Here is a 288,358-nt window from a genome sequence, read left to right on the forward strand (position 1 = left end):
TTTGTGCAGGAAAGGACACCCTCCCTCCACCCATGGAACACCTTCAAAGTGCAGAGTAACATAAGGCAGCGACTTTCTCTAGATTTACTGTGCTATGCAGAGCTACACAAAGTGGCTCTGCATTGCATAGTAAATCTCACTTAAGGGCTTGGGTTACCCTTGCGTCACCTTGTGTGACACAAGGACAATATATGCTCTTGATAAATCTGGCCCTAGGGGCCTGATTAAGAGTTTAGATGCTATCTACTGCACCTGATAAATAACAATACCATAGGGTAAGTTATTAATGGGGTGCAATAAATAGCACCTATTATGAGTTTCTGGGGAATAACGTGGATTTTGGTGTTTAATGCGCAAATATCCACATGATTCTGTAAACATCATATGCATAACCTGCCAAACGAAAGTTGAGATACTTAACACATCCGATAATTATCCGATGCGTTAAATAACACTCAACTCATTAAACTGTCCCCTGGGCAAAGATGTATGCAGGACTTGGAAAATATTGACCTACTTGTAATCAGGCTCTAGATGGTAACTGAAGTGCAACATGCTCATTTTTTCCAATCCAATTTACCTAACATCGCTATGTATTAGTCTTCTGTATCAACCCACTTCTCAGGAATAAATGCTGGAGAATTTCTGATTACAGTGGCCAGTCCCCATGAGCTAGTTGTCTAGCCAACATGTGCCACTGAAGTCTACTTGCTCTGTCCTTTACATTTATATTCTAGCAACATTTGTGTTTCTTGAAATAGCATTACATGTGGCTCAGCATGGTTTATATCATTTGAATGCCTGAAACACAACCACCTCTTTATGTACTGTCCAGTCTGTCACCATGTCACGTGTGCACTTTAGAGTCATATTTTGAAGTATTCATTTCAAATTTGTTATTATATTTTATCCTTCTCTTAAAATCTTTATTTATTGAATTTAATTGAGCCATAAAAGTTGTCCCGTGTATTAATTGACTATACATTGTTAGCAACGATTCCCGGACCTCCCCACTCAACCAAACAGATCATAAACAATGCCTCTCATATCAATCATTAATTACTAAAAAATCTCATGAGGTGCAAATAGAGGCAAGTACTCTCTCAGAGCAGTCCAACATTGCTCAAATAGTAAAGTTATCATCTTAGTTGCACAAGCAAGGAATAAAAATAAACTACAGGCTTCCTGGGTCTTCAACATCCTAAGGGGCAGCGCACATACATCAGCACCAGCCTTGTTCACAGAATTATTCAGAGGGGCGTATGAGAGCAGATAACTTTACAGTGGTTCCCAAAGGTCCCATAATCTAGATGTGTAAGGCAGTAGTGCAGCATAAATGGACAATTGATCATTACAATAGATTAGATCCTTACACCAATCCTCACATTTGGGCACCCTCCCACCCCTCCAAGGACAGGCAATCCTCCTCCTAGCCAGCAGCAGCGCTAGTGCCACATTCTTCCTTTAATCGTATTTCATCTTTGTTATGGTACATAGATTTGTATGGTGCAGCGTATTATATTGCCCCTGAGGGTGTCCAGGTGCTGGAGCAGGAGTGTAGGTCTGGCGGTGCTCCTGGTTGAACAACCAAGTCTTCAGATTCTTGTGGAAGTTGAGGAGTGGAGTGCCGGTCCTAATGCATAGAGGGAGTTCCTTCCAGATTTTGGCAACAAATAAAGAGAATGCCCGTCCTCCTGTCTTGCTTCTGCGGATGCAGGGGATTTGTGCGAAGGAGAGAGAGATGGAGCATAACGGTCAAGAGGATTGCTAGAGTTGGTCACTGAGATAGGCTGGTCCTGCATTGTGGAAGTCTGTATAGGTGTGGATGAGAAGCTTGAATTTGCAGTGTTTCTGGATGGGCAGCCAGTGCAGTTCCACGAGGTAGGGAGAGATGTGTGCACTTCTGGGGACATCTAGGGTGAGACTGGCGGCAACGTTCTGAATGTCTTAGAGTCTTTGTGTGAGTAGGTTGGAGATGCGTTGCTGTAGGCAAGTATGCTGGTGATGAGGGTCTGGGTGACCGAGCTCCTGGTGTGCGTGGAGAGCCATTTAAAGGTTTTGTTAAGCATTCTGGTGATGTGGCTGCGGGATGTTATCACATCACTTGCCAATTTGTTCATCTAGAGCTTGTTGTCAAGGTTAATGCTGAGGTTTTTAGCATGGTCGGTGGGGGTAGGCATGGTACCCATGTATGGTGGCCGGCTGGAGGTGTCCCAGGGGGAGTTTCTATTTCTGAAGATCTGGATCTCAGTTTTGTCTGTGTGGAGTTTGAGGCAGTTCTCAGCTTAATATCCTGCATATATGTCAGCACTCAATGCCTCGCAACCCACCCAGGCATCATACTAGTTATCCAAACAGAAACTGAAAAACAAGCACTGGCAAAACCAATAGGCATTTATTTCAAATCCCCTCCCCCGGTCTGTGACATCCCCGGACTTCATCAGTCCTGTGTACTACTATCCATCCTTCACCCTTTTCCATGCCTCCTGTATTGAATGGAAATGCCACTATTTTTTTCCTTCTGATATGACTGAAGCGTGACAAAAAGTGCATCAAGGGGGCCAGATGTAGGTAAATACCATTTACCGAGTCTAAAATACTGAATTTTACCGATTCAGTATTTTAGAATGGGTAAATGGTATGTAGGTATTCATTCGGTGATTTTGACCGAATTGGTAAAATTCGGTAAATACAGCTTCGGTATTTACCGATTCGGTATGCTCCATTCATTCCTATGGGAATAGAAATTTCTTTCTTCAGGAGTTCTAGCTTTACTGCCTCATAAGTGTAACGTTGTGCATGCACAGGTGAAGTAAAGCTCTACAGCATCAGAATATGTATTCCCTCAAGTTCTAGTGGTTTAGCTCTTCTATTTGTCAGAAGAATGGCATCTCTGTTTCAAAACCGTAATATTCGTGCTTGGGACAGTACCGAGCCCTCTGCACCAGTTGTTGATTTTCTACAATTTTGATCAGTCTAATGAGCATATTAATTAATTTAAAGTTGATTTTATTTCCTGTACTGCAATTTGCGCAGTGTACTGTACAAAGATACACAATGTGGAAATTGCAGGGTGTACAAACACTCTATTTACCATACCCTGGTTTTGTAGTGTGTATATCAGAATGTTTGGAGATAAAACAGTGGTTATTGGTGTACAAACACTTTATTTACCATACCCTGGTTTTGTAGTGTGTATAGCAGAATGTTTGGAGATAAAACAGTGGTTATTGTTTTGCTTTTCAAATCGTCCAGTCCCCTATTTTGTGACTAGTCCTAATATGGGAAGGAAATAAGCAAGCTATCGTTGAGCTGCACCAATACCGCTGAGCTCCAAATCTAAAGAGAGGGGTTGTCGTGTTATGTTAGCCATGTATCGTTACGTTACAGAAAGCACGCACGTCAGTAAACGGATTACAGGTCGGTTTTATATAATGGATTATGGAATCGTTAAGCGTATTATGCTACCGCACGGCCAATTAGACTGCTTGCTGGATTATTATTTAAAGGGAGCACACTTTCTGGAGACTCAAAGAGAAGTCAGACGCAGCATTCTAAGGACTATTGTATATTTACAGACAGACAGGTAAGGCAATATATTGCGAACTAAACAGCTTATGAGTATCTAAAATGATTTACAGTTTCCTTTCAGCAATGTATTATAGTTATGTCAAACAAATTACTTAGTTGTAAACTGACCTTTTTCAAACCATGAAGCACCTAAGGAAGCTGTTTTATCCTGGTTAGCCTTATGTTGCATTTGTTGTAATGTACCTGTTTTTTTCTCAGTATTGGGATTGCAGATGTCTAGCCCTGTATAATGTACATTTCTTATACTGTCTAACATTACCCTAGAAGGAAACACTTTGGGTATTGTAAGATTTAAATAAGAAATAGAATTGCCAGACTTTGTACTCATATCATAATAAGTGATATGTTCATAGTTCTTGGAAAATATGGTAACTATATTCTTCATGGTATGTTATAGAGGAGCTTAGCAGTGAAAGATTTGTTTTAAAACTCTGAGAATATAATATCATAGAAATTAAAAATGTTACATGGTCATTGGCTGTCCAATTAGAAGGTTAATTTTGATCATCCTGATATCTGATTAATCAAAAAATGAAACCACTGTAATGACTATTTCCAGTTAAAAGAAACAGGGTGTTTAAAACTACGTGTTTAAAAGCTTAGGCTGCATAAGGATTTTAGCCTAAAGGATTAGGCATGTGCTTTATTTAGCTTTGTCTTCTCAGCAGGTTAGATTATGTAGCATGTCTGAAAGTATTCTAAAAGTGTGCCCCCTAAATGTTTACTCATTCTTACTGACAATCCGCTTATGCCAGTATGTCTATGTGGTGCTACTGCCATTCTATTGTTTCACCCCAGGAAAAGAAGAGTCCACGCATGGCAAGTGTATCAGCATAATTGCAGGTTGACACTAAGGCAATATATTGTATAATTGCAATGACATTAATTGTCATTGCCACGCACAGATGGAATTTAGAGTGTCAAAGTTTTGTTGTAATGTGTGACTACAAGCTGAGGACGTTTGAAAAGTGCACTTGAAAATGAAGAGAAAATATACTATTTTGATATGTAAGTAAGTAAGTATTTATTTGTTGATTAATTAAAATCATTACAAACAAGGAAAGATAAAAACAACCGAATAAAACAAGCATATACTATACACAGAGTTATTAGCATCTTAAAGTGATACTCCAATAATACGTTGATAGATGACCATTCCATCAAAGCGTTCATACATTACGCAATAATTAAAAATCCATAAAACCAACTATTTTGATATGTGCCACATTACAAATGTATCCTTATCATGAGTTATCAATATCATTGATTACATTGTTACCAATAACATCAGCGTTCTAAGAGTACACAACTGTCCTTTTTTTAAATCTCACAGTTACTTGTATTTTTATTTTAGCATGCTTTCATGCACCTGCTTAGTGCTGTCTCATTGTGTTTATGCTGATATATATTTGCACATCGTGTAATATAATGTGCTGGACAGGTTGAAGAGATAACATGACATATAAAAAGTGAAAAATAAATGCATTGTAATCTAATTAATTCGTAAATGTAAACAGGGCTTAAAAATGACCAACAAAATAGTTATGGAGAGATTGTTAAAATTAATACGTTACTATAACTCCGCTATCTGCTACGGAGAAAACTAGTAGCATGGAGGACTCAAACACTGACTGACACCAATGCACTCTTGCATTCCCTCATTTAGTATGTAGAGACTAACTCAATCATGACCCTTACTCATTCAAAGACTCATGCATTCATTCAGTATCGAGTCAAAACAACTACCCATTTCAAACTCACCTAGAGGGCCTCACACATTCAGATCAATGCAAATAGGCCCCAAAAAGCAAAACAATAGGCCTATCAATCACATAGCATAATGTGTGAAGGAGCTGAGCAGAGAGAGCAGCAGGAGGTTTGAAGAACAGGGCGAGGGGACAGGAGGCAGTGAGAACAAGCATGTGCAATGCAATAGGTCTCACATTTGCCAGAGTTAGAGCTATTGGCGTTGTAAGTGACACTGTCTTTTATGTATGTGTTTTTGTTTGGAGTGGAGTTGATGTATGCAGTGTGGTGTGGAATTAGGTGGTTTTGAATTGGAACTGTTAGTTGTGCAATTGTGTGTGTTGGAATTGTGTGCTGTGTAGTGTATTTGTGTAGAGGAATTGTGTGGCATGGTGAATAGATAGGGATATGCGCTGCACAGAAAAGATAGAAGGCAAGATAGAGAGGGATAGGTATTTGTGTCCGGAGCGGTCAAAGAACTCCAGACAGAGGAGCAGAAAGAGTATGTGAGAAGAAAGAAAGAAGGAGAGAGCAGGCCTTAGATGCATAAAGAGGAAGCTCTTGTGTAAACAGAAGACAACCTACGAAGAGAAGGAGCGTGTGGGTTTGCAGGATGGAAATCTTGAAAAGGCACGGAAAAGAAACTGTGATCGAGGGAAACATCCTTTACGACGCAACTTTTACCACACAGTGCCTTTACAACGCAGGTTTTTCAACGAAAGTCATTACAACGAAATGCGCTGGGGGCGCTCTAGGATAGGTAATAGTTTAATTTACTATCCAACACCTTCCCTACTATCCACGGGGACTGGAGTTGGAATAGTAAATTAAACTATTCACTATCCAGCACCCCCCAACGCAAGTCGTTGTAACGACTTGCGTTGAAAAACCTGCGTTGTAAAGGCATGCGTAGTAAAAGCATGCATTGTAACAACGTACATCCGTGATTGAAGACCTGAAGTGAACCACATTAGAGAGGTGGGAAGAGTGAGTGAGAGAGAGTACGAGAGAGAGACAGTGATGAGTGGGAGGTGGAAAAGTGCACAGAATGAGGAGGTATAGGAAGGTAGTATGTGGGAGCAGGCTGTATAGAGAGGAGACAGGGAGTGTGAGGGAGGGATGAGGGGTTGCAGTGGAAATGCAAGATAAGAGGGGTAGTGGTAGTGTGAGGGAAGGGGAAGTGGATGTGTGGGAGAGAGATGACAGGGTTGGTGGAAGTGCGAGGTAGAGATGGACTGTTTTTGAATTGTTTTTTGTGGAATATGGTGTTGTGGGATTGGATGGTTTAGTGTGAAGTTGTGTAGTGGAAATATGTGGCATGGTGTGCTGCGGAATTATGTTGGTAGTTTTTAAATGGCATTTACTGTCATAGAAATATGTAAAGTGAGATTGTTTGTGATGGACTTAATTATGTGGAATTGTATTGTGCATTGTGGAGTAGTGCGGGTAGAGAGGAATGGTGCAGGGTAGAGGGGAGTGATGCAGGGTAGAGTGCAGAGGTGTAGGATGCAATGGGGTGGTGTGCAGAGATGCAGAAAAAATTAGAGTGACATGGAGTGGACTGATGCAGAGTAGAGTGGCGTAGAGTGCAGTAGAGAAGGTTAGAGGTGAGTGCAGTGGCGAGAGTGCAGTGGTGCAGTGGCCACTGCATAGTAGAGTCGGGTAGAGTATACTGGCAGAGTAGAGTGGTGCACTATAGATTAGAGTGGCATACAGTAGAGTGGTAAGCAGGGCATAGTGGTGTTCAGAGTGTAGTGGTGCAGTGTGCAGTTAAGCATGTTGCATTCGCATAGAGTTCGAAGTGGCATGGAGTGGTCCAGAGTAGAGTGCAGTCGCGCAGAAGAGTGCACAGAGCAAAGTGGCACAGAGCAGAGTAGAGGCGAGTGGTGTAGAGTGCATTGTAGCAGATTGCCATGGTGTAGACTGGTGCTGAGAAAAGTGACGTTGAATGCAATGGTACAAAGTAGAGTGACTTAGAATGCAGTAGAGTCAAGAGTTGCAGAGTAGCATATAATGGGGTGCAGGGGTGCACAGTACATTAGCGTGCAGTGCAGTGATGAAGAGTGCAGTGGCATAAATCGTAGCAGTGCAGGGTGGAATAGAGTGACGTAGAGTAGATTGTTTAGAGGTGGAGGGAAGTGGAATAGAGTGCAGTGGTGCAGAGTAGAGTAGTGTGGAGTAGAGTGGAGTAGAGTGCACTAGTATAGAGTACAGTGGTTTAGAGCAGAGAGGCATTGAGTAAAGTGGCATAGTGTGGAGTGGTCCAGAGTAGAGTGCAGAGACACAGTGTTGAGTGGAATTGCATAGTGTGGAGTGGTGCAGAGTATATTGCAGTGACACCATGTGGAGTGGTGCACAGGAGAGTGGGGTTGGGTAAGGTGGAGTATGTGAGAAGTTAGCCTGGCATATGATGTCCACTATTCTAGTGGCCACCTTGCACCAGTCTAAACGACCCTTATTGATGATAGGTTGTAAAGTCAACCTTATAGAAAGCTATCCTAGTGGTAGCTGTGGAGAGCAGCCTTCAGGCTAAGACTTAGAGGCGAGTTAAGCTAGTTGTTTTACCATATATAATCCCTTGAATACCAAATGAAAGGACACCACACAAGGCATATATCAAATATATATGTATTTATTACTAACACGACCCCTCTGCACTCGTTATGAGGTCAGAGATCGAGATACGTTACAAGTTACTCATTAAGCATACTATAAGTCGCTGGGGCTACACTGGACAACCAAAGGATTGGAAGTTGGAGGCCCACGGGAGACGCGTGCAGTGTCTAAACATAGCCGCGAGTTACCATAGAGTTATAAGGGGAACATAAAAGTTACAAAGTAGTTGATTAAGGACACTTCCGGATGAACTACGGTAAAACCCTTTTAAACTAGGACACTTCGAGAGTTAACACCCACGGGAGCACCGGAGTACTCAAGTTACCTCACCCAGGGAAGCCGGGTGCATAGGTGTCTTTTCGTGTTGGCTTTCGTCGTTGTTTCCTATGGAGAGCTGCAAAGAAGTGCTGCAGGCGACCAGGAGAAAAGTGTCCGGGTGGATCCAAGGGTGGATCCAAGATGTGAAGAACCTGAAAGCAGAGGAGACAGAGTCTGGGTCACTAGCCAGTGACCAGGAAGGAACCAGTAAGGAACCAGGCGATGTCGAGTGTTTCAGGTGAAGAAGGTGAAGCTTGTCTCTGCAGCCACGAGGACCAGGAGGCATCAACGACAACCAGGAGCTGGATTTGAGCTGTCCCATAAAGGATCTAGTTGACTGCGGTGTCGGTATCCGGATTGGACCAAACAAGCCTTGGCAAACGCAATCCATGCAGGAAAGAAAGATTGGCTTCAGTTCAAACCAGCAATATCTGGGTAGCTTCTCCTTTGCAGGGAAGCTGGAGCAAGCCTGGAACAACCAGGAAAGCAGTGTAGTTTCAAAAGGAAGTCTTTGGAGGGCTAACAATCCAACAGGCTACAAACCGGGAAGACGCATCAAGCTGAAATGCAAGGGCAGGCCCCACGCGGCACTCGTGGAGTGTGGAGGGCTGAGTTTCGGAGCAAATGGCGCTCGGGTCTGGGGCTTCTCAAACCCCAATGCACAACTGCAAGGGTGCCTCAGTAGTTGCACTGTTAGCAAAGTACAGGTAGTCCAGGGTGTCGGGTCCCACGTCTCTCGTGTCCGCCACGGGTCTCAGCTTTTCTGTGGATGTGGATCAGAGTCGGAGAAGTCTGGAAGTCCAGTTCCTGAGTCGCTGAGTCTTCGGGTTCCGGCAGGAGCATCGGCAAAGCAAACCAGCAAGTTACTGGTGGTGCCTGTTTGCACAGGGTGGTCACTCCTTGACCACAAGGGAGATGTCTTCATTCTTCTATTCGTTATAGAACGTCAGAGGTCCAAGAGTTTCGTTTCAGAGTTTCAGTCCAGGATAATCTAATGTCTCTAGACACAGCTCCTATCTTTATACTGAATTTAGGGGCTGGATTCCCTGCTAGGTCCCTCCTATGGGTGGACCCTGAGAAGGGGGTGGTTTCACCCCTTTCTCTTTGTCCAGTTTTGCGCCAGAGAGGGGTTGGAGTGCCCTAGCAACTGGTTTGAACCGGGCTATGCATGGAGCACCTTGTGTGCCACAGGCAGTGTCTTGAAACGCATCTTTCCATTCAACCCATCCTGCCCCAATACACTACAGGCTGTCTGGGGAGGTGCACCTCCCTCGACAGGAAACCTATTGTCCAGGCCTCCCTTGCCGGAGTTTCGTCCAGCTGCAGGAGGTCAGACTCGTGTCTGTGGCAGCAGCATCCATTTTGTGATGCTGAGGCTCTGTTTAACTTTAACCGGGGCAAGCAGTAACTACATGTCTTCTCCCTCTATAAGGGTGGAATGCTACCCCCGCCGCCAGAACTGGCGGGAGGCGGTAGTATTCCAAAGTGTTTGACACCTTACACGACATGTTTTGATAAAGCCAAACAAGAGTTAGCCTTAACCGCGAGGATTATAATGCACTTAAGAGTATATGGTATGGCTATATCATAGAACAGCTATAAGGACATGGTTCCGAAACCTGCAGAAGGGCTCAGCTCATGCTAGAGCACCCTCTCACATAAAACCAAGCACTCTGCCTCCAGGATTGTTAAGGCCTGCCATAGGAGTGACTTATAGGTTACTATGTGTCTTTATATAAGGTAGATATAGATATACTATATCTAAGTAAGGGGTGATTACACCACCTTACCCACGCTGAGTGATCAGCCTGTGGTCAGTTTGGATGGCCAGCCAGGGGTGGCATAATACATGCTGCAGCCCCTGGTAGGCCTTTGGATGCATCTATGCCCTGGGAACCTATGGTACACTATACAGGGGCTCACAGAGGTGACCCAATTCCCAATTAGGTATGTACCAAAAGTACATGGAGTCCATTTTATAGGGAGAGCAGATAGCCTGGGGCCCTGAATAGCAGGATCCCGGGCCAACTAAGTAAAAAACCAGCTAAACACTAGGCAAAAAGTTGGGGTAACCATATATCCACCTTCCTACAGGGTATTCATGGTGTGGTAGCGCACTGCCATTACAGACGACACATCTTCAATTGGAACGAACATTGCGTCTGCACTGACATACCGTTTTAGTGATAAAAGTATACATTACACAAATGATAACATGTGGAAATGTCATCACCTAGTGTAATGATTTGTTCGCATTAAAATATTTGTTTCCACCGCATTCTAAATTATCAAAAAATATGCTTCATTTGTGCTTGTCATATTTTGAAATATCTACACAGTTCATTCACAGACATTTAAATTTTGTTTTGTGTTAGAAAAAAATTAACATGGTACAGCATACCCAGAGTAGCCAGCATGATTGTCACATAAATCCTCTCACTTTGAAGTCCGAGAGAGAAAAGTAAATATCAAAATCCCTGGAAGACAGACACTGACATTTGACCTCTGTCTTTGAATGCACAGCAAATGTGACAAGATTGAACAAGATTTAAAGGCCTGTTTACAGAAATTGTGTAATGGTGGAAGAATACACAAAAAAGGGTTTGGGCGAGAAAAGGGACAAACTCAAGGTAGACAGCCTAAAAAAAAAGCCAGCAAACAGAAACCAAGCAAAAGTGAGTTACAAACCACTAAATCAATGGTAAGCAATGGGCGGAATGCATTCCCAGGAATCTTTCCAAATGTCCGCAAGATGTTGTTAAGTTTTGACCTAAAAACAGCCTCCCTTGCATTTCACTGGAGGACACAGTGAAACAGACAAGAAACAAATGGTGAGATGATCAATGATATGCCTGAAAATGTCTCATGCCAATAGCTGAAGGTTACAGAGCTAAAGAAGCCAATGGCTTGTGGAGATGCATTCAAAGTCCATTTAAGTAAGTACAGGAGACTCTAAACCCAAGAAAAAGAGGATTGGCAACCCATTATCCACCTACCCTCTTGTCACCTCCATCCCAGATGTAGTACTGACAATGTGAAAGCAGCAATTCATTCTCCAAAAACTCCATTTTAATTGCATATTATCTCAATCTGTTAATAGGTGCAGAGAGATGATGTGCCCTCCACCTCACCAAGCTTACTCTGGTTGTTTTTGGAGCTTTCTTGGTGTCAAACCACTCTTTCTTTGCATCTATCTGTCACATTCTTTACATCTCCACTGCTCCTTAGTAGCAGATGCACCCTTTTCTCACCAGCCATCTTCATCCATCTAGCACTTACCAAGATGGAGAGCAGTAGGCCTTCGACTGAACTGAAATTTGGAACGACTTCCCATTGACAAAGTGTGTCAAAAAGCACTACATCAATAATAGGAACGTGCAGCTCTTGAGCTAAACAATTGATTCTCTGTATACAAGTCAGACGATGTGAGGTAGATGAGTGGCAGATTGGCACCCTGAATGTCTCTGCTGTGGACAAGAGTTCAAGCAAATAGAACAAGATCACCATGGCAAGGGCCTGCTGAGCAAAGAGGAGATCGAGAAAATGATACAGGATGCAGCGAGATACAAAGCCGATAATGAAGCCTAGCTGCTGTCAAGAACTCAGTTGAATTCTACGCGCAAGCACTGTGGAGGACGACAAACTTAAAGACAAGATCAGCGAAGAAGATTGTGGACAAATGTAACCAGACCATCTCCTGCCTGGAGAGCAACCAGCTCACAGAGAAGGAGTATGAGCAACAGCAGAAAGAGCTGGAGAAGGTCTGTAACCCCATAATCTTGCAACTCTACCAGAGCAGGATGCCTCGGGAATGCCCAGTGCCGACTTTGGCGATCAGGCCTTACAGTGTGGTTCCAAGCCACACCGTACTATTGAGGAGGTGGATTGATCTAACAGAGACCTTAGCACTTCCTTTTGCTTTCGAATGATAATGGATATGTTAACTCACACTTGGTGAGTTTTCTGCCTCAAATTATGTCTTTACAAATGAGATTTCAATAGGAAAATCACTTGTTTTTCCAGCTTATGTTGACAACAAAATATACATTAGTCCAACATGTACTGGTTTCCCTCACGCTAAGACTTAATTTGATGACTGTTTCAAATCTCAATTGTTGTGTTTACAACTTTCAAAACTCTCTATTTCATATTGGTATTGTAGCCTCTGTAATGTTGGTGAATAGGTTTAGAGAGATTATCTTTCAAATATATTTTTGCTGAGAAAAAGACTACAATTAAGCAGCAAGAAATTATAATGTTTTCACTTTTCTTATTTCATAGTGGTTTTCTCATGGCATTAAATTGCCAAGTAGGGGTTATCATTATCATCAAATATCTTTATATTTCGGTTAAAACAAAACCATAAAAGACGCACAAACATTTTTTTTTTTAAACAGAGACTACAATTCCAATTCCGCGCCCATTTTCCACAATTCATTGTTCCTAATTGAAAAAACATCAGAGGCAATTGCAGTATTAAAATAATATATACATTTTTAGATTTAAAAGAGAGCATAAGCCATTCGTTAAAATTAATACAGTAAAATAGCATTAAATTGCCAAGTAGGGTTTAATTCCAACTAACGTGCTGGCTGTTTGGGTGGGTTAGATGTGGGTGGGGATCTGTAGCTGGTGCGGTCTACAGCTGTTCATTCAAGACTGCCTGCTGTTATTAGCCCGTGTTATGTTGCAAATGATTATGCATACATTCAAGGAGATATTTATGTTGTGACTGTATCTCTTTGGTGCAACCCTTGTTTCATGGTAATTTGTAAGAGGCTACATTAAATGAAGTAACATAGAGCCCCATTTAAAATGCTTTGCTGTGTTAGTTCAAACAAAAATAACGCTGCAAAACATTGCGGTTTCAAGGATACTGGGCACATGCAGTTTTGCTATATGCTTAAAGGGCCACAAGGGTCATCCACTGATTGTAATGGTTCCCCTCTCCACTTGTCATGCCTGCTTCAGGTGTCCACACATCTCCAGTTATCAGGCCTGCTTCTGTTGTCTGTAATGAAAAAGAACAGGAGTATGACCCATCAACCACGTTGGGATTGGGGTAAGAATATGTATGTAAACAAACAGTATCCCAACAGGTATCATTCAAATAGACAGTTACAAAGATATGTACAAACATTATCATTGACAGACAAAAGAGACTCAATATATCCGTTTTTATGTGCCAATGGCATCAAAATGACACAAATAAATTTAGAGTGGACAGTACTATCAGCACTGAAAGTTAAAATTAGACAACCCAAGTTGTACTTGGTGCAAGCAAGGTGCAAGTGATGTGCACGACAGCGACGCAGTGACAAACGTGCTCAGCGTGAAACGGCGCAAGTAATACAGGTGTACAATATTTACAGTGGTACAGTGTGACTAGATACTAAATTGGAACAGATTATTTAAGATATTCAAGAGTGGTCACAATGTAAGTAGCGCCTTTTAATTGGGCTGGGGAGTCGACGACGTTTCGATCCAGTCAAGTATGGATCATCCTCAGGACAGGGTTGTAGAATGAAGCAGTGCTGTAGGAAGGGACAAGAGGGAATGGAGTTAGGGGGGGAAAGGAGGGCAAGTATGATCACAAGACAAATAAAATTGTGTTGACCGAAAGAGATAGTTAGAATTACTAATGTAAAGGTTATTATGGGTCCTAAAGGCGTGAGGTTCAGGGACTGCCAGAACTCTAATGGTTATTAGATAACAGGGAGATCCTGCTCAAAAGGGCATCTAGTATCTATGCTATGAGCAGTCAGCGTTCATGTACTTCAGAAAAGCACAAAGCAGGCAAGAAAACTCATTCGCGGTATGTAAGTTTAACTGGCTAGCTCTATGAGGCTGGGGGGCCACAGAGTTATATAGCAGTAGTATATTCGAGGGGGCCGTACATCATAGAAGTAACCGTCTATATGGTATAGGCAGCGCATGCCAAATATGTTGGCTCAGGGAACATGGCACACACGTGACATCGTTTTCAATTACCTGTCTACTGTGACGGAATGTTCCAGGACGTCAACTTGTTCGGGACCTGGAATAAGGCTGTGACCTACAGAAAAAATAGTGTAGGGATGAAGGGAGTCCGTGTGGAAAGCCACGGAGTTCGAGTTATGCAAAAGGCGTGGCGTCATACCTGTGAGGCGTCTGTAGTCCCGCAATTAGTTTAGATGGCAGGGACCAGGAATCGGCGGTCAAGGACAATGTCGAAGATTGCGGTGGCCGGGGAGTGAATCTGAAAATGCAGGCCAAACATTAATTAGGGCACTACGCGGACGCGCGGGTAGCCGCTGGAAAACTCGGACATGGCCGCATACCTCTGGCTGCATAAAGATCTTCTTCCGGGTTAATCAGGAAGGCTGGGGACGTAGTCACGGAAACAATGTTGAACCGGACCAGAAGTAAGGTCTGGGGGCGTGGCAGTCACCGAACGTGGGGTGAACGCGCCTTGTCAGTGGTGAAGAAACAAGGGGGCGTGTAGCACAAGAAAGGTGCTCGCTGGGCGTGTGAAGGGGCGTGTGTAAGAGCGAGGTTTGCCATGTACGTAGTCGCAGGACCAATGTAAAGTGCCATAGGGAAGGAGAAAAGGATCGGGGCAAGGGATCAAGTACATAGTTAATACAAAAGTACCAAAGTGGGTGAATTGTCACCTATAGATAATACATAGAAGGACCAAATTGTAAGAGGAAAATTTAAAAACATAAATTCATAGCATTTCATGCCTACGTATACATTTCATGCAAAGTAACAAAATCCGTAATATATAAGTACATTCCTTACATACATATACATCTGTTGTCTGTAAGACAGGGAGGGTCAACAGGAGCTGTGAAGGAGTTGAGCTAAAGAGCCCTTGGTTGTCAAGCAGTGGCTGCATGTAGTGTGTGAGAAAGGCGCCTCTGAGAATGACAGCTGAGATACCTGTCATCATGCTCACATGCCAGCATCTAGTGTGGGTATTTATCAAACTCAGAATGGAGTATCATCTCCAAATTAGGTACTTTCTGAGCTGAAGGATGGTCACTTCTGGGGCATATATTTAGATTTATATTCTGAATCAATAAAGGCCGATTTTGTGATTTGGCACTCGTCTTGCCAACTAAAAATGTAGGTCTTGTCAGCCCGTTTGCAGCGATCTGGTTCATGCTAAATGATTCATGGCAGCTATGTGCTGCTGATTCCAGGGCCTTACTCTTGCTTGAATGCTAGCAATGCATGCTCCTCTGCACCTTACTGACTGCTTGACCAGACTTTGTTTCCCGGCATCAATGTTGCCAGATTGGGCTATTTCCCGCACAATTGAGTGACATTTTACCCAGTTTTGCGGGAAAAACCCATGCCTGGGGGGGGCTATTTTTTGGGCTAGTTTTTAGTCTGTGTGCGCAATTTACTGGCTTGGGCGGGCAACGTCCTTGATGAGTCCGTGGCGTCAGCCTATCACAGTGGTTCAGAGGTCAGTTGGCAAATGAGCACGCAACGTGTACTAACATCAGTGCAATCAGGGTTTGCCTGTGCTGTGCGCACGACCCCACCCACCCTCTACCCTCCATCAAGCCTACTTAACTTTTCTCTGCGCTGCCAGCATCCTCGCAGTTTACGCAGAGCTCTGTGCAGAACGAAGAGACCGACCAGCTTGTAATGTTGCGACCGCACAGTTGCGGTCTAGTTGATCAGCGCACGTAGACGTGCGCATACGCGGTGGCGCACGGCGCCGCGTACGTTATAAAAATAAAGGTGGGCGTGTCCCCGAGTTAGTCGGGACCACGCGACGAACCAAACCAGGTGTCCGTGTGAGTCCCTCATTGCGCGCTATTAGCCTGCGCGCCCCCCAGGTTCTACAGACCTGACAATGGCGACGAGGGGTGTCTGACCCCACGCTGTGCCCCCTGCACGGCCCGTACTGCATTGGAGGGCCGGCCCAGGCCCCATGAGCTGCCCCGACTGGCCCGGCGAGGCCCTGGCCGAGACCCGGATAAGGGTATGAGACTGCGGCCGCCACATGTGCGCCCTGCCACGCACGCACGCGGCGCCTCCTGGTCATAGCGCCTGCAGAGGATGACGCGTGGTAGCGTTGCGCATTCACGCTAAACCGCGACACGTGCCCAGCAGCGACTGACCTGCCGGTGGCGCCCATCCCCACGTGGAGGAGCCTCGTATTACGACCCGGAGTGCCCCTAGTGGAGCCACCTGTGCCCGCGCCGCGATGACGGCCATCCCCCCGATCGAGCCCTTTGTGGTCGACGGCGCACCTGCCTCTTTGGCGCCGAGATGGAAAGACTGGACGGAGCGCCTCAACTTCTACTTTGAAGGTGCGGGGACGGCGAGGGACCGCCGCCGAGCACTCCTCCTGCACCTAGGGGGTAAGGACATTCACCGCATTTACAAGACTTTGACAGAGGCCACGCCGCACACTTATGTCACGCTACTACAAGCGCTTAACGCTTACTTCGAGCCCATGGCCAGCAAAGACTACGAGCGTTTTCTTTTTCGCCAAGCCCGGCAGGAGGCTGATGAGTCTCTTGATGCTTTCCATGGGAGGCTGAGGGAGCTCGCTAGCACTTGTGGATTCAGGGATGAGCAAGAAGAGATACGTGGTCAGATAATTCAGAACTGTTATTCATCCGATCTCAGGGTCAAGATTCTCCAAGAAGATGGGAAGCCCCTTACTGAGATCCTGAAACTAGGCCGCTCCAAGGAACTATCGAGAGCGAGAGCGTCACACATGGAGGCAGCATTGCACAGGCCAGTAAAAAGTGAACAAGTCAACGTCGCAGAACAAGTGAATGTCGTCCGCCCCAAACAACGGTCATTCGGAGGGAAGAAGCCACAGGAAAGGCGGAAGGAATGTGGATACTGTGGAGGCACACCTCACAGAGCAAAAGACTGCCCAGCAAACGGCAAGAAATGCAGCGCGTGTGGGCGTTTGAATCATTTCGCCTCGGTATGCAGGTCCTCGAAACAGAAGGCGGAGGCAGCGCACGCCATCAGAGACAGCCCAGAGAGCGAAGATATGGACGACGATGTCCATGACTACCCCATACACTATGTGTTTGCCATCGACCATCCGGCCAGAAAGAAAAAGCGCCTCCCGAAGTGTCGCATAAGAGTGAACCAGCAAGAGGTGAGAGCCACTATAGATACAGGGGCCTCTATCGAGTTAATGGCAGCGGACGTGTATAACCAACTGCGTGACAGGCCAACCCTAAGCAAAGCAAAGATCCGAGTGTTCGCCTATGGACAGAAAACCCCAATACCACTCATCGGGTGTTTCAAGACAAATATCTGTCATCAGGACAGGACAGTCCCCTCCACCATATATGTGACAAAAGAAGGGAGCGGCATGCTACTCAGCGGAAAAGCCGCCGAAGAACTCCAACTCATCTTCTATGCCATGGCAGTCCTAGAGGATGAACTCGATGCCATCATCGAAGAATTTGAGGACACGTTCAGGGGCATCGGGTGCCTCAAAGGGAAAGAGGTATCGCTGCACATTGATCCATCCATACAACCCGTGGCACTTCGACACCGGAGAATTGCTTTCCACCTCCGGAAGAAGGTCGAAGAAGAACTCGAGAGTCTCGAGAGACAAGGAATAATCGAGAAAGTGGATGGGCCCACGCCTTGGGTGTCACCGATCGTAGTAGCGAGGAAGCCTAAACAGCCAGGGCAGGTTCGCATATGCGTGGACATGCGCCTGCCCAACGCCGCAGTCAAGCGAGAGCGTCACCTGACGCCCACTGTTGACGACATATTGAGCGAACTCAATGGGGCCAAATGGTTTTCCAAGGTAGATCTTCGCTCGGGCTACCACCAGCTACCACTCCACCCAGACTCCAGGTACATCACTACCTTTTCCACCCATGTGGGCCTACGCCGATATCGCCGCCTCAACTTCGGCATATCGAGTGCTGCAGAAGTTTTCCAGAATACTATCCGTGAAGTGCTCAGCGGACTCCCAGGCGTACTCAACGTCAGTGACGACCTGCTGTTATATGCCCAGTCTGTGGAAGAACATCACCAGCGGCTGAGGGGAGTTCTACAAAGACTAAAGGATTCTGGCCTCACCCTGCACCGCGAAAAATGCCAATTCCTCCGCAACACCATCAGTTTCTTCGGATACACATTCTCAGACAAGGGCATTGCCCCCGATCCAGAGAAGGTCAAGGATGTACAGACAGCTCCCGCCCCGACAAACATCTCCGAGGTGCGGAGCTTTCTAGGAATGGTCAATTTCTGTGGTCGCTTTATCCCGGACCTCTCCAACATCACCCGACCCCTCCGCGAGCTCACGAAGACATCCACCCCCTGGCAGTGGGGCAAGGAACAGGATGACGCATTCCGAAACACGAAAGCAGCCCTATCGGCGGAGAAGACGCTCTCCTACTTTGACCCCTCCAAACAGACCAACATCGCCGTCGATGCCAGCCCTTTCGGTCTGGGTGCTGTCCTCACACAACGTCAAGGAGAAGATGACTGGGCACCGATTGCATACGCCAGCAGATCGCTGACAGAAACGGAACAGAGGTACTCTCAGATAGAACGTGAAGCCATAGCTATCCACTGGGCGTGCAGACATTTCCACATGTACGTGTATGGGCACCCGTTCACCGTCTCAACAGACCACAAACCCCTAATTCCACTATTCAGGGGGACGGTATCGAAACCACCGCCCAGGATTGAAAAATGGATTCTGCAGCTGCAGGAATATGACTACCTGCTAGAGTTCAAACCGGGAGCCACCAACCCAGCGGACTTCCTATCACGCCACCCGAGGGCAGCCACCCCGGGAGAAAGAGAGGATGCTGAAGACACTGAGTCATATGTGAATGCAGTGGTTGAAAGGTCCAGGCCACTCCCCATGAGTTTGGACATGATCATCGAAGCCACCCAAAATGACGAGATCTTCCAGATTGTCTCGAATGCCATACGCACGAACGAGTGGAAGACGCTCCAAGCGTCATTAGGCAAGAGAACACCGCAAGCGAAAACAGCCCTGGAAGCGTTCTTGAGGGTCAAAGAGGAGCTGTCAGTTGATAGCCAGGGTTGCGTGCTAAGAGGGCCCAGAATCGTGATGCCGGCTACTCTCACCCAGCAAGCCATTGCCCTTGCTCACCGAGGACACCAGGGAGTGGTGAAAACAAAAAGCAGACTTCGTGCCAAACTATGGTTTCCAGACATGGACTCACAAGTGGAACGGGCCGTCAAAGAGTGCCAGTGGTGCCAAGCAGCGGGGCTCCCAGAAAACCCGCCCCCGGTCATCACAGAAGTTGGCCCGGAAAAACCATGGGAACACGTCAGCGCCGATTTCGGTCACCTGCCAGACGGAAGACACATGCTTGTCATCATGGATGACTACACGAAATATCCGGAAGTGGAAATTGTTACATCCCTCACTGCAAAAGAGGTGATCGCCAAATTTGAGAAGACTATCGCAACCCATGGCATCTTTGTGAGAGTCAAGACCGACAACGGTCCCCCCTTTCAGAGCCAAGAGTTTGCTGAGTATCTCGCGGAGTGGGGGATCCTACACCGGAAAATAACACCCAGATGGCCGCAAGCAAACGGAGAAGTGGAAAGGTTTATGCGCACGCTGAACAAAACCATCCGAATTGCCCATGCTGAGGGAACATCGGTGGAAAAGGGAATCTACTCCTTCCTCCGAGAGTACAGGCTTACTCCACACCGCACCACTGAGGCAGCCCCAGGTCCGTCCACGATGGGACGCATAATCCGAGACACCCTCCCAAATCACCCCACCTGGAACCCCATCAGTGCAGAATCATGGAGGACTGTGTCCAACAGGAAAAAGTCTAATGACTATGCAAGTTTTCGGCGAAGGTCCAAAGAATCATCTATTGCCGAAAATGACCGGGTCTATGTCCGAGACAGGTATCCAGGGAGCAAGTTCCGGCTCCCGTTTGAACCACAACCATGGACTGTCACTGCCCGGAACGGGACCATGATCACCGCCCAGCGAGAGGGAGAAACAGTCACCAGGAATGTCTCATTCTTCAAAAAGGCTGCCAGCCCCCGGAATGACCCACCTAGCTCGGAGAGGAATGGGGGATCAACAGCATCGCCAGCCCGGCCAGGAAGCAACCAAAGCACTCCCGAAGCCGCCGTCCAGGATTGGGACGTGGACTCTGCAGATGAACCACGAGCCTCCAGCACCCCCAGTGCCGCTCTCCCCAGGAGCCCCCAGAGCCCTCTGGGCACGAGCACTCCCTGCAGTGAACCACCCCGGAGAGTGCTGTTCCGTGGCGAAGCAGCAGGCTATGGACTGAGAAGGAACCCAGCGCCCTCCTCCCAGATGGCCGACTACGCAGTGGGCTGAGAGACCGTAAAGAGACTAGAGACTGGTAACAGGCCGGATGGCCATGTTTTATTACTTGTTTGGACACTCAGAGCAATACCATTTTGTTGAGGGGGGGGGGTTTTGTTCATACCAAAGGTGATAAGGAATGTAATGTTGCGACCGCACAGTTGCGGTCTAGTTGATCAGCGCACGTAGACGTGCGCATACGCGGTGGCGCACGGCGCCGCGTACGTTATAAAAATAAAGGTGGGCGTGTCCCCGAGTTAGTCGGGACCACGCGACGAACCAAACCAGGTGTCCGTGTGAGTCCCTCATTGCGCGCTATTAGCCTGCGCGCCCCCCAGGTTCTACAGACCTGACACAGCTGTCCTGCTCTCTAGCCTCAGTGAGTACCTGTCAAGCTGGAGGTTAGGTGGGGTGAGGGACTTTCAGCGAATATTAGAGCAGCTTAGGTGTGGTCAGGGACAGCCAGGCTTTGTTACACCGCGGTTCGCGGGGAGGACACCCCCCCCTCCCATCTCTTCCCCAGACCGTGCTCCGCTCTCGGAGGGCGTCGGGTTTGAAGTGATCAGTAGCTTGTGGCGGCAACACTTAGTTTTTTAATATCAAACCGCTTGAAAGTTGATAGTTGGGTGTACAAGTAAGGCACATCACTTTCTACTCAAATTGGAGTGTAACGCATTTTACAAAAGTAAAACAAAAAATACACAGAAGGTGACATATTGTAATTTAGCAGCCTTTGCTGGGCAGTATGGAAATCAAGTTACGGTCATGGTCCCAGACAATTGATCGTGAGCCGGTACAGAATCAGGGACAGGGTTTCTTATCCCACCGCACGAAAAGGCTCCGGGGAGTAGGCTGATGAGAAGCATTGGGAGTGGGCAGGCAGCTTGTTTCCTATCACGGCGAGGCTGTTTTTAAAAGACACACATAGCGCACTGTGTAAACTTAAGTTCTACTGCTGCTAGCATTTGTCCTTTGTGTCCCAGTCATGGTCTGGCAATTTTACACTGTCAGTGCAATTTCTCGGTGGTTCTGAAAGCAGCAGTGGTGATCACAAGTGAAAAATAATGTAAGATTAGTTTGTGGATACACAATCGTTTGTCAGTAGGATCAGGTGATTTGCATCAGGTTCATTTTCTTTTCATAGCTTGTCCTTGCTTAAATGAGTGTCATTTCTTATATTTATCTGTTTACATGAACTTAATTTCTTGATTTTGCTCGCAAAAAAGTGTCACTCTTAGTGTCATACATTTAACAGTTGAATGTCATTCATGAGTACTCTGAAACCTTGAAAATGTCACACATAAGCACTCTTAAAACGTGGCAAGTATGCAGTCTGTTTTCATGTTGAATAGTGCCCTTCCATTTCTGGTGCTTTGCAATAGTTTTAAGATTTTCGTAGAGTTTCTCGTTGCTGAAATGGCTGTAATTTGTTATATATGTTTCCCTCATCTTCGTTGCTTGATTTTTGCTCATGAGAAAGTGTCACTCATAGTCGTTGAATGTCACTCATAATTTACACTGTAATTATGAAAATGTCACACATAAGCAATCTAAAACCTTGGCAGCTATGCACTGTGTCACTTTTCTCTCGGGTCTCAGACTGTCAGACCCGGCCTGGTGGTGCAGCCCTGTGCTGCTGTGGCCGTCGACTCGTGGGGCCTGGCCGCAGCATGTAGAAGCAAGCACAAAAAGAAGTTCATTTAAAGTAATAGTAGGAATGAGTGCTATATTATAAGTAAAGAACTCTGAATCTGATGTTCTGTATAGACTTGTTATCTTTCATTTGAACATTTGTTGTTGTAAGGTGTTCTGATAACTTTGGATATAGCTATTGCTATATAATAATCTCAAATAAATAAGTGACGGTTGCTGTGCTACTGTCTGTGTGTTACCTGTTCTGTGTGAGGGAAGTTCACACTGCTGCTCCCGACACATCCTCTCCCATAGGTGGTTCTAATAATCAATTTAGGCAGAAGACTGCACATTTCGGAAGCTAAAAAGTGTACTATTTTACGTAATTATTTCTTAAAGTACCCCCCCCTAACAAAATAGAAGTTAAAGGAGTATTTATTTTAACATGAGTTTGTCTCTGAATCTCCCTCTTATTTGTTTCCAAATGGTGACAAATATGCTGTGGATGAAATAGAAGTGGAGATTGTCAGAGGCAGCAGTAATTAGCACAAAATACTATTTCTGTTTTTCTCAATCTCTGTGTTTTCTACTATTGTAACGCTCGACCTCGGAACTGGGGATCTGGGTTCGAGGCTCGGTAACGACGCCAAAACCTCCTGTGATTCTGGGCAAATCACTAAATCTCCCTGTGCCTAAAATGAATGTGTGTCCTCATGTAACGTAACTGGTGCTATGTAAAGCGCTCTGATACCCGATTTGGTTCGGGTCTAGTTCGCGCTATATAAAACTCTGCAAAAAAAAGTGCTTGTTACAAGTTGCAATGTCACAGTGGTGACGGGTCATGAAAATGAGTAGCATTAACACAGGTGCCCAGTTAACCCCCTTTCACTATCTGTTTATTGAATAGAATTTAGATTCATCCTTTAAGTGGTTTCTGATGACTATTACTGCATAATTTGAGAGTTGCGAGTTTGGGCTGGTTTTTGGGCTGTAACTGGTCTGGTTGGGCTTATTTTGGGCTTATATTTGAGCGGCATTGGGCTTTGAACGGGTCTAAAAATCTGGCAACACTGCCCGGCATCTCCAACACTCCGGAGAACATAAACCAGACGGAAGTATCCCGTAGGCTGGGACCCTTACTACAGCACACTTTTTTTTTCGGCATTCTCGGCCTGGGCGGGGCGCTTCGCCAACACTCCGGAGCACATAAACCAGACGTTGGTATCCCACAGCGATTGAACCTTACTCCTGCACACTTTGTTTCCTGGCATTCTCGGCCTGGACGGAGCTGCATTGGCAATGCGCCGGAGCGTCTAAACCAGATGGAGGTAACCCGCAGCACCGGACTAGCCCGGGCGTGCTGGATTCGGCTGGGCCCTCTCTCTGAGGTTTTTGACATCGTGCCTTCAATTTGGACTAGGGCCATCCAGGAAGTTGAAGCTGCTTCTGAAACTGAATAACATCTCAGAGGTACTGTTTTATTACCTCTTGATTTTAACTAGTGGCTTCTCCTCCCATTCAGGAATTTTAATTGAATAGGCTTGCTGTTGTGTTGGTTTCTAGTAAATAGGATATCCACCCCTGACTATGGGCAGGAAAAAAGTGGGTGACAGCAGCCCGGTTTCATCTCCTCTGATAAAACCCACCTCAATTGCCTGTATACTAGACCGGGCTGTCAGCGCCATCAGCAACAAAATCACCTTAACAGAGTAGAGGCTCTCCTTAAACCCGGATGGTGACAGTGGGGCCTACCTTGTCTTTCCCCTCGTTTTCTCTTGGATATGCCCCCTGTTCTACCTCCAAATGGTGCTGTTTCCTCCACTATCCAAGGATCAATAAGAAACTGTGAGGTTTTTTCCCCTTTAGGTACTCCAACTTCCACTACTGTTGTAAGTAATAAGGTCGCACACACCTAACTGCCAAAGAGATCTAAACGCGGCAGGGGGCGTAAGCAGATGGTTAGACCTCTTCCACAAGTGCCTCCACAAGAGCCTGAGACTGAGGCTGAAACTGTACCAGTACTAAGCCCAGGATTTTCCACCTTTACCTCTACCTTCACAGCAAGACAAGAGCTGGATCACTAAAACCAGTAATGAACTTTCGGTTAGTCATTTGGAGACTCTTTCAGGCAAACTAGGTGCAATGATTACTGTTGTACTTTCTCCTCTGCTCTCAGGCTTCAACGTTATCGAGTCCAAATTGGCTGTACCTGGTAATGGCCATCTACCATCCCATTCAGTTATCATCAATAATGTAACCCTGGGCAAAGCACTCCGCTACGCTCGCGTAGTTTGCGCAACTTTGCAGTACGCGAGCTGCCCGTAGCACAGTGCAAACATGCGTAGGGTAGCATAGTGCAGCGGTAATTTTTTGCTTGCTCGCAGTCCTCAACATCAAGTTGGCGACCGCGAGCAAGCAAAATGACATCCTCGCAAGACTTTTTCCTTGTTCACGATCAGCAACATCAAGTTGCTGATCGCGAGCATGGAAAATAAACCTCCCGGCGAGATTCTCAACGCGGGAAGGTCAGGTTTCTCATTACGAGAGGTCGCGCATGCTCGCGACCGCTCGCGATGAGAAACTACCAGTCCGCATTGAGAAAGTTGCAGCTCGAGTAAAAATCTACTCAAGCGGCTGAAAAGTACAGCTCGCACTTTGCAAGATGCCGTTTTCAATGATTGCACAGTGCCGGATGCTTGTCTGCACTGTGCAATCATTAAAAACAACATCTTGCACAGTGCGAGCATGCTACTACGTAGTGCTATGCGTAGCTCGCGTAGTGCGAAGTGCACTTTGCGTAGCTACGCGTAGCGCTACTTCGCGAACTACGCCCACCCATAGAAGGGTACTGCAGCCAAAGCAAGAGTATCATCTCCAAATTATGTACTTTCTGAGCTGAAGGATGGTCACTTCTGGGGCACACATTTAGATTTATATTCTGAGTTAATAAAGCCTGATTTTGTGATTTGGCACACGTCTTGCCAACTACAAATGTAGGTCTTGTCAGCCCGTTTGCAGCGATCTGGTTCATGCTAAATTATTCACGTCATCTTTGTGCTGCTGCCTCCAGGGTCTCACTTTTGCTTTAATGCTAGCAATGCATGCTCCTCTGCAACTTACTGACTGCAATTTCTGACTATGTTGCTTACTCCTGCTTGACCGGACTTTGTTTCCTGGCATTCTCGGCCTGGGAGGGGCGCATCGCCAACACGCCAGAGCACACAAACCAGACTGAGGTGTCCCACAGTGGGAGACCCTCACTGCTGCTTGACCAGACTGCTTGACCCCATTCCCCCTCCCTAGCCCACTCCAGTACCTCAAAAAGCAATGAAGCATCTGTTGTGGAATGTGAACAGTGTCCACCCCGATTGAATGAAGGCTGAAACAGTCCAAAGGAACCCCAGAGATCCCATCCCTAACTAATGTCATAAGGAATCTGCAACAGTTTGTTCTCTGATATGTAGCCTTACTTCATGCCATGGAACGTCGATGTTCGTCAGACTCCATTGTTCATTTCACAATATAAAATCAGCTGTCAGTTGAAGGATGAGCATGTGTCATTTGCCCGGTGTCTTCGCTTGCTTGTCACCTCTGGATCATCAGGTGGATCACGACCTGTGTTGTCGCTTTTCCAAGTTACTTTGGACTTGGTGCATACCCAAAACCCCTGAGGAGGAATCTGAGTCACGGGGTGGTGGCGTGTGAGGTTTAACTGATCGACGTTCATCTGCCCACTGAAAGACCTCGACGCACCACCGCTGCCGACGCATCACCTTCACTATACAGTAAGGAAGTGATGCTTCACCTCTCTTGCAACAGTAAGGAATCAACAACTCACCTCCACTGCGTAGCAGTTAGGAACCGATACCCCACCTCTCCTGTTGCAGTAAGGAACCGACTCCTCGCCTCCGCTCGGCAGTTAGGAACTGACGTTGCCCGGCACAGCACCATACCACCCCCTTCCTTCATGGCGTGTGACGCTGTTGTTTGGACCATTACAAAAGGTATTGTTTCTCTACAGATTTGTGTGACTCCATGGTCGGCCAACACACCTCGCGGTTGGCGCCATACTTTAGATTTGTACCTGTCACGATGTCGAAATAGCTTCATTTGAAACTATTGTCTTTTGAAAGCTATATTTTTGCAAGAAACCTTTTACAAGTAATATTTTGAGTTGTGCATGTTGGGTTTTTATAATTTTGGTTTAGATAAAGATACTTTCTGTTTCAAAACGGGTCTGGTGTCCATTGGTTTTGTTTTTACTGTGTTACTGTAAGTTATATACAAATGCTTTACACATTGCCTCTGCAGTTTAGCCTAACTGCTCTGTGCCAAGCTACCAGAGCGTGAACACAGGTAAACATAGGTGTGTTCTTTACTCATCCTTATTAAGGAGGGGTCCTTACTTGGATAGGGTGTATGGCACTGCCAAATACAGACCCCCATTTTGAACTGTCCCTTATGGCAAGAATAAAGAATGTTGAAGCAAACACCCTTGGGAGGGGCACATACATTGTTACAAAAGACAAATCCACTCACAACACTTAATTTTGCACTCACTTGGGCAAAGGTGTGTATAGGGCCTCCTAGAGATTTAAGAGGGAGCCAACCTTACTGCACATCTTTCTTCACCAAGCTCAACTCATCATCCTTATCATCCTTAACCCATCACAGTTCCTCAACTACATAACCAGTTTGAAAGGCATACATATCACTCAAATTCATCACCACATTCTTTTCCTTATCCATTGCTCTGTTGGTCTATATTCTGAAATGGCATGTGAAATAGGTCCCCAGGTTGATTTTTCCTTCAGGGTACATAATGAGCTTCAAAACTGTACTCCTGTAGTTTACAGCTCAGTGTGGCAATCTGTGCAGTGGATGTTAAGCCTCTGCCTGCAAACAAAATGTGCCACTTGGTTTATAGTCAGCCTGCAACTTGAACTTCTTTGCCTAGATTAAATGGCAGAAATGATTGATGTCCCAAACTTATTGTAGGAGAGTAGGGTCTGCTTTCCTATGGTCACCCCATTTTTTGCTTTTTGCTTCACTGGTTTTCGACTTAATGTGGCTGTGGGCCTGCTAATCAGACCCAGAGCCCTGCTGTTCTCTCTCTAAATTCACAACATGTACTTTAGGTACATCACCAATTGGGATTGGGTCACCTTATGAGCCCCTGTACAGTGTACTATAGGTACCCAGGGCATAGGTGCATCCAAGGCCTACCAGGGGCTGCAGCATATCTTTTCCCACCCCTGGCTGGCCATCCAAACTGACACAACTGGCTGATCACTCAGCTGGGACAAGGTCGTGTAATCACCCCTTGCTTAGAATAGTATTCCTATGTCTAAACCTACATCTGGACACATATGCACCTATAAGTCACTCCTGTGGCAGGCCTTAACAATCCTGAAGGCGGAGTGCTTTGTTTTATGTGAGATGGTGCTCTAGCATGAGCTGGGCCTGTCTGCAGCTTTCGGAACCATGTCCTTATAGCTGTTCTAGGATAAGGCCATACCATATACTCTTAAGTGCATTATGAACCTCGCGGTTAAATGCTATCTTTGGTTTGGCTTTATCAAAACATGTCGTGTAAGGTGTCATACGCTTTGGAATACTACCCCCTCACCAATTCTGGCGACGGGGGTAGCATTCCACCCTTCTAGAGGGAGAAGACATGTTACTTCCATTAATCCCGGTAAAGTTAACCAGAGCCTCAGCATCACAAAATGGATGCTGCTGCCACAGACACAAGTCTGACCTCCTGCTGCTGGGAGTCTTTCCAGCGAGGGAGGCTTGGACAATAGGTTTCCTGTCATAGGGGGGTGCTAGCACCACCCCAGACAGGAGATAGTGGATTGGGGCAGGGAGGGCTGAATGAAACTAGACACTGCCTGGGGCACACAAGGTGTCCCATGCATAGGCCTGTTCAAACCGGTGCTGGGGCACTCCAGCCCCAGCTCTGGCGTGAAACTGGACAAAGTGAAATGGGTGTAACCACCCCCTTCCTGGGTCCCACCCATAGGAGGGACCTAGCAGGTAATCCAGCCCCTTGATTTGGAATAAAGATAGGAGCTGTGTCCTTAGACTTTAGATAATCCTGACTGAAACTCTGATATGAAACTCTGGACCCTTCGATATCCTACTCGACGTAGAAGACTGAAAAATCTCCCTTGTGGTCAAGGAGTGACCACCCTGTGCAAGCAGGCACGATCAAGCGCTCAACGGTTTGCTTTATCGTTGCTCCCGCCGGAGCTTGAACAACAGAGCCTGACAAGAACCAGACTTCCAGACATCCAACAGCCCGATCCACAGCAACAGCAAAGCTGAGACCCGTGGAGGCGACGAGAGACGTGGGACCGGCTATCTTGGAAAGCCAGCAAAGTGCTTCCTGTGCAGCTCCTGAGGCACCCTTGAAGCTGTGCATGGGGGATTGAGAAGCCCCAGTGCCGAGCATCCTTTGCACCGAAGATCACCTCTCCACACTCACCGAGTGCTGCGTGGGGCCCTTTTGCATTTTCCTGCTTGATGCGTCTGTCCGGTCATTTGCCCGTTGGCTAGTGGCCTCTGTGATGACGAACCTTTGAATTTTCAATGCTGGTCTGGTTGCTCCAGACTAGCCCTTGCTCCCCTGAAAAGGAGCAGCCCATCAGACCTTGCTGGTCTGTTCTAGAAGCCATCTTTGATTCCTGCGTGGGTTGCATTTGCCAAGGCCTGTTGACTCCGAATCGAGAACCGATACCGCCGACAGCGAGAGCCTTTCTGGGAAAGTCCGTGTCCAGCACATGGTTGTCGTCAACACCTCCTGGTCTATGTGGCAGTAGAGACAAGCTTCACAACATCACCTGATCGCAACCCGACATCGCCAGGTTCCTTCCTGGTTCCTTCCTGGTCACTGGCTAGTGACCCAGACTCTGTCCCCTCTGCTTTCAGGTACTCTACATCTTCGATCCACCCTTGGATCCAACCGGACTCTTCTCTCCTGGTCGCCTGCAGCATCTTTTCTCCAAGGCTCCATAGAACTCCACGACGAAACCCGTCACACTTTGACACCTATGCACCCGCTTCCTGTGGGTGAGGTAACGCGAGTACTGCGGTGCTCCTGTAGAGATTTACACTCCTAGTGTCCTAGTTTTAAGTGGCTACGTTCTAGTCCAGTCGGAAGACTTCCAAATCTGCAACTTTCTAACTTTATGCACCCATTGACTTCTATAGGTGCACGCGTGTGCATTTAGACCCTGCACCCGTATCCTGTGGGCCTCCTGCTCCCTAACTATTGTTAGTCCAGTGTAGCCCCAGCGATTTCCAAGGCCCTAGGCCTTACCATTGTTCGTGACGTGGTTCTTATACCACTATTTTAGTATATGGTTTTACGGGCCACCAGGGCCTATCCATATTGTGCAACTTATTGTATGTTATATTAAGTTCCTTGTTATAGGCTTGTGCTCCTGTGCTCATACAGAGTTAAGGGGATTCATTTAGAAATAAATACATATATATTTTGAATATATAACCTGTGTGGTGTCCTTTCATTTGGTATTAAAAGTTTGCATATGGTAAAACAGCTGGCTTCACATGCCCTCTTGAGTTTAGCCTAAGACTGCTTTTGTCCATGCTACCACTAGGATAGCTGGTCTATAAGGTTGACTTTACAACCATCACCATAAGGGTTGTTTGGACTGGTACAAGGTGCTCACTAGAATAGTGAACATCATATACCAGGTCAACTTCTCACATTGGTGTGCAGCAGTTGGGATTTGAGCTTGCTGTTGTTTTACCAATTGTAATCTTTGATATCATTTGAAAGATCACATTAGGTACCATAGGTACATATAACAAAGCTTAAAATACATAAGCTCTACTGAACTTAGTTGTTGTAGAGGAAAGGGCCTAGCACACCCTGACTACAACTCCTAGAGAGGTTCTAGTAGGTAAACACTCAGTGTAGGTAGGTGCACACACCACACCTCACTAGACATGTCTGGCACAGGTGAACCCTCTGGTTCTCTACCTGTGGAAAGTGACCTTCCCAAGGCACCCTCCAGATGTGAAATGCTCAACTTCCGAGAGATGAGGTCACTGTGTACCTCCAGGAAGTTGAAACAGGGTTCCAACCCTACCATCCAACACCTGATAGAAGTCCTAGAGGCAGGTGATCTTGAGAAGGCCTTTAAACCAGGCCCCCCAGATAACACAGGTAATGGAGTACCCTCCACAGAAGATGACTTCCTGACCCCAGAAGTAGATGAGGAAGATGTGGAGGAAGATTCAGATGGAGATGATAGCCAGGTCCAAGTCAGGAGGCTTAGCCAGGCTAACCTAAGCTTACATGGGAATGGAGAGGGGTTGCACCTTTCCAGACCTAACAGTAGACTTAATCCAGGCAATAGAAGGGAAAGATCTCCTTCCAGGGAGTCTCTCCTCTCTAATGCCTCAAGGGGTTCTCAAATGGGAATGACTTCCCTCCAGAGAAGAGAACTAGAGGCTAGGATGAGAGCTGTCCAACTTCAGATAGAGAAAGAGGAAACAGCCCTGGCCCAAGCTAAACTTGCTTTAGCAAGGGAGCACAAGTTAAGTGGATTAGATTCCACTGGTGGCAGCAATATCCCTAAGGATAAAGACAGGTCCTATGATTATAGAAACCTGAGTAAGATTGTGCCCCCCTACAAAGATGGGGATGACATCCACAAGTGGATAACTGCTTTGGAGAGGGCCTACATGGTACAGCAAGTTCCCCAAGGTCAGTGGGCAGCAATCCTGTGGCTCTCCTTTTCAGAAAAAGGAAGAGACAAACTCCTCACTGTTAGCCATGAGGATGCTAAAAACTACTCTGTCCTGAAGAGTGCTCTGATTGATGGGTTTGGCTTAACCACTGAACAGTACAGGTTAATGTTCAGAGATACCCAGAAGACACAGACTCAGGACTGGACTGACTTTGTTGATTGTGCCACTAAGGCTCTGGAAGGTTGGTTACTGGGAAGTAAAGTTAAGGACTATACAGGATTGTATAATTTGATCATGAGAGAACAAATCCTTAATAATTGTCTGAACCAGTTGTTGCACCAACTCCTGATTGACTCAGATCTGACCTCTCCCCAAGAATTGGGAAAGAAGGCAGACAAATGGGTCAGAACCAGGGATAAGCAGAGACCCCAGAACCAAGGTAGTGACCAGAAAAAGGCAGACCAAAAGGGTGGAGATCAAAAACAAAAAGACCAGAAGTCTTCTTCAGGCCCCCAAAATACTTCTAATGAGGGGGGGTCCCAAAATTCCAATAAAAAGAAGAAAGAAGGTCCAAAGAAACCTTGGTGCAATTATTGTTAAAACTGCCTCTCACTGGTTTAGTGAGTGCACCAAGAAAGTTACAGCCCCTACCACTGCAGCCCCTAAGGCACCTGCACCCCCTAGTACAGTCAGCAGTGGTAGTTCCCAACCCAAGGCTATAGTGGGGTTAACCATGGGTACTGAGGTGGATCCTGGCCTAGTCAGGATTCCTACTCAGGCTGTCTTGATCTGTGATGTGGACATGGCTATGTCCACTACTGTGAGTCCCAATACTTTGGGCAAGTACAGACAGACACCTTTGATAAATGACAAAGTGGTTCAGGTTTACAGGGACATCTGTGTCAGTGTCACTATGGTGACACCTAACTTTGTGGACCCTGGACAGATTGTACTGGGTGATAATTACCTAGTGACCAATGCTAGCAATGTCACTACTACACATAGTGTGGCAGTTGTTAATTTTTCCTGGGGAGGGGTAACTGGCCTCAAAAGAGTTGTGGTAAGTGCAGACCTCCCAGTTGAATGTCTTTTGGGCAATGATCTAGAAAACTCAGTATGGTCAGAAGTGGAGTATAGGAGTCATGCAGAGATTCTAGGTATTTCAGCACATGTCCTTGCTGTGACCAGGTCACAGGACAAAAAGTGCTTACCTGAACCTGTGCTGGATCTTGAAACTATAGACCAGACACAACCCAAGAGAAAGAGCAGTAGGGTTAAGGCAGTGCCTTCCCCCCTGCCTCAGGTTGAGGATCAGCTCTCCCAGGAGGATGATTCTGAGATCCAAGAGGGAACTGTCCCAGAAGAACTTGAGCCTGATCAGGTTGAGTTTCTTGGGTCAGAGGGACCCTCAGGGCAGATCTGAGGCAGGCTCAACTAGACTGCCCCTCTCTTGAACCCCTCAGACAGCAGGCTGCTGCTGAGGCTGCTGGGAATGCTCAAGGGACCCATAAAGTGTATTGGGATGATGGGCTCCTTTCTTCAGAGGCTAGAGACCCCAAGCCTGGTGCTTCCAGGAGGTTGGTCATACCTCTGCAATTTAGGGGCTTCCTTCTTACCTTGGTCCATGATATTCCCTTAGCAGGACACTTGGGCCAGAACAAGACTTGGGACAGGCTTGTCCCTCACTTTCACTGGCCCCATATGTCAGAAGATATCAAGGAGTTGTGTCGCTCCTGTTTTACCTGCCAAGCCAGTGGCAAATCAGGTGGTACAACAAAGGCCCCCCTCATACCACTACCTGTGGTGGGGGTACCCTTTGAGAGAGTGGGGATATACATTGTTGGACCAATGGACCCCCAAACAGCATCTGGGCACAGATTTATACTGGTGGTAGTGGATCATGCCACCAGGTATCCAGAAGCTATTCCCCTGAGGACCACAACAGCTCCTGTTGTGGCAAGGGCCCTACTTGGAGTTTTCTCCAGAGTGGGCTTTCCAAAGGAGGTTGTCTCTGACAGAGGTGCAAAGTTCATGTCAGGATATTTGACTGCTATGTGGAAGGAATGTGGTGTTAATTATAAATTCACTACACCCTACCATCCACAGTGCAATGGGCTTGTTGAAAGGTTCAACAAGACCCTCAAAGGGATGATAAAAGGGTTACCTGAAAAGCTTAGGCGAAGATGGGACATCCTTTTACCCTGCCTTCTGTTTGCTTATAGAGAGGTCCCACAAAAGGGGGTTGGCTACAGCCCTTTTGAGCTTTTGTTTGGGCACCCTGTAAGAGGACCCCTATGTCTGGTGAAGGAAGGATGGGAGTTACCTCTCAAAAAGCCTAAGCAAGACATAGTGGACTATGTACTTGGTCTCCACTCAAGGATGGCTGAGTATATGGAGAAGGCTTCCAAAATCCTTGAGGCTAGCCAAGAACTTCAAAAGGCTTGGCATTACCAAAAGGCTGTGCTGACTGAGTACCAGCCAGGACAGAAGATGTGGGTGTTAGAGCCAGTGGCCCCAGCAGCACTCCAGGACAAATGGTCTGGACCCCACACCATTGTTGAGAAAAAGGGAGAGGTCACCTACTTGGTGGACCTTGGCACCCCTAGGAGCCCCCACAAGGTGCTCCATATCAACAGACTCAAGGAATATGTTGACAGGGCTGACATGGGCTTGCTCATGGCTACAGATGGGGAACAGGAGGAAGGGAATGACCCTCTCCCAGACCTGTTGACTCAGAACCCTGATGATGGTTCAGTTGATAGAGTGGCCTTGGCAGGCAGCCTCACTGACCAGCAGCAATGGGACTGCCGACAAGTTCTACAAGCCCATACACATATGTTTTCATTAACACCAAGTCAGACTAACTGGTGCACCCATGCAGTGGACACTGGTGACAGTCTGTCTGTGAAGAGTAAGATCTACAGGCAACCTGACCATGTCAGGGACTGTATAAAGACTGAGGTGCAGAAAATGCTTGAACTTGGAGTAATTGAGCCATCAGAGAGCCCCTTGGCCAGCCCTGTAGTCCTTGTACCAAAACCTCACACCCAAGATGGTAAGAGAGAGATGAGGTTCTGTGTGGACTATAGAGGTCTCAATGCTGTCACTAGGACAGATGCTCACCCAATTCCAAGAGCAGATGAGCTCATTGATAGATTGGCTTCTGCCAAGTTTCTGAGCACATTTGATTTGACAGCTGGCTATTGGCAGATCAGGTTAGCTGAGGATGCCAATGCCAAAACTGCCTTCTCAACCCCAGGAGGTCATTATCAATTTGTGGTAATGACCTTTGGTTTGCAGAATGCACCTGCCACTTTCCAAAGGTTGGTGAACCAAGTCCTTACTGGGTTGGATGACTTTTGTGCAGCTTATCTTGATGATATTGCTGTCTCTAGCTCCACCTGGGAGGATAACCTGAGCCACCTGAAGAAGGTTTTGGAGGCCCTGCAAAAGGCAGGCCTAACTATCAAGGCCACAAAGTGCCAGATAGGGCAGAGTAAGGTTGTGTACCAGGGCCACCTTTTAGGTGGGGTACAGGTTAAACAAGTGAAGTTGGGGGAATATCTATCTCCATCCCTGCCTGTGCAATGTGGGGTCCCCCAGGGGTCGGCTCTTTGTCCGACCCTATTCAACATCTACGTGACCCCACTTGCCAGGCTTATTAGATCTTATGGGATGGAGATAGTATCCTATGTGGATGACACCCAGATCCTCGTCTCTCTCTCCCAGTCAGGTGCCCCGACTGCCTCCAACTTTAGATCTTGCATGGAGGCAGTCGGACAATGGATGATTCCCAATTCATTGAAACTGAATGGAGAGAAGACGGAGGTGATGGTGTTTGGTGGAAAAGATGACGTGTGGTCATCTTCTTGGTGGCCAGACTCATTAGGAGCCTGCCCCACCCTACCTCCTCCGCGAAAAATCTTGGGGTCATGATTGATCCTGCCCTCAACCTAGGTAAACAGGTTAGTAGAACCATCTCTACCTGCTGGGGCATTATCCATATCCTGAAGAGGATAAGGCATTATCTATCACTGCAGGCAAGAAAACAGCTTGCAGTTGCCCTCATTGGTTCTCATCTGGACTACTGCAATGCGCTGTATACTGGACTGAGTAAAAGTCTACTGCAGCGCTTGCAGGTAGTCCAGAACGCTGCCGCCAGGTTTGTGCTGGATCTCCCCAAACGTGCCTCAGCTTCAGCGGCCAGAAAGCTGTTACACTGGCTCCCTGTTGAGGATCGTATTCGTTTCAAGACCCTATGTATGACCTACAGGGCTCCTGCAAAAAATAGTTCCACTGGTATAGGATCTATCCTGTCCCGCTACATTCCCTCCAGAGACTTACGTTCCTCTAGTAAATTTCTTCTGTCCGTCCCTCGCTCTAGAAGAGCTAAATGGGGTGGCAGGGCTTTTTCCTCCTTGGCGCCCAAGTGGTGGAATGCCCTCCCACTGGAACTAAGATCCCTACCCACCCTCCAGGCATTTAGAAGTGCTCTGAAGACACATCTTTTTGTGCAGGCATACTTGTAATGGTGTCGGGTTTATAAATTCAAGATATGTATTGTTAGGCGCCTTGATGCCTTCGGGTTATTGTCTGCGCGTTATAAATTTTATTCATTCATTCATTCATTCAACCACTGGAGAGTAAGATCCAGACCATCAAGGACTGGGCTCCTCCAACTACCCAGCCACAGGTCAGAGCTTTCTTGGGCCTGTCTGGGTACTACAGAAAATTTGTCAAGAATTATGGGTCCATTGTGACACCACTCAATGATTTGACTTCAAATAAGATGCCAAAAAAGGTTCAGTGGACAGTTAGCTTTGAAAAGGCATTTGATGACCTGAAGAAGGCCATGTGCTCTGCACCTATCTTAAAGAGTCCTGACTACTCCAAAGAGTTTATTGTCCAAACAGATGCTTCTGAGTTGATGCAGATGGTCAAGACCAGCCCATTGCTTTTATTAGCAGAAGGCTGGCCCCTAGAGAGAAACGTTGGTCAGCTATTGAGAGGGAGGTCTTTTCTGTGGTTTGGACCCTGAAGAAGTAGAGACCATACTTGTTTGGCACTCACTTCAAGATTCAGACCGACCATAAGCCCCTCTCGTGGCTAAATCAGATGAAGGGTGAAAATCCCAAACTACTCCGGTGAATGAATGAATGAATGAAAATTAATTTGTATTGCGCGAACTTAGCCCAACGGGCATCAAGGCACAGGTGGTCCATTTCCCTACAAGGGATGAACTTTACAGTGGAGCACAGACCAGGGACTGACCATGGCAATGCAGATGGTCTCTCCAGGTATTTCCACTTAGAACATGAAGACTTATCCGGTCAAGGTTAAGTTTAATGTCCCTGCGTTTGGGGGGGGTTATGTAGGAGAGTAGGGTCTGCTATCCTATGGTCACCCCATTTTTTGCTTTTGCTTCACTGGTTTTCGACTTAATGTAGCTGTGGGCCTGCTAATCAGACCCACAGCCCTGCTGTTCTCTCTCTAAATTCAGTAGCCGGCATCAGGAGAAGGTCGATTCGGGAGTGAGTATGATGGGCTGCCGACGTGTGGGTGTACAGTTCCCCACGGGGGTTCCACATCCGCCAGACGTCACAGAGACCAAGGGCCGAGGACTAGCTGGAGAGGAGCTTTGCGGAGGTGATACTGGAGTCCCCGTTGTATCGCGTAAGGGCTGCAGAATGGCGTGAAAGTCTCCCCTACCGCCATAAGTGCCTGCGGGAGGGAGGAGATCACTTGTGTTAAGTGGCGAACTGTTGAAGCCAAGACCGTGGCGAAGATCTTGAGCTCCGTATTGATCAGTGAGATCGGGCGGTAGTCCGCACAGTTCAGGGAGGGTGGCTGCGTCTTCGGAATAACCACGATCGTGGCGACATCCGACTCGGGCGGGAATGACCCTGTCTCCGCCACATGGCGGAAAAGATCCACCAAATGGGGGGCCAAAATATCCCGCAAAGCCGCATAGTGCTCCTGAGGGTACCCATCAGACATGGCGTTTTACCGGGGTGTAAGAGCAAGACGGAGTCTTGAACTTCCTCCAGGGTGAAGGGGCAGTCCAATCCCTCCGCAGTCTCTGGAGAGAGACACGGAAGTCGGGTACCAGTCCCGTCCGACAAGTCAGCCAGCGAAGCTTCCGGGGAACGAGCGGTGTAGAGGGTCACGTAGTAAGCAGCAAAGGTGTGTGCGATGGCTGAGGACGTCACTTGGAGGGTCCCGGTGTTCGAGCGGTCCTCTGGAATAATATGGTTGACTTTGGGATAAGACACAGGGCTGTGAAGGAGCTTGCCATTCTTATCACCCCTCCCATAAATACGGGCAACCGAGGAACGTCAAAGCATCTTAGAAGATTCCAATGAGATCCAACGGATCTCCTCGCGTACCACCGCTAGTTGTCGGGAGGTATCCCTTGCGTCGTTAGTGATTTGAGCTGCTTCAAGCCCGGGATTCCAGCTGAACAAGCTGGGCCGTCTGCTCCGACCGTTTCGCGTGGACCAGTCCCCTGGCCACCCCCCCGGATAACGGCCCCAACGTATGGTCCCTTGTTTCCAAGAGGAGGAGTTAAGGTTGAAGTTCAGGGGCAGTAGGAAACTGTCTCACCAGAGTTGGGTTTTTTTTGTGGATGACTGTTGGGAGGCAATGTGGGAGTGGCTGGCGGCTAGCTCGGATGATGAGAGGGACGGAGTACTGGATATGTTTCTCAAAGAGCAGTTGCTCAGTGTTTGTTGTCCAGAGTTGCGCCAGCACCTGTTGAAGTCTGAATCCCTTAGTCCTTGGGCGCTTTCTGAGGAAGCAGAGCGCTGGGAAAGTGCTAGAGGTTCTCTAGAGTCATTGGTGACTGACTCCAAAAGTAGTGGTTCAGGTATCTTCCAGCCCAGCGTGGTGGAAGAGGCTCAGTGTAGCCCAGCTAGGTCCCAGGATAGCGAGGAAGGTGTAGGGGCTCACTGCCTGGCTCAGTGGAGCAGGACTGAGAGGGAGACCGAGGGTCCCCAGACGCCCGAAGCCCTGCCTCAGGACTTGGATGGTTTCTTGAGGGAACACCAGGTTGGGGACCTAGGCTGTCCTGTTAGTCCACTTGAGGAAGATCTCCTAGTGAGTAGAGGACCTGGAGCGTCTGTAACCAGAGCTCCTGTGGACCTAGAGTCTGGCAGTATCGCTCCGGTAGGGAGGGTACAGAAGTCCAGTGTGAGGAGTGATTGGGGGATGAGTTTCCCAGTGGATGCACCAGTGGACCAGGGACTAGCCAGTTGGGCTAGATCTTCTTGGGGGGACCCGGGTGGCGCCACTTCTGGTCTGGGGGATCTCCGCGCACTGTCAGGTGGACAGGGGACGGAAGATCTGCGCCAGACAGACAGTCAAACAACATATGTGTCATTTGTTAGCCTCAGGAGGATGGTGTGTGAATCCCCAGAAGTCCTGGAGTGCCAGGCAATTGTTCCACCAAAGGTTTTAGACCAGAGGTTGGGAGGCCAGGTTCAGGATCAGCCTGACCTGAAGGGTAGGACGACTGTAACCAGTGTCCTGACGGGTTCTTCTTCCAGAGGAACCTCTCCAGTTGGGAGAGGGCAGACCTCTGGAAGGGGGTGCAGAGGGTGGGAGAGCCCACCTCTGACCCCGGTGCAACCTGAGGGGTTAAACCCTGGGTTGGAATGGCGTTCTAGGTGTACCCCTCACCGGAGGAGGAGGAACCCTAGGAGAAGAGGTAGGGGGAGGAGAGCCTTCCCTGAGACTCCTGGTCCGCCTGAGGTTGTAGACCCTAGGCTGGAGAACCAGTGGCAGTCTAGTCCTGTCTTGCAGACAGGAAGAGTGGGGAATGGCTACTATGTGCCAGGGGTTACTACCCCCCGCTCTGAGAATAGGCAAGGACTAGTGGCACCTGGGTGGCCCAGGGCCTGGTCCTGGCCGCGGACAGCTCGGGAGTACCAGTGGGGTAGCCCAGTTGGACCAGACAGTGTGTTGAGAAGGAATCCCATGAGTTCACCGTGGCGTAGAACAGGAGGGTGTCCCTGCAGTTGCGGGCCCACGTCCGTGTTCTATCGCCCCAAGCAGGGAAGTCCATCACAGTGGTGATTGGTCTCCCCTGCGTTTTGGCTGGAAGGGGGTTGTGTTGGACTTGGCCCTTATGGCAGGTTCACCCCTAGACTTTTTGCTTTTAATGGTGACCTGGTGATGGTGATTTTTGGGTTCTGCGCACTTTCACTGTGTCCCAGTGGAAAGTGCGTGCGCACTTTGAGTGCATGTGGTGAGATAGGCCTGCCCTCCCATAGGAATGCATTGGCAATGTATGTGTCCCTGGTAGTTCCTGATGCGTGGGGTGTACAGGCTCGAGTCTGGTATGTGCGGACTCGTGTGATTGAATGCTGCGAAATGATGTATGCGGCATGAATGTGTCTAGTGTGGAAGTGCCACTTCTAGACATGGCTGTACGTGTGCTGTGAGGGTGCTGGAGTGTGATTGGCTGGAGCTGGCTGGGATGCCAGGCTCCAGGATGTCTGGATGGGTCTGCCCAGTGGTGAGTGCTGAGATTAGCATGCTGATGTGAGGGGAGGGCTGCACCTGGTTCCTGAATGGGGCTGGGCTTTCCCCACACAATGCTGGCTCCGCCCCCTGTGGTGCGTCTAACGACCCTAGCCCTGCCAGTGATTGAAAGGGGTGGTTGAGCACATCAAGGGTGCTCCAAAACCAGCTGCGACTGGTTTCTACCCCACCCTACACCTACAGACAAAGGAATTAGCAGTATAAAAAGGGGCTGTGTCCCCAGAAATGTTGTTGCTGGGGTGCGTGCGCAAATACTTAACTCACATCGCCTCCAAGTTTAGCCTTGCTGCTCGTGCCATGTTACCTAGAGGGTGAGCAGGGGTTATCTTGGTGTGTAACTCCCTTGCCCTGACTTAGGAGTGGTGGTCTCTGACTGACTTTGGCGCAAGCCCTTGCCAGCCAGGGATCACATTTCTAACAAATCCTTTAAAGAAAATAATAATCCCGGTTATAGGAGAAGTGCTCCTGCGCCTTGCTCCCGACTACGGGCCAAACGATACCTTCGTTTTCACGAAGCTGGCCGTGAAGTCTGGTGCGGCTGGCTCACCACATGGGAAACCAAAGCTGAGAAACGTGGACACTCAACAAGGCAGCCGGGGAGCAGACCAGCCTGAATCAGCTGACAGGAAATGTAACGATTGTCAAGCCCCGACCCCAGGAAGGGGAGGGGCTTTATAGTGTCTTGCATTTCCTGGGCTGTGTCTGTTCTTCCGACCCAAAGGATTGTGGGACCTGTAGACTCCCAAAGACTTCGGGTACCTGGTAGAAGCCAAGCCTTTCTCCTTCCAGTCATACAGTCGTACATACATGGGAAGGGAACTTTACGAAGAGTTGTGGCTACCATCTTGCCCCCAGTTCCCTATAGGAAATCATAACAGTACCCCCCCACAAGGACCAACGTCTCAGCGGGTGACGAGGCTTACCCATATGCAAGGTGTGAAAGCGCTCCAGCAGAAAGGGACAATGGAGATTGCAAACAGGTTCCCAGGTTTTATCCTCAATGCCGTACCCCTTCCAATCAACCAAATACTGCACCCTCCCCCGAACAGGCCGGGAGTCCAGGATCTCCCTTACCTCATACTCCTCGCAGCCATCCAATTCTATGGGAGGAGGCCTAGCCTGCAGCCTAGTGGTGTACGGGACAGGGACGGAGCAGATATACGTGGAACACTGGCTGTATATGCTAGGAACGGGGCAAGGACAATCTCATGGCCACGGGATTAACTACCCTCTCTATTCTATAAGGGCCAACATATTTCTGTTTCAGCTTGTCCACCCCCTTTAGATGTAGGTAATTTGAAGCTAACCATACCTTGCCACCTACATGATACACAGGTTCCTGAGCCCACTTTTTGTCTGCATAAAGCTTGTGTGTGTTTTGAGCTATAACTAAGTGGTTCTTTGCATTGGTCACTGCAGCTCTAAGATGGGCATGATGTTCCTGTATAGAAGGGTGGTTTGATGTAATAAGCCATGCAAAAGGGAGCATGTTTGGATGGTAACCATAGAGGTAAAATAAAGGAGAGCAACCCAGTGTGGAATGTTCAGCATGGTTGTAAGCAAACTCAGCCATCCAGATTAACACATGCCACTCCATGTTGCTTTGAAGGGAGAAGCAGCGCAGGTATAGTTCTAATGTCTGGTTTAGAAGTTCAGTCTTCCCATCCGTTTGAGGGTGGTAGATGGTGGAGAACCTGGCGTCCACCTTCATTATACTGCAGAGGGCTCTCCAAAAGCATGAAGTGAACTGAGTTCCACGGTCCGTAATGAGAACATATGGGATTCCATGAGCCCGTACACTTTCTCACACCCATCCTTCCACTGACAGCAAAAAAGCTTCTGAGTCCCTCTATGTTGTATACGAGACCTTCAGCGCGCCCTCACAAACTTTATTTGGGGTGGAAAAATACCCCGATTCTCACAGAAGCTTCTGATGACACCGAGAGATAGGGGAGGCTAGCATGCCCCGACCTAGTGGACTACTACTGGGCCTCGCATCTCCGATTTGTGGTGGAGTGGGGAGTGAAAAGGGATGGCTCCACATGGACCGGGTAGTGACGGGGCGAACCATCTGGGGCCTAGTCTGGCATCAGCGGGCGGCGCACTCCAAGAGCGCTTATATAGCGGTGCCCACAAAAACGGTGCTCGACATATGGGACAAGTTGGCTTTGCGCACAGGCTCACAACATTTCCTTCGCCACACACCCCAATAGAGGGGAATCCGCCCTTCCCACCGGCGCATCATTCACGAGCCTTCGTCAAGTGGACACATGGAGACTGCAGGGTGATCACTGATCTGTTTGAGGAGGGTAAGCTTAAATCCTTCATTCAATGTAGAGAGGAGTTCCGTGTACCATTGGTGGCGCAGCTACAATATGCCCAGCTGCAACATTGGGTGACTGAAGACAAAATGTATCAGGCGGCCACGCGCGCCTTCACCCCTTTTGAACGGCTGGTCCGAGACCCTGTTGAATCGAAGGGGCTAATATCCCGGATCTACCAGATCCCACAACATCCACAAGCGCTGCCCTCCCACCCTTACCAGGGCAGATGGCAGGCACTGTCAGACATGGACATTACACCTGCACGGTGGCGCAGGCTCTGGCAGGATATCCCCAAAGTATACCGTAGCATCCCGCGGCGGGAAAACGCCTATACGCTCATGACCCAGTGGTATTACACTCCCCAGCGTCTCCACAAGATGTTTCCTACATCCTCCCCCCTGTGTTGGAGGTGCCGATCTGCAACGGGGAATCTCATTCATATCTGGTGGGCATGCCCGTTGCTGACTTCATTCTGGAAAGAGGTCCTTAGCCACATCAAGGGAGTGCTGGGGTTCCCTTTGCCTGAGACCACGAGTACAATCCTGCTGGGTGTTAAGCCTGCTGGCCTGAGGGGCCTAACCAGGAGCGATTGGACCTTGGCGCTCCAAATGTTGGGAGCGGCCAAACAGCTTATAGCCCTGTATTGGAAAAACAACTAAGCTCTTCCAATCGCAGCCTGGTTTGTGTGCCTATGGCATGTTGTCGCAATTGAGCTTTTTACAGTACGGCTGCAGGCGCATGACACCCACTTCAAGGCTGTTTGGCAACCCATAGTCAAATACCTTTGTGCTGTTCAACGTGCGCTCCATGTGCCCCCCAAACTTAGGACGCTGCGCCTTTTTGAAGATGCTATTATCCCTTCTGATCAGAGCAGATTGCTCCCATAACTGCCTCCCTGCAATGCGCCCCAATGCCGCCGACACTGGGTCGGACCTCTTGCCCCTCTTCCCCCTCCCCTGCACACGCCGCTCTTATTCGCCCTTTTCTACCCCTCCTTCTTTCCTCTCGCTCACTTCTCTTTGTCTACTCCCCCATCTTCTACCTCTACCACTTTTCGGGCCCTGGGTCCCATTGGGTTGATTGTTGAATTTGGGCTCGTTGCCCGTTTGTCAAACAGGTGGGCCTTAAGGGTCTTACCACTCCACAGGACCAGCTGATACCACATTCTGCAATATGGAACGCGGCCGGCCCCTCAGGGGTTGTGGGCGCAACGCTGTGTATAGTCTAATTTCCTTTAGATCCTTAGCGACCTGACGCATTGTCCAATCATGTGGCCGGCCCTGGATAGGGTTGTAGGCTTACCGCTGTGTACTGAATACCCCTGTGGTGTGTTTTCTTTTTTTCTCTTTCTTTTTTGTTGATGGAAAATAAAAAAGATTTGAAACAAAAAAAGCTTCTGAGGATACGATGTGCTGAAGGAAGACAGTGGCCAGTTTGGAGAAGGTGAGCAGTTTATGGGAATGAAGTGACCCATCATGGTCAGGTGGGCCACCACAACCAGGATAGTGGTATACCCTTCACTGGGTGGCATTTCCACAATAAAGTCCATGGACACCGTATGCCATGGATGCGGGGGAACCGGCAACGGACGCAGCAATCCTGCAGGTCTCGTATGTCCGACCTTTCCTTGTGCACACATGGCACAGTTCTTCAGGTACTCCTTAACGTCTTTGCATTGCATGGGCCACCAGAAGGAACGTTCTATGCATGAAATGGTTTCATACTCTCCCCGATGCCCCCCCAGCACAGAGTTATGGGCCCAGGCCAAGACCTGTAGTTGCAAGGTTACTACAAGGTATGTACAGAGCGTGGTAATGGTACAACAGGTTTTTTCTGCTCAGTGTTCAGGGTCTTCTGATCTCCAGGCCTGTTCATCCTCTTCTGCTATCGACACCTTCAAGTCCTCAATGAAGTTTTGTGATGTGACCAAAGTGATATGCATGTCTGGGAATGCGGTCCTGGGAAGTATAGGAGGTGGTTCAGAAAAGCTCTTTGATCTGCCTGTCTTGATGTTCTTCAGTGTGGGAGAGGGCATCTGCCTTCCGGTTTTGAGGACCAGGATAATACTTTATGATGAAATCGTAGTCAGAGAAGAAAAGAGACCATCTCAAATGACGTGGTGTCAGGGCTCTGGTGGTTTTCAGGAACAGCAGGTTTCATTGATCCGTGTATATCTCCACCGTGTGATGTGCACCCAACAGACAGTGTCTCCACTCCTCACAAGCCCGTTTGATGGCTAGTAATGTAGCGCAGTTCCTATATTCCCAATAGGCTCTGCACATTGGAATAATATAAACAACAGTGTAGACGTAGGACTGAGGTCGACTAGGTCTCTACTGGCTATATTAGACTTAAGGTTTGCCAGCTAGCTCAGAGGTCACTAGAAACTTTCTCGAATAAACAGGGAGGAGTTTAACCTCCCTGGATAGACAAGAAGGGATTAGCTTCTGACAACCATAAAACATGACAACTTTGCTCCCCCAGAATAAGAGTGTATTTCTAGAGTCATGTGAAAACAATAGACAGCTATTTCACTCAGTCAAGTGTGCATACTTAGTTTCACCAGAGTGCAGAGAAAAGAGAGACTGGCGTTTTCAATAAAAGGTGTTATTTATTGAGCAGTCTTCTTTCTCATGCAAGAGAAATGAATTGCCACAATTGCAATACTCGTAGTAAAGTAAAGTGCGTACAGTAAAAGGAGGATTATAAAATAATACTGTAAAAGCATTGATATGGTTTTTGAGCCATATGATACTTTAAAATAGATAAAATATATACATACATATATACATTGACTAACGTACTCAACTGGTGCTTCTAAATACGCCTACCCCGGTGTACCTGACCTAAGCCTAATACGTGGGAAGGAGTAAGTAAGTAGCAGTTTAAGTTAAGTTGGGTTTGCCAAGAATCTGACTCAAGAATTCTCTTCAAGGGTTTAGTCAGCTCCGTGCCTGGGTAATAGAAAGCAGGAGGTCTTGTATCTCTTTCTCAGGACTCGATATACCAGTAACCCGCGAAGGTATCTGGAAACACCGGAGCTGGATTTCTCGGCAGGAGAAAAGACAGCGTTTCTCTCAGTGCGTCAAAGGGGAGGGGCAGCTTCCGTGGGCTCTCGCATCAGCTGGGCTCTCGGGCAAGTAGATAGCTGCTCTGCTCCAAAACCACCACCGTGTGTTTGCTTAAGGCAACGTTGGTATATTTATACCTGAAAGGTGCCGGGTTTGACGTAAGGTTGGATATAAGACGTCAATAAAGATGTCACTAAGAACTGGCCGTTCTTACAGTGCTTTACAAGAGTTCTAGGATGAAATCAAAACAAAAGCAAGGGGGATTTCCCAGGTTGCTGGAGGTTTGGTTTGTTTAGAGAACTCGTTGTGCTTTCTAGGAGTCCGGGGAAGTAGCCTTGCTTAATGTGACTGCATGGGCTACGACTAAATATGGATATGATTCGGTATGCCTTTATAGGGATATTATTGATTATAGCCGAACAAGGGCATAAAATAGAAATATCGATTTAGGTTCCTATATAAAACACTACACCTGCCCCACGTTGGGCGCCATGTAGTGTAGTTCCTATATTCCCAATAGGCTCTGCGCATTGGAATAATATAATTAGCAGTGTAGACGTAGGACTGAGGTCGACTAGGTCTCTACTGACTATATTAGACTTAAGGTTTGCCAGCTGGCTCAGAGGTCACTAGAAACTTTCTCGAATAAATGGGGAGGAGTTTAACCTCCCTGGATAGACAAGAAGGGATTAGCTTCTGAAAACCATAAAACATGACAACTTTGCTCCCCCAGAATAAGAGTGTATTTCTAGAGTCATGTGAAAACAATAGACAGCTATTTCACTTAGTCAAGTGTGCATACTTAGTTTCACCAGAGTGCAGAGAAAAGAGAGACTGGCGTTTTCAATAAAAGGTGTTATTTATTGAGCAGTCTTCTTTCTCATGCAAGAGAAATGAATTGCCACAATTGCAATACTCGTAGTAAAGTAAAGTGTGTACAGTAAAAGGAGGATTATAAAATAATACTGTAAAAGCATTGATATGGTTTCTGAGCCATATGATACTTTAAAATAGATAAAATATATACATACATATATACATTGACTAACGTACTCAATTGGTGCTTCTAAATACGCCTACCCCGGTGTACCTGACCTAAGCCTAATACGTGGGAAGGAGTAAGTAAGTAGCAGTTTAAGTTAAGTTGGGTTTGCCAAGAATCTGACTCAAGAATTCTCTTCAAGGGTTTAGTCAGCTCCGTGCCTGGGTAATAGAAAGCAGGAGGTCTTGTATCTCTTTCTCAGGACTCGATATCCCAGTAACCCGAGAAGGTATCTGGAAACACCGGAGCTGGATTTCTCGGCAGGAGAAAAGACAGCGTCTCTCTCAGTGCGTCAACGGGGAGGGGCAGCTTCCGTGGGCTCTCGCATCAGCTGGGCTCTCGGGCAAGTAGATAGCTGCTCTGCTCCAAAACCACCACCGTGTGTTTGCTTAAGGCAACGTTGGTATGTTTATACCTGAAAGGTGCCGGGTTTGACGTAAGGTTGGACATAAGACGTCAATAAAGATGTCACTAAGAACTGGACGTTCTTACAGTGCTTTACAGGAGTTCTAGGATGAAATCAAAACAAAAGCAAGGGGGATTTCCCAGGTTGCTGGAGGTTTGGCTTGTTTAGAGAACTCGTTGTGCTTTCTAGGAGTCCGGGGAAGTAGCCTTGCCTAATGTGACTGCATGGGCTACGACTAAATATGGATATGATTCGTTATGCCTTTATAGGGATATTATTGATTATAGCCAAACAAGGGCATAAAATAGAAATATCGATTTAGGTTCCTAGCTAAAACACTACAGTAATTCTTTGTCGGTGATGGTGTAATTCACCTCACAGGGAGTGAGCTTCTTTGAGAAGTAGGCTACAGGATGTAACTGCTTAATAGAAGGGGGTTCCCATCGGGGTTAGTGAATGGAGGGGCAGGCTACAGGGAAAGAAGTAACCAAAAAGACAGAGAAACCCTGCCCCAACACTATATGTAGGTCCCACAAGGGGATCCTATTTAATGAAAGCGACTACCTGGTAGGAATAGGAGCCACACACACACATAGCCAGTATGTATTCTCAAGATTTCATTTTATTTTATTGAATATTTAGCCATTTTTATATATGATATGCTATAGTTTCATGGAAGTAAAAAATATTACAAAAATAGATAACAACAATTAATTGAATAACACTAAGGGTCCCTCACACATTCTTCCTGTCTCCAAACATTTCTCATTCATCCCATACAACAAACAAACATACATTTCATTCTATAGTACATCAGTGCCTATTAGAATAACAGAGATGGATCAAGTTATAATAACACAGAGGGGGGATAGTCAGGAAGGGGTCAGAATCACATAGATCCAATAAACATGATCAGATGGACAATCATCCCTTCCACAAGTCACGCCGACGCGCGTTTCGGTGTCAGGTCCGCGGGGACCACACCTTTTTCAGGGCAGAGAGGTACTCAATGTGAGGGGGACACACAACTGTAAATAAAAACAAACATATATACATATTTATATATACATTCAGGCTCAGTCTATAGATGTATACAGTATAGCTTATATATTACACATATTCACGGAGATCTGTTTTAATGTTGTCTCCCACTGAATAGTTTTTTATAAAAGAATTTTTTTAGAAAGTGTGGTGCCTGGCTCCAGCTCCACTCTTTAGTTCTAGGGGTCATATGATATCTTCTAAGTAGTCCACATAGGATCTACATAAGCCATACTATATTCCAGCTAGGTTAGGTATCCCTATGTCATGACATACATTAAACTCCTTTGGTTTTTCTTAAGAAAGCACAAAGTGCGAGGAAGCGAACAGAGTGGAGAAACTTTTTTCATTCATACATATAATCATACATTCGAAACAATTTTTTTATGACAAAATTTTTTTTTTTTAAAGATAGGGAGAAGGATTAAGAAGGATCCGCCTCAGGTGAACCCAAATTTGGTCCACACAAGTCCTTATAGTCTCTCTTTCTTGGGTCTATCCCCATGTAGATAGCCCTGGGTTTACCTTGTGTCAGGCTACAAACGCCTCCTCTTGGGGGTCACGGACATCCAGATGTCAGAAAGGCAGAGGATGGTTTTAGTGCATGATTCATGACCTATAAGGTGAACAGATAACATAGTGATGTACATTCACTGGGGCACTTGTTAGGGATGGATAATTCACTCTAGGGTTGCAGTACCCCTCGTGGTACGTTAAGGTTTTTTTTTTAAGGAGTGCCTAATATCTAATGTCTCAAGATGGTTCATGGTTAGGGCTGTATGGTGCATCTCACTTAATAGGCTTCCGCGCAGGGTTCTTGACCTCCTATTTAGAGCCTAAAGGGATCACAGCACAGGTCAGCTTGGTACTCTATTTACCTTAGAAAATACCTGATTTAGGTCAGAGCGTCCCAGAGAGATTTGTCACATTCCAGGATTAGTAGAGGTCTTCTCGTTCTGTTCTAGCCTCAAGTGGAACTAAATCAAAAGGGATAAAAGGGGTAAGAACTTCATTCACCTAGAGATATAGTTCTTCTCGACAGGCAAGTGAACATGTGCTGCACGAACAGATGGTCTTTTGCTTCCTGTTCAGGAATTATACGAGACTGAATAAACAAGGTAAATGGGATAAAGTCTCCGTGTAACCGGAGGGACGACATTTTTTATCTGGGGCAAGTTTTATTTTAAACAAAAATATATAATAAAACACGAGTGTGTCAGCATGCCGAGTTTATTATATAAACACACGCCGTGTTTTCGTTCCTTTGCCGCCTCAATGGGCTGACAAACGACCGCATCCACCCGATCGAGCAGAGATAGATAGAATAATTTGTCTAGCACTAGCGCTAGCACAAAAAGGGAAACAGTGTGTCTCAACTTACTGATAGAATAGACTCAGTCGGTCACAAACGTAATTAGCGATCGGGCGTACTTCAGACACGGATTACACGGGCAGTTCTTTAAAAGGATAGCGGAGGTCTGGTCAGAAAGCGGAGATAGCAAAGGAGAAAGACATCGGTATTAGGCGTATTAAATGGACTCATGACTCCAGAATCCTGTATTAAACACATTTTCAGGGGCTGGTTAAAACTTACCGATTCCTCTCGCGTGGTTCGTCTCTCAATTCGATGGGAAGAGATTAATACTCCGTTCGCCCAGCATCCAAGGTAAAACCGGAAGCAGGCGCAGATTTAAATAAGGGGGGGGAGGCGGTTCCGCGTCTTCTCCCGTCGATCCTCTCACAGGTAACTGGTCATGGAAGACGGACTGAGTCCTGGTTCCATGAAAGCGGCCATTATGGGAGTGGTAGTTTATTTAGAGGTGGTCAGAGAAAGAGAATTTTAGAGACAAGCTTTATCAGTATCTCGGGAAAGAGGGCCATCTGGTAAGGGAAAACTCGTCCGAGTCTTTCCCCTCTGAGTAGTGGGTCAGGCAATCACATGACATGTCCTGATATTTGCAAGGGGCAGAGGTAAATCAGATTTGTAAAAGAAATTCGACCTGACTGAATATGTGACAGAAGATCTTAGAAGATAGTGCTCTAGAGAATGGCATTATGCCAGGGGCACTCCTCATTCAGTCCGCAGTTGACCGAGTTAAGGAAATAAATCCAGAATACTTCTCTCTTTTTGCGGAGGGAAGTAGGGTCTATTCCAGGTCTGGCCTCAATTTTTTCCAAGATAAACCATCTCAGGTCTTTCTCATTGTGCTTTTTCTCCATCCAATGAGTCACAATGGGGGCAGTCAGCTTCTTTAATCTGATGTTAGATTTATGTTCCCCGATTCGCAGGCAGCACTCGCGTCCGGTCTCTCCCACATATGGGAGGTCGCACGGGCACAAGATAACGTAAATTATGTTACTCGTGCGGCAGTTGGTTAGTCTCTTATTGCGCGAAACCGATACGGAGCGATGAACGGTGGTTATCTCATCTCCTACAATGGCGTGCGGGCATGCTTGGCATGTACCGCATCGGTGGTTCCCAAAAATGGGGTTCATGCTGGAAATGGCAGTTTGTTGGGTCTTGGCCAATTCAGGTAACTTGCCCCTGACAACATTTTTTTTCAGGTTTCTGTTTCTTCTGAAGGCAAAAATAGGCCTCGGAAGAGGTGTTTTGTCCTTCTCCAGATTAAGCAGGTGCCAGCTGGAGTTGATTACTTGACGTAGTTTGTGTTCTAAGTTGGAATGGAGGGTTATACAGACCAATTGGTCTTGATTCTCTTTCTCTTTGGGTTGGAACATGTATTCCCGGTTGGTATATCTAGCCCGTTTAAACGAGTCCTTCACCAGTTTAGCCGGATATCCTCGATGGAGTAGCTTTTCTCTGAGGATGTCAGACTGATGTAAGAAATCTCCTATATCTGAACAGTTTCTCCTAATGCGGAGAAACTGGCTGTAGGGTATGCTGTCACGTTGGCAGCGAGGGTGGAAGCTTTCATATTGCAACAACGTGTTTCTTGCTGTAGGTTTCGTATATAGTGAAACCTGGAGTTTCTCAGCTTTGTGTTCCACCCAGATGTCCAAAAACTCAATGCGTGTGTTGTTCATTTTCATGGTGAACTGCAGGTTGGGATCCGCCGCGTTCAACCAAAGGAGAAATTCCTTCAGATGGTCCTGGCCCCCTTCCAGATAAAAAAAATATCATCAATAAAACGTGACCAGTAGGTCACGTTCTCTTGGAAGGGGGCCATGTCATTATAGATGTTGGTCTGTTCAAACTCGCCTACATAAAGGCAGGCAATGCTGGGGGCACAACTGGCCCCCATGCTGACTCCTTTAGTCTGCTTAAATATCTCGTTGTTAAACTCGAAGTAGTTTTCGTTCAAAACCACTTTCAAGCATTGAAGGATTAATGTGGTCTGCATAATGTCAGGTTTAGATGTTGAGATCTTTTCAATGGTGTCATATGCCCCTTTCTTGGGGATATTTGAGTATAAGGATTCCACATCCAATGTAACTAGTATTTCTCGGTCCTGCTGATACGGAATACCCTCAATTTTTTCAATAAAGTGTCCTGTGTCTTTCACGAAGGATTCAAGCTCACTTACCAATGGTTTGAGGAATCTGTCCAGATATTTGGATAGTGGCTCAGTGGCCGCCCCAATGGTGGAGACAATGGGTCTTAAAGGTGGGTTTTCCGCATTTTTATGAGTTTTGGGGACCCCGTATAAATTCGGTAAGCGAGTATGACTGGGGGTTAAATATTCTGCTTCTTGTTCGCAGGATGTAACTGCCCCGTGTCTCGATGCCGCTTGGATAGGACTCCCCCTAGGGCGTGGTTAGGTGTGTCTGTTTCAACCATAAAAGGCAACAGAGCATCACGGTGTCGTAAGATGGGAGCCTTGGTGAATCGTGCCTTCAGGGCTTGTAAGGAGCGGTCGGCCTCCTCACTCAATACTAAACGAGCATTCTTCCTCAATGGATTATGGTTATGGAATGTATGATTTTGAGAAATCTTTGATAAAGCGCCGGTAAAAGTTTGCAGAGCCCAGGAAGCTCTGTACTGATTTAACGTTGTGAGGAGACTTCCACTATGTGATTGCTTTGACCTTTCCGCTATCCAGCTGGAGTCCATGGGTGTTGATAACGTAACCCAGCAAGCTGACCTCTTTGACATGGAACAGACATTTCTCCAGCTGAGCATACAAAGAATGTTGTTGGAGCCTGTCCAACACTGCCTTCAGGTGTACCACATGCTCTTGGGGTGTAGATGAATAGATAAGTATGTCATCTATATAGACTATGCAAACCTTCTCCAGGTATCCGCGAAGCACCTCGCCCATAAAGTAATGGAAGGTGGTGGGTGCGTTGCACAGCCCGAAGGGCACCACTTGGTACTCATACAAACCGAACTTTGTCCGGAATGTTGTCTTGCATTCATCACCCTTCTTTACTCTCACTAAATGGTAGGCTCCTCGTAGATCCAATTTAGTGAAGAGTATAGCCCCTTTGAGTTGGTCCAATAAGACAGGAATGAGTGGCAACAAGTATCGTTTTTTTATGGTAACCCTGTTGACGGCTCTGTAGTCCATGAATGTCCTCAGTTTGTCACAATTCTACTTGGGGATTAAAAAAAGAGGAGAAGAGTCCAGTGATGAGGAGTGCCTGATGAAGCCGGACGCAAGATTGTGCTCCAAGTAGTCTTTCAGATCAGTTGTGTCTCCGGCTCGGTGAGGGTGTAGACTCTGCTACACAGGATGGCTGCTCCAGGTGTAAGATTGATGCGACAATTATATGATCAGTGCGGTGGTAACTGGGTGGCCTTATTTTTGTCGAACATGGTCTGGTAGTCCTTGTACATCACGGGCAACGTGGTGGAACAGCACATGTCCGCTAGGAGACATGCCTGCGTACCCGGGGTTTCTCTGCTTCACACGTCTTTCTAGGTGCAATGTTCTTTGCAAAAGACTGACCCAAGGATAACGGTGCGGGCTGCCCAACGGACAACCGGGTTGTGAAGGGTCAACCACTGCATGCTCAGAATAAGACAAAACTGTTGAGCGTCAATCAGATTGATCTGTATGGTCTCATAGTGATTGATGCCAATATGCATAGGTAAGGGGATGGTATGATACCTCACCAGTCTGGATGTCAGTGCTATCCCGTCCACGGCCCTTACAGGTTCAGGGTTGTCCTTTTTCTCACACGGAATCCCAATGCTTGGGCATACGTCTGATCCATAAAGTTTCTGGCTGCCCCGGAATCCAGTACGGCAGATATTTCTAGAGGTGTTTCCTTTGTAAGCCATAGATTGATACACACATTCAGATGTGCTATGGAAGACTGTAAGGTGTTGGCTGTTATGGAAAAGATCACTTCTTGTTGGACACCCGAGCTAGGGACGTCCTTCTGACTCGGGCTCCTTAAATTTCCGTTGTTTCCCATCTCTCCCACTGCTGCTGCACCACTGCTTGCATCTTGTGAGTGTTCTGTTTGTCTGGGGTTCTTGGCTCGGCATTCCTTGATGAAGTGCCCACTCTTCCCGCAATAGAGACACAGCTTCTGTTTCCATCTCTTGTCTCTTTCTTCCACGGTTAGGGCCCCTGAATACCGTTGATTTGCATGGGTTTGGATCCTTCAGACACTTAAGTAGATTCCTCGGGGACAGGTCTGGGCCTGGGGAGGTAATAACAGTTTTCCCCTCTGGTCTTGGCCCCTTTCTTTTCCTGTAGCCGGTGATCCAATTGCACTGTAAGATCAGTCAGCGCATCGCAGGACTGTGGTAACTGTACCACCTGAGACAAGACGTACTTCAGTTCTCCTCGCAAACCCTGATAGAACTTTGTGGTGCGTTTTTCGGAAGGCCAATCGGTTTCCACCAGGAGACGATTAAACGTTGTTATGTACGTTAGTAGGTCCTGGGAACTCTGACTGAGGGTTATTAATTCCCGGTCCAATGTCATGACGTGTGATTTGCGATCGAACAATTTCCTCATCTCTAGACAAAAATTCGGGAAATTTTACAGAATGGGGTCATCTAGCTCGATCAGTGGAATAGTCCAGATAGCTGTGTTAACCCCCATATTAGACATCACAAATGCCGTTTTGGCCTGTTCATTGGCCTTCGGGTAGTTAGGCACTATATAAATATTTTTTCATTCCATCTGTCAGGTTCAGTCAGGAGCACCAAACGATATAATGCCACTAACCTGTTTAAGTAATTCAGCGGGGACAATGGACTGCAGCAAGCCCCCCTACTCCCCCGAGTGCTGACTCCCACAGAATACTGTGACACTGCTCTGAGAGGGATCACTCCGGGGAAAAGGGAAGTGGATAAAACAATAAACACGGCTGCGTGGGTGGAAGTCTTCTTATACCTATGTCTGGTCCAGACTCATGGTATGTCATCAGAGGCCAACCCTCATGTGAGTACTGTACATAGAAGAGGAGAGAGAGAGATGTGTGAATAGCATTATAAGGGGTAAACATACATAAAGGTTACTAGGGTACCTTACTAACACACATACTCACAACACTGCACAGCTGTACATATAGGAACTTAAGCATGTCTCCAGTCAGAGAACAACACTTGGAGAATCAGGTATGCGGGTGAGTCTCAGAGTTCTTGATGAGTCATGAATGAGGGGAAGAAAAAGTCACACTCAGGCTCTCTGTTGAACCTCCAGAACGAATGATCTCCCAAAGACAGCCAAATGTCTGTTAGAGGATACCAGTTCCTCAGGAGGCAAAGGCGGGGGCAGGGTTCTGGTGCAGCTAGCTGCCCAAAACGACAAAATATCAGAAAACACACACTGTTTGATTCACAGCGACCTACTGTACTCTTCCGCTGTATTTCATGAACCCACAGCGTAGCGAGTACCGCCCACCATCCACACGAACCCGTTGTAACCCACAACAGTCCAGGATGTCTAGGAATAGTCAAGGGTCAGGAGGAGCGCTCCTGCGCCGCACTCCAGAATGCGGGCCAAACAATACTTTAAAGCAAATAATAATCCCAGTTACGGGAGGAGCGCTCCTGCGCGTTGCTCCAGACTACGGGCCAAACAATACCATTATTTTTATGAAGCTGGCGTGAAGTCCGGTGCGGCTGGCTCACCCACACGGGACACGGGAAACCAAAGCAGAGAAACGTGGACAGTCAACAAGGCAGCCGGGGAGCAGACCAGACGCGGGCTAATTCAGCTGACAGGAAATGTAACAATTGTCAAGCCCCGACCCCAGGAATGGTAGGGGCTTTATAGTGTATCGCGTTTCCTGGGCTGTGTCTGTTCTTCCGACCCAAAGGATTGTGGGACCTGTAGACTCCCAAAGACTTCAGGCACCTGGTAGATGCCGAGCCTTTCTCCTTCCAGTCATACAGTCATACATACATGGGAAGGGAACTTCACGAAGAGTTGTGGCTACCCTCTTGCCCCCCAGTTCTGTATAGGCAATAATTACACTTCCCCACCAAAGTCCTCATCTTGTAAAACATTGTCAGCATCCAGAGCTTTTTGCAACCTAGAAAGACAGTCAACCTGCAAATTTCTTGCTCCCGGCACATGCATGAGTACAAACTCAGATTCCTGAAGCACAACCATCCACCTTCTAATGCAACTTGAAATGTATTAAATCAGTTTTTTTACAAAGACTTCTTCGAGAGACTTATGATATGTCTTTATCTCAAACTTCCGTACCCAAATAAATTTCCTTAGGTTTCTCACAGCCCAAAATACACCTAGAGCCTCCTTCTCTATAACTGAGCAGTTGAGTTCAGCACCCCTCAATCCAGAAAAAATGAATAAAATAGTTCCGTACGCGCCTTCAGAATTCGGTAATAAAACAACTCCCAATAACTTGAAGCTGGCATCCGTCATTACTATGACGTCATCCCTGGTATCAAAACTCCATAAGCCTGAAGCCTTCTCCAATCCAAGTTTCACATCCTCAAACTCCATTTCACAATTGTCACTCAACAAAAATTCTTCTCCCTTCTTTAACAGAGACCTGAGGAGAACTGTTCTGTCAGCGAATTTTGGCATAAACTTGTTATAGAACTCCGCCATTCCCAAGAAGTTCTTCTCTGCACTTATGCGAGGACAAACCTTTAATGGTGTCCAACAATCCTTTCTTTGGCCTAATTCCTGATCCAGTGATTAAGTGTCCTAAATACTCTATCTCAGGTACATTAAACTTACATTTTCTTGCCTCAATGTGAGCCCTGCGTTCTGTAATTTTCCAAGTACCTCACGAGACCCATCATTGTGCTCACCTGTGTTGTACCCTTTTACCAAAATATTGTTTTATTATACCTTGACACATGTCACACCCTTCAATACCCTTTCCATCACCCTCTGAAACACAGAAGCCGCAGATATAAGCCCAAAGGGCATCCGCAAAAACTTGCATGTTCCATAGAGAGTGGTAAAAGAAGTCAAATCTTGTGAAGAGTCAGGCAGCATAATTTGATGATACGCCGAACTGAGGTCCAAAGAAGAAAAATGCTTAGCCCCATTCAGCAATCACAGTATTTCACTGATGTTTGTGAGAGGCAAATGATCAACAGTCACAGCCTTGTTAAGTTCTCTCAAATCAACGCAAAACCTTGCATCCCCATTGGCCTTGCAAACTATCACCAGTGGAGCTAGTCACACCTTAATTATTCTCCCAGCAATCAACCTGTCCAACTCCTCTTTCATACTATTCTTGATTGCCAATGTCACACTTCTAACTTAAGCAACTTTTGGATGTGTGTTGGCTTCAAGCTTAATCTCATGTACATAGTTCTTCAGACAACCCAGCTCTTCTCTGAAAACATCGGACAACTAATTAAACAAGTCAACACAGCCATCCAAAACACAACAAAAAGATAATTTCTTTTACACAAACCAAAGGATTTGCATTAGGGTCTAGGTACACATAGAGATCACATTGAAGAATCCAGCTTATTAAGCAATCACCCTTTACTGGCACATAAATCTTCCCAGGTATCATGCGATCTTTGAATTCTATTGTTACCCATAAATCATCCAGCCAGCTTTATCGGTTCTCCACCATACCCTTGAGTTTTTATGTCTGGCTTCAAGAGTATCACTTTGTCTTTTAGACTATTCTCATAAAACATGAACGGTATCAACTTTATTTCAGCTCCTGAGACAAATACAATTTTAAACACTTCCCCGTTGACATGTACCACTTGAAAAGGCCTTTCCAAACCTTTAACCTGGTTTTGCAGGACAATCACCTCTTATCCAAGATCAATTTCACAATCCACATCCCGCACTTTTTTTACATTGGATTTACAGCATTTAGTCACATGATATTTCCTTCCGCAATTATTTTTTTTTTTTTTTAAGTTTTAAAGAGACTTTATTGAAAAGAAAGATTGCCTCAAATAAAGATACAAAATTAGCAATATGGAATACAAGCTATCAATACAAAAAATACAATAAAAAAATACAATACAAGCAATCAATACAATAAAAAAATCAATACAAGCAATCAATACAAAAAATACAATAAAAAAATACAAGCAATCAATGCAAAAAAAATACGCAATTCTTACAAGTAGCCTTCTCTCCCAGGCACACCTTACTATTGGCTATGTGAACTATTTCCCCGCCGTGATATCATTTGCCAGAGAATGTACAACTTGTCTTGCCTCCTGTGTCACTTTCTTTTACTTTGAACAGATTTATTCTCATTCTCTTTCTCTGCCACCATCGTCAATCCTGCTTGCTTCCGCTATGTCCTTGAGAATTACTTCAACACATGCCTTTGAATGTTCTTGTGTTTTGGCTACAGTCAAAACCTCATGCAGCAAAGGGTTGTCTTTCTCCCACATTACTTCCTTAGCTTTTTCCAAAGAGCAACCCAGCATGAATTGATCCCTCTAACGTTCGTCAATGGAATTTCCAAAGGCACAAATTGAAGCTAACCTGCGCAGCTATGTTATATATTGTTCTACGCTTTCGCTTTGCCATTGTATCCTCTTTCCAAAATGATAGCGTTCAATACTGTTTCATCTGGGAAGATAATGCCGGTCAAGCTTCTTTATACAAATTTCATACTCATTCATATAAGCAACCCCATCCTCAGATAGTTCGGGCAGATGTTCAAACACCTCTTGCCCATCAGACCATAGGCAATGCATTAACAGAAAGGTCTTCCTCTCAGCACTAAGAGAAGCACCACACACTTTAGCGTAATGTGCGAAAACTTTGATCCACTGAATGGTTCGATCACCAGGAGAGGTGAGAAAAATGGGGGAGCAGTAACATTCAGCATGGTGTGAAATACAGTGTCTTGTTTCTTCACACAATTTGTTTACAAAGACACAAAAGAGTAAGAGATCAATAATGATAACAAAAAAAACGTCTTCAAACACAGCAAAGTACAACATGTTTGTCTTCGAGGCATACAAATGTACCTATGGTCGAACCCAAAATGAGATAAAGGAAGTAGAAGCAGGGTGAGCGCATCACAGGGATGCCGCCGGGTAAGGGCGGTGCACACTTCATTGTTCACAAGTCGAGGTGTTGCGTATCACTGGTGTGATTCCAGTTTGCCGCTTGCAAAGAAAGCAGGCTGAACCGCTGTGACTCTCAAGGTCCTTCCCACAGCAAGACAACACACTGGAACCAGCACATGATTTTGTGCTCGACAGGCCCCAATCCAATATTACCACTGCACGTCTGCACACCTGTACGCACAGCGTGCACCATGACATTTGACGTTCTCCTGATGTCCTGACCGGGAAGCACGGTCCCGCATGAGCAGCACTGAACAATTATTCCAAATCGGGTTCCAAACAACACTCGAGCCTTCAACCACTGTGGCCTTTCAATTTTCAAAAAGTTTCACTCGTAAAGTACAAACATTTAACATACACTTGAGTATGGTCACGCACCACTCCAAAGTCAGGTTAATCACACTGTAGCTGCCTTTGCATTGAGGTCTCCTGAAATTCAAAGGGCGGTTCCTCTTCCGTGAATATTCAACGTTGCTGGTCTTCTCCCTCTAAATTAAGGTTCATGGTCCATCAGCATGTGGGTCGCTCGTCGCCAAATGTTAAATTAGTAAAGCCAATCCAAGTTGCTTTCAAGTCCTTTATTGTAGTATCAGGTTATACAGAAACCCCATCCGCAGAGCGAGCTGTTAGCGGCATCCAACTGCTTCCTCAGCCTCTCACCAACAATCCACTCCACCCGTGCTTTACTCCTTGGTTACAGAACCCTGCATCCCAGAGGTTTTATAGCCTACGATACCACAGGTATATATTTGAGAACAACAGAGATGATAGTCTTGACCACATGATGTTATGTTTTTAAATTCTCAGCGTGAGATCAATATTTTCATGTTTTCGTCTATAGAAAAAGAAAACAAATTGTGCCGGGTCTTTATAATGCACGTATTGCTTTATGTTAGTGTGGTGTTCTTCTTCACTTTCCTGAGATCCAAGTTCTATAGAACATAGAACTTGGAATGCATGTCATGCCTCATGAGTCAGTGGCTCCCGGGTGGCTGATGGATGAGGTGTTATGAATAAACCTCCATGTTAATCCACAACCTGAGTTCCTGATTTATTATGAATGTTTCACTGGCGACGCGGGTGGGATCGCAGAACAGAGGAACAGAGACAACACCTCAACATCAAGCTGTGATCTTATTACGATGAGTTCCTGTCTCTGTCGCATGGTGGTTCAGGAAAATAACTGCCCATCGAAGTTCTTTGAAATTTGTTTAAATTAGACAAAGGAATACGGGTGGTTCAGAACCGTGAGGTACTTTGAAATCCCTTTTCTCTTGGCATGTGTGGCATTTTGGATAGAGACGGCAGTTGGTTAGGCAGCATTACCTCGCTGTGTGAAATCATCATCTGTCTAATTCACGTATTTAATGACTGCCTGTGCGACGCAAGGATTGAAAGCACGTGAGCACTGTGAGGAAACTCGGCGGGTGTGCAGCGATAAAAGAAGCTTACTAATTACATCTATGCTTCCACCTCCTCCAGCGGCTGAATGTTTCTGACGAGAAGGTAGTTTTTCACTTCTCCAGAGGCTGTTTGCATTTTTGCATACCTTCATAAATAATCTGGTGAGGAGGTCAGTGGGAGGGACTGGTGGCTGCCTGTTCCTTTTAGCATATTATTGGTGGGAAATTCATCCTCGTGTAGCTGTTTGCTAAAGGAAAGCATTTCTCTGTCAACGATTGGTGAGAGTGTTCGTTGGAGTCCAGAGCTCTTCTCCCTTGAGCTCTGCAGTGACTGATGACGCATTAGAATCCTGCGAGGGGATTTGGTGATTAGTTCGCGTCATCAATCTTCTAAACTCCTCCCGCGTGTTTGATTTATGACCCAGTTATTCTGTAATTCCATTGGAGGCTCTTCAGCACTGTGTGTGCGTAGGCGTCTGTAAAGCTTATGTGCACGGAAGCTTTAGCAATTACAATAACCATTACAGTACATTTTACTTTGAGGACATAAGTCATCAATGTCAATTTACTTTTAATCATATATCCTTTTGAGTGGCAACTTTCAATCAGAGTGTTCAGGTGTGTAGTGTTGCCCAAATCGGGCCCGACCATGTAATGGCGGTCTCAGGGTATGTTCTATAGCCCCACCCCCTAGGCGTGTGTAAAGTGGACCAGCCCAACGTCCACACGGAGGGCACGCACGGAATTAAATAAATAGCCCAGAGCACTGGGCGTGACCAAGCATTAAGCTGGCCACCAAGTGGAACCAACGTGTGGGCTGTGCCTCTTTTCTAGGCCTAAGTCTAAACACCAGATTGGCGACGAGGTGGTCTCGCCACCCCATCGCGTGCACTGCTTCATCACGCTCTTGCCCAAGGAGCGGATTGCCGTAGCCCCTGCGTCCTCCCTCCCTTCTGGCGGCCGTTCCACCTTCTACCAAGCCACATCGCCGAGTAAGGCCCCCAGCTGCCCCTGCGCCAAGTGCGCTCTACCCGGACTCACCGCCTGCCTCCTTCGGTGTTCCAGACGCGCTCTCTCCGCCACAGCCTCTCCTGCCCGGCGGTGGTGCCACGCGGCCTCTGATTTGAGCGTGCACATGTCCAGGCGCTCCGGCTGCTTTCCCCGCCTCTCCTGTCCGGTGGTGGTGCCACGCGGCCTCTGAGGTGAGCGCGCACATGTCCAGGCGCTCCGGCTACTTTCCCCGTCTGACCACGCTCCCAGCAGCCCCTCCACGCCCAGCGACTGCCTCCCACCTGCCCGGCAGCCTTCTGTCTCTGCGAAGGCTGCACAGGCGGAGCAACGCAGCCGACCTGCCATCTCTCACGCTTCTCGCGTATAACGCGCCGGACCGGATCTGCCATTTCTCACCCATCCCGTGTGAGACGCCGATTTGTCCGTTTTAAGGCCCCTGATCGCTCCTCCTGCTCGCCCAAGAGTTCCTGGTCATCTGTACAGCCCAGAGAGCCCACTAACAACGCAGAGTAGGCTGGTGCATCTCCCCCTGAGGTTTGCAGTTGAGGCCCCTGCCACCTACGCCCGTCCTCAGCAGCCATGACCCCCTGGAGCCGTTCACAGTCACCGGCACACCACCGTCGCAAGCTGCACGGTGAAAGAAATGGGTGGAACACCTAGAGAACTACTTCGTGGCGGCAGAAATCGCGGTTGAGCGGCGGCGTGCCATGCTGTTGCACCTCGGAGGAGAGGCGATCCACGACATATCGAAAGACGTGGTGGAGGGTGGCCCACACAAAAACGTACGCCATGATGTGAAACACAATCACGGCGTATTTTGAACCCTTTGCCAGCGCTGACTATGAAAGATTCTTGCTCCGCCAGGCCCGCCAGCTCCCAGAAGAGTCTGTAGACGTCTCTTACACAGGATTGAAGAAGCTAGCCAGCACGTGCACTCTCCCCGATGTTGACAACGAGATCCGCGCCCAATTCATCCAGGGCTGCGCGTCTTCGAAGCTGTGTGAGAGGGTATTGGAAGCGGACAACATGCCCATGGGTGACATCCTCGCACTAGGGCGATCCAAGGAGTTATCCAAGGCCAGAGCCGCGCACATGGAGCCAAAGCCGGCGGTCGTAATCAAGACGGAGCCTGTGTGCGCCCTCAAGACCGATGCCACAGAGAACCGCACAAAGCAACCCCGGCGAGGAAGACCAAGACCGACCAAGTCCTTCCACGACTGTGCCTGCGCGTGGTGCGGCGGTGCGATGCCCCACAACGGAGCATGCCCGGCTCACGGCAAGATCTGCAGCTAACCACTTCGCAAGCGTGTGTCTGTCGGCACCGAAGAAGAAGCAAGGTGGCCCACCCAGAAGGGAAAGACAGCTGGAGCCGCTGCCAAACACCTCTACCAGCAGTGACATGGACGACGACGAAGCGGAGGGGCCTCCGTCCACGTCGTGCGGATGCTCAACACTCTGGCAGCTACTCTATCCGCAGAACCCATGTGCCCTGTCAACGTGCAGGACCAAGCAGTAGCGGCTCTTATCGACACAGGCGTGACAATCAACCTAATGGCAGCCAGCATGTACCGGACATTAGAGAATGCACCGGCACTCCATCCCACGAGAGTGCAAGTGTACGCCTACGGCACCAGTCGCCCACTACGCCTGTGCGGGATGTTCCGGACGGACCTGTCCCGCGACTCTACTCGCCTGCAAACCAAAATCTATGTGTCGCAAGAAGGATCGGGATTCCTGCTTGGTTGCAGAACAGCCCAAGACCTCGGGCTGATACATTTTGCACTCACAGTCCAAGCCCACAGCCTCGACCATCTAGTACTAGAACACATTTCGCTATTTGAAGGGATCGGCTGTTTGAAGGGACCCGCCATCCATCTCCACAAAGACAAATCGGTCGCCCAGTGGCCCTCCGGCACCGATGCATCGCGTTCCACCTACGACCCAGGGTAGAAGCGGAACTGCGTGTACTCGATGGCGCTGTGATCATCGAAAGGGTAAGCGGGCCCACTCCATGGGTGTCGCCCATCGTGGTAGCAAAGAAACCAAAGCATCCAGATGCCTTGCGGATCTGCGTTGACATGCGCATACCCAACTTTGCTATCAAGCGTGAGCGCCACCTGACGCCAACCATAGATGACATCATTGGAGAGTTGTCAGGCTCGAAGTGGTTCTCGAAGATGGACCTGAGGTCTGGGTACCACCAAATTCACCTACACCCAGATTCACGCCCGATTACCACCTTCTCCACTCACGCCGGCCTCTGGGGATACACCCGGATCAACTTTGGGATATCGAGTGCAGCGGAGGTGCTTCAAAACATTATCCAGAACATCCTGCAAGGGCTAGACGGCGTCTTGAATGTCAGTGACGACATTTTGGTCCACGCACCAACTTTGGGCGAACACATCCGACGCCTCCAGGCAGTGTTTACCCGGCTTCAAGAGCGAGGCTTAACCCTCCACAGGGAAAAGTGTGACTTCCTACGTAAGGACATCAGTTTCTTTGGCTACAGGTTCTCCGACCAGGGAATAGGCCCGGACCCGGAAAAGGTCAAAGACATCCACGAAGCTCCCGCCCCAACATCGGTGACAGCAGTCCGCAGTTTTCTCGGGATGGTCACCTACTGCGGGCGATTCATCAAGGACCTGTCTGACCTCACCGGCCCTCTCCACGACCTCACGAAATCCACTGCCACCTGGGAGTGGGGTCTAGAACAGCAAGAGTCATTCCAGAAGACCAAGGCGGCGCTCTCAGCTGACACGACCCTAGCCTACTTCGACCCCCGAAACGAATCACAACTTGTGGTGGACGCCAGCCCGACAGGCCTAGGGGCCGGGCTAACCCAGCAACAAGCATGCGGGGAATGGGCCCCCGTCGCATATGGGAGCGGAACCCTCACGCCAACAGAACAGCGGAACTCGCAGATTGAAAGGGAAGCCATCGCCATCCTGTGGGGGTGCCGGCACTTCCACATCTACTTGTATGGACACCCTTTTGTGGTAATCACGGACCACAAACCCCTTGTTCCGCTATTCCAGGGTTCCTCCTCACGGCCTCCTCCTTGGATTGAGAAATGGGTCTCCAGCTCCAGGAATTCCAGTTCACTGTGGAGTATCCACCAGACACCCGAAATCCAGCCGACTTGTTATCGAGACACGCCCGCCCGGTCACTGACTCGGAAGCGGCAGAAGCCGCTGCCACGGAGGAGTATGTCAGGATGATCGTATAAAGGTCAAGGCCTCTGCCAATCTCCCTGGAGGAAGTGGCGCGGGCCACCAAAGACGACGACTGCCTGCAGATCGCCATCCAGGCCATCACGTCAGGAAACTGGAAGCCACTCCAAAGCCCGGCATCTTTCCGCACGCCCGGTGCCCAAGCAACGCTGAAGGCGCTCCACCAAGTCCGGAACGAACTGTCTGTGTCTCCTGAGGGATGTCTCCTTAGAGGCCCCCGCCTGGTACTACCCAACTGTCTCACCCAACAGGCAGCCCTCCTGGCGCATGGCGCGCACCAAGGTATCGTAAAGTCAAAAAAACGCCTTCGGAGCAAACTCTGGTTCCCAGGCCTTGACAAAGTGGTTGAAGCAATCGTCCAGCGATGTCCCGTGTGTTTGGCTACCAGCCTGCCCAACCCTCCGGCACCAGTGATCACCGAGGAAGGACCGACTTCTCCATGGGTGCGAGCCAGTGCGGACTTCGGCAGCCTCCCCGGGGGGAAATACATGTTCTTTGTAATGGACGACTTCTCACGATACCCCGAAGTGGAGATCCTGTCCTCGACTGCCGCATCCGAGGTAATTCCCAAGCTGGAAAAGATAATCGCCACCCAAGGCCTCATTGGGGAGCTGCGCACAGACAATTGTCCACCTTTCAATGGCGCCGAGCTGGCTGAGTACCTGCTGTCCCACCGCGTCAAACACCGACGCATAACCCCGAGATGGCCTCAAGCTAACGGGGAAGTTGAGAGGCTAATGAGGACTCTGAACAAGACTATTCAGATCGCAATAGCGGACGGCCAGGGCCTGGAGCTAGCCCTCTACCAATTCCTATGCGAATACAGGCTAATGCCCCACTGCACCACAGGAGTCCCTCCAAGCCGCCTTTGTTTTGGCTGGGCAGTCACGGACACTATCCAACACCATCCCACGTGGGCGTCATCACTAAACCCGCCTAACCGATCCATGGAACAGAGAACGAAGACCAATCGCGAAGCGTCCCGGAAGAGGAGAGCCGCCGACAGCCCAATCCAAATTGGTGACAGAGTGCTAGTGAAGGACCGCCATCCAGGTGGAAAGTTCCGCCTACCGTTCGAGCTAGACCCTTGGACTGTTATCAACATCAAAGGAACCCTGATCACGGCGGCCAGGGGCAGAGATGAGATCACAAGGAATGTGTCATTTTTTAAGAGTGTCCCAAGTGGAGTCGAGGAAGAACTTCCCGAACCAGGAGAACACCGCCCCGTGTCATCCCAAGGTCCACGAGAAGCTACAGAAGAAGGGACCCCAAGCAAAACAAAAAGCACCGGAGACAACTCGGCCACGCAAACCCAAGGAGATCTGTTGTCGCAAGGAACACAGAGCCGTCCAGGCGTAGCTGAGACAGACTGCTCTGAGGACATGTTTAAAACCCTTCCAGATGGGCGCAGCCAAAGCAGATACCATCTACGCCCCTGTCCGAAGCCATCCTAGAGGTACCAAGACTTTGTGGCCCGCTGTCGACTGCTGAAGTGAGAATGGGCTGTACCTCCGCCAAGACCAAGTAAGACTGTTCCTATTTGTTCGTGCAACTCACAGAGACTGTGTTTGAAACTTTAAGATGTTGCTACTATGTTTGATGGTTGTCATTTTGTATTTCTGGGTAAAGGAGGAATGTAGTGTTGCCCAAATCGGGCCCGACCATGTCACGGGGGTCTCAGGGGATGTTCTATAGCCCCACCCCCTAGGCTTGTGTAAAGTGGACCAGCCCAACGTCCACACGGAGGGCACGCACGGAATTAAATAAATAGAAATTTGTTTAAATTAGACAAAGGAATGCGGGTGGTTCGGAACCGTGAGGTACTTTGAAATCCCTTTTCTCTTGGCATGTGTGGCATTTTGGATAGAGACGGCAGTTGGTTAGGCAGCATTACCTCTCTGTGTGAAATCATCATCTGTCTAATTCACGTATTTAATGACTGCGTGTGCGACGCAAGGATTGAAAGCGCGTGAGCACTGTGAGGAAACTCGGCGGGTGTGCAGCGATAAAAGACGCTTACTAATTACATCTATGCTCCCACCTCCTCCAGCGGCTGAATGTTTCTGACGAGAAGGTAGTTTTTCACTTCTCCAGAGGCTGTTTGCATTTTTGCATACCTTCATAATTAATCTGGTGAGGAGGTCAGCGGGAGGGACTGGTGGCTGCCTGTTCCTTTTAGCATAATATTGGTGGGAAATTCATCCTCGTGTGGCTGTTTGCTAAAGGAAAGCATTTCTCTGTCAACGATTGGTGAGAGTGTTCGTTGGAGTCCAGAGCTCTTCTCCCTTGAGGGGATTCGGTGATTAGTTTGCGTCATCAATCTTCTAAACTCCTCCCGCGTGTTTGATTTATGACCCAGTTATTCTGTAATTCCATTGGAGGCTCTTCAGCACTGTGTGTGCGTAGGCGTCTGTAAAGCTTATGTGCACGGAAGCTTTAGCAATTACAATAACCATTACAGTACATTTTACTTTGAGGACATAAGTCATCAATGTCAATTTACTTTTAATCATATATCCTTTTGAGTGGCAACTTTCAATCAGAGTATTCAGGTGTGTAGTGTTGCCCAAATCGGGCCCGACCATGTCACGGTGTTCTCAGGGGATGTTCTATAGCCCCACCCCCTAGGCATGTGTAAAGTGGACCAGCCCAACGTCCACACGGAGGGCACGCACGGAATTAAATAAATAGCCCGGAGCACTGGGCGTGACCAAGCATTGAGCTGGCCACCAAGTGGAACCAACGTGTGGTCTGTGCCTCTTTTCTAGGCCTAAGTCTAAACACCACAAGGTGTTCGGCAAAATGTGAACATTAAAAAGAATAGTAGCACAGCTGAAAACAACAAGTCATTGAAAATAGCAAGCTGCATTTTAATTGTATTAGTCCGGCATGCCTTATGAACCATAAATAACTGAATGTAAAAAGATAGTCTTCATTTCATCGAAACTGAAGCAACATTGCTTCATAATGAAAAGGTCTCGCAACGTCTCTGTTCATGATGTCTTCTATTTTAAAAAGTGATTATAACTTTATTTCCAAAATGCCATGTACACACAAAATTAAAAGAGTACTTTGAAAGTTATGTTATGTTATGTTATGTTATGTTACTTTATTTCTTTTATAGCGCATGGCGACTCCAAAGGAGCATCCCGGCGCTTTGGCAAAGAACGACAGCATAGAAAGCAACCACATAACAGAAAAGAGCAGAAATAAAAAGACTATTTCCTAAAAAGCCATGTCTTCAAATCCTTTCTAAAAGTAAGAAGACAGGGGGCCGATCTCAGGGACAGTGGTAATTCGTTCCATGCCTTGGGTGTCAGGTAGCGAAAAGATCGACCTCCCAATCGTGCACGACGAATTGCAGGAACAGTAAGCAGAGACAGACCAGATGACCTGAGAGTCCTGCTTGGCACATACCGGGAAAGACGTTTCCCAATATATTTGGGGCCAATACCATGTAAGGCCTTAAAGGCCACAGTCAGGCATTTAAAAAGGATTCGCTTGGAGATAGGTAGCCAATGAAGGGTGTTCAATAAGGCAGTGGCACCAGCTCTCCTCGGGAGTCCAAAGATGGAACGGGCTGCCGAATTCTGGACAACTTGCAAACGGGTCGTAAGATATTTCGGTAGACCCAAAAAAAGAGCGTTTGCGTAATCCAGTCGCGACCCGATTAATGCCTGAACAACTGTTTTCCTGTGGTTGAGTGATAGTAGAGGAAGAAATTTCCTCAACATCCCTAAAATGCCGAAGCATTTCCCAACAATGGACAGGATGTGAGGTCCAAAAGATAAATCACAATCTACTATCACTCCCAAATTTTTGGCCTTAACAGCAACCTTGTCAGGGGGAAACATATCCTGTGGCCACCAAGATTTCCAGTCGTGTTCCGGTGCGCAACCGAAAAAGAGCAACTCTGACTTATCAGAGTTGCATTTTAAGCCATGACCTCTGAACCACTCAAACACCGCACCAAGGCAATCCCTGATCTTTGTGCCATCAAATGACCCACCCCTGTCACATGTGAACAGGAGTTGGGTGTCATCGGCATAAGACACGATCTGGGCGCCAAAAGATTCCGCGACTTCCGCCAGAGGGGCCATAAAGATGTTAAACAGCATAGGGCTGAGAATGGAGCCCTGCGGGACTCCCACCTCTAGCGGAGCCATATCAGCGGAAAAAGGAGGCGCCCAGATCGTTTGTCGGCGGTCGGCCAGAAATGATTTTAGCCAGTTCCACACCGTTCCCCGAAGACCACACTCCCAGAGTCTTACAAGGAGGACGTCGTTAGGAACGGTGTCGAAAGCCGCCGACAAGTCAAGCATGACTAACACAGCCTTTCCCCCCAAATCGAGTACTTCCCTGATGGCATCAGTGACCTCCAGCAGAGCCGACTCCGTGCTAAAATTAGCACGGAAGCCGGACTGCGAGGTGTGCAACAGGTCGTTTCCTTCGATGAAACTGGAAATTGTCCTGTGCACATAACGCTCGGCCACTTTTGCCAGAGCAGGGAGAAGGGAGATTGGCCTGTAATTGGCATGTATGAGGGGGTCCAAGGTGGGTTTTTTGAGCAGTGGTAGAATCATGGCCCGCTTCCAGGCCTGAGGCACCTCCCCTGTCGACAAGGATGTATTCAACAGGGGGTTCACCAAGATGTTAATGGCGGATGCCACTTTCCCCAAGCATTTAGCCGGACATGGATCTAGAGGAGAGCCGGATTTCAAGCCGGATAAAAGCTCCAAAGATGTACTAAGATCCATGGGAGGGAATACAGAGAGGAAAGGGCCGTGGTCTTCCACAGAACAGAAAGTTACATTTTTAAACTACTACTACTAGGAGCCTATTAAACTGGATATTAAAAGTGGAATCTGTATGCTACAGCTTAAAAACAAATAAAATGAGAAGTGAGAAATGCATGCACGGATTATGGCCGCATGTCACCATGCATCTCTACTCAGTTACGTTATTTAAAATTTACCATCCACGGTTGATGGGAGAGTCTTGGTAATGAAAATACACCTATCAAGTAATATAATAAGAAAATAATAATTCAAATACTTGACAATAGCAATATTTTCCATACAGATCTTAAACATCTTAAAATAAAGTGGCACAGTGAGCAAGGAACCCACGTCTGGGCATACCCATCCCACTTAGGGCGAAAAGTGTTACAGCAAACAAAGGATGGACGGAATGCTGACAATGCGAATATTCTCCCCCAGTCAAAAGATCTGGGTTAAATCCATCGCTCTTTTGCCCACTACGCCACCCCAGTTTGGACCCAGCCATATGCAAATCAGTTTTGACCCTGTGCCCCATGGGAACAGTCCGGACCGAACTACCAGGACAGGTCTTCCCTGGACCGGAAACAACCCGACGTGGGTCCCTTGCTCACTGTGCCACAGGATTCAAGCTAGCCTGGCTGAAGAAGGGTGATATACCCTGAAACCGGTCCCAGGATGCTTGTTTCCAGTCCAGGGACGACCTGGCCTGGCAGTTCTTTCTGGACTGTTCCCATGGGGCACAGGGTCAAGACTGATTTGCATATGGCTGGGTCCAAACTGGGGTGGCGTAGTGGGCAAAAGAACAATGGATTTAACCCAGATCTTTTGACTGGGGGAAAATGTTTGCATTGTCAGCATTCCGTCCATCATTTGTTGCTGTAACCTTCTTATGTACATGGCAGGAAAACGATTACGTACCCAAAAAGAAAGAATAAGAATCCTCCCATTTTCATTAACCTCTTCCATGCTCATGACGGCTCCCGGCCGTCATGAGTCACGTGGGCATGTGCTGATGACGGCCGGGAGCCGTCATGACCACGCCCGCGATCGGAATGTTCAGCACTGCGGTGGAATTCGCGCCGCAGTTATGAGGTTAAGACAACAGCAGTTGTAGGCTTTTCAGTCTGTCTGAAAAAATGGGAGTAGTGGATCACTTCCTCTCTGTAGAAATTACAGAGGAAGAAGAGGGGCTAGCCGACATATATTATCTGCCAGAGGCAGTCCTAGGCACACACTTACTAACACTATGTGCTGAGTTTGCATCACAAAACTTAAATAAACTGATGCAAAATGTTTGAAATTTACTTTCTAGCACAAACCTTTATTTGCACAGAGAATTTCACAGAAAGTAATGCAACCATGATGTATTACTTTACATCAAGGCGCATTCAATGGGTAGCACATGGATGTTTTATGCAGCCACCCTTGGATTTTCACACAAATCCCGATCTACTATAACAATAATATTCTTTGTGTGTGTTGCTGCTCTGCACATGTAGGAGACAACTCTTCTGCTTCAGTCTTCTTAAAACATTGCTCTGCACCTCTAGCACAGTGCGATAAGGTTGCTGTTTTATTATAAAAACAGCGTCCATGCTGAAGTCACTGAGAGGAAAGTCAGTGAGAGGTTCACTTCCCGCCAGACTCATCATTGAGCGCTGCTGTGAGCTGTGACTGAGATGAAGTTCTGCTGTCCTGACATTCATACTGAGAAGGAAGATAGCAGTGAAATAATAAGTGTGCAAGCTTGCACACTCAAGCCGGAGTGCATTTGTTAATGCACTAAGGAACCTACTTGACATACAGTACCACGGTACGGGGTTAGGTTATTCCAATAGGTCTGGTAGATGCAAACTCCGGACATCCTCTCTTTAGTATAGAGGAATTAGTAAAAGATAGGAGTAATATTATCATCACTATAAACAATTAAAAGGGTTTAATTGTATGTGTTTTTCACCATTTTAATAATGTTTAGAACAATTATGTGTTTCATCTTTCTGATACTTAGGTTACTGACATTATCTATAAATATGTAAGTTTAGGAGATAAGATGCGATACTGTGAACTAGCCGAACAGACCAACATTTACTGAATATATATGAAGACTAGGGGGCATATTTACTGGATTTGTGGCAAGGGGCAGCTCAGCAAGTTACCTTGCTGCGCTGCCCTGCATCACAGGCAAAGGGCAGGAATGCATTGTATTTATCCAATATGGCACAATCCTGTCCTTTTCCCCCTGTGCTGGTGCCGTATCAGCAGCCTAGTGCAAACGCATTTACAACAAGGGGTGGTGATGGACAGAGTCTCTGAATTAAGCAGAATACTCTCACCCAGTCAAGAGATCAGGGCTAGATCCAACACCGTTTTTTAGCTCATTGCACCATCCCAGTTTCAGAACCTGGCTGTATGCAAATTAGTCTGTCCCTGGCCCAGTGCATCATGGGAACAGGGCAGACCAGACTACAAAAGCCAATTCTTACACTGGGAAGGAAACAAGCTTCCGGGGACCGGTTTCTGGCATTTCAGCCGTCTTCGGCCCGGCTTGCTTGAATCCTGATGGTGCAATGAGCAAGGGACTCACATCTGAGTATACCCTTCCACGCTTAGGGTGGACAAAAATATTTACTACAAGGGGTGGTGATGGACAGAGTCTCTGAATTAAGCAGAATACTCTCACCCAGTCAAGAGATCAGGGCTAGATCCAACACCGTTTTTTAGCTCATTGCACCATCCCAGTTTCAGAACCTGGCTGTATGCAAATTAGTCTGTCCCTGGCCCAGTGCATCATGGGAACAGGGCAGACCAGACTACAAAAGCCAATTCTTACACTGGGAAGGAAACAAGCTTCCGGGGACCGGTTTCCGGCATTTCAGCCGTCTTCGGCCCGGCTTGCTTGAATCCTGATGGTGCAATGAGCAAGGGACTCACATCTGAGTATACCCTTCCACGCTTAGGGTGGACAAAAATATTTACAACAAGGGGTGGTGATGGACAGAGTCTCTGAATTAAGCAGAATACTCTCACCCAGTCAAGAGATCAGGGCTAGATCCAACACCGTTTTTTAGCTCATTGCACCATCCCAGTTTCAGAACCTGGCTGTATGCAAATTAGTCTGTCCCTGGCCCAGTGCATCATGGGAACAGGGCAGACCAGACTACAAAAGCCAATTCTTACACTGGGAAGGAAACAAGCTTCCGGGGACCGGTTTCTGGCATTTCAGCCGTCTTCGGCCCGGCTTGCTTGAATCCTGAAGGTGCAATGAGCAAGGGACTCACATCTGAGTATACCCTTCCACGCTTAGGGTGGACAAAAATATTTACAACAAGGGGTGGTGATGGACAGAGTCTCTGAATTAAGCAGAATACTCTCACCCAGTCAAGAGATCAGGGCTAGATCCAACACCGTTTTTTAGCTCATTGCACCATCCCAGTTTCAGAACCTGGCTGTATGCAAATTAGTCTGTCCCTGGCCCAGTGCATCATGGGAACAGGGCAGACCAGACTACAAAAGCCAATTCTTACACTGGGAAGGAAACAAGCTTCCGGGGACCGGTTTCTGGCATTTCAGCCGTCTTCGGCCCGGCTTGCTTGAATCCTGATGGTGCAATGAGCAAGGGACTCACATCTGAGTATACCCTTCCACGCTTAGGGTGGACAAAAATATTTACAACAAGGGGTGGTGATGGACAGAGTCTCTGAATTAAGCAGAATACTCTCACCCAGTCAAGAGATCAGGGCTAGATCCAACACCGTTTTTTAGCTCATTGCACCATCCCAGTTTCAGAACCTGGCTGTATGCAAATTAGTCTGTCCCTGGCCCAGTGCATCATGGGAACAGGGCAGACCAGACTACAAAAGCCAATTCTTACACTGGGAAGGAAACAAGCTTCCGGGGACCGGTTTCTGGCATTTCAGCCGTCTTCGGCCCGGCTTGCTTGAATCCTGATGGTGCAATGAGCAAGGGACTCACATCTGAGTATACCCTTCCACGCTTAGGGTGGACAAAAATATTTACAACAAGGGGTGGTGATGGACAGAGTCTCTGAATTAAGCAGAATACTCTCACCCAGTCAAGAGATCAGGGCTAGATCCAACACCGTTTTTTAGCTCATTGCACCATCCCAGTTTCAGAACCTGCCTGTATGCAAATTAGTCTGTCCCTGGCCCAGTGCATCATGGGAACAGGGCAGACCAGACTACAAAAGCCAATTCTTACACTGGGAAGGAAACAAGCTTCCGGGGACCGGTTTCTGGCATTTCAGCCGTCTTCGGCCCGGCTTGCTTGAATCCTGATGGTGCAATGAGCAAGGGACTCACATCTGAGTATACCCTTCCACGCTTAGGGTGGACAAAAATATTTACAACAAGGGGTGGTGATGGACAGAGTCTCTGAATTAAGCAGAATACTCTCACCCAGTCAAGAGATCAGGGCTAGATCCAACACCGTTTTTTAGCTCATTGCACCATCCCAGTTTCAGAACCTGGCTGTATGCAAATTAGTCTGTCCCTGGCCCAGTGCATCATGGGAACAGGGCAGACCAGACTACAAAAGCCAATTCTTACACTGGGAAGGAAACAAGCTTCCGGGGACCGGTTTCTGGCATTTCAGCCGTCTTCGGCCCGGCTTGCTTGAATCCTGATGGTGCAATGAGCAAGGGACTCACATCTGAGTATACCCTTCCACGCTTAGGGTGGACAAAAATATTTACAACAAGGGGTGGTGATGGACAGAGTCTCTGAATTAAGCAGAATACTCTCACCCAGTCAAGAGATCAGGGCTAGATCCAACACCGTTTTTTAGCTCATTGCACCATCCCAGTTTCAGAACCTGGCTGTATGCAAATTAGTCTGTCCCTGGCCCAGTGCATCATGGGAACAAGGCAGACCAGACTACAAAAGCCAATTCTTACTCTGGGAAGGAAACAAGCTTCCGGGGACCGGTTTCTGGCATTTCAGCCGTCTTCGGCCCGGCTTGCTTGAATCCTGATGGTGCAATGAGCAAGGGACTCACATCTGAGTATACCCTTCCACGCTTAGGGTGGACAAAAATATTTACAACAAGGGGTGGTGATGGACAGAGTCTCTGAATTAAGCAGAATACTCCCACCCAGTCAAGAGATCAGGGCTAGATCCAACACCGTTTTTTAGCTCATTGCACCATCCCAGTTTCAGAACCTGGCTGTATGCAAATTAGTCTGTCCCTGGCCCAGTGCATCATGGGAACAGGGCAGACCAGACTACAAAAGCCAATTCTTACACTGGGAAGGAAACAAGCTTCCGGGGACCGGTTTCTGGCATTTCAGCCGTCTTCGGCCCGGCTTGCTTGAATTCTGATGGTGCAATGAGCAAGGGACTCACATCTGAGTATACCCTTCCACGCTTAGGGTGGACAAAAATATTTACAACAAGGGGTGGTGATGGACAGAGTCTCTGAATTAAGCAGAATACTCTCACCCAGTCAAGAGATCAGGGCTAGATCCAACACCGTTTTTTAGCTCATTGCACCATCCCAGTTTCAGAACTTGGCTGTATGCAAATTAGTCTGTCCCTGGCCCAGTGCATCATGGGAACAGGGCAGACCAGACTACAAAAGCCAATTCTTACACTGGGAAGGAAACAAGCTTCCGGGGACCGGTTTCTGGCATTTCAGCCGTCTTCGGCCCGGCTTGCTTGAATCCTGATGGTGCAATGAGCAAGGGACTCACATCTGAGTATACCCTTCCACGCTTAGGGTGGACAAAAATATTTACAACAAGGGGTGGTGAAGGGTATGCTCAGACATGAGTCCCTTGCTCATTGCACCATCAGGATTCAAGCAAGCCGGGCCGAAGACGGCTGTAATGCCAGAAACCGGTCCCCGGAAGCTTGTTTCCTTTCCAGTGAAGAATTGGCTTGGTAGTTTGGTCTGCCCTGTTCCCATGATGCACTGGGCCAGGGACAGACTAATTTGCATATAGCCAGGTTCTGAACTGGGATGGTGCAGTGAGCTAAAAAACGGTGATGGATCAAGCCCTGATCTGTTGACTGGGTAGGAGTGTTCTGATTAACTCAGATACTCTGTCCATCACCACCCCCTTTTTGAAATTATTTTGGCCACCACGAGTGTGGAAGGGTATGCTCAGACATGAGTCCCTTGCTCATTGCACCATCAGGATTCAAGCAAGCCGGGCCGAAGACGGCTGTAATGCCAGAAACCGGTCCCCGGAAGCTTGTTTCCTTTCCAGTGAAGAATTGGCTTGGTAGTTTGGTCTGCCCTGTTCCCATGATGCACTGGGCCAGGGACAGACTAATTTGCATATAGCCAGGTTCTGAACTGGGATGGTGCAGTGAGCTAAAAAACGGTGATGGATCAAGCCCTGATCTGTTGACTGGGTAGGAGTGTTCTGATTAACTCAGATACTCTGTCCATCACCACCCCCTTTTTGAAATTGTTTTGGCCACCACGAGTGTGGAAGGGTATGCTCAGACATGAGTCCCTTGCTCATTGCACCATCAGGATTCAAGCAAGCCGGGCCGAAGACGGCTGTAATGCCAGAAACCGGTCCCCGGAAGCTTGTTTCCTTTCCAGTGAAGAATTGGCTTGGTAGTTTGGTCTGCCCTGTTCCCATGATGCACTGGGCCAGGGACAGACTAATTTGCATATAGCCAGGTTCTGAACTGGGATGGTGCAGTGAGCTAAAAAACGGTGATGGATCAAGCCCTGATCTGTTGACTGGGTAGGAGTGTTCTGATTAACTCAGATACTCTGTCCATCACCACCCCCTTTTTGAAATTATTTTGGCCACCACGAGTGTGGAAGGGTATGCTCAGACATGAGTCCCTTGCTCATTGCACCATCAGGATTCAAGCAAGCCGGGCCGAAGACGGCTGTAATGCCAGAAACCGGTCCCCGGAAGCTTGTTTCCTTTCCAGTGAAGAATTGGCTTGGTAGTTTGGTCTGCCCTGTTCCCATGATGCACTGGGCCAGGGACAGACTAATTTGCATATAGCCAGGTTCTGAACTGGGATGGTGCAGTGAGCTAAAAAACGGTGATGGATCAAGCCCTGATCTGTTGACTGGGTAGGAGTGTTCTGATTAACTCAGATACTCTGTCCATCACCACCCCCTTTTTGAAATTATTTTGGCCACCACGAGTGTGGAAGGGTATGCTCAGACATGAGTCCCTTGCTCATTGCACCATCAGGATTCAAGCAAGCCGGGCCGAAGACGGCTGTAATGCCAGAAACCGGTCCCCGGAAGCTTGTTTCCTTTCCAGTGAAGAATTGGCTTGGTAGTTTGGTCTGCCCTGTTCCCATGATGCACTGGGCCAGGGACAGACTAATTTGCATATAGCCAGGTTCTGAACTGGGATGGTGCAGTGAGCTAAAAACGGTGATGGATCAAGCCCTGATCTGTTGACTGGGTAGGAGTGTTCTGATTAACTCAGATACTCTGTCCATCACCACCCCCTTTTTGAAATTATTTTGGCCACCACGAGTGTGGAAGGGTATGCTCAGACATGAGTCCCTTGCTCATTGCACCATCAGGATTCAAGCAAGCCGGGCCGAAGACGGCTGTAATGCCAGAAACCGGTCCCCGGAAGCTTGTTTCCTTTCCAGTGAAGAATTGGCTTGGTAGTTTGATCTGCCCTGTTCCCATGATGCACTGGGCCAGGGACAGACTAATTTGCATATAGCCAGGTTCTGAACTGGGATGGTGCAGTGAGCTAAAAAACGGTGATGGATCAAGCCCTGATCTGTTGACTGGGTAGGAGTGTTCTGATTAACTCAGATACTCTGTCCATCACCACCCCCTTTTTGAAATTATTTTGGCCACCACGAGTGTGGAAGGGTATGCTCAGACATGAGTCCCTTGCTCATTGCACCATCAGGATTCAAGCAAGCCGGGCCGAAGACGGCTGTAATGCCAGAAACCGGTCCCCGGAAGCTTGTTTCCTTTCCAGTGAAGAATTGGCTTGGTAGTTTGGTCTGCCCTGTTCCCATGATGCACTGGGCCAGGGACAGACTAATTTGCATATAGCCAGGTTCTGAACTGGGATGGTGCAGTGAGCTAAAAAACGGTGATGGATCAAGCCCTGATCTGTTGACTGGGTAGGAGTGTTCTGATTAACTCAGATACTCTGTCCATCACCACCCCCTTTTTGAAATTATTTTGGCCACCACGAGTGTGGAAGGGTATGCTCAGACATGAGTCCCTTGCTCATTGCACCATCAGGATTCAAGCAAGCCGGGCCGAAGACGGCTGTAATGCCAGAAACCGGTCCCCGGAAGCTTGTTTCCTTTCCAGTGAAGAATTGGCTTGGTAGTTTGGTCTGCCCTGTTCCCATGATGCACTGGGCCAGGGACAGACTAATTTGCATATAGCCAGGTTCTGAACTGGGATGGTGCAGTGAGCTAAAAAACGGTGATGGATCAAGCCCTGATCTGTTGACTGGGTAGGAGTGTTCTGATTAACTCAGATACTCTGTCCATCACCACCCCCTTTTTGAAATTATTTTGGCCACCACGAGTGTGGAAGGGTATGCTCAGACATGAGTCCCTTGCTCATTGCACCATCAGGATTCAAGCAAGCCGGGCCGAAGACGGCTGTAATGCCAGAAACCGGTCCCCGGAAGCTTGTTTCCTTTCCAGTGAAGAATTGGCTTGGTAGTTTGGTCTGCCCTGTTCCCATGATGCACTGGGCCAGGGACAGACTAATTTGCATATAGCCAGGTTCTGAACTGGGATGGTGCAGTGAGCTAAAAAACGGTGATGGATCAAGCCCTGATCTGTTGACTGGGTAGGAGTGTTCTGATTAACTCAGATACTCTGTCCATCACCACCCCCTTTTTGAAATTATTTTGGCCACCACGAGTGTGGAAGGGTATGCTCAGACATGAGTCCCTTGCTCATTGCACCATCAGGATTCAAGCAAGCCGGGCCGAAGACGGCTGTAATGCCAGAAACCGGTCCCCGGAAGCTTGTTTCCTTTCCAGTGAAGAATTGGCTTGGTAGTTTGGTCTGCCCTGTTCCCATGATGCACTGGGCCAGGGACAGACTAATTTGCATATAGCCAGGTTCTGAACTGGGATGGTGCAGTGAGCTAAAAAACGGTGATGGATCAAGCCCTGATCTGTTGACTGGGTAGGAGTGTTCTGATTAACTCAGATACTCTGTCCATCACCACCCCCTTTTTGAAATTATTTTGGCCACCACGAGTGTGGAAGGGTATGCTCAGACATGAGTCCCTTGCTCATTGCACCATCAGGATTCAAGCAAGCCGGGCCGAAGACGGCTGTAATGCCAGAAACCGGTCCCCGGAAGCTTGTTTCCTTTCCAGTGAAGAATTGGCTTGGTAGTTTGGTCTGCCCTGTTCCCATGATGCACTGGGCCAGGGACAGACTAATTTGCATATAGCCAGGTTCTGAACTGGGATGGTGCAGTGAGCTAAAAACGGTGATGGATCAAGCCCTGATCTGTTGACTGGGTAGGAGTGTTCTGATTAACTCAGATACTCTGTCCATCACCACCCCCTTTTTGAAATTATTTTGGCCACCACGAGTGTGGAAGGGTATGCTCAGACATGAGTCCCTTGCTCATTGCACCATCAGGATTCAAGCAAGCCGGGCCGAAGACGGCTGTAATGCCAGAAACCGGTCCCCGGAAGCTTGTTTCCTTTCCAGTGAAGAATTGGCTTGGTAGTTTGGTCTGCCCTGTTCCCATGATGCACTGGGCCAGGGACAGACTAATTTGCATATAGCCAGGTTCTGAACTGGGATGGTGCAGTGAGCTAAAAAACGGTGATGGATCAAGCCCTGATCTGTTGACTGGGTAGGAGTGTTCTGATTAACTCAGATACTCTGTCCATCACCACCCCCTTTTTGAAATTATTTTGGCCACCACGAGTGTGGAAGGGTATGCTCAGACATGAGTCCCTTGCTCATTGCACCATCAGGATTAAAGCAAGTCGGGCCGAAGACGGCTGTAATGCCAGAAACCGGTCCCCGGAAGCTTGTTTCCTTTCCAGTGAAGAATTGGCTTGGTAGTTTGGTCTGCCCTGTTCCCATGATGCACTGGGCCAGGGACAGACTTATTTGCATATAGCCAGGTTCTGAACTGGGATGGTGCAGTGAGCTAAAAAACGGTGATGGATCAAGCCCTGATCTGTTAACTGGGTAGGAGTGTTCTGATTAACTCAGATACTCTGTCCATCACCACCCCCTTTTTGAAATTATTTTGGCCACCACGAGTGTGGAAGGGTATGCTCAGACATGAGTCCCTTGCTCATTGCACCATCAGGATTCAAGCAAGCCGGGCCGAAGACGGCTGTAATGCCAGAAACCGGTCCCCGGAAGCTTGTTTCCTTTCCAGTGAAGAATTGGCTTGGTAGTTTGGTCTGCCCTGTTCCCATGATGCACTGGGCCAGGGACAGACTAATTTGCATATAGCCAGGTTCTGAACTGGGATGGTGCAGTGAGCTAAAAAACGGTGATGGATCAAGCCCTGATCTGTTGACTGGGTAGGAGTGTTCTGATTAACTCAGATACTCTGTCCATCACCACCCCCTTTTTGAAATTATTTTGGCCACCACGAGTGTGGAAGGGTATGCTCAGACATGAGTCCCTTGCTCATTGCACCATCAGGATTCAAGCAAGCCGGGCTGAAGACGGCTGTAATGCCAGAAACCGGTCCCCGGAAGCTTGTTTCCTTTCCAGTGAAGAATTGGCTTGGTAGTTTGGTCTGCCCTGTTCCTATGATGCACTGGGCCAGGGACAGACTTATTTGCATATAGCCAGGTTCTGAACTGGGATGGTGCAGTGAGCTAAAAAACGGTGATGGATCAAGCCCTGATCTGTTGACTGGGTAGGAGTGTTCTGATTAACTCAGATACTCTGTCCATCACCACTCCCTTTTTGAAATTATTTTGGCCACCACGAGTGTGGAAGGGTATGCTCAGACATGAGTCCCTTGCTCATTGCACCATCAGGATTCAAGCAAGCCGGGCCGAAGACGGCTGTAATGCCAGAAACCGGTCCCCGGAAGCTTGTTTCCTTTCCAGTGAAGAATTGGCTTGGTAGTTTGGTCTGCCCTGTTCCCATGATGCACTGGGCCAGGGACAGACTAATTTGCATATAGCCAGGTTCTGAACTGGGATGGTGCAGTGAGCTAAAAAACGGTGATGGATCAAGCCCTGATCTGTTGACTGGGTAGGAGTGTTCTGATTAACTCAGATACTCTGTCCATCACCACCCCCTTTTTGAAATTATTTTGGCCACCACGAGTGTGGAAGGGTATGCTCAGACATGAGTCCCTTGCTCATTGCACCATCAGGATTCAAGCAAGCCGGGCCGAAGACAGCTGTAATGCCAGAAACCGGTCCCCGTAAGCTTGTTTCCTTTCCAGTGAAGAATTGGCTTGGTAGTTTGGTCTGCCCTGTTCCCATGATGCACTGGGCCAGGGACAGACTAATTTGCATATAGCCAGGTTCTGAACTGGGATGGTGCAGTGAGCTAAAAAACGGTGATGGATCAAGCCCTGATCTGTTGACTGGGTAGGAGTGTTCTGATTAACTCAGATACTCTGTCCATCACCACCCCCTTTTTTAAATTATTTTGGCCACCACGAGTGTGGAAGGGTATGCTCAGACATGAGTCCCTTGCTCATTGCACCATCAGGATTCAAGCAAGCCGGGCCGAAGACGGCTGTAATGCCAGAAACCGGTCCCCGGAAGCTTGTTTCCTTTCCAGTGAAGAATTGGCTTGGTAGTTTGGTCTGCCCTGTTCCCATGATGTACTGGGCCAGGGACAGACTAATTTGCATATAGCCAGGTTTTGAACTGGGGTGGTGCAGTGAGCTAAAAAACGGTGATGGATCAAGCCCTGATCTGTTGACTGGGTAGGAGTGTTCTGATTAACTCAGATACTTTGTCCATCACCACCCCCTTTTTGAAATTATTTTGGCCACCACGAGTGTGGAAGGGTATGCTCAGACATGAGTCCCTTGCTCATTGCACCATCAGGATTCAAGCAAGCCGGGCCGAAGACGGCTGTAATGCCAGAAACCGGTCCCCGGAAGCTTGTTTCCTTTCCAGTGAAGAATTGGCTTGGTAGTTTGGTCTGCCCTGTTCCCATGATGCACTGGGCCAGGGACAGACTAATTTGCATATAGCCAGGTTCTGAACTGGGATGGTGCAGTGAGCTAAAAAACGGTGATGGATCAAGCCCTGATCTGTTGACTGGGTAGGAGTGTTCTGATTAACTCAGATACTCTGTCCATCACCACCCCCTTTTTGAAATTATTTTGGCCACCACGAGCGTGGAAGGGTATGCTCAGACATGAGTCCCTTGCTCATTGCACCATCAGGATTCAAGCAAGCCGGGCCGAAGACGGCTGTAATGCCAGAAACCGGTCCCCGGAAGCTTGTTTCCTTTCCAGTGAAGAATTGGCTTGGTAGTTTGGTCTGCCCTGTTCCCATGATGCACTGGGCCAGGGACAGACTAATTTGCATATAGCCAGGTTCTGAACTGGGATGGTGCAGTGAGCTAAAAAACGGTGATGGATCAAGCCCTGATCTGTTGACTGGGTAGGAGTGTTCTGATTAACTCAGATACTCTGTCCATCACCACCCCCTTTTTGAAATTATTAGTGCAAACGCAGGCACCTTTGCCCCACAGTGAAAGGGTGTCTGTGTTGTAATCAGGATTGTTTTTTGCACCTACCTGCACAAAGAATTCCTGAGGCGTTTTACTCTTTCTATGTGTGCTGCAGAAACATATTTCTCCTTGTTATGCCTCACCTGGGGAGGCGCATCTTTTTGGCACATTTCCAGGTTTAAATAATCAACAGAGACCACCTGAAAAAAATTTATTCAGTATATATTCCGATGTTGTTGGAATATACTCAGTGTGTTAAAATACCCCTCACACACCAAAAGGGCCCTTGGTGTCATGCTTCATCATTGGGGTCTTCCCGCCCCCGCTGCGGGACGGGGCAGTGCTGCGACAAGCGGCTACGCCGGAGCACCTTTTTATTGTGAGTGCTATGTGAGTGATAATGTGTTCTTATCCTTTCAGGCTTATATCATCAGTAGTACTGAGCTAGCTTTTACACGTGTATAAAATTTATCTATACACATTGATCATACATATCACTCTCTATCTGTGGGAGCGCATTAGTGAGTGACAGGGGGATCTATATACCCGGTCCTGACGAAGGGGCATGTCGCCCCGAAACATGTTGACCCACACAGGAGAGCAAGACTAGTAACTCGTTCTTGCCCTCCGCCTCACCCCTTTTAATGATACCAGCCAGTGCCTATTAAATAATTTTTTTTAAACACCAGGCCAGGTATCTTTTAATTTCACTGTCTATCACTCCTGACCCCACTGACACTCACTCCATTATCACTCACATAGCACTCACAATAAAAAGGTGCTCCGGCGTAGCCGCTTGTCGCAGCACTGCCCCGTCCCGCAGCGGGGGCGGGAAGACCCCAATGATGAAGCATGACACCAAGGGCCCTTTTGGTGTGTGAGGGGTATTTTAACACACTGAGTATATTCCAACAACATCGGAATATATACTGAATAAATTTTTTTCAGGTGGTCTCTGTTGATTATTTATGCTTTCATAAGAGGAGGACTAGCCCACCGAGGTGCCGAGTTGCACCACCTCTTCACTCCCCGTTTTGATATTCCTTACATTTCCAGGTTTACCAGGTTTGGTAAACCTGGGAAAGCATTAAAAACCATGGCATTTGCATGGGTACAACCACCACAACGCTCATGGAATGCCTCCCTTGCGCAGAATAATGCAATTTAACACCATGCGCACTACGCGTTTTCCCGCTGTGCGCTGACTTTTGAGAAAACCCGCGGTTCATGACGAGCTCAGCTCGTCATGAGCGTACGAGAGGCGTAACTCATGACGAGCTGAGCTCGTCATGAGCGTCGAAGGGGTTAAGCTGCATGGCATTACTCCATGTTTTTAGGCCATTCAAAACAACGCAAAGTGGCTTTGTGTGGCATTATAAATATGACTTCGAGGTTTGCGTCATGCTTGTACCATGTTGCGTGGTGAAAACATGACGAAAAGCCCTCATAAATATGCCCCTCTCTCTGTATTATGAAGTTTTACTGTTCTAAATACACAGTCCTACTAGATTCGTAGTAACCACATAACAAAGGCACGTACTTCTAGATTATAAAAGGAGGAGGGTATAGGCAATAGCAACAAGGTTAGGTTAGGTGATACAGTAGTGGTGCAGTTAGTCTAAGTTTTGGGGAGGAGCAATTATCTTAGGGTGAGGTTGGCTAAGGGGACAACTGGGAAAATGGGTTTGTAGAAGGGCTTTTAGTTATGTTTTGAAAAACAGCAATGATGTGGTGGTGCGTAGTTTCTGGGGTAAAGGGTTCCATATTCTAGTTGCACTACCCAAGAAAGAATGAGACATGAGTCCTTTATAATGGGTCGTAGGCTCTAACAGCATGACTGCAGGATTTGAGGTTGATCTGTAGACTCCTGAAAGCTTCAGTTTGTTTGCTATGTAGCGAGGAGTGCATGTGTGCAAGGCCTTGTGTGTGATACAGGCAGTTTTATTAATTAATGTGGCTTCTATGGGGTACCAGCAAAGAGTGACAACCATTGGTGAGATTTGGTCTTTTCTTGTCACTCCATAGACGATGCCACTGAAGGTAGAACTGATTTCAGAGGAGTGAGATGGGTCTTGGGCAGACCTGTCAAAAGAAAGTTACAATTGTCAATTCTGGAAAGAACTAGTGATTGAGCAAGAGATTTCGGATCTTTCGCAGGAATGTGGTGGCGGATTCTCCAAAGAAGTACTTTATATGTGCATTCCTGGGCATGTTGCTGATAATGGTTTGAAGGCTAAGGCTTTTATCTAGACTGACTCCTAGAGATTTGACAGGGTAAATGATAATGGGTTTGCTGTTGAAGAGGTCGGTTGAGCTTATCCAGGAATGTACAGACAATGGTGAATAGGACGGGGAAATGAGGAGGAATTTGGATTTGTAAGAGTCAGTTTTAGGTTGTTAGAATTCATCCAAATCAATCTAATCTCCTTGGTGAATGGCAACTCCTCGCCCAGAAGAGCACACCTATTAAATTAACAGTTTATCCACTTAGATTTTTTCTCTCAGAAAGATGGAGATGCCAAAAGACGTATTCATGTTTCATGAGAGTGAAAGTTTCCTTCTGTCTTGGAAAGATGAGAATGCTAGACATTTATGTTTTTATAGGAACACTCTCTGACTTCATGATCGGATTGTTCTGCACGATCTCATTAAGTTTGTTAATGGTTTTAGTCCCAGTGAGATTTAAGAAGCACAAGACATGAGGCGTCCTATGTGAATGTGAGATTGAACGTAATGCCTAGATGCATCAAACAGAATTGCATTCGCAAACGGTGCGAATCGCAATTTTCGTCCGTTTGCGAATGCAATTCACTAATTTGGAATGCATCATGCATTTCGCAATTTCAGGAATCACAACCATGTTGCGATTTCTAAAATTGCGATTGCATTTAAGAAATCGCAATTTGAGATTTCTTAAATGCAATGCATGATTATTTTTAAATTGCGAATTCGCAATTTGGAAGGGGTAAAATAGCATGAAGTTGAACTTCATGCTAATTTACCTTAAACTTTCAAATATGCACAAATTGCATTTTTGAAACTTTTAATTTACACACACACATGCCCTTGCGGCATGTGTGTGTGTAAATTGCATTTAAAGTTACATTTCTGGGGTGCAGGGAGGGGTTCTTTGGAACCCCCCCGCACCCTTGAAATTGCATTCACATTTTGCGAATCGCAATTTGAAATTCGCAAAATGTGAATGCCTTCCCATTCATTCCTATGGGCCTTTCGGCCCATAGGAATCAATGGGAAGGCTTTTACTTAATTGCGATTCGCGAATTGTGAATCGCAATTAAGGAAAAATACCGAATCGCAAAAAAAATTGCGATTTTTTTTAATGCATTGCCGTTTGCGATTTCTAAATTGCGATTCCTTAATTTTCGTAATTTAGAAATCGCAAAAGGGAACAATGATGCATCTATCCGATAGTGTCCACGGAATTTTCTGTATTGCTTGCTTTCGCGGTAGCTATGTTGATAGGTTTACAGAACAGGGCTCTAGTAATGTTGCTCATCTTTTAAATATAACAGTTCGGGAATCTGTGATGTAATATTTTTACATGCTTATTTTTCAGAATGATGCATTCGAAATACATATTCCTGGCTGTCCTTGCAACTTTACTTGAAAATTGTATGGCAGCTCATACTTGTGTTGTGGACTCATTCACTGTGAAGGAAAACTTTGATCTAAAGAGGGTACGTTTTTTAAAATTCTAAAATGTAAAATACTAAAAGGGTTAAGCATTACCACGAATAAATATTTTTTTTCTTCATCTTTCTATAATTAACGGCATTTAATGTTAATTTTAAATAACAAGGATATACATTTTGAAGCTGAAATGTTTTGTAACTTGATTCTAATAATTGAAAACTGAGATTAACTTCTTACTTTATTTCAACATTTTATTTCTGGGATTCGCTAGCACCTGAGTGCATAGCCTCGAACTGCCCAAATTAGCATTGTATAAGCTACAAAGTGGCTGAGAGACGACATACTAGCAATGTATACCGTCTATTAAAATATAAGTGAAGTGTTGGGGGCAAGAAATTAGGAATGCTAGGTGCATTTTGTATGAAGTAATATGAAAATATCACAACTTTAAATATCAAATGTCATTCAAGAGAGCCTTAGATAATTACTGTCTATTTACAGATCTGGTCAAAGACAGAAGCCATATTTGCATTCTTGTTGCCAGGGTTCAAATTTAAGTTTTTGACCATTTTTAATCAAACCACACAAACAGAATGCACAACCCAAAAAAATACTTCCTCAATTAGTAATGGTCGACTTGTTTTACTGTCAGGGAATGGGTGCAGTTTCTTTAGTACCAGAGGACATAGCAAGAGTACGGCACCTCAAAGCACTTCATTCTTGGATCCTATACTCACTAAGATGATAATTTACCAGTGACTGCTTGCTTCAGTTCTAGATGCTCTGGAGTTATTTGATTATGAACTCAGGCCCAGATGTATCATAGGATTGCACTGTCCTTGCAACAAGCAGGGTGACAATAGGGTACAAGGGCAACAAAATCCCTGAGTCAGATTTGCTTGCCTGTGCAAGGCCACCTTGCATTGCCCTGCAGTGCTTGGTAAATCAGCAGTAAAGGAAGGCAGCACAAGTCATGTAACGCCAGTAAGGCGTTATATGTGTCGAGAGTGGGTGTTCCCACGCAGCTACTGATGTATTTTGGTGCTTTCCCAGATTTATCAAGATATGCAAACCTGGGAATGCAACAAAATGCAACGCCTCCCCGATAGAGGCGCAATAATGAGAACAATGAGAAATATCTTCATTTCTCTGCATTTTTCCCTCTTTCTAAATGTGTGCATATCTGCCCTCTTCATTTGACGCAGCTGAGAAAGTGCTGTGATGCGCTACATCAAAGGATGATAAATCTGTCCCTCAATGTTCATGGATAACTCCCTGTGTAACCATAGTGGTTCCTGCCGCACCGATCTTTACTCCTGGAGAGATCAGACCCAATACAAATACACACTGTGGACTGGATCACAAAATGCTGACACTAGGAGACATATAACCCTGTCTCTAGTGTGTCTTATCTAGGGAGGCTGCCACAAATTGTCAGGTAAATTGTTCATGAAATTTGTGGTCATAATCAAATCCCACCAGAATATCTACAACCAGAACACTCATTGATATGATATTACTATAGTGAATACAGAAACCAAGAATGAGAGGGCATATTTACAAGGGCATTGCACCACTGGGACGTCACATTTCTCGACGTTTAGCTGGCGCACTGCCCTGCTCCATATTTACAACGCGGTGCTAAGCCTCTTCGAGTGGCTTAACGCTGCCCTGTAAATAGGCCCCTTTTTACGCATGACTTTGCGTGAAAGGGGCATGCAATGGGAGTTTTTGTGGGGATTTCCATGTAATACCCATTGAATTTACAAGATTATGTAAATCTGCGGCAGCGCCAAAAACTAAAACCAGCGAAAAAGCAGGCGTTAGAATGGCATAATAAGGAGAAACACTTACTTCTCCTCATTTGTTCTTTCTTTGTGTTCTGCATTCTACAGCACACATAGGAAGGGCAAAATGCCACTAATGATTGTTTTTGTGCAGGAAGGTGTTCCTTCCTGCACAAAACAAATCATTAATAATGGCGATTTGCTACTTCTATGTGTGCTGCATACGTAGCAAATCCCCTTTGTTGATTGTTAATATGCAGGAAGGTCTGCCTTTCTGCACATAAACAATCAACCCTGCAATGCAGGCACGCTTGCAAAATGGCACAAAGGTGTCTGCGCTGGCGCTAGGCAGCTATTTTTAGCGATGGCGCAAGACAAAACACACAGGTACACTAAATTCTTGTTAATATGGTGCAGCCCTGCATTTTATAAATGATGCGGCATGCCGCTGCAAAATAGCTCACACCGATACTCTGCGCCATTTCCTTGTAAACATACCCAGAGGTTCTTTGAGATACCAGGACACAGCAGCGGGACCAGGAGACTACCAGTCCCGGCTTCTTTTGCAGCTGAGAGCCCCCGCTGATGCTCTTTCCACACCCGGAGGCACAAGAAAAGACAGCAGGCACTCCTGCAGCGTGGAATACCAGGACACAGCAGCGTGACCAGGGTACTCTCAGTTCGGCTTCCTTTGCGGCCAATAGCCGTCGCTGATGCTCTTTCCGCACCTGGAGGTGCAAGAAAAGGCAGCAGGCACTCAAGCAGCATATGTAGCGTGTTGGCATGCCAGGGCAAGCCTGGGCCCAGGCCGGGCCTGTCTGTGTCCGTCTGCGGCTGACCGTGGCCGGGCCCCTCCGGGCTCCACGCTAGTGGGACAGTCACCGTCATCTACGGCTGAAGTGGTGCAACACTGTTGAACATCGGCAAGGAGCTAGAAGGGCTTGGTAGCGGTTTGGTGCTGCCGACCGCTGACCGCATGACAGTGATCATTTAATCAGCTTGTGTGAGTACTTATTCCCTCCCATCCCTTTCCCTTGAGACTCCCTAACCATTTCTGCTTCATGCTGGGGAAGTGGGTTCACTAGGTTGACTGATCAAGGAAACCATGGGGAAGAGGAAAGGTGCTCCCAAGTGTTCCCCACAGGACTCAAGTAAGGGAACTCTTTTTTGGTAAAAGCGGTGAGGGCAATCACCAAAGAGATAGACACGCAGGGAGGTGACTCACTCTCCCTGGAAAGGACAGGGGCAGCCGCATCGCTCCTGGAGGCGTCCGTGGCCCAGGTGACTGAAAAGTCAGCAGAGGGTGCCCTGGGACAAGGCCAAGAAGAGGTAGCGGAAGACGCAGGGGGTTCAAACCCTGGTACCAGCCTAAATAACATTGCGGTTGGCCAGATCACATGGAATCGGGCTATGGCGACCAACACTCAGGGTGCTGATCTAAGTGGCCCACCCGCTCCAAAGAAACAACGGAAAGTAACCATGAAAATAATGCCTGCAAAGAAAGGGGAAGGCACCGCAGGCTTAGAAAGTAAGGTTGCCAAGTACTTTGAAGATTTGTGAGAGCCATTGAAACAACACATTGTGGAAACAGTGTCTGGACTATTGAATAACTTTTAAAATGAATTTTTGAAAGTTCTGGTGGAAACAAGGGCAACGCTCAATACAATTGATAAAACATTGTCTCCCTCAAGCCAGGCCTCGCTGAGTGCAGCTCCAAACAACAAGGATCCCCCTGTAATTCCTCCTGTAGAGACACACATCGAGACCCAGATCCCTCAAGTAATTCCCAGTGTAATGGGGTCTGTGACACAGGTTATGAACTTGGGTCAAATATACCTGGTCCTCTGACTTCCTATACCAGTGAGCTGACTCAAAGGGGTCACCAAGGGGGTCACCAACTGCAACAGCACTTAGATAGTAGCGTTACCTTATCTGCCCCTAATACACACGGCTTACCAGTCATAGACCTTCCACCGGCAAGCTGTCCTTAAACAGTGGTCCTGGTAGGTATTCCAGGGACTTAACAGTGGAAAGGATGAGTCCGCCATCCAGCTGATCAATTGAGTGACTCACTGGCTATGTAAAATGCTAGGTTTAATATTGCTGAGCACAGGCACATCCTGGTGGCCAGGAGGGTAGCATAGATTGTCAGGACCAAGAAAACAATCTCAGGAGACAGTTTGATTGTTACTTACGCTCAGGCATCCTAAATTGGTCAACAAGATCCTATTCCCCTCCTTGCAATCATTCCCAGCAGATTCAGAGATTAAACCTCTACCGCTGGGTTTCTTTTATAGGCCACTATCTAGTCCAACAATGTCCCAACGTATTGTCGTGCATGAAGAGGGTCCTACCCTGGATGGGGGACCCTTGACTTTAAGAAATGCATTTGCACAGTTGAGGGACCTGAATGATATTGACTGACTACAAGAAGGGGAGGGCACGGGTAGAGCTACTGACATCCAGGTTGAATCCCCAGGTGAATTAAGTATGATGGAGGTGACCAATCCTAGGATAACAACAGAAACCTCCCAGGAGCGCAGGATTTAAAGTCAGGTGGGACTAGACAATATAAAGAGGGCTACTATCGCCCTGTCCTGCTCACAGGAGGGACGTATTGTCAGCGATTTAAAAATAGTCTCGTAGAACATGGCAGGTTTAGCCAGCAGGTTTTGGATGAGCAGTAGCTCCATTACATCAGAGATTTCCATATAATATGCATCAAGGAAATGTGGGGGCCAGATAATAACTTCTTCATTGAAGGTTATAAAACCTTTTTCAGCCCAGCATTAAGGTTGAGTTCAGGGAGAGCAAGGGGGAGCCTAATCATGTTTATTGACTTTAGAATTCACCGTAGGTGGATGACCCTGTCGTGGGACTCGGCTGTCGCCCAAGGACCCACATTCTCAAGTAACACTTACAGTCTAGTTTTAATGAACTTTTATAAAGCAAAATCACACTCACTGGGATCGGCTAGCCTTGACGAATTAAGTAGACAGTTGGAGCAAATACAGGGTGAAGGTCTGTCACAGTCTCAACTAATTTTAGCCAGAGATTTTAATTGTCATCTGTGCTCTAACTCGAGGTTGACTCGTCGTGACTGGTCGACCTGCACACTAAGAGAGGGACTATATATGAAACACACTCAGGAACGGAGAGATTTGAGTGTCCTCCTAAACACCTATGGTTTAACCCATACTCTGGACCTGATTGCTAACCCTCCATGTCTCCATGGTCTCAGAAAAGTTATTAAAGTTCCCAGTTCAGCAATGAACACTTCAAAATTCTCTTTTCTCCTGCTTCAGTTGCTTGTGAATCAGTTCGAACAACACTTGAAAAGGCTGGAAGTCTCCTCTCTTTATTTCTCCTTATTTACACGATACAAAAGGCTTCCTTAACCCGTCTCCAAAATCTACAGAAAGCCTCTGAATTTCTTCTTCTTCCAATCAGACCTAGGTTAACTCTTTTTGACTTATTTAAAACAAATTCACCCTAGTCCAAAATAAGATTTGCTCTGATTATCTCTAGAACATGCTGCAAAAGTTCAAGACGAAGAACAATCATTTAATGAGATGGAGCTTCAAAGCCAAATGTAGGAAATACCAGTCTATTCAAAATTAGATTTTGAATTCTGCTCAGCACCGGGGGATTCAGAATCGTGAGGGTCAGTATTTCTTCGATTTCAAGTCCTGGCATCAACAACACCACGTCCACCTTCATATTAGGGCTGTTACTGATCACTGTGACTGCCCTCAGCCTTCCGGAACTCAGCACACCTGCCATCAGTCACAACGTATGACCACTCTGGAGTTGCATATCTATGACAAGGCACTCTCGTTCTTTTTGATCTCCTTAGACCTCCACGAGCTTGCCCTTCTTCACCTTCTTCTGATTCAGAGTCTTCCGACACAGGGGCAAGATCCCTCTCAGAAACCAGGCGCAGATTCAGTCGCCTCTGTCTTTCAGGCCACCCTTCTTCTGTGCTTTTGGTGCTTCTACTCTTCTCTCGCTCACCCTGCTCACAACTTACTTCTCCTGAGTCTTATTCTGGACCACTTTCACAGCAACTTCCTCTTTCTGAGGCAGTCTCAGTTTTGCTATTGTTGTGACCCTCCTCAGCTTGGTCTGGTGAGCAACCAACTCTGTCAGTCACCCTCACAACTTGACTTGTCCCCTCCTGTGGCATCACTGCCACAGCTGGATTTTCATTCGGGAGAGGAGCTGTTTCTTCCAAGGGTGCTGAAACTCGGCGGGTGTGAGAAGCATGCACCCAATTTGGCAATCCTCTGAACATTACTGCACTGTTCGTCACCAAAATGATTTGGTAAGGGCCTCTCCAGCGAATATCCAAGCAGCTCTTCGTCACGTGCTGTCGTACCAGCACCCAATCCCCTGGGCTCAGGTCGTGACACAGATCACTTGAAGCTGGAACAACAGCAGCCTGCACCTGATGAGACACAGAACTGACCACATCAGCGAGTCCCATGCAATAATCAAGGATTAGACTTTTTTTTTGTTTTTTATTTTAAAAGTTTTATATAGCGCTAGCTAGACCCGTAGGTATCAGAGCACTTCACATACACACTATGAAAAACAGAAGGGCCTTACATTACATAGGAGGCTGACAGTAAGTAAGCAAATCACGGATAACGAATACAGCAAGAACAATAAATAACTGCAACGGAGGGGGAGAGAATAAAAAGAAAACAAGGTGCTTAGCATAGACCATTCATCAACAATCCTTGAATGGGAGTCAACTCGGAATATTGAGGTCTAGGTTAGTTGACCTTGTTCAGGAAAGTATTTGTTAAGGAGATGGAGTTTGAGGTCCCTTTTGAAACAGGAGAAGGAGGGGTTGCATCTGAGGACTCCAGGGAGAGCGCTCCATATCCTGGGAGCGTTGCTAGAAAACAATCGTTCTTGGGTGGTTTTCTTTTTAATTTTTGGTGGAATGAGAAGGAGTGAGTTGGAGCTTCTCAGTGTTCTGGCTTGACCTGCTTTTACCACTTTGTTGTTCAGGTAGTTGGGGGCCGGAGAGTGGATGTGTGATGCAGGCCAGCTTGTAAATACATCTCCCTTCCATGGGAAGCCATTTGAGGGAGTTGAGAGCTGGAGTGATGTGTTCAAATCTTTTTACTCCAGATACAAGTCGAGCGGCCATGTTCAGCACTGCCCTTAGAGGGACTAGGTGAGCTTTTGGAGTCCCTGTAAGGATGGCGTTCCCATAGGCGATTTTTGAGAGAACCAGGGATTTGAGGTCATCATGGGGAAGAAAAGGTTTCAATTTCTTGAGGTGTTTTAGAGAGAAAAGAGCACTTTTGCAGAGTTTTTTATGTGGGCCTCCATTGATAGGTTCTTGTCAAGGGTGATGCCTAGAGACTTAACTGAGTCGGATAGAACGAGGGGGCAGTTTAGGGCAACCAGATTCTTGAATAGGACGATGGTTGCTTTTTGGAGAGAATAGGATCAGTTCCGTTTTATCTGGGTTGAGCTTTAAGCGGTAACGTTGAACCAAGTTTGGATCTCCGTTAGAGTGGTATTGAGGTGTTGGATGTCATCAGGAGATTTGATTTTGAAATAGATTTGGGTGTCATCCGGGTAAAGGTGGTAACTCACTCCAGCTTTTTTCAAGATGATTGTGAGGGGCTCCATGAAGAGATTGAAGAGGGACGGGGAGAGGATCGAGCCTTGTGATACCCCAAGTGTGACTTTTGTTGGCTTCGAAAGACAGGAGTTGATTTTAATTTGTTGCGAGCGATGTTGGAGGAAAGAGGTGAACCATTTTAGTACAGTACCATTTATGCCGGAGCGCTTCGACAAGGTCTCTAGAAAAGCTGGATGATTTACTGTGTCGAATGCCACAGATAGGTCAATAAGGATGAGTAGGCAGGCATCACCATCATCTAAGGCCTTGCGAATGTCATCCGAGACGTTGAATATGGCAGTTTCCGTGCTTCAGCCTTTCCTAAATCCCGATTGAAAGGCGTCGAGGAGGTTGACCTCATCAATGTGTTGATTGAGTTGGTGGAGAACACATCACTCCAATGTTTTTGCAAGGAATGGGAGGTTGGAGATAGGTCTGAGGTTGTTAAGATCATTCGGGTCGGCCCCTGATTTCTTGAGAATGGGCGTGATGTGTCCTAGTTGAAGGGAGTCTGGGACACAGCCTGAGGTGACAGAGGTGTTGATGATTTTTGGCCAGAAAGGGGAAATCGTGTGGTTGAGTTCTTTTATGATTGTGGAAGGAAGGATGTCCATGGCGTGGGAGGAAGGTTTTAGATTAGAAATTATCTTGAAGACCTCGTTTTCTGCCATTAGCTCAAAGTCGGACCAGTGCGCATTATTTTTTAGCTGGAGGCCGGTCTGATTGTCCTTATTCAGAACTCTTTCTGCGTGGTCAAGGGAAGTAGAAGGGGGACAGGTTATGAGGGAAGGAGTGTTTGCGGTTTGTATGAAGGATTGATCAATTTTAGAGACTTTATTAGTGAAGAAGGTGGCAATTTCTTCACATCGCTCATTTGTGGCTTCGATATCTTGAGAGGGAGTGCCGTTAGTTTGGCTTTTGACAATGCTGAAGAGTTCTCTTGTCTGTCTTTCGCCAGATCAAGTTGGCTGCGGAAAAAGGATGCCTTTTCACTGAAAATGTGTTTTTTGTATGCCTGCTGAGCAGATATAAGTTGCGTTAGGTGTAGGGTCAAGGGGTTAAGCCTCCAAGCCCTTTCCGTTTGTCTGAGTTGACGCCTTTCATCATTCAGCTCCACGTTAAACCAGGGTTTCGATTTGTTTCGCCTCTGTTATTTGACTTTGAGTGGAGCTACTTGGTCTAAAACCTCTGTCATTTTTGAGTTAAAGTGTGTAGTTAGGTCATCAGCCTTCCATGATGAGGGAAGTAGTTGAAGATGGAGATGAATCATGGATTCAAGTTCGGATAAAGGGACTTTTTTGATGTTTCTGGTCAAGAGTTTAGGTTTGACGTCACAAATAGGTTGGTGGCTGACAGGTGTGTCAATCCTGAACAGAATGAAATGGTGGTCGGACCAGTCAATGGGAGAAATCGCTCTCAGAGAGACCAGTTCATTGTTGGTAATGATCGCATCTAGTGTTGCACCTTTGATGTGAGTTGGCTTATTGCAGAGTTGTTTCAGGTTATGTATTTCCAGAAGGTTGGATAGGTTCAGGACAGTAGAGTCTTTTTGGTCTTTCCAGTGGATATTGAGGTCACCCAGGAACACGTCTTTGGTATCTGTCAAGGAGAACCGTGTTATTAGGTCTGCTAGTTCTTCGGGAAAAAGTGTACGTTCTCCAGGCGGATGGTAGATGGTGTGGAATTTGATCGATGAGGTGCCCTTGGTGGTGAGTTTGACACCCAGGTATTCAAACGATAGGTATTCTGCAGGTTTGAGTTTGGTAATCTGTATTCCAGCTTTGTGGATGTTGGCTAGTCCCCCCCCCCCTCGTTTTAATTGGCCTGTCTTGTCTGATTATGTTGTATGTACCCTGGGGGGGTGAGAAGGTCAAGAATGGGGGTAGAGTGGACATTGAGCCAGGATTCAGTGAGGAAAGCGATGTCAATTTCTTCAGCGAGAAGACTTTCAGCAATGTCTGTAGCGTGTTGGGCTGCTGATCTGCAGTTTAGGAGCATACAAGAGACAGGTCGGGGAGTCTCGATGATGTGGGGAGTTAGGTGGATAGAGGTGTATTGGGCAGGGGGTCTAGGCGAGTGGACAGTATTAGGGATTCTGTTAGTGCCAATAATGACAGGGATGTGGAAAGGGGCAGACTTCTGTTTGGAAGCGAGGTGAGAGTCATTGATCTCGTCTGGTTTCGGTACCAAAAAAAGCTGGCTATCCCAGTTGGGTCTAAGTGCAAGACTTGCTGCTTGACTGGGGGTTCGAGGGGTGCTCTAGGGGGTCATGGGAGGTGTATTGAGTGGGGCCATGGGAGGTGTATTGAGTGAGGTAGGGGCAGAAATACCCAGGGGGAGGAAGAAAGGTGGCTTGGCTCTGTTGAGTAGTTTTGCTGTAAGTGAAGGAAATCAGCAGTAAGGGAGGTAATTTTCATCTCCATTCTGTTTAGTTGCTGTTTTATTGAGCTGAAAAACTTTAAGGTTTTAGGCAGGGGTAGAGACTGACTTGGGTCTATGGAGGGAGATTTAGCAGGGGTCAGAGATAGGATGGAGTCCCAGGGATTAGGAGAGGGGAAAGGTTGTACACAGGAAGCCGGATTTGTCATGTTCCCATTCGAGGAGTTCAGAGGACAAGCGGGACTAGTGTCCAGGTAAGGAGGGAGAGAAATTCTAGGCAGGGCGTCCGGGTCCTGGGTCATGTCAGAGAGATTAGCGGTGCAGGTAGGTTGTGTATGTGGGAGTGCAGCAACGGAAGGGGAGTGTGCAGAGGAAGGAGGGGGGAGAGAGACCACAGGATTGGAAATGGTGTTAGACCCGGGGGCAGTCAGGGTCAGGGGAACAGGGACTGTGTCGGGGGTCGGGGAAGATTGTGAGGTAGGGTTCAGATTATCAGGGGTAGGGAGGGGAGTGTCTGAGGGGATTTCAGTCGCAGGAGGGCTAAGGTTAGAGACCAAACAGTCAAGATCAGCCTTGTGGGATTGTTAGTTGTGAGTTTGTCCCTCCTTATGTGCTCAGTTGATGTGATAGTGGTGGGTGTTTGGCGACGGAGAGTAATGATAGGGGTAGTGTGATTGTTGTGAGTGACGGTGGATGTCCATGAGTTGAAGAGAGGGTCTTCAGGGCAGGGAGATTGGATCAGTTACACGTTATTAGTGAGGGTGGTGAGGGATGAGGGAGATAGGGTTTGATGGCTCAGTTGAGTTAACTAGGAGAGAAGTGTGGGGAAGTGGCGGTCAAAAGTGGTGAGGTGCGAGTCGGTGGCCTGTATGAGAATGGTTCCCATTCTGTAGATGGAAATGGTGAGTTCCCCATTGAAAGTCGGGGATAAGGTAGTGGAGGTTTTTTCACCATAAGGGATTGATTACTGACTTAGTGACTTGGAGGAGAATAGAGAAGGTGTTTTTCCATTTAGCCGGGCGATTAGTGTAAAATCAAGTTAGTTTTCGTGCTGCCATTGGACGCTGAGTGGTAGTTATCTACAATTAGTGTTTCCGGGTGTTGTTTTAGAGTACTGTGTTTGAAGTTCTTTTTTGCATTACTGGTCATTTTGTTAGGGTAGTTAATGGACCAGGAGCTGGGTCCGTAGCGCACGAGCGTAGAGTTTCAGGTGGGGTTAGGCGGGCTCATGATTGAATGGTAGAAAAGTCGAGACGTAGTCAGCAATCAAGCAGTTGGCTGGGGTGGTGAATTATCCTCAGTTAAGAAGGTAGACAGAGATTGGTGAGACTGTTTTGACCATAATACTTTGTGTAACTTGTTGATAAATATTTCACTGGTAGATTTATAAGAAGGAGGCCTGGAGGTGGCTTTCTCCCTTTTAACTTTGTGTGATTTCTTTGAGAATTTTTATCAGGCAGATGTATAAAGAGGGCCAGAAGATGGCGCTGAAGCCTTATTTGTCATCTAAACAGTGTGCAATGTTTTTGGAGCGGGGAGCCACAATAAATTGATTAGGAGTTAACAAATGAAATTATCATAGATAACTCTCACAATTGGCAGACCAGATTAATTTAATTTAGAGATTGCTTGGTGTAATGATTTTCTGATTTTCTTTAAAGGAGGCTAGATAAGCCGAGTTAAACTGTGCCACTCGTAATGCATCCATTTTGAAAGGGTGCGTCAATATTAACTTATTATAGAGATAGCCTTGAGTGATTCGGGATGAGGGCAGCTCTAGTAATAAAGGTTGTGGTGCGGGGCACCCACCGGACTCACCTTGGTAGATGCAATGAAGAAGAGCTTGAGATCTTGTAGTCCTCTTTCAATTTCTGTCTGTTGTAGAGGGCCTCAGGGACAGAAGTCTTTTTTTGTGTCCATGAGCAAATTGGGCAAGAACTGAGAGGAAGGGGACAGAACGCAGACCCAAATATGGAGGACATGGGTTCTTCAGGAGTCCTCACGATTCAGTGATCGGTTTCAGACCATCATATGGTGCACTTCGGAGGCGGCTCGCATATTCATGGAAAGTCTCCCATCACGATTAAGGAGCAGGCGGCGAAGGGAGGGGGGGACATCCTGGGAGCCCTCTGACAAAGAGAAAGTCTGAGGCGCACTGTGGGAATCCGACTCACCCAGCTGCTGCGGGTTCGAGATTCCAGGGACGGGGCACAGATCCGGAGTTAGAGAGGAGAACCAGGGGAGCGATTTTGTCCGCGGGGGTCGGTTAAAGGGTGCAATCAGACTGCTTAAAAGCACCCACCGGCCTCACTAGTCGAGTTCAAACTGGGCGGGCGTGCGGGCATTAACGGGGATTTTCACAGAAAAGTGATCCCTAGCCCAGGAGCTACTTCGCAGCGCTCCAGCCTCGTGGCCATCTTGCCGCAATGGCCTCTATGCCATGGTTCTCAAACTGCGATGTCAACCGTAGGGAACAAAGGCCTGATCTCACCCCGGGATGACTTGCAAAAAGGCGGTAAGGCTATAAGGGGGCACCGAGTGGCACTGCGTCATCCCCCTACTCCGCCCGGCCTAGCAGTAATGCGGCACCTGCCTTTTAGCAGCACACCACTGTGGTATATAAATAAATAATACCGAATCTATTTTTGGATGAATGAATGAATAACAGATAGCTCAATAAAATAAGAGTCAAGATTCGAGGTAGTAGGAGTTTCTGCAGGTTTATTACAGCATAAGGACGGGATCAGGACAACCTGCATAGGATGACCCAGCAGCTGCTGGGGCCGGGTCTGGGATGAGCGCGCTAACTTTTAATAACAATACATCAACTTATATACATAGCGCAAACACATAGCATTACATTGCAGTAGGCGTAGCAGTGGGTGGAGCAGAAGGCGTGACGCGTAGCAGTCGCGAAAGATAACAGTAAAAAGAGGTGTAACTGGGAGTATATTTAGACATGTGATGCAAACGTAACAGAATATGTCATGAATGGGCGGAAACATAGGAGGGGGCTACCTAAGGAGCCGGGACCTCTAACCTGGTGGTGCGCGTAAACTGGCAATGACGTGTTACTAGGAGAAGCTGGGGGCTACGAACTCTGTGCTAGGAGCAGAGACTAGAGTCTGGAGAGTCGGAGCGACATGTACCTAAACCCTATCTGGTATCTGATGTTTAGGGAACATGTTGATATAAACTAGGAGTCATGAGGGGAAAAGCTAACTTGACTCTAAGACTGGACCATGCATTATTCTACATGTAGTGCGTGATGAAGAATATTAAATGACCATTAAATACAGTATTTCTCTAACGTGGAGACGAGAAGGCTAGACAATGACGGAAACTATTGATGCAGTTCAGTAGCTTAGGAATGCAGAAGAGGAGGACTGAACTGATAACTGGAACTATAACATACTTTTGGCAGACTCAGAGGCAGAGCCAAGCTGCACCGGGCACTGCGAGGCAGGAAGTAAGTGAAGGGTCGAGGATACAGGTGGGGGCTGTATCGCTCCTCAGCGAGGCTTTCAGGAGACAGGAGCTGAATCTGATGTCCGGGCCCTTTTGAGGCCTGGAAACGGGGACTTTACAATGGAATAACGTGCACACTAAGAAACGTGGCAACATAACTTTACATAGGCCTGATATTCGTAGTATTCACGAGGACTGGAAAATGACATATCAGAGGTGGACACAACTGTAATTGCGTCATTAATCAGACATGGGGAATAACATATGCATATTGGTCATGCACACATAACATATGATGGATGAGGCGTAGGGACACAGAACATGGCAAAATTTACTTTTCCACATTCCCTCCTTGTCACTACGTTTCCATCAGGAAACATCAATTTTCATGATACCATCTATCATTTCATACAGTACCATTTGCTCGTCTCGAATTATCATGGAACGGGATTTAGAACGGGGCTTGGAACTAGGAATACAAGAGGTAGCGCACATGCTGCAAATCGCAGGGCCACATTGTATACAGAGGCAGCAGCTAAATATGATCGCTACTGCAATACCTAAAAAGGACAGGACTTTCCATCCCCAGGCGGAAATTATATTCCAGAACCAACCAGACCATGTCCAGGTGCCTGGATCTTGGTGTAACAGATGGGCAATTTTATGGAGTCTGGTTATAGCTGAATAAACAGACGGTGCGTTATTTGGAATGAAAATGCAGCAACTAGATCCGATGACTCTACAGGCCCCGCCCCTATCGGCCAGTATGACGTCAAGGACGAGACGATTTTGCAAAACGACAAATCTCATAGCAGATTGTTCTTCGGTTAAGTTACCTAGAGCAGAGGCAGTCTCATTTACTACAGCTTCAAGGGTTCTTGTTAACCTACGGATCAGTTTACTATTCTGGACAGGTCCAACAAAGAAGAAGAAACCTTTATTGAAATCTGTATATTGTTCTAGAGTAGTTTCAGTATAATCGACAATTGGGGACTCCCTTCTATGTCTAATGTGTACTAGATGTGTGTTTCTGTGATAATCAGATGGGGCTAGGAAAACAGGTGGCAGTAGGAAGGCAATGTAACAGGTTCCCTCCCAATCGAGGGGCAGACGGACATATGCAGTTTGACCACAAATAAAATAAGAATGACGTGAAGCTTTGAAAACAGATTTCCCACTGTCACTATACTGGACAACAGTAGTACATTCACTATGTCCTACGTGTACGGAACCATAATTACGGACACATAATTCGCCTTTGACTGGTAGTACTGAAATAGCAGGTAAGTCTGGAGTAGTATCAGACTGAACATTCAGGACCATGAAATTCGACGAATAATTACCTAAATTATATACTTCATTTTCTAGATCTAAACCTGTTCTGTGGGGGAAACCTTGCTTGTCTGGAAAACATGTACTGTTAAGAAAAGACATATCTGTTGAGGATGACGTTAACGTGGACCATGCTCCACACGAACCATTGTGTGAGAATGGATAAGGAAAGAGTGGCAGAACTCCCTTCGGCGTCTGGAAAGGGGGGAGTCGACCACACACCCAACAATTAGTGGCATTGCTGGTCTGGTGTGAGTAATGTAACATACGGATGAAAGAATTGTTACGCATAGCGAGGCGGTAAGAATATTCGTGAGGAGGCAGATCACTAAACGTATGCTCTACTGTAGCATTAGCAGACATATTTACATGAGGAACTGGAAAATACAGATAGAATGCATAGCTGGTGCAGGAAATCAAAATGCTGATAAATAATATGAAACTTAGAAAAACGATACATCTGATTGAACTTTGACTGACTCTCTCACTATGGGGGTCTATTTTATACATGTCAGAAACAGTCTAACCGTTTCACCTAGGGGAGGACTTATACAATCAAACTGACTGACTTATTTTACTAGACCTGAGCTTTAACTTATACTCCTGTTGCGGAGTTTTCTCTAACAAGGGAGGGGTTGTAATAATGTCTTGTGCGGGACAGTCCTTAAGAGCAATATTCTGGCAGTCCTTCAAATCCTGGGAAATGTTTTTAGAAACGGATTTCAGTCCTTTAAAAAGTTTAACATGAGAAAGGTGGATCCATCCTTTTCTGCCTTCCAACTTGACGGCGGTACGGGTGGTCAAGAGGACCTGACGTGGCTCTTTCCAACGTGGTTCCAGCGGACTTGATCTGTCGAAATTCCGGATCATCACCAAGGAGCCTGGAACGATCTCGTGCGGTGCCACCTCGGTATTGTCTGGAAAGGCGGCAGCAACCTGTGAACGACATGAGTTGAGGGCAGACATCAAGGAAGCTAGGTAATCTGTCAGCATATTACATGAAACATCAGTAATACTTCGGGGTCTAGGAGTACCCCACATGTTAGGGGGGCGGCCGAATACGACCTCATACGGGGACAGACCTGATCTGGAATGTGCGACCATGCGCATATAAAACAAAGCGACTGGCAGAGCTACTAGCCAGTCCACACCTTTTTCTTTACAGATTTTAGCAATGCGGATTTTCAGGGTCTGATTATGTCTTTCGACTAGACCGGCTGCTTCAGGATGGCGTACACAATGGAACTTCCACTGGTACCCTAACAAAAGGGAAACGTGCTTCATTAACTCTGAGGAGAATGGCTGACCGTTATCAGAATATACGACTCTAGGGAGTCCATATCTAGGGAAAAATTCACGAACCAACTGCTTGGCAGTGGTCGCGGCTGTGTAATCTGGGACTGGATATGCTTCTGTCCACCTGGACAAAGCGCATACAACTACAAGGACATACTTGAAACCTCGACATCGCTCCATCTGAATATAATCCATCTGGAGGACCTCAAAAGGGTGGTCAGGGGGCTGGAAACCACCTTGTTCCACCGGGACACTTTTACCTGGATTAAACTGACAACATATCATACAGGTGCGGACTTTCTGCTTGGCTGCAGCTCGTAAATGCTTGTTGAACCAAATGTTCTGGATACTGTCTAACATAGCTTTTTCTCCTAAATGTGCTGGACTATGTGCGGTATTGATAATGACTTGAACCATAGAATCGGGGAGAAACCATGTGGCTCTACCCTTCGTTAACCATCCTTGATCTGTCTGGACCCCTCCTTGTTCAGACCATTTCTTGATTTCATCGGGAGTAGCATGTAACTGGATATCTATGACATCTTGAGTAGGGTCCTTAACTGTCATGCATGTAGTCGGATCTGGAGTATGTGTCATGTTAACTGGAATGTCTGGAGTCTGTGCTGTAAGCTTGGCTGTGCGGTCTGCTAGATCATTACCTTGGGAAATAATGTCAGTGACTTTCGTATGTGCTTTGCATTTCATGATAGCAATGGATGTCGGTAAATGTATGGCTTCTAACAGGGCTTGAATAAGGAGACCATGCTGAATCTTGGTTCCATGAGAAGTCATGAAACCTCTCTCCTGCCAGAGCACTCCGAAGTCGTGTACAACTCCGAATGCGTAACGTGAATCTGTGTAAACATTAACTTTCTGGTTCTTGGCGTGTATACAGGCTTGTGTCAGAGCGACTAGCTCTGCTGCTTGAGCGGACAGGGTGTCAATACGGTGTGTCTCAATAACTTCGGTGTCAGTAGTTACTGCATATGCGGCGACTAGTTCTCCTGTACTAGTTCTCATACATGAACCATCCACATAGAGTGTCAGGTCAGGATCTGGTAACGGAATGTCTGTCAGGTCTTGTCTTGGCTTAGTCGTAATGTTGACTACTTCCACACAGTCATGTGGGTCAGGATTTGGATTAACTGATGGTAACAGTGTAGCAGGATTCAGGACGTTGCAGCGTCTAATTTCTATGTGTGGCTGGAACAGTGTCAATTCATAACCTGTTAAACGTGCAATTGTCAAGTGCTGAGTTTGTGTTCGGTTTAAAAGAACTTCTACTGAATGTGGGACTTGTACTGTCAGAGAATGTCCTAAAACTATGGAATCACTTTGTCTGATAGCTAGTGCTGTGGCTGCAACTGACTTGAGGCACGCAGGCAACGCCTGGGCGACTGGATCTAATGTGCTCGAAAAATAAGCACAGGGCTTGTATTGTCCTGCTTGATCTTGTGTGAGAACAGATAATGCTGTACCTTCGCGTTCAGTAACGAAAAGTGTAAAAGGCTTACTGTAGTTCGGTGTAGCTAGAACTGGAGCTTGACATAGGGCTTTCTTTAACTCGTTGAAACTAAGTGTATGGTCAGATGTCCAAGGGAGGACAGTCGATACGGCTGCCTCCTGTGTCGTTAACTGTATCAGTGGCTTGGCTAGAAATGCATACTGGGGAATCCATTGTCTACAATAAGAAGTAAGGCCGATAAAGGCACGTACCTCCTTCTGGGTTCTGGGCTGGGGAAGACTCGCTATTAACTGGATGCGGTCTGGTGTCAACTGCCTACCCCTCTTGGACAGCAAGTGTCCTAAGTATACCACTTGCTGAACACAGAATTGAAGCTTCGAAGGTGACACCTTGTGCCCCATCTCGGCTAGAAAATACAGAACTGTAAGGGATGCTCGCTCGCAAGCACGTTCAGAACGGGCTGTGATCAGGAGATCATCGACATACTGGAGCAGGGCAGTGTCAGTTGGCATGTGAATGTTGTCTAGTTGTCTCTTGAGTGCTTGACTGTAAATACTAGGGCTTTCTGTGAAACCTTGAGGAGCGCGTGTAAACATATAGCTCCTTCCATTTAAACAAAATCCGAAAAGAAACTGGCTGTCTGGATGAATTGGAACACTAAAAAATGCATTCTTGAGGTCAATGACAGTGAAAAACATGGCTTCGGAATCAATAGCAGTTAACAGGGAAGAAATGTCTGGGACAACTGGGTACTGAGGAATAATACATTTATTAAGCTCTCGTAAATCAATCACTAATCGATATACTGGGGGTGCATTTGGATCAGTACGTTTCATGACTGGAATGATCGGAGAATTGCATACATTGGAGTCAGTTTCTACAACTACTCCTTGAGCCATGAGCTCGTCAATAATTTTGGATAAGGCTGCTACAGCCTCAGGTGGCAATCTGTACTGTCTGATTCGGGGTAACACTACACCTGGCTTGAGAGTCACACGATGGGGTGTGATTTGCATATAACCTACATCAGTTGGACCTTGCGCCCATAAATGCTGTGGAACTTTAGACAATCTTGAATCAAAATCTCGTAATACATAGTGACCCTTAAAGTCACGTAGGAACAGACGTATTCCCTCTGGGGAACAGCATATGACTGCACCTAACTCCTTCAGTGTTTTAATGCCTAATAGGTTTTCTGGACATGACTTAGTAAGTAACAGATCAGTAGTACGGGACAATGGACCTACTTCTAGTGTAACTGGCTTAGATATCTCATTAACTATTGGCTTTCCTGAAAATCCAAGGGAAACATTTCTTGAGCCTGAGAGCGGAGCCCCTGGAACTTCGGCGTGACTAATTGTGGTCCTACTTGCCCCTGTATCGATCAAAAACTTTCTGTCTTTCCCTAATACTTGACTGTGAACATAGGGACCTTCTTGATCTACAGGTATCTCGATGAGAGGCAAGCCTACCTCCCTCTCTAGGCTGTTTCATGAATATGGCTGGTACTCTGGATACTCAGACTGTGCATACTGGTACATCTGCGATGTAACGTGCTGTGTTGCAGCAATAGGCTGCGGTGCGGGAACTGTCTGTTGTGCATTCTGTGACTGAGGAATCTGTGAAACTTGTTCTTGTCTCGGTGGACGTGGTCTTTCTTTAGTCTTACCAGTAGCTATATTATGTTTCAGAACTGCACACTCGTTTATAAAATGACCTGGCTGTTTACAATAATTGCAGTTCCCTTTAACGGGAGCTGCAGGATGACTGGCTTGATTCGGACCCCTCTTCTGACTGTCTTGAGGAACAGTTTGTGCAACTAGCACTTTCATTTTCGTGTCTTTCATACGTTTTCTCTCGTGTTCTTGCTCTTCTCTGATTCTATTCTGGTGGTACTGGAGCATCTGGAGCATCTGGGACGGAGTATTTGCTTGCCAGGTGCTTTCGACTTTCAAAACTCGGTTTTTAATTTGTGGACTTGAATTCTCGACTAATTTAGTAACAAAAAGGTGAGGGTATGACTCACTACTTGTCTTGAGACCACTGTTGATACTGAAACATTTTTCAAATCTAGAATAAAAATCACTAATATCTTCATCTTGTTTCTGTTTACAGGCTGAGATTGCATCCCAGTCTTCTTTTCTCGTTGTCAATAATCTGGGTAAAACTTGAATCAATAATTCTGGTAATTCTTTACATTTATCTCCAAGACCGGTACCTGGTACTCGTGCCTTGTCTTCAGCTTCTAGAGCTGCCCAATCGATCTTTTTCTCTCCCACCTCCCATTCTTTTTCTTTTAATTTTTCATATACCCCTGCGGGTAACAGGACCTTTAACATTTTAATGATGTCTGGGTAAGTGTATTCTCCCATACGGAGCATGTCTTTTAATTCTCTATGGAACCCTGCTGGATCTTTGTCATGACAGGGAATGAATTTCTTCATTTCAAGAAGTTCCATCTTTGAAATCGGAGTGTATACAAACACTCGTTGCATTACGCCACCCGCCCCTTGGACTGGGTGGACCTCTCGTAACGGATTCTGTCTGTCTATGTAGAATGATTTACTTTCTGGGGGTGAGACATGAACAAAATGCGGGTTCAGGAACGTTCTATATTTGTGACGCTGTTCTAGAATGACACTAATTAAATCGGTACCTAGACCTCTCCATCTATACTGGAGTAACTCGTTCAGGATATCATGCAACGGACCTGGATCAGAATGTTGACCCTCATACAGAGTAATGAGGTGCTGGATCATATACATACCCACCAGTCGTTGCTCGGCTGGGGGCAGTTTCAGAAACATTTGTGCCACTATTTCGTCTGGAAAAGTGGTAGAATCAGTAATCCATCGGACTGCTGATCGGGCTAGTTCTTGTTCATGCATGGTACTTAATTCACTATAACCGATTCGTGATTTCAGAATGTGATCGGTAGCTTGAAATACTTGTTCTAGAGAACCTAGTTCTGGTGCTGGATGATGAAAAATAGACTTGTGTTCTAGACGTAAATGGCGATCTGGAAATCTAGATTTTCCTACATACGCTATTCTGGCGGAATTCTCGTCTTCCTCTTCAGGATCAGAGATACTTTCTTTCTCGCTTACTTGTGCTGCTTTACGCTGTTCGTGTAACCTTATTATTTCTTTACGAATTTTCTTGTACATACTTTCCATGGCACCGACGGTCTTGTGCTTACCCTCGGCTATATTATCACTCCACCTTGTCAGGATTCTCATTTCGGCGGAATCTTTAGACGGGTAATCTTGTTCTCTTATTAGACAATTGATCAGGAACTTTAATATCATGAGCTGAATCTCGGCTTTCCTTTGAGACATAATCTCGCCAATACTTTCTGGATCATCCCCTGTACGGATGAAACGATATATTCTGTCTAGATCTTCTTTCATATTCGGCAAGGTGACTAGATACTCGGTCACTTTTCTTACGCGGAATGAATATAAAACCATATTTTCCTCGCCTGGGACTGGATCATAGCAACATTCGGCAAGGGATTTTCTTATTTCTGCAACAGACTGATATCTAGGCGTACGCTGTGATGCTTGTGCATGTAATTCGGCTAATGTTAAACGCTTGTGTGGCGGCGGGGTTTGAGGAAGACCTCCTCCTGCGGCCCCTAGACTGGAATCGTCGACTGAGGCTCTTCGTCCTGGCAGAGTCGGTAATTGTAACGTGGGCTGGACTTGTATGGCGGACTGGACCGGGGGTACCGTAACAGGTACTCCGGTGTCTGGAGGAGCGGGAAGTGCCTGATTTACAGGGACTGGCGGAGCGCGAACAGGATTTGCATATTCTGGGACTGTGTCGTCCAAGTAGGACGAAATAAAAATATCAGCTGCGGTCGGTTTGTGACGTAGCTTGGTCGGAACTAATGGTGGCGGGAAATTACTGGATGCCTCTGGGGTCGCTTTTGGCAAACCTTCGGCAAGAAGAGGATACATACCCTTAATGAGGGCATGCCTCTGTCTGTCTGACTGTTCGGCTTTGACTTGTTCACCTATCTCGATTAATTCTCTTTCTTGGGCTCGTTCCTGGGATTCTCTACTTAACTCTGACTTTCTGACCTCCTTTTCAGTTCTTCTATGCGCTTCCTTACGCCATAACTCGATGGCATCTTTCTGTGACTGTCTGGCTTTCTTTTTCCATAATGCTTCTTCTACTCGCATGATACATTCGGCATCCCATGTACCCGATACGGGCCATCTATACTTTTCTTCTAACTGTTTGGTATACTCTACCCATAAATCTAGATACATTATGGCGCTTATGCCATGTTTCTGATACATAAAATGACCTGGACTGTCCCTGGGCGGGACAGGAACTGCTTCCTCTAATAAACCCTTTCTAGTTTTTAACTGTCGTAACTTGGAAAAGAGCGGCATGACTGAACTGTAATCTGGACACAATACAATACACAATGAAAACACAAAATCACGTCGCACTCATACCACAACAGTAAAATACATAAAGAACATTATAAATGACAGTTCGAACAGAATATTACCTGAAATACTGAGAACAGAACAGAACAGAATGTCTCGAGAACGGAACAGACTAGAGTTACTAGATGCACTGCTATAACAGTACGGAACATACCGGTCCCATAAAGGAACGCATCAAGACCCGTATCCACCTAGGTGAACACTTCGTTTGTGAGTCTGGGCACCACCAACCCACGGACCAGGAGTCAATTTAGATTGGTCCTGTCTAGATACTACCCCAGCAATGGTACTCACCGGGCAGCACGGAACGGAAGGCCTCGGACTGGACTGGACGACGGACGACGAACTTCGGACTTCAGTTACGGGTGGGCCTCCGGATACCTCGGACCTTGGACTCTCGGCTTGGGCTCTGGTCGGGACTCGCCGCGTTCCTCCACCGTCTCGTTCGGATGCTGGACCGCCTCCTCCGTCTCCTCCGTGGGCCTGAGGGATACTTGGAGCAGAAATATCTGCCAGTGCACGGTATGGTTCCGTCACGACTGCAGAGGGTCAGGGGGTCGACGTGGCTTCACCGACGCGTGGGGAAAGGGCAAGTCCCTATTCGGGCGCCATTATGTGGTATATAAATAAATAATACCGGATCTATTTTTGGATGAATGAATGAATAACAGATAGCTCAATAAAATAAGAGTCAAGATTCGAGGTAGTAGGAGTTTCTGCAGGTTTATTACAGCATAAGGACGGGATCAGGACAACCTGCATAGGATGACCCAGCAGCTGCTGGGGCCGGGTCTGGGATGAGCGCGCTAACTTTTAATAACAATACATCAACTTATATACATAGCGCAAACACATAGCATTACATTGCAGTAGGCGTAGCAGTGGGTGGAGCAGAAGGCGTGACGCGTAGCAGTCGCGAAAGATAACAGTAAAAAGAGGTGTAACTGGGAGTATATTTAGACATGTGATGCAAACGTAACAGAATATGTCATGAATGGGCGGAAACATAGGAGGGGGCTACCTAAGGAGCCGGGACCTCTAACCTGGTGGTGCGCGTAAACTGGCAATGACGTGTTACTAGGAGAAGCTGGGGGCTACGAACTCTGTGCTAGGAGCAGAGACTAGAGTCTGGAGGGTCGGAGCGACATGTACCTAAACCCTATCTGGTATCTGATGTTTAGGGAACATGTTGATATAAACTAGGAGTCATGAGGGGAAAAGCTAACTTGACTCTAAGACTGGACCATGCATTATTCTACATGTAGTGCGTGATGAAGAATATTAAATGACCATTAAATACAGTATTTCTCTAACGTGGAGACGAGAAGGCTAGACAATGACGGAAACTATTGATGCAGTTCAGTAGCTTAGGAATGCAGAAGAGGAGGACTGAACTGATAACTGGAACTATAACATACTTTTGGCAGACTCAGAGGCAGAGCCAAGCTGCACCGGGCACTGCGAGGCAGGAAGTAAGTGAAGGGTCGAGGATACAGGTGGGGGCTGTATCGCTCCTCAGCGAGGCTTTCAGGAGACAGGAGCTGAATCTGATGTCCGGGCCCTTTTGAGGCCTGGAAACGGGGACTTTACAATGGAATAACGTGCACACTAAGAAACGTGGCAACATAACTTTACATAGGCCTGATATTCGTAGTATTCACGAGGACTGGAAAATGACATATCAGAGGTGGACACAACTGTAATTGCGTCATTAATCAGACATGGGGAATAACATATGCATATTGGTCATGCACACATAACATATGATGGATGAGGCGTAGGGACACAGAACATGGCAAAATTTACTTTTCCACACCACCCTGCACCACTCACAGTAGGAAACTCTCCAGTCTGGGTGTACTCCTCTGGTCGCGCCCCACTTTCCTCTGGAACTGTTGTCGCCTCAGTGGGTAGGCGGGCATCCTATTAAAGTCTGAGGGTGAGACTCAGTGTGATGTTTATCAAAGCTGTCGATGGCACTGCTGGTAAACTCATAGCCTCCCCCATCAAAACTTTGTGAGGTAAAAGACCTGTTCTCCTGTCTGGTGTGCTACGGATGCTCATTAGCACCAACGGGCAAAACATCAGGCCACTTCAGAGAAGTAGACAAACACACCTTTGCCATTCAGGCTTTCAGAGTCCCATTAACCTGCTCCACTATTCCAGAAGCCTCTGATCGGTAGCTACAATGGAGTCTTTGGTCAACATTCAATGATGTACAAAGCATCTTCATGATCTCGCTATGGAAGTGTGTTCCCCTATCCGATTCAAAAGAGGTCAGAAAACCAAATCTAGGAATGAGTTCCCTCAACAGCAACTTAGCTACAGTGAGTGTGTCACACCTCAATGTTGGATAAGCCTTCACCCACCTTGAGAACACACATACCACCACCAAGATATATCTCAACCTATTGCACCTAGGCATCTCGATGAAATCTAATTGCATTCTATTGAAAGGTCCCCCCGACTTCCCAACGTGACTCATTGTAACCACAGTCTTATTTGAGTGGTATTTTGCACTTTCTATACTCTACTTTATCCTTTCTCTTCTGTTGCTCGTCAGGGTTGCGATTGCATGTCGTACTTTGGTCTGTGGTTTTTACCTTATTAATGTGCTGATGTTTCCCACTTTTACGTGGTTCTAGGGTTATTAGCAGAATTGTTATTTATTCTTGCTGTACTGTGTGGTTTTCCCTACACACATCCCACCCCTTTTAGGGTTGTTGAGGGAAGTTTTGATATTGTTTTCTGAGTGTTCCTCCATGCCGTGTGATTTTTTTCTCACACATTCCACCACAGCGTGTGTTGAGTGAAGTTCTACTACTCCTGTAAGTTGTATAGTGCCTTGTGGTGTCCCCCCACACATTCTATCCCCAAACTTTCTTGGGGGTAGTGCTATTGTATCTGAGTGTGCCTCCACACATTCCACCCCAGCTACTCGGGGAAGTGCTGCAGTTTCTTGCGTTGTTTACTAGTTCCTCGTGCGTTGTGATTGTTTCACACACATTCCACCCCAGCTAGTGCTGGGGGAAGTGCCACAGCTTTTGCGTGTTTGTTGTACCCTGTGGTGTCCCCCACACATCACACTCCAACTAGCAATGTTGGGGGAAGTATTTTTATTGTTCTTGATGTTCCGTGAGGAGCCTCTTCCACACCTCACACCTCTACTTGTGTTGTTGAGGGAAGGCTTGCTGTTATTATGATTGTTACGATGTTCTGCATGGATATTGCCCATGCTTGCTTACTGTTTTTCTTCCTATTGGTGAGTTTGCTTTCACACCTTTGTTGTTGATGTCCTTGTGCTTGTCATGTTTGCCTTGTCCAGCTTGCACGATTCCGGTACTTGGATTGGTATGTAGTCAGTTGCGTGGAGTGTTTGAGTTTTTTTGTTTTAGAAAGAAGTATGGTGGTGTGGCTGTGTGTATGAGCCTTTGTAATTGTGTCACTGTGTTCCATTTTTAATCTTTCATGTTAGCCTTCTAGAAAGTTGTCTGCTTATTTATTTCATATTTTGTATTTTTATGATTTTTATGTCTCCCTTCTTTTCTGTTACAAAGAAGGGGGATGTGTTATACTGCTGCTGCTCAGCCTGAGTTTATGTGTGAGAGAATGCTGTTGAATGGAGATGGGCTGAGCAGCAGCGAGGCTGCTTCTGGTGGGACTCTCCCCTATGTAACTCCTTACCTTAATAAACCTACATGGAAAACTACCAGGATTGGACTTGCTTCATTTTACTACAGGTACCCCAGTATCCAATCTGGAGTGTACAAAAGTACATGTGCAACAATTTAACCGCATCGGTGCGGCGCATTTTCCCGCTGTGCGCTGAAAAAAGCAGAATCCCATTGTTCATGACGAGCTCAGCTCGTCATGAGTGTACGAGAGGTGTACCTCATGACGAGCTGAGCTCGTCATGAGCGTCCAAGGGGTTAAGGGAAAAAGAAGATAGACTGGGGTCCTGATTAGCAGGATCCCAGTCAGACTGGTCAAAAACAGTGCAACATCAAGCAAAAAGTGGGAGTAACCATACGAAGCAGATCCTACTTTCCTACACATGGGATCATTCATAACTTTTGCGCCACAAACCAAACAGCTTTCACACCCTCTTAGTGACACATTGTGAGAAGGACTGGGGATTTATGAAAGTGTCCGCAGCAATGATTCCTAACGATGACCAATAGTGCAAGAGAATTTGCTTTCTTAAAGATGCAGGAGGCAAATGGGGAGAGAGGTTGGGACAGTTGGAGCTTAAGTATATTTGTGTAGCAAGATGTTGATAAGGCATCTATACTCCCCGCCAATGGTGGTAAGTGGGTCTATGTGTGAAACCGAACTAAATAAAACTAATTTAAACCATAAAAGCCCTTTGTATGTAAAAAGAGACAGCTTTTGTTTCTACATCTCGCAAGGTTGTAGCATTTTAAACATTTAATAGATCAAAATGAATATATCACATTTTCTTCAATTTAGTATGGAGGAAGATGGTATGCCTTAGCAAAAAAGGACCCAGAAGGACTTTTCCTCCAGGATAATATCTCAGCTGAATATACACTTGGAGAAGATGGTATCATGACAGCCTCTTCCAAAGGCAGAGTGAAGCTCTTTGGGTGAGTAGTCAGGTGTAACTATGGGTTAAATGATCAATTAAATCCAAAAATAGTGTTCTGCACAGTTACATATCTATTGTTTATTTTATTGTTAAAAATAGTAATGTGTAACAGAACAGATGCACATCAATTCAGTGAAGCACATTCTCTATTTTCAGGTTCTGGGTGATTTGTGCAGATATGGCAGCTCAATACTCAATTCCAGACCCTGCCTACCCAGCCAAAATGTACATGGTTTATCAGGGTCTAGCAAGTTACTTGTCCAGTGGAGGTAAGCTGTCTCAGGTGTTTGATTCTTGTTCAGTATATCAAGTATTTATTTTAGAAGTAGAGTGCACAATTTCAAAAAAATATAATGAGTGGCACATACAACAATTTAAAGATATGAATCTTGTAACATTGTGCATCTGTAATGTTGAGATTTAATATAGGGGTGTCCTTTTCTTTTCTCTTTCTTCTTCCACCACACTTTTCCATGAAAATTGAGAATTATATTATTGTATTTCCGCATGTCAAATCAAATGAAAATTGCACAATGTACATATTTTCAAAGATACCCTGAAATTCGGGAGTGTGTAAAAACAAAGTTTACTATTTATGCACAGAGGCAATGTTAATAAGCTGGTTCTGATATTCGTGTTTCTGTCAAATTTTCTTTTTATCATACTTTCTTTTATGTGCAAATCCACTTCTAGTCAAATGCATGTTTATTTCTAATACGAATGATTTAAACAGCATGATGAATGAGAAACATATCGCCACCCGAGTCACTCTTACTGAGGTTTGCGTATTGATGCTACCGTAGATTGCTCAGCATTATGTGGTACGTAGATGGTTCAGCGTTTCGTACTTCCCTATGCTCCAGGATTGGCGTTGTTGTTCACACCTCGGACCACTGGGACAATTTCTTCAGCAGAACTAACTCTATGGCATGCTGCGGGCATACATATTCTGGGGATCTATAGAGAAAGTATGCCCTACTGTCATACAAGGCGCTGATGGAAGAGGACGGTCTGCCACCGGGTCAACTTCTTCTCCAAAATTCACTGAATAAAGCACTGGTGAACCACTGGGGACACATGTCCACCGAGCTCCCAATCCATCCTATATTCCAATATTTACAGGTTATGGGGAGGGGCAGTCACCTCATACGCTGGTTTGCAGAATCTCTTCGCTCAGAACCTGCAATAACACATATTAAGACGGTTATGTTTTAACACATCCGTCCTTCAAATGCCGTAAATAACAATACACAATTAGAACAAAGCCTAAACGGGCAATAGCGCTCACCATTGGGTCGTGTATATCGAACGATCCCCTCGGTAGCCGGCGTTCTACATCAGCGCCATATTGGGATACCCATTATATAGTCCAGTTTAGCAGGCGCCATCTTGTAGTGTACAAAGTCAACATACTGCATATAGTCTGAATCGCATTCGTTAAAGTCCAAACATCCCCCCTATGCCGAATAAGCATGGCATTAAAACATAGTCACTGCGGGCAATAACGTTCACTATATATACAAAGGATTACATCTATCGGCACGTTCACTACGGCTGCCGGTATCCAAAATCAGAGCTGTATTGTAATATCCTTAAAGTCTCAAGATTCCGGAATTCCAGCAGTGACGTCGTCGGAGAAGTTACGCTGGCGCTGGTGTGTGTAGTCACGCCCAGCCATAAATAAAGGGGGCGTGTCCCACGATCGCCAGTGGGGACTACGCAGAAAAAGAGCACGAGTGTCCGGTGTCATTATTGTGGCCACATCGCTTATACCACGCGCTCCAGCAGCCCCTCCCCCATCACACCGGGAGGGGCGGGCCCAGCTTTGCACTGGTCTTTCCCGCGGCAGTGAGCGGGGGACCCGTGTCTGAGCTGCTTCCTGCTTGTGTGGGGTACGTTGCGATAGCAGAGGCTCCGGTGCATTCCACGGCCCCCGTGTGCTGAGACGCCCTGGGTTGAAATAGCTTATGGATTGACAGATGCAATGCCACACAGACGGGGATCACGTGCAATAACACTCCCGGATACAGCCTTGGGCTGGAATAGGCATGTGGACTGAGCCTGCCTGATCGTGGCAATTGCTGGTTGGCCTGTAAGGCCGTGAGGTGCCTGCTGGGAACACAATACCGCTACTACAGTAGTCATTGGCTTGGTTGGGCCATATACAGCTGATCTGGAGCGTGCTGTGGCCTGGTCTGCATAGAGGGGACGCTGCTTAGATGCTTCTGTTTGTTACGTGCCATCACCACCTTGTGCCCAATTTTGCCAGCTTTTTTTTTTTTATAAATCTTTTTATTGTTTCAAAAACAAGAAAAATAGACAGACATATCCGGTGCCACATATACATCCAATGATAACAGGGTGAATTGGTACAAAAACAGGATAGACATAGAGCAGCGAAAATTCTTCGAGAGGCCCACACTATTAAGCACAAAACAAAATTTGCATCAGTGTAATCGCTAAACAGTTTAGAAGCGGATCCTCAAGACCCTCCCACCCATAAATCAAAACAGCAGGAGAATCATGGCAACCAGACATTAGAAGTTAAGGCTCAAGGTCAGGATATTTCGCAATATTACGAATAAAGGAAAGACTAAGAAAAAAATTGAAAAAGGAGAAAAAACCATATGGGGATAACAAAAAGAAAACAATAAACCCCTCCCCCCACCCTGCACCCCTGCAAACAGCTATCGCCTAACCCCCAGTAGCAGCGTGCCTGTCGCCCCAACTAACTAAGTTCTAAAAGAAGAAATCTACCAAAGTAGAAAAGAGAAGTGGAGGAGGGCATATTCGCACGTGCTCCCGGTCGCCCCTCCCCCCGCCAGAACCAAGAATCCCCAGATTGAAGTCAAGAAATCTATTGGACAACAAATATGCATCTCTACAAGGGAAACTTCAAACACCGCCCAGCCTTCCTAAAGCATAAGTTGAGCAGATCCCATGCCCATCAATACTTAGGTCAAACCTAGTCTTTCAATCTCATCCTTGCCCCTTCCGATCAGACGCATGAGTCCCCTCCGGACAAACCACCTCTTCCACAGGACAGTCCGAGTACGAAGAAACTGTAATAAAACGCAATTTAAAACAAAGCAGAAGAACGAAGGTGCCATGAACACCGTCAGGTCCAGAGACTCCCTTCCCCGTTATGAACTCCCAGCGTTGATTCGTCCGCCATCTTAGCTGCTACGATGTATAGGGGAGTGACGCAGTTTCATTCCGATAATAGTTCTCATCAAAAGTCTCTGGAGTGGGTACATCAATTAGTCCTTCCATAGTCGGCAACGATCGTAGGCTTAACAATCCATTGGTGGCATCGAGCTTGTTCTCATTTTCCAAAACACTGGTCAAAGGCTCCGACACCTCACACAGTACAGGGTCTACTTCCTCCATCAGAGTAGCCATCTTGGGTATCTCGGTCGTCACCGTTTCTTGTAGTGGAGTATGGTCCGGTACAATTCGTACCATCTCAGACAAGCGCGCCACCATCGTCTGAATGCGGCCTTCGACGTACACCTGAATTGACCCAAGGGCTGCCAACACAGTTCGTAGCGACGGGTCACTCTCGGTCCGTTCTAACCACTCTTCGATCGGTGACAGTCATGATTGCTTCCCCCAGCGAGCTCGATCTCTCAGAGGGGGACGGGCGAATAGGGAACGGTCGACTGCAGAGGGAGACTTATCAGTAGTTCCGATGATATCCTAGGACCACCACCGCAGGCGGAGATCCCGACCCCGCAAACACCAGCGGGCCCTTTACCGGGTCACCGGGCAGGACCCCCGTCCACAGCTGCAACCGTTGGGCTGTCACCCCTCCTCAGACTTTCACCAAGGCAGCCGAGACGTCATCCACATCAATCCGAAAAAAAGCGAATAAAAGTTTTCCCCCACTCCGGTAGACCGGACCCAATCACACCACCACAGCCGATGTTGTTTAACTGAAACCCGGATGAGCCAGTACTCGAGACCCCGGCTTCCGGGCAGATCTAGGCCGCAAACTTCCACTCGACATATCTTCGTCAGCCGAACAGATAGAGAGCTCGGGATAGCACCATTAATCTCACGGCAGGATCATACACACGGTGGCTGGGCGCAAGGGCAGGATAACTGACAGGATATTTCGGCGGGAGTCAGAGGTCGGCCTACGCGGCCATCTTGGTTGCTAGCGTGGCTCCTCCTCAATTTTGCCAGCTTTTAACCACATTGTGCCTGGGTTTGGCAGCCCCCTAACTGAAGACCCTGAATAGAGGAACACTGCTAGGGCCCCGGGCACTGGACTTTTCCTGCCCTTTGAGGCTGTGGAACGCTAAGATGAAATGGGAAAGCCTCATAAAACTCAATCTAAGTGGCAATTCGACCAGCAGGAATCAACTCGGTTGAGAGAGGACGGCGCTGAAACAACCAGGCGAGCAGGGCGCCACAGAAACTGAAACTGGCGGAGACCTGCGCCATATATTGGAGGCCATGCATATCGTATGGATCGCATGTCCGAAAGACTGGACAAGCATGCAGAGAAAATAGACATGGTGGAGCGGAGAGTCTCAGAAATTGATGACCAGAACGTCGAGGCCTCCGGGTCACAGAAGCTGATGGAAAAACTTGTAGAGGTACTGCAGGCTAAAGCTGAGGACATGGAGGCGCAATCACGGCTCAATAACCTTCATAATGTTGGTTTGCCAGAGTCCACTCCAGCGGGCAATATGGAACTCTATGTTGAGCAGCTGCTCATCACAGTCCTTGGTCATGACACCGTCTCCCTAATGATCGTGAATGAGTGAGCGTACTGCTCACTGGCCCCAAGACCTCCTCCCAAGGCCCCTCCGTGCCCAATTATAGGGCTCATCTTCAACTACAGAGACAGAGATGCTGCGCTTCGGAAGGCACGAGAGCTGCAGACACTAAATCACAAGGTCTCAGTGCTATCTTTGTACCCGGTTTTCACCCCGCAGGTGCAGGATGCACGCAGGAGGTTTGCCCCTGTCAAACCGAAACTCAGAGAGCTCAACATTGAATGTGCTATGCTTTACCCTGCTCGCTTGAAGATCGCATTGAATGGCAAGGCACAGGTGTACATGGATCCTAACTCTGCTCAACAAGCGCTTAAGGGTTATAACAAAGTGCAGGCCCACGGCCAGTTGCAGGCCGGGTCATCAGAGAACAATAACCCTACTAACTCACTTTACCAAAAGGACTGACGCATTGTTGCTTAGGGTAAGGTGCTCAACAATAATGACAACGCTACTGCCGATGAGGCACAATATTGATTTTGAGGACAGCCATGTACCACACAGAATGCATGATTGGCAGGTGTAGCACCTCAGGGGGTAGAATGTTTTTTTGTAGATGATTGAACATTGCTTAGAAGTCAAGGAAGAGGTAAGAGAGCAGAGAACAACATTCTTACATAATGGGTAGTCAGTTCTGCTGCCCAACGATTTGACCATTATGCTGGACTTTAAGTCCAATAGTTTTAGCCATGGATAGGTATGATATCCTACAGAAATGTGGTGGTGATGTATGTGTTCATCACAGTTGGTTTGGCTCCCACCGCCCTCAAGTGTATTACACATTGGTTTTTGTTTAGGGTGGGGGTACTAGGGATTTAGGGGAAAGGGGGGTGGAATATGTCACCATGTCAAATGTTGGGGGACGTGACGTGGCTGGGGGAGAGGGGGGTTATGAGAACATTCATTGAATTGTAGCAGTGACACAGATGACTCTAAATGTTTTTGTCTAGATAGACACATGATGCTTGTAAAAGATGTTTGTGCTTTGCAAAATGAGTGATCAAGCAGTCACGCAGGGGGACGATAATATAAGCTTTTTAACATGGAACATAGGAAGGCTTAATGATCAGCGAAAAAATCTGTAAGGTGGTTTTGTATCTACTCAGACATCATGTAGACATAGCAATACTGCAGGAAATTCATTTAACACAGAGGAGGATGAAGGGGGTCAGCGTTGTTGCAGGCTTTATCGCGCACGCCCGTGGGGTCCTTATATGGGTCTGGCAGGGGGCCAATATTAGAATACAAGCATTAGAAAGAGGCCCAGATGGGAGATTCGTTGTAGTGCACTGTCGCAAAGGAAATGTGGATCCACGCATAGTTGGTGTGTATAGTCCGAATTATGATAATCCCCAATTCTATCTATCCCTCTACGGCAGGCTTGCTGCATGCTAAAGAATGGCCACTTTATGGGGGGGGGTTAATTGTATGCAATCCCTAGTGCTTGACCGCTCTAATGTCCCTTTGCGCTCCCCGTTGGTGGCTGCAAAAGCTATTGCAGCAATAGCCGAGGCTGAGGACAGAGTTGACGTAAGGCGTTACCACGACCCAATGGGGAGAGAATACACACATTAATCGTCGGTATATGACACAAACACGCAAATGGATTATTGGCTGGCGTCCAGGGGTTTATTGGCGTTCATAACAAACTGCGAATACTTGTCCTACACATACTCAGATCACTCCCCAGTCAAACTGCAGCTAAAAATAAATGACCTACAGCCAAGGATCCGTATGTGGCTCTTTCCGCAGAACTCCCTCCTTGATGAGGTGTTTCGGGTGGAAGTTTTGAAGGAGATTGGTCTGTTCCTCACTACCAACCTTGGAAGCATCCCAACGATTGCCACTAATGGGAAACTTTCAACGTATATATTAAAGGAGTTGTCATATCGAAACACGAAGGAGTGGTTCGTTCCATTAGAGGTATATTACAGAAGCTTGAGGCTGATTTATCGGTCTTGGAGCAGCGGGCTCTTGCAGACCCCCCCTTCGAAGTGATGGCACAGATTAGGTCCAAGATAAACAAATACAAGGAGTACGCGCAAGCAGAAGTGGTACACTTGGGGAAATAGGCCACTGCGAAACAGGGGCGGATTGGCAAGGCGGGCATTCGGGCATGGGCCGAAGAGCCGGTGCCTCAGTGCCCTCTGTGGGCCGTTTTTTTCTCCCCTGTCCCAGCCCACAGAGAGTGGACTAGGAAAAGGGGAGGAAAAAAACGGCCCACAGAGTGCACGGAGACAGACAGAGAAAATGAAAGCAGCCTCGCTGTGCGGCCGGACAGCGATTGTCAGCTGTGTGGCCTCTCCTTCACCCCTGCCCTGCCAAGCAATCAAGCTGATGCTGGGCTGGGGAGGGGTGATTGTTTGCAAGAATCGGCCTCCCTGGGGGCCAGGTGTTTCTCAGGCCTTTGAGCCATTTGCACCTCGGCCCCCTGGCGCCCATGCAGCCCAGAAACGGTGTTAGTCTTAACACCTCGCCCACAGCCCTACACATTCAGGGCATAGTGGGCGAGGAAGAATGGGTCTTGCTGTGGGGGCCAGGTGATGTTTGGAATTTTTTATTTTATGTATTTATTTATGCGATTGTATATAGCGCGGACTTTACCCGAAGGTGTCAGAGCGCTTCACACTAGGAACAGCAATAATACATGAGGAGAAAAATTACAAGTGGACAAATTACAAAAGCAAACGTTAAGTTACATGAATCAAAAGTGACAATAGTGAGCAACCAAAATACATGAGGTAGCAATCGGTACATTACAGGAAGAAAAAGTGATATGTGTGCAGGTTACAAAAGCGTACAAAGTACAAGTAGAGGTATTATACTGCAATAAATGGCAGACACTCCAGCACAAGAACAGACGTTACGTAGGCAATGGTGGCACTTGTGCAAGTATCTAAAGCAAACAAAAGTGAGAGGTAGCATACAGTGTGATACCAGAGAAAAGTGACGTGTGCAAGTTACAAAAGGGTACCATACACAGGTACAAGGGTAATACTACAGTAAATGGTTAACACTCAAACTGCCAGAACACACTGGGAAGGCACTTCCCATGCTCCAGCTTCACCTCAGCCTCCCTCCTGGCTACCTGGCTACCTTGGATGACCCAGAAAGCTGTGTTTTGTGCTCCCCTGCCAGGATATTTTCCCGAGGCCTGGAGGGCTGATTAATTTACTAATTGCAGGGGCCTTACCTCTGTTCATGTGCTCCTGAGCTGAAGGTCTGGGGAGGGCTAAGTAGGTTAGTAATAGCAGGGGCTATGCTGCTTTTCAGGTGCTCCTGTAATGGAGGGCTGGAATAATTTTGTGACAGAAAGGGGCCTTGCTATTTTTTTTAGTTGCTCAGCATGTAGGCCATTGTCACCTTGGCCCTGTGTCCTGTGCAAGAACAGTATCCTCCCACTTTCATTCCTTGTCTGTGCAAATGGTGTTTCATGAAAGGGCACGCCCCTTGAATGTGGGCCACGCCCCTTAAATATGTTCCACGCCTCTTGAATGTGGGCCACTTTTTTCGTCAGTGCCCGGGCCGAATTGTGATCCCAATCCGACCCTGCTGCGAAACTATATGGTGTGAGAGAGAGGCCGAGCGCCACCCTGGCTGCTCTGACCACACCGGAGGCTCTGGTGAGGTGCTGGAGATATGCGACAACGACGCCGCAATACTAAGTCAAGCGGCAGTTAGCCACAGATTCCGCTCCTATTATACTGAGAATTACACTTCTCGCCTAACTATGTCCGAAGAAACTGATGAGGAAAACTGATCATACATAGCCATTTCGTGGCTGTCAAACTCCTATAGGGAATACTGAGGAAGTTTGCCCTTGGGCCCTCGGGTCCCCGTAGCAGCCCTTCGGAGAAGTGGCACTTCCTTCTTGCCACGCCAGAGTTTGGTTCAGTTGTCAGTGCCAAATGAGGGACACTGCAGTAAGTTCCGGCACCCTCTAGCTGCGGATTGCTTAAAGGGCCTGGTTTTTCCATTTTTGGCACTTGATTCATTGTGCAGTTTTAACAGGTGGTTACTAGCGCATAGTTGCCTGTCATGTCCGCTTTTCCGCTCTTCTGAATTACTTGCACAATCGTTGTAACCGTGCGTGGGTAAGTAGTGGATGTCTGGGAGGCTGTGGGGGGAGCACACTAGGCATGCTCTTCCAAGGCAGAGCACTCATCCCTTTTGACTTACTGTTGGAACAGACAAATCTTCGAGCAGAACAGATCCTAACACACAGGCACCTGGTGGAGGAGCTGGAGCACCAATGGGGCATTAGAGACACCGAACCACACCTGCTGCCCCTAATGCAGACCTTATCCATGATCGGGAGGGCGGTGACCCCCTAATTTCCAGGCTTGTAATGACTGTGTCCCATTGTGTTGCGCATAGGAGCAAGACATGGGCCATGCTCTGACTGTGGAGGAGTGGCACTGAACCCTGATCCACCCACATAAGGTCTGCAGCAGCTCCTGTTTTCTGTACATTCAGTATAACAATTTGCACAGGGCTTATTCAACATCAGTTAGATTGCATAAAATGTTCCTCTCAGTGCAGACTGGTGTATCAGCGCTGTCACACCCCTGTGGCAGATATGGTACATACGTGTTGGAGCTGCCTGAGTGCACGCTGCTGTGGACGAAAGTGTGCATGCCCTTCATCTATGCCATGGGCCACACTGACCTCAATAGTGCGGCCAGGTGTCTACTGGCCCTCTACAGGCGTGAGAGGATGGGTGCTGCTTCGAACTGCTTCATTGAGCTGACACTGATGTTAATCAGGCAAACAATCACAATGTATTGGAGGGTCAATACGCTTCAGAGCATGGCGCAATGGTGGAGACTGAGGGGCTGGGGGGGGGCGATACAGGTGGCGGTGTTTCATCAGGAGAACATGCCAGAACTACAGAGGCACACCTTTGCGGGTGACTCGGACGCTCTACTCATAGCATTTGAGGAGGGCTCGGAGGGTGCAGTTAGCTCTTTGTAGTGATATGCTCCCCCGTGCGACTTTCTCTCATGTTTTTCTTGGGCCACTACCCCCCACCACTGGAACCCAACCAGCTCTTTGCAGGGAAGCAGCTGCGGAGAACTGCAACCCCCTCAACATATTCTTTCCACCCACACATTCTAACCCACTCACATTTGTTAGATCCCTGTGGCATGGCGGAGCAACACTTTCCTGGCCTTGCCATACCAAGAGGCGCCCGCAGGCTGTGCGAGAGTCCTTCCACTGTGTGGAAGGGCTAGACTCAATGTTGATGTTCTCAATTTCAATGTTTCAAAGTCACTATTCCATCTGAATGCATAGGGTTATGTTAGTAATGTACATTACAGATGTTTAATGCCTAGTGTATACTCCTGCAACGTAACATGTCTGATGTATGAAGTACTTCTCAAAACCCAATAAAGATGGTTTAAAAAAAAATAATTTCTGCAAGTGAAATTAGCTCCCACTATTTATTTTAGAAAAATAGGCTCTGGAACATCATTTTAGAATAATATCTATATTATTTTAAATATGATCTCCGATCTTCTAAAAATGTCCCCCCTGCTATGCTGGATTAAAACCTGGACAAATGAGGAGATCACGTTGAAGCACCTCATACTCAAAGACTGTATGGCCTTAGATAAAGCGGACAGCATTCCCTGGCTTGCGTATGTTAGAGCGGCATGCGTGAAGCTGGGGCGTCCGGATATGTACTCTTTACCACAGGGCCTCAAGAAAGAGGATGTAGGGTGGGTCAAGTTGCATCTCCGGAATCTGTTGGAGTCAGAAAGGGAGGAGGTTGAACTTAATAAACCAATGGTGAGAACAATATATCAACTATCTATCTCCCCAGTCATGGAACCCTACCTAAAATACGTGACTAAACCATACCATCGTTTTCTTCTATTGAGATTTAGGTTCAACCTCATTCATTTAGTGCTTGGTACCTATATAAAGTGGGGGACCCAGAAAACACCCCACCTTGTACATGTGACAGCTTTTCAAAACAGGATACGCTTCACTTTGTGATGTTTTGCGATCACTATCTGGCGCCCCGAAAAAAAAAAAATTATATCCAATTCTGAAGGAACTCAACTTTGTCCAGGTGAGGCCTGCACTTTTACACTTGCAAATGCTTAACTCTGTGCAGGTCACATATGGTGTAGCCAGTTTTTTGGTAGCGGCTGCTCGATTAAATAAAACAAGACTTACCCAGATAAATAAGTTCAAGTTCAAGTTCAAGTTCATGTATTTATAAAGCGCACTACTCACCCAGAGGGTCTCAAGGCGCTGGAGGGAGGGGTTTACTGTTTATCGAATAGCCATGTTTTCAGTTCTTTTCTGAAGGAGATGTGATTCTGAGTAAGGCGAAGGTGGGTGGGGAGTGAGTTCCAGGTCTTGGCAGCCAGGAAGGAGAAGGATCTGCCACCCATGGTGGTTTTTCGGATGCGCGGGACTGCGGCGAGGGCTTGATTGGATGATCTTAGTTGGCGGGTGGGATTGTAGAAGGACAGTCGGGTGTTGAGGCATTCGGGTCCTAGATTATAGAGGGCTTTGTGTGCGTGGGTAAGAAGGCGGAAGGTAATTCTTTTGTTGACGGGAAACCAGTGGAGGTTTTTTAAGTGACCGGTGATGTGCTCTTGGCGCGGGATGTCTAATATGAGTCTCGCTGATGCGTTTTGGATGCGCTGGAGCTTTTTCTGCAATTTTGTTGTAATTCCGGCGTAGAGTGTGTTGCCATAGTCCAGTCGACTCATGACCAGTGCATGGGTGACAGTCTTTCTTGTTTCGAGGGGGATCCAGCGGAAGATCTTTTTGAGAATGCGAAGGACGTTGAAGCAGGAGGACGATACGGCGTTGACTTGTCTGGACATTGAGAGGGAGGAGTCTAGAATGAAGCCAAGGTTACGTGCATGGTCTGTGGGTGTGGGCGCAGATCCCAAAGCGGAAGGCCACCAGGAGTCGTCCCAAGCTGAGGGGGAGGATCCTAGGATGAGCACCTCCGTTTTGTCTGAGTTGAGTTTTAAGCGGCTCTGTTTCATCCATTCGGCTACTTCTTTCATACCTTCATGAAGGTTGTTTTTGGCGGTGTTGGGGTCTTTGGTGAGGGAAAGGATTAGCTGGGTGTCGTCGGCGTAGGAGATGATGTTGAGATTGTGTTGACGTGCGATGGAGGCGAGGGGACTCATGTAGACGTTGAAGAGGGTGGGACTGAGTGAGGAGCCTTTAGGTACGCCGCAGATGACTTCGGTGGGCTCCGAGTAGAAAGGGGGGAGTTGGACTCTCTGGGTTCTTCCGGCTAGGAACGAGATGATCCAGTCCAAGGCTTTTCCTTGTATGCCGATGTTGTTGAGGCGTTGTATGAGGGTGTTGTGACAGACAGTGTCGAAGGCGGCGGAGAGATCGAGTAGAATGAGGGCCACTGTTTCACCGTTGTCCAGGAGTGCTCGGATGTCGTCGGTCGCCGCAATGAGGGCAGTTTCGGTGCTGTGTTTGGCTCGAAAGCCGTTCTGTGAGGGATCCAGGGAGTTGTTGGATTCAAGGAAGGCTGCGAGTTGGCTATTGACGGCTTTCTCGATGACTTTGGCCGGGAAAGGGAGGAGGGAAATGGGTCGGTAGTTTTTCAGTTCTGAGGGGTCTGCTGTTGGTTTTTTCAGAAGGGCGCTGAGTTCGGCGTGTTTCCATATTTCTGGAAAGGTGGCGGAGTTGAAGGAGCAGTTGATGACATCGCGGAGCTGGGGAGCGATGATGGAGTCAGCTTTGTTGAAGATGTAGTGGGGACAGGGGTCAGAAGGTGAGCCAGAGTGGATTGAGTTCATGAGGCGAATGGTGTCTTCAATGGTGATTGGGTTCCAGGAGTTGAGGTAGTTAGTTGGAGGGGTGGGATCTGAAGGGGGTGGGGTGAGTTGGTCATTGGGAGTATTCTTGAAGCTGTTGTGGATGTCGGCAATTTTGTTGTAGAAGAAGGAGGATAGCGCATCGCAGAGGTCTTGGGAGTTAGTGATGTCGTTGGATGCTGCGGGAGGGTTGGTGAATTCTTTGACGATATTGAAGAGTTCCTTGCTGTTATGAGAATTGTTGTCGAGACGGTCCTTTAATGCTGATTTCTTGGCGGATCGAATCAGTTGGTGGTGTTTGCGGGTGGCTGTCTTGAGGGAGGCCATGTGGGTCTGAGGTTGGTTCTTTTCTCCAATTCTTCTCCAGGGTGCGGCATGTCTTCTTGGATTTTTTAAGGTCATCATTGAACCAGGGAGCTTTTTTGCTGGATGATTTCGACTGGTGTTTTTTCAGGGGTGCTAGTTCGTCCGCACTGTGGGTAATCCATTGCCTGAGGTTGGTGGCCGCTAGGTCTGGGTCCGTTGCTAGGGTGGGAGTGTTTTGGCTGAGTGATGTGAGGAGTTGGTCGGTGGTGATTTTGTTCCATTTTCTTCGGGGAATGGGTTGTGGACGGTTGTGGGTCAGGGTTGTTTTGTAGCTGAAGTGAACACAGCTGTGATCCGTCCAGTGGAGAGCTGTAGTGTGATCGAAGGAGATGTGCTTGCTGGAGGTGAAGATAGGGTCGAGCGTGTGTCCGGCTATGTGAGTGGGGGTGTCAACAAGTTGTTTGAGTCCGAGATTGGACAGGTTGTCCAGAAGGGTGGTGGTGTTGTTGTCGAGAATGTTGTCAAGGTGGTAGTTGAGGTCTCCTAGAAGAATGTGGTTCTCGGAGGCGAGGGCGTGCGGGCTGACGAAGTCAGTGATGTTGTCGCTGAATTGAGATCGGGTGCCTGGGGGCCTGTAAATGAGAGTTCCTCTAAGTGTGGTCCTGGGGTCGGTGTGGATCTGAAAGTGGAGGTGTTCGGCGGTTGCAAGATTGTCGTCAGATCTGGATGTAATTTTGATGGTGTTTCTATGGACGATGGCGATGCCTCCTCCAGTTTGATCGGTGCGGTCTTTTCGAATGATCTTGTAAGTGTCCGGTATGGCTATGGCGATGTCGGGGGCAGAAGATGCATTCATCCATGTTTCAGTAAGGAAGGCGATGTCAGGTGACGCAGTGTCGATTAGGTCCCAGAGTTCGGTTGCATGTCTGTGGACCGAGCGGGTGTTCAGTAGGATGCATTTCAAGTCGTTGGGTTCGGAGCTGTGCGTGGAGGAAGTGTGTTTGGTGAGGGTCCTGGGGCAGTTGAACTTACAGGAGAGGCAGGAGAATGGGCCGTGGGTACGTCCTGGGGTAGCTTCGCAGCAAAGTGGGGTGCGTCCGGCGTTGAGGGCGAGGAGAGTAGCGGCATCATAAGTTACTCTGGGGGGTTGGGAGCGGCATAGAGCAGGGGGACGGGCGCTGGGCGCGGTCCGGGCGCGGACGGGCGCAGACGGGCTTACCTTTGGCGCACCTTCGGCGCGACTGGGGCGCGATTGCTGCGCGTGAACGCTGCGCGCTACGGCATCTGTCATAAGTGGGTGGGGAGGGGGGAGGGGCGAGGGAGGATCAGATGGGAGGCGGGTGCGTGGTGGAGGGGGCGGGCTCAGGGCAAAACAACAACAACACAGCAAATGGCGGCAATAACGCGAGTGCAGACCGGGTTGGAGGAAAGAGCAGAGGTTTTTACCAAAATGATTAAAGCAGTGAACAAATGCAGCTTTTAAGCAAAAATATTACAAACATTCAACTAATGCAGGCACAGTCGAGCGCACAAGCAGGCAGGCACGTTCAAGCGCTTAATGAGGGCAGCAGCGCTATGCAGGCAAAAGTTAAAGTACAGTGCAGCAAGCCACTTAAAGCGTCAGGAAAGCTCGGCAGCGCAATGCACACGATACCAGGCAGCTCTGGGCAGGAGTCAGCGAGGGCAGGAGGGAGCGACCGTTCTCAACGAAGTCGAGGCGGTCACATCTAGGTTGATATTTCGTCAACTTCGTTCGGGGGGAACTGCACCAAGATTAGTGGGATACAGAGGCGCCTGTTTTTCTTGGACCTTATTTTGTATAGTATCTATTTTTTGTATCAAAACTTTTTTAATTGTTTTAGGAATGAACTTAGGAACTGCAATCAGGTGTACATTTGTTTTTAATTTTTTACCTATATAATGTATGGATATTTTACAATGAATTGTGTATTGCTTTTATGGTTTTAACTAACCGAATAAAGATATTTGACTGACTGACAAAAAAAAAAAAAAGATAATTTGCAGCGGCTATTTACCCAGCCGCTGGGTAAATAGTGAAATTCTGCTGCTATTTCAACAGCTGTTGGTGAAATAACAGAGATTATGCACTATTTGACTGATAGCCGTTTGAATAGGTAGCACATTTTATTATTTACCTGGCTTCCGACTAGATACCAGATATTGTGTTCTATTTGGCCGATAGCCGGTTTAAGCAGCAAAGAAGCATCACTAATAACACGGCCATCTAGATAGCAGAGATCATGTACTATTTGGGCTGCTGTCTTGCTAGAAGTGATCATCTATTATTTGGCCAGTGACCACGCAAACAGCAAAGATTATTCACCATTTATTCGAATGCCAACTAAAACAGTAGAGAACATAGGCCTAGATGCATCAAGCCTTTTGCGACTCGCTAAGGCCGAAATTCGCAGAATTTCGGCCTTTGCGAGTGGCAAACGGTCTTTTTGCATGTTTTGGCATGCAACAAAATTTCGCAAATTAAGGAATCGCAAAAATTTGCGATTCCTTATTTTGCTATAGCATTTAAGGAATCGTAATTTTTGCGATTCCTTAAATGCTATGTATGTAGCATTTTTACATTGCGAATTTTGGTTAAGAAATCGCAAATTAACACCAGCTTGTAGTTGATGTTAATTTCCGAATTCTTTTAAAAATTCACAAATTGTCATTTTTGAGGGTGGCATGTGACGCACACACATGCCCCTAGGGCATGTAGGTGCGCCATATGCACACACATGTACATTTCAGGGGTGCAGCAGGGTGTCTTTGAGACACCCCTGAACCCTTGAAATAATTCTCAAATTGCGATTAGCAAATTGCGAATTCGCAATTTGAAAATTACTTCACAATCATTCCTATGGTGTCCCTCCCCGGCCTGCTGGGTCGTCCCCTCCGCCTGCATTCCCCCAGCCAGCGCCGCACCGAGCTTCCTTGCTGGTGCGTGAAGCGCGCTCGCATCTGGGCCTGCACGGCCGCAAGTCTACGCTGGAGCCGCGCCCTGCCGTCTGTCACGCATCGCGCGGACGCGGTGTTTCCGGCTTTGGCGGGCAGCCTTCTTTGCGCACGCAGGAGGCGCAGGGTCATCGTGCCTTTCTTTCTGCTGCTCCTGAAGGGGGGAAACAGTCGTGCCTACGTCCACGCATCCGCACATCACCCTCACGGACGGTGGGCAAATCCCGGAAGAGGGGCGCACGCACAGCAGGTGACAACACGCACAGAGGCCTCAGGATTGTCGCGTCCCTGGCAGTGCCCTCACTGCACGCGGTGCTCCACACCTCGCCGGTCGTGCCATGGCCACGATCCCACCAATTGAACCCTTTGTGGTGGAAGGCTCCCCTTCGTCATTAGCTCCCAAATGGAGGGAGTGGGTAAACAGACTCCTGGTCTTCTTCGAAGCCACAAAAGTACATAAGGAACAGAAGAGAGCCATGGTGCTCCATCTAGGAGGCAAAGATGTGCACTCCATCGATAAGACACTCACAGAGGCGACTCCCAAGACCCACCACACACTCATCAATGCCCTGAATGCACATTTCGAACCGATGGCCAATCAGGACTATGAAAGATTTATATTCCGGCAAGCGCGACAGCTGCCAGAGGAGTCGTTGGACACGTACCACACCAGGCTCAAGCGACTGGCGCTATCCTGTGGATTTGCGGACACCACGGAGGAAATACGAGGTCAAATATTTCAAGGCTGCGCGTCGGCAAAGCTAAAAGAACGCATACTGGAAGAATCAGGAAAACCACTAGCTGACATCCTGACTCTTGGTCGCACAAAGGAACTGTCCAAAGCACGGGCTGCTCACATGGAGGCAGCTCTACAAACACCGGTCAAAGCAGAACCAGTCAACAAGCTCCAGGTCCGCTCACCGACCAAGTGGAACAAGAAACCTGCCAGGACACCGGCAGGAGCGTCAGGATTTCCCTGTGGATACTGTGGAGGCCCGAGTCATCCAGCTCCAGAATGCCCAGCTCGAGGGAAGCGATGTTCAGGGTGTGGCAAGCTTAATCACTTCGAAAAGGTATGCCGCTCAAAGAAATTCCGCAAACCCCGACAAGTGGTAAATGCCGTACCGGAAGGCGACCCGAGCCAAAGTGACATGGACGATGATGAGGAAGAAGAGAGAACAGTGCACAAAGTGCATATGATCGGCATAGCCACTCGCCAAGCCAGAAAACTCCCACAATGTCCCATCAGAGTGGCTGAGCAGGACGTCATGGCCGTGGTGGACACGGGAGCCACCATCAATCTAATGAGTGCGGCCCTCTACAGAACCATGACCCAACCTCCAGGCCTGAGCCCTTCGCCTATCACTGTATTCGCATACGGTCAAGAGACTCCCCTCAAAATCCGGGGAAAGTTCCGGACGACCATTAACCACGGTGACAAAACAATCACCACGAATGTCTTTGTATCGGAAGATGGGCAGGGCATGCTACTGGGATGCCGAGCTGCCGAGGACCTTGGAGTGGTCACATTCGCCTTTGGCGTTCACAAAGAATCTGTGCAGCAGCTCATAATGGACTTCTCAGACATCTTCAAGGGCATTGGACGATTCACAGGCCGCGAAATACATCTACATGTGGATCAAACTGTGCAACCAGTAGCCCTGTGACATCGTCGCATCGCCTTCCATCTCAGGCCCCTGGTGGAAGAGGAACTCAAAAAGTTGGAGGCCGCCGGCATCATTGAGAAAGTAACAGGCCCCACTCCCTGGGTATCGCCAATTGTGGTAACTCGGAAGCCGAAACAGCCAGGGGCTGTCAGGATATGTGTTGACATGCGCCTCCCCAACACTGCCATCAAAAGGGAGCGCCATATCACACCGACCATTGATGATCTGATTGGAGAGATGGCCGGAGCCTACTGGTTCTCAAAATTGGATCTCCGATCTGGATATCACCAACTGGTACCTGACAAAGAATCGCGGAAAGTACCAACGTTTTCGACTCACATAGGCCTCAGAAGATATACCCGACTCAGCTTTGGCGTCTCCAGCGCAGTGGAAGTATTTCAGAACGTAATCCAGGAACTGATTGCGGACATACCGGGGGTGATCAACGTCAGCGATGACATTATGATCCATGCACGCACCATTGCGGAACACAACCAAAGACTGACACAAGAATTCCGAAGACTAAGAGAGGCTGGCCTCACCCTACACAGAGAGAAATGCGAGTTCCTGCGGCAGAAAATAGGGTTCTTCGGATACACATTTTCCGCAGATGGAGTCAATCCGGACCCGGAGAAGGTCAAGGATGTCAAAGACGCAAAACCTCCCACCACCGTCACTGAAGTTCGTAGTTTCTTGGGGATGGTCAACTACTGTGGGAGATTCATCAGAGACCTTGCTAATCTAACGCTTCCCCTGAGATAACTCACGAAGGATTCCACACCTTGGTCATGGGGTCCGGAACAAGAGAAGGCTTTTGAGGCCATCAAGGCAGCTCTTTCGGACACCACCACCCTAGCCTTCTTTGACCCCAGAAACCTCACCCTTGTGACTGTAGATGCCGGGCCGGCAGGGCTGGGTGCGGTGCTAATGCAGAAACCAAGGGATGAGATGGACTGGATGCCAGTAGCGTTTGCCAGTCGCTCGCTCACGGATACAGAACAACGATACTCGCAAATTGAAAAAGAGGCCATAGCCATACATTGGGGATGCCGACATTTTCATCTCTATCTATACGGAAAACCTTTCACTGTCATCACAGACCACAAGCCGTTAGTTGCACTTTTCTCCGGGACCTCGACAAAACCACCACCTCGCATAGAAAAGTGGATGCTGCAACTACAAGAATACAATTGCCAGATTGAGTATCAACCAGGGGCTCGGAATCCAGCCGATTACCTCTCACGACATCCAAGGGCCGCTACACCTGAAGAAATGGAGGAGGCTGAAGACACGGAAGCGTACGTCAAGTGTGTTACCGCACGTTCATGTCCACGCTCACTCTCAGTGGGTGATGTGGCAGAGGCCACTAGGCAAGACGTCTGTCTACAAAGGGCCCGGGAAGCGCTTCAGAAGGGAAACTGGCATCGTGCCAAGGAGAGTTGGAAGGCGCTTACACCGGAAGCCCAAAGAATTATGGAGAGTCTGCACCATGTAAAAGGAGAACTGAACGAAGACAACACAGGCTGTCTGTTACGAGGACACCGGTTGGTAATACCCTCAGCATTGACTGACCAAGTAGTACAGCTAGCCCATGTCGGCCACCAGGGCATGGTCAAGACAAAGGCACGCTTGAGGACCAAAGTGTGGTTTCCCCTCGTGGATGAAATGGTGGAGAAGATGGTGAGATCATGTGCAGCCTGCCAAGTCACAGGAGACGCTCCGCGAGAAGCCCCAGTCATAGTAGAACCTCGGCCCCAACAACCGTGGGAATGTGTCAGCATGGATTTTGGCAGTCTTCCGGATGGGCGACACACCCTAGTTGTAATTGATGATCACTCAAAGTATCCCGAGGGTGAAATTATCACCAACACCAGTGCAGCAGAAGTAATACCTAAACTGGAAAAAATCATGGCTGCTCACGGAGTAATGCGTGAACTACGGACTGACAATGGGCCCCCGTTCCAAGGCCAAGAATTAGCCACCTATCTGAGCTCCCTGGGCACTCGGCATCGCCGGATAACCCCCCGCTGGCCGCAAGCTAATGGAGAGGCTGAACGCTTCATGAGAACATTGAACAAGGTGATCAGGATTGCACATGATAAGGGACAGTCAGTGGAAATGGCCATATTCACATTCCTACGGAGCTATAGACAAACACCTCATACCACCACTGGGGTGGCCCCGGCACACCTTCTCATGGGACGAGTGGTGACGGACTCTATCCCCCATCATCCAAGGTGGACACCCACGGTGACGGATGAAGACAAAATTGAAAGGAAGAGGCAGAAAGCCTATGCCCAAGTCAGTAAGAGAAGAGGGGCTGTGGCAGCCAAAATCAACAGAGGGGACTTGGTGCTATTAAAAAATAGAGTAACCAGTGGAAAGTTCAGGCTGACCTATGAACGAGGACCCTGGCGGGTCATCAGTGTAAAAGGCACCCGGATAGTTGCCGCCAGAGGATGAGAAGTTGTGACCAGGAATATCTCCCACTTCAAACAGTTTCATCAGGAACGGGAGCGGAGACTGATTTCCACTCCACCCCCAGCAAATAACGCGGATGCCAGCCCCGCAGTTCTAGACTCAACTACAAGCCATGGGGACGTGTGGCAAGATGTTAGTCCCGAGGAGTCTAGCAGCGAGTTGGAGGGAGATGCCAGCAACACGGAGAACCAGGAAGCCTTTGATGCTGTGACCAATAGCCCTCAACCCACAGTTCGAGCCAGTGATGACACCACCCCGAGGCGAGGGCGGTCACAATACAGCCTGAGAAGAAATCCAGAGCCCTCCTGTCGGCTTCGAGATTACCTCACGTAAGACTGTTCTAATACCAGTGCTTGCTTGGTTGTACCCGAGTGTTGTTAATTCTTTTTCACACAGGTTGAACTGAAGCACCTCAAGCAGGAACTGCCAGTTACACTACCTCAAGTTTGAACTGTTGATGTTTGTTGAATTTTCATGCTTTAGGAGGAATGTTGTGTTCCTGGTCCTGTGCGCAGATGACGCCACAGGCGTGCAGCGTTAGGTCATGTGACCTGTTAGAATAAAAAGGGGCCACGCACGCCAGTGTGAGGCGAGTGCGGAGAGCCATAAAGATATCCCCAGTGTCCGTCTCTGTTATTTACAAGGCCACGTGTTAGGCCTCAGCCACCCCAGGTGCCCCTGAGTGTAGGGTCCCAGATTATGCCCCTAGGGTCAACCCTTCTACCCCCAACGACACAACAGGGACTGCCACCGGGATAGGTCTTAACATCCTGGAGCATGATGCACATATCTGGCAGCCCTGGACACTTTGTTACTATTTGAGTCTCTGCACACCTCTGCAGGCCTCTGTCTGTCTCTGTTACCACCAACCCCTGGCCATTCCTGTAAATTTTTTGAAATCTCAATCTCTTCAAAACAGTCTCTTTGTTTCTGTTTCACCAACACTCTGCGCCATACGATTTTCTCAGTTTTCTGCGCAGCAATGCTTCTGTGATTTTGGGCTCGTTCTGGCTTCTTGCCATCTTAGACGATCTCATTCTCTGCATATGACTTTTTTTTCGCAAGCACATGCAACTTTTGATACCCTTCAGTTTCGTGATTGTTCTAGATGGTACCTGCTATCCTACCTCATACTTAGATTCCAATGGGCAGATTTATGAGGCCCTTGCGCCTCTTTGCGCCGCAATTGCGTCACTTTATTTGACGCAACGGCGGCGCAAACAATGCTCCCTATTTACAACGTGACGCATCTAGGAGATGCGTCATGTTGTAAAGCCCTGCGCCATAAGGAGGCGTTCCTGCGCAGGGGGGGCGTTCCTGCGCAGGAACGCCTCCTGAAAGTGGCTGAGTGAAATCTATAAGATTTCACTCAGTCACTTTCAGGCCAATGCTGCGTCAAAACCCTGCGCCTGCTTGAAGCAGGCGTAGGTCTTGACGCATCATTGCGAAGATGGGGCACCCCCGAGCCTTGCTGGAGCTGCGTCGAGCTTGCGATGCAACTCCAGCAATGCACCACCTTTACGGCACAGCCGTTTTTGCCCCATGGTGCGCCGCATTGTAAATGCGGCGCACCATGGGTGGCGGAGCTGTGGCGCACTGTGGCGCACATTAACTGGCGCATACCTGGGGATGCGCCAGTTAACATAAATCTGCCCTCAAGTCTTTTTGGTAAGGGGGATGAATAGACTATCACTGCAGGCCAGTCGATGGCTAAAATGATTCACTCTTTCATTCTCTCAAAGGCAGTGTCGTGGGGCTGACCTGTCAGGGCGTTGTTGTTGCTCCTGCTCACTCACGGACTCCTGACATCGGAGAATTGAACCCTCTCTCATCCAGGACGCGGATTTGCACAGGGAGCTGCTGCCGCTGGTAGAAAGACCCGCCCTCACCGCCCACACCGCTGCGGGACTGCGAGGCAGTTTACACACCTGCAGCCTCTTCCCGCAGCGGCCCGCCCCCCCGCCTGGTGCTGTATAAACTTTCGCAGCACCCGCTGCGCGAGTGCTACTCAAAGGCAGTGTCGTGGGGCTGACCTGTCAGGGCGTTGTTGTTGCTCCTGCTCACTCACGGACTCCTGACATCGGAGAATTGAACCCTCTCTCGTCCAGGACGCGGATTTGCACAGGGAGCTGCTGCCGCTGGTTGAAGGACCTGCCCTCACCGCCCACACCGCTGCGGGACTGCGAGGCAGTTTACACACCTGCAGCCTCTTCCCGCAGCGGCCCGCCCTCCCCGCCTGGTGCTGTATAAACTTTTGCAGCACCCGCTGCGCGGGTGCTACTCAAAGGCAGTGTCGTGGGGCTGACCTGTCAGGGCGTTGTTGTTGCTCCTGCTCACTCACGGACTCCTGACATCGGAGAATTGAACCCTCTCTCGTCCAGGACGCGGATTTGCACAGGGAGCTGCTGCCGCTGGTAGAAGGACCCGCCCTCACCGCCCACACCGCTGCGGGACTGCGAGGCAGTTTACACACCTGCAGCCTCTTCCCGCAGCGGCCACGCCCCCTTACCCAGGAGTATATAAACAGCCGACCCGTCTCGCGCAGCGGGACGCGCGCGGGACGGAGCTCGGGGCGAAGCCCAGGCAAAGGGCGGGCCCTCTGAGACCCTCGTAGGCCAGAGTAGGCTGGGCTGGGCCCACCCTTTTACGTCTGCAGCCCAGTCGTCCGTGTTACGGGCAGGTGATTGGCTATGCTGTCTGAAGAGGGAACCCCTGGGAAAAGAGGAAGACTACTCAATGGGTCTCTGGACAATTACTTCCCTAAGGTTTTGTGTGAGGGTGACAAGGATTCTATTTTGGCTGAGCGAAGGGCTGAGCGGCGACGGTCAGTCGAGAGTCTAAAAAGTAGATCCCTTAATGACAGTGTTCCTCTTATTTTGGCCCGGGAGGGAGGTCTACTTGATATGAGTGGGGAAAATGCCAGTCAAGAAGGTGTCCCTCTTTTGTTGCGTGATTGTACCCCCACCCCTTGCTTGCCCTCAGACCACAGTGTAACTGTTTCCCCTACTCCTAGTCCCGGCCGTACCACTGTTACAGCGAAGCCGAGGAAGTCGAAACCTAAGCAATTAGTTGTTGCCCAGATTTACCGCCCACCACCCAGTAAAAAAAGGAGGAAATCAAGGGCGGCCCTAGGTAAAGCCACAATCCCGCACTCTGACTTTGGTAAAGGGTTAAAAACTCTCACTACAAATGAGAGTGTACTAGTAGAGGTGCCGGATTTTCCACCAGCTGAGGCACCACCGCTAAAAACCAAACCACTAGAAATAGTCACACAGGTTGTGGGTCCTGATAGTAATGTTGGGGTCTTAACATCAGATATTACATCTCCCCCCACATTAATAGGGAACTTGGAATTTTTACTGAGATCTCGCCTCTTACCTATTAATGAGACCATCAAAAAAGTTGAAATCAGATTGACAATCCTGGAGACTGCTATAAACAGCATGGTTACTTTAACCAAAGCTCAGGGGAGCGGGGTGTTGCAACCCATACCTCCAGTTAGGCCACCTACTACCAATGTTGCTAATACCCCAATTGCCCCATCCCAGCCGACTAAACATAAGTCACAGCCCCAGGGTAGGGCTGTGCCCGGCCCTCAAAATCCACCCCCTCTTAAACATATAAATACTCCTGTAATTGAAACGGGTGGTGACCCCAAAAGGTCAGTGACGCAGGCCCCCACAACTAACAAACGGGATGAACAAGGGGAAGGTAGATATATTAGAGGCCCAGTAAACAAGGGGCCGAAAGTGGAAATTCCCCCAGAAGCAGTGCCCTTTGTGGTAGTTTTGACCGGGGTTCCACCGTTAGCAGGAAATAAGAAGGAGGGATATGCTGAATTAAAAAATAAAATCATACACTGGTTGAGGACATATAGGCCCATTGCACATAATATAGATGGGGATATAGTGCATGTTAGGCGGATCAATTGGCTGGGTAGCAGACGCAAAGATATTGAAGGGGACATAGTGGTGGTTAACTTCAGAGACCCCCGGGCAGTGGACTACATTCTAAACTGGTCCACTGGAAGTGGGGAAACTTGTATTATTCCTTGGGCCCTAACTTATTTCTATCCTAGGTCAGAGGCCTTTCCCCCCAATTACCAAAACAAGTTCCACCGTTATAGTCATAGTCATAAGCTTTTATTCGATATGCAAGATATCTTATAAGCACATTTACAATACAATCAATACAATGTACAAAAAATCATTTATAGATCAATCCCTCCGTTACCATACAGCAACACTTATTCTCAGCACGGGCAGTACCCCGCCCAGGCTGCTGACCATTTAGCCTGGACTACAGTACCCCAGAGACACATAAGGAACCATGACACCAGGATGGAACATCTAAGACCCTTTACCCCTCTGGACATTTCCAATAGATTCTCGCAGCTCTCCGGGCTGGAAGACTGCGATTGATGTTCACAGTCTAAGGGGGAGAGAGGTGGTCAGTTAGGTGTGGAGGCTCCGCGGCCAGGTGGTCGAAGAGGTACATGGCAGGAGGGACCCCCTGTAGTTCAAAATGCCGCTACCACCAGCACCACTGGGGCTTCATTGGTAGCCGCGAGAATGGCCAGTACGGTTGGCGGCACTGTACACCCCAAATTTCCTATCCGGGCGGTGGGTAGCTGCACGACTAAGGTGGGTAATGATGGGGGGAGCAAGGGGGTCCATACCAAAGTATCCAAGGGTCGACAGGTTATGAACCTGTTATCTTGGAATGTAGCGGGGTTAAAAAGGAAGTTGGATATACCGGAATGGCATACATTCATCGAGAAGTTCGGTGTTTGTCTGTTTCAGGAAACCTGGAGCCTGTTACCTATAAACAAACTGGGTTATACCACTTTTTTTTCTCCTGCAGTAAGCAGAGGGAAGGGCAGACCGGCGGGAGGCCTCACGGTCTGGATAAAAATTGATTTAGACTGGGATGTGATCCTCCACGATTCGGAATGTAGTGATATACTTCATCTCTCCTCTAGGGGTCACATCGAGGGATGTAGGCTTGATCTATTTAATGTGTATGCCCGAGGGGCCCCAGGGGACACCAGCTCGGCAACTATATCAAGTCTAGATTCAGCTTTAGTTAACTGTCCTCCTGCAGCTAAAATCATCGTGGGGGGGATTTCAATTGTACGTTTGAACCCCTCCTCGGAGATGATCCCCTAGGTATTGAAGAAGAAGATTCTAAATGGTCCATCCCAACCCTGTCTTTACCCCCCATTAGAAAATGGTCTGCTAGGGCAATCCAAATTAATGCACTTACCAGGGATTACAAATTAAGAGCTCTGAACGGTAGGACTATGTCCGACCGGGAAGGTGCATTGACCTTTAATAGGCTCATAGGGCCGTCCAGAATCGATTACATCCTAATGGATGTTAGCATGTGGACTGACCTAATTGATATGGAGGTGATACCTACTCAGGATAGCGACCGTGCAGCAAGTTTAAGTGGGGTAACTTTAAAGATAGGAGGGTGAGTGCCCCCACGAAGATAACTAAAGAGATTATCCCATATAACAATAATCGTAGACTGAAATGGGATAAGGTAAACTTGAAGGAGGACCAACTAGGGACCATTAAATCCCTTGTGGTGGGCCTGTATTTGGATCTGGAGGTTTGGGAGCGGGAAAACGGGAGTAGCCTGAACCCTCCCACCACCCTTGACACAGTCTATAAAGCCACAATTGAGCAAGTAAGTCACTTTTTTATCTCCAAAGGGAAAAGCCGTAGAAAGAACATTACACCCCCCATTTCAAGCAACCCTTGGTATTCGGACCAGTGCAAGGGTAAAAGGAAAAATCTGACAGAAGCCCTACTTTCAAGGGATCCTTTACTGGTTAGAGCGGCTAGAAAGGATTATTTTAAAGTATTAGCGCTGGCTAAACGCGAATGGGAGGAACAGCATTGGCAAGACCTAACAGATGCCGTGAGCAGGAGGAACCCGAATCTTTTCTGGGACTTAATCAATAGAGCTAGACAAGGGAGATCACAACCACTAGCTGCTCATATAACTAGCCAGCAATGGTTTAATCACTTTTCAGTTTTATATGGCGGAAATGAGGACACAATTAGCCTCGGGGTAGCCAGCTGTGGGGGTGGGGATCCCACAGGGGAGGACGAGTTTCCATTTACGGCCTCTGAAGTAGTAGTGGCTATTAGACACCTAACCCCCAAGAAGGCGGCTGGTCCGGACGGGATCCCTGGGGACCTCCTGATTGCGGAACCTTTGGCCTGGGCCAACCTAATTGCCACAATAATGAATTTGATTGTAAGGGGCCACCCTGTGCCTGATTCTTGGAAGGGGGCTGAGGTGGTAACAGTGTTTAAGAAGGGGGCAAGAGATGACCCTGCCAATTACAGACCTATCAGTTTGATAGATGTAATCCAGAAAGTGGTTGGCAGGGTCAATATTTCAAGGGTTGGCGATTGGATGGAGGAGGCTAGCATCCTCTCTCACTTCCAAGCTGGATTCCGCCGAAAGGTAGGCACGATGGACCAGGTCTTTCGCTTTTTTGTTATCTATTGGAAGACAGTTACCATCAAAAAGGGCAGTCTATATATGGCCTTCATAGATCTCAAAACAGCTTTTGACCTGGTCCCTCGGGCTAAACTGTGGGAGATCCTAGGAGGGATGGGCTTCCCTAGTAGACTCTTGAGTCTAATTGTAAAGCTCCACGAGGGGAACTACGCGAGGATCAGATGGGGTACCCAGGGACAGTTAACTGACAGGGTCCCTGTGAGGAGTGGAGTACGCCAGGGCTGTGTTATGGCTCCGGCTCTTTTCTCCTTGTTTGTGAATGGAGTGGTGGATCATCTGAGAGGGGAAGAGTCGGATGCCCCATCCCTGGCGGGGGAAAGAATTCCCACCCTACTCTTCGCCGACGACACTATACTGATCTCCAAATCCCAGGTGGGTCTGCAAAAACTCTTGAATCGATTCAGCTCCTTCTGCATAAATAGAGGCTTAACCATCAATACCTCGAAAACCAAGCTGATGGCTTTCTCACCCTCCAAAAGATTAAAAGTAACTTTTTGCTCAATGGGGCCCCCCTGAAGATGGTCGATTCATTTGACTATTTAGGGGTGCGGATAAATAGTCGAATGAATTGGAAGGACCATTTGGCCAAAATGTTACTTGGTCACAAAAGAGTATCGGGGGTGACTCTGAGGGAGTTTCGAGAGTCATCCAGCAAACCTGTCTCCCCGGCCATGGCCATTTATGAGGGTCAGATACTCCCGGCTGCATTATATGTCTCTGAGCTTTGGGGGTTCGAAAATGTTTCGGATCTTTCCTCAGCGGAAAATACGTTTTTGAGGGAGGTGGTGGCCCTCCCCGCCTCTACCCCGCTGATCCCCTTGAGACTAGACTTGGGTAGACGAGCCCTTAAGGACCTAGTGAGGCTGCGCCCATTGCTCTTCTGGGTCCGCTTAAGAAGGACTAAGGAGCTTGTTAAATATGCTGAAGGGTTGGATGACCTATTATTGCTTGACACTGGCAATAAGATTGGATGGGTGAACAATGTGAGACACCTGGTCTTCCAACTGGGTCTGAGAGATGCATGGGAGTCACAAATGCCGCCGCCTAAACTAGTGATCAAGAAGCTATACTGGGATTGGGTACAGGGTGAGGCATTACGTGGTATGGTTGGGGGTTCACTCACTGATCGGTTTTTAGAGTTAAAATGGGTGAGAAAGCTGGAACCCCTTTTTGATCTGATAACCAAACCCCTAGACAGAGCGCTATATTTAAAACTAAGGTACGGGACCCTCCCGGTGCATGAATTCACCACGAGGTGGTCCAATTCTGGGGCCCCCTCGCGTTCGTGCCCCGGCTGCACAGTACCTAAGGAGTCTGTGGCCCACTTATTTTTTGCCTGCCCCGCCTACAAAGTGTCTCGGAAGATCTGGCTGAAACCTGTATGCAGGGAGTTGGGGTTGAGGTGTCACAGTCTGGCCTTACGTGTACTCTCTACTGACTCAACATCCACTGCCATGATATGCGGGGTGGCAACATTTTTGAGTAGTGCATGGCTGACGCGCTCAAGGTTACTGAAGCTGCATTCTAGGCTACCAATTGATTGATTGCATGTAATTGATGGCTCCCTTATTTAACTTAGTGACTGTTGAGGATGTTTCGTCCTAGGTCTATATTAATTATATTGTCATATTTTTTCATTGTTTTTAGCGGGGGAAATGTATTTTTATTGTGTATATGTACTCTTTTATGGTGATCAAATTTTACAGAATAAAGATTCAAACAGTCGTTCTCTGCAGATTGTTTAATTGAACTTTGAAGTAACCCAGGCTACGTAAAACAAAAATTAGGTACTGTTTATTTAGGCAACCACTGGGTAAATAGCAACTTTTCTCTGCTATTTACGTGCCTGCTGCAAGAAATTATTTACTATTTGACCGGTGGCCATGAAAATAGCAGAGCAACTTTGCTGTTTACCCCATTGCTGGCTAACTAATAGAGATTCTGCACAGTTTGGCTGGTCGTTGTGCAAATAGCAGAAAACCTTCACTATTTACCTGCCCACTTGCTTAATAGTAGAGGTTCTGCTCTGTTTGGCCAGCAGCCATGCAAACAACAAGGAAACTTCACAATTTTCCTGGCCACTGGTTAATTAGCAGAGGCTATGTTCTATTTGACTAACAGTAAAGCAAACAGCAAAGAAACTTCACTTATTACGTGGCTGCTGACAACATAACAGACAGTATTTACAATTTGGATAGGGGCCATGCTAATGGCAATAAACATAATTATCACATCACCTTTGAACCAGCGGCAGTTTTTATTTCCAAGGCACAACATAGCGGTGTTTCGTTTAACTCACCTCCTGACCAGCGTTTTAATCTAACTCTTCGCCGCACCCGCTTCGCGGGTGCCGCTTCACAGGCTTTGGACACCGGACAAGCTGAGCATCCTTCTGTGGCGGTAAGGCGGCTGTGGGCGCGAGGCGTCAGCGGGGCTGCGAGCGTGCAGGGACTTCATTTCCCAGAAGTCCCTGCTAGACCGACGGAGAGCTTCCGGTCCGCTCTCCCTGCTGGCCTGCCCCCCGCCCCCCCCACTAGTTTTGCAGGCAGAGGTCCACCAGGTTCCAACTTTGCAGCTTGTTCCACAGGTTGTAGAGCTAATTGAAGATGCCGGTGATACTATTCCATCTGTATCGTCTCCTGCGAAAAATGTTTCTTTTAACTTTTCCTTTCCAGCAACTGCAAAATCCCTTGCTGATACGCAGGTCATTAGTTCTAATTTCCCTGACCCTATAATTTTTAATTCATCTAGAACTAATCTAAATTTGGGTACTTTCCCGAAGAGGAAAAAGATCCCCCGGTATACCTATTATGGGAAAAAGGCGAGAGTTGCACAGAAATTAATACCGCCCCCTATACAAATTCCAAAAATAATTGAAGGGATTATTCCTAAGGAACAGATACACCTAGAAGGTGCCAAGGGGGTGCCAGTACCCACCCAAACCACTAATACACCTCAAGAGGGGGGCCTAATTGCTGAGGGCCAGGAAGGGAAGGAAGGGAAGGACGGGGAATTCATAGGCATAGTTTGGGAAACACTTAAGAAACTACTCTCCCCCCTTGCTCATAGACTCTCATCCATCGAAAACAGTTTGTTGGAGATGGAGAAAAGCATTATAGCCTTGGCTACTCTTGGCTTGAGAAGTCTAGAAAATCAGGGCATTAGGGCTGAGGATTCGATCCCACAGGAGTCTTCTATTCCTTTACCTGTACCACCACCGGAACGTCCAGTTCCGAAACCACGAACAGTGGGTGTGAATCAAACTGTTGCATCTAAATCTGCTGTCCCTCCCCGTTCTTGTATTATACCCATAGCAAACTCTACTGTAGTCCCTCCTTCAAAACCACGGCCCACAGACTCTCGCCAACAGCACTCCCGGGGTACCTCTGTAAAGAACAATTTTAGAGGGGGTTATATCGATCTTCCCCCACAGGCAAATGACTACGTGGTTGTCTTGACGGGTGTTTCTGAACTTGAAAATGATCATCACGAGAACCATTGGTCCCTGAAGAACAAGACAATGCACTGGCTCAATACGAACCGTGCAATTCCTAATGGAAGAAAGAGTAGAGTGCTGATGGTACGACGTGTCCCTTGGGTGGGCCCTACAAAGAAATCTGTGGTTGGAGACTGTATAGTGGTGACCTTTGAGGACCCACATACAGCACGCTATATATGTTCTTGTCCCAATGGGGAAGGTTCTTGTGTCATCCCTAGACTTTTGTCCTTTTTCTACCCCCCACCCCCCAAAAAACCTCTGAATGATGGATGGTCTCTGGTACAGCGCCATCCTCGGAGGACTTATTCCTCCAATTACCAAGATCCCTTTATGTGCTGGAATGGTCTACCCACCCAGAACAGGTTTGGTAGCCTTGAGGAGGTAGACTGATTTATAAGGCATCCAACGCCCAATGTAGAATTAACGGCCTCTGCAACTTCTATGGCAGGGCCTCTTGTAAGTCCCCTTGTAATGTCCGACTACAATCGTGGACATATGGAAAGCTATCCATTGCCGACATTAGCACAAATTGATAATGCTGAGGAATGCACTGTTGTTAAGACTAGTTTTTCATCCAGGGTACCGATTATGGACGCTGAATTAAGGTTAGATGACCCAAACCAAGATAGTGTAGCCCCCCCCTTGGTACCATCGGTTCCTAATGTTGAATCTGATTCCCCTGGTACAGAGTTAATCCCACATCTGTTTTTCCTGTCATGGAACATCGCTGGAGTGGGCAAAAATCTGAGGGACCCAGAATGGGCAGACTATGTCGACACCAGCGACTTTTGCCTATTGCAAGAAACTTGGGCATTGGATATTCCACACAGGATGGGATACAAAACTTTTGGCATTAAGGCCACTCAGTCCGATAGGGGAAGGCCATGTGGGGGATTGATCATATGGCTTAAAATTACTTTAGCCATAAGAGTTGATGTCATAGATACAGGAACCCCTGACATTTTGGCCTTAAAAATTGCATCAACTGAAGGGGGTGAATACTACATTATTAATGTCTATAATAGACCGATAGGGTATTCCAAAGTTTCGCCCACCCTGGAAATCCTGGATACCTTTTTAAAAAGGGTGGTGGGAGAAATCCCTGTAATATTAGGGGGCGATCTAAATTGCAATTTCGAACCGATCCTTGGGATTTCGGATGTCTTCCAAGATGAAGACCAAGCATATAATATCCCCCAGCTTGATACCGTGAACTATGTCCCGTGTAGCACTCTGGCGGTTCAACTAATGAGGCTAACAGTTGATCATGGCCTCAGAGCGTGCAATGGTCGCCTTTCATCAGATCTTATAAAACAACCTACCTTTGGCAAATCGAATAGCAGATTAGATTTTATTCTTGTTTCTTTAATTATTTGGCATTTTATGATTGATTTTAAAGTATCACTGAGGGTAGAGAGTGATCACTTTCCCTTGGAACTTTTTATTGATCCGCACATAATTAGAGACACTTATGGTCCGGCCTCATGTGAGGTGGTTGCTGATGTCCAATGTGAGCAGGCACACATAATTAATAATAACAGACGTGCTTTAAAATGGCCACATCTTTTAAGTGAGGGTAAGACCTTGGCTGCAGTTTATTCATTGTTTGACAGCACTTTTTCACCCCTAGTAGGACAACCTTTATCTACTGATAACTGTGATCACTTTGTTGAGCTACACAATGGTTTTTTTGATGAATTAAGAGTCCATATGTCCAAATTGCCTAGGAAGAACCAGCAAAATGTACGCGTGGGATGCCATGGGAAACTTTGGTATGACCATGCTTGTAAATTGGCTAAGAGGAAGCTCCTATGTGCGATTAAAAACAAAACCCAAGATGATGTTAGACTGGCTAGGGAGGAGTATAAGCAAGTCCAAAGGGTATCACAGAAAACATGGGAAGAGTCAATTTGGGCTGATATGTTGTCTGCTGCAAAACACAATGATAATGTTGGCTTTTGGAGGTTGGTTGCAAATGGGGGACATGCCGGTAGACCTGTGAGGGACTCGTTCATTGATGAAATGACATGGGTGACGCACTTTTCCAATTTGTACAAACTATATGATAATGGCAAGGAAGAGGAGCTCCCACGTCCACTTCCACAACCTGTGTGTCTCGATTTTACTTTGGAAGAAACATATAGGGCAATTAATGAACTAAAAAATAATAAAGCCCCCGGCCCAGACAAAATATCGGGTGACCTCTATAAACATGTACCTGAAGTTTGGGCACCCTACATTAATCGTTTGTTTAATGCTTTGTCCATAAATTGTAATTTTCCTGATAGTTGGCGTGCAGCAGAAGTTGTCCCGATTTTTAAAAAGGGGATAAGATCTGTTCCCTCTAATTACAGACCTATTAGTTTAATGGACACTCTGCAAAAACTTTATGCTAAGCATCTACTATTTAGGATAAATGACTGGTTGGAGGAGTCGGCCATACTTTCCAAATTTCAGGCAGGCTTTAGGTCTAAGATCAGCACGATAGACCAGGTCTTTAGATTTTGTTGTCTGTTTTGGAAGTATGTTCACATTCGTAAAGGTCATTTGTATGTAGCCTTTATCGATTTGAGGGCGGCATTCGACCTTGTTCCTCGCAATCTGTTATGGAGATCATTAAACACAGCCGGTCTGCCAGAAAGTCTTTTGGTCCACATTATTGAATTGCATGCTAGAAATCACGCAAATATCAGATGGGGTCCGAAAGGTGAACTGACGCGTGATATCCCGATCAAGCGTGGTGTCCGACAGGGATGCGTCCTGGCCCCAACTCTGTTTTCTATTTTTGTTAATGATGTGCCTGATTATCTCAATACTTGCAATAACGATTCACCACAACTGAATGGAGAGAGAGTGCCTGCGTTGCTCTTCGCGGATGATACCATCTTAATATCCCAAACTAAGAAGGGCCTCCAGGCACTCTTAAACTCCTTCAGTAGCTACTGCGTGACTAAAGGGCTAGAAATAAATGTTGATAAAACAAAATGCATGGCTTTAAACCCTATTAGACCGGATAGAGGGAACCTGACCCTGAATGGGGAAACTTTAGGTACTGTGGAGAATTTTACTTATTTGGGGGTGGTACTCGATTCTAAGCTAACATGGAAAGCGCAAATCGAAAAAAGTAAGGTGTCATACGCCCATAATGCAAAACCTATAATCTGTAGATTGAATGCTAGTACAAGTAAAAGTATAACTCCCGTACTTGAACTTTTTAAATTTAAAATTCAATCTGCAGCTTTATATGGAGCTGAGATATGGGGTCCTTGGGCCAGGGAGAGCTTCCAAGGACTCGATAATAAATTCATGAGATCAATTGTAAAGGTCCTAACCAGCACACCACTAATACCTCTCCATCTCGATTTGAACTTTAAACGAACCGACCACCTAACTATCATAAGACCGTTAATGTTCTGGATAAGGATTTGGTCCACCCCGGAACTGGTAGATTACAGAAATGGTCTTCAAGAAGTATTGAATTTAGATTCTTTCAATTCCATTCGGTGGTTCGGGCATGTTAAAAAATGGTTTGACAATCTGGGGTTGAGTTCCTTTTGGGAAAACCCAGAGAATCTACCAGCTCTTGCCAAAATTACAGTAAAAAGAGCATACTGGTGTTTCATGAATGACAGACATATTCATGATAGTAGAATCGGCACCCTAACCAATCATTTTTTATCCTTTAAAACCGAACCATGTTTTGAATCGTTTTTGGATGAAATAGAGCCTCCCCTTGCCAAGACTCTCTTCCTGAAGTTCAGGTATGGGAACCTCATGCTGAATTCCAATACTGAGCGTTGGACAAATAAAAAACTGGACTGTCCTAATAGTACAAGTGAGAGATGTCCTATGTGCTCAGAATTATGCAAGGAGAATGAGGTCCATATGCTGTTTATATGTAAAGCATACCTGAAAGCCCGAAAAAGATGGCTCAAACCAATGTGTGCTCTTTTAGGCACTAGATCTTGTCTTACAGCATACAGGATCCTAAAAACTAATACTGCACAGTTCATCGTATTCAGTATCAGTAGGTTTCTTCATTCAGTTTTTATCGTCCGAAAGAAAATGGGACAGGTGCTCTGAAGATGGATAGACTTTAAATAGTGAATTTTGCTGCTAAAAATTGTATTTTCTCGCTGAATGAACTATGTTTTTGATTTAACTGGTGAGAATTAATTTTACATCCTATTTTTGTAATTATTGTATTAATTGATTTTACGCATGTATTATGTTCTAAATGTATGAGCTAATGAATGTATATATGTGTGTCTTTTATGGCCGCTGGCCGAAATAAAGAATTAATAATAATAATTATTTTTCTGGCTGCTGGTTAAATTGGAGAAGCTTGGCAAATAGCAAAAAAAACAGTTATCTGACTGCTGGGTAAATAGTAGAAACAATGCAGCGTTTGTCCAGTGGCCTAGTAAATAGAAAAGAAACTTCATTATTCACCTGGTGTGTGACAGTTGAACACCTTGTCTTGCAAGTAGCAGAGGAACTTCACTATTTACCTGGCTGGTGTCTAAGCGACTAAAAGTTTGTCCTGTTATGCCTAATGCATGTTTTCCACAAGTACTTATCAGGTAAAACCGTACTGGCAAAGCGTGAAGCGACTTACAACTCATCGAGCGCGCCTGTTGCTATGAGTGGGACCTGACCTACGCCATTACATCTGTGAATTTAGTCTATCAGCAAGCCCCCACCATTTTTCCCGGCTGCATTGCGGCCCTCTACAGTGTGGTGACTTCCTACGGCCCCCTGCCTGGACATAGTGACTCACATCACCGCCTTGGGGCCCCCCTGGCACACCGCACCCAGCTAATGGTGGTACCTGCCTGCAGCAAGGCCCTACAATGAGACCTGCGGACACCGTGGTCCTTCGCTGGTCCACGCCTCTCTCCTCTGTCTAAAATATGGCATGTTATACCCGGCTAGAATGTGAGTGGATGTAAATGGCAAGACTCGCATATTTGATAATCCAACCGAAGTGCAGGAATTTTGCCAAGCATACAAATGGAACAATCAGGCAGTTGGTGATGGTGTCCGCCTCTCCCCACCGCACAGTGGGTCCGATGCCAGCGTGGAAATCTTCTCAGGAACTGGGTCTGGCTGATTCCATCAAACATTTTGATTTTTGAATGTAATGTACCTGTTTTGGGATAATGTCCTGCATCAATGTGAAATAATACAAATGGCTGGGTAGCTTGTGTGGCGTTGCCACCCCTCTTTGGTGTACACCTTGGCTTGGCTTTCTATTTAATGGTTGTACCACTTCTGGGTTCCCTTCAATCCACTGTCAAGTTGATTAGTATTTTGTATACTGTTTTCAGTTTTAGGTAGGCCTTGCTTTCCTGGTCGCGAGGTTGGGTGAGGGGTAGGGGGGAGTAAAATTTGATTTGGCATAAATGTCATTGGATTTTGAAAAGACTGTTCACTGTCATGGATAATATGTACCTACTATTCCTTCATTTATCACACACATTGAGATCTTAGATGGCCCAGTTAGGTAATATGGCAGGTCCCTCTGGCCTCTCTATAATGTCCTGGAACGTACGGGGCCTTCATGATAATCGCAAGAAAAGTCATGTCCTGCACTATTTACTCTGCCATAAAATTGATATAGCTTTCCTACTGGAGGCACATCTACCCCGCTCAGACACCACTCACTTCTCATCCAGCCGGGGGACACACAGATACTTTGCCAATTATAGTATCAATGCTAGAGGTACAGCTATTCTCAGTCTAAAAAAGCTTCTCTTCAGCCCCAGCACAATCATAGGTGATAGCGAGGGACAATACACCATTGCAGCGGGGTCGTTATTGGGACAAAGATCACTCTAGGGTGTATCTGTGCCCCGAAAACTAATTCCCCGGAGTTTTTCATTCTCTATGCGCTCAACTAACAAAATTGGGTCCTGTTGCTTTTTCTTGTGGGGGTTAATTTCAATTTGCTTCCAGATCCTGTGTTTGACAATACCTCTGCCTCCCCTGACTCCAAACCCCCCCGCACGTTGAGCACTGCTCGACCTTTGTGAACAACTTTCCTTACTAGATATCTGGCGCTCTCAAAATCCCATCCACACAGAACACACGCATTATGCAGGTCAATACAACACATGGACGAGCATTGACTATTGGTTAATTTCCCCAGGTGTCTCCGGTTGGTTTAATTCCTCACGACACTTCCAAGGACATATTCTGACCACTACTCCATTGTGCTGCACCTTGCTGTCCCCCGACATGAAGGGTTTAAACGTCAATGGCGTTTCCCCTGCCATGCCCTTCTTGATGACTCCTTTAATAATGGAGTATGGGAAACCATTGAAGAATATTTCTCCATCAACACTGGTTCGGTAGACACTTGGGCGGTCCTGTGGGAGGGTTTCAAGGTGTACATAAGGTGTGTCTGTATTGCCAAACACGCTGGTGTGCTCAAAGACCTGCGCAACTAGCTGTCCAGCACAGAGCATGACCTGGCTGCGATTGACGCTGTTGTCGGGTGACCCCCCGATCAGAAGTCGGAAAGGCATCATTTCACCCTTCGCACGGACTACAGGGAAATGACGGATCGCGAAATTCTCTTTCTGGGCAAATACCAAACCTCCAGGCGGTACGGCAAGGGGAAAGGCCATGCCATGTACAGGCCCAGGTGCTTTGTCCCCCGTACAGTAAGGCCTACATTACGGAGCTCTGTTCTCCCGCTAACGAAGTAATCTCCACCACTTCAGACATTCTGGACTATTTCAAAGCCCTCTACGTACCCAAAATAGGGAGTGATCCCACAGCCCAAGAAGACTATCTATCTGAAATCACATCAGTGTACCTTGAAAAATACATGCAAGACTTAGCGGAACCAATTTCCAAAGCTGATGTGCTTGCTGCCCTTCGATCCTCCTCTGCCCCTGGGCTAGATTGCTTTACGGGTGATTTCTATGAAAATTACAAAAATCTTTTGGCACTGCAATTCATTGAGGTGTATGCAGAGGCCATAGAAAAACAGATCCTTCCCCCTACCCTACACAAGGCTGTTATTATTCTCCTCCTTAAACCGGGCAAGGACCCGCATCTCTGTGGATCCCCTATCTTTATTAAATCTGGACTATAAAATCCTTGCCGAAATTGTCGCCATGCGCTTGTTTCAATTGATGGAGTTCATCATCTCCCCAGCTCAATCCGGTTTTGTTCCCCACAGATCCACGTTGTTCAATCTTCAGGCTCTCTTCTCTGTACTCCATAGAATCAATCCAGATACTCCTGCTGCTGCCATCCTACTTGACAAAGAGAAAGCATTTGACTCCCTGGAGTGGCCCTTTTTTGTGTCCGTCATGCGCCGAATGGGAATGCCGATGGGTTTCATTGCTACTTTTACATTGCTTTACAGCCGCCCTGTAGCGAGACTCCGAATAAACTGCACGCTCTACCGCTCCTTTCCTTTGTCTCGGGGTACATGGCAAGGCTGCCCACTTTCGCCCCTCTTATTCATCCTGGCTATAGACCCCCTAATTCGCCACTTTCAAGAAAATCATTTGCAGCGAGGCCTGCAATTTAACAAAGGCCCTCTTCTAGTTTCGCTCTATGCGGGCAACACTCTCTATGTGAGAGAGCCTCAGATTATTCTAGAGCCTCTCATATGAGAAATAATCTGGTTTGGTCGCTATTCGAGTCTCGGCTTTAACTGGCTCAAGTCAATGATTTTCCCCTTAACCTCCAGCAACAAGCCAAGGGAGTGTGAATTCCCTCTGGAGTGGTGCGTGTGCTACAGCGGAACTCCAAAAATCATTTCTAATCAGTATCACCCTTTCCCTGAAACCTCCTTACACATATTCATAGGTCAGTGGGGCCCATAACACTGCACATTTACTCAATTCACTTAACTCGGCTTCAAGGTTTGGTGAAACACGAAGGAGTAATGCTGTAACATTTGGCGGAGTGTCTAAACCTATTTAACTAGTTAATATTTACACCTACAGTTTTATACGATTTACCATGGCTTAAATCAAACATGAATTTTATTCAGACACACCACCATAGTGGCAATGGATCTGCTAGAAAGAAAATCAGGCGTAGGAAAATCACAAGACCAGCTTTAATATTCCATTTTCCCAATTTTATTAAAAGCAAAATTTTAATATGTCTGACATTTAGGCATTAATTAATTCTTTATTCAGTAAAATCTTAAACTTTATTTCAGAATGATCATTTTATTTAGAGCTCAGAAAACAGTCATTTATTTAGAAGTCAGTTAAAAGTTTAGCAAAGAATAGATAGTTCCAGACTCATTCTCTCCTAACATCCCTAACTAACGCCCTCATCTTATCCTTCAGTCCTGCAAAGCAAACAAGAAATAAATCAGAGAGTCTTACATCCAGGAGTCGATCTGCAATCCGACAGCACTTCGAGAGGAAATCGAAAGAGAGATGCTCTCTAAGCAAAATCAGGGGTTTTTATACACTAATTTCCTAACTTAATCTATCTAAAAAGTATCTAACATCACCAATTTGGGTTCTGACTGGACAAGTTTGGGATGGGTGAGCATCTCCTCACAATTACAACACCATATTCACGGTGAATCAGCATTTTAATAAAGGGGTATTGTTTAGGACAGTCTTTGACCTGGTCACTTCCTTGACTTGCAACTTCGCATTATATTCCCACGTTCAGAACACTCGACCGTCCATGTTTTGTCAATCATCCTGACGTCCAGGGCATAGTAGCCTTGAACTTCCCATCCGAGCACAGGCCGTTCACTCTCGCTTGCAGGCTTTTGGCGCGCATGCGCAGTCCAGCACTTGCTCGCGGTTTACCAGAGCAGCCATGTTTTCACTAGGCCTCAGAGGCCTCTTTTGGAACTATCTTAAAAACAAACACAAATTCATGTTAAATATGGAACTAAAGACCTTCTGTTTACCTCCCACCATACTAATGTTTCCCTATTAGTTGTTACCTAGCAAGTAAGCTAGACGACTTTCTAGCATAATAACGTGTACAATAAGCACATTCCTATTGCGTTTATTTATATTTAAGCTGTGCATTAGTTTACAAAAAACACAGTTGATGGACAGAATGTAGAACAATGTCATACATTCACCCCAGTACAAGGATCTGGGCCTAAATCCATCGTTTTTTTGCACTCCACACCACCCTGGGTTAGACACTGGCTATATGCAAATCAGCTCTGACCCTGTGCCTCATGGGAACAGTCCAGTCCGAACTACCAAGCCATGTCTTTCCCAGACCGGAATCAAGCATCCAAGGACCGGTTTCTGGCTATCAGCCTTCATCAGCCTGAATAGCTTGACTCCAGTGGTGTGGAGAGCCTGGGACTCACGTCTGAGCATACCCAGCCCACTCGGGGTGAAAATTGCAAAAAACACAGTTGATGGACAGAATGTAGAACAATGTCATACATTCACCCCAGTACAAGGATCTGGGCCTAAATCCATCGTTTTTTTGCACTCCACACCACCCTGGGTTAGACACTGGCTATATGCAAATCAGCTCTGACCCTGTGCCTCATGGGAACAGTCCAGTCCGAACTACCAAGCCATGTCTTTCCCAGACCGGAATCAAGCATCCAAGGACCGGTTTCTGGCTATCAGCCTTCATCAGCCTGAATAGCTTAACTCCAGTGGTGTGGAGAGCCTGGGACTCACGTCTGAGCATACCCAGCCCACTCGGGGTGAAAATTGCAAAAAACGCAGTTGATGGACAGAATGTAGAACAATGTCATACATTCACCCCAGTACAAGGATCTGGGCCTAAATCCATCGTTTTTTTGCACTCCACACCACCCTGGGTTAGACACTGGCTATATGCAAATCAGCTCTGACCCTGTGCCTCATGGGAACAGTCCAGTCCGAACTACCAAGCCATGTCTTTCCCAGACCGGAATCAAGCATCCAAGGACCGGTTTCTGGCTATCAGCCTTCATCAGCCTGAATAGCTTGACTCCAGTGGTGTGGAGAGCCTGGGACTCACGTCTGAGCATACCCAGCCCACTCGGGGTGAAAATTGCAAAAAACACAGTTGATGGACAGAATGTAGAACAATGTCATACATTCACCCCAGTACAAGGATCTGGGCCTAAATCCATCGTTTTTTTGCACTCCACACCACCCTGGGTTAGACACTGGCTATATGCAAATCAGCTCTGACCCTGTGCCTCATGGGAACAGTCCAGTCCGAACTACCAAGCCATGTCTTTCCCAGACCGGAATCAAGCATCCAAGGACCGGTTTCTGGCTATCAGCCTTCATCAGCCTGAATAGCTTAACTCCAGTGGTGTGGAGAGCCTGGGACTCACGTCTGAGCATACCCAGCCCACTCGGGGTGAAAATTGCAAAAAACGCAGTTGATGGACAGAATGTAGAACAATGTCATACATTCACCCCAGTACAAGGATCTGGGCCTAAATCCATCGTTTTTTTGCACTCCACACCACCCTGGGTTAGACACTGGCTATATGCAAATCAGCTCTGACCCTGTGCCTCATGGGAACAGTCCAGTCCGAACTACCAAGCCATGTCTTTCCCAGACCGGAATCAAGCATCCAAGGACCGGTTTCTGGCTATCAGCCTTCATCAGCCTGAATAGCTTGACTCCAGTGGTGTGGAGAGCCTGGGACTCACGTCTGAGCATACCCAGCCCACTCGGGGTGAAAATTGCAAAAAACACAGTTGATGGACAGAATGTAGAACAATGTCATACATTCACCCCAGTACAAGGATCTGGGCCTAAATCCATCGTTTTTTTGCACTCCACACCACCCTGGGTTAGACACTGGCTATATGCAAATCAGCTCTGACCCTGTGCCTCATGGGAACAGTCCAGTCCGAACTACCAAGCCATGTCTTTCCCAGACCGGAATCAAGCATCCAAGGACCGGTTTCTTGCTATCAGCCTTCATCAGCCTGAATAGCTTGACTCCAGTGGTGTGGAGAGCCTGGGACTCACGTCTGAGCATACCCAGCCCACTCGGGGTGAAAATTGCAAAAAACACAGTTGATGGACAGAATGTAGAACAATGTCATACATTCACCCCAGTACAAGGATCTGGGCCTAAATCCATCGTTTTTTTGCACTCCACACCACCCTGGGTTAGACACTGGCTATATGCAAATCAGCTCTGACCCTGTGCCTCATGGGAACAGTCCAGTCCGAACTACCAAGCCATGTCTTTCCCAGACCGGAATCAAGCATCCAAGGACCGGTTTCTGGCTATCAGCCTTCATCAGCCTGAATAGCTTGACTCCAGTGGTGTGGAGAGCCTGGGACTCACGTCTGAGCATACCCAGCCCACTCGGGGGGGAAAATTGCAAAAAACACAGTTGATGGACAGAATGTAGAACAATGTCATACATTCACCCCAGTACAAGGATCTGGGCCTAAATCCATCGTTTTTTTGCACTCCACACCACCCTGGGTTAGACACTGGCTATATGCAAATCAGCTCTGACCCTGTGCCTCATGGGAACAGTCCAGTCCGAACTACCAAGCCATGTCTTTCCCAGACCGGAATCAAGCATCCAAGGACCGGTTTCTGGCTATCAGCCTTCATCAGCCTGAATAGCTTGACTCCAGTGGTGTGGAGAGCCTGGGACTCACGTCTGAGCATACCCAGCCCACTCGGGGTGAAAATTGCAAAAAACACAGTTGATGGACAGAATGTAGAACAATGTCATACATTCACCCCAGTACAAGGATCTGGGCCTAAATCCATAGTTTTTTTGCACTCCACACCACCCTGGGTTAGACACGGGCTATATGCAAATCAGCTCTGACCCTGTGCCTCATGGGAACAGTCCAGTCCGAACTACCAAGCCATGTCTTTCCCAGACCGGAATCAAGCATCCAAGGACCGGTTTCTGGCTATCAGCCTTCATCAGCCTGAATAGCTTGACTCCAGTGGTGTGGAGAGCCTGGGACTCACGTCTGAGCATACCCAGCCCACTCGGGGTGAAAATTGCAAAAAACACAGTTGATGGACAGAATGTAGAACAATGTCATACATTCACCCCAGTACAAGGATCTGGGCCTAAATCCATCATTTTTTTGCACTCCACACCACCCTGGGTTAGACACTGGCTATATGCAAATCAGCTCTGACCCTGTGCCTCATGGGAAGAGTCCAGTCCGAACTACCAAGCCATGTCTTTCCCAGACCGGAATCAAGCATCCAAGGACCGGTTTCTGGCTATCAGCCTTCATCAGCCTGAATAGCTTGACTCCAGTGGTGTGGAGAGCCTGGGACTCACGTCTGAGCATACCCAGCCCACTCGGGGTGAAAATTGCAAAAAACACAGTTGATGGACAGAATGTAGAACAATGTCATACATTCACCCCAGTACAAGGATCTGGGCCTAAATCCATCGTTTTTTTGCACTCCACACCACCCTGGGTTAGACACTGGCTATATGCAAATCAGCTCTGACCCTGTGCCTCATGGGAACAGTCCAGTCCGAACTACCAAGCCATGTCTTTCCCAGACCGGAATCAAGCATCCAAGGACCGGTTTCTGGCTATCAGCCTTCATCAGCCTGAATAGCTTGACTCCAGTGGTGTGGAGAGCCTGGGACTCACGTCTGAGCATACCCAGCCCACTCGGGGGGGAAAATTGCAAAAAACACAGTTGATGGACAGAATGTAGAACAATGTCATACATTCACCCCAGTACAAGGATCTGGGCCTAAATCCATCGTTTTTTTGCACTCCACACCACCCTGGGTTAGACACTGGCTATATGCAAATCAGCTCTGACCCTGTGCCTCATGGGAACAGTCCAGTCCGAACTACCAAGCCATGTCTTTCCCAGACCGGAATCAAGCATCCAAGGACCGGTTTCTGGCTATCAGCCTTCATCAGCCTGAATAGCTTGACTCCAGTGGTGTGGAGAGCCTGGGACTCACGTCTGAGCATACCCAGCCCACTCGGGGTGAAAATTGCAAAAAACACAGTTGATGGACAGAATGTAGAACAATGTCATACATTCACCCCAGTACAAGGATCTGGGCCTAAATCCATAGTTTTTTTGCACTCCACACCACCCTGGGTTAGACACGGGCTATATGCAAATCAGCTCTGACCCTGTGCCTCATGGGAACAGTCCAGTCCGAACTACCAAGCCATGTCTTTCCCAGACCGGAATCAAGCATCCAAGGACCGGTTTCTGGCTATCAGCCTTCATCAGCCTGAATAGCTTGACTCCAGTGGTGTGGAGAGCCTGGGACTCACGTCTGAGCATACCCAGCCCACTCGGGGTGAAAATTGCAAAAAACACAGTTGATGGACAGAATGTAGAACAATGTCATACATTCACCCCAGTACAAGGATCTGGGCCTAAATCCATCGTTTTTTTGCACTCCACACCACCCTGGGTTAGACACTGGCTATATGCAAATCAGCTCTGACCCTGTGCCTCATGGGAAGAGTCCAGTCCGAACTACCAAGCCATGTCTTTCCCAGACCGGAATCAAGCATCCAAGGACCGGTTTCTGGCTATCAGCCTTCATCAGCCTGAATAGCTTGACTCCAGTGGTGTGGAGAGCCTGGGAAAAGGCCATGCCATGTACAGGCCCAGGTGCTTTGTCCCCCGTACAGTAAGGCCTACATTACGGAGCTCTGTTCTCCCGCTAACGAAGTAATCTCCACCACTTCAGACATTCTGGACTATTTCAAAGCCCTCTACGTACCCAAAATAGGGAGTGATCCCACAGCCCAAGAAGACTATCTATCTGAAATCACATCAGTGTACCTTGAAAAATACATGCAAGACTTAGCGGAACCAATTTCCAAAGCTGATGTGCTTGCTGCCCTTCGATCCTCCTCTGCCCCTGGGCTAGATTGCTTTACGGGTGATTTCTATGAAAATTACAAAAATCTTTTGGCACTGCAATTCATTGAGGTGTATGCAGAGGCCATAGAAAAACAGATCCTTCCCCCTACCCTACACAAGGCTGTTATTATTCTCCTCCTTAAACCGGGCAAGGACCCGCATCTCTGTGGATCCCCTATCTTTATTAAATCTGGACTATAAAATCCTTGCCGAAATTGTCGCCATGCGCTTGTTTCAATTGATGGAGTTCATCATCTCCCCAGCTCAATCCGGTTTTGTTCCCCACAGATCCACGTTGTTCAATCTTCAGGCTCTCTTCTCTGTACTCCATAGAATCAATCCAGATACTCCTGCTGCTGCCATCCTACTTGACAAAGAGAAAGCATTTGACTCCCTGGAGTGGCCCTTTTTTGTGTCCGTCATGCGCCGAATGGGAATGCCGATGGGTTTCATTGCTACTTTTACATTGCTTTACAGCCGCCCTGTAGCGAGACTCCGAATAAACTGCACGCTCTACCGCTCCTTTCCTTTGTCTCGGGGTACATGGCAAGGCTGCCCACTTTCGCCCCTCTTATTCATCCTGGCTATAGACCCCCTAATTCGCCACTTTCAAGAAAATCATTTGCAGCGAGGCCTGCAATTTAACAAAGGCCCTCTTCTAGTTTCGCTCTATGCGGGCAACACTCTCTATGTGAGAGAGCCTCAGATTATTCTAGAGCCTCTCATATGAGAAATAATCTGGTTTGGTCGCTATTCGAGTCTCGGCTTTAACTGGCTCAAGTCAATGATTTTCCCCTTAACCTCCAGCAACAAGCCAAGGGAGTGTGAATTCCCTCTGGAGTGGTGCGTGTGCTACAGCGGAACTCCAAAAATCATTTCTAATCAGTATCACCCTTTCCCTGAAACCTCCTTACACATATTCATAGGTCAGTGGGGCCCATAACACTGCACATTTACTCAATTCACTTAACTCGGCTTCAAGGTTTGGTGAAACACGAAGGAGTAATGCTGTAACATTTGGCGGAGTGTCTAAACCTATTTAACTAGTTAATATTTACACCTACAGTTTTATACGATTTACCATGGCTTAAATCAAACATGAATTTTATTCAGACACACCACCATAGTGGCAATGGATCTGCTAGAAAGAAAATCAGGCGTAGGAAAATCACAAGACCAGCTTTAATATTCCATTTTCCCAATTTTATTAAAAGCAAAATTTTAATATGTCTGACATTTAGGCATTAATTAATTCTTTATTCAGTAAAATCTTAAACTTTATTTCAGAATGATCATTTTATTTAGAGCTCAGAAAACAGTCATTTATTTAGAAGTCAGTTAAAAGTTTAGCAAAGAATAGATAGTTCCAGACTCATTCTCTCCTAACATCCCTAACTAACGCCCTCATCTTATCCTTCAGTCCTGCAAAGCAAACAAGAAATAAATCAGAGAGTCTTACATCCAGGAGTCGATCTGCAATCCGACAGCACTTCGAGAGGAAATCGAAAGAGAGATGCTCTCTAAGCAAAATCAGGGGTTTTTATACACTAATTTCCTAACTTAATCTATCTAAAAAGTATCTAACATCACCAATTTGGGTTCTGACTGGACAAGTTTGGGATGGGTGAGCATCTCCTCACAATTACAACACCATATTCACGGTGAATCAGCATTTTAATAAAGGGGTATTGTTTAGGACAGTCTTTGACCTGGTCACTTCCTTGACTTGCAACTTCGCATTATATTCCCACGTTCAGAACACTCGACCGTCCATGTTTTGGCAATCATCCTGACGTCCAGGGCATAGTAGCCTTGAACTTCCCATCCGAGCACAGGCCGTTCACTCTCGCTTGCAGGCTTTTGGCGCGCATGCGCAGTCCAGCACTTGCTCGCGGTTTACCAGAGCAGCCATGTTTTCACTAGGCCTCAGAGGCCTCTTTTGGAACTATCTTAAAAACAAACACAAATTCATGTTAAATATGGAACTAAAGACCTTCTGTTTAGCTCCCACCATACTAATGTTTCCCTATTAGTTGTTACCTAGCAAGTAAGCTAGACGACTTTCTAGCATAATAACGTGTACAATAAGCACATTCCTATTGCGTTTATTTATATTTAAGCTGTGCATTAGTTTACAAAAAACACAGTTGATGGACAGAATGTAGAACAATGTCATACATTCACCCCAGTACAAGGATCTGGGCCTAAATCCATCGTTTTTTTGCACTCCACACCACCCTGGGTTAGACACTGGCTATATGCAAATCAGCTCTGACCCTGTGCCTCATGGGAACAGTCCAGTCCGAACTACCAAGCCATGTCTTTCCCAGACCGGAATCAAGCATCCAAGGACCGGTTTCTGGCTATCAGCCTTCATCAGCCTGAATAGCTTGACTCCAGTGGTGTGGAGAGCCTGGGACTCACGTCTGAGCATACCCAGCCCACTCGGGGTGAAAATTGCAAAAAACACAGTTGATGGACAGAATGTAGAACAATGTCATACATTCACCCCAGTACAAGGATCTGGGCCTAAATCCATCGTTTTTTTGCACTCCACACCACCCTGGGTTAGACACTGGCTATATGCAAATCAGCTCTGACCCTGTGCCTCATGGGAACAGTCCAGTCCGAACTACCAAGCCATGTCTTTCCCAGACCGGAATCAAGCATCCAAGGACCGGTTTCTGGCTATCAGCCTTCATCAGCCTGAATAGCTTAACTCCAGTGGTGTGGAGAGCCTGGGACTCACGTCTGAGCATACCCAGCCCACTCGGGGTGAAAATTGCAAAAAACGCAGTTGATGGACAGAATGTAGAACAATGTCATACATTCACCCCAGTACAAGGATCTGGGCCTAAATCCATCGTTTTTTTGCACTCCACACCACCCTGGGTTAGACACTGGCTATATGCAAATCAGCTCTGACCCTGTGCCTCATGGGAACAGTCCAGTCCGAACTACCAAGCCATGTCTTTCCCAGACCGGTATCAAGCATCCAAGGACCGGTTTCTGGCTATCAGCCTTCATCAGCCTGAATAGCTTGACTCCAGTGGTGTGGAGAGCCTGGGACTCACGTCTGAGCATACCCAGCCCACTCGGGGTGAAAATTGCAAAAAACACAGTTGATGGACAGAATGTAGAACAATGTCATACATTCACCCCAGTACAAGGATCTGGGCCTAAATCCATCGTTTTTTTGCACTCCACACCACCCTGGGTTAGACACTGGCTATATGCAAATCAGCTCTGACCCTGTGGCTCATGGGAACAGTCCAGTCCGAACTACCAAGCCATGTCTTTCCCAGACCGGAATCAAGCATCCAAGGACCGGTTTCTGGCTATCAGCCTTCATCAGCCTGAATAGCTTGACTCCAGTGGTGTGGAGAGCCTGGGACTCACGTCTGAGCATACCCAGCCCACTCGGGGTGAAAATTGCAAAAAACACAGTTGATGGACAGAATGTAGAACAATGTCATACATTCACCCCAGTACAAGGATCTGGGCCTAAATCCATCGTTTTTTTGCACTCCACACCACCCTGGGTTAGACACTGGCTATATGCAAATCAGCTCTGACCCTGTGCCTCATGGGAACAGTCCAGTCCGAACTACCAAGCCATGTCTTTCCCAGACCGGAATCAAGCATCCAAGGACCGGTTTCTGGCTATCAGCCTTCATCAGCCTGAATAGCTTGACTCCAGTGGTGTGGAGAGCCTGGGACTCACGTCTGAGCATACCCAGCCCACTCGGGGGGGAAAATTGCAAAAAACACAGTTGATGGACAGAATGTAGAACAATGTCATACATTCACCCCAGTACAAGGATCTGGGCCTAAATCCATCGTTTTTTTGCACTCCACACCACCCTGGGTTAGACACTGGCTATATGCAAATCAGCTCTGACCCTGTGCCTCATGGGAACAGTCCAGTCCGAACTACCAAGCCATGTCTTTCCCAGACCGGAATCAAGCATCCAAGGACCGGTTTCTGGCTATCAGCCTTCATCAGCCTGAATAGCTTGACTCCAGTGGTGTGGAGAGCCTGGGACTCACGTCTGAGCATACCCAGCCCACTCGGGGTGAAAATTGCAAAAAACACAGTTGATGGACAGAATGTAGAACAATGTCATACATTCACCCCAGTACAAGGATCTGGGCCTAAATCCATAGTTTTTTTGCACTCCACACCACCCTGGGTTAGACACGGGCTATATGCAAATCAGCTCTGACCCTGTGCCTCATGGGAACAGTCCAGTCCGAACTACCAAGCCATGTCTTTCCCAGACCGGAATCAAGCATCCAAGGACCGGTTTCTGGCTATCAGCCTTCATCAGCCTGAATAGCTTGACTCCAGTGGTGTGGAGAGCCTGGGACTCACGTCTGAGCATACCCAGCCCACTCGGGGTGAAAATTGCAAAAAACACAGTTGATGGACAGAATGTAGAACAATGTCATACATTCACCCCAGTACAAGGATCTGGGCCTAAATCCATCGTTTTTTTGCACTCCACACCACCCTGGGTTAGACACTGGCTATATGCAAATCAGCTCTGACCCTGTGCCTCATGGGAAGAGTCCAGTCCGAACTACCAAGCCATGTCTTTCCCAGACCGGAATCAAGCATCCAAGGACCGGTTTCTGGCTATCAGCCTTCATCAGCCTGAATAGCTTGACTCCAGTGGTGTGGAGAGCCTGGGACTCACGTCTGAGCATACCCAGCCCACTCGGGGTGAAAATTGCAAAAAACACAGTTGTTGGACAGAATGTAGAACAATGTCATACATTCACCCCAGTACAAGGATCTGGGCCTAAATCCATCGTTTTTTTGCACTCCACACCACCCTGGGTTAGACACTGGCTATATGCAAATCAGCTCTGACCCTGTGCCTCATGGGAACAGTCCAGTCCGAACTACCAAGCCATGTCTTTCCCAGACCGGAATCAAGCATCCAAGGACCGGTTTCTGGCTATCAGCCTTCATCAGCCTGAATAGCTTGACTCCAGTGGTGTGGAGAGCCTGGGACTCACGTCTGAGCATACCCAGCCCACTCGGGGTGAAAATTGCAAAAAACACAGTTGATGGACAGAATGTAGAACAATGTCATACATTCACCCCAGTACAAGGATCTGGGCCTAAATCCATCGTTTTTTTGCACTCCACACCACCCTGGGTTAGACACTGGCTATATGCAAATCAGCTCTGACCCTGTGCCTCATGGGAACAGTCCAGTCCGAACTACCAAGCCATGTCTTTCCCAGACCGAAATCAAGCATCCAAGGACCGGTTTCTGGCTATCAGCCTTCATCAGCCTGAATAGCTTGACTCCAGTGGTGTGGAGAGCCTGGGACTCACGTCTGAGCATACCCAGCCCACTCGGGGTGAAAATTGCAAAAAACACAGTTGATGGACAGAATGTAGAACAATGTCATACATTCACCCCAGTACAAGGATCTGGGCCTAAATCCATCGTTTTTTTGCACTCCACACCACCCTGGGTTAGACACTGGCTATATGCAAATCAGCTCTGACCCTGTGCCTCATGGGAAGAGTCCAGTCCGAACTACCAAGCCATGTCTTTCCCAGACCGGAATCAAGCATCCAAGGACCGGTTTCTGGCTATCAGCCTTCATCAGCCTGATTAGCTTGACTCCAGTGGTGTGGAGAGCCTGGGACTCACGTCTGAGCATACCCAGCCCACTCGGGGTGAAAATTGCAAAAAACACAGTTGATGGACAGAATGTAGAACAATGTCATACATTCACCCCAGTACAAGGATCTGGGCCTAAATCCATCGTTTTTTTGCACTCCACACCACCCTGGGTTAGACACTGGCTATATGCAAATCAGCTCTGACCCTGTGCCTCATGGGAACAGTCCAGTCCGAACTACCAAGCCATGTCTTTCCCAGACCGGAATCAAGCATCCAAGGACCGGTTTCTGGCTATCAGCCTTCATCAGCCTGAATAGCTTGACTCCAGTGGTGTGGAGAGCCTGGGACTCACGTCTGAGCATACCCAGCCCACTCGGGGTGAAAATTGCAAAAAACACAGTTGATGGACAGAATGTAGAACAATGTCATACATTCACCCCAGTACAAGGATCTGGGCCTAAATCCATCGTTTTTTTGCACTCCACACCACCCTGGGTTAGACACTGGCTATATGCAAATCAGCTCTGACCCTGTGCCTCATGGGAACAGTCCAGTCCGAACTACCAAGCCATGTCTTTCCCAGACCGGAATCAAGCATCCAAGGACCGGTTTCTGGCTATCAGCCTTCATCAGCCTGAATAGCTTGACTCCAGTGGTGTGGAGAGCCTGGGACTCACGTCTGAGCATACCCAGCCCACTCGGGGTGAAAATTGCAAAAAACACAGTTGATGGACAGAATGTAGAACAATGTCATACATTCACCCCAGTACAAGGATCTGGGCCTAAATCCATCGTTTTTTTGCACTCCACACCACCCTGGGTTAGACACTGGCTATATGCAAATCAGCTCTGACCCTGTGCCTCATGGGAACAGTCCAGTACGAACTACCAAGCCATGTCTTTCCCAGACCGGAATCAAGCATCCAAGGACCGGTTTCTGGCTATCAGCCTTCATCAGCCTGAATAGCTTGACTCCAGTGGTGTGGAGAGCCTGGGACTCACGTCTGAGCATACCCAGCCCACTCGGGGTGAAAATTGCAAAAAACACAGTTGATGGACAGAATGTAGAACAATGTCATACATTCACCCCAGTACAAGGATCTGGGCCTAAATCCATCGTTTTTTTGCACTCCACACCACCCTGGGTTAGACACTGGCTATATGCAAATCAGCTCTGACCCTGTGCCTCATGGGAACAGTCCAGTCCGAACTACCAAGCCATGTCTTTCCCAGACCGGAATCAAGCATCCAAGGACCGGTTTCTGGCTATCAGCCTTCATCAGCCTGAATAGCTTGACTCCAGTGGTGTGGAGAGCCTGGGACTCACGTCTGAGCATACCCAGCCCACTCGGGGTGAAAATTGCAAAAAACACAGTTGATGGACAGAATGTAGAACAATGTCATACATTCACCCCAGTACAAGGATCTGGGCCTAAATCCATCGTTTTTTTGCACTCCACACCACCCTGGGTTAGACACTGGCTATATGCAAATCAGCTCTGACCCTGTGCCTCATGGGAACAGTCCAGTCCGAACTACCAAGCCATGTCTTTCCCAGACCGGAATCAAGCATCCAAGGACCGGTTTCTGGCTATCAGCCTTCATCAGCCTGAATAGCTTGACTCCAGTGGTGTGGAGAGCCTGGGACTCACGTCTGAGCATACCCAGCCCACTCGGGGTGAAAATTGCAAAAAACACAGTTGATGGACAGAATGTAGAACAATGTCATACATTCACCCCAGTACAAGGATCTGGGCCTAAATCCATCGTTTTTTGCACTCCACACCACCCTGGGTTAGACACTGGCTATATGCAAATCAGCTCTGACCCTGTGCCTCATGGGAAGAGTCCAGTCCGAACTACCAAGCCATGTCTTTCCCAGACCGGAATCAAGCATCCAAGGACCGGTTTCTAGCTATCAGCCTTCATCAGCCTGAATAGCTTGACTCCAGTGGTGTGGAGAGCCTGGGACTCACGTCTGAGCATACCCAGCCCACTCGGGGTGAAAATTGCAAAAAACACAGTTGATGGACATAATGTAGAACAATGTCATACATTCACCCCAGTACAAGGATCTGGGCCTAAATCCATCGTTTTTTTGCACTCCACACCACCCTGGGTTAGACACTGGCTATATGCAAATCAGCTCTGACCCTGTGCCTCATGGGAACAGTCCAGTCCGAACTACCAAGCCATGTCTTTCCCAGACCGGAATCAAGCATCCAAGGACCGGTTTCTGGCTATCAGCCTTCATCAGCCTGAATAGCTTGACTCCAGTGGTGTGGAGAGCCTGGGACTCACGTCTGAGCATACCCAGCCCACTCGGGGTGAAAATTGCAAAAAACACAGTTGATGGACAGAATGTAGAACAATGTCATACATTCACCCCAGTACAAGGATCTGGGCCTAAATCCATCGTTTTTTTGCACTCCACACCACCCTGGGTTAGACACTGGCTATATGCAAATCAGCTCTGACCCTGTGCCTCATGGGAACAGTCCAGTCCGAACTACCAAGCCATGTCTTTCCCAGACCGGAATCAAGCATCCAAGGACCGGTTTCTGGCTATCAGCCTTCATCAGCCTGAATAGCTTGACTCCAGTGGTGTGGAGAGCCTGGGACTCACGTCTGAGCATACCCAGCCCACTCGGGGTGAAAATTGCAAAAAACACAGTTGATGGACAGAATGTAGAACAATGTCATACATTCACCCCAGTACAAGGATCTGGGCCTAAATCCATCGTTTTTTTGCACTCCACACCACCCTGGGTTAGACACTGGCTATATGCAAATCAGCTCTGACCCTGTGCCTCATGGGAACAGTCCAGTCCGAACTACCAAGCCATGTCTTTCCCAGACCGGAATCAAGCATCCAAGGACCGGTTTCTGGCTATCAGCCTTCATCAGCCTGAATAGCTTGACTCCAGTGGTGTGGAGAGCCTGGGACTCACGTCTGAGCATACCCAGCCCACTCGGGGTGAAAATTGCAAAAAACACAGTTGATGGACAGAATGTAGAACAATGTCATACATTCACCCCAGTACAAGGATCTGGGCCTAAATCCATCGTTTTTTTGCACTCCACACCACCCTGGGTTAGACACTGGCTATATGCAAATCAGCTCTGACCCTGTGCCTCATGGGAACAGTCCAGTCCGAACTACCAAGCCATGTCTTTCCCAGACCGGAATCAAGCATCCAAGGACCGGTTTCTGGCTATCAGCCTTCATCAGCCTGAATAGCTTGACTCCAGTGGTGTGGAGAGCCTGGGACTCACGTCTGAGCATACCCAGCCCACTCGGGGTGAAAATTGCAAAAAACACAGTTGATGGACAGAATGTAGAACAATGTCATACATTCACCCCAGTACAAGGATCTGGGCCTAAATCCATCGTTTTTTTGCACTCCACACCACCCTGGGTTAGACACTGGCTATATGCAAATCAGCTCTGACCCTGTGCCTCATGGGAACAGTCCAGTCCGAACTACCAAGCCATGTCTTTCCCAGACCGGAATCAAGCATCCAAGGACCGGTTTCTGGCTATCAGCCTTCATCAGCCTGAATAGCTTGACTCCAGTGGTGTGGAGAGCCTGGGACTCACGTCTGAGCATACCCAGCCCACTCGGGGTGAAAATTGCAAAAAACACAGTTGATGGACAGAATGTAGAACAATGTCATACATTCACCCCAGTACAAGGATCTGGGCCTAAATCCATCGTTTTTTTGCACTCCACACCACCCTGGGTTAGACACTGGCTATATGCAAATCAGCTCTGACCCTGTGCCTCATGGGAAGAGTCCAGTCCGAACTACCAAGCCATGTCTTTCCCAGACCGGAATCAAGCATCCAAGGACCGGTTTCTGGCTATCAGCCTTCATCAGCCTGAATAGCGTGACTCCAGTGGTGTGGAGAGCCTGGGACTCACGTCTGAGCATACCCAGCCCACTCGGGGTGAAAATTGCAAAAAACACAGTTGATGGACAGAATGTAGAACAATGTCATACATTCACCCCAGTACAAGGATCTGGGCCTAAATCCATCGTTTTTTTGCACTCCACACCACCCTGGGTTAGACACTGGCTATATGCAAATCAGCTCTGACCCTGTGCCTCATGGGAAGAGTCCAGTCCGAACTACCAAGCCATGTCTTTCCCAGACCGGAATCAAGCATCCAAGGACCGGTTTCTGGCTATCAGCCTTCATCAGCCTGAATAGCTTGACTCCAGTGGTGTGGAGAGCCTGGGACTCACGTCTGAGCATACCCAGCCCACTCGGGGTGAAAATTGCAAAAAACACAGTTGATGGACAGAATGTAGAACAATGTCATACATTCACCCCAGTACAAGGATCTGGGCCTAAATCCATCGTTTTTTTGCACTCCACACCACCCTGGGTTAGACACTGGCTATATGCAAATCAGCTCTGACCCTGTGCCTCATGGGAACAGTCCAGTCCGAACTACCAAGCCATGTCTTTCCCAGACCGGAATCAAGCATCCAAGGACCGGTTTCTGGCTATCAGCCTTCATCAGCCTGAATAGCTTGACTCCAGTGGTGTGGAGAGCCTGGGACTCACGTCTGAGCATACCCAGCCCACTCGGGGTGAAAATTGCAAAAAACACAGTTGATGGACAGAATGTAGAACAATGTCATACATTCACCCCAGTACAAGGATCTGGGCCTAAATCCATCGTTTTTTTGCACTCCACACCACCCTGGGTTAGACCCTGGCTATATGCAAATCAGCTCTGACCCTGTGCCTCATGGGAACAGTCCAGTCCGAACTACCAAGCCATGTCTTTCCCAGACCGGAATCAAGCATCCAAGGACCGGTTTCTGGCTATCAGCCTTCATCAGCCTGAATAGCTTGACTCCAGTGGTGTGGAGAGCCTGGGACTCACGTCTGAGCATACCCAGCCCACTCGGGGTGAAAATTGCAAAAAACACAGTTGATGGACAGAATATAGAACAATGTCATACATTCACCCCAGTACAAGGATCTGGGCCTAAATCCATCGTTTTTTTGCACTCCACACCACCCTGGGTTAGACACTGGCTATATGCAAATCAGCTCTGACCCTGTGCCTCATGGGAACAGTCCAGTCCGAACTACCAAGCCATGTCTTTCCCAGACCGGAATCAAGCATCCAAGGACCGGTTTCTGGCTATCAGCCTTCATCAGCCTGAATAGCTTGACTCCAGTGGTGTGGAGAGCCTGGGACTCACGTCTGAGCATACCCAGCCCACTCGGGGTGAAAATTGCAAAAAACACAGTTGATGGACAGAATGTAGAACAATGTCATACATTCACCCCAGTACAAGGATCTGGGCCTAAATCCATCGTTTTTTTGCACTCCACACCACCCTGGGTTAGACACTGGCTATATGCAAATCAGCTCTGACCCTGTGCCTCATGGGAACAGTCCAGTCCGAACTACCAAGCCATGTCTTTCCCAGACCGGAATCAAGCATCCAAGGACCGGTTTCTGGCTATCAGCCTTCATCAGCCTGAATAGCTTGACTCCAGTGGTGTGGAGAGCCTGGGACTCACGTCTGAGCATACCCAGCCCACTCGGGGTGAAAATTGCAAAAAACACAGTTGATGGACAGAATGTAGAACAATGTCATACATTCACCCCAGTACAAGGATCTGGGCCTAAATCCATCGTTTTTTTGCACTCCACACCACCCTGGGTTAGACACTGGCTCCACACCACTGGAGTCAAGCTATCCAGGCTGAATGAAGGCTGATAGCCAGAAACCGGTCCTTGGATGCTTGATTCCGGTCTGGGAAAGACAGGGCTTGGCAGTTCGGACTGGACTTTTCCCATGAGGCAAAGGGTCAGAGCTGATTTGCATATAGCCAGTGTCTAACCCAGGGTGGTGTGGAGTGAAAAAAACGATGGATTTAGGCCCAGATCTTTGTACTGGGGTGAATGTATGACATTGTTCTACATTCTGTCCATCAACTGTGTTTTTTGTAATTTTCACCCCGAGTGGGCTGGGTATGCTCAGACGTGAGTCCCAGGCTCTCCACACCACTGGAGTCAAGCTATCCAGGCTGAATGAAGGCTGATAGCCAGAAACCGGTCCTTGGATGCTTGATTCCGGTCTGGGAAAGACAGGGCTTGGCAGTTCGGACTGGACTTTTCCCATGAGGCAAAGGGTCAGAGCTGATTTGCATATAGCCAGTGTCTAACCCAGGGTGGTGTGGAGTGAAAAAAACGATGGATTTAGGCCCAGATCTTTGTACTGGGGTGAATGTATGACATTGTTCTACATTCTGTCCATCAACTGTGTTTTTTGTAATTTTCACCCCGAGTGGGCTGGGTATGCTCAGACGTGAGTCCCAGGCTCTCCACACCACGGGATTCAAGCTATCCAGGCTGAATGAAGGCTGATAGCCAGAAACCGGTCCTTGGATGCTTGATTCCGGTCTGGGAAAGACAGGGCTTGGCAGTTCGGACTGGACTTTTCCCATGAGGCAAAGGGTCAGAGCTGATTTGCATATAGCCAGTGTCTAACCCAGGGTGGTGTGGAGTGAAAAAAACGATGGATTTAGGCCCAGATCTTTGTACTGGGGTGAATGTATGACATTGTTCTACATTCTGTCCATCAACTGTGTTTTTTGTAATTTTCACCCCGAGTGGGCTGGGTATGCTCAGACGTGAGTCCCAGGCTCTCCACACCACTGGAGTCAAGCTATCCAGGCTGAATGAAGGCTGATAGCCAGAAACCGGTCCTTGGATGCTTGATTCCGGTCTGGGAAAGACAGGGCTTGGCAGTTCGGACTGGACTTTTCCCATGAGGCAAAGGGTCAGAGCTGATTTGCATATAGCCAGTGTCTAACCCAGGGTGGTGTGGAGTGAAAAAAACGATGGATTTAGGCCCAGATCTTTGTACTGGGGTGAATGTATGACATTGTTCTACATTCTGTCCATCAACTGTGTTTTTTGTAATTTTCACCCCGAGTGGGCTGGGTATGCTCAGACGTGAGTCCCAGGCTCTCCACACCACTGGAGTCAAGCTATCCAGGCTGAATGAAGGCTGATAGCCAGAAACCGGTCCTTGGATGCTTGATTCCGGTCTGGGAAAGACAGGGCTTGGCAGTTCGGACTGGACTTTTCCCATGAGGCAAAGGGTCAGAGCTGATTTGCATATAGCCAGTGTCTAACCCAGGGTGGTGTGGAGTGAAAAAAACGATGGATTTAGGCCCAGATCTTTGTACTGGGGTGAATGTATGACATTGTTCTACATTCTGTCCATCAACTGTGTTTTTTGTAATTTTCACCCCGAGTGGGCTGGGTATGCTCAGACGTGAGTCCCAGGCTCTCCACACCACTGGAGTCAAGCTATCCAGGCTGAATGAAGGCTGATAGCCAGAAACCGGTCCTTGGATGCTTGATTCCGGTCTGGGAAAGACAGGGCTTGGCAGTTCGGACTGGACTTTTCCCATGAGGCAAAGGGTCAGAGCTGATTTGCATATAGCCAGTGTCTAACCCAGGGTGGTGTGGAGTGAAAAAAACGATGGATTTAGGCCCAGATCTTGGTACTGGGGTGAATGTATGACATTGTTCTACATTCTGTCCATCAACTGTGTTTTTTGCAATTTTCACCCCGAGTGGGCTGGGTATGCTCAGACGTGAGTCCCAGGCTCTCCACACCACTGGAGTCAAGCTATCCAGGCTGAATGAAGGCTGATAGCCAGAAACCGGTCCTTGGATGCTTGATTCCGGTCTGGGAAAGACAGGGCTTGGCAGTTCGGACTGGACTTTTCCCATGAGGCAAAGGGTCAGAGCTGATTTGCATATAGCCAGTGTCTAACCCAGGGTGGTGTGGATTGAAAAAAACGATGGATTTAGGCCCAGATCTTTGTACTGGGGTGAATGTATGACATTGTTCTACATTCTGTCCATCAACTGTGTTTTTTGTGCATTAGTTTACAACACAATAACAATACAAATTAGTTAATTATATTGCTTCATGCAAGCAAAATTAGTATTCCCACGTGTGCATGTGTGTGCATCTTATACTATTGTTGGTTATTTCACCACAATACATCATTAGTAAATGTTAGCGTTATGGAACATTGATTTCGCGACGGGTACACAAAATTTTGTTTTGCCACCTTGCTCCATCAATTCCCCCATCTGGTGATTTTATCACCAAACATCTCTCATAATTTTTAAAAATGTAGCAGAACATGTTTCTAATTCTTCATATTAGTACCATCTACACTCTAGTATCTTTCTCCTTTCAATCTTTAAAAATCTTCTCTCTGATTTCTTCCATTTCTATTTCATTCTTTTCTCTTTCACTTGCATTTCATTCTTGAATTGTCTTCTTTATTGCCTTTCTAAAATCTCTCCTTCCTTTGCATATACAGCATAATCTTATCAGGAAAATCACTATCACTAAAATTGTTATTGTAATTAGTATTTTACCTATAATTGAAATACCTATTTCTTGGAACCAATGCTTAATTGCAGAGAAACTTTTGCCCAACTTGTCAAGAACACCTTCAACCTCCAGTGGTTCAATTTCTTTATGTAAATCTGTAATATTTATAATATACTTTTCAAGATTCTGACTTTTATCTGGGATAGAAGTACAACTATTTTGCTCCTTTAAAATCCCACAGACTCCTCCCTCTTTTGCTAAAATTATATCAAGGGCAAGTCGATTTTGCATTACCATAGCTCTCATAGCAACCATTTCAGTATTAACCATCAGGAAACCTCCTGCAGTGTCTGTTGACAATCGATCAACTATTGTTGACAATTTTCTAATTCTATTTGCATTAAACGAAATTCCCACTGCTGGTATCAGTGCTTCAAAGATATCACCTATTATTTCCATTACACTCTCTCTTCTTTTTCGGCGTAAGACTTTACCTATCTCATGCTTTCTATTAGTACCTCTATCTACATGGAAAATTTTAGGAAAGACCAAGCCCACATAACAGGTCCCATACCAGTGGTTAGGCAACCCATAGTAAGCTCTATTCCCACAAATAAAATATATTCCCAGAAAAACAGGATCATCTCCCCCTTTAAATCCCCAACCCCCTATAATTGTATAGGTGTCTTTGCATTGACTTGCACCCACAAAATAATTGTCATACATTGAATTATCTCTTCTAATACAAAATTTCCCTAACATTGGAGTATCTATGTTTATGGCTACATTCACATTTTATCCTCAAGATTCTCATCATCAAATGTCCAGTATTTTGATTTCGCATGTTTCATTTTCTCATTTCGTTTGTAAGCAACCTTTCTTTCCTCAACCATATTCAGAAATGCTTTCTCTTCAATTCTCATCTTACATGTCAAATTATTGTTAAAAGCATACTCATGTGTCAGCTCATCTAATTCTAAGATATATTCTCCCATCTATTTTGCAGGTTTCCTTTTGTTCAATGTACTATCAATTTTTAATGTTGCAAATATTTCATCTACATTGGAATAGTGATATTCCAATTTCCCAGTCTGATAAAACAAGCTTGCAATTACACTACAAGTCACTCCATATGTGAGAGGAAGGTGGTGATAGGTCACCCCTTCTGACACTGATGCTGGCAATTTTACACAAACATAACAATCATAAACATTCATAGTTTTAATATACTCAAGTAATAACTTTGAAAATGTATTCTTTGTGTAGTCACTAATTGACCTATCTTGATGCAACTCTGGTTTGTACACAATAACCCCATGAACTTTTTCTTTCTCACTTGGCTTATTTAGACTCACATTTGGCTTCAATTTCGTTAACCTATCTTGAAAAGGAATAACAATAGCTAAAATTACCCATAATATTATCAACAATCCCATACATATTGAGCAGCATCTACACCATTTTCTAAAAATGGAACATTTTGTTTTGTGATTACTGATTGCCATATTTCTCTAACACAATTTCTTCGACCTTGCGTCACCTATGAGTTATACACCACTCAATCCACTAACAAGTATTCTTCGACCTTGTGTCAATCCTATTCTAAATTATACTATAGTTAAGTTTTCTAACAAGTTTTCTTCGACCTTATGTCAACTCTGACCTCTTCTATATTTAAGGTATCCGTCTCGCAGGACTTCAGAATTTTTACTTATTATCATATACTTTGAGCAACTATCTTTTTCCTCTTAGTTGACTTCTTTACTCACTTTTCCCAATTGGCTTTGGGTAGTACAGGTTTTCTTGACTGCTATTAACTTCAACAATTGGTGGTAGGACAATATATGTCCACTCAGGTGATTTATACCACTGGTTTGGTCATCTTACTCTTTTTGGTCTTTGGACAATTTCTATTTTCTTTCCCAGGGTTTCTTTCTGACTAGTGATCTCATTCACTTGCTCTTTGGGCTCTTTTGTTTTGTTCACTAGTTTAAATTTCTATCCACCAGTTTCTTTGGGTCAATTGTCTCCTTTACAAACTTTCTTAGTCTTTGGCTCTACTGTATTATGCTCCACTTTCCAAGCTCTTTTTCTTGGGCTTTTTCTTAATGGAGTTTCTTCTGCACTGTCGTCAGTTTCACTTTCAGTATCTTCAACTGTATCATTGATTATGATTTTCACAATGTCTTTGTCTTCATCAGACTCAGCTTTCTCTTCTGTTACTCTGTTAGGAACACCTTCATAACTGGTACTTGGAATCTCATCCTTATCGTGAGTTACTTCTTCTTCCCCAGTCTCAGGAATTCCGTTCCTGCTTTCAGAGTTTTCAGATTGCTCTTCAGTTTTCTCCTCTTCAACAACTTTGTCTTCACTTTCTTTTGCGTCGTTACTGTTGTCTGTCTTTATCAATTCTCGATCTTCAGATTGATCTTCAGAATCTGGTATTTCCACAACCTCCCTTTCACCTTCACCTTCAGACGCAGAACTGGCTTCTGATACTTCCAGATGTCGACGTTCCTGTCGATCTTCAATATCTGGAGTTTTTTCTGGTTCAGCTTCAGAATCAGAGTCAGTTGTACTTTCACCGTCGTACGGGTATTCAGGTGCAGGCACACGAATGGTGTGGCATGCACCCACCTCTTCAATCCAGCACACTTGACTGCAGTAGTACTGACCAAGATAACCTGTCGTGGTTTCTGCCACCGAGGTATCAAGCAATTTGTCCTGCGATGCACTTTCACTCGAACCCAGTCTCCAGGGACTAGATCATGAGCTGGATTTTTCTCTTTGGAATTTGACTCAGTTCCCATCTGGTGGAGCACAGAAGTTACCACATCAGACAGATTTTTGCAGTAATCCAGTATGATGTCATCATTAATTGTCAACAACTTATCAACAGGTACATAGGCCTGCCTCATCACCCTGCCCATCAGAATCTCATGTGGACTTAGTCCAGTTTTCCTGTCAGGTATGCTTCTTAGTGTCATTAAGACAAGCAGCAAGGCATCGGGCCACTTAAGTCTGTCAGATTTGTCTGATTCCTGTAGCAATCTTGTGACCTAAATATTGTACTTTATGTTGACAAAACTGCAATTTTGATGGAGACACTTTATGTCCCTCTTCAGCCAAATGATTCAACAATGCTACGGTGTCAGTTACACATGCATCCTTTGTTTTCAATGCAACCAAAAGATCATCAATGTATTGTACTAACACAGACTCTCCAGGCATGCTCAAATTTTCTAATGATTTCTTTAGCAGCTGATTAAAAATCGATGGACTCTCAGTGTACCCTTGTGGAATACTACACCATGCTAGGATACGATTTTGGAATCGGAACGCAAAAATTGTTTGGCCTTCTGGATGCAATGGAACAGTAAAGAACGCATTGCACAGGTCAATCACAGTGTACCATTCTGCATCATGAGGAATTTGGTACAGAATCACTGCCGGATTCGGAACAATCGGACAACATGGGACAACAATTTTATTAACCTTTCTAAGGTCTTGCGCAATTCTAAATGTTCCGTTAGGCTTTTTCAATCCCATAATTGATGAATTACAAGGACTGCTTTCTATTTCTCTCAGTATTCCCTGCTCAATCATTTAGTCAATCACTGGAGTTATTCCTTCAATTACTTCTGTAGTCATCTTATACTGAGGTATATTTGGGTAACTTGCACCTTCTTTTACTGTGACTTTCACAGGATCAACCCCCTTCATCAATCCTATATCTTTTCCAATGAAATCCCATACTCCTTTCACTGCCTCTTTCAGTTCAACAGGAAACAGGAAATAGCTTGCTTTGCTCTGCCTCAATCATGAGCATTGTCATTTTATACAAACTATCCTCATCTGGAGTTTGCAATTCTATGCCATCTGGTGAGCAGTATATGGCACAATTCATCTTGCACAGTATATCCCTTCCTAACAAATTAACAGGACTGCTATCGCACACCACAAATAGATGCATATGTTTGAAAGTTCCAATTTCTATTTCAACTGGTTTTGTTAAGGGAGTTTGTATCTGTCTGTTAGCTACACCTACAACTTGAATTGCTCTCCCGAGAGAGGAAGATTTTGAACTTCCACTGATCTAACAGTAGAACGGGTAGCACCAGTGTCCACTAGGAAAGTTATTTCTACATCATTCACCTTTCCGCTCACAAATGGACCACGCTGATCTACCTCAAGAGTGGCTCCAAGCACACACTCTTTTTCCTCTCTCAGGCAACGTCAGAAAATTTCATCCAGCTCACTGCCATCCTCCTCTTGTAACCAATACTGAGGACACTCATTCACTCTCTGCAGTCTTTTTACCTGTTCACCTCCGCTGAATCCTGTCTCTGCACTGTACCTCTGCTGGTTTACACTGTATAGCAGTGGCGGTTGTGGCACCTGACTTTGCTGATTTGCTATCTGTTGTTGTTGCGGTTGCTGTTGATTTACCTCAAACTGTACCTGCGGATTCAATGATGTATTTTCCCCATAAAGTCTTGGCGGACATTTACACTCTTTCTTCCAATGCCCTAACTTGCCGCAATTGAAACATGGGAATTTTTTCTTCAATTCATCAATATTTCCCACTAATTTAGGTTTACCTTTAAAACCTCCTTGATTCCCTACATTCTTGCTCTCCATTTGCGATACTTGTTGTTCCGCTACCTTCACTTGTGCCCACATGGCTTTCTCTTTCAACTTTTTCTGTTTTGCATCAATTTCTTCACTGCAATATTTCGCCTGTCTCAGTACTTTATCCACTGAGCTCGACTGCCATCCTATCATGCTGTGTCTGATCATATCTGAAATTTCTGGTCTGAAACCATATACGAATCTATATATAAAATGGCTCATATCCTTCTCATTCAGTTCCTCATAACCACTATACTGTTTGAAAACTAACAACAATCTTTCATAGAATGAATGTACAGTTTCTTTCGGCTCTTGTGTGGTCCTGTCTATTTTCACCCAATCAGTTTCCTTTGGATGTATTTTATTTTTCAGCCATACTATCACTTGTTAGTACTTTCGCATTACATCTAGTGATGGAGCTCCTGTTACTTTATCTCTGTGATACTCCTCCCTTGGCCAATCTACAGATATTTTGCATTCTGTCCATAAGTCTGCTGGCACCACTTTGTCAAACAATTCATCCAGATCAATCCATACAACTTTTGACACTTTTACAAATCTGTCTACCTGTCAATACCATTCCACTGGTCTCTCTCTCAGTCTAGGAAAATCATTTGTAAATGATAATATATCTTGTCTGCTCCAAGGAACATGTACATATCCTCCTCCAGGTATCTCTCTCATGGGAAACTCAGTTGCCACTGTCTCTTTTTCCCTGATTGGAAAAGCTAATGTGGATTTATCACTAATTTCTTCTTTCTTCTTTGCCCACTTAACCCTCCATTTAGTTACATCTCCCCATTATCGCAACAACACAATCAACTCTTTTATTTGTGCTCACCTTCCAGCAGAATTCATGTTCTCAATGTCTCTCTCTGCAAAATCTACTCTATATGATTTCTGCAATGATCTAATTTTTGAAAATTCTATTCCAAATTCACTTGCCAATTCTTCCAACTGATCATACACCGTTTTGGCCTTCCATGTTATGCTTTTACACAAAAACACAAGCTCATCATCCTGATACATTTTTAGTCTGTCTGTTCCAATAGTTCCAATGATTAATTCTTCCATGTCTACTTTTAATTTTGCCACATCCAGCACTTTTGTTTCCTGCTCCTTTAATTTTAAAGTTTTAATCCAATCACTCAATTCTTTATCTGATGGTCCTACAGGTGTTTGCGGTAGATCTTATTTTATCTACACTTCTCTCTGGGGTTGCAGACAGACTCAGATTCTGCTCCAGTCGGGTATCTGCATGACGAACTTTGATTGAAAGTCAATTCAGGTGGATTCACATTTATATTCCGCTTTATGTCTGACAAATCAGGATAAATATTCTCTTTTACTTTCTGCAAACTCTGTTGCATTGGAATTGTTAAGCTTGGCTCTTTTATTCTTTGATTTTCGAATACTGGTATTACAGGTCCTATCGTTACTGGGACAGTTACTGCTTCCATATTCTAAGTATGGTTTTGAAGCAGTTCACGTGTGGAACGTTGATAATCAGAAATATTTGGTTGTGCATCATTTCGCTTTTCAGTATTTAGCAAAGTTTTATGCGAGTCATTAATTTGTACAGGAGTACCTGAAATTCTAGCTTCTCCTATTGGTGTACTTGGAATGTATCTCGTTTCTACTCTTTCAGGGAACTCTCGGAAATGTGATGGTTGTCTCGGAGTTTTACTAACTCTCTCATCTGCTATTGGAGCATTCGGGGTAGTCCATAAAGAACCTGGTTGATTTGGTGGCGGTCTCTTGTTCAATATTTCCTCCAATACAGCATCCTCTGGTTCGCTTTCACCATGACCTTGGTTCCCTATCTCTATGTTCTTTTTCTTTTCTGTGCATTTCCGTCCCTCATATTCTTCCACTAATCTAACCGGATACATGCCATCACACATGTTACCATTTCTCCATCTACGCAGTCTACTTTCATGTGTTCCTCCCCATAAATCTCGATCTCTACCTCTTGGTCTGATATGCCTAGTCAACCTCTCACGTTCCATTTCATGCATATCATCTTCCCAGTCAACAAGTGCCTCAAATTGAGTCGGTCTAGGTCTCGGCTCAAGCTTCATCATTCTGTCTCTCAGATTTCTCAAAATTGCCATATCAAAAGATCCTCCTTCTAGAAAAGCTAACACACCATCATCCTTGGTATACCGTACCCAATTCTCTAACCAAACACACATATGGTAACCATATTTTGACAACATCAGAGAAGCAGGCGTCTTTGACGGAGGAAGTATTTTTCCCTCTCTCATAACTACTTCTTGGTCTTTTACGAACATATTTTTCAACTTTTTAAACCATGAAGGTTTCTTCTTGTCTTCGTCATAATAGTGGTAAGCCATTTTCGACAAATCTCCTGTTTTCAAAAGATTGCGTACTATTCTATTGCTGTTTCCGTAACACCAACCTATCACAGCGCGGTTCGCACTAATGTACCAATTAGAACACGATACGTCCCTATAGTGCTTAACCAATAGCTTTTGCTGCTTTTCGTGATGCACCAATGAGCCTCTACTCCGTCTTGGTCACGAGGACCAATCCCAGCGCGACACTTTTGACGTCATCAGCGCTCCGGCTTCTGCAGCGCTAGCTGACCCCTCCTTTACAGGGTTTTTCAAAAAGCCGTATTTACAAGATATTTGACTGAATCAGTTAGTGAGTTACACAAAACAATACCATTTGCCTGTTTTGCTAATAAAGTGATAGAATTTCTCAATCACACAAGTATTCTGTAACTGGAGTAGACGACGCTTACCTCCACAGAATTTTAGACTCGTCGATAAAGTAGCACTACCCTCTACCTTACCCTTCTATCAGGCAATAACAAACTTGTTTCTCCAGCAAAGCACATACAGAGATCTTTTTCACCTCCTTAGAGACAATCTCAGTGTTTCACCAGAACGCGTATTGCAATTTAATTTACACACGTTCATACAGGAATCCCTATTCATATATACATGAACTCTTGTATCTCCAGTAGGCAGCGCTTACCTCTAGCCCACCACAGAATTCCTCTATCGTTAGTAAAGTAGACGGCACTCCTTTGTCCTTCCATCAAGCTCGGGTTAAGTCCTACTACTCTCCCAGCAGTAAGTTTTAATCAGGATACGCAATGATCCCTGTACTTGAAGGCTAAGATTTTATAGTCTGTCCTCACTATACATTTATCCTTTCACACCTAATGTCCCTAAACAGTGATATGCGACAATACCACCACAGTATAAGATGATACTACTTCTTTGAAACAGACCAATGCACTGTGCGACTTTACTTGCCACACTTCCTCTGCCTGCAGACAGAGGCACTAGCTTCACGCTACACTTGGAGGCCTTTTCAGAACTACATATAACGTAATACGAACTCACCAGATGTTAGTCATAATTCTGTACATCAAATTCTATATAGTACTTTATACATAACCCTATCTAATTTCCTTAGCAACCACTACTCTGCTACCAAGATATAACTGCTACAGCGGAACTCCAAAAATCATTTCTAATCAGTATCACCTTTTCCCTGAAACCTCCTTACACATATTCATACGTCAGTGGGGCCCATAACACTGCACATTTACTCAATTCACTTAACTCGGCTTCAAGGTTTGGTGAAACACGAAGGAGTAATGCTGTAACATTTGGCGGAGTGTCTAAACCTATTTAACTAGTTAATATTTACACCTACAGTTTTATACGATTTACCATGGTTTAAATCAAACATGAATTTTATTCAGACACACCACCATAGTGGCAATGGATCTGCTAGAAAGAAAATCAGGCGTAGGAAAATCACAAGACGAGCTTTAATATTCCATTTTCCCAATTTTATTAAAAGCTAAATTATAATATGTCTGACATTTAGGCATTAATTAATTCTTTATTCATTCAAATCTTAAACTTTATTCCAGAACGATCATTTTATTTAGAGCTCAGAAAACAGTCATTTATTTAGAAGTCAGTTAAAAGTTTAGCAAAGAATAGATAGTTCCAGACTCATTCTCTCCTAACATTCCTAACGCCCTCATCTTATCCTTCAGTCCTGCAAACCAAACAAGAAATAAATCAAAGAGTCTTACATCCAGGAATCGATCTGCAATCCGACAGCACTTCAGGAGGAAATCGAAAGAGCGACGCTCTCTAAGCAAAATCAGGGGTTTTTATACACTAATTTCCTAACTTAATCTATCTAAAAAGTATCTAACATCACCAATTCGGGTTCTGATTGGACAAGTTAGGGATAGGTGAGCATCTCCTCACCATTACAACACCATATTCACGGTGATTCAGCATTTTAATAAAGGGGTATTGTTTAGTACAGTCTTTGGCCTGGTCACTTCCTTGACTTGCAACTTCGCATTATATTCCCACGTTCAGAACACTCGACTGTCCATGTTTTGGCAATCATCCTGACTTCCAGGGCATAGTAGCCTTGAACTTCCAATCCGCGCACAGGCCGTTCACTCTCGCTTGCAGGCTTTGGGCGCACATGCGCAGTCCAGCACTTAATCGCGGGTTTACCAGAGCAGCCATGTTTTCACTAGGCCTCAGAGGCCTCTTTTGGAACTATCATAGAAACAAACACAAATTCATGTTAAATATGGAACTAAAGCCCTTCTGTTTACCTCCCACCATACTAATGTTTCCCTATTAGTTGTTACCTAGCAAGTAAGCCACATAAATGCGTTTCATACTTACATATCTGACGACTTTCTAGCACAATAACGTGTACAATAAGCACATTCATATTGCGTTTATTTATATTTAAGCTGCGCATTAGTTCACAACACAATAACAATACAAATTAGTTAATTATATTGCTTCATGCAAGTAAAATTAGTATTCCCACGTGTGCATGTGTGTGCATCTTATACTATTGTTGGTTATTTCACCACAATACATCATTAGTAAATGTTAACGTTATGGAACATTGATTTCGCGAGGGGTACACAAAACTTTGTTTTGCCACCTTGCTCCATCACGTGGATTCTGTTAAATATCTAGGTATCCACATCCACCTAGACACAGCCTTGATCATACGCCTCAACTACGGCCTAGCTATCAGCATCTTAGAAACACAAATAGAGTGATGGCTGAGACTACTGCTATCCATTTCTGGTAGAGTGGCGATCCTTAAGATGGTGGTCCTACCCAAGTTTTTATATCTATTTAATAATATTCCGATTCCCCTCCCAAATAGCCTATTCCTGACATTACAATCCCTTATTATTAGATTAGTATGGGGGCAAACAACCTCGAGCCAGGTGGCAGGTACTTACTCTTCCCTATGAGAGAGTGGGATACAGAGGGCCAGATTTGCATTTATATTATTTGATTGCCCAGTGCAGCTACGCCTATGCATGGTTCCACCCCGATGCCAGGATTCCGTTCCTCAGTCCCGAGTCTGATTTTGTCCTTCCCGAGAAATTATTTATGGTGCTACCCAGGGGCGTTCCCAGAGATCCAAGAGACATTCCGACGGTATCCACCACTAGTTGGGCTTGGGAGAAACTGAGGCGCATCACTGGTATTGCCACGCTGTACTCTACTTCCCTACCGCTCCCCAATGCTCGCTGGTTGCCAATAACTGGGGAAAAGATTGTGCAACGTACATTAACTAAATTTGATATTACCAAAATAGGGGACCTTTACCCGGATAGCCAGGCCTTCTCTGTACAAGACGCTGACTGCTTCCCAGACGCTATGTTCATGGATACCTTTGTACTGAACCGGATGCGCTCGGCTCTATGCGCCACGCTGCCCGGTTTTCCAATACAACCCAACTCATTTACACCTTTGTCCCTGGTCATAGAGAGCGAGCAAAGTGTTCACATCATCTCCAAACTCTATAAAGCATGTTCTGGTATCATCCATGTAAATGATGACAGACTTTGCAGACATTGGGAGGAGGACCTTGGCCACCCAATCATTGATGACCAATGGGCTGACTGCTGCGTGGTCACGAGAGACATATCCCTTAACAGTAGGCACAAACTGCTAAATTTCAAGTTTTTGAGCAGGATGTACATTACACCAGCCAAGTCCCACAGACTAGATCAGTCCAGACCCCACAATTGTCGCTAATGCGCAGGTCCCTATGCCGATTTCGCACACCTCACATGGACCTGCTCACTCCTACAGCCCTATTGGGAGTCGGTGCACAAGACCCTGGGCGCAATGTCCCTAGTCCCCATTCCTGAAGTGTCACTGCTAGGCTATGTGGTCAATTTTCCCAAAAAGGTGCAGAAATTTGCTCGCTAGGTTTGTTATTGGCCAAAAGAGAGATCGCAATTCATTGGGGTCGCAGATCAGTCCCCACATTACAGAGTTGGCTGGGCAGTCTGGCATCCTGCAACACAAATTGCGAGATATGATCCACCACATTACCTACCTCTTCTCGCCACAGGACATATGGGGTCCATTCAGGGCATATGTCGAGTCGCATAAGGCAGCCATCCACGACACAATTGGAGCAAGGTATAGTCCCGACTGGAATTGGTTGATTTGACCATTATTTTTCAATATAATTGATATCAGGTAACATTAATGATTCCAGTAATGATGATTAATATGTTTGTCTTTTGTTTATGATATGTCGGGTAGGTTGGATAGTGTCGGGGCAGGGTATGTGATCTCCTACATTGCGGGGTGATTATGTGATTATGTGACTTTGCTTTTTGATGTCAGACAAGACTTCTTGGTTATCAAGCTATTTGGCACACTTGTACATCCTTGCATATGTATTGCTTCATGTGGGGAAAGTGACAGTAAACGACTATGTTTCTATTGTTCGTGTATGAAAATCCATAAATAAAGTTTTAAAAAAAATGGTAGATTATGTGGAAAATGCTGCATTTTTTTTAATTAATGTGCGTTTTCTCCTGTGGAGGCCCAATCTACCCCCTCCCAAGGGGGAAAACACACACTTAAAAAAATATAAATCTATGGCCCCCAAAAGGGGTCACGCCCTACCTACATTTTTAGGTCTCGTGACCTACAATGCGCGCAAGCGCATTGAGGGATCGAGAATTCAAGTGCTCGAAATCCTCATGAAACCACTAGCTTTTTCCTGCGGTTTTCATGAAGTGCACGTGGCCACAGGCACGCGCTTTTGGGCCATAAACTTGCATTTCTCCTCCCCCTCCCCAGCCAGCTTCCCCCAGGCCGTAGCAGCACTCCTCCCACACCTTTGAAGTGAAGCTTAGCTTCACTTCAAAGGCCCCTGCTGCTTCACACCGTGTTGCATTTCTCCTCCCCCCTCCCCTTCTCTGTCTTCCCTCCGTCTTGTTTACCTACCCACCAACCCACTCTCTGAACAGACAGTTCAGTCTAACTTGTCTCTGCCTCTCTCTAACTCGGCCCCCTCCTCTGCCCGCCGTGTCGCATTTCTCCTCCCCCCTCCCCTTCTCTGCCTTCCCTCCGTCTTGTTTATTTTAAACATTTCTGCCTTTGCCCGTTGCAGTTTGTTCTCATTTGCACGACTCCAGTGTTTGCCTTCCTCTCGTCGCAATTTGTTTTGAACAGTAATTGCCAAAGAAGTGCCTCAAATCGAGTTTGCTTTTCTCTTGTTTTTTTTTTTAATCACGTCTTTCCGCATCTCAGCTTGCTGCCATGACTTTGCAATCTCAATTATTTAGAAAACTTGCTGCCTGCTCCGAATTAACGCTGACTCCGGGTCAATCCGGCACCACCTGCACCCATCACCCTCGGCCCTCCCCGCATCCTCCATTGCAATACACCCCTTCACCCCTCCCAGACAGCGCCTGACCCCCCTCGCCATGTTTCCCGAACGACCGCAGAAACTGTAACCAACCCAACCAGCCTCAGAACGATGAAAGGCATGAAGACTATCCAACTCATGCATACGTCCCTTCCTGCAAGCCCCCCAGTACTCCCCCCTGTTGCTCCCGTGCACCGCTGCTTCCCAACCACGTCCAGGTCCTCCCCTCCCCTTGCCCGCAAGGGTCCCCTATGGCTACGGCCTGCCCCCTCCCCCCCCCCCATCTGCCCTGCAACCGGACCCTTCACTACCTCCACCCCAGCTGTCCAACTTACAGCCCCCGCTTCCCCCAGGCGGTCTTCTGCCTCCGCCCCACAGGCTAATCAGTCACCTCTATCCGGACAACGAACCTCCATCGGCCAAAGCAGCAGATATGCGGCTCTCCCAGTGCTCCCCCTAACTTGCACGTGTCTAAAATGCCATCTCGTTGGCAGACTTTAAATAGTCTGTTTTAAGATACTGGTTAATCATGTAGGCAGTAAACCGACATTTAAGTTCCTGTTTATTCACAAACGTGACGACCAATTACTCCCAAAGCTTGCTTTATATTATACCACCGACTTGGTCACACTGTGATTCTGGGTATGTTGATCAGTTTCCTCATTGATTATTTATTAAGATTGGGTTTCCACCTGAATGGGCTACCTCCTTGTCTCCAATATTAACTACTGTGTGGCAAACGTTCCCTTCTGTGTCTTCTAATGCACTAACCCTGTGTGTCTTCTGCTGCCCTTGCCCTTCGTGTCTTCTGCTACCCTTTCCCCGTGTGTCTACTGCTTCCCTGTGTGTCTTCTGCTGCCCTTGCCCTGTGTGCTTTCTGCTGCCCTTGCCCTGTGTGTCTTCTGCTGCCCTTGCCCTGTGTGTCTTCTGCTGCCCTTACCCTCTTCGACTTCGGCTGCCCTTGCCCACTGTATCTTGTGCTGCTCTCACCCTGTGTGTGTCTTGTGCTGCGCTCACCCTGTGTGTGTCTTGTGCTGCTCCCACCCTGTGTGTGTCTTGTGCTGCTCTCACCCTGTGTGTGTCTTGTGCTGCTCCCACCCTGTGTGTGTCTTGTGCTGTCCTCACCCCATGTGTGTCTTGTTCTGTCCTCACCCCATGCGGTGTCCTATGCTGCTCTCACCCTGTGTCCTGTGCTGCTCTCACCCTGTGTCCTGTGCTGCTCTCACCCTGCATGTGTGTCTTGTGTTGCTCTTGCGGCCCCCTCCACCCCTGTGTTCTCACCCCTCTCCTTGCCATGTATTTTCATCACCCCTTTCTGTCCCGTGCTTAGGAGCCGCAATCTCTGGGCATAGGAGCTATGGCAATACCGCATAATTATTGTATTTGTTATCTTGAAGTAGTTTGTGTCTTGTGGGCGCTTTTCGACAGGAGCTTGTAGAACGTAGCCCTCTGTTCCCTACTGCCACATACGTAACTTTGAACTGAAGAGGTCTTAAACGAAGCGCTGTTCACTGCAAACACTTCAGGAATATTCTTCAGCGCTATACATGCAGATACGTGAACTGGCGTTGCCAATAGGTCTCGCAGTAGGAAAGTTGGAGCTATTGGTTTTGTAAATGACAAAGCCCTTTATGTTTTGAAAATGAAAACAAAAAAAAAGGCATTGTTATTTGCAATTGTAATAGCTCCAACTTTCCTACTGCGAGACCTATTGGCAACGCCAGTGCTTGTTTTTATTTTTGGGGTGGGAAATGTGTTATTTCCACTGAGGCCTGCGGTTAGCCCCCCAGGGAAAATGTACATTTCCCCAACAATTTGGGGCCAATAGGTGGAATCGGCCCATATGCCAGAAGGGTGGACCCCCTAACTATTTCATATTTTTTTATTTAATTTTTCACTTCTAGGGCAGAATCGAACCCTTCCACCCCAGAGAAAAACACATTTTTTAAATATAATTGCCCCCCTCCCATGTGTGTGGGGTTCGTCTCTTCAACTATGAGGGCTGACCCTGCAACCACAGGTCCCTAGTGGCATAGTGGGTTTCTTGTCTGTGGATCGTGACTCAACCACTGTTCACATCCAGGATACCATTTCAGGGAGGCATCATCGGAAAAGGGAGACTCTATACACTTTCCAACTATACCTCCCTAAAACTTGGGAAGGCATGACGGCCCCCAAAAATCAACCCGGACTACGGAGAGAATATTAATCTGTTAGGTCCTTTGACTCGAGTGATAATTTGTGCTGTCAGCGCACCGCGCAGTGTGCTAATTGTAATATTAAGAGTCAGCACGCCAAGTTTGGAAGACGTATATATCTTTATTTTCCCGGAGCGCCGGGAGCAACTGACTGGTGCTTAGCGGTCGGCGCCAATGACAAAACATGGCCGCCTTCCGCTTCCTGCAGTCTGCTTCCTGTTCCGGTTACAGAAAGACTAGACCGCCACTACATATCTCCCACCTTTATGCATTTACCCAAACATGTAACAAATTTCTTACTTCCAGTTCATTTCATAGTCCTTAAACTTCTCAGGTACCTTCACTCTCCTCCCCACGCGGGTCTGCACTCTTTCACTGCTTCCTTCTCCTTCAACCGCCTTGTTCTCCGTTCTTTCTCCTAAACCACTTCTATCTCTGTCCGTCACTACCTCTTCACTTTCTGCTTTGTGTCCACTTCTTTCTATCATTCTAGTTCCCTTTTCTCCTTCTCCATCTGCCACGTGCTGCTCTCCTTCCTCTACATTCTCTCCATACCTTCCTCTACTTTCGCCATCGCCTTCGTCTTCTACATACTCTGTACCTTCCATCGTCTCTTCTTCCCACTTCAAGATTTTGCTGCATTTCGCCATTCTGTCCAGTGACCAGATCTTGCCGTCACTTAGCAAGGCCGAACGGGCGTAGGGCTCTACCACCTTCAAGGGGGGTGAAAACTTGCTCTCTCCCTTTCTCTTCATGATCGCCAGTTTGACCCTAACCCAGTCGCCTTTCTCCAAATCCACTTTCTGGGTGTTCCGTCTCTTGTTGTAGTGAGCGGTGTATACCTCCTGTGCCCTTCCCAGATTTCTTCTGACCACAGCTGGTGACCATTTGCTCTGCACTACTAGTTTCCTCCACGCCGTGTTGTCCTTCGTGAAGGCCTCCCTTCCTCTTAGAACCTTGAACGGGCTGTATCCTGTGCTCCCCGGTGTGATACGATAAGCCCAAATCATCTTCTCCAATTCTTTCTCCCAGTCCAAACCATCATCAATGGCCGCTTGTATGGTACCCATAATCACGCGATTGAAACGCTCCACTTGACCATTACCAGCCGGGTGATAGATGGGCGTGTGTTTCACTTCAATTCCATTTCTGTTGGTAAAGGCAGTCCACTTCGCTGACGTGAATTGGGGCCCATTGTCGCACGTAATTATCCTTGGTATTCCTTCCCTGACAAACGTGGCACGTAAGAATCTTACCACAGCCTCCGTGTCTGCATGTTCCATTATCTCTATTTCCGGCCATTTGGAGTATTTGTCAATGATTACCACTGCGTATTTCTGAGTTCCTGCTTTGTCAAGGACTGGGCCCATTATGTCCACTGATATCATTTCCCATGGCCCATCCGGGACTGGAAATCTTCCCAAGGGCGGCCTCAGCATGCTCTGTGACTTGTCCGCCTTTGCACATGACTCGCACTTACGCACATGACGTTCCACTTGCGCATCGATGGCCGGCCACCAGTACGCTTGTCGGGCAAGGGCTTTCGTTTTCGTTATTCCTTGATGCCCTTCATGTAGTAATGACATCAGATGATCCAGAATGTTCTGTGGTGGGACCACCTTGTCACCTCTGAGTAGGAATACCGGGTTCTCCGCCAGAGACAGCTCGTCCCTGATCTCCCAGTACCTCCTTAGTTCTTCCTTCAAATGTCTTTTTTCCGGCCATCCATGGACGACGTACCCTTTCACTGCCTCCAGATCCGTGTCTTCCTCGTATGCTTTTTCCCATTCCTGAGCACTTATCACTCCTTCTGTGTCTTGGATGGTGGCCACTACATATCCTTCCCAGTCCTGTCTCTCTCCGCTGCTCGCTTCATCCATGGCCGCTGCTCTACTTAGGAAGTCTGCAACTTTGTTCTGCGGGCCCGGAATGTGTTCTACTTCATAGACGAAGTCTAACAATCTTAAAATCATCTTGGCAATCCTGGGTGTAGCGTGGTCGTGTCCGCTGGATGTCAGTACCCGGACCAGTGGTTTGTGGTCTGTTTTCACTAGGAACTTGGCTCCCCACAAGTATTGCCTACATTTCTCCATCGCCCAGACAACCGCCAGCATTTCTTTCTCCACAACACTGAACTTCTCTTCGTTGGATGCAAGCGAGCGAGAGGCGAAACTGACCGTGGACAGCTCTCCAGATGCTGACTTTTGCATCAGTACTGCCCCAAGGCCACGGTCACTGGCGTCAGTGGTGAGGATGGACTCTGCGCTCGGGTCAAATCCTTTGAGGGGAATGGCTGTGCTCATCTCCTGCTTGAGTGCGTCAAATTCCATTTGCTCGTCTTTTCCCCACTGGAACCTGTTCTTTTCCTTGAGTAGTTGACGGATAAAGTGCGTTTTTGTGGCGAAATGGGGAATGAATTTGCTGTAATACTCGGCCATTCCCAGGAATGACCGAACATCTTCTTTCTTCCCTGGAGTGGGTGCCTCCAGAATGGCTTTCATGTTTGTCTTCTTAGGAGTAATTCCTTGTCCACTCACCTCGTGACCTAGGTACGTGACTGATTGAACTCCTAAATTGCACTTGGACCACTCCGCCGTAAGTCCGTTGTCCTGCAGCCTTTGTAGCACTTTGTGGAGTTTCTCATTATGGTCTTGCCTCGACTTCCCCATCACCAAAATGTCGTCCTGAAATAATAGGACATCCTTCAAGTCTCTTAGAAGTCTGTGCATAATTTTCTGGGAGACTGCCGCGGCTGAGGCCAGGCCGAAGGGCATCCTCACAAATTCGTAGCAACCAAAGGGGGTGATAAAAGATGTGAGATGGCTGCACGACGGATGTAGTTTCACTTGATGATAGGCAGATGACAAATCCACCGTGGAGAACCACTTAACATCTTTTGTTTTCGCCAGCATTTCATTGATTCGTGGTAGAGGGAATTTGTCTATGACGATGTTTTTGTTCAATTCTCTGAGGTCTACGCAGAGCCGGACTTTGCCGTTCGGTTTTTGGGCTACCACCAGGGGTGAGAGCCATTCCGCACTCTCAATTGCCCTGATTACTCCTTCTCTTTCCAGTCTGTCCAGTTCCGTTTGCACTGCCTCTCTACTGCGGAACGGGATATTCCTCACTTTGTGCATAACGGGCTCCGCTCCCTCCTTTAGCTTGATGAGATGCGTGTATTTGCCCAGTTCACCGATCTGGCCATTGAACACCTTGGGGTAAGCCTTTTTCCACGACGACACATCTTCCGTGTTCTCCATGTCCATGAGTAGGATTTTCTCGATTCCTCCCGGGTTGAGTTGGATTCCCAATGCACCCTGGTCCTTCCAGCTCAGCACCGAAGGGCCTTTCTCTGCGACATACAGTTTGCAACTTGCGTGGCGGCCCCTGAATTCGAACAGGAGTGGACAGTACCCCAACATGGGAATCTGTTGTCCGGTATACGTGACTGGTCTCACATCCATTGGTAGAAGGGTCTCTTTGATCCTTGGTGCGAATCTGTCTTCCCAAACTTTCCTTTGAACGATGGATATGGGCGCCCCACTGTCTGCGATCATCTCCAGTGGTACTCCCCCGATGTACATGTCGAGTCTGGGTTTATCCGAGTTCGAACCTTCCATTTCTAGTACTTGGACATCTATGTATAGGAACTCCTCTTCTTCCACTGTGTCTTCTTGGTCGCTTGCTTCTTCCCGCTGACCTTGGTCCACTAAACGTACCATTGCGTTCTTGGGTTTTCTTCGACACACCTTATCGTAGTGTCCGAAAATGTTGCAGTAAGAGCATTTGGCCCTGAACGCAGGGCACGCCTTGTCATTTCCCAGATGGGCATTGCTACCACACCTGTAACAGTGGGGTCTACCTCCTTTGCTGGATCTGCTGTCCGTTTGATGTTTGGTGGAGCTGTCCGATCTTCCACCTCCCTGATTCCTCCGCGTGTCGCTCTGCCTCGAGCGGTCATTTCTAGTAGGCATCGTTATCTTGCATACCGCTAGCGACTCTGTGGCTTCTTTCTTCGCTGCTTGAGCTCACCTCCTAGACAATTCTGCTTTCTTGACCATCGCCCAGATTTCTTTTAGTGGGGCATCTCCATTTACCCACAATTTTTCCTGTATGTGAGAACTGGACGTGTGCATGATAATCTGGTCCCTGATTAGTTCATCGTGCAGCGTCCCAAACTTGCACGTGAGGGCCAATTTCCGCAACGCTACGACGTATTCATCCACCGTCTCGCCACTTTTTTGCTTCCTTTGAAAGAAGTTGAATCTGTCGATCGCGACACACACCACCGGTCTGTAGTGTGCATCTAGGTCAGCAATGGCGTGATCAAATACTTCGGTGTCTGCGACGACTCTCTCACCTTTGACTATCGTGTCGTACACTCTGATCCCTTCCGGACCCAAGTTATGTAGTAGGATCTTCTTTTTCCTTTTGCTCGAGAACGGGGTATCACCTTCTTCTTCCAGACCCTCCAGGTAGTTAAGGAAGTATCGCTTCCAATCCTCCCATTTCATCTCCGGTTCGCCGCTCTTTGTCAGAAATGGTACTAGCTGAGTGAGGGACGTAGCCTGGCTTGCCATTCTGGGTTCTCCCCTCCTGTCTGTCGCAATCTTGATCGCCCGACCGGGTGGACTACCTGGCGTGTGCTGCTGTGCTGTGTCCTCCTCACTGCACTCTTCGTCACTCTCCCCCTTCTTGACTCTCCTCGTGGGGCTCGACAGTCCTAGGTGGACCTCCTCTCTGACGTGGGGGGAAGAGTCAGGCACCTCAAGCACTCTCCGCAGTTCAGCCAGGGTGCCTGGCTGGAATTACGGCACTGAGGGAGGCGCAATATTAACTGCCTTGACTTTGCGCTTATAATGCACCTCTTGAGCCCAGTACCTCGTGGTGCCTGTGCGTGTGCACTGGTTTTCTTTGTTTTTATTTCCAATTGTGGCACTGATGAGGTCGCTGTGTCCCTCTCCGCTGTGGTCGCTGGTAATGGTGCCTTGGGCTGCACAGCGGGGCTCCGCTCAGCTTTTCGCGCCTTTTTGATGGGCGCCCGACGGCTCCTCTGCCGCGCTCCGGGAAACTCGGCCGCCGCACCCGCAGGGTGCGTGATGCGCGTCGTGAAGTGTGTGCCGGTGGGGTCACAGTCCGACCCTCGTCGCCATTGTAATATTAGGAGTCAGCACGCCAAGTTTGGAAGACGTATATATCTTTATTTTCCCGGAGCGCCGGGAGCAACTGACTGGTGGTTAGCGGTCGGCGCCAATGACAAAACATGGCCGCCTTCCGCTTCCTGCAGTCTGCTTCCTGTTCCGGTTACAGAAAGACTAGACCGCCACTACACTAATGTCACAGATTGGCCGAAGGAATGGCAAGGTCCCAAGCAGAAGTGATTTTACTTTGCACCCCCGTGGAAGAAAAAAAAAGGAATCCGTCCAGTTCAAGCACTGGCGGATCCTTTTCATGCCTCCTCAGTGACGGTCAATGGCCGACGAACACACTGGGGAGGTAATGCGGACATCTGCCATAAAGGGGTTAAAGTTATTGCATGTGTTTTTGCTTGATTGTTTGAAATTCAACGTTCTTTTCAGGGGGAGATATGTCCCTGGAGATAAATAAAATTGCGGTTGCATTATCTCATTGGCAGAGTTTCCGTGGGCTAGTGTCAGAAGCAAAGAAAGAGACCAAGGGCCTCATTTATGAGGCCGTGCGTGAGTTTTGCGCTTCTGATGCGTCACTTTTTGTGACGCATCGGCGGCGTAAAACATGCGTCGTGTTGCGCACTATTTACAAAGTGACGCATCTAAGCAGATGCGTCACTTTGTAAACCCCTGCGCTACATTTTACCTGCGTCAGGTATAATGTATGCAAAGGGGGCGTTCACACGCAAAAAGCCTCGTAATAGTGACGCAGTGAAATCTATGAGATTTCACTGCGTCACTTTTAGGACGCTGGTGCGTCAAAATCTTGCGCCTGCCTCACAGCAGGCGTAAGACTGATGCAAGCCCTTTCACATGGGGCTTTCCCCATGTGAAAGGACGCATTGCTGGAGTTGCGTCACTATTGTGACACACCCAGCAATGCGTGACTTTTGCGCTTACAGATACGTCAGAAATACTGACGTATCTGTAACTCCTTGCGACATGATGCGTCATATTATCAATATGACGCATCAATCATGTCGCAGGGAGAGCGCAGTGAAAAGTGACGCATCGCTGTTTTCACGCAGCGATGCGTCACTTTTCATAAATTAGGCCCCAAGTTCCGCCAGGGACTTTGACGACTGAGTAGATGAGATTTCTTGAATTAATTCAGAAGTGAACTACAACTGACCAGAAGAGCATACAAACAGGCTTGGGGTAGTTTTGTTTATCTGGGGTGTAAAAGAATACCTCTTTTTGCATGATTACCCCAAAAGTTGTGGACTAATGTTGCTGTTTTTTCGACTCTAAAAGTGCATTGAGGCCTGCTAAGCGGACCTTCATGCCAGTGCTCTGACCCTTAAAACTGTTTGTTTAATTAGTTTATACCCAATTGGCATAAGTTACATTTATTATAAGTCCTCAAAATATGATACCAGGGGTACCCAAGGTCCGTCAGTTAAAGTGTTTCTCATGGACAGCAGCACATATTGTGCCACCGCTTGTGTGATAAATTAAAACATGTCTCTAAGCATCCCAATGCAGACTGGTAGAGCAGTTTTAAACATGTTAACTTGACTTTGCCATTTAAACTAATGACAAAGTCCAGACCTTCCTTTTTTATTTAAAGTTAGTCTATTTATTTATTCATTTTGAAAGGTTAATATAGCACGAACATGACCACCGAGGGTAGCACAGTGCTTTACAGATTGTGCATCGCAAGGGAATAATACAGTTTATGCCTCACAGGGTATAAGCATACAAAGAAGAAAACAACAAAACAACAAGATCAGAGTGTCAAATTGTCCAACAATCTTGTGAGGGAAAAGCAAAACACATAGTCAAGCAATAAGCAAAGTCTAGAAATGTCCGACCTACTCGTGGACCAGATGGCTGGGCCAGAGACAACGGGTATGAGCCCAGAGTCAGATGACGGTGGCAGACTGAGGCAGACATTTCTTCATCAGGAGCCCTTTGACTTCTTTTTTGAAGAGGATAGTTGAAGGGTTCACCCTGAAAAGGCTCGGTTATAGGGTTTTTTTCCCTTGAATTTATGAGGTTTAAGCAAAAGGGTGCTGGCGCTTCTGAAAGGCTCTAGAACCACACAAGAGTTCCAGTTTCTGTGCAAGGTACAGCGGGGTCTTAAAGTGGATGGCTTTGTGAGCCATGCATGCAATTTTTAGCTGTATCCGAGCTTCATATGGAAGCCAATTCAGTTCCCGCAAGTCCAGAGAGATGTGGTGGTATTTTTTGTTTGCCAGTTACGAGCCTAGCAGCGGAACTGAGGGAAAAGGAGCTGTCGTCATTCTAGGCAGGCCGCAAAGTGTTACACTACCATAGTCCAGTTTTGAGTTCACTAATGCTTGTACTGCAACCTTGAGTTGCAGTACAAGCATTAGTGATTAGTCACCTCTAATTAGGCCTTTCAAGCTGTAAGGTAGCGTGCTGTATATGTGTTTTTTTATGAGCGAACAGGAAAAATCCCAAATTGTTGATTTTACTGTAGAAAACCTAGTACCCCCATTGACAAGTTCTAGCTTACACACAAACTGTTCACCTGCACTTATTTTTGAATGAAACTACTAAAGTTGGTTCTTCCTGGCACTAAAATATTTGTTGCATTAAACCTGACTTGATGCCCAAGTCAAATTTAATGTAACTTTTTAGTAAACAAGAGATCCGTAGAAAGTTGCCCTTTTGTGGTTGCTGGCCACGAAACAGCCTTCTTCCATCTGCAGGAGACATGTGATCAACTCCAGGAAAGAATACAATAGAGGCCTGCCATTGGAAGAGGTGTTACTTCTCCCTGGCAGAAAGCCAAACAGAGTATGAGCTCAGAAGGCAAGCTTCAAAGGGGAAGCTGCCTTTCAAGGGCAAATGATGTGCACAAATGGATTGGGCTGCTCTTTGGTCAGGTAGACTGGTAGGCGTCAGGGACAGTGAAGGAAAAGCAGTTGTCAAACAGTTTTTAGCATGGGGGTGTAGCCCTAATGTAGCCAAACCTCTAATGGGGGCTACCAAGCTCGACACAACAAGCGAAAGGTTCGGCCATGTTGGGAGTAGGAAGAATATTGCACACTGGGATAGCTGGATGCCACACTTTGCAGGAAGTCGTCATCAGGTAGGAGGGTACCTCGTAGCCCATTGGCTAGTCAATGCATCCTGTGAGACCTCAGATTACGTCTGTACTGAAGAAGGACCAGAGAAGTATTGTCTTACTGTTCCATGGATCCAGCAAAGACAGTCTGCACCAGAGGCTGGGCTGCATCTGCTGATCGTTGGGCTAGCAAAGAGAGGACTGTGCCTTTGGTGTCCTGCTTGAGGAAAGTTGTACAAATTCCCAATTGGCACATACAATTTATAATGAGTATTTGATTTGAAGTAATAATACAATCCACAGTTCATACATTGCTTCAATTCTTGGAAACATATGTCATTTATTATAAATGTAGGTCTTCAAGTCATCAAAGTAGCTAACACGCATTTTGTCAAAAATATTGACTTTATCAGGGCTACAAATAACAAAGAAACAGGACTTTTTACATATGTACCGTTTAAAGTTACAGACAGTGTCAAGGCACAAAATATTGCCACAATCAGTGACTCAGTGTACCAAGACCGTTGGCATAATTTGATTCACTCAATGTGGGTAGGCACATGAGCAGGAAAGGCATTTTCCCTGCATTCATGCAGTTCATATTGACAGACAATATCAAGCAATACAATAAAACCACCACCACTGAGTTAGTGTTCCAAGATGTTTGATGTTTATTCACTCATTTTTGGGCAGGCTCATGAGGAAGAGAGACATTCCAGCTATTATTATCCATTGTTCCCAGTTTGCGAGTTCATTGCATTGGTGAAAAAGAGATTCAATACAGAGTAATCATATTAGGTAAAGATCACAGGGTCAGGGAAGTGAAATATTGGGACCCCCAGGCAAAAGAAAACATGCAGGATCCCGTAGACCCTTATCTGGTAATCTCAAATGAATATAATCAGCAGCATAACCATGCTGTTAGCTAGAGGAACATCACAGGTCCACCCTACTATATGAGAGGAGTACTCAGCCAACCATGTAATAGTCACTACATGAAGGGTCCTTCGAAAACCGGAAATCCACCCAAGTGCTTTGAAAGTGCTCTAATGCTGCTCCTCAAAAGGTTACATACCAACACATCTGGTTCCATAAGATTTGGTTCTCAGGGAAAAAAGACAAGGCCTATTGCCTCAACAGAAGAAGTCAGGCAGGGGTGTATTTTAGCCCCTTTTCTCTTTTTAATATATACGAATGGCCTGGAAGCTTTTTTTTGTTAAGTAATAAAATTGATTTCCCATGCATCAAAGTACAGCCAGTTCTGCTACTTTCGTATGCGGACGACACTGTACTGATGGCCTTGACGGCTAACAGCCTCCAAACCGCCCTGGACGCCTTTACAAACTTCAAGGCAGCACTAGACTTGAGGATTAATTTCTCAAAGTCTTACCAAATGGTATGCGGCCCAAAAAAGACTAAGAATAGAAGTTTTAACATAAGGGGTAAGCCCATTGAAAGGGTGGAACAGTTTACATATCTGAGTAACATGTTTAGTAAGGATATGAAATGTGATTCGTTGATCACGGCTAGAGCACAGCAAACAAGCAGAGTAGAGGGGGGGCTTTTTAGGTTTGCTTGTAAGTTAGGCCACAGGCCAGTGCCTGAGCTTTTCACCTTATACAAGGCAAAATGCATGTTGGTTGCATTGTATGGGGCAGGGGTGTGGAGTTACCAAAGAAGCCGCCCGTTGCAAGTGGTGGAGAACAAGTTTATAAAACGCCTTTTGATGATTCCTAGCAGTGCTGCCACCTCATTTTCTCACCGAGAAGTGGGGATGGAATATATAGAAGATCACATCAGCGCTGCCCCACTGCTTTTGTGGGCCAAAATCTGGGCCTCAATAGAGTTACAGTTTTCCAGGGAGACGTTTCAGTATAGCCGCCAATTGGGAGTCCATTTACCCTTATATGTCGTGTCAACTTCCAATCTTAGTAGATTCACTAATGTTAACAGTATGCAATCCACAAAGGATGAGTAATCAGCACTAACTTAGTATATTAGTTGGTGTTTAAAACCAAATGTAATCACTATAAAGCGGCGTTTGGGTATAGCCGCCGATTAGGATGCATAGTATAAAAATTATTAATTAATTTGTCATGTTTAAAATAATTATTAAATCTCAGTAAGTTCACTAATAGTAAGCACAATTGAATTGAGGGTAGTAACTATATAGATCCGCACCTGGCAAATGAAAAAGTGTCTATATGTATTGTGGTAGCTGATGAACTCAATGACAACTGATATATTTGACTTAATTTGAAGTTACTGGTTGCCTTTCTTGGCCAGACTGGGTACTATGGAAGATGTGTGTTGGGGTATGACACCATTGTGGCACCATTGACAGAATTCACGTAAAAGACTCTGCCCAGAAAATGTATCTGGACTAAGCAGTGTCAAAAGGCCTTTGACACCCTCATGAAATCTTTAGGGTCATCACCTGTCCTAAAGGCATCTGATTTCAATACATTTATTGTCCAGACAGATGCTCCTGAACATGGGATTAGGGCATTGTTGGCACAGATAAATGATAAAGGCAGGGGTCAACCAGTTGCCTTCACTAGTAGGCGACTCCTCCCCAGAGAGAAGCGTTGGAGTGCCATTGAGGCGGAAGCGTTTTCTGCGGTTTGGTTCCTGCTGAAGTTGGGACACTACTTTTTTGGGACTCATTTCATAGTTCAAACTGACCACAGACCTCTCAAGTGGCTTATGCAGGTGAGAGGAGAGAACGCCAAATTGTTCATGTGGTCCTTTTCCATATAGGGTATGGACTTCGCAGTGGAACACAAACCTCAAACTGATCATGCCCAGGCAGATAGTTATCATCTCACGTGAAGAACCTGGAAAAGCTATCATGTTGTAGTTTAGTTGCTTATCATCTGTAGGGGGGGCATGAAAGGAAATGCCTCTTTTGCATGATCACCCTGAATGTTTAGGGCTGATTCTGCTGGTTTTTCGATTCTGAGAGTGCATGGATGCCTGCTCACCCGACCTCATGACAAGTGCTCTTATACTTAAAAGTGTATATTTAATTAGTTTATACCCAATTGACATAACTTATATAGTCCCTAGTATGTGGTACCAGAGTTACCTGTAAGTTAAAGTATCCCATGTGGACTGCAGCACTTATTATGCCACCATGAGTATGACAAAGTAAAACATATCTCACAGCCTGCTACTGCAGACTGTAAGAGCATAGTTAAACTGCTAACTCGACTTTGCCATTTAAACTTTTACCAAAGTCCACACCTTCTATTTTAATACATATGTCATCCCTAAGGTAGGCCTGTCGAGCCTGAGAGCAGGATGCTGTGTATTTAAAAGTAGGACGAGTTTTTATATGTTATAACAGTAAGAACCCCAAATTGTTGTTTTTACTGTAGGAGAGATAGTAGCCCCATGGCCAAGTACTGAGTTTCACGCTGACAGCACAGCTGTACTAACTTCTGAATGGAACTGCTAAAGTTGGTACTTCCAGGTATACAAAGAATTGCTCAAGAATATTTTAATGTAACATTTGAGTAAAAATCAACGTTAGAAAGATTCCAGTCTTTTGCCCAATTTTGGAACTTGGGCAATAGACTATGGTCATTTATCGTTGCTGGCCACAAGACAATCATCGACCTCGTGAGGAGCCCTGTGAACGACTTCCACGAAAGAACACAATAAAGGCCTGTCACTGAAAGAGGTGTACCTCTTCTTGGCAGGAAGCTAAATAGGGTGTAAGCCCAAATGGTGAGCTTCAATGAGGAAGCCATCTGTGAAGGGCAATTGGTGAACATGCCCGAGAGGGTCTGTTTTTTGTTGTGGAGACACATTTGCTTCAGAGATGGGGTTGGCAGGGTGTAACGGGGGGCAGGACAGTTGTCAAACAGTTTTTCCCATAAGTGTGTAGCCCTCAGGTAGCCATTCCTCTAGAGTGGCTGGCTACCAAGCTCCACACAACTAGAGAAGGGTGTTGCCATCTTGAAAGTGGGCAGAATAGTGCACACTGGGATAACTAGATACCACTCTTATCAGTAAGCAGTCATCACGTGGCGGGGACCTGGTAGCCCATTGGCTAGTAGTAACCGTATTCTATGAGGGCAAGTTGTGGGCACAAAAGTGGCCCCCAGATCTCAGATAATGTCTGTACTGGAGAGAGGTCAGAAGAATGATTACCCTGCTGCTCCCTGGAAAAGTGAGGCTGTACCAAAGACTGGACTTAACGGCTGATCCTTGGGCTAGCAAAGAGAGGATGGTGCCTGTTGCTTGGATATGAACGTACCTTAAATAAATAAAAAGACAAGAGGTGGTTGGCAAAACAGGAACAAGTTGGTTCAATTAAAAGCTGTAGCGGGGAGAGCCTCTACAGAGTGCGTTTGCTCAAAGTCTCTTGGTGTACAACGTTTTGGCCGTTGTTATATACAGATCAAGAGGTACATTAAAGCAATGTCTACATCCCTAAAAGCATCTTAGTCGTAAATCAACAAGCATGATCATCTGATAAGGACACAGATGGCTCTCGACCTCAGGGAGAGCTAATGTGGGCAATATGTAGGTGCCCAGATGTCCAGTATGAATATCGCGTGATCACTACGTGTGGCTGCATGTCGTGTCCTGATGTGGTATCTAGCTTTGTGGTATGTTTGGGAAATGCAAGCACTTGGCCAAATGTGTTTTGTTTGGGGCCAATTTCCTCAGACCTGTTTGCAGTGCAACTTTCTATCCTTGGGATCGATCAGGCTTTTCCCTGGGCGCGAGTTTGTCTTTAGGTTAACCTGGTATTCGATAAGCGTGGGTGTGAGTCACAGGACTTGTCTAACCATGTATCTCTGTGTAGTAGTGGAGGGATATGTGAGACACACTGTGTTGGATTTTCGCGGTAGATATTTTATTATCGCAAAGAAGAAACAAAAGATTAAAGGAATAAGGAACCAAAAGGGACCAAAGGGGACAGCTTCTGTCCAAATTCGTCTCTCAGGTGTACAGTTGCTTGTGATCAGTCTCCTTCCTCTCAGGGGCGTCACCTCTTTTACGGACTCCCAAGTTGTATACACAAAAAAATAATAATAAACAAGAAAACAACACATTAGAACGGGTCTTTCTGGGGGGCTCATCAGAGTGCTACCATCACCAGGAAAGGGAGTGTTCATGTCAGGGTTCCCCTCCCATCCACATACATTCCCTCGTGCACCATTTGTCAGCTCCAAGTGCCTGTTTACAGCCCGGTGCTCCACCAACCCCACCAAAGACCCCGAGTGCTCCTCAGTATTTGCCTCTGACCACGACCCGTCTCCTGGGTCGCGGTGTGGGCATCCAAGGGGTTCGTCTCTTCCCTGGTGTCAATGGGACTGGAACGAGCACAGCACAGCTTCCCTTTTTCGGTCTCCCCCATTCCGGCGTCTCTGGAATTACACGATCCTTCTGATGCTCAGCTCTCCAGGCAACAAATTTGTTTAGGAGCTGCCATCGCCACCTCCGGTTTCTCGCTGCTTGATTAAGCGTCCTCTTCTCCGGCCCTCTCGCTGCTGCTTCTTTCCCCTTGCACACCCAGGGGCATGGTGGGATTTCCACCCAGGAGTCAGAAAGAGCTGGAGCGTTCTTCGGGGTTGAAACCTGGCAGAAGGCGTCAGCCCTGTTAGAATTCTGTGCTGCCTTCTCGGCATCTACCGAAAATATCATGCGCTTGACCTCAAAGCGTTCAGACTTGTCTATCAAATGCATAAGGCATTTGGTGTTGCCTGAGTACTGGTGGCCCAGACGAAGCCAACTGATCCGGGTCTATCAACCCTGGTAGGTGAGGAGAGAGCCTTTGTGCTAAAACCCCGGTGAAAATGTTACGGTCAACATTGAGAAGAGATATGGGGGCGATATGACGCACAATGTTTAAATGAATTCGTACTTGTATAGCGCACTTATACCCTGAGGTGTCTTGGTGCTGAACGCATACCGCTGTGGAACCCTTCCTGGCTTTTCCCTGTGAAATGCCCACTCCTGGGCACCCCCAAGGTGAAGCCAGGCATCCCAGTGCTGTTGGGGCCGTTGTTTGCGCTTTCCTGCTTTGGGTATTACAGTTACTAATGCCTCCAACATCATGGGCGGTATAAGAGTGGACAGTCCAATCGAATTATGTACCCTCACCAGCAACGGGGCTAACATGGAGCAGAAGGGTTTAAAAAAGATGGAGGAAAATCCATCCGGGCCCAGGGATTTAAGCCGTTTTAATTTAGAAATAGTGGAAATTACTTTGTCTAATCTAATTGGGGATTCATGGTCTTCCGCTTGACTTAGGACCAGCTTAGCAGTTTTCACGCCCTTCAAATATCGGGGAGGACCATCATCAGTTAGTTTCTAAACCCCGTACAGGGATGTGTAGAATTGCCTAAATGTGTCAGCTATGACCTGATCAGTGGTTTGCTCCTGCCCTTGCTGATCAATAACAATGGAGATATTGGATGGCCCCCTCTGTGCCCTTAGTCTATTGGCCAAGAGCCTCCCACTTCTATCCCCTCCCACATAAAAAGTGTGTTGGAGCCTAAGAGCAGCGTGTTTTGCCCTATCTGTAAGGATACACTCCGCAGGATCCAGTTGTGGCAAGTAAGGGTCCACCTCCTGATATCGTCAACACCCTGATATTGACACAGAGTGTTCGAGCGATCAGGCGAGGGAAAGGAATGGGAAGGGACAGCAGGGGAAAAAGAACCTGTAACAAAAAAAAACAAAGATATAAACAAAGCGAGCAACAGGCTACTCTCATAAAGTTTCACTAAGCCCTTCCTATACCTTATTAACAGATCGCAATCCTTCGACTTCGTATAACCACTAAGTCAGTGGTTCCCAAACTTTTGACTCCTGCGTACCCCCATTGAGTCACCACTGGAGTCCGGGGACCCCCAAGCAATTTGTAGGATTTAAAATTCAAACATTAAAACAGTAATTCGAAAAAAAGAAACACGTGTGCACACAAAACAAATACTCGTATTTGTAAGTATTTTAGGGGCATATTTACAAGCCCCTCTCGCCATGAGAAAGTCACTTTTTGCGACATTCCCGTGGTGATAGGGGCTTCGCTGGCTTGTAAATAACAACGCCTTTCACCCAATGCTTGGCGTGAAAGGGGTGGGCAGTGGGTGTTGCGGTGGGCGTTCCATCGCAACACCCATTGATTTTGACACTTGCCCATATTTACAAGGGCAAAGTAAATGGGAGGCAGCGCCAAAATTAAGACCAGGGAAAACCTTTTCTTAACTTGGCGAAACAAGGAGAAATGCTTTAATTCTCCTCGTTTTTGCGAAACACCTTCGATTGTTTATGTTCAGGAAGGTGACCCTTCCTGCACATAAACAATCTTTTAAAAAAAATGACATTTTGTAACTTCCATGTGTGCTGCATTAAGCAGCACATATAGAAGTGAGAAAACAGAATTTCAAAACTGTTTATGTGCAGGAAGGGGGACCTTACTGTACATAAACAATCTTCCCCTGCAGGCAGACACCCTTGCACTATGGTGCAAGGGTGCCTGCGTTGGGGACACAAAGTTTAGATTAGCGCGAGCTCAGGCAAAACACAGGGCTGCATCGTATTCTTGTAAATATAGGAGCAGCCCTGTGTTTCTGAATTGCCGGAGCGTGTCGTAAAGCCAAGGAGGCTATTAACTCTCTCTGCCACTTCTGTTGTATTTTATATTGAAAGAATTTGGAAAAAATGAAGAAAATTAATGGGAAGGTGCTGCATCTCCGTGACTAACTTTTAAATGATTGGTTTTTTTAAGCAGTACGAGGCTCCTGCTCCTGCCAAGGCCAGACTGGAAACCCAAAGCAGCCCTGGCAAATGTTTTCAGACCAGTCCCCATACGGTGCACACCAAGTGCAGTGAGTGAGCCTGACCACTACAAAGGGGGCTTTGGGATGCTCCCCCCAAAAAACATTTAGGAAACAATGGTGCAGTGTACAACACAGTTATCATTACATATTGAATTGTATTAGCTTTTAAAGAATAGTAAATTAAGTCCATATTATGCACCAGAATACAACAGTTTGTTTTGGGGTTCTTCAATGATTCCCCCCTATCACCCTCCAACAGTACCTCTCATCTCTCCATAGCCCCTCTGGCACATGCATTCCATTTTTTATAGCATCTCTCATATCAATGTATGAGAGAGAGCACTTTACATCACACACATATAGAGACAATGAATCATACATGTAAATCAGTGTATAGAAATTGTCACATAAGGCAAAGGGGACTACAAGGTGTAGAATTCACGTCATTCATACTGGTAGGCATTTTAAAATAGAGCTTGGTCTGGAAAAAGCACAAACTCAGGATTCAAAACATAACACAGTGGTTAGCATTGACTTTAACAATAAAAATGTATTTCCACCCCAATTTACCTTTTTAGCAGTATCAGGATAATGAAAGACTGGGAAAAACATGTCACTTACTTGTTCCTTGCAGTTTGCAAGCAGCTCTTTGATGACAGTTTATAGGTCACTGTGCTAGATTACTATTGTCAATTATGAACTGCTCAGTACCAAAATAATCTCTGTTTTTAAAATGCATTATACATGTTCTTTGCAGTAGGCATATTAACCCTCTGTGCTACATTAGATAATTCAAAGCTCCCACTGGACAAAACTCTCATCTCTCTCCAGCAGGTACATTAATCACTGATGTTATCTTGACACTTTTATTGTTGTTTAAAAACTGCTAATTATACAAGATGCTTTCAAGTGCTTTTAAAACTGCTGCCGGTGGACCCCCTGGGAATGTGTCACGGACCCCTGGGGGTCTGCGGACCACAGTTTGGGAAACACTGCACTAAATAATCTCTCAGGCTATGCCTTGGGCCTGCACCAAAAGAATTCTCGTGATCAGTGAACCAATGAATACCACATGTCATCATAGCATTCTTAACCAAGCATTGCCCGTACATACCATCACTTCTCTCAGACTATGCATTGTGCCATCACTTCAGAAATGCCCTCACGAAAAGTTTAGTATGCCCCAAAAGTATATTAGTGACGAAACCCCTCTGTAGATTCCCTAGTAGTTTATAGACAATGCGATGCCCATTCCTTTTATAAAGTAAAGTATTCCCAGAATAATCCACAGACACGGTAATGCGTGGTTGACTACCACCGCAATCCGCTCTGAAATGAAAGTTCCAAATATCCAAAGTACTTCGCTAGGGACGGCAACACGGGGTTAATCTCACCATGGTGGTCTGCTAAGATAACTGCCCAAATCCAAACACGGTTATAGTTCCAATAATAGAAAAAACAAAACCCATCCAAACACGGCAATGCATGGTTCCATCACCACCACCTTCCGCTTTGGGAACACTGATCCAGATTTGAAGGCAGCCCTGCTGCCTTTTAACTTGATCCTCTGAGTAGAGAGCTTCCGCGCCCCTCCTGACCGTAGAACAACCAATTCTAAGCTCCGGAACCCGGAAGAAAACAGACTCCTTTCTACACTACGAGGAACGCTCTCTCGCACCTGCAAGAGAAAAGCTTCACTTCCTGAATTACGCACATTGGCCAATGCGAGACCTCGCCTCAAGTATCTCCTCCCCTCAAAGCCTCATGGGAGATATAGTCCGGGTACGTGTGAGGTAGGCGCCGCTACTGCCGTTCCTGACAGTAGGCCCTCCCGCCTAGCGCCTCCTAGGGCCAGGCTTCGCCGGAAATTTCCTGTGAAAAGAGCGAACAGCAACAGGCATGAACATTCTGCCATGGTTCCCAGGAATCGTCCTCCGACGAATAACCTTTCCACGAGACCAGGTACCACAGCACACCCCTTCTCCACTTGGAATCCCAAATGCTCTTTACCTCGTATTCAAGTCCCCCATCACACATCACTGGAGGAGTATACCGTCGCGCAGATAGGGCAGGCTTCAGAAGATTGCAGTGAAATACCGGGTGGATCCGAAGCATACCTGACGGTTTCAACCTGAACCCGACAGGGTTGATCTGTTTCAGTATGATGTAAGGGCCAATGAACCGAGGGTGGAACACACTACGCAGCTTAAAATGGATGTTCTTGGTGGAAAGCCACACCTGGTCTTTTACTTGGGACCCGATTCACAGAACTAACTTAAGACAAAATCCTAAACTTACTACTATTTTGGTATTCACAGAAGGCACTTACTCATTTTGGTATTCACAGAATTTAGGAGTCCTAACTTTAGGACTCCTAAATGCCTTCTGTGAATATTGAAAGTCTTAAAATTAGGATTTTTCTCAGTTTAGGAGTAGTAAAGTTAGGACTCCTAACTTTAGGACTCCTAAATGCCTTCTGTGAATACTGAAAGTCTTAAAATTAGGATTTTTCACAGTTTAGGAATAGTAGAGTTAGGACTCCTAACTTTACTACTCCTAAACTGAGAAAAATCCTAACTTTGCTGATCTTGAAGGCGAATGACCTCCTGTTGTAGCTGGTCGATCTCCTCATTCCTCTTTGAGGCCTGCGTCTCCAATGCATCTACCCTTTCACCCACTCAGTCTGTATCTTCACATTTCCCGAAGTTCCAGGGTTATCTCCTTCTTCATGGAGTGGAATTCTCCTTTCTGTGAGGTGAATAAGGATTCGAGAAAAGTTCACTTGACAGGGCCCTCCCTGCCCCCCATCTGCTGGTCTGTGGGGTTTCCACTCCGGGACGGGCACACCTCAGCACCTCCGGGGCTGGTCCTTAGCAGGAGATCCTTTACTGAGCGTTCCTTCTTTGTTTTGCTTGTCGCCATGACTGGAGATCACACTTCTTACACTTGCTGCGAGAGTTTTGCTTTGTTGAGAGGTCCTCCAGGCATCCAGTCTTCCACAATGAGAGCCCCTGGGCTGCTTGTGTCAGCACCTACTCAGTCTGAGCCACTGACTCTGTTCCTGGACCGCCCCCTCTACCACTCTGCTACCGACCCCTCTATAAATTGATTGCCGCACTGCGCCCAGACCTCGGTTGTCTCTAGCTGAGGTGGTGGGGGGGGAGTAAGCTGTCGCTTCACCCTACGCTCATCTGTTTCTAGGCCTTAGGGTGTAGATTGGAGCCTGGCGGCCCGCTGGGAGACCCTGCACAAGGTCTGCCTAGTGGGCTCCGGTGGCAAGTACCGTGCAGCTCCGGCCTCCCTCCACCTACCGCACCAATGTCCGCATTCAGGGGAGGGGTCACATCATGACTGTGCTTCATAAATTGTGCAGATAACTGTCGAAGAGTCCGGGTTTCCCTGTTCTTGTGTGCAGAGATTCTCCTCCTGCTCACATTGGGGACCAGTGAGGGCCTCTACTCCCACTCCCCTCCACCTCTCCAGTCGAGTCCCAATGCCTGGTCTTGCCTGCTAGTTGTGTGGGAGCGCCCCCCGCCTACGCCGGCTTCTCGGGGCACCGAGAGCTGTTGATCGTCACTATGAAGGGGAGGAACGTAGGGGGCCCTGCTCACCTCCTCTGTTCACCAGCGTGGCCTCTTGCAGCACCATCCGGCCTCACTTTCCTCCGGTAGCAGGCCGCCAGTGTCCCAGGGCTCAAGTGGGAGGTCTATTCTCACTGCCACACCCGGCCTGCTTCACTGTGCGGCGCTTCGCATTGTGGGCCGGCGGGCCTGTCCTCTCCGACTGCCCAATCGCAGCCTCGCTATGTAGCCCAATTCAGCTCAGTCGGGCTACCCATACCCCACATGGAGCTCTAGCCCCGCGTAGTCACCATTGTGACTGAGTGTGCTCCTCGCAGAGCCTCCGTAACGTATTACGGCCCAGAATGTTGCAGGATTGTCGTAGGGGGGAGCAGGCAATGTCTCAACAACCCTCCCCTCCCGGGTCTGGTATACTCCGCTGTAGGTATGGGGCCCGGACGAAGGGCCGGAGCAATGAGCAGACACATCCTACTTGGCCGGAATCTTGGCTACGCCCCTCCGGCTAGGTATTTTTAGCCTGAGGATTGTTCACTGCTAATAGCTTTTCATGTTTTTTGAGATTTCTGGTAGACACTTTAGGTTTTTTCAGTAAATGACTTTGGAATCATTAATTCGGAATAGGAGCAGCGACTGAGGGAAGGAGATTAGAAGTGTCTGAGGAGAAGAAAAAAATACTGGGAAGGTGTAAGTCATGTTACAGGAGGTATGTTCAGTTGAATAGATCTTAAATCAATATCTTAATAAGACCTGTGTAATTGCTGTGTCATTGTTTTTGTATTCCTCTTAGGTTGTGTGGCAGGTCCCCGCAGCACTACCTCATTGGTTTGAATTGTTAGACATCCCTTTGTTGGCTGGGTAGCAAAACAAGGACAGGACCTATGTAAGGCAGCTAGGATTGGATGGAACTAAAGTGGCAGTTTCCTATTTGGAAAGAGTAGTAGGCACTCGGGGGAGCTTCTGTCTTCTTTAGCTAAGTATATTTTGGATAGGGGGTGCTCTGATCTACTGGTCATCCCCTTGAGGAAAATTACTTATTTCAACTTTCTGGTATTGGTTTGTTGAAGATCATGAAAGCAGACTTGACACCCATGAGAGAATTGTGGTCAGGAATACAAATTCTGTGACTGGAGTTTTTTAAGGAAGGATGTGGATCGGTGCTTGCAAGTCAAGTGGTATTGAAAGCTGGAGAAGGAAATTGGGAAATGGGAGGTTTGTGTTTGAACGTTGGCATTTCAGTTTTGAAACATGTGGACGTTGTTTAAGAAGATCAGGCATTATCTTGTCAAGATGGAGCGCCTCAGTCGCTTTTAGGGAATTAATATCTGCTTGAGCTTCACTTAACAATTGCACAGTTTCTGGGGAATTCTTTGTGCTGCATTTTCAAAAAGGAGTGGTGGGGCAGAAAAAGTCCATTGGTCTTTTTTAGGTTTTGCCTGCAAGTGCGCACGTAGTGCGCATGCGCTAAAAAACCTCTTGAGTTCTATATCTGATCGATGACCCGCCTCTGTCTCTCATTGGCTAGCTCCATAAATGGAGGCTAGCCATTGGGAGACAGAGGCTGTCAATCGCGCTTTCTCGGGGAAAACGCGATTCGGGGGCGTTTCTCGGGCTTTTTTTAAGCCCCGCCCCTTTGTCCCGGGCCGCGCTGTCATTGGCTGCCGGCCCGGGACACCCCCGTGACGTCATTTCCCGGGCCGCCCTGTGTTTGGCTGGCCGGCCCGGGACCTGACTTGTTTTATAATTGCGAAAGAAAATAAATTATCTTTGAAAACATACTAGTTGTCGATCCAGTGTGGATATTTAAGTTAAGGAAAAACACATCGCCATTGAAATACTCCTAGCCTGGTAAGGTGTTAGCTTTTTAGTGTGGCACCTCTTGCAATTAAATAATTTGCACTAAACTAGTGTGCCCTCCACATCGCGGAAGTAATCAAATGTGTCCAATTCGTAGTAGGTGCAACCGCGAGGCAGTCAACGCGTTGCCCGGGCAACAGCCGAAGCGACGCTGTATAGCACGCCGCCGCGTGGTAAGTCTACACTCTCTTCCGGATAGGCCGGCGGATTCTGACCAATTGCGTAGGGCGTCGCGGAGACTGGCATCACTTTATGCAAATTTAGTTTAAAAAAGACGGCGGGAGTTCTGAGTTTTGCGCGAGCAGCTTTGGCGCCGCGCGCTGGAATCGGCCCCTCCATTCATTGTCCGCTTCCTGGAGAGCCATTTTCCTGCCGCGGCGCAGAACAGAGGCCGCCGCTCGCTCTCGCAATCCGCTGCCATCCGCCCGCCGCAGGCTCCAAAACCCATAGGGAAGCGGCCTCCTCGACCCCCTGACTCTCATCTTCTCATAGCTGACCCCATTTCTTATCGGGGAGTGCTCCCTTTGCTCGAAAAAGGGTAACGGAGCGACGGTGGGCAGCCGGCGGCGGCGCAGCGAGATGCGGAAGGGCATGGCCCCGGGGACCCCAGCCCGGCGGCTAGTGAGCCGAGAGCACGGCCCTCCCACCCCGCTATTGCTGGCCGCCGGCTTTAGCCCGGCCGCCTACATCCAAATCTTGGCTTCGCCGCCGCCCAGCCCGGCCGCACCGCCCCACGAGCAGGCTAGCCCAGCGGGTGGCCCGATGCATCCCGCCCTGCACGGATCCGGTGGCAGCAGGGGCGTCCCGCCGCAGAGCCCCAGAACGGGGCGGCCAAAGGTAAAACTCGACAAACGTAGGCCTCTGTAGACGCGCTCCGGAGCACTCCTCGTACGTGTGCATGCTGACGTCATACGTGTGCATCTCTTCAAGGGCACAGCCACGCACTTCATGACAAGACCACTGATGTGCTCCACGCTTGTAATCTAATCCATGTGCTCCTCCCCACCTGCTCCATGACGTTCTTTCGCCTGTTGCTTCCCCCTAACCCCGACCTCCATGTTACTTTCCGCCACCCGCACCCTCTGTGTTGTTTCCCCACCCTCATCCTTTTCGATTCTTCATTCCACCTGCACACTACATGTTGTATCACCCTACACCGCTATCATGGGGTCTCCTGGCCCGCGACACAGTACCCCATCACCCAGCTCACCACTGCCGTCCTCAGGAGAGTGAACGAGGCATCCGGCCTGTACCAGATGTTCGAGGTCCTAGGGGACGTGGTACTTCTGAGCCTTGTACACCTGATGTTACACAAAGAGCTTCTCCCACCCAAACCTACCTATTATCTACACACTCCCTCTCAGACTTCTTGCTGTGTACAACCCTTTCCACACTCCTCTTTTATCTGCACAATCCCTCTCTCTCTCTCACTCCTACATCATCATCATCTCTCTCCCCAGTCTGTCACCTTTGAAGTCCTTTTTACACCTGTTGGTTACCTATGCGTTTCATCTCTAACAACGGTGTATAACTTGCACAGGGGGGCTCGCAGTGTGTGGGGGGCTCTGTGTGGGTGTGTGGGGGCTCTGTGTGGGTGTGTGGAGGGCTCTGTGTGGGGGGCTCGCAGTGTGTGGGGGGTTCTGTGTGGGTGCGTGGGGGGGGTTCTGTGTGGGTGCGTGGGGGGGGCTCTGTGTTGGTGCGTGGGGGGGCTCTGTGGGTGTGTGGAGGGCTCTGTGTGGGTGTGTGGGGGGCTCTGTGTGGGTGTGTGGGGGGCTCTGTGTGGGTGTGTGGAGGGCTCTGTGTGGGGGGCTCTGTGAGGGTGTGGGGGGCTCTGTGGGGGTGTGGGGGGGGCTCTAAGGGTGTGTGGGGGGGCTCTGTGTGGGTGTGTGGGGGGCTCTGTGTGGGTGTGTGGGGGGGGCTCTGTGTGGGTGTGTGGGGGAGCTCTGTGTGGGTGTGAGGGGAGGCTGTGTGTGGGGGCTCTGTGTGGGTGTGTGTGGGGGCGCTGTGTGGGTGTGTGTGTGGGGGGCTCTGTGTGTGTGGGGGGCTCTGTGTGGGGCGGCTCTCTGTGGGTGTGTGGGTGCCATTTGCGAGAGATTAAGTTATTGGCATTGTAAATGACAATGCCATTTATTTATCGGATTTCAAAACGAACACATAAATAAAAAAATTGTCATTTACAATGCTAATAGCTCTAACTTTTCCAAAGGCAAAACCGTTGCATTGTAAATGCTTGTTTATTGGAGGTGTCAACACTGTATGGGCGTCTCGCAGGGTAGATGAGCACATCCCAATGAGCTCGGGCTATAGTCAGGGGGCAAGGGGATTGATAGGACAAGGGTGATAGGGTGATGGAGTGATGATGTCAGTGGCTGTACGAGTAGTATGATAGGTTTGGTGAGGTTTAATGGTTGGAGGTTAGAGGGCGGGGGAGTTTAAGTGTTTTTAAGTGGTGCGTTATTTAGAATGTAATATTGTTTTAGTGAGGTTAGTTTAGTCCGCAGGGACAATTGCCTGTGAATTTGGTTAAGTTTTAGATTCCAGAGCTGTTCCATTAAAGCAGCCTTTTACACATATAATTGAGTGAAGCGTTTTGTTCCTGCACAATCTCACCCAATAACTGCAAGGATTTGTTGGATCAGTATAAACCTCTGCATCCATAACCCTTGCGCATCTGCATATATCAAAGCATCACTCATGTGTCGTCTCTGTCATTCTCCGGTAGTTCCAAAGTAATGATAGTTACTTACAGCGATCAATGGATGGAATGTAGGCAGAACAGTGGTGAATGATAACATAATTAATGACTGAGTCTGGCTAACCTGTTTCCCCTCTCGGTATTGATTGTATTAGCTTGAGCCAAAAAAAGCTATATCAAGTTTAAGCATTTTTTCGATACATTGCGACATAAGATGGATTTTCCAGAAATAATTGTTTTCCTGTTTCCATTCTACAGGTGACAACTACTGGGTGATTGACACCGATTATGAAAATTATGCCATCACGTATGCCTGTCGAAGTCTTACAACTGATGGAACATGCAAGGATGGATACTCAATCATTTTCTCCCGCAATCCGCGTGGATTTACACCAGCGATTCAACGTATCATCCGTCAGAAGCAAGAAGAAATTTGCATGGCGGGACAGTTCCAGCCAGTATTGCAGTCAGGTGCTCTTGCATTTTTGTACATGGTCAGATATATATATATTGGATTAAGACATGAAGGGAGGTCCCTGACAAGCCTGCAGCCTCGAACAAACTGACTCGTATGTGGTATAAGGAAAGTACTGTTAGGCAGGTGTCCACTTTCTTTAGAGCAATAAGGATAGATTTGCCAAATAAATGTATAAAGCCATAGTCAGATGGGTGACAGACTGTGGTGTGGAACTCACAGACGTTGAATGGGGCAAGGTGTGTAAATTGCCTGCAAAGACTGCTAGCCATGCTACATGTATGCTGGCTCAATTCCATATGTTGCACTTACTATGTGACGCCAGTAATGCATGATAAAATAGATACAAACAGAAATTATGTATTTTCCAAATGTGAAGACCCCAGACCACCTTTTACTACACACATGATATGTGTAGTGAGGACTAAGGATCAGACCAACAAATGCAAAGTTAATTGAAGATGTATTGCATGTCATCTAGATAAATAGGAGCTCATGAAGAATTTAGTCACCTCAGCAGCATAAGAAATCCAAATGATGCGAATAGGCAGGAGCTCCACAATGACTGCAGAACTTCACACACCATTCTGCAAGCTATTATAGGGAAATACATTTAGTTATATGTAAGTTACACACATTTAAGCAACAAACATCAAATCACACACCCCATGAAAAAGGAAAAAGGCAAAGACAAACAATAAAAACTACTAAACAGTAGAAAATGGAAAAGACATGAAAGGCTGCCAATGCTCATAATAAACTTCATTACTACAGCTGTGTCATAAAATGTCACATGTATTCTGGAGGCCCTATTCCTACCTGTTTTTCACACTCCCCAGCAGGAAAGCTAACATGTCCCCTTAATTCTGCACGTTAACCCTTTTCCATAACTCGTGTACAGTGCTTCATCAACTCTGGCGTGCAGGCACATTCTCCCTCAACACTGCTCACACTCAAAACATCTTGCACCAAGCACAACTTATTCACAACATCTAGCTGGTTCACTTGTCTTGTCACAGTGTTAGCACTTGCTTTGTTAAAATTTGGGGACCATAAGTGCTGCAGGGCTGAACTAAAGTTCGCATCTGAAGGTGGGCAAAAAATCGATATATGTAAATAACTTGAAGTGGATTAGGCTCATTATTAATGATAATAGAGGATGTTTTTAAATCATCAAGATTTGTCAAAGGCTAAAAGTTAACAAATGGCAAAATCATCAAGTTAGTGTCAAATATTGATCAATATATGAATGCATTAGTTAATATGAAATTCAAATCAATCAATGTCATATAAGTAAGAGGAGTTGCCTTGAAGGATAGGTTGATTAAAATCAGTTCACACATCAAGAGAAAAATACCAGATCTCCTCTGCTCTATTCAAAGTCCGTAAAAGGTCTGCTCAGTAAGCATTCTACAAGCGCTCTGGACTGCAACCCACTCCGCACTGACTTAAATCACACAATTCTAGCATTTGCTACACCTACACATACTTCTCGTAAAAGGGCAAATCAGGTTAGAGTAAAAAGATAACATCTTGAGCTGATTAGTATCTAGGATCCTCCACAATGCAGCTTCTCTAGGCGGCATTCAAACTCACATTTATCTGCTACAAAAGATACATTGAACTACCTTGTACCCTGCAGGTGTACTGTTGCAACCAATTAGAACAATCTATGGTTTATTATGTTAAAATAAAACAGTTCACATAGGAAAGAAAGTCAAGGTACATGTTGTTTGTTAATTTGGACTACACCTTTGCCTATGTTTAAAAGTTCACGTTTCATGAACCAAGATGGCAACTAACCTTATCCCTTTTAAACAAAGGCCTACATTAGCAGTGAGAAATCTAAACATAAATAATGCACAGTTTATAGCATTTGCAAGTTTACATGTTAATATCAATATAATGCAAATCATTTAACATGAAAAACCCTTTCAATAGTGTGGGAAAGGGCACTTTTTGCGGGGTTAGCTCAAATTATTTACCTTCTTTCTCCTCTGTTTTTTACTTCATTTTTGCTGGTGTTAGCACTCTGGGCACTTTACTACTGCTGACCAGTGCTAAAGTGCACGTGCTCTGTGTCTAAAATGGAATGGCATTTGGTTTCTCCATGATACACTTATTTGATTTACTATTCAATTTATTTATTATGTTTTGGCTCTCATAAGAGGGCCACATAAAAGTGTACAAACTTCAACACACAGCGAATACATTTCAGAAAAAAAGCAAAAAGCAAACACAAAACATATACCGTTTGAGAAACCTAGGATAAATACAGTACTAACATGTGAACCAAAACTACAAAAAGTCGGAACGTCAAAACATCTCCCGAAACATATTAATAAATAGCTAGGAAACCTTTAAAAAAGTTAAAAATATGAAAGCAGAACATTTCATTGGGAGGACAATAAAGTGCAGAGAGAAAGCCATTCAATGTGACAATGCCCAGACGAAGACAGATAGCTTTTAACCATTTAAAGCGCAATTTACGAAGCGCAGGGCAGATCAATAACACATGCATACAATCCTGAATATTCACTTTACATAAATTGCACAGAGGAGATGAACCATACCATTTAGATAACAATCGATTAAGAGGTATTAAATCGTAGCGTAGAAGAAACCAAAATCTACGTATATCATGCGGTAGGGTCCATAAAACATAGGGTTGAGGTTGTTTCAACTGATAAGAGTCAAGGAGAAGATCTACATTCCTTTTTTCACAAATTGATTTTTTATCAGATAGAAAACATAGGTCCCATGAGGCTGCTTTCAAAACCAACTTTAACTGTAATGGAGAGTACAGGAAAAGAGTAGTTTCATCTAAATTTAATAGAGTTACAGCTTTTCTAAAATTACAAACAAGTTGAGAGAACTCATTAAAATTACCCAACAATTCAATTCTGAGGAGAGCTCTCATTGTCCCTACTTCTGCTCTAGCGAGGCAAGCCACCCATCTTACAAGAGCACATAATCCCTGGACCCAACTACTCCTAAGACCAAAGTCGAGCCTACAGGCTGCCAGAGAGCACGCAGTATTTAAGGAAGTAAGAGATCTTAGGAGCTTCCCCTCAATCTTATGGCAAAAGTCCCATTTCTTCACCTCGATAAGTTCAATACCATACAGTATTGTAGCGGGGATTTTGGATCTATACACTTCCAATAAACTCGGAAAGTGCCGTTTCCCCGTTGCATGGTATAGGGAATTTAAACCTTTGCCATGGGCAATAGCTTTGCGTGAACAATGCTCTATATGGAGCTTCTCACTCAAGTTAGCTGTAACAATTTTCCCTAAGAACGTGTAGGACTTTACCACCTCAAGTTTTTGATCCCCAATAGACCAACCATAATCTACAGATCGGCACCTCTTCCTGCCAGCTATACACATGACTTTACTTTTGGTAATGTTAATCTTCATGGCATGGGCTACCGCAAAAGAATGCAGAGCATGAAGCCGATTGGCTAATCCCTTAGGAGTTAAGTCAAGGATGAGGACATCATCGGCATACGTCAGGCAAGAAATCGGTGCCCCCCCCACCACCGGGGCAATGCCCTCTCTGGCAGCCAAGGCGGCGGGTAAGTCTGCCGTATATAAGGAGAACAAAAGGGGAGCCAATAAACAGCCTTGTTTAAGGCCATTCGAAGTTAAAATTGTATCAGATAACCCCCTTTCGCCCCCCAACAAGACCCTGCACCAGGTCTCTGTATGTAAAGCCTTCACCAACTCCAACAAATAGAGTGGGAGCCCAAGCGCTGCCAATTTTCTCCACAGCGTTCCACGATCAACTTTGTCGAACGCTGTGGAAAAGTCAATAAAGGCGGCATACACAACCCCTCCTCTCACCTGAACATACTTATCTGTAACCACATGAAGGGCTGTGAGGTTATCTAACGTACCGTGGTTCCTACGGAAACCGGTCTGTTCTATTGGCAAAATATTATTCTCCTCAACCCACTCGGAGAGGGATTTTAGAAGACATTTCGCAAAAACCTTTCCGATAGAGTCGAGGAGAGCAATCAGACGGTAGTTACTAGGACTATCCCTAGTACCCTTCTTAAAAATAGGGACCAAGATACTTCCCCTCCAAGAGGCAGGTACCATTTTAGACAAAAAACAGGCTCTATACAGAGGATACAAGATTTTACTCCACCTTGCAGGATCAGATTTCAAAACCGTCATTGGGAGTTCATCAGGGCCCATTGCCCCTGAGACACGCATGTTTTTTATAGCCATCTCGATTTCTTTTCCAGCGGGATAATTAATAAGACCCACAGGAGTGGCACCGCTGTCAGTATCATTACTAATGATAGCACCGATGGCAATATCATCAATTAGACTCCCATTCCCTGAATAAAGATCCCGAATATAGGTAGTCCATACCTCTTCCGCTATAGGGATAGGAGATGGGCTTACTCTAGAGCCACACCCCCTACCGATTATTGCCCAAAATTCTCTGATCCTGCCATGCACAACTGCTTCCCTCAAGCTAATCCATACCTTATCCTCCCGTTCCTTTTTTATTTTTTGCCGGAGTCTACTTCTCTTTCTTTTTAGCCTGGAAATTTCTTTTCCGCGTTCCATGACTCTGTCTAGATATTGTTCACGGACTAATTTGTTTATTTCCCTATTCAGGCTACGCAAGATGCTGGGGACCACCACTCCGTTTTTGGGTCGGGGAGTTTTTTTTGCATAAGAAATAATTTTTCGCATAAATTCTGCAAAGTAGACCATTTCATTCCCACGCCACTCATCTAGAACTACTAGGGTATCGGATAAAAAATCCTGCACCCCATTAATGGCTGAAGGATTCCAAAAGCACCTTCCAGGAGAAGCATGGATGGCAGCATCACTGCCGGACATAGACCAAGGTGCGATTGTCGAAGGATTTAAAGAAATGGTTACAAACAATATGCTATGATCACTCAGAGAGGTAGCTATGACCTTAAGGTCCTGAATAGAAGGAAACAGACCGTAGTCTGCGATTACATAATCTAGGATAGAGGACCCAAAGGGAGACTTGTGAGTAAATTTTGCAGGCACATCCGACGGAAATCTCCCATTTAATATAAGTCCGTCGACGGCCGCTAGTTCATTTAGCAAAATGTTCCCACGTTTATTTGTCACTAATTTATCAGGGAAGAGTGATTGAGGAATAAAATGTGCCTCTTCCTTAGGTTTATTCCTAAAATGTTCCAAACTAACATTGGAGATTTTGCAATTCAAGTCTCCCACAAGCATAATTTCCGGAGGAGATGGGACATTCTTGATTGAGGCAATATATTGAAATACCTGCTTTAATATCACATTAAAACACTCCTCAGGAGGAATATAAACATTTAAAATCACAATAGGGGACTTTATGCCGTTGTTAAACAGATTATCAATGGTTATAGCATGGAAAAATTTGCTAGGATCAATATAATGGGAAAATCTCCATTGCATTTTGTTTGATAGTAGACAAGCAATACCCCCCCTAGCATGACCTTTCTTAGAAGGAACAGCAGGCACTTCCAGGGCATAGTAGTCCTTAGAAACCTTCAACGTATTAATACACCACGTTTCCTGTAAACAGATCACGTCAGCTCCCAGAGAATATAAAAAATCAAATTTCTCTGGGCTACTGTGAATCCCTGCCGCGTTCCAGGAAATGATATTTAATGAGGTGTTAAAGATGTTGAAACAATCTGGGATTATCTTTAGTTTTAGTAGATAAGGCACTTTGCAGCCAGTTCCACCGATTATTGTCCTCTAAAATAGAGGAATTCTGAGTCAGCGGAAGTGGCTTCACTTGGGAGACCGAGCGTTTTCCCTTGGATACCCAAATCCTCAGGTCTCTAAGGGGAGAGGCTGCACCATTTTGCTCCTCTCCTCTGAATACCTCCCCAGAAAACAGGTTTATATTACCAAGCTTGAAAATCGGAAGAATATCAATACCTGTACGTTGAAAGTTCTCAGCTTGCTGCAATATCAAATTTACAATGATAGGTGAATAGAATTTAACCCTTATACTCGTTACCTTAACTTCACCAAATAGGGAAACTAACTCAATGTCCCTAGTTTGGATATGACGGAGACTTTCTATCTCACTAAAACGCTTAAGGAGCCAAGCTCTATTTAAGGGCAAGTCCCGTCAAAAAGGGGTAAGAAGTCTAACTCAAGAGTTTCCACTGGAGCTTTTAAAGCTGTTAAGGGGCAATCCGGAAAATGGCGATCTCCCCTCTCAGAAACTACTAAGAAAGGAGAGGCCAAAGGATTAAGAGCCCCCGATTGATATTGATTTGAACCTCCAGTCGCTGTCGGTAGAGAGCGACTAGGGAGGGGACCCCCCATTTGTGGAATACCTTCCAAAGATGTTGACGGACACAATTCACTTTCTACCTTGAAAAAAGTAGAAATGGGGGGGTTCACTTCCATATCAATATCCGCATTTGCGGGTATAGAAGAAGGATCTAAAACGATCACTTCATTCTCCAGTGTGGTCAGAGAATTTTGAAAAATTATCCGACGCTGCCTTTTCTTCTTGTATTTTCTTATTGGTTTCTTTTTATTCCCCTTATTATTTCTGAGTTTACCATTTTTTTCCTTTACCTCCTGTTTATCATTGATAGGTTCTTTGTTATTTTCAGACGTGAAGATGGGAACAAGATCTTGAGCTACTTTAAGGCCAGATGTGGATTTATCTTCCTCCACAATCTCAAGAACTGAGTTGTTAATACAGTTGGGCACTGCAGTTTGGGGCATAGCTACAGTGTGAGATATCAGGACCGATGACCCCGCTTTCTTGTCAGAATCCACTGGAGCCACATTTATTTCCCTCGATGACAAGCTATGTTCAATCATAGGGGGGGGAACACTTCTTGTTTCAGGTGACTTTTGTAACAAGGACTTCAGTATTTGGGTAACAGACTCCAAAATACAATCCGAGTTACCAACAAATTTCCCTAAGAGAGATAAAATAGAGGCTAGTAATTGTTCCAACGCAATCATAGATTCAGAAATTGGTTTTTCACATGCTACCCCTGACCGGCAGATACCGGATAGATCAAGACCCGGGGGCCCAGAAGCGATTAACAAATCGGACATATCCTGACCATTCAACGAGGGGGTACTGCTGTACAACAATAGTCCAGATGGAGTAAGACCCCCCGAAGATTTAATAGGGGCCAGAGACTCCACTTTCCCTGTACTAACATAACGGCCGCAGAGATCAAAGTCAATGGATAGTGGTGACGAGTCTCCACCCAACTGGTCCTTCGGCGGGGTTTGAGACGCAGATGGTAGATTAGATGGTAAATGAGTGAGTTCCCTCTCAAGTACTGGGAAGGCGAACTCACTCTCATCATTCCCTTCCGAAAGGACACGGGGAGGAGACACCACTGGCACAGACTGTTGTAGTACAGGCTGCACGAGAGAGGGCAGCGGGGATGTAGTGGCTTGAATATGGACCCCTAAAGCCATGGCACAGGAACCTTTTTGTGTAGATAAATTAGCGGTCTTGGGGGAGGGCAAATCCCAAAACTCAGAGAGTTGGCATTGGCCCTTCAAAGGGGGGTTATTTACAGATTTATTTCTAGTGCGATTAATATCTTTGTTTACACCAGATATACCACCCACTTCCCTACCAGACCGCAATTTCTTAGACATCTTCTAAACAAATGTATCCACAAAATAATCTTATAAAAGTAAAATTCCTCCGGAAGAGTAAAACAGACAATAATATGGTCCTCCTAAAATAAGAAATATAGTCCGGGAGATGCAACAATGACTGCCCGACAATTAAAGCCGAGGAAGTTGCAGAACAGTCTCAATAAAAGGTTACTTCCTCCAACAGTCAAGCGTATTTCCCATAGGTGTATGTACACAGAATGTCAATCACTATCGAAGAAAATAACCGGGCCCAGCCCGGCCTACCTCAGCCACTGAGGGCCACAGAGGGTCCGCCCTTAGTCCGGGCTTTGTCCCGGGCTTATGTCCCGCACACGCGTCCCGCTAACGCGTAATCCGCCCAGGTTAAATGCAATGCCAGGTATAGGGGGCGGAGTCACGGGAAGAGGCAACAGGTGTGCTTGGTGGGACTCGCACAGCCTGATGGGCCTCGCAGTCCCGTCCTCCGGCGCTTGCAAAGGTCCCACGCAGAATTCGATCTCAAAACGGGGCTCCGACCAGGCAATGCACTTCAGAGTGCACCAAGTCCTCAAGGCACACAAAATCTCCTCAGCGAGCGGCCCCCGCGGAGCGGGGGCCGCGAGGAGTTTAAAGGCAAGCAGGGGGGCGGAGACACGGGAAGAGGCAACAGGTGTGCTTGGTGGGACTCGCACAGCCTGATGGGCCTCGCAGTCCCGTCCTCCGGCGCTTGCAAAGGTCCCACGCAGAATTCGATCTCAAAACGGGGCTCCGACCAGGCAATGCACTTCAGAGTGCACCAAGTCCTCAAGGCACACAAAATCTCCTCAGCGAGCGGCACCCGCGGAGCGGGGGCCGCGAGGAGTTTAAAGGCAAGCAGGGGGGCGGAGACACGGGAAGAGGCAACAGGTGTGCTTGGTGGGACTCGCACAGCCTGATGGGCCTCGCAGTCCCGTCCTCCGGCGCTTGCAAAGGTCCCACGCAGAATTCGATCTCAAAACGGGGCTCCGACCAGGCAATGCACTTCAGAGTGCACCAAGTCCTCAAGGCACACAAAATCTCCTCAGCGAGCGGCACAGTATTTGATTTACTAGTAGGTCTCGGGTACAGTGCGCTTCATGTGCCCAGGGCCTGTAAATCAAATGCTACTAGTGGGCCTGCCAAGCAACAACTAGGGTTTTGGCAGAAGCACAGTAAGGCTGCGCCAATAGATTAATAAACAAAAGAGTTGCCAGTACTGTGCAATAATTCAATATTTCACCAGGGTCATGAGCTGCCAGAGCTGCCAGTCGCTCATTACCACAAACCACTCTTTCAGTCAAGATATTTACCAAAGTTAGATACATTTATTTTAATTTTGTTTTCTTTTTGAAAAAAGGGAGGGTTTTTTTATTTTTACACAACAGAATGTATAATTTGGCTTCAGTCTAATACATTCATTATAGACAATGTAGGGTCAATAAAGGACTATTGGGCTAAAAGATTGGAAAAAGGAGGGCAAGTATGCCAGGGAGTGGAAAAGAGAAGGTTAAACATTTAACACATAACACTCTCGGACATCAATTGATGACAGACAACAAAAAATTGGTGGTAGAAAGGAAGAGGGAAATTTTTTCTCTATTAAAGATTTATTTTATATTATAGGCCCTGCAAGGATTCTGTTTATGTTTGGCAGGTGAAACCTACTCCACTCAATGGAAAGATACACAAATCCAATTATATTCATAGAATAGACCATCAGTCATTGTTCTATTTACAATACATATTTGGAAACGATTGGTCTATATAAACAAAGAATATGAAAAAAGGGGGGGGTCGACGCGTTTCGAATCCCTAGAAATCGGGGGATTCTCTTCAGGACCAAACAACACAATCTGAAAGACATAAATTAAATAAAATACTGTCAGTCATCTACATGAGCGACTCTCAACTTACATTCGGCTCTGCATATACTCAGATCATAGTTATCAAAAAAGGAAACGGACACTAGTTACACCTTATGGCCATTGTGCCTACCTGCCTTGTGCTGACTCTACCCCGGGGCAGAGTCAGCACAAGGCAGTAATCCTCCATACACGCGGCTCTGGGCTTCATACTGCTACCTAAGCGATACCCCGGTGAAGTAGGAGCACTTTTGGTTGCAGATTATGAAGGAGAATTTCCAAAACACGTAACCAAAATAAGAGTGCATATACGTGAAATACTACAACACTAATTGTGTAAGTACATTTTCTGTTGTTTGTTAGTCCTGACGAAAGCTCCATAGACCCCTCCAGGCCCAAGGAGCTGAAACATGTCGACGTACCTTACTAATTATACTATTAGACCCAGTAACTCGGTCTAAAAACCGTATCACATAACTTTTAATGTGGTAAAAACAACCCCTATTAAAGAAACTTTTGGGCAGTTTGCCCTTTTTAACAATTTTTTCCTTTTTTGCACATTTTACTTTACACCCCTTTTTCCACTTAAATTCTCTGGACACTGCACCTTAGACCAGAGGCGCCTCGGGTGAGGCTGGCAAATTCACTACTTCGGAGTAGCCAATGATAACTGCCACAACTCTAATGTGGGGCGGATGAACCAGATATACCGCACCTCCTTCCAACAATAACATAGAGTTTTTTGAGGCTACTCTGACCTTTATTCCTTATACCAATGGCCATAAGGTGTAACTAGTGTCCGTTTCCTTTTTTGATAACTAGAAACTAATTTTGGGGAATGAAACGGAGATTCTGATCCCTTATCCCTCCTTCTGATTAATTACTATACTCAGATCATACCTGAACTTCTTTGTGGTGTCTTCACATCCGTGAGGCTAAAAAAATGGAAGAATTGGCAAATTTGTCTAATGATGTTTAACTCGAAGGAGGCTTTTATTAGAGGGGTCAGTTAGTCATTTCACTTACTTAGAAAGTCAGTCGAGTGTTTCCTACTCAGTCCACTTGATTTAAGACTCTCGATCCATCATGTCTTTCTTTGTTTTGACTTGTTTACTACTCTGAAAAAAAAATAATACCAATAGGATGGTTTCTTAAGGAGGTCTATAGTGTAGGGATGGAGACTACAAAAATACACATCTATGCGTGATTTTTCGCGCCGTGGTCTCGTCTTTCCGCTAATTGTGCTAGTATTTGCTTACATAAGGATTGTCTATTTCGAAATGTAATTACAGAATCGGCATCGTATGGGGGAGAAAATATTTTCGGAATATGCACACGGCTGCCCTTGGTTGTGCGTTTTTAGTTTAACATTAACTTAGAGGGACGTATTTGAAAACTTCTTGGTGGTTCTATATCGCAAGGCTCCGAAATTGAAGGTCGCGAAATCGTTAATTAAAATAACTATCATAAAAACAACAGAAGTTCATTCGTGCGGGTTTACCTTCAGTGTTTTCCGGTATCCTCCTTAATGTAACGCCGCCATCAGTGCAGACGCCATTCATTCATTAGTTCCGGGTCAGCTTGTTTAAAAGGACTCTGGCTTCCAGGTTGACATGCAAGTGTTGCTGGGAAATGGAGTTTTTATACGATTGTATACACCATAAATGAGTTTCTCATTATTTATTACAAAAGAGTCGAGAATGGACTCAAATGATTGATTCATCGGTGTTCACGCTCTTACTTAAATTGGTGTTTTTACATCATACCACGTGGAAGTCGCGCTCCCGCCAATTTATGTATTTTGAATTGTGGGATAAATGCGCCACAATGAAAAATTGGAATTTGAGACTTCATTCGGGTTTCATATCAAATTTTATAATTGTTTGGTTTTTGTTCTTGAGAATCGAGTGCTGACTCTGATTATTTATTAATTGTTTGTTGAATCTCCCACCTCTATTGTTTAATTATTTCTTTAAAAAATAGGAAAAAAAAAAAAGTAAATGATGTGAAAGCCAGTGATTGTTGTTCACGGTAGGATTTACTTGAGATGTTTAAGAAAACTTCAAGTGAGACACTTTTGAAGAAATTTTTAGAGATTATATAATTCAGACATCTCATTTAAGCCTCGGATAGTGGTGTTAAATTTGAGAATAAGTATCGCTTCTCGCTGTCTCAATTTGGCCTCTACATCACCACCTCTTGGATCTGGTTCGATCTTAGATATTACTGTCCATCTCAAATCATTTTCCCCATGGGATTCTTCAATCCAATGTTGGACCAAGGGAGCTGTAAGTACTTTCTTTTTAATCCTGGATTTGTGCTGTGACATCCTTTGCCTGGCTTCCTGATTGGTTTTATCAATATAAAGCTTGTTGCATGGGCAGATTATACCATACACGAGGTTTCGCGTTTTGCAATTCGTAAATTGGTCATGTTTCCATGAGATACATTCGTGTTGGAACAGATTCCCTTCGATGGTAGAGGTGCAACACAGACAGGTACCACATTTCCGGTGTCCAGTGATTGGAGGGAGATTGACGTAGTCCCGCAGTGTGGAAGTTCTTGCTTTTGGTACAGCTGCTCGGACAATTTGGTTGGCAATACTTTTGTCCTTTTTGAAAGCAAAAAGTGGCACTTCTTTAAACTGATCATCAAGTTCTTTTAATAAGTGCCAGTTTTGATAGATGTTTTTTTTCAAAAAATTGAATGATGGACAGAAAGTTGAAACGCAAACTGTGCGTTTTAGTTGTTTTTTTTCTTTCTTTTTAAGCAGTTCTTCTTGTGGGGTCCACCACGCTCGTTTGATGGCTTGTTTCAATAATTTTGCTGGATACCCATGATCTATTAATCTTTCTTTTAAGGCATTGGCATGATTCATGTATTCATCCTTGAAGGAACAGTTCCTCCGGATGCGGAGGAACTGTCCCACAGGTAGATTTTGTTTTAAGCTCCTCGGATGATTGATTGAGTAGTCTAGTGCTTTGTTTCGATTAGATTTCTTCCTGAAAAGAGTAGTCACTAGCTGACCATTGGAGCAATATATTTCCACGTCTAAGAAAGAAAGTCGGGTTTTAGATGATTGTAGGCTAAATTTGATGTCTCTCGTCCTGTTATTGAGCCATTCATGAAATTCCGAGAGCTGTTCTGAATTGCTGGACCATGTAAAAAAGACATCATCAATGAAACGGACCCAACCTCCGATCCATTGATGAAACAGGTTGTTATTATGAATGAAAGCATCTTCGTATTGGCTCATAAACAATATTGCCAGCTCTGGGGCGAATGGACAGCCCATTGCGACTCCCTTTATTTGAAAGTAAAAGTCGTCCTTGAACTTAAAATAGTTTTTTGTCAGAGCCATTTTGGCTAGTTCCAGGATAAATTCAGTGGGGATTTTGAATGGCCTTTCCCGCTTGTTCAAGAAGATCTCCAAAACCTCTAAAGCTTGGTCCTGAGGAATTTGGGTGTATAATGAGACAATATCCATACTGACCAAGAGGTCATGGTCCGAATTGAATGGTAGTTGATGTAATTTGTTTAGAAAGTCAGTAGTATCTTGGAGAAAGGACTTGACCGTAGTTGTAAAAGGTTTCAAAAAGAAATCGATGAATTTAGAGACCAGTTCGAATAGTGAGTCGCAGCCAGAGATGATAGGTCTGCCTGGCGGTGCTCGCTCATTCTTATGTACTTTGGGAAGCACATAGAAGAGCGGTGTTCGTGGGTGTTTATTGGCTAAATAATTGTACTCATGTTTTCCTAGAAACCCTTGTTCCAGACCTCTAATCAGAATCTTAGATAGTTCGTTTTGAAGTTCAATAGTTGGATTAGTATTAATTTTCCGGTAGCATTCTTTGTCTGTAAGTTGTCTAGTAGCTTCTGCTACATATTCCGTTGTTCCCCAGATGACGATGGAACCACCTTTATCGGCTTGTTTTACGATGATATTTTCGTCATTTTTGATAGAAAGCAATGCTTGTTTCTGATCTCGTGATAAATTTGGTTTGACAAATCCTTTATTCTTTTTTTCTTGGGCGGCGATGGCAGATAATACTGTTTTCTCAAAATAAATGACCTCTTTCGGTACTTTATGAGTAGGTGGACAAAAACGTGATTTTTTTATAAGGCCAGTAGTTTCCGTTTGTGGCACCATTTCTTTATCCGTGAAGAATGCAATTAATCGGATCTTTCTACAGAATTCGATGAATTCTAATTTCAGTCGGACAAAATCAGTTGCTTTTGACGGCACAAATGTCAATCCTCTTTCCAAAACGCTTATTTGACTTGGGGTGAGGAGTTTGTTTGAGAGATTATAAATTGAAGTTTTCTCTAGTTTTTGTAGTTCTGTCTCCTCGTTGACATCTCCCATGGTTGTTGGAATCGCGTTTTTCCTCATGTTTTTTGCTGGCCCTGGGCTAAAAAAGGCTGTTATTGTTGCTGTGGGTTGTTTTGTTGATAGTTTGATTGAAATTGTTGTTGATACTAATTTTGATATCCTCCCCTTCGTGTGAATGGGGGGCGTGAAGTGCCTTGATCTGAGTCGCTGCCTCCTGATGAGGAAGTGTCCGAAAATGTCAAATATTTTGTGCGTGATCTACCTTGATTATCAGGAAGAAAATGACGCGCTTCAGGACGTGAATATAAATCCTGTTGAAGGTATGGATATGCTTTATCAAAGGTGAAGTTGCGTTTATCTCTTTCAAAATTGCTATCTTTTTGTTGTACCGTGTAATCTTTAAATTCAAGAATCTCTTTCTCAACTTTTTCAAGTAAGTTTTTTGAGTCCTTGATTAGGGGATTTTATTTTATTACAGTCTCTAATGCTTCGATTTCTTCTAGTTGTAATTTAGATAATCGTTGCGCAGTTTCAATAGTTAGGACCATAAGATCTCTACTACATTTCGTCTCTATAAAGCTGAAGCCTTTTTTATAGATGGTATCCTCAGTAAAAATTACTGGTATGTTTTTAACTATAAGTCCTGATGGAATTGTGCCAGATCTGAGGTGTTGAAGTAAATAATGGCTGTGTAAGTCGGTCCGAATTTGCTTCTTCTTTAAACGAATAAGTTTGTCTGATTCGTTGTTAGTTTGAGCGTTGCTACTGAGGGTAGCTGAACCGAACAAAGGAGGGTCGCTCAGAGGTTTTTTGATGTGTTCTTCGCTGTATGCGAAGGTTTGATCTGACATTGTAGATTACCCGTACACTCTTTTAGAAGTAGCTCTCTACATATACCTTTCACACTGTTCTACAACTTCCATTCAAACTCATTCACACTAAACAAAAATTCAAAAAAGAAATTTCACAGTTTGGTAAAAATCTTGACTGAAAGAGTGGTTTGTGGTAATGAGCGACTGGCAGCTCATGACCCTGGTGAAATATTGAATTATTGCACACTAGTGGGCCTGCAGCACTGATTGTGCCACCTATAGGAGTTGCCCTTAAAACCTGCCTCAGGCTGGTCACTGCAGAGCCTGTGTGTGCAGTTTCAAACTACCATGTCGACCTGGCAAGTTTACCTACTTGCCCATCCCAAACCTTCCCTTTTACTTTGTGTAAGGCACCCCTAAGTTAAGTCCAAGGTAGTCCCTTTGGCAGGGTGCAGTGTATTTAAAAGGTAAGAAATTTGCTTTTAAGTTTTACATGTACTGGTTGTGCAAAATTGCTAAATTTGTTTTGTGCTACAGCAAAGCCTATCCCTCCCAAAGGTTAGCATTGGAGCTGTCTTTTATCATTTTCTAAGTGTATCTTCCAATAGGGAGCAGATGGAAAATTGGAGATTGGTGCCTCTGGACTCACAATTTAAAAAAACATCTTTTAGTGAAGTTGTTTTTTAAATTGCAGGTCTGAAAATGCCACATTTGGCAAGTTGCCATTTTCTTATTATATCTATTCTGTGCCTCTGCCTGTCCCTACACTACACGTCTGGGTTGGATAACAGTTGGGCCTTGGGAATTCACTCTAGACAGTCACACACAAAGGGAGCTGAAGTGTGCCCTGACCTATCACCAGGCTAATGAGCCTCTCTGAGCTAGAGTGGTGGGAGAAGCTGCCACATGCACCTAAATAGGGATGTCCTTGCCCCCAAAGATCTGCATAACTCCCCTGTAGTGTGTCTGGAGCCAGGGCTAGGAGAGGCGGGGTCTTCTGCACTTTAAAGACCTTTCTTTGAAGTATCCCTCCTTCAAAGTCTAAAATGGGTATAAGTACTGGACCTCTGAACCATATACATGTGCTGCCAGGAGGGACTGCCACTTTGCTGTTTGCTTTGCTGTGTTGACCTGCTGCCTGCTGCTTTTGTACCGGTAGTGAGAGGACAGGATGTTGCCCTCTGCATCCTTCTTTCTAAAGGTCTTCCAAGGGCTTGAGTTGCGCTTGCCTCATGTCAGAAGTCTCAGAGCCTTCAAAGATTTCACCTGCAGGCACCTGGGCTCCTCTGTTGAGAGCCCCACTCTGCCAAGTGGTGCCAAATCCAGTTCCTGTGCCCTTGGAAGTGAGTTTTCTATGCTAAAAGGAAGTCATCAGCACATCAACTTCGAGCATGACTTTGAAACTGGTACCGCTCTCTGACACTGTGTAGCTGCCTGCAACCAAGCTGTGGTCCCCATTCGACGCAATGACTGCGACTTACAACACAGGCCCTAATGACCCCACAGTGTTATGATATGTTATATCCATTTTCAACGCGCTCGGATACTCATAAGTGTCCCGGTGCGATGCCAGCATCACAACATCACCTACAACGCATTCCTCTACATCGCATGACACTACATCGCATATTAAAAAACTAACTTTAGAACACATTCCATTACATCGCATACTACCTTTACAACACATACCATTACAATGCATACCATTACATTGCATTTAAGGTAAGTATTGGATAGTAAAGGGGTACAAATTACTACTCTAACACCAGGGGGTGCAACAGTAGGGTAAATGTTGGATAGTGTAGGGGTAAAAATTATTATTCTAACTCCAGGGTGTGCAACAGTAGGGTAAGTGTTGGATAGTGTAGGGGTTAAATTTACTATTCTGACTCCAGGGGATGCAACAGTAGAGTAAGTGTTGGATAGTATTGGAGTACTATGCGTTGTAATGGTATGCGTTGTAATGGTATGCATTGTAATGCCTGCATTGTAGTGACATGCAATGTAGTGTCATGCATTGTAATGGTATGCGTTGTAATGCCTGCGTTGTAGTGACATGCGTTGTAAGGGATGTTGCGATGTAGTGACTGCGTTATGAAGGTTGTTTCCCCCTTTCCACTCTCCTCCTGGTGATACACGAATGGTACACCGGCGGCTGGTCTAACCCGGCGTACCAACTTGAACAAGAGAGCCTAGGGTTCTCTTGAATACAGCCCATCCTCTACGGAGCCCCGATTTCCGGCATACTCCCCCCAATCACCAGAGCGTTATTGGTTGCCTGGCGCTCTATATTGCGTTACACACAATGGGATAATAACCTGACACTGCAAACACCCCTGTGGGAGGGCGCTTAGCTAGGGGAGGTAGGGGCACTGGAGGGCTTTCGCAAATGGGACTTGATTGGTATCTTGCAACTTGGGACATATGGAAAGGAAACCACATGTGCTCCTTCCAAGATCTACAAAACTCTTTTGGACTGCACCACACCCAATTCTACAAATACCTTTAACTTCGCCATGCCTTGACTCCCTACACACCTGCAAATGTCACGTTACCTGAGTTTAGTCCCCTGGAAGGCCACATTCTGATTGGGACCTAGGGAAGGGAGGGGTTACCAAGATTTATCAATCACTAGTCAATAACTCCTCAACTTCTCTAGACCTCCTCAGATCGCGCTGGGAAATTTGGCTGGGCCCCTTGGAGGAGGAGGACTTGAGGGACGCCCTGATGGCCCCCGCACTAATACCATCTTCTCCATACTCATTGAGCTCCACTGTGCATATCTGGCCCCAGCCCGCCTACACCGAGTTGGGCAACTGTCCAACCCCACATGCCCACTGTGCCATGAAGAATCAGCGGATTTCTACCACATGGTATGGGCCTGCGACCCTTTCACCTCATACTGGTAGAGAGTGGTGTCCAACCTTGGCGCTGTCCTGGGTTTGGCGGTCCCGCTCAACCCATCAGTTTTACTCGTGGGTGTCATGGATGACCTGAATGGATCGCGGGTGGACAAAATCTTTCTCGGCACAGCGATTATGGTGGCCAAACGCAATATGGCAGCGGCGTGGAAGTACTCTGCCCCCCCTCCCCCTAGTATCACTAAATGGCATCGATTGGTGCGCTGCACAAGAAAGATCTACATACAAAGTGAAAGGTTGCCCGGCCAAGCCCTGACGCGTATATGGGGGAAATGGTTGGGGCTAGTGACTTAATTGAAAATGGGGATGCTGAGGGGGGAGTTGGAGTTTCTCAGGCTTGCTACGGCTTCACACTGAGAATAGACCAATATGAACTGTGACAACATGCACTGTGCTAAATGTCTGACTTGTCTATGCTGCTGGTTCTGTAATTGTATGCCTTAAAAAAAATAACATTTGTTATAAAAAAAAAAACTCCGAAAGGGGTGTAAGGATGTTATCGTCATATTAATGTTAACTACTATTCAACATGTTTCAGCCCATTATCTATGGCATCTGGGGCCCCAGGCTATTAACAGGACAAAACAAACACACTAACCCAGTTAAAAACATGCTCTGCTCTCATGCATACGTGTTGAGATATTACTCGCCTTCAAATGGCCTTATTAGGTCTTGATTCCTGTAGTAAAGAAATGCAAATAGTAAAGAAACGCAAAAAGAATCCAATTATTTTCAGCAAGATCGCATCTTTTGAAAAGCACCCACATTGTTATTAATTATTTTAACCCAAGGTGATGGTCATTCCACAAACATGTCAATGATTAAAATGCTCATACACATGCAGTCATGCAAGCATGCAATATTCCCACATAGCATACTCATTTTATGTGCCAAACATTGTGTGTTTTTTCTCATATACATCATTTTCAGGCAGCATACCATGCTAACTGGCCAATAGTGTCACAATGCCAGCATCTATGCTATTCCATTCATATACTGAGACTTACTCTACTGGGGAATTAAAAATGCTACATGCACATGTGAGGCGGGGGAGCATGTCCCTGTACTCCCACTGGAGGAATAATGCCATCATTCACATGAGGTGAAAAGGTAACGCGAAATCAAAATAGTAATTAAGAGAAACAATCCCTTTGATCTGGTGCCAGACTGCCCCGAAAATACGTACGGTAACCACTTACTTCTTCAAGAGTAACATGCTCCTCCTCTAAACCTACGGGATCGTCCCTCTTTACCCAACACCGCATACATGTGACAACGGGACCCGGTATTTCTATATACTAAGCGGCTCCCATATGCGCCCAGTGAACTATGCACAATGGCACGTATGAAAAATAACATAATCACGTCATGCCCAGTGATGTAGTAGTGTCCCTATCGTTAGGGGAATCATGGGAATTGTGATTCCAATTTTTACACACTATGCCCTGAACAGACGTAACAACAGTGAGGTGCTGTATAACCTCATATATGCAGAGTACCGTAAGACGTCCCTTCATAAAAGAACCCTTTACTGGAAAGAAAAATGTAATAAATGTACAGACGATGCCTCTGCATTCTATTTAATTTTAACCCCTTCGATGCTAAACATACCCTTTTTTTGCAAACTGCCTAGCTGTGGATTTTGAACCCTAGCTCAGCCAGCACCAAGGGAAACCTAGCAAACGTATACATTTTTTTAAATTAGACACCTGAGTAATCTAGGATGGGGTGCCTTGAGTGGCACTCACAGGTTCTGTTACCCAGAATCCCGTGCAAACCTCAAACTTTGTGAAAAAAAACACATTTTTCTCACATTTCTGTGATGGAAAGTTCTGGAATCTGCGTGGATCCACAAAATTTCACCCACCCCGCATTCCCCCAAAGTCCTCCAATAAAAATGGTACCTCACTTGTGCGGGAAGACCTAGTACCATCAACAGGAAACGGTCCAAAACGCAACGTGGACACTTCACATTTTTAAACCCAGGGGAATATAGGATGAGGTGACTTGTGTGGCTCTCACCAGGTTCTGTTAACTTTGCAAACTTCAAACTTTGTAAAAGAAACACACAATTTCCCTACATTTCTGTGATGAAAGTTCTGGAATCTGCGTGGGTCCACAAACTTCCACCCAGCCCGAATTCTCCAAAGTCTCCCGATAAAAGTGGTACCTCACTTGTGTGGGTGGGTCAAGTACCCGTGAACGTCATGTTCTTGAAGCTGCCGCTTTGCTGGAAGGAACTCACGACGGGCAGCCTGCACCGCCATCGTGTAATCATGGTAAAAAGCAAGAGAGTTTCCTTGATGGCGATTTCACCCTTCTCCCTGGTGGTGTGTAGAACAGCAACACGGTTCCTGAAACTGAGCAATTTAGCAATTATCGGGCGAGCTGGTAGGCCAGGAGTGGGCCCGGGCCCAGGAGAGCAGTGTCGTGCTCAACTATGAAGACGGGAGAAATGACATCGCCAAATAGGTCCCGGATCAGTTGCTCGACAAAGTTGGAGGATTCGGGCATGCACGTGATGCGTAGGTTGCTCCTATGGGAGTGCGCCTCCAAATCCTCGTTCTTGTTCTTTATCAGCTCTGGAACTATGTCCATTTGGAGTAGTTTATGATGATCTCGGGTTGCGGCATCCTCAATGTCAGAGACCCTCTTTTCCACATGAGTGAGCTGTGCATCATGCATGTCCACCCAGGCTTTGATGGTATCCAGACGAGCAGACAGGTGGTCGAGCTGAGTGGCAATGCCAGTAACGGTAGTTTTCACATCCCACATGATGGCTTTGAGGTCACCCTCAGTCTGGCCTGCGGGCTTGCCCACGTCCAAGGCTGCTCAATCCTATTGCGTTTGCCTGCTTGGCTCTTTTGGGGTCGACCTCCCCCATGGCTGGGTCACAGCCCCCACACAAGCGCGCCAACCGGAACCGCCAAGGAGCTGGAGGCAGAGGGGTAGCGTAGGGAGAGGTGGGCGCCAGCCAAAGGAAGTAAGGCCGTAGGCAGCGTGGTAGACAGGTGCGACAGGTGCAGATCCCAGGAGAGAAGCCTAGGCAGGAGGGCGCCGAAAAGGAGACACAGACCTGTAGGATCAGCACAAGCACCAGAGGGCAGCGTCAGACCAGAACCCTATGCAAGCATGCAAGGCAGAGCCGGAGGCGATGAGGCGCCAGGCCACGCAGGTGTGATCGGAGAACTGAGACGTATGTGGTGGCAGGCACAGAGGGCATGCCGGGTAGAGAAGCTAGGTGAGGCCGAAAGCCGGGAAATGGAGTGAAGGAATTTATGTATTGTCAACGCTCCGTCCATCATTTCCTTTGGTTTTTCTTTGTTCGCCATAAGTTGGCAGGGTATGCTCAGACGTGAGTCCCTTGCTCACTTTGCCACTGGATTCAAGCAAGCCGGGCTGAAGACGGCTGAAATGCCAGAAACCGGTCCTCGGTAGCTTGTTTCCGGTCCAGGGAAGACATGGCTTGGCAGTTCGGGCTGGACTGTTCCTATGAGGCATTGGTTCAGACTGATTTGCATATGGCCATGTCTGAACTGGGGTGGCAGAGTGGGCTAAACAACGGTGATGGATTAAACCCAGATCAGTTGACTGGGGTGAGTGCTTGTATTGTCAACGCTCCGTCCATCATTTCCTTTGGTTTTTCTTTGTTCGCCATAAGTTGGCAGGTTATGCTCAGACGTGAGTCCCTTGCTCACTTTGCCACTGGATTTAAGCAAGCCGGGCTGAAGACGGCTGAAATGCCAGAAACCGGTCCTCGGTAGCTTGTTTCCGGTCCAGGGAAGGCATGGCTTGGCAGTTCGGGCTGAACTGTTCCCATGAGGCACAGGGTCAGACTGATTTGCATATGGCCATGTCTGAACTGGGGTGGCAGAGTGGGCTAAAGAACGGTGATGGATTAAACCCAGATCAGTTGACTGGGGGTGAGTGCTTGTATTGTCAACGCTCCGTCCATCATTTCCTTTGGTTTTTCTTTGTTCGCCATAAGTTGGCAGGGTATGCTCAGACGTGAGTCCCTTGCTCACTTTGCCACTGGATTCAAGCAAGCCGGGCTGAAGATGGCTGAAATGCCAGAAACCGGTCCTCGGTGGCTTGTTTCCGGTACAGGGAAGGCATGGCTTGGCAGTTCGGGCTGGACTGTTCCCATGAGGCACAGGGTCAGACTGATTTGCATATGGCCATGTCTGAACTGGGGTGGCAGAGTGGGCTAAAGAACGGTGATGGATTAAACCCAGATCAGTTGACTGGGGGTGAGTGCTAGTATTGTCAACGCTCCGTCCATCATTTCCTTTGGTTTTTCTTTGTTCGCCATAAGTTGGCTGGGTATGCTCAGACGTGAGTCCCTTGCTCACTTTGCCACTGGATTCAAGCAAGCCGGGCTGAAGACGGCTGAAATGCCAGAAACCGGTCCTCGGTAGCTTGTTTCCGGTCCAGGGAAGGCATGGCTTGGCAGTTCGGGCTGGACTATTCCCATGAGGCACAGGGTCAGACTGATTTGCATATGGCCATGTCTGAACTGGGTTGGCAGAGTGGGCTAAAGAACGGTGATGGATTAAACCCAGATCAGTTGACTGGGGGTGAGTGCTTGTATTGTCAACGCTCCGTCCATCATTTCCTTTGTTTTTTCTTTGTTCGCCATAAGTTGGCTGGGTATGCTCAGACGTGAGTCCCTTGACCACTTTGCCACTGGATTCAAGCAAGCCGGGCTGAAGACGGCTGAAATGCCAGAAACCGGTCCTCGGTAGCTTGTTTCCGGTCCAGGGAAGGCATGGCTTGGCAGTTCGGGCTGGACTATTCCCATGAGGCACAGGGTCAGACTGATTTGTATATGGCCATGTCTGAACTGGGGTGGCAGAGTGGGCTAAAGAACGGTGATGGATTAAACCCAGATCAGTTGACGGGGGGTGAGTGCTTGTATTGTCAACGCTCCGTCCATCATTTCCTTTGGTTTTTCTTTGTTCGCCATAAGTTGGCAGGGTATGCTCAGACGTGAGTCCCTTGCTCACTTTGCCACTGGATTCAAGCAAGCCGGGCTGAAGACGGCTGAAATGCCAGAAACCGGTCCTCGGTAGCTTGTTTCCGGTCCAAGGAAGGCATGGCTTGGCAGTTCGGGCTGGACTGTTCCCATGAGGCACAGGGTCAGACTGATTTGCATATGGCCATGTCTGAACTGGGGTGGCAGAGTGGGCTAAAGAACGGTGATGGATTAAACCCAGATCAGTTGACTGGGGGTGAGTGCTTGTATTGTCAACGCTCCGTCCATCATTTCCTTTGGTTTTTCTTTGTTCGCCATAAGTTGGCAGGGTATGCTCAGATGTGAGTCCCTTCTCACTTTGCCACTGGATTCAAGCAAGCTGGGCTGAAGATGGCTGAAATGCCAGAAACCGGTCCTCGGTAGCTTGTTTCCGGTCCAGAGAAGGCATGGCTTGGCAGTTCGGACTGGACTGTTCCCATGAGGCACAGGGTCAGACTGATTTGCATATGGCCATGTCTGAACTGGGGTGGCAGAGTGGGCTAAAGAACGGTGATGGATTAAACCCAGATCAGTTGACTGGGGGTCAGTGCTTGTATTGTCAATGCTCCGTCCATCATTTCCTTTGTATTTTCTTTGTTCGCTATAAGTTAGCAGGGTATGCTCAGACGTGAGTCCCTTGCTCACTTTGCCACTGGATTTAAGCAAGCCGGGCTGAAGACGGCTGAAATGCCCGAAACTGGTCCTCGGTAGCTTGTTTCCGGTCCAGGGAAGGCATGGCTTGGCAGTTCGGGCTGGATTGTTCCCATGAGGCACAGGGTCAGACTGATTTGCATATGGCCATGTCTGAACTGGGGTGCCAGAGTGGGCTAAAGAACGGTGATGGATTAAACCCAGATCAGTTGACTGGGGGTGAGTGCTTGTATTGTCAACGCTCCGTCCATCATTTCCTTTGGTTTTCCTATTAAAGTGAACTACATGTTCCCAGGGCCTATAAAGTAAATGCTACTATGGGCCTGCAGCACTGATTGTGCCACCCACTTAAGTAGGCCTTGAAACGTGTCTCAAGCCTACCACTGCAAAGCTTGTGTGTACAGTTTACCCTGCCATGTCAATTTGGCATTTAAAACCCCTTGCCAAGCCCTAAACTCCCATTTTACTATATATATATATGTCACCCCTAAGGTAGGCCAAGGTAGCCCATATGGTAGGATGCTGTGTAATTAAAAGGTAGGGCATGTACTTTTACGTTTTACATGTCCTGGTAGTGAAAAACTCCCATATTCCTTATTCACTACTGTGATCCCTACCCTCCCATAGTTTAACATTAGGGATTCCTTGTTACATCTAATAAGCTGTAATTCCCAATTGGAAAGAGGTAGAGCAGTCATGGTTAGTACCCATGGAATTGTAATGATAAATGCTCTTTACTGGTAAAGCCGAATTTATCATTGCAATTTTAAAAATGCCACTTTTAAAAAGATGCAAAAGAAACAATTGATGGCGGACTGCTGGACAATGTAAACATTCACCCCCAGTCACAAGAATCTGAGTTAAATCCATCATTAAGGTTGAAACATGTTAACTTTTGTTGGTAGGGTCTGGAAGAGCACTCAGTTTGTAACCAGTCTACCCAGTAGACAAAAACGAACTCTACCACGTTAATCCAAAAAACATTTTGAAAATGTTACCCGGGCTTCTTCGTAAAATGTTAATTAGTAAAGCTGTACCTTGCCGCTACTCGCAACAGAATGTATGGAATAAGTATTAGGGAAAAGTGCAGAAAAAATATGTAAACCTGTTTAGTTATACACGTCTAAATATGAAAATCACATTTTCTAAATTCATCCAAACTGGCTTTAATATATTTTGCAGTGTTCCGTGTTTCTCACATCATTTTGCAGTGCTTAAACTTTCACATATATATTGTAAATTTTATAAATAAGTAGATGTTGAATTTCTTTTTTTTGCTTTTCAGGAGCTTGCTAAGAAATGAATGCATGTACACTGAAATCTCTGGAAATTCAAGAAACAAATCTTGAGTAACTGCTACAGCTATTAAAGAGGAAGTTATTTCAATGTCTTAATCATGTGTAATAAATGTTATCTAAGCAGGTAAAGCGGTGTGAAAATTATGGAAATTGTAATAAACCAATGTTGTATATGATGTTGGTAATGTAATATCAAATGAAACGTGATGTTGTAATTCTATTCTGTCTAACAGCATTCAAAACAATGTGCATTACACATTTACACCCTATCTATGGCTTGAGTAAGCATTTATTGAAAATTAAAGAAAGAAACAACCTGAGATATCTCATCAATAATTTCAAAGTGCAATAAGTCGCAATTGAGCTCAGTGATTCAATATATACCAAAAAACAACACATCTCAAAACCAGTTAGTCACAAATATATATACACATCATATTTACTCAAAATGTTCCATGATTATTGTGGTACATTCTTAAAAAATCAGGTATCTACAATATCTATTCAGATGTCAACACAACAATGATAATACTCCTAAGAAAGGATATTCACCATGAAATGACCCAGGACCCCAACAAAAAAATAAAAACATATCAGTCACACTATATACCTATCAGCCAAATCGCATACATCAGTCATCCTTAAACTAACAAACAAAATCAATCAAATCAAGCAATATTTATAAATGTTAGACAACATGGACTGAAATCATAACCCCTTATTCTGTACACTGGCAAACTCATTTGAAATACATATTATACAGAAACCATGAATTCAATATCATCTATTGGATTGCTTGATTCATGAATGTTTGAGTTAATCAGGTGTTTTGGTCCATGTACACCAAACCAAGGCAGGGACATCTTAAGGATTTTTAGGGCCCTGGGCCAAATGTATTTTGGGGCCCTGTTCGGAACAGCTTTTACTTTATAAACCAATTTCAGCTCTTTCATGTCCTCTTTGGCCACGTCACTGAGTGCACCTGCGCACTTCTCCAAATTCTAAATGTGTTTACATCTAATATTGATAGTGACAATATTGTAACACATCAGCAGTTCACTAATATTACTGCAAATAAGCTCTCTGATACCCTCCCATTTCCTATATGAGAGTTCCTGCTTTGATCTAAAAGAATATTTTTATAGATGTTGTATGAAAAATAAAAACAACATTTCTCTGCAAAATGTCTGTAATAGACTCTCACTTCACCCATATTAAAAATAAATTAAAGGAAACGGTATTTAAAACAATCTGTTTAATAATTATTATAGGTTGTCAAGAAAAGATTCTGTAGAACTGGGTTGGCTCTATCAGAGGGCCCGCTGAAAGGCTGGGACCTAGGGCCAGAGCCCACTTTGCCCTTGCCTTAAAATGATCCAAGGTAAGCGCCAATGCACATTTCGGTGGAGACCCAGGATGTTGGTCACACCTTCCTCAGGGCACAGAATGAATACAAATCAAACACTGGGGGAGGAACCTCGTCGGAATCCCAGGGATGGGTGAACTGTGGAGAAATAAAAAAAATGCCCATAAGCAATTTAAACCAAAATACACAGGGATATCCAGAGTTATCTGTGTCTCAGTAGGAAGCGATACACTTCAGCATGTGATAGAGCAGATATGAAGAAAAATTCCCTACAATCTAAAATAAGGCAGGATGGCTGAACCGCTCAATGTAGTTCTAGAATCTATAGCCTTGCATTATGCTGAGGCTTTATTCTTGGACGCAGTCATCGTTGCAGACCGGTTTAATCCAAGGCTACCAATTCTAGAACTACGCTGCCAGTTCAGCCATCCTACCTTCCTTTGGATAGTAGGAGATTGTCCTTCATATCTGATCTATCATATGCTGAAGTGTATCCCTTCCTACTGAGACACAGATAACTCTGAGGTCTCTCTGTATATACAAATTAGAGTTTTCTGGTCATTCATTTTTTGTTTTAACCACTTATGGGAATGTATTAAATTTCTTTGCGGTTGACCCCTCCCTGGCATTCCCTCCAGGTTCCTCCCCCCGTGTTTGATTTGTATTCATTCTGCGCCCTGAGGAAATGTGTGACCAATATCCTGGGTCTTCACCGAAACGCGCATTAGCGTTTACCTTGGATTGGAATGAAAAGGACCAGAACATCTGATTAATTCGAACATTCATGAGTCGAGCAACACAATAGATATAGAATTCGTGTTTTCTGTTTAATGTGTATTTGAAATGAGTTTGTCAATGTACAGAATAAGGGGTTCTGGTTCGGTCTATTATGTTTAACATATATATAAATTTTGCTTGATTTTATTGATTTTGTATTGTACGTTTATGGATGACTGATATATGTGATTTGGCTGGTATGTATGTAGTATGATTGATAAGTTTTGATTGTTTTGTTGGGGGCCTGAGCATGGGTTTCTCCAGGGTGAATATACTTTGTTAGGAGTATTGTTATTGTTCTGGCACCTGAATAGATATTAAAATACCTTATTTTTAATTAATGTACTACAAGAATTATTGAACATTTTGAATAAATATGATGTACATATATTTGTGACAAACTTGACTTTGAGATTTGTATATTTTTGGTATATATTTAATCAGTGGGCTAAACTGAGACTTATTGCACTTTGAATTTATTCACGAGATATCATACTCCAATGTATGTACTAGGCAGGTTTTTTGTGTTTGAATTGTGACTTTCATCCCCTGCCTGGGTATGTGTTTTCACAGGGACCCCCTTGTTTGCGTTAGATAAGCATTTAAAGATGTCATTTTGCAAGATCGATTATTATCCATTACAAGAGCCCCAGATTTCTCCCTGTTAAGTCTGCCCAACCGGAGTTACTGGTACTGCGGGTGCAGGTAACACCTGGGTGGAGAAAATAGGAATTGCAATGTACACCCTGGTAGTTTCTTTAGAAAGTATGGAAAATCTGTAACTCTGTGTCTAATTTTCTAGGTAAATCCTTATTTTCACCAAAGTGTAGGCAATATATCGGCTTCTGCAGCCGAAATCTCCATGTGAAACAATATAGATATGCAGTTTTCCCAAGAGTCCTGTGATTATGATGGAGCAGGTAACTCGCACTATTGGCTCAATCTGAATTCCAGGTGATCTTATAATCGGCGCCAATTGCACCCATGTGTTGGCAATTAACTAGACCTGCACGTTTGTACTTATAATAGGTTCTTCACTCCTGTCTGACACATGGCACACTTAGAGTAGATCTGAGAATTGTTGAAGGAAATCCCTTGAAGAGAACTAAGCAATTCCCATTGCAAGCAAATATTCCTGTTACTAGAAAAGTGATTCACTGAGTTGAATCAGGTTTCTCTTCCTTAAAATAAGAAAAGCATTGGAAAAGTATATGGCAGAGGTTGGGATCCAAATAAAAATACACATTTCAGGTGATCAAGGCAAGCTCTGTGTGTGCCCGTCTCTCAAATTCTGGCATTATCTTTGGTCAACGTGTTATTTAGTTATTGCTTCTTTTGTCTGTGACACTGCAAAGCTGGTAGGATTGTATCATGATAATAATCACATGAATATCCCAAAACTATGTAGTCATGTCTAAAGAGAATGACAATTAGTACTGTGAATTTTAGATAATTAGCGGCTCGGAATTTAGTGGATCTAATTGTAACAATACGTTTAAAGGTGTATTCACTACACACTTACAATGTACTATTGCTGAATCTCTCTTCTTGTTTATTTCGTATCTAATAAGAACTCATCAAAATGAATAAAGATTGTTTAAAAAACAAGTGTGTGGTCAACGTTGGTTCGCTATACCTCAAATAGTAGTGGAAAATACAGCAGTTCATATATTTGTGTAATGCTTTGAAAATACGTAATTATTTACCTAAACTCGAGGTGAGACCACAACAAACCTCAGACGACAATTATGTTTCCAATTATTACAGTGAATTGAATGTCTTTATAAAAAGCATATCTCTATCAATTTTAAAATGGAAGGCATAAATGCTCCTCGTAGCTCAAACACAGGGGACAAAAAGTACCTATTTATAGTAGGGATATATTATCATTTTTCGATACTTATTGTGAATAGCTTTGCGGAGGAAAATGAGAATACCCATGGCTGGTAGCTGGTTGGTCTCTTGACTCTTTCAGAAGCAGGTGCATTAGCCAGAGTTAGTTAACAAAAATAGCACTGGTGGCAAATTACGTGCGACCTTTAGGAATTGCTATGTATATATTCTTGCGTAATGACTAACATACTAGTGAAAGTAGACGTTTGGAACTATGAAGGTAGCATGGTAACATGGATATTTCTGCAGGTCAGAGTTCGATGATTAATCTCTACCGACCAATGGGATGTCTTATGGGTTACTGGGAGTGTCAACATGCTCTGCCAGGCTCGAATTCCAAACAGTTTGTTTATGTTGGTGAGGATCTGAGGAGGACAAATAAAAAAAAGTGATCTGGTTGCATTTTTAAAGAATAGAGCCTTTGCTAAAATGTTCTGATTTTCCTTTTAAAGATTTAATAGATCCAGGGGCGCTATGTGGCGCAGCTGCGGAATGGCCGGCGTCTAACGAGGCTCCCGCAGTCCGGTAGCCTATAATTCATTTATCCTTCCTGTACGTTCTGGTGGCTACCCGCATTAAGTGGGAAAAGGCGTCGGAATTGATGTAGAGACACGGCGGGGAGTCTGAAGTGCGGCGATTGCAGCTGTGACTCTCCCTGCAGCCGCGGCTCCAACAGCGGCCGCGACCTGAGAAGCTCCTGGTACTGGACTGGGGGTCGGAACCTACGCGAGCGCCGAGGCGTCCACGAGGCGCGTAGGCCAAACAACGTCGAGGAACCCCAACAACAGATCCCGAACTGCGGTGGGTGCCAGAGACAACACAGCGTAGGCAGATGAAGCGTGCAGAGGCTGGACTGGCGCAGGTTCCTTGGGAAAGACAAGAGCAGGCAAGCGGCTATGGTGCTGATATTGAGAAGTGAGTGCAGACGGCGGCCATGTTGCCGAGGTACAAATGAGACGTTAAGAGAGCGACGGGCTCCCGGAGCACTCACCGCAGTTGTGGAGGACCGCTTCCGCTATCCAGCAGCCCCAGGCCGTGGTGTCTCATCAGTCCGGCCGCGTAGGCCGAGGCATGGTTCGAGGCCTGGTGACGCTCCGCCCCTATTCATCCAAATGGCGGTCTATCATGAACGGGTGCTCCTAACTCCGGGAAAGTGGGACTATTGGGCTCTTCGCATGTTTGGCAGTCTGTATTCTTCAAGCAGGTGGCAGTCACTGCTGCGTTTTATGGAGAAATCGCCGCTGAGCTTGGGAAGTTCAATGGAGCTTCAGTGCTGGGCGGCCATCTTGGTCGGTAGCCAGGCCACGCCCCCCACAATACACTACCTAGTACTCAATTCTGTCCATGCCATCTGTGTGCTCACTATAACTAGCTATTAACTCTGTCACAATACTATAACCTTTCTTTTAGACTCATCAGCTCTATTTAGAGCACATACTTATCTGTGCATCGTCCAATCTTGTATTTTGGTGTTTTTCCACTTCGAAGATCACCTTTGCCTTCTGCCAGCACCTGAAACCTCTATCTGAATGGGTAAGTGCTCTAGACACTTCCTTGTTCTGTAATGTATTCCTATAGGTTCTGTATCGATCCCCCTATTCCTGACCCTGTTCTGGTTAATAATTAACTAGCAGCCAACCCACGGTGCAAAAACCGTTATCTGATTAAGCCACACCACGGCACAGAAACGTGTTATCTGATTAGGTCATAACGCATGCCATCTAATTAGACAAACGCTATTCCTCCAGCCCCTGATAAGGCATACGGAGTTCTCAAAACAAATCAAACCTATGACAACCTGGGAAAATCCCTACGGCCATTGTTTTGATTTCACAGAGAACTTCAGTAAAGAATGTGCTAACGACCAGTTCGTATGACATCCTTATTGACGTATCTATGTCCATCCTTACGTCAATCTCGGCACCTTACAGGTATAAATATTACCGACATTGCCTTAAGCAAACACACGCGGTGGTGACGAGATCGGAGCAGCGAGACTTGCCGAAGAGGCCAGCACACAGCGAAGCCCACTGGCGCTGCCCCGCCTTCCTGACGCGCTGAGAACGAGACGCTGCTTTTCTCCTGCCGAGAAATCCAGCTCCGGCGCTTCCAAGCAGCCCTCGCAGGCAGCTGGAATATCAAGACCAGAGATGAGAGATACCAGCAGCCCTCAACCATTCTAGATCTCAGGTACAGAACTGAATAACCCCTTGCAGAGAATTCTTGAGTCAGTCACTTGGCAAAACAAACTTAACTTTACCTGCTACTTATCTACTCCCGCCCACGTATTAGGCTTAGGTCAGGTACACTGGGGTAGGCGTAGTTAGAAGCACCAGTTGAGTACGATTAGTCAAATGTATATATGTATGTATCTATTTTATCAATCTTAAATATCATATGGCTTAGAAACCATATCAATGCTTTTACAGTATTATTTTATACTTCTGCTTTTATTGTATGCACTTTACTTAACCATAAGTATTGCAATAATATCGATTCATTTCTCTTGTACGAGAAAAGAGACTGATCAATAAATAACATCTTTTATTGAACACGCCCGTCTCTTCCTTTTCTCTACAATCTGGTGAAACTAAGAATGCACTGAACTGACTGAGTAAAATAAGTTGTCTTTTGTTTTCACACAACTCTAGAGATACACTCTTGATTAGGGGAGAGCAAAGTTGTCATGTTCTATGGTTGTCAGAAACTAAATCCCTTCTTGTCTATCCAGGGAGGTTAAACTCCTCCTTGCCTATTCGAGAAAGTTTCTAGTGAACTCTGAGCTAGCCGGCAAACCCAAAACTTTAAGTCTAATATCGTCAGTAGAAGACCTAGTTAACCTCCGTCCTAGGTCTATACTATTGAAGGTATTATTCCAATGCGCAGAGCCTATTGGGATAATAGGAACTACACTACATGGCGCCCAACGTTTGGATAGGCGATAAAACTAACGCAAGACATTAGAGTAACTCAGTCGTGCTTTTTCACACAGAACCCCTTTTTTCCCATAATACTCCAAAGACGTCTGGAGTGGGTGAAAGGTCATATCCGCCAAACCTCGCAGGAGGAGACTCCTATGTATGGTTCTTGGTTTAGTCAACGTTGAAGGATACACTGTTCCAAAATATTGTGCATCTAATCTTTGTTTCCATAAGAAACCTGATCTGCAAACAAACAGAATAACCGTCCAGTCGATAAAATGTCAGACAATGAAGAAGAAAGAGAGACAGCTAGAATGGCAGCTGAACTCCTAGCAGCTGATACTACTCTGCAGGAAAATGACCCGGATATAATACTCATCCCGGTCAACAAAAGGAAATCTGTAACTTTAAAACTTATAGAAAATGGACTGACACCTAGAGGTGGCACAGTCATATTCGTAATAGAGGCACACGAATATCGGCAGACAGAGGTATTCTATTCATGGATAAACTTTCCAGCAGCAAACGCTGTAACAAAGGACTTCCACTATTACAAAACAGAGGAACCTCCTGATGAGTATACTCCTTTCGAGTAGGTGGAAGTACCACTCAAATTCCAAGAGCACCTGCTCTTGTTTAATGGCGCCCTAAAACATAATAATCACATCACCAGGCTCGGTCCACTAGGTAGACCAGGAGCAACGTGGCCGGTCCTAGCCGGATACACACCACATCCAGACATCGAAGGAATGTCTGCAGCAGCTCTTCTAGTACAACTAAAACAAATTAATAAAAGTACATAGACAATTAGTCCAATATGTAATGCGGACTTCAACAATCCAACCAGCAATCAAAATTCCACAGCTGACCCCTCATCAGGGGAACACAAATAAAATTACACCACAGAACATACAGTCCTGCCTGGGTAAAGTACCAGCTAAACGGGAACAAATACCATTCTGGTTAGCACAAAAAATCACCCAAATAGAGGCGGTGTTTCCAGACACCACCCCGGTAGAAAAACACAGGATTCTGACTATCTGTCTTCCAATGGGAATCGCACCACACGTGGAGGACTGTGACACTTGGGGTACAGTCTTTGCTTCCATATACACAAAAACACATGGTGTACCATCCATGTCAGTAATACCAGATGTGCTAAAACAAATTCAAGATGAATACGGTCCAGAACCCGCTTTAACTCTTGGTATGAAATTACTGAAAGACTTCAAGCAGGTCTCGGCTATATTATTAGCCAACATAAAGGGAGAAGCAGCAAACGTGGCGATCCGCCAAAGGTTAAAAGAGACAGATATAGCAGACCAACCAACTGAAATTGCCAGAATCATAGAGAAATCCTATGAAGAACTAGGAAGAGATAGTCTGGGTGGAATACCGGTGAAACCCCAACTAGTTGAATGTCCTGAAAAGGTATTTATAAAAAATAATTTAAACACTCAAAAAAAGAGCTGGGATGGAAATAAACAATCCAATCCTAAAGGAAAAAGATTCCAGTCCAGAGGAAGGTCTCCTTGGCGAAGAGAAAGATCTCCGAACCAAGGACGCAGGTCTCCCCAAAGTGAGCCCTCTGGGAAAAAATACAACCTTAGAAATAGGGATAATATAAAGAAACCTGATAGATATCAAGATATTGATACACGTCCCTCTCAATCTTTTCAGACTTCCTCTCAGAAATAGGAAAGAAGAGGACGATCAGAACAAAGGAAAGAGCACGTCAAGTCCAAAGACAAAGAACCTGCTCATCTGAATAAAAAATTACAATTTCCAAAAAAGAAGGTAGCCAGTATTAAAGTAATCAATAATGCCGAGAATATTGAGGACACAGCTGAAAAACGGAGAATGGGCTCAGACAATGCTAGACAGCGCAGCAGAAGTGAGCATAGCTCGCAAAGTCCTTATGAATCATCTGGAGACAGTGGACACGAATGAATATATTCAAGTGGAAACTGCAGACACCAGAGTTAGCAAACCTCACAAAATATATCAAATAACATTACGTATAGAGGGGGATAAGACTAGAAAAATAAGGGGTTTATTTTGGGATAATCTCTCCAAGGGCTATGACATCCTTCTAGCTGAAAAAGACTGGCCACCCGAGTTTGTCAGGGAGTGCCCTCATGGCGAAGAAATAATTATGCCTGCCTTCTCAAATCATATTCCAATTCATAAAAAATATACACTTGCAAGAAAGTGGGCAGTAGCTCTAGCTCCTGCTTTATATAAAAATCATGTAGGATGGGATGAGGACTCTCCTCCTCACAAAATCCAGTTAAAATCACAACCTACTGCACAGAGGCAGTACCCAATTAAGCAAGAAGCTAAAAAACAGGTAAAAGAGATCCTAGATCAACTTGAATACCAGGGGGTGATTGAAACTTGCACCTCACAAATGAACAACCCTTTGTTTCCTGTCTCCAAACCAGACAACTCATATCGTCTAGTTTTGGATTACAGACACCTTAACTCATGTTGCAAAACTTTTGCAGTGCAAAACTCGCATAGTGCTGCACTAATGAATAACATAGTGCGCAAAAAATACAAAACAACATTAGACATCTCTAATGGATTCTTTTGTCAAAATATAGCACCAGAGAGCAGATATTTGACTGCGTTCTCGGTAAATGGCTCTCAAAAAAGTTTCTGCCGTTTACCCCAGGGGCACAAGAACAGCCCTGGATTATTCTCAACGAGAGTAACAGAATTACTACAAACATACGATGACGAGGCATTATCATATGTCGACGACATTTACCTAACAGATGATGACTTGGATACTCACTTGAAGAGAGTGAACACCATAATACTTGGGTTCGCAGCAGAGGGTTACAAATTCAACTTTAAAAAATCAAGAATTGCCCATCTAACAGTCCTGTTTTTAGGATATGAATTATCAAGTGAAGGCAAAAGCCTGGCTGACAATTTCCTAGAGAAATGTGCTGTACTCCAAGCTCCTAGAACACTAAAAAACTTACAATCAATTCTAGGCTTCCTAAATTTCGGGAGAACATACATTGCAAATTACGCAGAAAGGGTCAAACCCCTTTATGATCTAATAAAACCAGATTTTAAAAGAATCAATTGGACTCAAAAACACACAGAAATTTTGAGATCTTTACAAACAGACATGTTAATTAAAACAAAATTAGAAACACGTGATAACACACGCAATCTTGTGATTCGAGTCATCCCAGGAAGATGCGGATTCACATACCTGACCTCTAATGAGGGAGAAAAGGTACCAATTGCATACAAATCACACTTGTACACAAAGGCTGAAATGAAATTTAGTCCAACGGAAAAAATTCTGACCGCGGTACAGACTGCTGTAGCAAAGAAGCGGGCCCTAGCACAAGGTAAACGAATAATCATCGTGACACCGATACCAGCCCTGGAGGCGGTAACAAAGGCAAGCATTCCGAATGCTAAAGCACTCCATCCAAGGTGGATACAGTGGGCTAACTCTCTTGCTGCAACAGACGTGGTATACGAATTTGATCCCAATTTAAAAACACAAGAATTTCTCCAATATGAATTCGAATGTCCTCCGCCGACCGAAATTCTGCCTCTAGAACATTACGGCTGTATAATATATACAGACGGATCAGCACAACCCGCAGTGGGGGGTAAACAAGCTTACAGTGCTGCGTGCGCGATTGTTAAAGGTCGCTGGCACGAAGGGAAATTTAAACCAGCGGTCACTAAAACACAATCTCTAGGAGATTGTACAGCTCAGCGAGCTGAACTACTGACATTCAAGATGGCGCTTGAAAATACCGATCGAGAATTCCCCACACTCATAGTGTGCGATTCGTATTATTGCGTTCAGTCTTACAATGAATACTTGCAGATCTGGCTTCAAAATGGTTTTAAGGATGCAAAAGGAGGCACAATCAAGCATAAAATGCTTTGGGAACAAGTAGTTCATTTGCAAAAAGAACTACCAAAGACTCACGTGATACATACACTGAGTCATCAACGTGATGGCGTTCACGTTGCAGGGAATTCATTGGCTGATGAGGCCGCGAAGGCAGCTGTGCAAACGGCTTCCGTAGCTGCCATCACACGGTCGAAAACAAAAATAGACAGCGATATATTACAAGCTGTCAGCGCTACAGAAAAAGATTCGATAGAAACACTCCCGAGAGGCTTTCCAGTGAAGTATTCATATATAACTGATACAAACAATGTTCCGTTTGCTCGAATCCCTGGAGTGGGGGATAGGGCAATTCCAAACATGGAACATAGGTTAGGACTAATCATAGCGGCACACGAAGGACTCGCTTCTGTACATGCTGGCGTCTCAGCCACAGTATCGTTATTAAAACAGAGATACTGGTGGCCACAAATGAGAAGACAAACACGGAACTATGTTCTAGAATGTGAAATATGTCAAAAAATGAAAGTATCAACAGTGAGACGACCAGCGCAGACGCCCCTTCTAATCTCGGATAAACCATTAGCCTGTGTTTACCTGGACCACTGTGGTCCCTTACAAAGGGATGGTAACTATAAATATATCTTGGTTGCAGTGGATTCATGCACGAGATTCATATGGATGTGGCCCCAGCGATCGGCTGACGCCAGAACTGTTATAAAAGATTTGCGAGTCTTTATCGGCACATACGCAATTGGCATGCTGCATTCTGACCAGGGTCCTGCTTTTAGCTCTAGAGCTTATAAGGAGGCCATGACCAGCATGGGCATTGCATTGCGGTATTCTTGTCCATTTTATCCTGAGGGAAACGGAATTGTAGAAAGAAAAAACCGTGACATAAAGCAATCTATAACAGCGAAGGTATTAGGTTCGGGAGCTGGGTGGGTCAAACATCTAATAAGTGTCCAACGTAGTCTAAATAACCTGCCAAGAAATTCTCTGAGGGGATTCAGTCCGTACGAATTATTGTTTGGAACTAGAATGATGGTCTTAGATCTTGACAGTCAGACTTCAGTGGTTAAAGAAAAAAGCTTTGATATCAAAGATCGTTTGGCTATTTTGCAGGACTTAAACGAAACAAGGAAAGACCTGAGCAACATAAAGTTAAAACAACAGCCAACAACCACTGAAGAAAAACCACCTGTCCCAGCAAGACCTGTCTGGATTCCAAAAGTCGGGGATCTAGTCAGAGAAAAGATCGCGGTAAAGAAGGAATTTGGGCCTTCTTACAGAAAAGCAGTTCCTGTCTTGTCTATCAACGGGACAAGATCAGTAGTACTACCGCCCCTTGCTGGTAAAAAGGAGAACAGAGTTGTATCAATCGACCTGGTAAAACCACAATCATGTGGCCGATAACAAACAGTAGGCCAAGTGGACTCCAGATAAGTAGTAGAACACCAAGATTTGCTACAAACACAGAGGTTCAATCTAAGAGGCTACTCACATTTGGAATGCCAATAGAACAACTACAAGGACTATGCAACAATGCTATGGAACTTAAACCTCTAAAAACCCAAATAAAAACATTTAGCAGAGACACACCAATCTACAATGAAGTAACAAATGACTATGCTGCTGCAACAAAACACGCTAATAAAGCAAACAGTAATCCTGAAGCAATAGGAACAATAGACAGAACGGCATCTGGTTACTTCATCAACTTCAATGATTCATCTGAAGATCTGAGTGAATCAAAGGATCAAACATCAACAAAAACCTTTAAAGATAAAGCTAAGGAACTTTTTCAACATCTGAAAGAAACCTATCTGATTTCTCCATGGATTGAATTCTGGGTGGCCTTAGGTGCACTTATCCTCATACTTTGGCTCATCATGGTACTATGTTTGGGACATTTCATTGAGGGAAAATATGCTAAAATGGACACAGCAAGCCAGAAAATCAACTTGGTCCTCAAACCACACACGTCGAGAAAAGAGAACTTTCTTCAGTCAACTTCACAGCCAATCCTATACCCGGTGGGGTAGCATGGGACAATACTGATTATGAAATCTATGGTCCGGTTGAAATCCTGAAGTATCCACATCAAATCAAGATCTCATTGAGTGACTTTGTAAAACCAAGCTCAGTTGCAGATGATTGGGACGTTGAAAGCATTAATAATATGATGTCTGACCTAGTGATGTCTGCTAAATTTACAAAACATGATTATTTGCAGGGTTCGTCTAATTATGATAAAATGTTCTGCTATAATCACTATAGTAATCATTATCTGCATAAATCTGCACAACCTAGAAATGTCTTAAATTATAATCAATGGGAACACTGTGCAACCCCTCCAAAAGGTAGCTCAAGAACTTTTTATGACAAATATTCATATTTTTCAGGGTTCAACACAAGTAAAGCAGAAACATTTTATTTCAAATTATCGAATAAGACAGGTACAAAGACCATGCTTACAAATACTAAATTGATATATTCAGACTCATTTTTTGAGCAAATGAGTACATTTGGTTTTGATTACTGGGACAAAAATGTTGAAGTAAAAAGTGTTTGGGGTACAAAAGAATGGCAAGTACAAGGTATAGAAGCATTGTTTAGAGCCTGCATGATCCCAGAACAAATTATATTTTGAATGACACTGTTCAACAAACTACCTGTCTTGGCCTAGCCAAAATCAAAGACTTAAACAAACCGTCTATTCCAAAGCCAACAATGAACAGTAATATATCTATAGATGAGGAGATAGACGTAAACCATATAATAAGCCAAAACAGAACACATCCTGATTGGAAACAGTGGTTGATCTGGCCCACAGATACTAATAACTGTCAAGACAGATTCCTGAACAAAATCCAGGGGTTCACATTGACCAGGCCAGACCCTAGATATTCCCAAAGACAACACCCAGGGATAATTACCACGTACAGTGTGGGCAAGCTCTGCCTTCAATGGCTACAAACATCCACACTGGCAGAAATTAAGCAACACCTAACTTTACTTACTGATGGTGCTGACTTGCGTGATTTCATTATGGGACCGCGCAAACAGCGTCAAAAACGCTTCATAGCAGCCTCTATATATGCAGCTTATAACGAAGCCTGGAAAATAACTCAAATTGAAACGTCAGAGAGAATACGGGAAATTGACCGTATTAATTTGGAAAAATCACTTTCTGTAGTGGACAATGGGTTAATGACTCTGTCCTCCAGAATATACTCTTTGGACAGCATTGTGTCTTCAGCAATCGACATAATATCGCAAGACTTACTGTTGTTACAACACGGTCAGTCCCAATTGCGTTCTATTGTACAGCTTGGCTGGACGTTACAAAATCTGCGTTCAGGCTATGTGCCTTGGCGTTTAATCAACACAACGTCACTATTCAATATCTTTAACCTTACTGATAAACAAATCAGTATGGCACAGAAGGGTGCTGATTATACAATCCTGAGCATTGAGAAACTCGAGAGATTACCATTGACAATGTCAGAACGACCTGTCAGTGAATGGATAATACATGGGATAATTAATATTCCAATATCTACTTTCAGGTTTCAATACTGCCAAAAATATATACAGGCTGGCATGTACGAAAAATTGGGTAAAGGGTACATTAAGTCAACATGGAACTTGCCCTATTCACATGCATGTGTCAGTAATAAAGGCCAGAAAGTGTTTCTTAGTGGCAATAATTGTGCGATGTCACTAAGCGGTACACTTCTGTGTAATGGTATTAGTTTACACGGAGCCTGTGAAGGGTCCTCAAATAACCTTTCATGTCACCAGCTAGGCACACCTGCGACACAAATAGAACCATTCTTTAGGAGACTATCGAACGGGAGTTACATTATAATTGTAGACCGCAGATGTTGTAGTTTGGTGCCCGGAATACCTTATCTCATAACTACGACTGCGAAGGTCATGTGCTGTGAACGAGTATTGTTCCCCAGCGCAATGCCATACAGGGAGGCAAGGTTATGGCCGAATTTGAAAATTGCTTCTATTCGAATTGATACTTTAAGCAGAATGAAAACAGTGCTCCTTCAGACGCCGACCAGGCTCACGTCATCAAAAGAAACGTATGATCTCCAAGTTGCAAGGACAACGGCAGAGATTCATTCATTGTTATCAACTAATTCCCCCATACATTTCGCAGAAATCCTAAACGAAATCTTAAATATTTCTGATACCAGTGGAGTCTCAAATGTATTTAAGACAGTGTTTTCGGGGGCTTTAACACCATTTAAAGCCATTCTGAGTATTTTTCCGGAGTTCGTCCATTCCATCTTTGGTGGACTTCCTCTCCTTTTGGGACTAGTGGCAGGAATCCTATTTTTGATCCTGTTATTTTGCTATGGCAAACCGTGTCACAGACAAAACACCTGCGACAAGGGAAGAAACAATCCTAGCCATTGGATACCGGGACCGGATATCTAAAATATTGGGACTATCCCGGCTTAGAGACCTGAACATGACTTGGTTTCTTTCATTTAGACCAATGTGGCAAAGCTGTGTTTTACCTGTATTAAGGTGCTTGCTATGCGGAGAAGAATGCGTGTTGGACACCTGTCTGACGCTACAATCGGATGCGCCAATGGATGCAGAAACTTTGTTGGGTCCGGTCACGGCTCATGCATTGTGCTGTCCCCAGCGGCTACCAATCCTGATGACGGCATTCGTGGAGACTTCACCACTACGATTGAGGTGTAGTGAGGTTCAAGATGAAAGCAGCATCCATCAGGTACGACCTTCTGTCAGCTATGCTGATCAAAACATCAATGGAGGCAATCATGCTCATGAATGCATGGTAACATCTTTTTCCGAGTTAGTGGAACTCTCACAGGAAGCTGTTGACAGCTTTTTCGACAGTCTAAATAATATGATGTTCTCACCAGAGCAGAAATGATGACTTTTGAGCAAGCTAGCACACGGCGTTCCCATCACCCTGAATTTGGCCTTCAACTTTAATGATAAAGTAACATGAACAATTGTTCTCTCCAGCATGGACAGCAGATTTTTTCACAATCCCCAAAATATTTTTTTGCAATTTTTCGGGACACTTATCTTCTGCTTAAAGTAGAAACTATTCTTAGAGAACTGAATTTCTATTTTAGGAACTTTAGAGACATTAGCTGCCCTCTGACATGTTCATGGATATTTTATTTTGTGATGAAATGGTCTCGCATTTTTTTCTTCTGTATTAAGAGCCATTTCATGTGTTATTTTCACATTTTATTAATAATGATGTATGAATATGGGTGATTAATTTAGCATTCCTCTACTGCTTGAGTGCATATGGTGCATATGATTATTTTTTTCTCGTATATTACATACTTTCGAAATGCATATAAATGTATTTTGGGGTGGTACGGTATACACATACACTACTGTATATTTACTATGCCTAGATCTTGTAAATATGGACATAGTCTGCGTGGAGTGGGTGTAATGTATTCCTATAGGTTCTGTATCGATCCCCCTATTCCTGACCCTGTTCTGGTTAATAATTAACTAGCAGCCAACCCACGGTGCAAAAACCGTTATCTGATTAAGCCACACCACGGCACAGAAACGTGTTATCTGATTAGGTCATAACGCATGCCATCTAATTAGACAAACGCTATTCCTCCAGCCCCTGATAAGGCATACGGAGTTCTCAAAACAAATCAAACCTATGACAACCTGGGAAAATCCCTACGGCCATTGTTTTGATTTCACAGAGAACTTCAGTAAAGAATGTGCTAATGACCAGTTCGTATGACATCCTTATTGACGTATCTATGTCCATCCTTACGTCAATCTCGGCACCTTACAGGTATAAATATTACTGACATTGCCTTAAGCAAACACACGCGGTGGTGACGAGATCGGAGCAGCGAGACTTGCCGAAGAGGCCAGCACACAGCGAAGCCCACTGGCGCTGCCCCGCCTTCCTGACGCGCTGAGAACGAGAAGCTGCTTTTCTCCTGCCGAGAAATCCAGCTCCGGCGCTTCCAAGCAGCCCTCGCAGGCAGCTGGAATATCAAGACCAGAGACGAGAGATACCAGCCCTCAACCATTCTAGATCTCAGGTACAGAACTGAATAACCCCTTGCAGAGAATTCTTGAGTCAGTCACTTGGCAAAACAAACTTAACTTAACCTGCTACTTATCTACTCCCGCCCACGTATTAGGCTTAGGTCAGGTACACTGGGGTAGGCGTAGTTAGAAGCACCAGTTGAGTACGATTAGTCAAATGTATATATGTATGTATCTATTTTATCAATCTTAAATATCATATGGCTTAGAAACCATATCAATGCTTTTACAGTATTATTTTATACTTCTGCTTTTATTGTATGCACTTTACTTAACCATAAGTATTGCAATAATATCGATTCATTTCTCTTGTACGAGAAAAGAGACTGATCAATAAATAACATCTTTTATTGAACACGCCCGTCTCTTCCTTTTCTCTACAATCTGGTGAAACTAAGAATGCACTGAACTGACTGAGTAAAATAAGTTGTCTTTTGTTTTCACACGACTCTAGAGATACACTCTTGATTAGGGGAGAGCAAAGTTGTCATGTTCTATGGTTGTCAGAAACTAAATCCCTTCTTGTCTATCCAGGGAGGTTAAACTCCTCCTTGCCTATTCGAGAAAGTTTCTAGTGAACTCTGAGCTAGCTGGCAAACCCCAAACTTTAAGTCTAATATCGTCAGTAGAAGACCTAGTTAACCTCCGTCCTAGGTCTATACTATTGAAGGTATTATTCCAATGCGCAGAGCCTATTGGGATAATAGGAACTACACTACAGTTCGAAGCATCCAAATTCAAGTCATCTAGGGCGCGATTCACGGAACTAATTTAAGACAAAATTCTAAACGTGCTACTTTTGGTATTCACAGAAGGCATTTAGTAGTATTAAAGTTAGGATTTTGTCTTAAGTCTGTCTTAAGTCTGTCTTAAGTCTGTCCTAAGTTTGTCTTTAGTCTGTCTTTAGTCTGTCTTAAGTCTGTCCTAAGTTTGTCTTAAGTTGGTCTTAAGTCTGTCTTAAGTCTGTCTTAAGTCTGTCTTAAGTCTGTCTTAAGTCAAACTTAAGTCAAACTTAAGACAAAATCCTAACTTTACTACTACTAAATGCCTTCTGTGAATACCAAAAGTAGTAGGACAGACTTAAGACAGACTTAAGACAAACTTAAGACAAACTTAGGACAGACTTAAGACAGACTTAAGACAGACTTAAGACAGTCTTAAGACAAAGTGGAGAGCCCCACATCAGTCAACAGCAGACTGCCCCTGCTGTACGGCTCCAACTGAAAGCGTGGCTCATTTTATGTTTGCCTGCCCTGCCTACAAGAAGGCAAGACTGAGATGGTTAAAACCTATCTGTAGTCTATTGGACACCTACGAACATAGTGTTGCCTTGCGCATTTGGAAAACCCTCCTGGCCTGTGGTGTGGCCAAATACCTTGGCCGTGCATGGATAGTAGGGTTTAAATTTCTATGTGTTACACTCTAAATGAATTATTGTGCTTTTAAATTTTTTGCACTGTCACTTTATACTCTGTTAATTAAACAAGCTGGAATTGAATTATCTTATGGCTGCACAAAGTTTCTACCTGAAATAGTCTGCTGTTATTTTCCTCTGGATATTTGAATTTACTGTTTTTATGGATTGCATATATATATATATATATATATGGAAAGAAAGAGTTGCCCCTAGGTGGGATGCACTTACAGGTAGGGATTAATGCCATCGCAAGGGCGCGAGCCGCGAACAGAGTCCCTTTCCTGCCAGACGCGTTTCGGGCCAACGCCCTCTTCAGTGGCAGCACATGTGACATGACGGCAAGCTGCAGGCACCAGTAAATACCCTCAGTAATTATGCACAGGTGTAAAACCTGAAGCAATGCTTTCTGGGACTGGTGGTTCCGTAAAACCCGAGTGGGTCGCCGCTGCCATTCGCATGCAAAAAAAGTATTAAAGGGATTGCCAATGTCCCCGCAAGCACCCCGCAAGTAAAGGCACCTCCTGTACCACAGAAAGCTACCCAAGTAAGGCAGCTGTGGACCCGCAGTTGTTAGCGGTAGTGCAACCCCGCGACCGGGCAGGCCGCCAACAAATGGAAAGAAAGAGTTGCCCCTAGGTGGGATGCACTTACAGGTAGGGATTAATGCCATCGCAAGGGCGCGAGCCGCGAACAGAGTCCCTTTCCTGCCAGACGCGTTTCGGGCCAACGCCCTCTTCAGTGGCAGCACATGTGACATGACGGCAAGCTGCAGGCACCCGTAAATACCCTCAGTAATTATGCACAGGTGTAAAACCTGAAGCAATGCTCTCTGGGACTGGTGGTTCCGTACAACCCAAGTGGGTCGCCGCCGCCATTCGCATGCAAAAAAAGTATTAAAGGGATTGCCAATGTCCCCGCAAGCACCCCGCAAGTAAAGGCACCTCCTGTACCACAGAAACCTACCCAAGTAAGGCAGCTGTGGACCCGCAGTTGTTAGCGGTAGTGCAACCCCGCGACCGGGCAGGCCGAAAACAAATGGAAAGAAAGAGTTGCCCCTAGGTGGGATGCACTTACAGGTAGGGATTAATGCCATCGCAAGGGCGCGAGCCACGAACAGAGTCCCTTTCCTGCCAGACGTGTTTCGGGCCAACGCCCTCTTCAGTGGCAGCACATGTGACATGACGGCAAGCTGCAGGCACCAGTAAATACCCTCAGTAATTATGCACAGGTGTAAAACCTGAAGCAATGCTCTCTGGGACTGGTGGTTCCGTAAAACCCAAGTGGGTCGCCGCTGCCATTCGCATGCAAAAAAAGTATTAAAGGGATTGCCAATGTCCCCGCAAGCACCCCGCAAGTAAAGGCACCTCCTGTACCACAGAAAGCTACCCAAGTAAGGCAGCTGTGGATCCGCAGTTGTTAGCGGTAGTACAACCCCGCGACCGGGCAGGCCGCCAACAAATGGAAAGAAAGAGTTGCCCCTAGGTGGGATGCACTTACAGGTAGGGATTAATGCCATCGCAAGGGCGTGAGCCGCGAACAGAGTCCCTTTCCTGCCAGACGCGTTTCGGGCCAACGCCCTCTTCAGTGGCAGCACATGTGACATGACGGCAAGCTGCAGGCACCAGTAAATACCCTCAGTAATTATGCACAGGTGTAAAACCTGAAGCAATGCTTTCTGGGACTGGTGGTTCCGTAAAACCCGAGTGGGTCGCCGCTGCCATTCGCATGCAAAAAAGTATTAAAGGGATTGCCAATGTCCCCGCAAGCACCCCGCAAGTAAAGGCACCTCCTGTACCACAGAAAGCTACCCAAGTAAGGCAGCTGTGGACCCGCAGTTGTTAGCGGTAGTGCAACCCCGCGACCGGGCAGGCCGCCAACAAATGGAAAGAAAGAGTTGCCCCTAGGTGGGATGCACTTACAGGTAGGGATTAATGCCATCGCAAGGGCGCGAGCCGCGAACAGAGTCCCTTTCCTGCCAGACGCGTTTCGGGCCAACGCCCTCTTCAGTGGCAGCACATGTGACATGACGGCAAGCTGCAGGCACCCGTAAATACCCTCAGTAATTATGCACAGGTGTAAAACCTGAAGCAATGCTCTCTGGGACTGGTGGTTCCGTACAACCCAAGTGGGTCGCCGCCGCCATTCGCATGCAAAAAAAGTATTAAAGGGATTGCCAATGTCCCCGCAAGCACCCCGCAAGTAAAGGCACCTCCTGTACCACAGAAACCTACCCAAGTAAGGCAGCTGTGGACCCGCAGTTGTTAGCGGTAGTGCAACCCCGCGACCGGGCAGGCCGAAAACAAATGGAAAGAAAGAGTTGCCCCTAGGTGGGATGCACTTAGAGGTAGGGATTAATGCCATCGCAAGGGCGCGAGCCACGAACAGAGTCCCTTTCCTGCCAGACGTGTTTCGGGCCATCGCCCTCTTCAGTGGCAGCACATGTGACATGACGGCAAGCTGCAGGCACCAGTAAATACCCTCAGTAATTATGCACAGGTGTTAAACCTGAAGCAATGCTCTCTGGGACTGGTGGTTCCGTAAAACCCAAGTGGGTCGCCGCTGCCATTCGCATGCAAAAAAAGTATTAAAGGGATTGCCAATGTCCCCGCAAGCACCCCGCAAGTAAAGGCACCTCCTGTACCACAGAAAGCTACCCAAGTAAGGCAGCTGTGGACCCGCAGTTGTTAGCGGTAGTACAACCCCGCGACCGGGCAGGCCGCCAACAAATGGAAAGAAAGAGTTGCCCCTAGGTGGGATGCACTTACAGTTAGGGATTAATGCCATCGCAAGGGCGCCAGCCGCGAACAGAGTTCCTTTCCTGCCAGACGCGTTTCGGGCCAACGCCCTCTTCAGTGGCAGCACATGTGACATGACGGCAAGCTGCAGGTACCAGTAAATACCCTCAGTAATTATGCACAGGTGTAAAACCTGAAGCAATGCTCTCTGGGACTGGTGGTTCCGTAAAACCCAAGTGGGTCGCCGCCGCCATTCGCATGCAAAAAAGTATTAAAGGGATTGCCAATGTCCCCGCAAGCACCCCGCAAGTAAATGCACCTCCTGTACCACAGAAAGGTACCCAAGTAAGTCAGCTGTGGACCCGCAGTTGTTAGCGGGAGTGCAACCCAGCGACCGGGCAGGCCGCCAACAAATGGAAAGAAAGAGTTGCCCCTAGGTGGGATGCACTTACAGGTAGGGATTAATGCCATCGCAAGGGCGCGAGCCGCGAACAGAGTCCCTTTCCTGCCAGACGCGTTTCGGGCCAACGCCCTCTTCAGTGGCAGCACATGTGACATGACGGCAAGCTGCAGGCACCAGTAAATACCCTCAGTAATTATGCACAGGTGTGAAAGCTGAAGCAATGCTCTTCGGGACTAGTGGTTCCGTAAAACCCAAGTGGGTCGCCACCGCCATTCGCATGCAAAAAAAGTATTAAAGGGATTGCCTATGTCCTCGCAAGCACCCCGCAAGTAAAGGCACCTCCTGTACCACAGAAAGCTACCCAAGTAAGGCAGCTGTGGGCCCGCAGTTGTTAGCGGTAGTGCAACCCCGCGACCGGGCAGGCCGCCAACAAATGGAAAGAAAGAGTTGCCCCTAGGTGGGATGCACTTACAGATAGGGATTAATGCCATCACAAGGGTGCGAGCCGCGAACAGAGTCCCTTTCCTGCCAGACGCGTTTCGGGCCAACGCCCTCTTCAGTGGCAGCACATGTGACATGACGGCAAGCTGCAGGCACCAGTAAATACCCTCAGTAATTATGCACAGGTGTAAAACCTGAAGCAATGCTTTCTGGGACTGGTGGTTCCGTAAAACCCGAGTGGGTCGCCGCTGCCATTCACATGCAAAAAAAGTATTAAAGGGATTGCCAATGTCCCCGCAAGCACCCCGCAAGTAAAGGCACCTCCTGTACCACAGAAAGCTACCCAAGTAAGGCAGCTGTGGACCCGCAGTTGTTAGCGGTAGTGCAACCCCGCGACCGGGCAGGCCGAAAACAAATGGTAAGAAAGAGTTGCCCCTAGGTGGGATGCACTTAGAGGTAGGGATTAATGCCGTCGCAAGGGCGCGAGCCACGAACAGAGTCCCTTTCCTGCCAGACGTGTTTCGGGCCAACGCCCTCTTCAGTGGCAGCACATGTGACATGACGGCAAGCTGCAGGCACCAGTAAATACCCTCAGTAATTATGCACAGGTGTAAAACCTGAAGCAATGCTCTCTGGGACTGGTGGTTCCGTAAAACCCAAGTGGGTCGCCGCTGCCATTCGCATGCAAAAAAAGTATTAAAGGGATTGCCAATGTCCCCGCAAGCACCCCGCAAGTAAAGGCACCTACTGTACCACAGAAAGCTACCCAAGTAAGGCAGCTGTGGACCCGCAGTTGTTAGCGGTAGTACAACCCCGCGACCGGGCAGGCCGCCAACAAATGGAAAGAAAGAGTTGCCCCTAGGTGGGATGCACTTACAGTTAGGGATTAATGCCATCGCAAGGGCGCCAGCCGCGAACAGAGTTCCTTTCCTGCCAGACGCGTTTCGGGCCAACGCCCTCTTCAGTGGCAGCACATGTGACATGACGGCAAGCTGCAGGTACCAGTAAATACCCTCAGTAATTATGCACAGGTGTAAAACCTGAAGCAATGCTCTCTGGCACTGGTGGTTCCGTAAAACCCAAGTGGGCCGCCGCCGCCATTCGCATGCAAAAAAGTATTAAAGGGATTGCCAATGTCCCCGCAAGCACCCCGCAAGTAAAGGCACCTCCTGTACCACAGAAAGCTACCCAAGTAAGGCAGCTGTGGACCCGCAGTTGTTAGCGGTAGTGCAACCCAGCGACCGGGCAGGCCGCCACCAAATGGAAAGAAAGAGTTGCCCCTAGGTGGGATGCACTTACAGGTAGGGATTAATGCCATCTCAAGGGCGCGAGCCGCGAACAGAGTCCCTTTCCTGCCAGACGCGTTTCGGGCCAACGCCCTCTTCAGTGGCAGCACATCATGTGACATGACGGCAAGCTGCAGGCACCAGTAAATACCCTCAGTAATTATGCACAGGTGTGAAACCTGAAGCAATGCTCTCTGGGCCTAGTGGTTCCGTAAAACCCAAGTGGGTCGCCACCGCCATTCGCATGCAAAAAAAGTATTAAAGGGATTGCCTATGTCCTCGCAAGCACCCCGCAAGTAAAGGCACCTCCTGTACCACAGAAAGCTACCCAAGTAAGGCAGCTGTGGGCCCGCAGTTGTTAGCGGTAGTGCAACCCCGCGACCGGGCAGGCCGCCAACAAATGGAAAGAAAGAGTTGCCCCTAGGTGGGATGCACTTACAGATAGGGATTAATGCCATCGCAAGGGTGCGAGCCGCGAACAGAGTCCCTTTTCTGCCAGACTCGTTTCAGGCCAACGCCCTCTTCAGTGGCAGCACATGTGACATGACGGCAAGCTGCAGGCACCAGTAAATACCCTCAGTAATTACGCACAGGTATAAAACCTGAAGCAATGCTCTCTGGGACTGGTGGTTCCGTAAAACCCAAGTGGGTCGCCGCCGCCATTCGCATGCAAAAAAAGTATTAAAGGGTTAGCCAATGTCCCCGCAAGCACCCCGCAAGTAAAGTCGAGGGTGACTCAGAAGCTGCACAAGTAGCAAGGAGCAGGTTTTTAAAGATGTCCGGTCCCATGTCTCTCGTCGCCTCCACGGGTCTCAGCTTTGCTATGGCTGTGGATCGGGCTCAAGGAAGTCTGGAAGTCCAGTTCTTGTCAGGCTGTTGAAGGTCCAGAGTTTTGTTTCAAGTTTCAGTTCAGGATAAATCTAAAGTCTCTTGACTCATCTCCTACCTTTATACCAATCAAAGGGACTGGATTACCTGCTAGGTCCCCACCTATGGGTGGGACCAGGGAAGGGGGTGGTTACACCCCTTTCCCTTTGTCCAGTTTCGCGCCAGAGCTGGGGCTGGAGTGCCCCAGCAACTGGTTTGAACCGGACTATGCATGGAGCACCTTGTGTGCCCCAGGCAGTGTCTCATTTCATTCAGCCCTCCCTGCCCCAATACACTAAGGCCTGTCTGGGGTGGTGCTAGCACCTCCCAAGGCAAGAAATCTATTGTCCAAGCCTCCCTCGCTGGAAGGACTCCCAGCAGCAGGAGGTCAGACTCGTGTCTGTGGCAGCAGCATCCATTTTGTGATGCTGAGGCTCTGGTTAACTTTAACCGGGATTAACAGGAACAACATGTCTTCTCCCTCTAGAAGGGTGGAATGCTACCCCCGTCGCCAGAACTGGTGAGGGGGTAGTATTCCAAAGCGTATGACACCTTACACGACATGTTTTGATAAAGCCAAACCAGAGTTAGCATCTAACCGCGAGGATTATAATGCACTTAAGAATATATGGTATGGCTATATCCTAGAACAGCTATAAGGACATGGTTCCGAAAGCTGCAGACAGGCTCAGCTCATGCTAGAGCACCATCTCACATAAAACCAAGCAATCTGCCTCCAGGATTGTTAAGGCCTGCCATAGGAGTGACTTATAGGTATGTATGTGTCCATATATAATGGTAGGAATAGGAATACTATACCTAAGTGTGAGAAGTTGGCCTGATATATGATGTTTCCAATTCTGGAACCAGTCCAAATATCCCCTTATGGTGTCTGGTTGTAAGTCAACCTTATAGACAAGCTATCTTAAGGGTAGCATAGACTAAGCAGCCTTAAAGGCTTAACTCAAGAGGTCGTGTTAAGCGAGCTGTTTTACCAATCACAATCCTGTAATATCAAATGAAAGGACACCACACAAGTATATATTATAAAAATATATGTATTTATTACTCAAAATAATCCCCAGTATTCTTTATGAATAAAGGGGCACAAGCGTTAAATCAAAAGCACAGTATAACATATAAAGTTGCACAATTTTGGATGAGGCCAAGGGGCCACTCAAACCATATACTAAAAAAATGGTATAAGAGAGACCATTCGATCAGTGGTTAGGCCTAGGGCCTAGGGAATCGCTGGGAGCAGTCGGGACAAGCAATGCTGAAGTCGGGAAAAGCCCGTGGGATTCGGGTGCAGTGCTGAAAGCACAAGCATGCATCAATGTTAAGTCAATGGTGCGTAAAAGTTACACAAATAGAGTTTAAGGACACTTCCGCTGAACCTAGAGGAACAAAACTTAAGACACAGACCCTAGAGGTGTGTACCAGTGTGGGAACACCGGCGTTGCAATGTTATCTCGCCCACAGGAAGTGGGTGCACAGGGTCGAAGTTGAGTCAGGTTTCGTCACGCAGGTTCTTGGTGCTTGAAGCTGAAAGGGCTGCAGGCGGGGTGAAGGAGAAGTGTCCGGTGGAGTCCAAGGGTGGACTCAAGTCAAAAAGTACCTGAAAGCAGAGGGGACAGAGTCTGGGTCACTCAGCAGTGACCAGGGTGGAACCAGGACGGAACCAGGCAATGTCGGGCGCAATCAGGTGGTTGTCGAGGAGCTTCTCTCCGCTGTCACGTGGGCTCTGGGGCATCTACGACGTCCAGGAGCTGGTCACAATCTGTCCCACGCAGGCTCTCGCCGTCGGCGCTGTCGGCTTCAAGATTGGAGCAAACAACACTTGGCAAAAGCAATCCATGAGGAACTAGAAGATTGCTTCTCACTCGGTCCAGGAGGGTCAGAGTGGGTGCTCCTTGTTAGGGGAGTGGGTGCAAATCTGGAGCAACCAGAATCACTAGTCGTATTTCAAGTTTTGTTGGCACAGGGGCCACAGGCCAGCTGGCAAGTGACCGGACCAATGCATTGAGCCAAAAGAAGAAGAAGGGCCCCACGCAGCACTCATCGAGTGTGGAGGGCTGAACTTCGGTGCAAGAGTGGCTCAGGGTTGGGGCTTCTCAAACCCCGTTGTACAGCTTCGAGGGTCACTCATGGGCTGCACGGTCAGCGTCTCGTGGTCTTTCCAAGATGGCGTGCCCCACGCTTCCGGTCGCCTCCACGGGTCTCAGCTCTGCAGGGACTGTGGATCGGGCTGTTAGAAGGCAGGCAAGCTTGATCTCGTCGATCTCTGTCGCTCGAGTTCTGGCGGGAACTGCAACAAAGCAGACGTCGAGGGCTGGATGGTGCCTGTTTGCACAGGGTGGTCACTCCTTGACCACAAGGGAGATTCTTCAGTCTTCTACATCGAGTAGGATGTCGAAGGGTCCAGAGTTTCATTTCTTATGTTTCATCAGGATAATCTGAAGTGCTTTGGCACTGCTCCCATTCTTATACCAATCTAGGGGGCTGGATTACCTGCTAGGTCCCCTCCTATGGGTGGGACCCAGGAAGTGGGTGGATACACCCCCTTCCTTTGATCCAGGCCGCGCTGGCACGAGGGCTGGAGTTTCCCAGAACCGGTTTGGCCGGATTATGCAAGGGGCAGCCTTGTGCTCCCCATGCAGTGTCTGGTTTCTTTCAAACCTCCCTGCCACAATCCACTATCTCCTGTCTGGGGGGGTGTAACACCTCCCTGCAACAGGAAACCCTTTGTCCAGGCCCCTTGGGCTGAGTTTCGGTCAGCTTCAGGGGGTCAGACTTGTGTCTGTGGCAGAAGCATCCATTTTGTGGATCTGAGGCCCTTTTAGAAATTAACCGCATTTAAGTAAAGTAACATGTCTTACCCCTCTAGAGGGGTGTAATGCTATCCCCGTCGCCAGAACTGGCGAGGGGATAGTATTCCAAATCGTATGACACCTCACAAGACATGTTTTGATAAAGCCAAACCAAAGTTGCTATATAACCGCGAGGATTATAATGCACTTAAGAGTATATGGTATGGCATTATCCTGAAACAGCTTAGGGATTTGTTCCCGACGGCTGCAGACAGGCTCAGCTCATGCTAGAGCTCCATCTCACATTAAACCACGCACTGTGCCTCCAGGATTGATGAGGCCTTCGATAGGAGTTGCTCACAGGTTTATATGTGTCCAGATATAGGTTTGACTGGATAGAGCAGCATCTCGAGGAACTCTCGTGCCAAGACCCGGGACGAATTGAACAAACACGAGAACCCAGGAACAGGTTCATCGCAGAAAGAAAATCAAGCCATGCTCCAGATCCCTACTCCAATGCCCTGTCACAGGATCTCCCAACCTGGAACAGATCATCGCGAAATGCAGAAAGGCCCTACATCCACAAGAATGCTAGAATGGGACGCCTTTAATTCGTCATAAGAGGGGCATGTATTCGGCAGATATCCGGGATCTGCGCTAGAGCACTACACTAGAGCGACAAATTCTTGAGACGGAACGCAATTTGGCAACCCTGACTCAGGCAGCTGATGCTAATGGCGCATCACTGACCCGAATAGCGGAAGCCAAAACTGCATACACAAAAGTATAAGCAGACCTGAGACGATATATAATACTGGCTTACACCACCAGGGTACATCGTGAGGTAGAAAGAGCAGGAGCACTGTTGGCCTGGCTCTTCCGGCAAGACACTGATACATGCCCCATACCCGAAGTAATCACCCCCACTGGGGCGACAGTTTGCTCCCAAGTGGACATCAACCGGGCCTTTTTTTAATATTACACTGAAGTGTACAGGGCCCGAGACGGACCGACCCAGCGACAGTTGGCCAATTCCTTGCCACCTCCCCTCTGCCCCAAATCACCCGGCCTGAGAGGACCTCCCTCGATGCGGTGATCACATCCACAGATGTGACACAGGCGATCCAGGCCTTGGCCAGAAACAAAGCTCCAGGTCTGGATGGCCTACCACTGAAATACTATCACACCTTCTCCACTCTTCTGTCACCCCGGCTAGCGAACATGTATGCGGCAGTGCTAGAAGGCAGGGGAACTTCCAGGATCACTTTGTGAATCACTAATAGTGTCCTTTTTAAAACTGGATTGTGACACGCAACAGCTAGCATCCTACAAACCAATTGCACTGTTATCAGCAGATTACAAGATCTTCAGTAAGATACTGGCAGTTTGCTATGCTCTAGGCCTCCCAACATTGGTACATCAGGACCAATGAGGGTTTGTCCCCAGCCGTTGCACTTCCCAGAACATCCGCTGATTATACCATGTCCAGGATATAGTATAGGGATAATTTCCCTGGGCCGTTTGCCTGATCCTGGACTTGGAGGAGGCCTTTGATATCCTGTCCTGGCCATATCTCTTTGCAGTACTCCAACGCATCGGGTGGGCCCCATGTGCCCCCCCCTCCAAGCTTACAAAAGACTAATTTACACAAATTCTACATCCAGAGTTTGACTGGGCCTCCACATCTCGCCCCCCTTCCCGGTATCTAGGGGTACCCGTCAATGCTGTCCGCTGTCCCCCTTGCTCTTTGCCCTGGCAATGGGACCCCTGGCGGTGTGTCCCTGGGAGGAAGGTGAGGAGTGGGGTATCCCAATAGCGAGTGTCACCCACCGTGTATCACTGTATGCAGATGACCTACTACTCTACGTGCGTGATATCACAATGGATCCCAAACCTATCTTGAACACGTTAGTAGACTTCACTACGGTGGCCAGCCTGAGAGTTAACTGGACAAAATCTTCTATGTACCCACTTAGCCCCGACCTCCCCCACGAGGGGTATGCATAGGAGATGTCGGTCTTCCCTGAAGTGCTCAGGTCCACGCTACCTGTGTATATGACTTTATCACACCCCACAAGATCTGTATGACGGCAATCACTGTAGAGTGATGGCGAGCATTTGCGCCTCAGTTAGCTTCTGGAAGACCAGGGCCTGACTGGGAACCAAAACTGTTCCTGGCAAAGGGCTTGGCCGGCCCCCTTGGTGGTTAGGGGTGCAGTAGAGCTGTTTGCCATGGCCAGTTCCAGCTGATTTTGTTACATGGGGCGATATTGCAGCTATGTTGCAAAAATTGCCCTGTAACAAAAACGGACCCCCAGGGACCTAAAACCGGCCCTCACCCAGTTGGCTCACCGGGGAAACATCCGGTGCCCGCTACAGCCAGTCCGGCCCTGTGCAAACCCTTCCATTAGCCCCCTTAAGAAAATTCGCCCTAGCAAAGATGGTCCTGGTCCCACGCCTTCTCTATCATTTCGCAAAACTTCCGGTCATTTCCCCATGCCTAATCTTTCAGGAACTAGACACATTGCTCTACACCCTCATTTGGGGTAGCGGTGGCCGACGGGTCACCCTGACTAAATTACAATTGTAATAGACCATAGCAGACTGGGAGCCTCAACATTCAAAGCATATTTTCTGTCAACTCGGCTCCAGTGGCTTTCGTACTGGATGGCAGGGTGCTATCTGGGAGAGGCCAGCACAGACATGGGACCCTTACCGATATCAGCGATACAACGTCTGATTCTACCTGGAACTTGACAAATCTTGACCTACCCAATACAGGTGACAGCGACAGGATCCTATTAGTCTGTTCGTGTACATATGTATGTTAGGAATGTGCTTGATTTGACCCTCTTGCTTCACTTGCATCCTGTATGATATGGATCCACCGTCAATCTGAAAAAACAGTGTTATACACCCCCCTGCTGCCACTAGCGGGCCTACCCAGGGGTAGCAAGTATTACACCACACGTGCCCTACAGACTTAGACAGAGTACTCGATTCTGTGGCAGAGTCCCTCTTTGCTGACGGTCAGCTTCTTACATTTAATGGTCTAGTAGAGGACAATCGAAATTTGCCTCGCATAGTAACGGTAAGTTTCAATTCTATTAAGGACACGGAGGCGAGGATTATGCTTTTCTCTCTTCGCTGTTTATTTAACAAAACCACATAGCAGCCAGAAAAGCAACTTATTTTTTGAAAATATATGTCATGTACCCAACACAGGGTTAAAACATATCAAACATAGAAAAACACGTGGGATAAACTACAACTCCCATGAGTCCATGAACCATAGTCCTTCCATAGTGTCCACAACATTAAGGTAGGGCGACCATCTTATGCCCCCTTCCTCTTTCTTCGTGCGAGTCACGCCGAATCATCTACGGTCCTGTTTAGCCTTGTTACCTGGTAGGAAAAACAACCACAGCGTCAGCGTTGTAAATCCCACCGGGCAGTAAGCAACTCAAACACAATGCAAAGATAGAGATATAGAAAAAAATCCAGTGCAAACCAACAAAGTAGTTTATTTACACCAATACGGAGAGGGATTTCCGTAGGAAAAAAGGGTGGGATAATCCTCGCCTCCGTGTCCTTAATAGAATTGAAACTTACCGTTACTATGCTAGGCAAATTTCGATTCTATGTCAGGACCGGAGGCTTCGGATTATGCTTGTTTAAAGCTGACTGACCACCAGACTCGCAATATCCACCACTGGTTTAAAGTAAAACCGTTTGAAAGTGGAGTCTGAGGACCAATCCGCAGCACGCATTAGGTCCTCCAAACGCGCTCCCAAGGAGAAAGCTTTTGATGCCATGGCCCCTCTGGCCGAATGTGCTCCAAACTGTTTGGTATCAATGCCAGCCTCCTGCAGCACCCACCGCACCCAGCGGGCTATGGTGGGAGAAAAAAACGCTTTATGCGGTTTTCGCAAAGCAATCAGGAGTTGCTGTTCACCCGGAGGGCGAAGTTCCAATGTCACATCTTCGTATGTTTTTAGGCACTGAACAACACAAAGTTTGGGGACGTCCACAAAAGCTGGGTAAGATATAGATCTCGTAGCAGACTTCGTACGACGACCCACCGTAAAGGTAACCCCATCCGGGGAAAACACCCTCGCTGATATATCTAAAGCGCGCACATCAGATACTCTGAGACATGAAACCAGACACAAGAGCATGGTCAGTTTTGCTGATAATTCCTTCAAAGAAAGATATCTGTTCTGTTGCCATGAAAGAAAGAGATTCAGAACCACATTAACATCCCAAAGGACGAATATCTTGGTTCCGGGGGCAAACTAAGGCGCACTCCCCGAAGGAGTCTACAAACCAAAGGATGTTCTCCTACCGGTCCCCCGTCAATCGGCTCGTGCGCCGCCGAAATCGCTGAGCACATAGCATTGATGGTCCGGTACGCCAAACCACTCGCTGCCAGTTCTGCCAGGAAATTCAAAATGTGAACGACGCCAGCGACCAAGGGATCCAGGTCTCGTCGAATACACCAACGAACCCACCTGGACCATGCCGATCGGTACCTCTTGGTGGTACTACTAGCCCATGCCTTTGACAGGAAGGATTCAGCCGAGCCCGAAAGTCCCGGGAGCGACCAGCGTCTCCGGAAAGCCTCCACACCATGAGGCGGAGAGAACCCTGCGTTATCAGGTGATGCGGGCTCCCGTCCGGATTGAGAAGAAGGTGAGGGAGCTGGGGAGTAGGATTGGAGAATCCCAAGAAAGTTCCAGAAGAACTGGAAACCACACTTGTGACCTCCACCATGGCGTCACCATCACCACTTCCGCCTGCTGGTGGCGAAGAAGGGCCGCCGATCTCATTACCATGGAAAAAGGAGGAAAGGCATAGGGCTGTTCCTGACCCCAGTCTTGGAGGAACGCATCCGTCGCCTCCGCCAGGGGGTCTGGCCTCCAACTGAAGAACCTCGGTAGTTGGAAGTCGAGGCGAGAAGCAAATAGGTCCACTGAGAACGGGCCCCATATGGTCTCCAACCAATGGAACACCCGCGCGTCCAGTCTCCACAGACTCGAGTCCCGCAGGTATCTCGAGTGCCAATCCGCCACCTGATTGGCCCGACCAGGCAGGTACTCTGCCGTCACTGAGACTTGGTGGGCGAGACAGTAATCCCAGAAGTCTCTCGCCAGGTTCGCCAGGGCTCTGGACCGAGGGCCGCCCAGATGGTTGACATAGCGGACCGCCGATATGTTGTCCATTCTCAAAAGGACGCACGATGTCGCTTTGTCCTTGGTCCAACAATGAACCGCAAAGGAGCCCGCGAGGAGCTCCAGGCAGTTGATATGGAGTTGTTGCTCCTCGGATGACCAACCTCCGCCAGTGGAGAAGTCTCCGCAACGGGCGCCCCAGCCTGATCTGCTGGCGTCCGATTCTATTATTAAGTCTGGCACCGACCCGAAAATAGCTCGACCGTTCCAGGCCTCCATATGGGTGAGCCACCAGGACATCTCCTCCTTCACCTCGTCGGACAACGGAACCAACTGGTCGTAGGACAGGCCTCTTCTGAGGTGATATGCTTTGAGGCGCTGAAGGGCCCGATAATGAAGCGGACCCGGGAAGATCGCCTGGATGGAGGACGAAAGAAGGCCTACTATCCTGGCAAGCTGACGTAGGGACGTGTGGGACTTGGTGATAGTCTGCCGGAGCTCGTGCTTTATCTTGGCCAACTTCCGCGTCGGGAGACTCAGAGAGGCCCACACCGAGTCCACTTGGAACCCCAGAAACACCATCCTCTGAGAAGGAGTCAAGACAGATTTGTCCTGATTGACAATGAACCCCAGACCTTGCAACAAGGTGATCGTCAGGTTGAGCTGGAGGGTCAACCTGTTGGGACATTGCGCCATTAGGAGGATGTCGTCCAGGTAGACAATCATCCGAATGCCCTGACTTTGGAGGACCTCCACCACTGGGCGCAACAACTTGGTGAAACACCACGGGGCTGAGGAGAGTCCGAAAGGAAGGGCTGTGAACTCGTATATCTGCTCTCTCCAGAGAAATTGCAGGAATCGTCGATGAGGCAGGTAGATGGTAACCACCAAGTAAGCATCCTTGAGGTCCAGACGGACCATCCAGTCGTTGGACAGAAGGACGTCTCTCAAAAGATGGATGCCCTCCATCTTGAAGTGGTTGTAGACCAACCAACCATTGAATTCCCGGAGATTTATCACCAGTCTCTTGCCTCCATCCGTTTTTTCCACTAGGAAAATATTGCTGAGGAAACCCGCGGGATGCCTTGTCGACCGACAGATGGCCCCTTTCCGGCACAGCGACGAGACCTCCTCGTCGATCAACCGGGCATCCTCCTGGGAAAAAAGAATGGGACGTGGATCTCTTAATTGACAAGGGTGGTCGTAAAAGTCTGTGCGGAATCCGCGTACAGTTTGAAGAACCCACGCGTCGCTCGTGAGCGCCGGCCAAGCATCCGGAAAACAGGCCAGCCTCCCCCCTATCCGGACGTGGTCCGCCGGAATTACACTCACCGTGGGAATTGTTGCTTCCTGCATCATTTCTGTAGTTACCACGGCCTCCTCTGAAACGTTGACCTCTTGAGGGGTAGAAGTTATTGTAATTGGCGGAGGAGTTGTATTGGCCTCTGCCGGAGCCTTGTCCTTTGTTCAGTTGGTTCTGTCCACCACGGCCGGTCGTGAGGCCCCCACCACGACCGGCCCCCCTAGAAAAACGCTGGCTGAGCACCCTCTTAATGGTGGACTGGGCCTTATCTAGGGACGAGAAGGTGGAGACGAACTTCCCCAGTTCTTTAATGAAGGGATCCCCAAACACCGCCCCTGCTTCTGAGGAGGCCAAATCCCCTAATTTGGGATCCAATTTGATGAGAAGGGAGCGTCTACGCTCTGTTGAAAGGGCACAATTGGCATTCCCCAAAAATATCACCGCTCTCTGCGCCCAATTGGACAGAATCTCTGGTGAAATGGTGGACCCTGAGACTTTGGCTTCCTCAGCCATATCGAGGATTTTAGTAAGGGGGCCTATTGTGTCAAGCAACTTATCCTGGCATGATCGCCACGAGCGATCGATGCCCTTGCGGGGATCTTTGACAAATTTAGCCATAAATGTGGCCATCTTGCCGTCCAACTCCGGGGTCAAGGCCACTTTGCCCTCCAGAGTAGGCCGCGGACACTCTCCCCTTAGGCAACTACGTGCCTCCTTCTCCAGCGGCTTGCGTAGACGCCCCGCCACGAACTTCGCGACTTTGTCGCCCGGCGCCCAGGCCGCCGACCTCGGATGGATTATGTCATCCGGATCAAGCATCCCTGAAGCGTCGTGGGGTAACTCAGTCGCTGATCCGGACGGTCGCCACGAGCGCACCGAATCACCGTCATCGTCCGTGTCCACTGGGGAGAGCCCTGCCGGAGAGGAAGGGGCTGTCGCCGTCGACGCTGAAGGACCTGGGGTCGGGAGCGACGCAGAGGCCTCAGGTTCGGTCGCCTTCGCTAAAAACGCGTCTCTGGGGCGTTCAAAGGTGTCCTTATCAACGCCCTGCCGCAGCCCCCGAGCCACCGTCCTTACATACCTTTTTGAGGGTGGGGGGTCTGCCCTCAGTAGAAGTGGGGGAGGCCCCCTGGGCAACTAGGGGTACCGGGGCCAACTTCACGCACTCCTCCACTATACGGGCCATGAGTCTATCCTCCCATAGGGCCCACAATCTCCTGAACACACCTGTAAATAGATTGGTCAAAAGCCTCATAAAATTCGTCATCCCCCAGATACTGATGGGTCTCTTCCTCCTCCACATAGTAGCCCTCCGCCATGACTAAAGGCTCGAGGGTAGGGGAAGGATTATAGAAATGGCCTCAGGCACCAGAATGTATGGGCTAACCCAAGGCTAGCAAGGCTTTTCAGATCTGGGGTCCCAGAAAAACTAAGAGGCAGCACCCCTCTTCGTGCGCGCTGGCCCTCTCCCACGAGACCGGGCCCAATGCCACCTCCCTAGCGCACTTAAAGAAAGCTGAGGGCAAAAACGCCGTGTAAAACGGCAAGTGCTGAAAGTACAGCCCGCAGGCGTTGGGAGCGGTAATCCGCTATTACAGACCCCACACGGGGCGTCAGGAGGAACGGGGCAGTACAACCCTGATCGGGCGTCACGGTGAGTTGGCTACCGAAGGCTCCGACGCTGTCGCTCTCCTCCGCGCGGCTCCCATCAGAGGGAAAGCTGCGCCGAGGAGAACGAGACGCGACGGCGCCCTCTAGCGGCAATATATACAGGCCGCAACTCCGGGGACAGTCGAGTCAGGGGCGAAAACGTCCCGCGACAAAAGTATTCAATCACGGGGCTCTGAAAGGGAAAATCACACACATGTGAAACCCGCAATATGAGCCCATCAATCGGTTAGAGAAAAAACACAGTGCCAACAACCAAACTATCCCACTACACCAATTATGAGGGGAGAAAGGGAAAAAGGCACTTAACTGGCTGCGAAGCAGCGAAGAAAGAGGAAGGGAGCATAAGATGGTCGCCCTACCTTAATGTTGTGGACACTATGGAAGGACTATGGTTCATGGACTCATGGGAGTTGTAGTTTATCCCACGTATTTTTCTATGTTTGATATGTTTTAAACCTGTGTTGGTACATGACATATATTTTCAAAAAATAAGTTGCTTTTCTGGCTGCTATGTGGTTTTGTTAAATAAACAGCGAAGAGAGAAAAGCATAATCCGAAGCCTCGGTCCTGACATAGAATTCCGTCTCCACTGGCAGCTAGTGTTGTATTGCCGCCGTATATGAAGCATGTTCGAGAGTGAGCCAGCGATGCACCTAGTTCTCCACGCCATAGTACACATGGGCCCCGACGTCACTTAATTACATGAATATACAAAGTCATACGGGAACTAATGGCCTTATCGCTTACTCAACTATGCCACACGTGGAGGAAGAGTTTGATACACTGCTCCAAATAAAATCCAAGTTGCAGAAAACAGGTCCCTCAGATCACTCCTGTCGTTACCCCAGTCGAGCCCGACTTACACCATACACACCGAACTAGGTATGGGGTATATATTAGACCACCTCAAGATGGCCCCACTTTTATGCTGGGCAAAAGTGTGGCTAAATGACGAGATAACACTAAACCACCAGATCCTAAAAGATTGTGTAGCCCTGGACCAGGCAAATAAGATCCCTTGGCTGAAGTACGTTAGAGCGGCGTGCTTTAGGCTTGGGCGCCCGGAATTGTATACCGCACCAGAGGGCTTAATTAAAAAGGACCCAGGATGGATTAAACAAAATGTTTTAATCTGTTAGAGCTAGAAAGGAAAGAGCGGGAGCTGAGGAAACCGGAGGTCAGAAACAATTATTTGCTAGCCACTTCCCCCTCCATTGAACCGTACCTAACATTTGTAACCAAGCCCTTTCATCGCTTTTTATTGGTTAGATTTAGGTTCAATTTAATACACTTCACCCTGGGTACTTTCCCAGGCTGGGGCAAACCTGAAAACTCACCTCCCTGTTCTTGTGACATGCTTTCCACACAGGACACTCTACATTGTGTGATGTTTTGTGAGTATTACTTAGAACCAAGGAAGAAATTTCTAAATCCATTATTGCGGAAGGTCGGCTTCGTACAAGTGAGGCCGGCGCTGCTCTGTTTACAAATGCTCAGTACTATGCAGGTCACGTATAGTGTAGCGTGTTTTTTAGTGGCCGCCATTCGGATTCAGAACAGAAGGAGAGCCCGTATGTAATTAACCGGAGGGTTGCACAAGGAAAATAGGGCTGGCCAGTAACTGTACTTGTCCCAGTAGGTGATGAATTATTTTTTGTATTGTAAATAGTGTCACCTGGAACTGTGATAATGAAATGTATATTGTATGTTTTTAACAGTTTTTATCTGTTTTTAGGATGTATGTGATTCTATGCCCTTTTATGATTTTAAATTAATCGAAATAAAGAATCTTTGACTTGACTTGACTTGAGAGACCTCTGCACGACCAGTAATGGGAGCATGCCCTAGAGTTCCCTAAGAATGTGTCCCGAAATTCCTGGTTTAAAAACATACAATGGCTAACGCGTTTTCCATGTTTAGTGAAGTGTGCTGGATAGGCAGGTCTCTGCCACTGGGGTCAGTGCATGAATTATTGGCAGAGGGAGATGATTTGGGGTGGGTTGCAAATTAACTGGAGATGTGAACATTAAAATCACTATCCAGGCAAAGATAAAATTGTCATCCTCTTGAAGCTGTATGCTCCCTTAGTTTATGTATGAAGGTCAGTAAAGAAGGAAACCTGATGTTTGGGATACTTGAGAAATCGTTATTGTAAAAGTTTATAACGTGCAGGCAAATAGAGTACCTGACAACTATTACTTGAAAGCTTTCTGCATGTGTTTTGATGGCTTTAACAGCACGCCTCATAATAGTTTTGATCAAAATAGCCAGCCTCCCTGAGGTGCGCCCCCTATAGGAAGGCTTTGCTAAATTTGAGAAGCACTGGTACCCACCAAATTGTGTAGGTTGCGTCTCCCATGTTTACTGTCGTAAGATAATGTCATACCTCCTCACACGTTTCGGCTACTCAGCTATGTGAATCTTGGAATTAAGGCTGACCACATTCCAGCTAAGATTCTAACTGTGGTGCATTGGTGGATGGCACAAGGGGAGCAGGAGTTGGATCCCCAAACTTTGGTGGGGAACTGGGGGTAAGAGCTAAAATAGGCCTGCTTGAGATAGTGGTAATTTCAGTTGGTTTAAATTTGGTCATTCCACACTACTCAATAACTCCATTAAGTTTGGTGGCAGTTACTGTCCCTTCAAATATGTTCCATGTGAACAGTTGCTATTGTTAACAGTCACCTTAGGCTGCTGATGGAACTGTGTAGCCTGCTCAATTGGATTTTAGAAAACAGGAGATTGTCGTAGAGGTAACAGGAAACATATGGCTGACGTACAATATTACTATGCAAAGCAACAGCATGTTCCCTCTATAGCAGTGAGCATCTAATTCTGAACACACGCCTAACGGAATTGATTTTATAGGTTTTCTACATACATTTCTCTGAATGAGAGAGAGAAACTGAAACCCAGATTAGCAGTGCAGAGCTTTCTGATAAGAACAAAAAATGGCCTTGAAAAAGATAATAATACATTTAAACTACTACACGTTGAGCAAATCATATATGAATTCTCACTTATAAGTTTCAAACACGAGAATAAGGCTACCTTGTCAGAAAGGAGAAGGCAGAACAAGTTGTGTATAACATGGGACCATCACAAGAACAAGATGACCGCTAAGAGTTCAGAATGGCGTTAGATATTATGCTGGTTTTAAAGAAAGAGTTTGTGCAGTTTCTCATTAAGCCCTTTTCTATGATGTATTTCAATAAGGATCTTGTATTCTATAATTTAATATCTTTATTGGATGATACTGATGAAGTGTCTGTGGGACTGATTTTAACAATGTTGGAAAACCCGTTGGGAGGAAATGGTATTCACCCTTGGGAACAGGGCAGATTTTGCCCTGGTTTTGGCACAATACTCCAGTTTTTTGCTCGCTGGAACATGGGCATGAGGTCAGTGAGCACTACAGGTTAGTTGCGTGGTTGCCTTTTTGTCGTCCAGAATGTGATTTGCAGGGCTGATTCAAGTTTACTGTGGGAAAACTGAACCCCCATCCAATCCCAACTGGTCTCCTACATATCACACTATTTCTTCAGAAAAATGGATGCTTGTCCAATCCGGTGTAGATGGTAAATGCGTGTCTAGAAATGTACTTAGAAACATCCTAAAACGGGACTTTATTCTCATCCCTTCATCATTTTGCAATTCCTTGGCAGACATACCTTCAGAACTCACAGGGTTTGGTAGTTAGTGCAAGGCAAAGATCCCTAAGATGTTGAGCAGGCGAGGTTAAACCACCTCAAAATATTAGGGGGGGAGGTAACTGTTTTTAATAAACCCCTCTTAATTTTGTGGCATAAAGCCTCCACCACCTGTGAGTCATGGGCTTCCTCAGACAGGCAGGTGAGCACCAACTCATAGTTAGCCGAATTATGGAGTTGTAGTATTGTGCAGGGTTTACCATTTTCCAGGCTACTCCTAATTTATCTGATGAGGATTGGAAATTGCAAAGAGTGGTGTCCCTCTCGGGTTCCTTCCTGTGGTGTGACATTAATTGGATTTCTTTTGGGTTGTGGTCACTGAAGGTTGTGGGGACTATCATACCATTTAGAAGCTGTCTATCCAGATTATCAGTAACAAAAACATAATCTGTTATGGAGGGTGTGAAAAGTGCCCTCTTTCTTGCATGTTATGCCCCAACATTTTGCTGAATTGCTGATGTTCTGTGACTGAGTGTTCCCTGGGCTCCTGCTAATCAGGTACCCAGGGCCTATGTTCCTTCCCTAAAACTGCGTTGAAGCCTAAACCCAATTGGCATTTCTGGCCACATGGCAGCTCATGGTAAATGGTACCACAGGTACCCAGGGCACTGTGACCAGAGAAGGCCTCTAAGGGCTGCAGCACTCATTGTGCCACCCTTAGAGGTCATGTACCCTGACACTCACACACTGCCTTTGCAGGCTCTGTGTCTTGTGCAGAACAAAGTGAAGAGTCGCCATGGCACACATCCCTGTGTGCCATGCCCACAAACAACTGCCCTGGCATACAGCAGTCACCCCTCTAGCTGGGTGTCCTATGCCAGTGATGAGGGTACAGGTGCATGAGCCCTGTACCCCTACAGTGCCCAAGTCCATTCCTGGGCACTCTAAGTGCAGTGCTGCCTTTAGGAGTATATGGTGCTGGGAGGTTGGCATTACGAACTCCACAACACCATAAGGGCTACCCTGAATACTGGGAAGATTGGTATCAAACCTCTCAGCACATTAAACCCACATTGATGCCAGTGTGAGGTTTAATGTAAAATGCACAACAGAGGGCATCTTAGAGATGCCCCCTGAAACTCGACCAACTTCTAGTGACCTGACTGAGTGGCTGCTTAGGCTGCCACCAACAGACATGTTTCTGGACCCCTGGGTCGAGAGCCTGCTGCTCTTGGGGGCCTGAAACAATCCACATCCTGGGACGAGGTGTCAAGCCTTATCCCCCAGGATGGGCAGGGTTCACGAAGGGGAAGCTTCAAAGGCATGCCGCCTTTGTGAGCCTCCCCAGACCGTTTGTTGCTTTCAGCAACTGGTCCCCACAGGTTCTACCTCCCACTTTGGGTGGGAGAACCGATGGGAAAATCAAGTGAGGGAAAAATGTGTGCCCACCTCTGCCAACTCCACCCCTCAGGTGGGGCGTCAAGGTGAAGCCATCCCCCCGCCATCTTGAGGTTGAGGGGACCTAGCCAAACAAGGATAGGCTCCTACCCCCCTCCCACTGGAGGGTGGCACAATAGGGGGTGTACCCACTCCAGGGAAGGGACCCATTGGTCCCTTCCCATTGGGCCCTATAACACCCCTAAATCTAGTATTTAGGGGGCACCCTGAACCTTGCTTCCTCAGATCCAGCCTGACAACAAGAAGAAAAGAAGAAGGAAAGAACAGCCGTTCGGCCAGCTAACAAGAGGAAGACGTCCTCTGACATGGCCCCACCCCTACCGGCTTGTTTCCCCTCGAACCTGCTCCTGCAAAATCCCAGTGTGTCCTGCAGCCAGAAACCTCGAACAACCCGGAGGACCTGCCTGCCTTCACTTACAAAGACTGCTTCTCCCGTGAACACCCGATTTTTTCAACTGCAACCTCTGGCAGCAGCCAGAGACCGCGAATCCAGCCCATTTTGCACCCGTCGAACCGGACCCAAGCTCGAGTGGAAAAACACCAAAAGGATGTCACCCCAGCAATCCTGACACAAGATCCGGTGACCCCTGACCTGCCTCAAGCCTCCATCCGACGCCTGCAGTCTAAATCCAGAAGTCCCCCCTAACCGCGACCAGCAGCTGGTAAGAAGATCCGACCCCAAAAGGCACCCCTGCACCCGATGCCCCACAGCCTTGTGTGCCCAAACCGACGGTGCCTAACCAACCCTTAACTTCCTAACTTACCTCTCCAAGTGGTGGTCGCACCCATAAGTCCCTCGTTTCCCTGCCTGTAGTGCTTTTGCAAACCGGAGGTTCTCCGTAGAAAACAACAGGGCGCTTGACGTCGAAACAGCACTCTGCACCCGGCCACCCCAGTGCCGCTTAGGGTGCACCTTTTGTGCTACTGTGTTTCCCCATTTGTCCTGACCTAAACTATAGGAGCTTTTGCTCCCACAACCCAGTGGACTGCTTGCCAGCAACCACCAACAGGAAGCCCCCTATCCCCTATTGGATAACATTGGGCCTCAACGTTCTGCACCCGGCCGCCCTAGTGCCGCTGAGGGTGAAACAAAAGTGCATTACTGACCCTGGGGGACCCCTGAGTCTAACCCCAAAACCTTAACTCCCACAGTTGATTATTTACCTGTGAACCTTTAACCTGTTTTTCCTCCATAGGATAACAATGACAATTTTCTTCCAAAAGTTTTGTAATCGAAAAATATTATTTAAAAATCACACAAATAACCAAAACGTATTTACTTACCTGTTTGCAGGAAATGTCTCAGTGCTGAATCTAGGGGTCCGGCACTGAGTTCGAAAAGTAATGTAAAAAGTAACTTACCTGTAATTTACTGAAAAAGCCTATTCATTCCAATACACTGTATTTGCTAAGTGTTGCATCCTACTGCATTCCCTGTAAGTCCAACCAAGTACAATTTCTATTGTATTTTCAAAATGTTCTATATCCAGGAACGTATTAATGAAAAGTATTTAATGCTTACTTGTGCCAGGCTTGCTTTATTCTAAAAATAAAACAACTGTATATATTTTTATAAAAACACAATTGGCCTAGAGTGTGTGAATTCATTTGCTGACTGAGTGTGTACATCAAGTGCTTAACACTGTTCTCTGATACTGCCTTACTGCTCGACCACTCTACCACAAATAGAGAGTAAGGTTCTATCTAACTTTAACCTCTGCCTCCCTCTGGGGTCACTTGGACTCTATACACACTATACCTCATTTTGTTGTAGTATATATAGAGCCAATTTCCTACATTGGTGGATCAGCGGTGGCATGCACAACTTGCATTTGTTGGGCTACTTGGTTACCACCTGATCACACGACAGAACTCTTAAATTGCCTTTAGAATTCTGATTTTTACAAATTGGCATTTTGACCAAACTACTAAAAGTCTTGTTAGAGCCTTGCTTAAGTACCTTTAGACGTTTAGGAAATAAAAAGTCACTGTAGTCAAGGGTGAAGAGGGTAGAACTTTTTTGTTAGAATGTCTCAAGAAACAAACCCAGCTATTAGTGAGAATAACCATGATGACAAGCTTCCGGTCCCAGATGCCAGGATCGCACATGAGAGCCAGCGTACTCGCCGTTGAAGCCCTCAACTTGAGATTGCACGAAGTTTATTACGCCTACACGAGATGTATCGGTGATTGTTTGTACTTTGACAATTTTCCGTGGGCCAATGAGCTTTACCATAGTGATTTTGATTGTTGATCTTTGGAAAACCGTATTCTGTTTATTGCATCTTATTCTCCCTGCCAGCTGGGACGGAAGTACAACCGGCAAATAGTGATTTTACCTGTTGACCTTTGGGATACCATTTTGGTCATCTATCACACCTCATTTTCGCAGCTAGCCGGGATGAAAATTTACCGGCAGATAGTTTTCGGATCTGCATCAGTTGCCGCAGGCCCTGAGGAAGTCCAGGGTAACTCACCCGGACGAAACACGTGTTGGCTGGGCAAATTGCAAGAATGAAAGAAGAACAAAATTCACATGTTGATGTTTATTGCATGAAAAAAGTTATATACATGGGATGTCTAAGTGGTTTTCTGAATGACCTATTGATAGAGTACTTACGACATTCAAGACATGTGCACAGACTCATCCTCATAGTCTACAGACATGTGGTCTTTAAGGGGTTTAGGGTTAACCCCTTCCTGTTTGCACCATCCACGATACTCAGGGAAAAATAACGAGCATTTGACATTGGGAAGGCGCCATTTTCCTACTTACCTATTTAAACCCTTCTCCAGTTCAAGACATACAGGACATGGTTGAGGAGCTTGACCTTACCCCTTTCCTTCACTTGTCTTTCAAGTAAGTAAGCTCCTTGTGTAAAATTAAAAATATACCAATGGGCCCTCATCTAACCAAACAAAAGCTATTGGAGCTATTGGGTGAGTATTCAAAGACCCACCCCACTGAAAATGGTGATGACCAGTCAGAGGGAGAAGGAGGTAAGGAGGATGGAGAAAGGTGCCCACCCCCACCACTTCCTAGGGAAGAAAGGAACCATGTTCCCTTACTTTCAAGAATCAACCTCTGGGGACCTAGAGGCCACCCAGGTGACTCAGGTTCTGGTAAGGACACTAAAGACAGCCTCAATGAGGAGGACAGCCTTTTAGCAAGGCTGGCCAAAAGACTGGATCTGGAGTCCAGTCTCCTGGCTCTATAGAGAGAAAGAAAGGAGGCGGGTTTAGCACCCATCAATGGTGGCAGCAATCTTAATAAGGATAAAGAGCAATGTTATGATCCTAAAATCCCCAAAGGGATTGTCCCTAAATTTGAGTAGGGATATGACATGACAAAATGGTTCACAGCCTTTGCGAGGGCTTGTGATATGAGAAAGGCGAAGAAACCTTTCTGGGGAGCACTGCTGTGCGAACTGTTCTCTGGTAACTGCAGAGACAGACTCCTAACCCTTTCTGGGCCGGATGCTGGGTCTTATGACCTCATGAAGTGAACTCTGATTGAGGGATTTGGACTCACAACTGAGGAGTACAGAATTAGATTCAGGGGGGCTCACAAAACCCAAAACCAGGATTGATTTTGTAGACTACTCAGTAAAGACATGAGATGGTTGGTTAACTGGACACAATGTGCATGCCTTTACTGTACTTTACAATGTGTTCATGAAGGAACATATTTTAAGTAATTGCACAAATGAAAAGTTACATCAACATTTGGTAGACCTAGTTCTAATTTCTCCCCAAGAATTGGGAAAGAAGGCAGACCACTGGGTCAAGACTAGAGTGACCAAGACGACCACTGGGGGTGACCAAAAGAAAGGGGTTACAAAACCTCCCATAGGGAAAGGTGGTGAGAATCCCCAAGATAAAAAGTCTGAGTCTTCTAAAGGGCCCCATAAACCTGCACAGGTCTCAAAACACTCCCTATACCCTACAACCATATAGGGGAAACAACTTTGATCCTGCAAAGGCCTGGTGTAACAACTGTAAGAAGTTGGGACATGTAACTGGAGACAAGGTTTGCCCTAGCAAGAAGGCCCATAGTCCTACAGCTACCGCTACAGCCACTCCTGGTGTAGTAAGTCTCAAGATGGGATCAACAGTGTGCCCAGAGCAAATCAGGTTACCACTGAAGCAGTTCTAGTTTCAGAGGGGGAAGTTGAGTTTGCCACTGTAGTTGTGTGGCCACCCAACTTACATACTTACAATACCCTTTGATTAATAGAACTAGGATAGAGGCCCTGAGGGATACATGGGCCAGTGTCACTATGGTGAGAGACACACTGGTTTCCCCACAGCAATATTTGATTGGCTTACTTACCCAGTCACCAATGCTGACAGTGTTACCACTAACCATGCAATGGCTATGATGACATTAGACTGGGAGGGGGGAGGGGTTGCTGGCCTGAAACAAGGTAGTGGTCTCTCCAAAGCTACCAGCTGCATGTCAGCTTGGCAATGACCTGGAAACCTCATTCTGGGCTGAGGTTGAACTAAAAACCCATGCAGCCATGCTGGATATCCCTGAATTGGTGTGTGTAAAAACACGAGCACAGAGCAAAAGGCAGAGTGAAAAAGTGTTGGAGCCTGAAAGTATGGCCCAACCTAACAAGAGAAAAGGTAAAAAGACTTGGGAACTAGCTTCTTTTCAGCAAAAGGATCAGAATCCCTCTCCTCAGGGAGAGGACTTGGACACCCCAGAGTGAACTGAGCCTATGGAGCTTGATCCTTGCTAGGTTGAACTCTTGGGCCCAGGGGGACCCTCTAGGGAAGAGCTGTGCCAGGGGCAGCAAGACTGTCCCACTCTAGAAAGCCTGAGGCAACAAGCTGTTTCAGAAGCAAAGGGAGTTGTCAGTGGTACCCACAGAGTTTATTAGGAAGAGGGATTACTGTACACTGAGGCAAGAGACCCCAATCCTGGAGTCACCAGGAGTGTGGCGTTGCCACAGAAGTACAGGGAGTTCCTCTTAACTTTAGCTCAAGACATCTCCCTAGCTGGACATCTGGACCAAACCAAGACTTGGGAAAGGCTAGTTAGCCACTTTTACTCTCCCCAGATGCACCAAAAGGTGAAGGAAGGAGTTTGTCAGCTCCTGTGTTACCTGTCAAGCCAGTGGCAAGTCAGGTGGTCACCCAAAGGCCCCCCTGATACCACTGCCTGTGGCGGGGGTTCCCTTTGAAAGGGTTAGTGTGGACATAGTAGGTCCACTTGAACCTCCCACAGCATCAGGGAACACATTCATTCTAGTGGTAGTGGATCATGCCACTGGGTACCCTGAAGCAATCTCACTTAGGACTATTGCAGCTCCTGCAGTAGCCAAGGCCCTCATTGGTGTCTTCACCAGGGTAGGGTTTCCTAAGGAGGTGGTTTCAGACAGAGGTTCCAACTTTATGTCTGCTTACCTAAAACACATGTGGAAAGATTGTGGAGTGCAGTAAAAGTTTACTACACCCTATCACCCAAAAACCAATGGCCTTGTTGAGAGATTCAACAAGACATTGAAAGGTATGATTATGGGGCTCCCTGAGAAACTCAAAAGGAGATAGGATGTCCTCTTACCAAGCCTGCTTTTCGCTTACAGAGAAGTGCCATAGAAGGGAGTAGGGTTTTCCCCCTTTGAACTTCTGTTTGGCCATCCTTTGAGGGGATCACTCTGTCTTGTAAGAGGGTTGGGAGAAGCTTCTCCAAGAACCCAAACAAGATATTGCGGACTATGTGCTTGTGTGGGCGTAAGCCTTTTCAGGGGCCCACCTGTGCAGGGGTTCGTCATTCTTTGTGCACTGGTCCTTTAGACTGACAAAATAGAGCTTGGAAAGGAAGCTGTAATATTAAAGAAATAGTTTATTAGGACTCATGAGTGGAACTATAACAATACCTAACCCTCAGGCAATGTATGAGGCAGCACATGGAGTACACAAACCATGGTGCTTACATACTGTGATAGTTGCAGTGTAAGCATGGAGGTACAAAAAGAGACAGTACAAGTGTACACACACATAGCTAGTCACATATAAGGGCACATGAGAATCACTTAGTCAACAAAGTAGGAGGAGTTACATAGTTGCTAATGTCAGTTAAAATAGCCTGAGAGTTAAGTCTGTAACAGGTGCATTCTAGCATCTGCAGGCCTTTCTGAGCATGCGCAGTGCTCAGGACCAGTGCTGAAGGAGTTAACTATAGATGATCACTCATGCGTAATAGAGAAGCAGGTAACAGCAATGACAGGGAAGCGCATGGCAAACACATGGCTAACTAATATAGATGCCACAAGCAAAATGGCTTCAGCCCAGGGATGTAAACACAACAGCTGCTCCCGATGATGTGACATGCACCACCTCGATCAACCAACACCACGTCTAGGACCATTCTGTTTTGGAGCACCACATTATCGCAATGCAGTTCTTCAGTAATGTTCCCAAGTGCCATAGCTGTTTGGTTGGTTACAGCCTCTAAAACCCATTTTAAACGTCTAATTTTCCGACTGTTTAAAGCAGCACCAACAAAGAAGAACAATCCCAAATTAAAGTCAACATATTGCTGCAGTGCAGTGTCAGCCTGATCCACCTGATCATGATTTATTGTCCTCTTATATCGGTTCATAGAAATGTCATTATACAGTTTATAGTCTTTATTGTAAGATGCAGGAACCGAAAAACACAGGTGGCAACAAAAAGGACACATAGCAAGTTCCTGACCAACCAATGTGTAGATGATAGTATCCCTTATTCCCGCATATGAAGTAGGTATTATGTGATGACAGAAAACTAATGTTATTTACCCCAGTAATATTCAACACCAAAGTACAGTCGCTCTACCCCATGGGAATACTTCCAATACTATGCACATACAGGTCTGCTCCTGCGCTGGTAACAGCTATCATAGGAGGTCCATTGCTCATCAGAAAAACACACCTTATTTAGCTGAAAATGTGTTCTCCTTACATTAGCATAAGTAATGTTAGCAACTTCAGATGCCCATAGTAAGGCAAAACGAGCCTGACAAGAACCATTGTGTGAAAACGGCAGAGGAATGAAAGGGGTTCTGCCCTTTTTCTGGTGAGCTGGCATCATTCCACACACCCAACAGTTGGTAATGTTCGTAGCATTATGGCTAACTAAAATGGATGCCACAAGCAAAATGGCTTCAGCTCATGCTAACTGATCTCTGCCAAGTTCCCTCATACGACCCTTTTAGCATTAGCTGAAGACATCTATGATTTAGAAGGAACAAGGAAAACATCTTGTACATCAATTTGCATCATCTCATTAACTTCTTGGTCTAATGCATATTGGGCGTTTACATTGTTAACGTTGCGTTTGGTAGGCATACAAGCAGAGGAACAAAGGCAACAAAGCATTGGACGACATTGTAGACATAAGCAGCATAACAGTAGGATCGCAAAGAACATACATAGTATTGTCGACCGTTTCCAGCCCCAGATAACAAATAGTGTCCACGGCCAACTGGTTAAAGTCCATCTTCCGGTATCGGGGTGAATCTCAGCAGCGATGTTATGCAGTTTAGAGATTACATAAAAAACTGAAGGGGCGTGATCAGGAATGTAAATACAACAGCTGCTCCCGATGATGCGAAATGCACCACCTCGATCAACCAACACCACGTCCAGGACCATTCTGTTTAGGAGCACCACATTATCGTAATGCAGTTCTTCAGTAATGTTCCCAAGTGCCATTTGGTTGGTTACAGCCTCTAAAACACGTGTTAAGCGTCTAATTTTCCGACTGTTCAAAGCAGCACCAACAAATAAGAACAATCCCAAATTAAAGTCAACATATTGCTGCAGTGCAGTGTCAGCCTGATCCACCTCATCATGATTTATTGTCCTCTTATATCGGTTCTTAGAAATGTCATTATACAGTTTATAGTCTTTATTGTAAGATGCAGGAGCCAAAAACACAGGTGGCAACAAAAAGGACACATAGCAAGTTCCTGACCAAGCAATGGGTAGATGATAGTATCCCTTATTCCCGCATGTGAAGTAGGTATTACGTGATGACAGAAAACTGCTGTTATTTACCCCAGTAATATTCAACACCAAAGTACAGTCGCTCTACCCCATGGGAATACTTCCAATACTATGCACATACAGGTCTGCTCCTGCGCTGGTAACAGCTATCATAGGAGGTCCATTCCTCATCAGGATAACACACCTTATTTAGCTGAAAATGTATTCTCCTTACATTAGCATAAGTAATGTTAGCAACTTCAGATGCCCATAGTAAGGCAAACCGAGCCTGACAAGAACCATTGTGTGAAAACGGAGAGGAATGAAAGGGGTTCCTCCCTTTTTCTGATGAGCTGGCATCATTCCACACACCCAACAGTTGGTAATGTTCGTAGCATTATGGGTGTGATGCAGCATCTGAATGAACGTATTCACGTTCTGCTGCTGCTCATGATAGGGAAGGGAGAAATAATGATGTTCAATGGGGACAGGAGTAGTGACAGCTTCTAGATTTTGAGCAGGAATTACTCTCTCGATAACTCATGTTATTGTAGCAATAATGATAACAATGGAAGTGAGCCCAACAATAAACATGGCCTTTCTGTCACAAACTTTAGCAGCAGTCGATGTTTTCTCCATAGGCATGTTTATCTCAAGACAAGACAGTCTTAAGACAAACTCAAGACAAACTTAAGACAAACTTAGGACAGACTAAAGACAGACTTAAGACAAATTTAGGACAGACTTAAGACAGACTGAAGACAAAATCCGAACTTTACTACTACTAAATGCCTTCCGTGAATACCAAAAGAAGTAAGTTTAGGATTTTGTCTTCAATTAGTTCTGTGAATCGGGCCCTATCTTTTTAGCAGTGCCGGCAATTTCAGGGTGATCCCACACTTGCATAAGTAGCTTCGCTATTAAGCATGCTCCAACATGTGCCGGCCCATGTGCCATGTGAATCATATGGTGTAAATAGACTGTGGGCAATCTCCATTTGGCCATGTCTTTATTTCTCTAACAGCCCTCATCATCTAATGTTCCCTCCTTAGACAATTGCTCTAATTCTTCAGCAGAGGCAGATCGCTGCATGTCCAGCACTTTTTGCCTGGCATCATGCCAACGTTCAGCCTGTGACTTTTTTTTTTTAATTTCTTTATTAGATTTACATCTCCAGCACATTAAAGCGAACAAGGTACAAACATACAGCTTAGCCGCACCAGCTGAGGTGGTCCGTAAATCAGCAACAACATCTGGCAAGCCGTATATCGATGATTATGATGGTGGAGGTTCCTTTGTCTACCACATTTGCAGTATCAATGTCACTTAAACATAATACAACTGTATGAAAGCTCCCCCCAACCCCGCCACCCCCCAACTCCCCCCGCCCCCTCCCCTGCTGCCGGGTCCATAAAAATAAAGTCTAAGTCACCTACTCCCTATGTTGGGTCACCGTGTGTCACTCCTTCCTGTGCTGGAGTCTCTCCCCGCCCAGAGGGCGTTGACTCAGAACTGCCCTGTGTCAACTGGGAGTCCTGTCCCACCATCTCCTGAAGCATTGCCCCCCAAGCCTGTAGGACCTCAGGTAGTTTGCCATCCCTCGTGGTATTCCACATCTACCCTTCCTCTGCCTGTGCCCACTCCCGCAGATCCGCCCTCCATTTCAGCAGTGTCGGGCCCTGTTGGGACAACCAATGGATTGCAATACGTCGCCGGGCTGTAACTAGGTCCAACATTAGGAATCGCCTGCTTACTTTCCGTTTGGGATCCCGAGGGATCAAGCCCAGGAGACAAGCACGCGGGTCCAGGTCTATTATCCACCCCGTCACCCTTGTCATATCCTCCAAGACCGACACCCAGTACGACTGGAGCACAGGGCATGCCCACACCATATGTATAAAAACCGCCTGCGCACTGCGACATCTCGGGCAGTGGGAGTCTCTGGTGTTATCAATGGCCTGGAGCCGCTTGGGTGAGAGATAGGTCATATGTATAATATTATATTGGATTTGCTTGAAGTGGTTACTCACTGATACCTTCCGCACACTTTTGTGTATTTTTCCCACTCACGTAGGGTAATCTCCTGCGGACACACCTGCTGCCATTTGTGTTCTATCATCAGCGGCCGCAACTTTTTATCCTCCCTCAAAGCCCTGTAGAGGTGAGTCACAAACTTAGGGCCCCCTGCCATCGCTATCATGGTAACCAGAGTGCGGGTATGCACCGGAGCCTCCGGAAACGAGGGCCAAAGTTGCCACGCTGTCGCCGTTATTTTAGCATATTGGAGAAATTGCCCCGGTCCCAGCTCGAAGGAGGTCACCGCCTCCTGATAAGTGATAAATTTATCGTCGGGATAAAGGTCGGCCAGCATCAGGCAGCCCCCCTCCTTCCACTTGTCCGTTGACATGACCTGCTCCATCCGGGCAAAGGGTGGCATCAGACAGAGATCCATTTCAGGGGCGAACGGCCTGTCTCGAATTAGGCAGGGCATACCACACGATTCCATATCGTGGCCACCAGCCGCACCAGTGAAGGGATGTGGTCTCATCGCCCCCCTACCTGCAATAGCAGCGCTCCCAACTGCCCGCTCCCATAAGTACCTGCCAATAAGGACCTCTCCCAAGAGGGGTCAGTATCTAGCCATGCAATAGCATGTTGAGTTGTGACGCAAAATAGTAAAGTTCCAGATCCGGGAATTCTAAACCCCCTGCGCTCCACCTACGTTTCAGAACCTGTAGACTTACCCTACACCGTTTCCCGTTCCACAATAAGAGGACGAGCAGGGAATCCAGTTCTCTAAAGACGCGGTGCGACAGTTCATAAAAAGACCCTTGCATTGTGTACAGACAGCGCGGGAGGACCACCATTTTAATTAAGGCGATATTCTCCATCAAGGAGAGCTTAAGGGTGTTCCAGAAGACCGTGGATTATCCTCCCCATGTTGTGCTGGAAGAAGGTTGTTGAGTTCCGTCCAATCCACATCCCCAGATAGCGAAGCGTGTCGTCTACCCTTGGGAGTCCCATCTCCGGGTGTTGAACCCCCCCAGTTGGACTGCTCTCCAATCGCGTAAAGCTGAGATTTTGCTTTATTCACTACAAGCCCGGAAACAGCCAACAGTGCGGCCAGCAATGTTGGCAGTGACTGCGTCGGCCAATTCAAGTAAATCAACGCATCATCAGCATATAGGGACACCAAGCGCTCCATGTCCCCCACTTGAATGCCCTGACCCTCAAGCACCGTGCGGAGAAGACATGCCAGCGGTTCCATTGCCAGGGCAAAGAGTAAGGGGGAGTGCGGGCACCCTTGCGTGTCCCCCTCGTTATGGGTATTATGTCCGACACGTATCGTCCGGGGCGGACCCTGGCCACTGGCTGAGTTTAAAGCAGTGTTATCCACTTTACAAACCCCTCCCCTAAACCCATTTTCAAAAGTACCTTCCAGAGATAGGCCCAACGGATGGAGTCGAACGCTTGTTCGATATCAAGAAATACTAAGTTGTTCTGTTGGGCACGTCCCCCCAAAGCTTGCATGACGTGGGCTAGGCGACGTATGTTCCACAACGTATTCCTGCCCAAAATAAAAACAGACTGGTCATCGTGGACCAGCCGTCTGAGATAGGGGAGGAGTATACTGGCCAGCACCTGACTGATAATTGTCAAATCCACATTCAGCATGGATATAGGCCTATACGAACCGGGAAGAAGAGGATCCTTACCCGGCTTGGGGAGCATAACTATCATTGCTACCCGCATGGAGTCTGGGAGCGAGCCTCGGTCGTGGGCCTAAGCCGTAATTTCGAGGAGCTTCGGGACCAGGACCCCCTTGAACTCTTTATAGAGTTCGGCGGCTAATCCGTACATCCCGGGGGACTTTGCTGTCTGCAGGTGGGCTATCGCGGCTCGAATTTCCTGCTCCCGAAGGGGGCCTCCCAATTCCTCCTGACTGTCCGCATCAACACAGGGCAGCTGCAACCCCTCAAGATATATTTCCACGCCCTCGGGGCCCGTGGGGGGCTGAGACTCAGAGTATATTTTACATAAATGGGACCGAAATAGGTCATTGATTGCCTGTTGAGTAGGTGACACCATCTGGCCCAAATCATTCTTCAGTGCCCGAATCGGGTGAGGCTGAGTTTCCGCCCTAATCAGGCACGCCAGCAGCCATCCAGCCTTGTCGCCCTCCGTGTACCATCTCCGCCTGCTGGCCGTTCTATTAAATTTGCCGAGCGAGGCTCACTTGTCCCCCAACGTCTGGCGCGTGGCTGTTCAGTCAGCCAGCCTCTCCTTTTCTGTGGGATCCCGTTCCAACACCCTTTTTACCCCCACCTCCATGGACAAATAAATCCCTCGAATTGCCACTTTCATAGCATCCCATTCAGTCGCCCAGGTACTTGCTGAGCCCCAGTTCACCTCCAGATACGCCTCGAGCCCCTGCAAAATAGCATCTTTGTAAGTAGGGTCGCCCAAAGCCTCCATGTTGAGCCTCCATAGTGGGATCCTAGGCCGCGAGTACGTGAGCAGGAGCAGGGAGTGGTCAGACAAGTAGCGAGCCAAATATTGGATCTCCGCTACTCGTTGCATTGCCGTTCCCTGGAGAAAGAAATAGTCCAGTCTACTATGGGTATTGGCAGCAGGCGTGTAGCACGAGTACACCCGACAAGCTGGGTTGCGGTGCCTCCATGCATCTAACAGGCCATAACTCATGAGCATCTGGCCCATCGCTTCCCTCGTCCTAGGTTTGGCATCTAATTTTGGGGGCACCTATCTAATTCCCCGTGAAGGGCACAATTAAAGTCTTCTGCAAGAAGTAGCTCTGTGTCTGGGTCCAGGTCTAACTGTCCCAGCACCCGACCCAGAAACTCTCCATTATCACTGTTCGGAGCATAAACATTTACCAGGCATTTACTACGCCCATCTAGCGTCCCCACCACCATCTCGAACCTTCCCTCCAGATCCTGTTTAGTGTGCAGGGCCTTGAAAGGGACTCCCGGCACCACCCAAATTAGTGCACCTCTGGCGAACCCGTAGTAGGATGTGGCGAAAAACTGCCCGCCATCTACGCTAGACATACTTGAGACAGTCTCCCCAAAGGTGCGTCTCCTGAAACAACGCAATGCTTACCCCATAGTGCCGGAGGTAGGTGGCCACCCTAATTCACTTAATCATGTTATTGAGCCCCCAGACATTCAATGTTATCAATTTATACCTTTGGGTAGCACCTGTCATGAGTTAGCAGTCCGTGATATTGCAGCACCCAACTAGCATACAAGGGACCCTCCGCCACATTGCAATGTGACCTTCCAAAAAGCAGACAACTTATATATCCCATAACGCAGCTACGGTTAGACCCGAAAGCACCCCCCCCCACAACCAGAACAAGAAACCCCAACACCCCCCACCCACTTGTGGTAGTGCTGCATTCTCCTAACCCAGTCTCGGTCAGAGGACTCAGAACCCCGCCCCAAAGCTCCACCCACCCACTAGGTCACCCCCTCAACTTGTAATCAATGAGTAGAAAAACACAAGAATGTACGTACACAAGTCCAGAGGAGTCCCTCTCCCCCCGTTTGGATGTTCAGCCGACTGACTGGCATCACGTAGCCCCACCTGACCAGTGGCCTAGCCTGGCCGCCTCAGCACTCCACAGGCAGCCAGGTAATTCTATACTTGGAGAAATAGTGTAACCTCTGTAAAAACAGGTTTCCAGCGCCCCATCTCTGTCCCCTGAATCTCCGAGCGAACGGCCCCTTCTATAAGTCACTCGGGCCTGTACAGTTCCCCCTGGGTCAAAGAATAAAGATACTCACAGTGTCCAAGACCCCATTTTTCTCGCTCGTACCACCGGGTCCACCAAACATTTGTCTCCTGAGATCTCAATGGCCGGGCTGGGGGCACCTCCCGACTCCGACTGTCTTTCCTGTACCAAACACAATGGGGAGAACTGGCTCTGGGTCAGGATCGCCTCCAGTTCCGCCCGCAGAGTGCCATCCGGACCCACCGTGATATGTCCTCCCTCTGCAAGATCACGTCCTCTCGGGGTTTGATCTCCCTCATCACGTCATAGGTTCCGCTGTCGCCCACTCTGACGTCTCTGCTCATGCCAGCCCTGTGTGTGGTCATGGCCCGCCAGGCCCAGCGAGTCCATCCAGTCTTTTGCGTCCGTCGGGTTGTCGAAAAAATGTGTCCTGTCGCTGTTCTGTACTCGTAGCCTGCCCAGAAAGAGCAGGCTATATTTAATTTTCTGGCTTCGCATCCATCGTTTAACCTGTAGAAAGTCATTTCGGAGATCTTGTACCTTCCTCGTATAGTCTGGGAAAATATGGAAGTTGTGATTGTCAAATCTGGGCGGGCCTGTTTTGGGAATGCGTTGGTCCCTAAAATTGAAGAACTGGGCTATTATGGCACTAGGTGGGGATCCCGGCTTTGGCGGCGACCCCAGGGTCCTGTGAGCCCTCTCCACTGCAAACATTTTGAAAAGCCGCAGGTTCAGGAAAACCCTGCCAATCCAGTCCTCGAGGAATCGGTCCGCCGCCGGCCCTTCTGCCTGTTCCGGAAATCCCAGGAAGCGAAGATTGTTCTTCCTGGACCTCCCTTCCGCATCTTCCGCCCTTTCCTCCAGCCGGGCCGTATGATCCTGGAAAGCTGTGACTGTCTCCCTCAGCTGACGGACCTCGGAATGCAATGTGCTCAGGTCTCCCTCCGTGGTGGTAACCCTGTCCACCACCTTCCTGAGGTACAGGTGCAGATGGTTGATGTCCATAGCCATCCTGTCCATTTTGGTTTCCAAAGCCACCCTGGAGTCACAAATCGTCGCTAAGATATCTGCTTTATCCCGGGCTGCCGCATCCTGGTGGGTCTCCATCTCCCGGTCCATTCTGGGGTGTTCCGCCGATGTTGGGCCTGAAACGTGTATTGCATAATTTTATTTGTCTGGTCTCCCCTTGTCTGCTGGTCTCTCCCCATATTAGCGCGGCTGCCCAAGGGTGCTTCACAGGGGGCCGCTGGTATCCGGCGCAACCACAGCCGGGACCGCCTCGTGAGTCTCGACCAGGCCTCTGTGTTAGCTATGCAAGTCCTGCTGGTTCCGGCCACTATTCGCCGTCAATGGAGTCCGGGCCAGATCTCGCTCCACCCTTGGGCCTGGGCAGGGGAAGTCACACCACAACACACGTGAGCCCTGGGGCACCTCAGCCACTTCACCTTCGGCGCGGGTCAGGATACTATCACCTGAGTGGATGCTGCTCTCCACACACCGGCCCCGCGGGGCTCTCACCTCTAGGCCCCAGAGTCTCGTCCAATCGTCAGCCAAGCGTTGGTACACCACTGCTCCACCCTGTCACTGAATCGGGGATCACCAGGGCACCAAACTGCACAGAAGGGAGGGGGTTCCCTGGGCCGCCCGGCAGACCTCCATGGGTCCAGTCCAGTTTGTGGGCCTCGGCGCCACCTCCAGGCACCGGTAACAGGGGCGCAAGCGGGCCACACCGCACCAATCTCACATAGGCTTAGATCCCAGTCACCAGGAGCTCCTCGCCGTGGGCCCGT

The 288,358-nt window shown here is 46.8% G+C and overlaps 1 protein-coding gene across 1 annotated transcript; it reads left to right on the top strand.

The window, feature by feature from the left end:
- The first annotated feature begins 13,229 nt into the window (after positions 1 to 13,229).
- LOC144820268 (purpurin-like) lies at positions 13,230 to 233,264 on the top strand. The gene is made up of 6 exons (XM_078677855.1): positions 13,230 to 13,333; positions 84,485 to 84,605; positions 110,866 to 111,002; positions 111,161 to 111,273; positions 207,919 to 208,131; positions 232,659 to 233,264. Exons 1-6 carry the CDS (start codon positions 13,230 to 13,232, stop codon positions 232,667 to 232,669), a joined length of 699 nt encoding a protein of 232 aa, XP_078533981.1. The 3' UTR covers positions 232,670 to 233,264.
- The last annotated feature ends 55,094 nt before the right edge of the window (positions 233,265 to 288,358 follow it).

The sequence above is a fragment of the Lissotriton helveticus genome, chromosome 2_1 (genome assembly GCF_964261635.1).
Source record: "Lissotriton helveticus chromosome 2_1, aLisHel1.1, whole genome shotgun sequence".
NCBI classification, from domain to species: domain Eukaryota; kingdom Metazoa; phylum Chordata; class Amphibia; order Caudata; family Salamandridae; genus Lissotriton; species Lissotriton helveticus.

Bases quoted from the DNA above. Each gene is read 5' to 3' on its own strand.
- LOC144820268 (XM_078677855.1), top strand. From the start codon at position 13,230: ATGCCTGCTTCAGGTGTCCACACATCTCCAGTTATCAGGCCTGCTTCT. The intron at 84,606-110,865 runs GTACGTTTTTTA...TCTTCAATTTAG, and splicing joins AAAACTTTGATCTAAAGAGG to TATGGAGGAAGATGGTATGC. The intron at 111,274-207,918 runs GTAAGCTGTCTC...TCCATTCTACAG, and splicing joins AAGTTACTTGTCCAGTGGAG to GTGACAACTACTGGGTGATT.